Here is a 288,358-nt window from a genome sequence, read left to right as displayed (position 1 = left end):
AGTTAAAAGTAATTGGATAGGTGTTATGACCATGTTATGAAGTAGTCAAGATTATTGGCAAAGCACACAATATTTGAAGAATCTGATTAAAAATCTGCTTTCAAATATTCTACCCATGACATATGCTAGAATACAGTTGTATCTTGATGTGTCTTTTTTTTACTTGCCTCCCCTGAATACACTGATGGATTCAATTACAAAAATATGCTGATGTGCTTTCTTAGAAGATCTCACTTTATCAGGGAAACATTTTACCATTGCATCAATTGGAGGGTAGAAAACAAAAGCAAAAATAAGTTGATTCCACTGCAAACACTAAAATTTGACTTAAAACAACGTTTAAAGCTACTAATCTTTTCATCTAATATAGTCATGTAGATAATTAAAATGCAGAAATCTAAGAATCAACATAACTACTACAAATATTTAGCTTCTGTGAACTGTTATACAAACATGTTAAACAAATTTTAACAAAGTCTAATTTAGACTCCAATACAGCATTAACAGTTCAAACTTTAAGATGTTGAACAATCCTTTACCACTTCAGTGCAGCGTAGGAAGAATAGCACACATTAAAGTTTGTTATGAAAATAGAGTTTATTAAAAACACATCCCTATTTGTCTTAAGGAGCTTTCACCGTTACCTTCACTTAAATTAAAAAAAAAATAGAAAGCACTTCTAATTCTGACTTGTAAACTTTTTAAAGTCAAAACTTTAAAAAAGTTACAGCAAAAATGGGTAATGGTTTATTCATTTTGTGTTATTTTGTAACTTTTAAATAGAAGGAAAGCAATTAAATTGCTTACATAGCCCCATAAACTATGGAGTTGTGATATAGCAGAAGCAAATATACAGCATACTGTACAACTCTAAAGCTCTACACTCCAATGTCACTTTTTTGACAAAAATTCCAGTCTCTAGCGGGGTGCCTCTACAACTGAACTAGAAGACTCTTCAGGTTGTTCAAGAGATGAGGTAGTCTCAGATGTTAACTCTTCAGCAGACTTTGCAGCTGTGGGTTCAGACTCCCCCTTTTTAAGTTCTGAAATGGTGTCTGTGTTTTCTACTTTGCCACTCTGGGATTCGTGGTTTTTGACACCATCTACCCTATCTGTCAGTTCGGATTTCTCCTTTCCTCGATTTTCGTCCTTTTCTCTGCGAGACTCCCTATCCCTAGAATCTCTCTCTCTTTGTCCACTGAAACGCCTGTTTCTTTCCTCCAGGTCTCTGTGTCTATCACGTTCAGGGCTTCTTCTTCCCCATTCTCTCCTGTCTCGATTACCAAGGCGCTCATGTTCTCTATCGTCATTGCGGTTACCATAGCGATCACGCTCATTTTCTATTCGATTTCCAAAAGACCTCCTTCCAAATCTTTCCTGGTCTCTGTTTGGATTGAAGGGTGGCTGTCTATCATTCCTAAATTGCCTTCCATCTCTGTTATCTTCAGGTCCACCTGGCCCCCCTCCAGGCCTCACAAAGTGACCAGGTGGTGGGAAAGGACCCTTCATCCCATGAGGTGGAGGCATCCCAAAGCCTCCTGGGCCTGGAGGTGGACCTCTGTGCATCATATGGGGGGGCATATGTCGAGGTGGCATCATTGGAAATCTCTGCAGATGAGGCGGTGGCATTCCTGGTGGTCGATGGAGTGGTATCAAACCAGGTCGTGCACCAAGAAGACCAGTAGAAGGTGTCTGTAATCCAATCACTGGAGTAGGTGTAACTCCTTGAGTACCTGGACATCAAAAGAAATAAAATTAGCTGTGAATCAGCACTTTCAGAAATATGCTAGCCTCAATTATCCAGCTTGCTTGCATATTAGCTCTTTCTACAAGAGAGCATATAATTGCACTGCTGCTTTATGAACTCAAAAGACAAATGACACCCTGTAGTGCATTCTCTTGTACATTGTGATATAACTACAACTGTTTTACTTTCAAAGCTTTTGTCTTTAAAAAGTATTTGTGTAAATTTAAATTACTTTTTAATGTTATGCGACATATTTAGCATAACAACACACAAAGGTACCTGAATTTATTCAGATAAAGCACCCAAATTCAACAGCTCTGACATACACATGAATGCAGATGCACAAATCCTCATTATACACAATGATACAAACTAAGGCACAACTTGGAACACATTGCGCATACCCACAAGTCTCTGAAATGTATGCTTATGAAGCTTTTGTCCTGAAAAGCCAGTCTCACCATATTTGGTAGAACAAAATTACGGGTTTTCAAACAAGAACAGCCAGTATTAAGTAAATGAGAACATTTAAAAGATTACATGAAGCAATGGTCATGTAATGGTCAGTGATCCATACAAGGGCATATTTTCAATATGAATATGTTTGAGAAGCAATTTCCACCAGGATTACCCCTGAAATGGCACCAGAGGAGTTTTTAAAGTTCAAAAAGTGACTAATTAGTTCATTTACATTAGAGGGGGAAAGTCAGATGAAGTCAGGAGTTGAAAATTTCTGAGGTAAAATTAAATATATATAACTTTCACCGAGGTAAAGTTCAGAACCTGCACAGACTTCAGTTCTTGTGCTTTTCACTGTTACTTAAGGCTTGTTTTTAGGCTGGGGGTTAGAAGGCTGATACACATTTTCTAGTATTCCAAGCCCTCTCTCTTCACATGCCAGTGCTTTCCTTCAGTTGTTAACTGATTTTGAAGGTCTCCACAGGCAGCTTTTAACCACACCCGACCATGGATCTCTTCTCTTTCCAGACCTATCTCCCTGTTTGACTAGGTAGGGAAAATCTCCTCTCCTTAGAAGATCTACCCCCTTTCTTTGGCCCATTTGGCAGTCTGCACTTAGGTCCCAAACCTCCTTGCCAAATCTTCCCATTCTCCTGTCGGTGGTAAATTGTTTTTTTGGAGGGCTCTATCAACTGTCCACACTGGATCAATCTCTCTGCTAGGACTGAACCAAGACCCTCTTCTCTCAGCTAAGGCTACCCAATCAGATGCCTTGGAGTCACCTTCCACTCAAAGCTCTCTGATTCTATCATATGTGGTGGACTTGTGAGGTAGCTAAGCAATACTGGGGAGATATAATAGAAATAATGAGGTTTTGCAAACCCAAATAAATAAGAACCCAGAATTGCTGCTACTGAACTTGGGAATGGAAGAGGTTCTAAAGGAGTATAGAACATTGCTATTTTACATGATTACAGCAGCAAGACTTTTGTACGCGCAGAAACGGAAAGTGCAAGAAATACCAACTACAGAAGATTGGATTTACAAATTGTTGTACATGGCAGCAATGGACAAAATGACAAGAAAACTGAAAGATCTTGATCCAGGAGAATATATTGCAGACTGGGGGAAATTGAAACAATATTTAGAAAAAAAATGGGATGTGAAAGGAGGACTGTGGCAGTTTGAGAATTATTAATGCGTGATTTTACAAAGGGGAGAGAGAAGTAACTTTTACCATTAATGGGTAAATTTAGTTATTAATCAATCTAAGCTAATATTAGTATTAAGAAGAATGTATTAAAATAGATAGGTTAAACAGGGAGACGTAGATTAGATACATTAGTAAATTGGAGATATAGAAGAATTTGAATATGCTTAGAATAAGTGACACAATATATATAAGATTTAGAAAAATTATAGTTGAGTAATTTAAATAATAAGATGGGCTAAGGGTTGGAAAGCTGTTGGAAGTCTATAAGGAGGGGGGGAAAGGGTGGGGGTTGATATAATTTAGGTAAGATGGGGAATTTTTGTAATATTTTACGTACTCACCAATAAATTTTTTTTAAAAAAAAACCAAAGCTCTCTGATTCTGAGAGATTAAATCATTTCCAAATCTCCACATATTACTGAAATATTACAAAAGAGTGTTTATGGATATATTTTTAGTTTATAAAATGTATATTGCTCAACTTTCTGAGAGCATAAACTCTTCAATTTCTTTCATTATCTCCAGTTAAACTGACACCAGGAACTTGTTTCTTGTATTTGATTTCACTCTGTCTCTAAAATTCATGGTTATAGCATTCCTGATTAGATTCTCAATCAATCTTTCTTTATTACAGTCAGAGACCAGAGAGGAATGAAATAAAAGCGACCAGAATATGCTGGTTGAAAGTGATTACTGCATATGTAAAACCACTTTCAACCAGCATTAAATCTGATTTTTAAATGATAAAATTATCATCTCCTTCACCAGAAAATCAAGTATTTCATAGAACTGTACCACTTCAGTGTACTTGCGGGGATGACGACAATATTTTAAAAGCACCTCACATCATCATCTTCTTTGGAAAAACTTGTATTTGTATAAGCTGTAACATGAATGTGCCGTGCAGTATTTAACAAGCGATTAATTCTTTCCTGTAACCACCAAATACAGTGTCCTATGACGTTCCATTGGGAAATTTGACATTATTACTAAGAATAGCTTAATTTCAGGTTGGTTTCTGCTAGGTTAAATTGAATATGAAAGCTGATGTAACACAATGTGCAACACACACCTGGGAATTACTTAATCTCTCACAAGTCCAATCTTCCCTTTTCCAGATGATAAGTGTCTGATCCTCCTAGTTGCTGCAAGGATACCTTGTGACTTTCAGTAGGTATAATATGTACCAAAGGGCAATGATGAGAATCCTAAGAAATGTTGAGATTTTTAAACAATCTAAAGATATTGTGAGTCTTCTCACAATATCAATGTATTCTGGGGAGGGGAGAATCTATATATAGCTATATAGGGAGGGTTTGCCAGTGTGGTGTAGTGGTTATATTGTCAAGATTAGGAAGTGGGAGACTCGGGTTTGAACTCTCATTCTACCATGGAAGCTTGCTGGGTGACCCTGGGCTAGTTACACACATCAGCCTAATCAAACTCACAAGGTTTTGTGAGGATAAAGTGGAGGAGAAAACAATGATGTAAGCTGTGTGGGGTACCCATAGGGGAGAAAGGCAGGGTATAAATGAAATAAATAACAGTAAAAACACACACGCGCACACACACCTTACAGTCATTGAATTAAAATTAATTCCAGAGAAATTTAAAAGCTATACATTGAAATGAAAACTTATACATTTGCTAAATACAAAACACTACAGATTCTAAGCCATTGCTGGGTAATGTTTCATAGAGTACCTTGTAGCCATTGCCATGTACTGATTAGATATTGGTAAATAGCCTAGTCAGTACATAACTACTTTTAATATCAGCATGCTTCAATTCTGCTTGACTACTGAAGATAGTCGGTTGGGTCCAGCACAAAAAATCTACTTTTGCTAGAGCTCTTACTCAAGAAAACAATTGCAGTAGCAATTGCACTTGCACTGTGAAACTTGTTCGATCTCCACTTGTTTTTTCCATAAGATCTTTCACATGCAGAACTGTAGCGCCTATTTCTGTTTTTGCTTGACATCTCTGGATTCAATACTCTCTCTCCACCAACAAATATTAATCTGCCACCTTACCGATTTTATCACTCCCATTCATTGGCCAACACAATATAAACTATGTTTCATAGAGTGATACTCAATCCATATAGGTGCTTTGAATTATGCTACTGATTTTACAAATAATATAATAACATTTGATTTATATACCGCCCTTCAGGATGACTTAACACCCGCTCAGAGTGGTTTACAAACTATGCCATTATTATCCTCACAACAAAACATCCTGTGAGGTGGGTGGGGCTGAGAGAGCTAGAAGCTGTGACTGACCCAAGGTCAACCAGCTGGCTTCAAGTGAAGGAGCAGGGAATCAAACCTGGTTCTCCAGATTAGAGTCCTGCGCTCTTAACCACTACACTAAACTGGCAAAATACAATTGTTAATGATTGATGTATGTCTATTTTTGTTATTTACTATGATTGCACTGAAGATGCCTTAGGCACAGGAACTGGACAGTATCAGGAAAACCAGGCAAGATCCAATTCCATTTTCTAATTTCAATCTTGCTTGTTAACTGTAAAACACTTTGAAGACATATAGCCAGCCCCAGAAACTTCTGAACATTAATGTGCATTTGCTTTACATTTCTAAGTGTATTTCACAGAAGTAGCACTTTTTGCATTTTCCAATGAAGTGCTGTATTTTGTATCTGGGAAAAAGGTATACCTCCCCATCAAGATTTTATTTGTTTTATTACATTTGTATTCCGCTTTCCCTGAAAACCACGCTCAGAGCAGATTTTAAAAGATTCTTGTAGTCACGCTGTGATACTCAAGCACTTTGATGTGAAAATTTCATAGAGGATACAGACTACTCTTTTTCCCTCCTGCTCCATTACTTGCTCAAATACTTCAAGCCATGTTGTCAAATTCTCGAGTTTGTCCATTCATCAATCATCACACAAGTGTTCTCCTGCATTTTGTGCCCCCCCAGCTTAGAAATGTAGAAACATAGAACTGAAAGGAACCTCAAGGGTCATCTAGTCCAGCCCCTGCACAATGCAGGAAATTCACAGCTATCTCCCCCTTCACCTCCGTGAGTGATCTAAGCACAAAGGAAGGCAAAAAACTCCAGGATCCCTGGCCAATCTGGCCTGGAGGAAAATTCTTTCCTGACCCCAAAGTGGTGATTGGTATTACCCTGGGCAACTAAGAAAGGGCCATAAAAGTTCACCATTGGCTCATTCCTCATGCGCTTCCTTTCCTGATCTGTGTGCAATAGCTTCTTAATGTGGTCTTAATCTTTTTGAATGCTTCTTAAGTTCAAGCACTCAAGTGCCCTACTGTCCAGATATCAGTTATATTCACTGAGGCTGTTAACATGCATTTTCAAGTCCCCTAAATCAAAACTGAATTCCTTCTATGGTGCACAGTAGTACATAAACATTTATGCACTCATGGGACGTGGAGCAAAGAAAAACAGCAATGTAATTCCCACTCCTCCGCAGTTACTGTGTCAGGGCTTGCCGCGGCTGCCGCTGGGTGTGGCACTGGGCGGTCTGCTCCTGACGTCACAGGGGGGCCAGGGACTCTGCAGGACTCTGCTCTGTGGAAGGAGGGGCAGTATACCTCACCCAAACTCCCTCTCAGTTCACTCGCTGGCCTGCTCAACCTGGCCTGCTTACCCTCTGCGTCCTCCTTCATCTCCTCCTTCCAGAACTCTCCTCCAAGCCTCCACCCTTGCATCCTACTGCTCTCACTCCACATTATCACTCCTCACTCACACCCACCACCTCAGAGCTCTTCCTAGCCACCTTATATAGGGCTTCCTTTCCCCGCCCCGCCCTCCTTCTAGGCTTGTGCCCTCTCCTGACTTGGCCCAGCTGTGCCTTCTCTCAGGTGTTTCCCTCCTACCACTAATCCCTTCTTGGCTTCCTTGCCTTGCTGGCAGGGTGGGATTGAATGCGAGCCATCCCCAGCTGAAGTCTCCTTGGCCTTGCTCACGAGGAGCTGCCCCAGCTGGCTTCTGTGCTGCCTGTTCGTTGATGCTGGGCGGGGCTACCCATCTCCTCCCCCAGAATGCCTGTGGCAGCTCCACCTGGTGGGGCTTAGCTCCTAGCACCTCCTGAGCCAGGCTGCTGTCCTCTAGCCAGGGTGTGGCTCTGGGCTGTAGTGGCTGCTTCTCCTCCTTGGAAGGTAAGGGCTCTGTTTGGGCTGTTGCTGTGTCCCTATTCCCCTTGCCTTGGCCCTTTTCCTCTAGCCTGCTTAGCCCCCTCTCTTCCTCATGGGGGTGGGACTAGCTGGCTTCTCCCTGCTCCCTCCAGCCTTCTGAGGCTTTGGCCTTTCGCCCCTTCCCCCTGGAGTAGGCAGGTTCTGGCTCTGTTTGCCAGACAGAGCGGTTGAACTGCTGTCTCCTGGCTGCCCCCTGCCGCTGTCTGTCAGCAAGTCCGGGGGCTGGGCTGCTGACCCTGGACACACACCCCCTCTTAGCCTGGACACCGGCTCGGGGGGGGGGGGTCTGGCTCGAAGAGCCGTGACATGAAGTCCGCATCCCTAAGGCTGGTCCCCCGGCGGTAGGTAATGGCGAACCGGTATGGCAGTAGAGACAGGTACCACCTCAGGATGCGAGGGTTGTGCTCTTTCATCCGGTGCATCCAATGGAGGGGTGCAAGGTCTGTCACCAATGTAAAGGGGTTATTGGCCAGATAATACCGCAAAGCCCCCACGGCCCATTTGATGGCAAGGGCCTCCCTCTGAATGGTGGCGTATTTCTGCTCCTCTGGCTGGAGCTTGCGGCTCAGGAACAAGACGGGCACCCTCCGTCCATCTTGCTCCTGCATCAGGACCGCCCCAAGGCCTGAGGCTGATGCGTCAGTTGCCAGTACAAAGGGTTTCTCAAAGTCCGGATTCCAGAGCTTGGTGGTGTCCGATAGTGCGGTGCGTAAGTCCTGGAAGGCAGCCTCCCGCTCCGGCGTCCAGCTGAGGCGACTAGGGCTGCCCTTCTTCAGACAGTCTGTCAGGGGGGCTGAGCGGGTCGCAAAATGGGGGATGAAGCGCCCGTAGTAGCCAAGAAGCCCCAGAAACCTCCTGAGCTGACGCTTGGTCTGTGGTTGGGGCACATCCCCTATGGAGGCCACCTTTTCAGGTGGGGGTCGGACCTGTCCACCTCCGATGACAAACCCCAGGTACTTGAGCTCCTGGAACCCCAAGTGGCTCTTCTTGGGGTTGGCCTTCAGCCCTGCCTTCTGGAGTGCGGTGAGGATTTTCTCCAGGTGCTGCAGGTGGGAGGGCCAGTCGGGACTGAAGATGATGATGTCATCAATGTAAGCCATTGCAAAGTCCCGACAGTCCCCCAGGACTTGATCCACCAGCCGCTGGAAGGTAGCCGCTGCCCCGTGGAGGCCAAAGGGCATGCGGCGGAACTGGAAGAGGCCCCGGGGGGTGGCGAAGGCTGTCTTCTCCCGGTCCTCAGGGCGCACTGGTACCTGCCAGTACCCTTTCGTCAGGTCGAGGACGGACAAGTACCGGGCCAGCCCCAATTGCCCCACTAGGACGTCCGCCCGCGGCATGGGGTATGCGTCGAACTTGGCCACTTTGTTCAGTTCCCGGTAGTCGATGCAGAAGCGGGTCGTCCCATCCGGCTTCGGCACCAACACTATAGGGCTGCGCCACTCACTCTGGGAGGGTTCAATGACCCCCATGCGCAGCATCTCCTCTGTCTCCTGGTTCACCGCCTCCCACTGCTTCCGGGGAATGGGGCGCCAGGTCGACCGGGCAGAGTGCCCCGGCTGGGTTGGGATGGCATGATGCACTAATTTGGTAACCCCGGGGCGTCTTGAAAAGACCCCGGGCACTCGCTTCCATAGGTCCTGCAGCTGGGCCTTTTGGGCAGGGTCGAGGTGAGGGTCCACCTGTGGTTCTTCGAACTCTGGGGCCTCGGTAGTCCATGGCAGTTCGCTGTCAGGAAGCTCCAGGGGGTCCTCAGCCAGCCGGCACTCCTGGCTGTCCCGCTCGTACCACCTCTTCAGCAGGTTCACGTGGAGCGTTCTCCTCTGGCGTCGACGAGGCCCACACTGGACCTCATAGGTGGTGGGCCCTAATACTTTTGTCACCACATAGGGGCCTCGCCAGGGGTCCCCCTCCTCCCTGGGGAAAACTGTGCGGTGGACGAGGACCCTCTCCCCCAGCTGGAAGGTTCTCTGTCGCGTACCCCGGTCGTACGCAGCCTTCTGCTGTGTCTGGGCGTGGGCCAGCCGTCGGCCTGCCTCCGCTTGAAACTGCTGCACCCGCTCGCGGAGTGCTGCCTGTTCATTGATGCCGGGCGGGGCTACCCATCTCCTCCCCCAGAATGCCTGTGGCAGCTCCACCTGGAGGGGCTTGGCTCCTAGCACCTCCTGAGCCAGGCTGCTGTCCTCTAGCCAGGGTGTGGCTCTGGGCTGTAGTGGCCGATTCTCCTCCTTGGAAGGTAAGGGCTCTGTTTGGGCTGTTGCTGTGTCCCTATTCCCCTTGCCTTGGCCCTTTTCCTCTAGCCTGCTTAGCCCCCTCTCTTCCCCATGGGGGGTGGGACTAACTGGCTTCTCCCTGCTCCCTCCAGCCTTCTGAGGCTTTGGCCTTTCGCCCCTTCCCCCTGGAGTAGGCAGGTTCTGGCTCTGTTTGCCAGACAGAGCGGTTGAACTGCTGTCTCCTGGCTGCCCCCTGCCGCTGTCTGTCAGCAAGTCCGGGGGCTGGGCTGCTGACCCCGGACATACTGAACATATATTTTAAGGGATAAAAATGCTAATGTGACTGAAAAGTTATTTATATTTACCGCAGAGCAAATTTGCTAGAACTACAAAGTGTGTGAAGCATAGTTTTAGAAAACTTTAGGGAACCGTGTAAGTAAGCTCTTGAAAAACACTGCAAAGTACCAAACCTCAAAGTAATACAGAGATTTAGAAATATAGTAAAAAATTCAAACTAGAGAGATCAATATATTCTTCTTTAGACATATGTATTAGCATAAATTGTAAAAGATACTGTTGAAAACTCTACAAACAAGTTATACAGTTTTATAGTACTGCTCAATCTGGAAACATGATGCTAATAAAAATTCAGGCATAACCTAAAGGGGTGATTTTAAAAATCCAATTATTTGCAATGAAACGTCAGCAGATCTTTCCAAAGGATAACCACCTACCTACTTGAGGTGCAACTGGCCAAACTCTCCTGATTAAATTAACCCACTTTTTATTGCACAGACAAAATTGTTCTCAAGATTTATTAACTGCTACAATTTCAATTGTTCAAAAGTGGATTCAAATTCTGATGCACACACAAGAATCCAAACCTAGTTTTAGACATGACCTTTTCTCAAAAAAGAGAGGATCTTCAGGAACTTAATGGTTTTTCAATTTATTATTTAAATAAATTGCCAGTAGTCAAAAAGTATTAAGGATATGGAAAAATTTACTAAAACAAACTTTCCTCACATTATTATTAACAGGTCTAAGATGTAGTCACTGAAATATGAAACTGTCATCTTGACTACTGTCATCTTGACTAATGTATTGTAACTAAGTACTGCATCCTTGGGCACAGTGTAAGTGCTCTTAGATGGACTGAAAAGCACAGGAAGCTTTTCTGCATAAAGGTCTGTGTGTATGCAAATTCATGGAAGGGCAGAAGCAGCATACAATATAGCCATCAGTGGAGAATTCAGCTTCCATGGCTGCCAACATTCCCGCCCCCTTGGGTGCTTCTGTTATAATTAACAAAACAATTATGCAAAGGAAAATAAATTACCCAAATGTTCTTTTATTTGTATAATTTATACAGGCTGCAGAATTTTACTTTTATTGTTGCACACTTTCCTGGCCACAAATTTTTCATCCTTTTAGGGCAGAATTCATACAAGTGGCTGTTTTACATACAGAAAGATGCTGTGTAACAAGTTGGTTTAAATTTCCTTTTAAAACTGCATAGGGCAAGTGTTCACTGATTCAAAATGCAATCTTAAGAACACTTTCCTAGGAGTAAGCCCCACTGAACAGCCCTGACAGGATTCGGAGCAGATCAGTTTAGGGTTACTTTCTTAATCTCTTACAATCATCAGTTGCGATGTCCAGCTGAGTGCCAAAATATAGTCTTTTAAAGCTATTACATGAGCACCTCCATTTAGAAGTTACAAGGGAATTAGTAATCCATATAAGTTTTTTGGAGATGTATTTATAAACTGGATTTGGCAGGTATCTAGAATCCTCTCACTGATGCATCCGGGAAGCACTGTTACAGACATGTGACATGACAGAGTTTGTGGGAAAAAATCTATCCATCACCTGAGAATGTTAGGAACAGGTCTGCACAGATCATTTCTGAAAGATTTCAAACCAAATGTTAGACAAGTGTAAGCAGTCTTCTCAGGATAATCCTTTTCCTTGTGCAGTTCATTGTGCTAATGTATTCTCCTATGTCATTCTAAATCCCCCTCATGATATTTGGACAGCTTCATAATTGAGGAAAATTTACATAAAATATGTTTACATAGATTTTCCTATATCACCTAGACCCAAAACATCTGTTCATTGGCTATCTAAAACTACTGCATTGTTAAACATTTGAGAAAGCTTTGCTTTGAAGTGACTGCATATTCTTAGTTCAGCTTTTCCAGCCTTCAAATGGGAGAAGCACTATAAACCATTTCTGCACATCTTCAGAGATTATGATTCTATACTGCTGTCTGTACTAGAAAACACCAAAACATTCTGCAGACTATGAGGGACTGTAATATCCATTCTTACAATTAGCATGAATTCAGACATTATGTTAGGGATGCTGCCAGGAAACCAGTTCAACATATTGTAACTGTGGGATCCCCACCAAGCATCAGCCAAACTGATCTGGCAGACTGCATGCAAACCCCAATTAGGGATGTGCATGTAGATATTTTCTGTCTGAATATATCTCTGAAAAATACCTTGCCAGGATTTTTCCAATAGAGAGAGGTATCTAGATCAATATTCAAGATCTCTCTGGATACCAGTAAACAGGTTCAGAATATTTCCAGAAGCAGGTTCCCAGGCCTGTTTTTCTTCCATCTTACAGGTTTTCTAGACAATGGGTGGGAGGCAGGCAGGCAACTTTTCTAGGTAATGGGACCAGATGTTAACAGAAGCACTAGAACTGTCTGCCCAGTTGTGAAGATTTTTCTCACAGCCCTCCATGGTTCTCTGAGCATGAGCAAAGAGGATAAAAAGCAGGCTTGAACTTGACTCCATTTCTAGCCTAGAGTTTTTGGAGTGCTGCTGCTTGCTGTGTGCTGCTCTGATCTGTGCCAGGAATTTCTGCTGCCTGGACATCTTCAGAACTGGTTTGTTCACAGTGAACTTTGTTTTAAAGTATTATTTCAATATTATCTCCAGATTTTGTTTTTTCTGCAGAGGAACCTTTTTTCCGTTCTGCCTCTTTAAAAAAATAGTTTTCCTTGGTTTTGTTTCACACTTTTTAAAAGGCTTTTGCTGTTAGAATCTCTTCTTTTGGTTGGTTTTAGAATTTTAAGCTGCTTTGCATTTTCTGTTTCTAAAAGGCTTTTTAATTATCAAAGGGTCTGTGCTTTGAGAGGTGCATTTTACAGGTTGTTACTGTTTTAAAATCTTTTTGCATTCTTCTGCTTTTACAATTGTTCTTCTAGTTGATTGCAAAGCCTTATATGTTGTGTTCTGGGGGGAGTGGTTTTGTAGAGTTCTGGTGTGTTTGTGTCAGTTTCGAAAAATTGTTGTAACAGGTTTTGAAGAAAATTTCTGGCTAGGTTTTAATAACAATTAACTGCTGGTGAGGGTTTAGGTATTTTAAAAAACACATTAAAATTCAGCTTAAGGTTCACTGTTTTCCAAAATGTTGGTAGGCTTTGAATAGGCTTTCAAAACATTAGTTAGGTGGCTTTTAAAAAAAATTAACTGGATCACAAGGTTTACTTTAAAAATATTATTAGGCTGACATGAGCTTATCAGTCTTGGTTAAGGTCTTTTCTGTGCAAAAAGGTACTGTTTTACATCAGAACTGCAGATTAGTGCTAGGGAAAGCAAGGTTATTTGCATTCATACACGCCTTGGTGAGGGGCAACCCTGAGCAATGAACCCCAGAGAAAGAGGGATCCGAGAGGGTCAGGTCCCGCCAAAATTCTCACCACAGTCAGGTGTTTTTAAAAAGACTAGGGCTTAGCTCAATTTCTGATAAAAATTTAGGCTTTACTTATAGGCTTGGAAAAAAATAAACCAAGGTTTTTAGAAAGGAGTCCATACTTTCATCACAGACTGTTTTAGTCAGTTTTTAGGTGAGAAAGAATTTAAAATCAGTGAGGCAAGTTTTTGAAAAGAATCCAATTGAAGCAAGCCTGGGCCTAGTTTTACACACACACACACACACACACACACACACCCAAAAAGAAAAAAAAACAGAAAAAATAGAAAACGCTGTGTGGGCTTGGGGGGGGGGGAGGCAACTGCAGGTTAGTGCTTCAGACAGGTAGACTGAAAAAGTTAGAATGAGTCAAGGGCAGCAGGTGAGTCAACTTCAAGAACAGCTTAGTTTGACCTCAGACACAAAGTACAGTGTAGAAGCGAACTTACTTTGGTGAAGTGGTCCAAGGGAACAGAATAAACAATATAGAAGGAGTGCAGTGGGGCCCTGAGGGAAAGGCTATGCAGAAGAACACGGAGAGGGCTGTAGCTTCCCGCCCCCTTTACAGAGGCTTGCCCCACAGCAGTCTTCCACCACCCCTCCTCCAGCTTGGGTCATGCAATGAAGAGGCCTCACAAGGTCCTCTTTATTGAGACTGTGGAGCACTGCTTGCAGAGGTGCCCAAGGTTGCTGCTGGCACTGGGCCGGGGCCTGCTGCTCAGGCTGCCTCTCCTCCAGCTGTCAACTGCTCTAACAACCCAAGCTGTCTTTTGGGTTGAATTTGAAAGGTGAGTGTCTTTGGGCTTGAGTTCACTTCAAGGGGCCAGAGGATGCTGGAGGTCAGACTGAATCCCCTTTCTCAGTTCCTCCAGGGTCCAGCAGGCCTTCCAAGGAGAGGGAGGAAAGAGGCTGGAGGTAGTGCAAGAGGAAGAGATAGAGGTGAACCCTGAGGCACAGTCCCTTGATCCAATTTGCTTGGAAATGGGGGAGGGGTGAGCTTTAGTAGACAATTTTAGTGTCATTTGTTTGAAAAAACAGCCACCTCAGCCCCCCAGAAAAAGTCTTCCACAGCAAATAATGGACCCCAAACTTTGGAATTCCAAAAAGAAACCTGAATCTTGAAACAATGTTGGAGACCCAAATAATCCAGAATTTGGGTATGGAAAGTTCTGAAAAAACAAACCTGAAAAACATTTTTTTTTTTACAAGTGCACATCCCTAGTCCTCGTGCAAGTGAAAACTGTGGGCTTCTAGGTGACAGAAACATGGGGTCAACATGGCCTGGATTTCCCACAAACTGTTACTTATGGGCATTATGGCTGTCATATGGCACTCTCTTCACAGAAGAAGCTTTACACTGGAAACTGTGCCACATTTGTAAAATCCAAAGCCAGCCTTAGATAAGTAGATAGATTACTTAGGTATGAAACAACTTCATACCAGCAATGGTGGTACGATAAGGATGTAATTTACAAAGAGATAGAGTAAGGCACCAGCACTCTGCTGGTTCTATGCCCATGACTAACAGAGCTCAGCAGGTGGCCTTGGGTAAACCACTCCTCTCAGCCCAGCTCCCCAATTATATTGTGGGGATAATAATAACACCGACTTTGTCCCATGCTCTGAGGGGGGCATTAATCTGTCTGGAAGGGCGGTACACAAGTGCATTGTTATTATTATAAAATTCTTTCACATTTCTACCAACAGGATACAGAAATTAAGCCTGAGCGCTCTCTGAATTGTGTGTTGATATTTAGAGCATAACTTAATAAAAATAGACTATAGAAGGCTAAAGATTATCCCTTTTAAGAGATCAGTTTATCTTATGTTGTCAACAGATGGGACGTTTGGAAGCACTCATATAAGCAGGTATGAAGTAGAGCTAGACTCATTTTAAGTATGATTTAGGAGAATCACTCACAAGAAGACAGAACCATGTTGAATGGAGTTAACGTTCTCAGGATGGCATGATTGTCCAATAACTAGTTGCTCTCAAAATATGAAAAATCTCAGTTGTCATTAGAGATGGGCACGAACAGCAATACGAACTAAAAAAAGCCACAGACAGCCCAATCAGCTGTTTGCGAACAAGCTATTCCTGAGGCCCCATTCAAAACGAACAGGTGGTTGTTGCAAGCCTCCTTCGTTGCTGTTCGTCAAGCCAGACAATCTGGCACCTGCAATCAATTCCCTTGGCAACTGGAGGCAGGGACTGCCTGAACTCTGTCTGAACTCCTGCTGTTGCCCTGGAACCCCCAATCTAAGCCCAATTTAGCTTGATAGGCAGGTCTTCCTTTCAAGTGTGGAGCTCCAAATTTGTTACAAGGAAGCAAAGAGCAGGGGGGAGGGGGGCTCCCAGCTCTGGTTTTGCAGACAGTGAGGGAGAGACAGTTGTTGTTGGCATTTTGAGAGTGAGACATGGAGAGTGCACTGGAGCTTGAATTTTCTTTGTGTATGGTGGGATAGGGATCTACCTCTTGAAGTTCCAGGGCTGCTGCCAGGCTCTGGGGCCAAGCTATTATTTATTATTGGTACATTTCCTGCTGCCTGCTCAGGTAGGGTTTCTGGGAGTGGTGTGGTAGGGATCTTGATGGCTGGAGGAGAGCCTGCTGGCCCCCACGAACAACGAATATGTTCGTGTACAGGTCATATTTGTCAATGTTCATTGTTCATGGATGGCAACGAACACTATCTTGGGTTTTTTTTTTTCCTGTTCGTGCCCATGTCTAGTTGTGATATTCCAGCCAGGCATATACTGCCTCCCTTGTGGGAGACTGCCAGTTGATAGATGCCTTGTAGTTCTGACACTCTCCATTTTTATCTGATTTATGATCTCAAGCAGATCTTGATACGGTACTGAGATTGTAGCAATGGCACTGATCCACAATCTGTAGATAATCAACAATAGAAACTGTACCTTTTAATTCTTATTTTAAAAACACTTATGATCTAGAGAATACAAGATGTGGTGAGGATTGTGAAACCTGTTCTTGTTTTCTCATTGCTATTTCCAAATCAGCTATTTCTTATCTCCACTGCATGGTGACATCCTACTCCTATCATGTTCAGCATGTGAATGTGACACAGGATCATGAACAAATCTGAAGTAAGCTACCTCCACTATTTTCATGACTCCTGTCTTCTCCCCTGCCATCTGTTCAAAGTCAGTGTTGCAACTGCAGAAATTATATATACAGCCTGAAGATAAGAAGCAGGAAAGCTAGCAGACATTGAATACAGGAGAGATGGTTGGAAATGCCCATTTTCTGATGACATCTATTATTGATATGGGTCAGCCTCTCTTACTTACATGGCTCAATGAGCAAGATCCAACACCCCACCCCATTCCACCTCCAAATATGTAAGTGGAAATGACTTTCACTCACACAAAGAAACAGGAGCAAGTGAACAGTGGCTCTTCATGTTATAAGATCTTGCTCCAAAGGGACCTTAAACTGGAACACTTAAAAGCACCCTTCATAAGCAGAACAGTCCTTCGCACCAACCTGATTCTGGCTAATGTCTGAGTATTATATTTTTTTCACTGCAAATGTTATGTGGGGGACAGGGGATTCTTACCAATTCCACCTGTAATCTGTCAGATTTGGGGTTGTTGTGGAGGCTTGTACACCATACTCAACAATGCAAACTAAAGATAGAACTGTTATAATATATTCAGTAATAATACAATACATTCATGTGGAGTAAATTTCATGCAGAATGCAGTTACCAGCCCTTCCCTACTCAAAAGAAAGGCAACTTGACTAACTTTAGTTTTCTGGACAGTGTTTTTTCCCCCACATTTCAAATTTTTCTGCAAACCTGAGACTTTTCTTAGGTTTGTAGAAAAATCTGTCTTGTCTGTACATGGCTCCAATCTCTGGATTTCAGTATCTAATGATCTGGAGACATTCAGAATTAAATGTAGTGATTTGCAATACAACTGAAAAGTTTTTACTAGAAAGTGGATGATAAATATAATTTAAAGGGATCATTAGCTGACATGGAAAAATGCAAGATTTGTATCCAGTAGCACCTTAAAGATGAACTAGATTTCCAGGATATGAACTTTTGAGAGTCAGAGCTCCCTTCATCAGATCCAAATCTTGCTTTTCAACTAAAGACCAACACGGCTACTCAACTGAAACTATCTTCATGGAAAAATGGTTATTTTTTATTTTATTTACTTTATTTATACTCTTCCTTTCCCCCAAATAGAGACTGACAGAAGCTTACACTGTTTCCCCCTCCATTTTATCCTCCGAACACTGTGAGACAGGTTAGGCTGAGATTGTGCAACTGGCCCAAAATTACCTAATAAGCTTCCAGGGCAGAGTGGGGATTCAAATTTGGGCTTCTCAGATCCTAGTCCAACACTAACCACTGCACCACAGTAGTGGAGCAAAAAGGGCTACTCTCAAAGGTTTATTCTTTTTTATAAGACAATAAAAAGATAGATGAAAATAAAAGATTAGATGGGGAAGGGCCTTAGGGCAAGAAATTCAGGAGAAAACATGAAAATCTTTTTTTTAAATGTATACAATTTCTGTAAGAATGCAGAAGTCAGAGAGTTTTGATGAAATGTTTAATAATGTCTCTAATATGTGTTGGAAGTGTGGATAAGGGGAATTAATCAGATTACTGGAGTGGAACTGTGTTATCACTAATAAGTTGATTAGAATTTAATGGCTTTATCTATAATTAGGTTGTACTTTATTTGGCAATTCCATGTCTAGAAAAAAATTGAGTTTGTTTACATAAAGTATGGAATACCATCTCGATTGCCAAAATTTCCATGGTGAAGCAAGTTGGAAAGGGTATGTTGACAGCATAGATTATATCTAAACAATGCTGGACTCTTTTGATCCAGAAATTTACCACTGAAATAGCAAAATACAAATTTTTAAACTGAATTTGAACTGATTTGAGGAAGTATGGATTGGTATTGAAACAGAAAAACAGGATATGGAATTAAGGACAAGGATATTGAATTAAGTTCTGTGAATCAAATTTTACTCCTGTTGTTTCTGCTATCAATTCCAGTGTATATTTTTCCAGAGTACCTAAATTTTTTCTGGATGTCCCAAGCCATTGATAGTAATTACTGATAGTATTGACTGTGTAATCTACCTTGAGTCTCAGAAAGAAATGCAGACTATAAGTAATGTAAATAAATAAAAGTTTCTCTCTTTATAATTAGTGCTTATAAAATCTCAATTCAAGAAATTTGGTTAAATGGTAATTTAACACAATTAACCTGACTGAGCATATTACAAATTATATCCTGCTTGAAATGGCATATAAATGAAGTCTGAACTGTGAACAGCAATCCAGCACAGGATTGCTGACTGATAAATCATTTGGAGAAATTAAAACCTCTAAGCTTCCTATCGGAAGTGATACTCTGAAATTACTTCCACAAAAATCCTGAGAATGCTAATAAATCAGGTGATTTGGCAGATATACATTTGAGGGTCATGGTGAAGTTTATTGGGCCCCAAAGGGAATTCCTTTCAACATACTGCTCTCCCTTAGAACTGGAGATAAGCATGAAAATTGGCTGGATTTAATGATGAAAAATTAGGAGCTGGAAGGAGGGGAAAGAAAAATAAGTACCTGTAAAAGAGATCTGATGGTTGTGGATACCTATTCAGGGTTAGACTGATGTATAGTGCAAACAGGAAAAGAATCTTAGGTGAAATAAACACAACCCCCCTAATGTTGCTGTTCTTATACTATCTAATTGTACACTTGTTTGAGGCATCTAAATAGTTTTTACTAAAGTATTTATTCCTCTCCTCCTGTCACAATTCACTGATAGATGATCAATAGGATGAATGTAATTTTTCATTACTTGTCAGTGGAGTCTTGCACTAGTAAACACTTTATCCTCTACTATCACCCATTTGTATAGGAGCAAGGAACATTTTGCTTCCTGCAATCCAAGCTTCCTATATATTATTAAAAGGAAAATGATTACACTAGAAGAAAACTCTAACTCTGACAACTGAAAATCAAACTTACCAAGGAGTGGGACAGGTTGGGTGACAGGAGTTGGTATGCTAGTTGAAGTTGCAGGTGGAGGAGCATTTGGATATCCTTTGGAACTATCTGTATTTTCAGCATTTCCTCTAGACCCAGAAACTACTGTTGGAATAGGGTTTCCCACAGAAGAGTCTTTTGTAGTGTCTTCATTTATATTGGCCACAGTAGCTATGACAGAGCAATGTTAACAGTAAAAGCTTTATATAAGTGTCATACACATCTCTCTTACAGTCCTATTTAACAACATACAAGTACACTTACAATTTGGGATATTAACTCCAGGTGAAGGAGGAACGGAGACTGGAGGAACTGAAACTGGAGGATTAATAGGTGGTGGTGGTCCAGGAGGCAGAAATCCTATGTAGGCAGAAATAGTAAAGTATCACTACTCCAGCACAAAAAGTTGTTTCAATTTATTCTTAAATTAAAAGATCCTCTCTGCAGGATTTTGTGTACAGTTCATATACAAGAAAATTTCCTGGAAGTATTTAATATACCTGGAGGTAAATGCATTGGGTTGAAACCAGGACGCAAAAATGGTGGAGGTGGGGGTGGAGGAACTCCAGGTCCAAATCCAGGAGGCGGAATTCCTAAGGGAGGGGTAAATGTAGGCGGCTGAAGAGTACCAACCATTGGAGGACCTGGCTGATGTGGTGGAACCTAAAATGGAATGAAAATCTGTAGTCAACATATGCTTCTATAGTTATATATGCTAAGATGTAAATCTACAATTTTAAGCCCATGTGTGATCTTTGTTTTATTTTCATAGGGCAGAACCCACTTCAAAATCAGTACTCAGAAGCTACACCTGAAATCTTTTGTATAATGTATTCAGTTATTTTTGCTAAAAAAGCATTTTCATGCTCTCTTTTACTTCAAAGATTGAGTCATAATAGAAAAGAGAACTGAGGAGCAAGAGAACTGCAAACATAGACATAACTTTTGGCCAAGGTAATCTGTGCTCTGATCACATGCAGGTTAGGTTCCTATTATAGAATATCTACACAGGGCTGCCTTGGAAGGCTGTCCAGAAACTTCAGTGGATACCAAATGTGGCAGCTGGGATTATTTCAGCAATGCACTAAAAGACCTGCACTGGATGTCCATCTATTTCTGATGACACTTAAAAGCACTGGTTCTCACCTTTAAAGCCATAAACAACTTGGGGCCAGGATACTTGAAGGACCACTTCACTTTGGGATTCGGGTGTTTAAAAGCTTCGGGAATCTTTATGGAGCACACTGAAGCTCAAAGTTTGCTTTCAAACTTCCCACTCCGCCCCTTGCTTCCCCCATGGGAACCCTTCCCCCCTCCATCGGGGGGGGGGGGGAGAGTGGCAGGGCAGGAAGTTTGAAAGCAAGCAGCACTTTTCTTGCGGTTTGCAGAAAAGTGCTGTGGGAGCGGCTGCTGCTGCTTTGTCCAAAGCTTCCTGAAGCGATACAAATTGCTTCAGAAAGCTCTGCTTTGGGAATCCTGAATCTTTACAAATCGGGCCCGATTCAGGTTAAAAACCTGAATCAGAAACCCGAAGCACACATCTCTAGTCCAGACCACTAGTTAAGATCCTCCTCTCAAGCCCTGCTTTCTATGCCTCTACATACAGAGGTGAGGTGGGTGGCAATCAGAAACAGGGCTTTTTCTAGTGGTCGCAACTCACAACTTATCTGTGGAATGCCCTTCTCCTTGAGGAGTGCCTGACACCCACCTACTCTCTTTGATGCTCCCGGCCAAAATCCAGGCTTTTAACTAAGGGGTTTAATATTTTAAAATTGTTTTAAAGTCTGCTTCTATAGCCTGTTTTATAAAGATCATTTTAAGCTGTTAGATCTTTTTATGCCCTGGCACCATTTTAATGGTTAATTTTAATAATTTTCCCACTGTTTTACTTTGTAAGCTGACTCATGCAGGTTGTAAGGAGAGGCAGCACATATGTTTTCAAAATAATTAAATAATTTTGGGTGGTTTTCTCCACTGTTTCTCACATAATTAATAAAGCTGCCCTTAAAACTAAGAATTGGCTACAGACTAAAAAAGTAAAGGTGACGGAAGAGGCACTCCAGGACCAAATTCAAGGGGAAAATACAGTAATTTTTTTTATAATGATAGGTTTGCTTTTATTAATATAGTTTTGAATTACAAGGTCTGATTGCTAAACCAAGTGCAATTCTATTGTTGAGAGTAGTATTGTGATGTGACTGGACTTTACAGCTGGCTATTTGAAATAATGCACAAATTGCTGACCCCTGTCAAAATATTCACTTCTTCAGATCAACTGAAAAAGATGCCATTTTGTTTGAAAACAGAAACTACCCAGTCTCACGAAATCAGTCAGTTTCTCTGTATTATTTATTTATTTATTATTTATTATTTATTATATTAGCTTTTTAGTCCGCCCTCCCCGCCAGGCGAGCTCAGGCGGAGTACAACTTTTCAATTTACATAAATACAGTTAAAAACAGATAAAACAGTACACAAATAACATTAAAACAACTTTATATAATACAGCTTCTCTTCAGGGTGGTGGACAGATCTTTAGTGTGGCCAGTGGGGGCCCAACCTAGCCTCCACCATATGCCTGGCGGAACATCTTTGTCTTACAGGCCCAGCGGAAAGATGATAAATCCTGCCAGGCCCTGGTTTCCTCAGACAGACAGTTCCACCAGGTCGGTGCCAGGACTGAAAAGGCCCTGGCTCTGGTCGAGGCCAGGTGAGCCTCCCTTGGGCCAGGGACCACCAACAGTTGTTTATTTGTTGAACGAAGCATCCTCTGGGGTACATATGGGGAGAGGCAGTCCTGCAGATATGCTGGGCCCAGTCCGCATAGGACTTTATAGGTCAACACCAAAACCTTGAACCAGACCTGGTACTCAACTAGTAACCAGAGCAGCAGGTGTAGTATAGGTGTTATATGTTCCCTAATTGGGACCCTTGCAATTACTCGCGCAGCTGCATTTTGGACCAGCTGTAGCCTCTGGATCAGGCCCAGGGAAAGCCCTGCGTAGAGTGAGTTGCAGTAGTCTAATCTAGAGGTGACCATTGCTTGGATCACTGCAGTTAAGTCATGGGTTGATAGGTAGGGGACAAGCTTCCGGGCCTGTCTTAGATAGAAAAATGAATACCGGGCAACCGCTGCAACCTGTGCCTTCATAGTCAGGGAGGCATCCAGGATCACCCCAGGCTCCTAACTCTTGAAACCGGTGCAAGTAGTGCTCCATTAAGAGCGGGGAGCTGGAATCCTGTGCCCATAGCCCCCAGACCCACATGCAGGACCTCTGTCTTTGTGGGATTTAATTTCAACCGACTCTGCTTCAACCATCCATGTACAATCATGCTATCACATACAAGGTCATTTTATTCTGTTTTACCATTAAGAACCGTTAGCAAACAAACAATTGCAAAATCATATATAATTACAGAATAAGTGTGCATCATTACTTTGCACTTGTATTCTTCCACTTCTCTATTCCAACTGCCACAAGTGCAGCAGTATCTCCAAAGATTCATTATTTGAGTATATCAATTCTGAATTTCCCTGACATCTGATCAATTTCCATGAATTTTCCTGACCAATTTCCACTTTCTTGACTTTCCAGAAAGTGACAACCTGTCATTGTAAGGCCTTCCCTCCTTATTTCTTCAATTAAATACCTCTTCCTGGATTGACCACAGCTAAGAAAGACAAAATTTCACCTGCAATGAACCTAACTCCTAGGTAAGAATGAAAAGAAATGGCACCTCTTTTCTGAGATGTATCTTCCTGGGGAAAGGGGGATGCCCAGGAACAGAATTTAGGGGGACATTTTGGGCTGCTGTAGGAAGTGGGAGATGGAACAATTGAGCAACAGCAACAAATCCTTGCCCTGATGGAAGCATTTATTCTAGTTCCAAGCTGAATGTTTCCAGAATAGTATACTTTTCAGAATTCATTTAATGGAGTTAACAGAAATTAAACAGTTTCCACTGCAAAAATATTCTTTAGAACATTTCAGTGCTAAAATGAAAAATAAAAGTTCCTTGGAACTTATTTTCCATTTGTATACAGGTCTTCAAAATTGCTTAAAGTATGCAGTCAACAACTTAATTTGTTGATAAGCTTGCGCTATGCATCTGACCTGTTGTCATTAACTCCTGCAATTATAGTGCCATCCTAAGCATTGTTACACCATTCTAAATCCACTGAAGTCAATGGGCTTAGAAGGTTAATCAAGATGGGTAGCTGTGTTTCTCTGTAGCAGCAGAAAAAAGCAGGAGTCTAGTAGTACCTATAAGACTAACAAAATTTGTGGTAGGGTATGAGCTTGAGTCACAGCTCACTTCTTCGGATATCTGAAGGTATCTGAAGAAGTGAGCTGTGACTTACAAGCTCATACCCTACCACAAATTTTGTTAATCTTGCAGGTGCTACTGGGCTTAGAAGGTTGTAACTCTGCTTAGGATGGCACCGTTAGTTTTGGATGACTATCACATTAAATCAGACCTACAGCCCTTCAAATTTCTTTCAGCATTCTTGAGAAATTTGATACAATGAAAGTAAGTTGGTCATGTTATTTTTCCTTGGTGTTTCATTTAAATGTGTTTTCCAATAGTAAGTTCTTACATTTCCCACTATACTGGGGCAATTTTAGTTAGTTCCAGTTTAGTTAGTTTCCAGTTTACCACAAGTTGCCATAATTAAATGTAACATTAAATAAACAAAGCTTATTAATATATCATAATATATAACATATAATAGAATTATAATATTATATTATATATATAATATAATAATACATAATATAATGGAGGTGTAACATCACCTCCTAATGACGTTACCATGCCAAAACAACTCATGGCTTAAAGAGCAACATAAACCAAGCTTTAAGAGAGAAAGAATAAAAACAATCTTACTTGTGGTGGAGGCACTGTTATTGGAGCAGGTATGGGAACAGGCATCTGAACTGGTAAAGTTTTAGCTACAGGTGATGTTTGTTCATTGTGTGCTATTTCACCTACTGCTCCTCCATTCTGGGCGACTTGGTTTTCTGATTTTTTAGGAATTCCTTTCCATTCTACAAAATATATGATCAATTGAAATAATATAAACATTTAATTTAAACCATTAAGCAAGTATTAAGTTATTAATTTAAAGCTATCCTATAACATCCTGGAGTGATCACTGTATATTAAGGTCACCGTCTTTAACTGCTTCAATGGCAGACATTATCAATGTATGTAACTGTGAAGTCCTGGATCTACGCAGAGAATGAAATTAGCACAATGCGGCAAGCCAGAGGCTGAAAATGGTCTTACATATCTGGGGGAACTCCCAGGTATAAAGAAAAAAATCACCACCCCCTTCAAGATGCTTATTGTCTGAACAAGAGCACAAGGAATGCAGATGTGCAAGTTCTGGAATTTGGCCAGCTGCACTGGCCACAAAACCAGAATCAACCAAACATTGGCTCCTTCAGTTCAAGAGGTAAGTGAAGCGAGAAGCTGCCAAAAGTTCACTGGCATAGCCAAATGGCTAACAGGTGGCCTCCATGTCACTACTAGCCCTTCTTCCCCACTCCCATGTCTCTGAGCTAGACTAGGAAAAGGAAGGTTAGCGGTGTGAGGGAAATATAAAGGAAGGGAAGAAGGGGATTAAGGAAATAAAGTGGAGTGTTAATGTGAGCTTGGATATGAGAGGGAGTGAGAACACTGAGGAGGAACATGAGTGAAATGCTTTTTAAAACAAGATCTTGTTTACTCAGAATGTATAATATGAAAACCTAAGGATGAGTTTTCAGTTGCTCCTATGAAAGCACAGAGGGCACTGAAAAAACTATTTTTTTTTCTTTTGGAACAAATGAAAAGCTAAGATTGGTTTTGCTAATTTAATGGATAGCATTTAATTTTTCTAACAGAAACTGAGAAATTTGGGGAAACACATAAAACTACTTTGAATTTTTAAAATTTAAAATGAGAGGAAAGCTTTTTAAGACAAGCACTTACTCACTGATAGATAAACAGAGACAGGAAATGTACAAAGACTTTCCCCCCTAGGTCTCCACTGCAGAAATTGGGGATTTGGGGGAATGCTAAAAAGAACTCTTAAAAAATAAGATTTTTCTCTTTTGAAACAGATGAAATATGCTAAGCATACAGTAGAGCAATTTGCAACCCCCCTCTTGCTTTTATATTGGGTATATTTACAATTTGCTTGTAAAAAACTCTATTTTAAATTCCACAAAAATGCCGATTAATATAATTTTATATGCTGCTTAAATCATGAACAATGCACTTTTATGTTGTTAAAGCAGCAAAATACCTTTGATAGGAAATAAGAATTGTATGTACTTCAGTTTCCCCCAGAACTTCTGGTTTTTTTCCTGAAAAAAATGGGTGGGAGGGAAATGCCTTCAACATTTCTGTAACTGTTATATCTCTAAAAGGGAATGTGGAGCGATGAAAAAGGTGGAAGGGAACAGGAAGATGCAGTAGGGGAGATGAAGGGCCAGATAGAGGGGATAAAAGAGACAGAACTAAAGGGGATGGGAATGGCAAACCAGAGGAGAAGGAAAGGGACAGAAGAAAAAGAAAACAGGGACTTCAGGGGGAAGAGATAAAAGCAATGATGTACATCCAACACTCCCCCTCCTTGTCTAGAGGTAAATATATCCTGGTTGCTGATATGTTTACTATTTTTGGATTCTTGTTCAGAATCAAACATTGCAATTATGCCATCTTGGTTGTTGTGGATTTTCTGGACTATGCAATCTTGTCTCAGTGGTTTCTAGCAGCTCTACTGTGCATTCTCCTGTAAATTTCTTCTGTGTGTACACAATTTTTTCTACAATTCTGGTCTCTTTAAATATCTGAAAATTGTTTCTTTATGTTCATTGCCTTGTCCTTGTTCTGAGAATCTGAAATGTTCACACCATTACTCCAGGGATAAAATGCCCTGAACTGGATGTTATCTAGCTCCTGTTTTGAGAAGGCAGCACACTGAGGACATGTAGCTTCAGAACTACCACCAAGACACACAAAATCAAACGAGAAACATTTTTATTCACCCACCTATGTTAGGTTAGATCCTAAGGATCCAATTCCACTAATGACACAAGACTCCTTGGACCATAAGAAAGCACTAACAGAATGGTTCTGTGGGATTTAACACATTAGACCTAAGATAACTGCACAAGGGCCCACCTATTGTAACGTACAATTAGTTAGCAATGTGCCAGATCATATAACAAGCCGGGATGCCTTGGCCTTAGGATGGAGGCAATATCCCTTGCAGTGCCTAGGTAAAAATAGCAGAGCACCTGGATGACTGTACACCAGTTTCCATTGTGCCCTAGGATATATCATATAAAAATAGTGATGCTGCTGTCATACCTTTAAAATGACTAAGCACCCTTCTGTCATTCAAAACAATTCTGGGGTCTAACAACTCCACAATATCTGGAAAATTATTTTTTGTATTTATCAATGACTACATTAAACTATTTTTCAAGTCTGAAAAAGTCTCTGTTAATTTTACATATGATATTTTAGTTTTTTGAACCTAACAGAAAAGGAAGTTTTCATAATATTATACTGAGTCCTGTTTCATTCTAGCAATAATTATCCATCTATTACTTTCTGCGCTTCAATTGGACTCCATAAACCAAAGGTATCTTGCGTTCAAGAGAATCACAACGAGAGCAGCATAACCTAAACACCAAAAAACCTGTGATCAGATATTTACCTGTTTCAGTTAAACAAAACCTCAAACTGAATGGGCAAAAACTGATTGATAGTCCACCTGTATGGTCTAATGATCTGAATTAAGCAATAAGAAATTTAAATACCTAAAGAAACCTAGATAGCCACATAAGGAAAAGTTATTTCAGGCAAAGGAGATTTGGAGAAGGAAAGCTTAACCCTTTTCTTACTTGCTATTCTCTCATGAAATTTTCCGTCCCCAATCTGTTTTTCCATTACAGGATTCCAAATGACTGAAACCCTACAAGGTGAAAAAGCAGTTGGGGCATAGGGATGGAGATGAAAATGGCAAGCAACGAAACTGCTAAGCATATATACTGAGAGCATATACACAGCTGCTTCCCCATCCAAATCCCACCTGCTGTGGTATATCCTTAAAAGAGAGCCTTTAGGCTTTATTTGGTGTAGCTCAATTCTTAAAAGCAAGACAATTAAGATCATTAGAATTTTATCATCCATATTATTCCACATATAAAGTTTCCCCCCTAAATAAAGGAATGTTGTATAAAGTCAGCTCTTACCAGGACTAAGTGTTTCATTGTCCAACATTCCTCCTTCACAAGAACTTTCCAGGTCTTCAGGCTTAACTTTACCCCATGGAATGTAGGTAACACCTAATTCTACATCCCAATACTGCTTATAGTCCGGTTTAATTCCTTTATTTAAAGCCCATGCAATCTTCAGGAAGAATGGCAACATGAATATTAGTCAGAGAGTTATTTTTCTCTCTCAGAGCAATGTCATTTAGAAGTCAAGAAGCAAAAAATATACTGCATGCAATGGGAAATATGTAAAAAATGACATATACAGAACTAGAGAAAATCTTTAACAGGCAACTGTATGATGCAATACAGTGCCACATGAAAGCTACTTAAACTATTGTTCAAAACAGTTGTTTTGAGGCAATGTACCCAAATTCGCCAACGTTAATCAGTCCCCACCAATGGGTTTGTCTTTGTGTAACCACTAAATAATCCTTGAGGCACTCTGCATCTAGGTTGTGTTCTTATGAACAGAATAGAGGTCACAGTAGAGGATAAGTAAGCAGTCTTCAAGCAATAAAAGATTCCTCACCCATTTAAAATATTATGGCATTTCATGTATATTAACTACCAGATCTCTAAAACTAACGTACATATACTACATCTTGAGAAATATTTCTACCTCAAAATCCAATGTATCTTGAGGAACAAATATGTCCCATGATTTAAAAAAAAAATTGTCATTGCAGAAGACATTGTGTTTCACAATGCTCAAACAGCCAGACTTTGAAAAAAACACTTTCAAATGAAGCAGCCAACATATAACATTAATAACTGCCAATGTAGCTTGAACCTTAGGGTATTTTTTTGTACTCCAGATGCTCTTCTGTTTACAGAAACAAAACTCTTAAGTGTTAATCAGCTGTCCTTTGGGTGCATTTTTTACTAACAGGGAGGGCACAATGTCCTAAGAGGACAAAGTTGTAGGGCCAATTGTCTATGCACTCTAGACACTGATGTATCATTAGATTATTTGAAATAAAACAAATAAATAAATTGACAAGACATTTTCCCTCACTAGGTAGATGGCAATCTGAAGTGAAACCAGAGGGAGCAAAATTGCATTCCACCAAAACCCTGAAATTTGCCCCAATGTCAATAGCAGGATTTAAAAGAAAACCCAAATGGTATAGTGGTTAGAATGTTGGACTAGGATCTGGGAGACCCCAGTACAAATTCAGACTCTCCCATGGAAGCTTGTTGGGTGACCCTGGACCAGTCATTCACTGTTAGCCTAAGCTACCTCACAGGGTTGTGAAGCTAAAATGGATGAGGAGAAGAACAATATAAGCTATTTTGGGTCCCCATTTGGGAGAAAGGTAGGGTATAAATGAAGCAAATGAACAAGTAATAATAAAATGCCTGCCAAGCTTCCATGGCAGAGTGGACATTCGAACCTAGGTCTCCCAGATCTTAGTCCACTAATGACTCCATCACACTGGGTCTCATTAGGCTAAAGTGAGTAAGAATTATGATAGTTTCTCAAAATTACTCTGGATATTGATTACTGCAATTTTCATATATGTAGAAGTTTGTCTGAATAATACCTTTATAGATTTCTGATTGACTTTAGAGTTTCCACGGCTGAGTTTTTGCAAGGCGCGGTATGCATCATGTCTCTGCACCATTACAATATAGGCACATCCTCTTGGTGGTATCATCTATTGTAAAGTATAGAAACATTACTACAAAGAAAACTAGTTTTGTAAGATATTCTTTTAAAGTATTTAAAATGCTATTTTACAAGGTGCCTAATACTAAAAAAATCAAATTGCAGGCAATTACAGAACTGAGACTTGCCTGCACTGTCTTTCTACTTTTACAAAATCACAAGATAATGCCCAATCCAAATAAAAAACACAACACAAGGAGGTGCAAAATATAGTCCCATTGTAAAGCAGCAGCTAGTACGGAGGTTGTGGCGGGGGGAGTCTCCATATGGCATTTTTCCCACACCACTTGCACAAACCTACACTGCTCCCTTGTGATTTTAGCACAGAAGCACTGAGGCAACGAACTACACACACCCCTAAAAAGCACAGAGCACCCTGGTTCACAGCTAAGCCAGTTAAAGGGACACTGCAATTCAGCTGTGAACAAAACAAAAACCCTGTTAAAGGTCTGAAGGGGTGGGGCAACAGCTTAGCTCCATCATTTTGAAAGTGGAGTTAAAGGTATAACCTTCCATGGATTGACTGTGGGCACACCTTTCATCAAATGAAAGCTCTGCCTACGGCCACCTCACCATTTCCCTTTTGAGTTGGAGCAAAGAAGGGTTCTCCTTTCATCTTTCATAAAAGGAAAAGTTCCAGGAGCCCTATGAGATATGCTCAGAAAGAACACAATGATATGCTGCCACCCCAAAAGAGGCATCCGAAAGACCACATGGGACAAAATGCCTACATAAAAACCAAAGTTATCACATTCAGAATTAATATTAGGAGGCAACACTGTCTACTTAAATTCTGCACAACTAAAAATTCAAATGATTTTTAAATCATTTGATTTAAAAAAATTCTGAGATAAAATAATGAAACAAGTTACAAGTTTGGTTTTACACAGGAAATAAAATGGCAGTATATTAAATTGCTAGTTAGGGGTGTGCACAGGAAAAAGATTCGGGTTTCCCACTTCAGTATTACTGAAGCGGGGGGAAAGAATTGAAAAACCCGAATCAGTTTCCCCGCTTCAGCTTTGGGTTTCAGAAACCGCTTCGGTATTATTCAGTAAGCTTCAGCCACTGTTTCTAATGGGAAATGCCATTCCCAGCTATCTGGGAGCCTTGGGGGGGGCACATTCTTTTATATAACACCAGATTTGCTTGGGACCTACTCCCAACTGTCCTCTCACAACCACCCAACTTTCATGAAGATTGGACTTTGGGGGGCATAACTGGAAGGCATTTTACACTATAAACCTACAAAATTTTCAGGGGACATACCCCTGACTGTCCTTTCAATACTCCCCAAGTCTCACGAAGATTGGACTTTGGGGGGCCATTTTATAGCCCCCCAAAGAAGGTGCCCCACCCACCTCCAATCTCCATTATTCCCTATGGAGAAAACTAGGGGAGCTAACCAAGGGAGCTATCTAGGGGAGCTAAACATGGGGCTAGGGTGGCATTTTACATGCAAAATCCACCCAATTTGCAGCGGACCTAGTTCTAACTGTCCTCTAAACACCTCCTCAAGTTTCAGGGAGACTGGACCCTGGGGGGGGGATGATCCATGCATTTCTGCAGTGGGATTCATCCCCCCCCACACACAATAGAAACTAATGAAGAGTGGCTGGTCAGCCTGCTCAGGGCGTGCTGGGTTTGGGGGGGGGCGCTTTGCATTTTGCAAAAGAAATCTACAAAATTTTCAGTGGACATACCCCTGTCTATCCTCTAAAGACCTCCCCCCCCCAAGATTAAAGAAGACTGGACTTCAGGGGACCATTTTATGCCCCCCCCAAGAAAGTGCCCTAGGCACCCCATTTTTCTATTGTGGGAAAATACTGACTCCAACTGCAGAAATACATAGATCATGGCTTCCATGGCCACAGGCACACTCCCAATTACAATCTTCACACCAGACAGCCCAACAGAACCAAAATGAAGCCCCTCCAAAAAAACCAGGCGGATGTCCACTGAAAATGTTGCAAGTATATTTGGCAAAATGCCACCCCCATCCGCCTGGATAGCCCCCACCCCAAGTAACAGGGAGTTTGGACCCTGGTATTTCTGCAGTGGTAGTCAGTTTTTCCCCACAATAGAAACAAAAGTGGTGGCTGGAAGCACCTTCTGGGGGGGGGGCTATAAAATGGCCCCCAGAATCCAATTTTCATGAAATTTGAGGGGTCTTTAGAGTACAATCATCGGAATGTCCACTGAAAAATTTGAAGATTTCTTTTGCAAAATGCCCCCCATCCCCCTGGATAGCCCCGTTTTCCCCATAGGGAATAATAGATTAGAGGTGGCTGGGGCACATTCTTTGGGGGAGGGGCATAAAATGGCCCCCAAAGTCAGATGTTCATTAAAGTTGGGGGGTCATTAGAGGACAATTAGGAGTAGGTCCCCAACAAATTTGGTCAAATTTGGTCCAAAAATGGCCCCCTCAGGCCCCGGAAAGCCCAACATCATGTTTCCCAATGGAAACTGGCAGGAAGTAGTGATTCCTGCTGCCACAGTGCCTGAAATTTACTGAAACTTTCTGAAGCACTTCAGTAAACTTAGGTTTGTTATTACCAAATTGCTTCGGTAATAATGAACATGCTTTGGTATTACCAAATCTTACCAAAGCGAGTAAAGTTCAGTTTAAAACCAAATCCCTACTGCTGGTGATTAATGGCCTGTACCTACCAATGCATCAAGCAATGTTTGAAGCCTTCTTGTGATTGTTAAGTGGTTCTTCCTCCAAAGGCAAGAAGGCTTCAAAGTGGGATACCTCGCACTGTTCTCCAATTTCTTGCATTTCATACTCACATTAATAGATTCAATTGGGCCAAACTCTTCTAGAAGACCACCAACATCCTGCTGTGATGTTCGTTTGTCTAGTTGTCCTACCCAAAGTGTAGTACTGCAAACTAAAAGGAAAAAAAGTACATTTGTTTCAGAATGTGTGTTTTATACTACAGTTTGTGTGTCTTTAGCAAACAACTTTTTCACAATCACACTCAGACAGCATGCAGACTAATGCAGTTTAGCAGGCTGATCAGAGACTTGCAAGCTCTTTACTAGGCTATGTCAGATTATTCTGAAGATGACTGACAAACTGATAAAGAACTAACAATCATTTACATAAAGCATACTTTCATTGCTATGTACAACAGATTACACCAACGTTAACATGATAAACAGAACATAACATCGCATCTGATGGATCTTGCAATTTTTAGTGAAAAAAGGTATGTGCATGAGTTTCCTTTTGTTTAACCCTGGCTGTTGATTGGTGTATTACCCAGAAAAAAGCTAATTTTTAAAGTTTTAATTAAATGGTTGATCTTTTTAATTCACTTTATAGTTTGCCTATAGCCTGAGAAATGTTTTATGAGCCTTACTTTAAGTTTGCTACGTGCTCTAGACTATTCTTATGCCCTTGTTAGTAGTTTATTGTTAAAACTTTTATTTTTATGTTTTGCTTTGTAAGCTGCCTTGAGCAGGTTTTATAGAAAGGTGGCACAGATATTATCTAAATACCACAACACATAATCTGTGAAGAAAAATACAACTTTTCTATATATTTTTCCATAACAAATTTAAACAGTCACAGGGTTTTAACAATTATTTGGACTAGAAGAAGGATTAGGAGCTCAGCCCCTTAACTTTAAAAAATAAGAACAAAGGAGAAACCCCAGTTGTTTCTGATATGTAAATTAAGGTCAACCCATGTAACTTGGTAAAGTACACTGAAATGTGAGCTGATAAAATTTGAGCTAAATAATGTCATACACTAAAAGACTTGTGTGAATTTTTTACTGCTCTGAGATCCACAATCTGGATAATCTTGAGAGCCAAGACTATTTGTAGGACACCAAGAATATGCTCCCTCTCACAAGAGGGGAAGCTTAAGGTCTTTTCTGTGATGTCACATTAAGCACCTCAGAAATACACATGAAATCAAGGAGAATCTTTTTCCTTCCACCCCAGCTCCAAAAAACGAGTAGTTTGTCCAAGGAATTCTTGGAGCTGTAGCCTGATTCAAACAACCTCCAGCCCTCCAAGTCATGAGCTGGAGAAGTAGAACTCTAACCCTGTACTGTGCTTTGAAGAAACTTTGAGCACTTTCAAAGTGCAACAGGGCATAAACACATTTTAATGCTCCACCCAAGCTTAGAGCTGGAGACAGTTATCTCTATCATCATGTTACATTTCCACAGTAGTCAGCAAACCTACAAAGAAAAGCGTAAAAATAGGGAAGACCTCCTAGCTCCCTTCCGAGCTCGAAACTCAGGAGCGAATAACTCAAGCTTGCCAGAGGCAAGGCAGATATTTGTCATAAGACCAATACCAATTTTTCTAAATGAACTTATCAACATTAGCCATATTCGTGCTTAGAAATTCTTAGAAAATTCTGTGGTCCAATGAAAAGGCTTTGAAAAACTTTTTCAATAATAAAAATGAATAATAAAGAAATAAATAAAACAATAAAACAATCCAACAACCTGGCCCTTGTAGTCTGTTTTAACACACTTCCAGAACTCTGTACTACAGCCTTCAGTTGCAGGTAGGGCTGGTCGCTTCGGGTAAAGTTACCCAAAGCTACCCGCTTCGTGTAGCTTCAGAATTTCCTGAAGTGGGGCCAGCAAGATGGCCATGCTTCAGAAATACCGAAGCTAAGCAATCCGAAGCGATTCGTGTCGCTTGGGCTCCGAGCGCCGGTTTTTTTTTTTTTTTTAGCACAGAAAGCTTTTTGCTTGCTGCTGTTGATCTCCATTGCCGGCTGCTTGCAATTGCAGCAAGCAAAAAGCTTCCCCTGCTTTAAATAAATAAACAAAAAGGCAACGTTTTGAAGCCTATTCAAGGCTTCCAGCTTCGGCTTTGGAGAGGGGGGGAGGAGGAGGAGTGAGTGACTCACTCTAACCTCCTCCTTTCCCCTCCCCTCCCTGAAAAAGTGGCGGGAGTTTTTGCTTGCTGCTTGATCTCCATTGCCAATGCAAGCAGCAAGCAAAGTCTGCAACCAGTGCAACCCTGCACATTTGGAGAGATTCTTTGCACTGTTTGCAGACTTTGCAATGAGTGCAAGGGGGAGGAGGGGTTAGGAGTGGCCAATCCTGCAGTAGCATTCTCCTTCCAGCCCAGCCAATGGGGATTCTCTGAAAGCAGAGTGCCTTTTTTAAAATGATGCAGCGCAGGGCTATAAATTGGAGGCTTCCCTTTAGGAATCTTCCAATTTACCCTGACATTGACAGAGCGGCTTGTCTGGACAGAAATTGGAAGAGGAGGACCCTGCTGCGGAGCGCTGCTGACTGGCCCTGCATCTCACTGGTAAGTGAGTCCCACTGACTCACAAGATTCTTTGATCTTTGGGGGAGGGGGTGGTTGGGGGGCAATGGGTTTGGGAAAGGATTTGTTTTAATTTTGCATTTTATTTTTATTTTTTAAATTTAACACCGGGGCAGACTCATGCCAAATCCTGGTGTGTGCCAAGGCTTTGGCCTAGGTGGTGGGGGGGGGGGGGTTAACTTGAATCTGGCCCACTGCTGCTCTGTTTAAAGTTTTTTTTACTGTGCCTGCCTTTCATTTCTACAGTGGGTGGCTTCCCTGGTGTGTGCCAAGGCTTTGGCCTAGTTTTTTACTCTGGCTTCCACACTTTGGGACTGAGCGGTTAGAATTTAGAAGTAGTTTTTAAAGAGTTAATATACTTATTTAATAACCAGTTTCCATTCTGCTCTTTCCTAGACTGAGAGACTTGAGAGACTCCCGCTGCTGCTGTGGCTGGTCGAGCATCTCGTCTCTGCAGTCTTGCTGTGGAGGACTTCCCCCATTGAATTCCTGCCTGTCACCTGACCATCGCTGGACTGCAGGAGTGGTGAGCGAGTCAGTGACTCACAGGGTTTTCTCAGGGGGGTTGTCTTGGTGGGTGTGGGGAGGGGAGGATTAAGAGCTTGACTGGGTGGGAGTGAACTTAAAAAAAAAATTTTTTTTTCTACATTTTTTCAGAATTTTTTCTTGATTCATTTTTAGTTGTTGGTTGGGGGTGGGGGTTTGTACCTGTTTAAAGTATTTTAAGTTTTCTTGGGGGGGATTGTCTTGGTGGGTGTGGGGAGGGGAGGGGAGGATTAGGGGCTTGACTGGGTGGGAGTGAATTTTTTTTAAAATAATTTTTTTCTACATTTGGTGTGTGTGTGTGTCTGTGCGTCTGTCCCAAGCTAAGATTTTAAAGGGTTGGTGGGGGGGGGGGAGAGGAGTGTTTCCTGGTGTGTGTGTGTGTGTGTGTGTGTGTGTGTGAGTGTCTGTGTGTCTGCCCCAAGCTAAGATTTTAAAGGGTTAGGGGGGAGGGGTGTTTCCTAGTGTGTGTGTGTGAGTGCCTGTCCCAAGCTAAGATTTTTAAGGGTTGGGGGGGAGGAGGGGTGTTTCCTGGTGTGTGTGTGTGTGTGTGTGTGTGTGTGTGTCTGCCCCAAGCTAAGATTTTAAAGGGTTGGGAGGGGGAGGAGTGTTTCCTGGTGTGTGTGTGAGTGTCTGTGTGTCTGCCCCAAGCTAAGATTTTAAAGGGTTGGGAGGGGGAGGAGGGGTGTTTCCTAGTGTGTGTGTGTGAGTGCCTGTCCCAAGCTAAGATTTTTAAGGGTTGGGGGGGAGGAGGGGTGTTTCCTGGTGTGTAGTGAGTTGTGTTCCTTTGGGGGGGGGGCGGCGGCTGCAATGCCCTCGGTGTTGTGTTCTTGCTGTGTAACTTGAATCGCAACAGGAAATAAAGATTTTTTTGCATGTAACTGTGTTTTTCAGATTCTCTGGTGTGTAGTGAGTTGTGTTCCCTTGGGGTGGGGTAGGGGAATGGTGTGCTGTGTCACACTACTGTGCCTTTTTTCTGTATTTGAAGGTTGAAAAATAAAGATTTTAAACTTTATTCAGTGTGTGTTTTGTGGTTTTGTTCTTTGGTATTAGGTTAGTTCCCCTCATAGGGAACAATGGGGCTGGCTGGCCAGCCCTCTCTGTAGGTGGTGGGGGAATTTTGGGGAGGGTGTCTGTGGTTCAGGTGTGCTTTCACAGGGACAAGCTTGCATTCAGGAGTGTGCCCTCCATTATAGCACCCCTGGGATGTGCATAATTGCCCTGGGAAAGAGAGTTTAAAAGTTCCCATCATAGGGAACAATGGGAGATGGCTGGCCAGCCTGCTCTTGGGGTAGGGGGAAAGTGTGGGAATGTTGGGGAGGGTGTCTTTGGGGCTGTGTGGGGCTGTTGGGGGTTTCGGTTAGCCCCCCCCAAATGCCCCCCTAAGTCGGTGGGGGGTGGGAGGACAGGCAGGAGGAGGTCCCCTCAGGGCTGGGGGCATTTTGCATGCAAAATGCCACCCCTAGCCTGACAAGCCTCTTCTCCCCCCCCATAGGATATAATGGAGAAAAGGAGGGGGGCTGAGGGCAGCTTCTTTGGGAGGCCATAAAATGGCCCCCCAAAGTGGGAGCAGGTTGAGCCTTGGTGGGGGGTGGGAGGACAGGTGGGAGGAGGTCATCTCAGGGTTGGGGACATTTTGCATGCAAAATGCCACTCCTAGCCACACAAGCCTCTTCAATTCCCCCACCATAGGATCTAATGGAGAAAAGGAGGGGGGCTAAGGGCAGCTCCTTTAGGAGGCCATAAAATGGCCCCCCAAAGTGGGAGCAGGTTGAGCCTTGGTGGGGGGTGGGAGGACAGGTAGGAGGAGGTCCTCTCAGGGTTGGGGACATTTTGCATGCAAAATGCCACTCCTAGCCACACAAGCCTCTTCAATTCCCCCACCATAGGATCTAATGGAGAAAAGGAGGGGGGCTAAGGGCAGCTTCTTTGGGAGGCCATAAAATGGCCCCCCCAAAGTGGGAGCAGGTTGAGCCTTGGTGGGGGGGAGAACAGGTAGGATGAGGTCCCCTGAGGGTTGGGGGCATTTTGCAGGCAAAATGCCACCCTTAGCCTGACAAGTCTCTTCTCCCCTCCCTTCATACGATATAATGGAAAAGGGAGGGGGGCTGAGGGCAGCTTCTTTGGGAAGCCATAAAATGGCCCCCCAAAGTGGGAGCAGGTTGAGCCTTGGTGGGGCGTGGGAGAACAGGTAGGAGGAGGTCCCCTGTGGGTTGGGGCCATTTTGCAGGCAAAATGCCACCCCTAGCCTGACAAGCCTCTTCTTTCCCCCCCTTCACAGGATATAATGGAGAAGGCGAGGATAGGGGCACCTTCTTTGAGGGGCCATAAAATGGCCCCCCAAAGTGGGAGCAGGTTGAGCCTTGGTGGGGGTGGGAGGACAGGTGGGAGGAGGTCCCCTGAGGGTTGGGGGCATTTTGCATGCAAAATGCCACCCCTAGCCACACAAGCCTCTTCATTTTTTCCCCATAGGAAATAATGGAGAAGGCGAGGATAAGGGTACCTTCTTTGAGGGGCCATAAAATGGTCCTCCAAAGTGGGAGCAAATTGAGACGGTGGGGGTGGGAGGAAAGGTAGAAGGGCCCCTGAAAGTTGGGTGCATTTTGCTTGCAAAATGCCACCCCTAGCAACCTAAAAGATAGCCTGTTTTTCCCATAGGGAATAATGGCGAATGGATGAGGATGGGGATACAGTCTTTGGGGGGCCATAAATTGCCCCCCCCAGGGCACCCGAATGCCGGAAGTGAAATTGACACCCGAATCTTTCCGAGGCAAACCCGAAGCTATACGAAGCTGTATCTCCGAAGCAGCTTTACCCGAAGCTGTTTCCCGGTTTGGGTAAACCCGAAGCTGGAAACCCAAAGCGACCAGGGCTTGCACAGCCCTGGTTGCAGGTTAACATGATTGAAAACACACTAAAAGGGATCAAAGGCATGAGGAGGAAGGAAGGAAAAATGACTCCAGCTGTGCATTGCTTAAGATTTAATCCCTTACCAATTAAGGCATCAGCTATCACCATGAATTTTTCTACTCTTCCCAATCACACATCTCCATCTTAAGAAGATTGCAGGGCTCTAGAACCCGCGAAGCAAGTATTATTATCATCTTATTCCTTTCTGGAAAAGACAAATAGGACTTACCACTAACAGTTTCTGGTTTGATTGGAGGTAGGCCTTTTGCTCTGCGCTCTCTTTCTCTCTCTCTTTCACGCCTTTCCTGGGATCGAGACCTAGGAGAATGGCGGCGCCTGTCCCGAGATCGGGAACGAGAACGACGATGGCGTGATCTTCGAGTCCGAGAACCAGACCTTGATCTTCTCCTTTTGGGTGATCTGGTATCCAACAAAATGTTAATGTACTAGAAAATGCAGTACCTATTTTGCAATCCTAAGATTCCTTACCAGCCACCACTGAATTCTCTTCACCCCAGTATGAGGATTTTTAGGGAGTCATCCCTCAAGCATGGTTTGTCCTTTAAGAGCTATATTCCTAGCTGCCACTGCAAATCACCTTCTCCCAATTTGAAATTGGCATGGAAATCCCACAATCCAACCTTTTGCTCATCAATTCAAAGGCATATTTTATGTCGGTGGTTTTGCAAAGGAGTTAAAAATGTCCTGGTTTCAAATGTTTCCAATCATCAAGGTGTACATATTTCCAATTTATATACCACCAGACAGGAATACCTTAACAGCGACTTACAGTGAATAGATTTTCTCTTTAGAAGCTTGGGAACCAATTTTGTTTGAAAGGATGGCTTAAAAACAAAAACATTTAGCTCTTAACATACAGAAATCACAATATGCAATATTCCACATGCTTAGAGTATCTGCACAGCTTACCTTGATGCGGATCTAGACCTTGACTTTCTGCTTTCATGCCTCTTTGCTTCTTGAGCAGGAGGTTGATCCACTTCCATTTCCTACAATTTTCAGCAAGTATTTATTATTGCTTTAGAGTTGAGCTATATCAACTCTAAAACTAGATAAACAACAGCATTTGAAATATAAACCTTTATATTAGTATAGTTCACCTGACTATTCTGCATTTCACTCACATGCAACAAATATTAGGCTTGATTTGGATTTATTTTGTAGATTAAAACAAGATTTCTTTAAAAATTAAGCAGTTAGCTTTTCTGATCTAGTAGACAAAAGAAAGCCAGTACGAGGGGGCATAAACTCACTGTCTGACCTAGCATTCTGCCGGAGTACCTGAATTCTATTCAACGCATGTATAGTGGTGTAAATCATGTAATCTGAGCTAAACAAACTACTGTGATATTATCTGATGCGACAAAAATATTAATAATAAATATTTTCTATAGCTGAGAATTAACTATCTGTCCATTCAGTCTGATAAAGAACTGTGCACACTAGAATTTTCCACGCTCAATAAATTGTAAAGGACATCAGGCTAATAAAAGATCTCATATTATAGATGTTATGTTGAGATCATCAGAAACAACTACTTCTGTCACAGATGTAATATACAGGCTCACTCTCCCAATCCTACTTTGGTATCATGAACGATCTATAGCAATCCTTATTCTCTGGCAAAAAAGGAAAGTACTTTAGCTTTATAATTTAAGCACACCAATATGTGCTAAAAACAAACACCATAGCACTATCACTGCTATCCTCTGGCTTCGATGGACTTAAAAGTGGCTTCAATGGACTTAAAAGATGTCATTGTATGTTACCTTTTCAATAAGGACTAAGTAGCTGAAGTGTGACATACTAAAAGATTCCTTCACATTTAAATATAAAGAATCTGATGCTCTGAAAACATGATGGATCCAAAGGCCTTCCTATGTGGTCATTCTAATCTGTGATATAAGTCTAAAGTGACAAATCAGTTCAGATAATTAATACAAAAGACAGTGATCAAGGCATGCACCATGAAGTTTGGCAACAATGTTGCTTTTTCAAGCCATATATGGCATTAGATAAAGAGGGATATTAAAAGCTCTTCACCTGCTGCTGTGCTTTCTGTATATGGGATTCACTTTGTACTGTAAAAGAAGATTGAAAAGATGGCTGCACTTGGGGAGAAGGCTGGATCACAGGCTGAGCCATGGGAGGAAACTGTGGTGTAGGTAGAAGTCCATAGCTCGGCATTTGACCGTTTGGAGGGAGTGGGACCTTGTAGGAGCAGAACATACAGATATTTTTCATTTATTTCAAATCAATAATAACATATAAAAGAAATAAGTTCTCGAGAAGAACCCTGCCAGTGGTACATCAAGTCCAACATCCTGTTTACCACAGATGCCCATCAGTTATCCTGGAGGGCCTACAAACAGGGTATAGGGGCCAAAGCTTGCCCTGATGCTGCCTCCTAGCTGGCACTGATATTGCTGCATCTGGATGTGGAGATTCCCTTTAGTTACCATAAGTAGCAGCAATTGATGGATATTTCTAATAAATTTCTAGTCACCTTTTAAAGCCCTCTGTGCCCACAGCCACCACCTTGTCCAGTAAATTCTCATTTAATAAAGTAGTCCATTTTTCTGTCCTGAATTTATTGTTCATCAACTTTACTGGGTGACCCTGAATGCTAGTGAGCATTGAATGAGACAGAGAAAGAAATTCCTCCCTGTCAACTTTCTCATCCCATGCACAATTTTATATGTCTCTATCAATCTAAACATTAAGTAACAAATAGACAACAGAGAAAAGATAGAAACCAGTATTTCAATACCTGGTGGTGCATAGGATCCTGTTGCACTCCCAGCATTCGCTGCTGAAACTGATCTATATTTGGGAGTTGTGGATAAACTGGCTGCTGTATGCCTTCACCTGGAAATCCACTAAGCAATAAAATTATTTTCAATAGCATTTTACTACTAAACAATACATGCAGCTATTCTTTACTAAATTCTATATTCTTATACTAAGTACAATATGTCATTCTATTCCTCAGAAACAGTTTTTATAGTTTATAAAACAGATTTTTAAAAAATGTACCTCAAATTATTATACACTGCTATTTCTATTAAGAGGCTAAGATTTTTATAACACCATCTTGAATTTTAAAATCTTTTTATTTATCACAAAACTTACAATGCTTGCTGAGAGACTGAAGGAGAAGGTGATGAATCCTCTTTCTTTGACTCTTCTACCGCTTCTGGCTCATCATCATAGTCAAATCGATCTAGCAGCTTCTGAAACATATTACATTGAGCCAACTCTATTTCCTTCAAAAAATTGGTTATCAGAGAAGTAGACAACTGTTTATTAAACTGTGTAAATTTTTAAATATTTTACAGCCCTTGAATATAACAATAAAGACACCTTTTTCTTCCTTATTTTAGGGAATAGGTCATTGACACATCAATGATTTAAAATAGTAAGTGCAGAAATATTTTAATACAATAAATTATTGTTCTTGTTTCACACACTACCTAAACCAACAAGGTGCATACAGCTGATCTGAACCCACTCTTTCTTTCAATTATGAAGATGCTAGTAGCTCTTTAATGGAGGTAGAAAGAGAGAGAAACATGCATTTTGCCCCATGATTTAGCCCCATGTTAACAAAAACTGACTCATAATTGCTGATCAGAAGCTGGCCTCTGTCCCATAATCAGTACGGAATAATCACTGTTGATACACAGAGGGGAGTCATGGCAACTACCTGCAGTGATGTTATTTAATGTAGTAGGCACCTGCCTAGAAAAGTTTGTGCTACAACAAATGTTAGTTTTAAGGCAAACTGGAACTTTTTGCTTCAGAGTGATAAATCTGCTTCACTAAGATTTCTCTCTTTAGATGCTGAGTACATCAGGCTCTCAAAAAACCAGCACAATGCACAAGTTTGGAAAAGTACACAGATTCCAAAACTGAGAGCCAAATCAAAAGCCAACTTAGAAGTTCTTACAGACCATTCCATCATAGGGGACATATACTGAGGCTATTTCTCATTGTGTACAAACCAGTACACCAGCTTCACTCTTCCCAGTGGATTTTACTTGCAGCTTAATCACACAGGATGGTAAGATAGACTTGAGTCAAATCTCAGCTAAAGTGCAAACCCAACTTTCTCTAATGGTCCTTCCAGAAAAAGCAAGATAGGTAATCTTTTTGCTGGAGTTCAGAAGGTGCTATGAAACTATTCTTTTCCAGAAGGGCTACTGACACTTGGGTATGTTTGTGATGGGCTGTTACTATATTACAGATTTGACTGGCAATACCAAATATTTATGGGGTGCATAACTGCTTGCCAAAGTATCATCAATCCATCAATGTATTTGATGAAGTAAGCTTACAAAAGTTTACTATGGAATAAATTTTGTTAGTCTTTAAGGTATCAGCAGACTTCTGTTCAGTTATGGGGTGGAGTATGTTTCATGGCGGAGGTTTGTTTCATGGCTTTACTTATTATGTTGCCTAGGTAAGTTTGTAGGTTACCTCATCCTCCATTTTAAAGGGTGAGGTATAAATATTTAAAATTTAGTTAAAGTACCCCCATGTCAAAAAATTCCTTACCTTATCAAAAGATGTCTTTTGCTCTGATGCTGGGAAATCATGTTTTTGTTCTGAGGGCTGTGTTGTTGTAGTCTGCAACTGTGCAGTAATTGCTTGGACCTGAGCCATCATGTTGTTATCTATCACTGGAGACTGAGGTTTTGCAGGCTGCTGAAAAGTCTGAAGAATCTGTTGGAGCTAAAGAAAGACATTAGAGACTTTATTTAAGTCCAGCCATAAAGACCAGAGACAAGATACACTAATTACCTTTTAAGAGGAAAGATGTACAGTTTCCCTTCAAACCCAGTTAAATCATCAAGAAGCCAACTTCACCATGGCCGATTCCAGATGGGCACAAATAGAGCGAGTGCTTTCGCTTTTTCAGCAACCTCACTCGTAAAAATCCGCAATTTCCTGTCCCGGCTTACCTGCGGTCCGTGGCACTCGGTTGCGCTCTATAAGTGGACAGTGTGAACGTGGTATTGCGGGTTTGCACACTTCTGGACGCTTCGTCGCCGCGGAGAGGCCCTCCCCTTTCCCTCCTTGTTTTGCCGGCCAGCCGGCAACAATATTCCCTTAATTTTTTTTTTAAAACCGGGCGCCATTTGCGCAGTCGCACATTTGCGCACATCAAACTGCGCAAATGTGCACGAACGCACAAAATCACACAAACGTCGACGCTGCGTATTCGCATACCTGCACATTTGCGCATTTGCGCAAAACACGTAAAAAATTTTTTTTAAAAAAAACAAAATGTGAACCAATGAAGGCTCCCGACGTCAACTGTGACGGGGAGGAAACAACCAATCCCGGGTACCTCAGTTGGCCGTGCGAACATCTGGAAGTGGGATGGCACGGCACGCTGCGAGACAAAGCAGATGGAGACGAAAGTGAACGCGTGGCCGGTAAGCGATTATTTCCGCAGAAAAACCGCAATTTCTGGCCATCTGGAATCGGCCCATGTCATGTATGAACTGTTAATACATCTGCTATTTTGCCTGCCTCTCTTTGTGGTCTCAAAGCTAAAATGGAGGCAGGGAGAGAGGGTAAGAGAGAGAAGGCACTACTATGGACAGCAACCATAATATTGTGGCACAGAAACAATGTTGCATTATGAGTGCAAGACATACACTCTACACCTTTAGCCCTTAAATACTAGTGCAGCAAAAAGCAACCACCAGGAAGATCACATGGCAGTTTGCTATTCAGATGTTTGGATGGAGAACTTGCCACTCACATCAGGAGGGTACTTAGGAATGCAGAAGGACACATGTACCCAGTAATGACTTAACAATGAAGCTTACTCTTTTTTCTATGTTCCAGCTGTGCTGTATGATTTTGCTCAACAGCTGGTTCTTAAAAGAGGAGGCACAAATGTGAGCGCTGCCATACCCTTCTACAGGTAAGTCAGGCCATAGGGAGATGGGCCATCTCCCTTGCCCCAAAGCTGATCCTAAGTCTTTTCTTTTTCCCTCTTTGTCTTCTGTCTCCTCCTCTTCTTGTCCTCTTTCTTTTCCTGTCTCTGCCTCTTTCTGTCTTTTTTCTCAGTTTGTCCAATCTCTGTCTTCCTATCCCCCTGTTCTTCTTGTTATCTTCCCCACTGGCAATGAACAGCACCTCCCATGTCTGCTCGCCTCCTTCCACCCGATTTTACTTTCAGGTGATCTGGGCAAGGCTGGAAACTGGTGCCAAGCCCTTGCAGGGGCACCTTCCATGGGTGAAGACTGGCCGTTGGGGCTGCACTGCCAGACTGAACGTCACTGTTCACAGATGAAATACACACTTGAAATTTCACTAATGGTTTTTACCAGTACAGAGTTTGAAAATAGCATTGCTTATATTTTACATTAAGTTACCTTGCATTTTGTTACCTGAAATTTAAGTTTATTTTCATACAAAAATTCTCAGCTTACCTGCTGTCCTTGTGTAGTCTGAAATAACTGAGCTACAGCTGCAAAGGCATCTGAACTGGGCAATTGTGGCACAGTAGGTACTGAATTAGAAGAAACTTGGGGAAGCTCAGATGGAACTGCTGTAGCAGGAGGTGGTGAACCTACAAAATAAAGTATTTAGGCACAACTTAACATTAAAGTTGTTCCATGTGTACACGTCATACTGCAATACAAATTTTTTTATCAAAGCCAGGGAAATTGATTTGTAAACAACTTGAAAACATGGAAAGGGCCCATGGTTTAGTGGTAGGTACCAGGTTCAATCCCTCAAGCAGCAGGTGATGTGAAAGACCTCTGCCTGAGACCTTGAAGAGTTGATGTTAGTTAGTGTACACAACACTGACCTTGATTGACCCAAAGGTATGACTCAGTATAAAGTAACGTAATGTGTTCAATAATAACAGCAGGCTGTCTACAACATCACTCCAAATATTTTTTGGCAATCACCTTCACCCTCTGCATTTTACAACATATATTCATACTTACAGGACCACATAAATTTGTGTATGTGAACATGTATTCAATATTCATCTTAGATACATCTCTCACTTCGATAGAGATTCCCAAGCATTCTATATATTTCATTAGCAACTTTTTCATGTATTGATAGGTTCACCATAGGAACATTTCTCTTGCATTAAAGCCAAGATGCATGGCACATGGCTCAGCAGACTCATGCTGCAATCTGGCCTTCTGGGGAGAAGATCCCACACGAGTCCCGGGACATGGTGAGAGGATTTGGGGGGCTGTGGGGGGCCAAGGAAGTTCGTAGCCAGACCCGTAGGTTAGATTTTCGTAGGGTCAACTTCGATGAACTCAGAGGCTTGATGAGAGTCATTCCGTGGGGGGGGGGGTGCTGGAAGGGAAAGGAGCGAGTGAAGGGTGGGCCCTTCTCAAACACGAGCTTTTGCAAGCTCAAGCCCTCACTATCCCAGCAAGATGGAAACATGGTAAGGGCTCCAAGAAACCGATGTGGATGTACAGAGGGCTCCAGAATAAGCTAAGGGAGAAAAAGGAAATGTTCAGGAAATGGAGAAAAGGACAGATCTCTAAACAGGAGTATATGAGGGTTACTAGGTACTGCAGATCAGCCATCAGAGAGGCCAAAGCTCAGTACGAGCTGGGTCTGGCCAGGAGGGCTCGCCACAATTAAGAAAAACTTCTACAGATATGTGAGAAGCAAACGCAAGGTAAAAGAGGCTATTGGACCGCTGTTGGGAATAGATGGAGAAACTCTGATGTAGGACAGAGAAAAAGCAGACAGGCTTAAAGACTTTTTTGGCTCTGTTTTCTCCCTGAGGAACTCAGGCACATCTAGAGATAGTAGAAAATGTGGCAGGACACCTGAGTGGCTAATTGACACTGACAGAGAGGTTGTGGAGAGGCATCTGGCTGCACTGGATGAATATAAATCCCCTGGGCCGGATGGGGTGCACCCAAGAGTGCTGAAAGAACTTTCTAGAGAACTTGCAGAACCCCTGTCCATCATCTTCAAGGCCTTCTGGAGGACTGGGGATGTGCCACAAGATTGGAGAAGAGCGAACGTTATCCCCACCTTTAAGAAAGGGAGGAAGGATGACCCGGGAAATTACAGGCCAGTCAGTCTGACTTCTGTTGCTGGGAAGATATTAGAACAGATTTTAAAGGGATCAATCTGTAAGCATCTGAAGGACCGCTCAGTGATCCAGGGAAGTCAGCATGGCTTTGTCCCTAACAGATCTTGCCAGACCAACCTGGTTTCCTTCCTTGATCGAGTGACCAGCTTACTGGATCGGGGGAACTCTGTTGACATGATTTATCTGGATTTCAGTAAAGCTTTTGATAAGGTCCCCCATGACATTCTGATGGGCAAACTGGAAGACTGTCGAGTGGACTATAGGACAGTTCGGTGGATAAAGAACTGGTTAGAGGACAGCACCCAAAGAGTGGTGGTCAATGGCATTTCATCAGATTGGAGGGAGGTGTCCAGTGGGATGCCACAGGGCTCAGTTTTGGGCCTGGTACTTTTAAATATTTTTATCAATGATCTGGATGAAGGAGTGGAAGGGCTGCTCATTAAATTTGCTGATGATACCAAATTGGGAGGAGTAGCAAACACCCAAGAAAAGAGAATTAAAATTCAACAACACCTGAATACTCTGGAGAAGTGGGCAGCTGTGAATAGGATGCAATTCAACAAAGACAAGTGCACAGTATTACACCTCGGCCACAAAAATGGGAAGCACAAATACTGGATGGGGGATACACTTCTGGGCAGTAGTATATGTGAAAGGGATCTTGGGGTAAGAGTGGATTGTAAACTAAATATGAGCAGTCAGTGTGATGCGGTGGCAAAAAAGGCTAATTCAATCTTAGGTTGTATCAAAGGGGCCATAGCATCGAAATCGCAGGAAGTCATAGCCTCTCTCTATACTGCCTTGGTCAGGCCACACCTGGAGTATTGTGTGCAGTTCTGGAGGCCTCACTTCAAAAAGGATGTGAACAAAATCGAGAGGGTGCAGAGGAGAGCGACTAGGATGATCAGGGGTCTGGAGACAGCCCTACGAGGAAAGGCTGAGGGCCTTGGGAATGTTTAGTTTAGAGAAGAGGAAGTTGAGGGGGGACATGATTGCTCTCTTGAAATATTTGAAAGGCTGTTATTTGGAGAAGGGCAAGGAGCTGTTCCAGTTGGCAGCAGAGGGTAGGACCTGAAGCAATGGGCTTAAATTACATGCACAAAGGTACCGGCTGGATATTAGGAAAAACTTTTTCACGGTCAGAGTAGTTCAAAAGTGGAATCAGCTGCCTAGGGAGGCGGTGAGCTCCCCCTCACTGGCAGTTTTCAAGAAGAGGCTGGATAAATACTTGTCAGAGATGCTTTAGGCTGATCCTGCACTGGGCAGGGGATTGGACTAGATGGTCTGTATGGCCCCTTCCAACTCTATGATTCTATGATTTCCAGGAGGGTGCAGGGGGACAGACTAGAACACTCCCAGATGGGAGAGTCAGCATTTGGATTCCTCCCTCTGCCCCTGGAGCTTCAGAGGGGAGTCTGTGTTCTGATCCCTCACCCTGCATGTTCTTGGAACTTGAAGCAATGATTCTTGCTCTTTGCTCTACAGAAAAAGTCCTTCCAGGAACAGGATTCTTCCCTCAATGGATTTCTCAACTTAGAGGAAGGGAGTCTTTACAAGTAAAAGAACATAATCTGTTTGTGTATTTATGACAACCCTTTCACTGAAAGAGTGACAACACTTTCACCCATCTAATTACAAATATATATTGCTTTGGAGGACATGGATCCTATTCTGTTGCTTAAAATATCTTAATTAGCACGTCATCCCTACATCTGGAAAACAGGAGTCAGCAATCTGAAAAACAGGTCAAAAGGTATGAAAAAAGTGGGTAATTTCATTTCCTCATTGTGATAAAAACCAAAACAAGTCATTACACTACAACTTCACAGTACTGTAAATGGTTAATGTTAAAATTTAAGGTTTCATTTTTAAAAATAAGAGTTACTGCAGAAATCTAACCCTCAAGTTTGTTTGAAATTAGTTCATCAATCAGCCTTCTGTGGATATTCAGTTTATCAGTACTGGTCCCAGAAGTGAACCACTCACTTAAACTGAAATTCCCTACCTTCATTATTAGTGGCATCTTCTGACACTGAAGCTGCACTGCTAGTTCCTGCTGCCATGTCCAGGAGAGGCTGAATTATTTCTATTTTAAACACTCCATTTTTCTGCCATAAGTTGAGGACACGAACTATCTTACTCTGTTCAAATTAAAAAAAAGATGTGTCAATGCAATTTTAAAAATGTAAATTTGTTTACTTGCAATCTAGCCCCTTAACAGAAAATATTTCTCCCCTCTCTCATCCTCTTCTCTTTGTATAGTGAGATCAGGAGCAGGGGTCTTGGACTCATGCACTTCCTTCCACAGCATTAAAAAAAAAACCCACTGAACTAGAATGATGAAAGAGTACACGAACCCAAGGTCCAATTAAGCTCTCAAAGTCTGTACAGATAAGGGGGCAGAAGCATTATTTGAACAAAGATCCAAAACTTGCATGTAAAAAAGAACACGAGAATCCAAGGTAGCACATCACACACACTTGAACAAGGCCCCAAAACTTGCATGTAAAAAAGAACATGTGGCTAACACAAGGAAGCACATTACACACAATACCAGAACTTCACTTGGATGTTCTCTACCCTGATTCTAATATAATTTGCTCTATATTGTATTTAGTATACAGCACTGGGTTCCACATAGGATTGTAACAGATTTTTATCTGTACCCAATATAAGATATTACCTTGTGCTCAGTTACATAGAAACCTGAATGTCTCTAACTGGACACGAGTAATAAAACTTTAATCAGGCCGGTTTTCAGCTGAACTGTCTTCGAGAGAGAATTTATTCTGGACAGTGCAGTATAATTTACTAAGATACCAGGCACCTCAGCTCTCAGCAAAACAGAAACTTTGAGTTAAATGTCTTCATTAAGAAAAGATCCAACTCCTTTTGTTAAGCAGACAAGAAGTATATATACTAAATTCAAGCATACAAAACTTCTAAACATAAAATTTATGAAAACTAAATCATTTACCACATTAATTCCTATTGACCTCCCTAAAACTAAAGATCCCTGTAAGTAGATACAGGTTAGATTTGCAGTCCTGTGCTTAGAAGAAAGGAGTTGCAGTGCACAAAAAATGCTTATCAAAATTCGAGGCCTCCTGACCAGAACTGCAACCACAGAATCCTGATTAATTCTTCACAAAACAAGTACTTAAGGAACAAAGACATTCCAAACCTTGTGGATAATGTGATAAATTTTCTAACTCTAACATGCTGGTATTTTAAGTAACAATAATTGGAACTTACAGCTAATGATTTTTTAACAAGTAGTGCTTAAATAGTAAATGCCATCTTATTGGTAATTTCTTATCAAAATTCTCTAAGACAAGTTTCTCAAGACTAAATAAAAACTATTCCATTTAATGATGCAGTAAAATTGTTATCTTCTTTTAGCATGGCAAAAGGAATTACTTCATTTAGGAAGGGCCTTGTCTTCTTTTTATAAACTTGCAGAGTTTTCTAATAGGCCATTAAACTCACACAGGTTGTAAAGCTACATGGAAATACATAATTAACATACAAGTGGTGTTTACTATAATCACTTGACAGTATGTTACTCCATTCGACAACGAACTGTTAGTGGAACAAGTTCACAGGCAGAGTTCTTCCACTCCCGCTCCCATTCCTGCTGAAAAGCTGCTCCTGAGGATCAGGAGACCCTCAGGAACAGAGTAAAATGCAGCAAAGGAGACTACAGCAAGTAGGCAGCAGGAATCCCTACACCTGTGTGAGCTCTTGCTCAATTCACACGAGACTACCCAGGAGGCAAGGGAAATAATTTATGCCAACTGACCCTTGAGATGCAGCCCCCTGTACTGCATTCCACTCCATTCCTGAGGGCTTACTGACCTTTACAAGCAGCTTTTGGGAAAGTGTAAGGATGTAACAGAGCGAAGAGGGGGAGATCTATGCTATGAACTCATCTCATTCACAGTTCACTGTATTCAATCCATAATAAAATTAGTACTGAGAAATTCTTCCAACAACGTTCAATGAACAAAGAAAAAGACCTGCTTGTACATGTCTTCAGCACATGCCCAACAGCCATATAACAACAACAACATTGGATTTATATACTGTCCTTCAGGACAATGCCCATTCAGAGTGGTTTACAAAGTATGTCATTATTATCCCCACAACAAAACTAGTCCAAGGTCACCCAGCTGGCTTTAAGTGGAGGAGTGGGGAATCAAACCCAGCTCTCCAGATTAGAGTCGCGCACTCTTAACCACTACACTAAACTAGCTCTCTTTTTTTTTAAAAAAAAATTCTTTCAAAAGTTTATTTAGTATCAAGCAAGAGTAAACTCTGCTTAACACTACAGAACATTTCAAGACTCAAGTTACAAAATACCACATTCGTTGCATTGGTGATCTGTTTCCCTTTTGAGCAACAGCAAACCAGAAGCAAGATCATATGAACCCAATCTTTTTCCAGAGAGAATGTATGGATAACAAAACCTAGATGCTGCTTATTATATTTTATTTTGTTCTTGGAAATCAGTTTTGTCAATATAACATACAAAAACAGCAGACTTTCGACATCAAATTTTGTTTGAGCTAGCTTTGATTTTAAATATACATAAATTTCACATCACATATTGATTAAGTTTATACTCTGCACTTCAAATACTTTCAAAGTGTATCACAGAATAATGAAAAGATCTTCCATGAGAGCTTTTAGCCATGAAGGCATAAGGAGGATGGTGTTTAAAAAACATAAAATTCCATTATAAAAGAAATACTCAATATCAAGGCCTAATTTAAGAGCATCAAATCAAACATATAATTATAATGCGTATGTGCATCAGAGACTAATTTATGCTAGAAGCAGAGTAGAGAACTTCTAAATCACTTTCAACTAAGTAAAATCAAAATTTCAAAACTTCTCCCTCACAATTCTTTGCACTATACCTTGTCTTCCGATGGACAGAGATATAAATACTGGAATGTAGCAGTTATATTTTTACAGAATCTTGGCCCGAAAACATCCTTATCTGTTCCAAATTGATGACGAGACTGACGAACGATAGAGTCAATAACATACAATCCAGGAACTTTATATTCTGGTTTACACTAAAGAGAGAGCATACCACAGTTTCTAGTTACTCAAATTCATATTCAGCACACCAACATAATAACTTCCATATAATTTTAAAGCAGGCCTATACTGGTACAAAAAGGCAAGAGAGAGAAGTGCCGTTATCTTCACATGTTATCCAACAATAGGCTTAAAGTTTTCTTCTAGTCTGAATCTGAGTGGAATCTACTTTAAAGCACCCACCACAGGAAACTAGATGTACATCAGGCAAACTGGACATGAGACACAGTGACTGAACCTATATTAAGTGGAACACGACATATACACCTGCCAACATGCAATTCATGCCCACCAAAATTGGTGCTGAACATCAGAAAATACATTCTGTGCGTGGAGGTAATCAGCTGCTCTATGGAGACCCCAAAATGGAAAGAGATACATGGGCACTGAGGGCTTTTTATTTACCTACAAAAACAGCTGTCCCTTCTATGCTGCATCACAAAAAGCCTCCTCAATTCTTCCAAGTTTTAAAAAATCCTAGAAAAGATACTGCTGTCTGGAAAAGGAGTACAAAAGTGTGGTGGTCTGCATATAGTCCTTTGAATAAATCCAACTGTTGGTGTGGGAAAATACTGCCACTTTCTTTCGTAAGATTCTTTACAAGTGATCAGGAGACCAAATATCTATTACATTTCTAGGTGACAGCATCACAACTTGGGCATCTGTAGTTCCTCCATGACTTATTTTGTATTCAAAATATTTGGGGGGTATCTAGAAAAATCCACATATATGGAACTCTGTTCCATCTGTCTCCAAAATTAATGATAAACAAGATATCTAAAACCACTGTTTGATCAACTATTAAGCAACGTGGATGCTACTGGCAACCCTAGAAGCACTTTTTTCAGTTGTCCTCAGTCCTGAAAGGGAAAAAGTTATATAAAAAGTGGTCGAATACTAAAAATTATATAGTTCAAAAGAAAATATGTATATGCATGGAAACTTGATAATACTGAGACTACCTGTAGTTCCATAAGTACCAGCCATATTAATCAATTTACCTTTTTAATAAACTTCTCTACAATCTGGACTACATGCTTGTAAAGCTGAAAGAGACAAATAACACGTTATAATCAAGGTGTCTGACACAACAAGCCATTTAGAATAATATGTATTTATTTCTATATACAAATATTGTAAAAGAGGAAGAACTAGGTCATTTCATTAAACTGCTCCAAGATATATCAAAAACTATCTCTAAAACAGTTTAGCTATTACAGGTCCTGGAAATAAAGGCATTTTTAAAAAGATATATTATTCAAACTTGTAATACTTTCAATGTGATAAAATTTTGATATCAGAAAACCATCTTAAAAAAACAGTGGAAATAGAAATTTTAAAAAGAAGTTATGCAAAATCCAGAAATTTACTAATCCATAGTAAGTGAGGCAATTTTTACTTTCTTTGGAAGACAGTGCTGTAGCAAGCTCTTAAGTGTTAAAAATGCTGTAGAAGACACATCTTTATTTTATACAACATAGTAAAAATATATCAACAATTGTGATCTTTGTCTCACCTTAATAGCTTTAATGGCAGCTTTAGTAATGAGAATCATCTTTGCACGAGAAATAGGAGGCTTCATCTCCATCAATGAGAAGAGCTGAGGAAATCAAAACAAAATGGTATAAGACAGAACTCTTCAACCAACCTCTTGCTTTGAATATTCAAATAAAGTTGCCCCAATAAACTATATAATACAGAGCCTACTTCTGAAGTTAAACTACACTTCTTTCTTTCAGCTTCAATCTCTAAAACATAATGAAATTGACTGTTGCGTTATTCACTCTTATGAAATTTGATGAGTGCTGTATTCTACAGTTATCTGTGATATTGTGATATTTTAGACAAACACAAGTCATACTTTGCAATTGTATAAATGAGCCTTGGAATCTTCTCCCAACCCCTATGTTGTGCACAGCAAGTTAATTTAAATGCTTCCATTTTGAAAAAGCATAACTGGCTGGTTTACTCAATTCACAAACCATGTGGCTGGTTTTAGGTGGATAGTTGTGTTGGTCTGCAGTAGTATCTCCCTCTTCAGAGGGAGCTCTGATTCTCAAAAGCTTACACTCTGAAAATCTTGTTGGTCTCTAAGGTGCCACTGGACTCAAATCCTGCTGTTCCACAAACTATGCTTAGTTCTCCTATAGAGATGGGCACGAACCAGAAAAAAACCAAACCATGCGGTTCGTGGTTCGTCAAATTTCACGAACCATGAACCACGAACGTTCACGAACCTGCCCCTGGTTCACGAACGAGTTTGTTTGGTTCGTGAAAATGCCACATCCGGGTTAGAAAATCATCACTTCCAGGTCAACAGAAGGTCACTTCCGGGTCAGCAGAAGGTCTGCAGGAAGTCCATCCCGTTGCCTAGGAAACTGATTGATTCGCACCAGGCCATCTGCAGCCACAAACCAAAAAACGAACCAGCCTAAAGTTCGTGGCAGTTTGTCAGAAATGGTATCTGACAAAGTGCAGTTCACAAACCACGAACTGGCCTGGTTCGTGCTTAATTTTGGTTCGTGTTTCAGTTTGTGCCCATCTCTATTCTCCTATCTCCAAACTGGAGTAGGCAGAAACCATAAAATCTTTCTGTGTGGGGGTGGGGGGAATGAGAAAGGAAAAGCCCACTGTCACCATTCAGGACAGGGAGGGAACACTTTTATTTTAAGCGGACTAAAAACTTTATTTTATTTATTAGCTGCCTTTCCAACTTAGAGGAACTCAAGGTGGCTTACAATAGAAACATAAACATAAAAATATATCGAAACACAGTTAAAAACTACTGTTATATTAAAAAGTGGCTTAACAGTCTTCAGCTGCCTCCTCAGTGAGGAAGCCAGGCACACTGGGGTGACTGTTCCATAATCATGGGGGTGCCGTCAAAAAAAGCCATCTCTTGTGTTCCCACCAACTGGGAGGGCCTCTCCCTCTGATCTTAACTTCCAGGCAGAAACCTATAGGAGAAGACAGGCTTTCAGATATCCGGGACCCAAGCCACGTACAGCTTTAAAGGATAGAACCTTGAACTGGGCTCATGAGAACATCAGTTGCCAACGTAGTTGCTGTAATATCAGGGTCCCTTGTCCCCAGTAGCTGGCTCCAACCAGTGGTGTAGCCATAGCATTCAGTACCAGCTGCAGCTTCTGATCACTTGTAACTATAGATGAGCATGAACAGAAAAAAAAAACTCGAACATGATGTTTGTTGTTCGTTGCCATCCAAGAACAGGGGCTCACGAAACACCATGAACACGGCCCTGTTCACGAACAAGTTCATCATTTGCTGTTCGTAGGGGCCCGCAGGCTCTCCTCCAGCCATCATCCAAGTTTGGTCAAGATCCCTACTGCACCACTCCCAGAAACCTGACCTGAGCAGGCACCAGGAAAGGTACCAATAATAAATAGATGGTTGTTGTGGATTTTCTGGGCTGTATAAATAATATAAATAATAGCTTGGCCCCAGAGCCTGGCAGCAGCCCTGGAACCTGAGGTGGTAGATCCATATCCCACCACACACAAAGAAAAGTCAAGCTCCAATGCGCTCTCTCTATCAAAATGCTAACAGCAGCTCTCCCTCTCCACAGTCTGCAGACTAGCCAGAGCTGGGAGCCCCCCCCCTCCCCCATGGTCTTTGCTCTCTTGTAACAAATTTAGAGCTCCACACTTGGAAGGAAGACCTGCCTATCAAGCTAAATTGGGCTAAGATTGGGGTTTCCAGGGCAACAGCAGGAGTTCAGACAATCCCTGCCTAAGTTGCCAAGGGAATTGATTGCAGGTGCCAGACTGTCTGGCTTGACGAACAGCAACGAACGAGGCTTGCAACGACCACCTGTTCATTTAGAATGGGGCCTAACAAACAGCTTGTTCTCGAACAGCAGATTGGGCTGTTCATGGCTTTTTTTTATTCATATTGCTGTTCATGCCCATCTCTACTCGTAACTGAAGAGTATAGGGGACAAGCAGAAAAATGGGCAACATTTGCAGCTGTAGTGGGATCAGCAATGATCACTACTCTTTCTTTTTTATTCGAACATCTCCCAATAAGTTAGAAAGTTGCGCTTCTCATGTTATCTATAATGAGAAGCTATTTTGGTTCTGCCATGATATTACATACTGTAAACTTAATGGAAAAGTGAAGGAAGCTTAATAATTATGAATAGGTCCCAATTTAATTGATACCATCATCAAAATGTTAGTTTACAGAACTTTATATTACCTACAGTACACTTTAATTAGATACTGTTTCTTAAACATTTTAGTATGTTAAAAATGGTATATGACATAACATATTAACAAGCAACCCAAATGGCCTTATGTCAGTTGGAATTAAGAAGTTATTTCAAATCATGAATATCTGTAGATGAGCAAAAAAAACTGGATCAGGTTGAGCCTGCAGATCAATAGCACCACTTTCCAGAAATAGGCGAGCTGAGAAGTCAATGGGCTGGATCTGACGTTTGTTTCCTGTTAAAAGAAAGTACTTCTGCAAGTGGAACAGAGTTTCACCCACCAATTCAACTCACCAAGTGACCAAAAACGATACTCTAAGAGATGGGCTGGTCAGGAATATTATGGGGGAGATAAAGTAGGAGTCCACAGAGGGATGGGAGAATTGGTAATAACCACCTTTGGATTCAACCCATTATGGCAGAACCAAAATAGCAGGGGTGTCCAAATTCTTTCTTTGTGGGCCACATATTCAGAAATCCATGTGTGTACTAGCTGTATTAATTTTTTATAATGGTGAAGTATAGCCTGTTAGCTATCCAAAAATGTTTTAGCAGCAATATAAAAGCCATTCAAAATATTTTAGTATCAATACAAAAGCCATTCCAGAACAGATAAAACTGTATTCATAGAAAAGGGCACCATTACAGGCCTAGTGACAGTCACTGATCAATTCTGATCAAGTCAATGAGACTACTGGCATTTAACAGATTGAACTACTCTCTAGAACTGTGGGGTGCATTCAGCCAAGTCACATCTCAATTCTGACTTGAGGTTTTCATCACTGAGGGCTGTTTTCAGCTTTGATTTCAGCAGTTTCATGAAGGAGAATGTACTATCGCAGAGCCTGGTAGGCACAAACATTGCCCAGAGTTTGGCCACACAACCAGCAATTTCTGGGATTCTTATATTTATCTCTAAATTTCCAGGGATATTGTGTCTTCTTGGTGGGCATAGCTCATTTTCAGTTTAAACAGTTCTTTTAAAATTTATACTTAATTACAAAAAAAGGAAAAAATGGAAATAAAAAACTGTCTAAAGTCTTAGAGATTCCAAAATATTGCAAACATGTTTTGCTCAGTAGATCATTTATATAAATTGCAACATTTCTTCTCTAGTATTCTTCTCAGGGTGATACTGATGCCAATACATGGTGATGATGTTTTCTTGTACTGATTGTTTCCCCTCCCACATGAATCTATTTCCCATTACTTTGGTCATTAGTATACTAGACTTTGCCAACTGAAATTTTTATAGTCTGTATAACTGTGTGTACTGTTTTCTGTTTCCAATATTGTGCTAGTAATGTACATGCAGCTATCACTAAATTCTTAATTATATCTTTGGAATCCAATTTTAAATAATTAGGTAAGAATTAAATAATTAGGTAAGAATTTTGGGATTGCATGTTATCAGTGTGCATCTGATAGGGCAGATGTTTGTCAGTAATTGTTCATAATTTCCTAGTTTTATGGTGTGATTTTAGTGGAATTAAAACTAAACAGCTACAGGGCAAGCTGAATCTGGCCCCTGGGCAGCATGTTGGATGCCCTTGCATTATTGTTAGTGGGCAGAATCAAATACACTAGTGGCCAAAATTGTGGAAACCTTTTGGAAAAAGTACATTTTTGTGGTTTGATAGCTCATAACACCACTTTTTTTGGAGTAATACCATAAAATTATGTATCAATGGAAAGATAATTTAATCAAGAATGTAAAGCAGTAACTTTTATGAAGGAAATTTTTTTAGAACAGTAGTTATAAAGAAGAAAATTGAAACACAGAAAAAATGAGTTATACAACAATTCTCACCATGTCAGATAACACTTAGTTGGGTAACCTTTTGCTTTAATTACAGCCTTACAACGCCTTCCCATGGAGTGAACCAAGTTTTTTAGTTTGGCAGCTGTTATAATGTGAAACCACGATTGAGTTATTGCTTCTATTAATTGCGGTTTATTGCTGGGTTGTTTCTCACTAACCAGTTTCTTTAGTTGGCTCCATAGATTTTCGATGGGGTTAAGGTCTGGGATATTCCCAGGCCTTTCCAACAGTGGGATATGATTATCTTGAAACCACTTTTTGCACACAGCAGCAACATGACATGGAGCTGAATCTTGTTGAAATATAAATGCTTTATTATCTTGGAAAAGATCACATGTGGAAGGCTTCTGTTTGGGCTCAAGTATTTCATTTATGTATTTTGGGGCATTTATATTGCCATTTATCACGCAAACTCTGCCCACACCTTTTGAGGTCATACAACCCCATATCATAACACTAACTGGGTGTTTCACAGTAGGTGTAATGCAAGCAGGATGCAAATCTAATCCCTCATCTGCGCCGAACAGTCCTTGCACTCAACTTCACATTGAATTGCACCATTTCGTTCTGTATACACCCCAATGATTTTCTTCTGTCACCTAGGCTCAGTCTCTCAATTCTTCTATCATCCCTTGCTTGTGCGCACCTTTTCCTGCCTTTACCAGTCTGATATTGTAGTGACCGAGTTGCCTTATACCTCTTCAAAAATTTAGAAATGCCACCTTGGTTAAGTTTCCACCAATTTTTCTTCTAATTTCTGTAGGCTTCTAACTGTAGCCTTGTTCACTTAATAGTACTATTTTACATCACTTTCTGGGTGACCAGTCAACTCTTTGTGCAATTTCTTTAATCGTATTACGTTGAATGGCTACATTCAAATGAAGGAAAGCTACTTCATATCAACCTAAGCAAGTTGTGCTTCCTTTTCCTTGTTATTTGGCTATAAGATTTGATAGAATACAGATAACTGAACAAACTTTGTTGCATTACATTCTTGATTAAATTATGTTTCCATTGATATATAATTTTATGGTATTACTCCAAACAAAAGTAGTGTTATGAGCCATCAAACCTCAAAAATGCACTTTTCCAAAAGGTTTCCACAATCTTGGCCACTAGTGTACTTATAATTTAAAGTGGAGCACAATTTACAGCTTCAACAGTTAGAAGATCACCCACATAGGCTCAATTAGTGATTTTGGTGAGATATCGTATCTTCTGGTGCTAGGCGGAATGAATCCCAATGTCCGATTTGCCACTTCCTGGCTCTATCAGGCCCATAGTAATAAACAACCTACTATGTTCTATTAAAATGTAACAAATAAAAACTATCACACATTGTTAATTAACCAACTAGTGAATGAATAAAAGCATTTGTTGCTGAATCTACCAATTAGGGTCTGCAGTAATTCTTTTTAATAATAATGTCTGCATTCAAAAACACAAGGAAGCATTATTCAACCAATACTGAATGGTTATATGAAGTCTACATACTCTAACAGGCTATAGGTGAATGATAAAGCTGCAAGCTTTCAGAAAAAAAGGAGAGCAAGTGTTATCTATCCTATCATGAAAAAGTACTTCATCTTGACTATGCAAGGGGGAACACCACTTCTAAACTATTTTTAAAATTGGTTGTTGTGGGTTTTCCGGGCTGTATTGCCGTGGTCTTGGCATTGTAGTTCCTGACGTTTCGCCAGCAGCTGTGGCTGGCATCTTCAGAGGTGTAGCACCAAAAGCTTTTGGTGCTACACCTCTGAAGATGCCAGCCACAGCTGCTGGCGAAACGTCAGGAACTACAATGCCAAGACCACGGCAATACAGCCCGGAAAACCCACAACAACCATCGTTCTCCGGCCGTGAAAGCCTTCGACAATATATTTTTAAAATTATTCTTTAAACTACTCTAAATAAATACTATGATTTTGGTTTGTGGAAGACAGTTAACCACTAGCAAAGATGTGATTCCAAGACACCATTTCTATCCATGTAATCTTTAAAAAGTTCAAACAAAATGATACTTTAGGGCCAAACTACACATTAAAATGGAGGTTGGATTATAATTTAAAACAGCTCCATGTTCCCAGCAATGTCTAGTAAAATAAGCTGTGTTACATCATCATGCTCACACTTTCTCCACCCTCTACACCTCCATGGAAACCCCAATATTTGGATGGTGGAAGCACAAGCAACCGTAGCATAATATCTTCTTTTTGACTTGATGTTACTGGGGAAAGATGAAGAAGTTGCTGTCATGACAACCATGTATCCTTTACTATGTGAAGTTAGACCAAATTTAACAGGAAATAATTATTTCTTGAAGAATCTGTGTAAATTTTTACAGCACTAAACTAGATTTTACATGGAACAGGAAAAAGTTTTGCTGTTCTGTCTTTAATAGCTGAAATAAAAGATTAACCTTCTTGAAATTAAAATATAGTTTATTTCAGAAAACCCAAATAAGGAATTTAAGTCTTAATGTACTGGCATGTATCCTACCTCAGCAACCTTCTTCCAGTCTAAGTGGCTCTTCTGTGGGGGAAAGTTTCCTTAGACTGGAAGAGGGGTTCAAACATTGGACTGTAGAGTGGTATACATAACTTACTGGTAAAAGAAAAAAAATAACTTACATACAATACATGAAAATATAAAATCTTTATTTGGGCTTATATTACATATATAAAGAATAAAAACTACCAGAACAATTAGGTTTCATAAGCAGAGTTTAATTCTGGTTAAGAAAACCAGTTACTTTCATCATCATTTATATCCCACCTTTCAGACAATTATCTCCCAGGCAGCTCATATCAATTAGACAGACAAGCCTAGCCCAAACATTAGCAAACTCTAAATACAAGGAATGGAGAATGGAGAGAAATAATAGGGGAGGAAAATTAATTTGACAGTTAAAATTTATATTCAACTGGGTCAGTTGAAAATCTTTCCTCATTGATGACCTTGCTTGGGTCCTGTGGCTCTATTCTTCAGACAGATTACTAGAAAACAAACTTCAGTTTGTTAAAGGTACCTTTATTCAGATGTTAGAAATTGGGAGTTCTGAAGACTTCCATATTCTATCAGCACACTGCCTGGAGTGGGAGAGACTCATAAGCCCAGCAACTAGCCAGGCTCATGGCTATCATGAATAAATTTGGTTTGTTTGTGACATCTGAATTGCACCAAAGAATACAGAAAGCCATTTGAATTGGCCAAAGCCAGACCCACTTGGTAGTCACTGACAAGCTACTGCTGGAAAAGGCAGTAGTATTTAACATGGTTCGTTCTTTGCTCTTACATTATTCCCTCTAAAAGAACGCAAAGAGAATAAAGCATTCTTTTGGTTTGGTTGTTGTGGATTTTCCGGGCTGTATCGCCATGGTCTTGGCATTGCAGTTCCTGCCGTTTCGCCAGCAGCTGTGACTGGCATCTTCAGAGGTGTAACACTGAAAGACAGATATCTCGCGGATTCGGTTTCGTTTTCTCCGCCATGTCGGACGCTCCTCTTCGCTGGCTCGAGAGGATGCGGCCGAGCACCCTGTCCGGGCGGCTGATCTGCAAAGATTAGCCCCCAAAACTCCCAGTGAGGGAGGCTGGGTCCGGGACGCTGCGGGAAGAGCCCCCTGGAATCAATGCGGGGGGTTAATTGCCCGTTTGTCCCTACGGAGGCCGGCGGACGTGCGCGGCGCCTCGAGTGCTGCCGGGCCATGAGAAACGGCAAAGAGCAGAATTAGGCGAGAGCCTACAAGTAAGCGAATTCCTTCTGTTATTACAAGCGTATGTGAAGGAGAGGTGAGATCTGAAGCCAAGAAGGCTCACTCTTCCCCTTTGCTGAGTCTCAAAATTTGGTTGGCGCCCCCCCCCAAAATGGCAACAAAGAAACAAAGTCCTGCCCTTGGCAAGTCAGTTTCGGCTGCCTTAAAGGGAGAATCGTTGGAGGAAATTGTACGGAGGGCGGTTGGTGAAGCTATAAAACCCTTTGTTGACAAGCTGAATGAAACAGATCAAAGGGTGGGCTTAATTGAGAGCGAAGTGAAAACCATCAAGGAAGCAGCGGGGGGGGGCAGAGAAGTCTGCTCGGGAAAGTGCGTCACTCGTGAAGGCTACGAATAAAGAGCTTAAACTGGTGGAGAATCAGTTGATCGGGCTACAAGTGGAACGAACACAGACAATTTTGCGCCTCCAGAATGTGAAAGAGGAGGAAAACGAGGACTTACGGGGTCTTGTCTCGGAACTATTGGCGACACCCGCGAGGGCAACTAAAGAAGAAGTTAAAAGCGCCATTTTGGAAGCCCGTCGGGCTACTTCAAAGTATGCAATGAAGCGTCAGTTGCCGCGCGAGATCATCATCGATTTTTCATCTAAGAGGATCCGGGACACTATCCTATACAATTCATACAATGCGGATTTGGACTTCTTGGGCAACAAAATTAAGATATTGAAAGACGTCCCATTTCTAGTCCGGAAGAGACGTTTTAAGTATAAAAAGTTCGCAGCTCTTCTGAGAGAACGTGGAATAAAGTACAAATGGTTATTTCCGGAAGGAATCTGGTTCACCCATAAAGATCAAGCCTTTAAGATATTATCAGAAGATCAACTAAGGGATTTTGAGGACAGGAACCCAGAATTCCAGTGCACCAAGCAAGACGAAAAGGAGAAGTCTGAGGGGGAGGGGGAGGAAACGAGCAATGCGGCTGCAGTTGCGCAGAGAGAACTCCGTCCGGGACCCAGGAGGGGAAGAAAAATTTAACTTGAAATTAAATTGTAATTTGCATTTAGTAAGGTCAACCACTCCATCAATATAATATAAAGCTTTAACTTTTGAATAATGGCAGTATGAAGGGAAAACAGAAATGTAGTGTTTAGTGTTTAGTGTTTGTAGGGTACCTTCCCCTTTTTTCCACCCCTCCCTCCCTCTTCCTTTTTTCTTTCCTCTTTCCTATCCCTTGTGTTATTGTAGTCTTTTGTAGTTACTGTTTTGTAGGGTATGTATGTATGTAGTAGTTGTATGTTAGATATTGAAAATAAAAAATTATATAAAAAAAAAAAGAAAGACAGATATCTCGCTCAGTGCTACACCTCTGAAGATGCCAGCCACAGCTGCTGGCGAAACGTCAGGAACTACAATGCCAAGACCACGGCGATAGTCTGGAAAATCCAAAACAACCATCCATCTCCAGCCGTGAAAGCCTTCGACAATATATTCTTTTAGTTTATCGACTTTTTATATTTTAATGATAAAATATAACAGGACATGACAGATATATGTAAAATTACTCAGGTGTTAAACAGGTGGCCAGACAGAACTTTGTAGTATTAGAATTTAGACTCAAGATGGCCAAATGGGACCCCCATGTTCCACTCAGTATGCCACGGTATACCCACTGAAAGGGGAGGTGAGAATGGGTTTTTCAGTTTTTCGTGGATTTTTCAGCTGCCACTAAAACATGACGCTGAACCTTTAGTCTCATCCTGCAGAACTCTACTTAGATTTATATGACATGTATTTGATTATATGTTTTCCTCAATAAAATGCAAAGTATATTCTATGATCTATACTTGTCACTTCCAAGAGAGATTACTGCAATGCACTCTAAGTGGAGATGACCTTGAAGGCTGTTTAGAAACTTAAATTAGTTCCGAGTACAACAGAATGCAGACTTCAAACAGCATACACGTGTTCTTAAAGATCTCCATTGGCTGTAGTCAATTTCCAATCTCAATGCACGATGCCAATCTGAATTTGTAAAGTTTTACATTACTTGGGTCTAAGGAACTTAAAGGATCACCATGTCCTAAAAAATCCTGGCCCAGCACTGTGCCCTGTCATCCTTCCCCTTATAGATCTGCAGTCACAGTTCTCTCATTCCCAACATATATTTTTGCTATGAAAGTACATGCATGAATATAGTGTCTATAGCCCTGTCCATGTTACAGTGAATACATGTACAATCCACACATATATGCATAAACCTGTTTGTAAGAAAGAGCAAACACAAATGAAACGGGATCAGTGCCTAGATAAAAGTGAGGTTTAGAGTACCAATTAAATCAGCTGAACATGCATTGAATGTAACATGAGAATTACTCGACACATTTATAAAGAAAAGCAAGCATACACTGTACATGGATTGTACGTGTATTCATTGTAATTAGGGCTGTGCTATTCAGGTTCCGCTTTGGGCAAAGTTACCCAAAACGGACGCAATTCGGCAAGTCTCGGCATTCCTGAAGTGGAATGCCGAAGCTAAGCTTACCGAAGCGATTCGAGCGACTTCGGCAAGCTTCGGGGCTTGTTTAAAGTGCCCCGCCGTTCTTTGAAAGCAGCGGCAGGGCCCTTTAAACATCAACCCCCCCCCACCTACCTTGTGGTGGCTCTGGGCCAGCTCCTTTGCCGCTGCCATGCTTCTGCCCGAGCCTATGGGGTGGTGGGGAAGGCCAGAGCTGCCGCCTCTGGCCCTTCCTGCCCCTCAAATGGCCACAGCGTGCTGGCACCACAGCGGCCATTTGAGGGTCAGGAAGGGCCGGAGGAGGCAGAGAAAGCCCTTCCTGCCCCTCAAATGGCCGCAGCGGCAGCGCACCATGGCCATTTGAGGGGCAGGAAGGGCTGGAGGAGGTGGCTCCGGCCTTCCCCATCACCCTGCCAGCTCGGTACAGCGGTGCGGCAGCAGAGGAGCTGATTGGCTCCAGGCCGTGCTGCCTTGTGCTGCCGTCGCCCAGCTGATAACCCTCCCACCACCAGGTAAGTGGGTGGGGGTTGGAGGGGTCTCCCCACGGTTGGGTGGGGGTGGAGAGGTCTCCCCAGGGGGGGTGGGGGTAGAGGGGTTGCCCCAGGGGGGGTGGGTGGTGGTAGTGGGGAGTTTTCCCCCCTTGATTCAGTATGGTCTGAATCTTCACAGAGCATACCGAAGCAATTCCCGACCCTGAACCCAAAGTGGCTTGCCACTTCGGATTTGGGGGTATCCCAAATTGGTTTCCCGCTTCGGGTAAACCCGAAGCCGGAATACCAAATATAGCCATCCATGCACAGCTCTAATTGTAACTTAAGAATAGAGCTTCTGAATACCCAAGTCTGTCCCCCTCCTAATCCACCAAACCCACTGGAACCAGATGGGGCAGGTATCTTACTTAAACTGGCAACAGGAGAGGGCCAGATGACTATATAAGCCGAATTAGATACTATACTGTTAGGTGTGCTAGGGACTGAAGTTGGGACTGTGTGAAAAGTCCATAATTTACTTCTGAATTACAGCTCCTTTCCATTACCATGAAAAGTTGTATCTGGCAAAGTAGACTGTAGTCTATAAAAACGATCACACAAAAACTGCAATATTCCTTGTTTCACAAAACATGACAGTCTCCCTCACTTTTGTTATAAATTGTTTTTAATAAAAACTTTAAAATTTTGGAAGAGCACTGGGTAACCTTGGGCCATTTACACTTTCTTGGCTTCAAATACTTATACTAGTTGTTGTCAGGGTAAAATGGAGGTCAAGATAAATGAATGCAAACCACCTCTGGTACCATAAATATTTAAATAATTAATATACATGTATATATGCTGTAAAATTGAAATGGCAAAACAGCAGCTTGGATTTAAAAATAATTTCATATGTTTACTTATAGAAACAGTTGAAGATATAGAGCATTCATTTAAAAAATCCTACAAGAGTTGAGGAGAACAGATTAATCTATGCAATATAGAAAGCATATGCTGCAAATCCTTCTTGAAAGTATACTTTTAGTGGTATACAACAGTTACAAAGTTCCATCTTAAGCAAGTATAGCACTAGCCAAAGGGCTTCAGAACTCATGGCTACATGAATTTGTTTTAGAAAGATGACTCCAAGTTGCAAAACTCAAAATATGAGCAAGTTTTATATCTGTCAAAAACAAAGTATTTTCAGGGTTGTGCAGAACTACTCAAGAGAGAAGCATTCAAATATCACATTAACACTGCATTCCTAAGCAGATTTACTCAGAATCCTACTCAAAGTCTATTTAGGAAAGTGTTCTTAGGATTGCATTGTCATGGTTCAATCCTATAGATATGTTCCACTAACGATACCACCTTCCTCCAGTGCAAGCTGCCTTCCTTGACACAAGAAGCCTTTTCACTAGCGGAACAAGCCCAGTTAGGCTCCAGCTCTAACTCACTTAGCTACAGAATTCAGCGATGCTCTTGGTGTCCTGTCAAAACCGACCAACACTGCATTTAATGAGTGAAAGAGGTAAAGAGTACAGGTCTGTGATTCGAGAATCAGATTTCGGAAAAATACCCAAATCTGGTCAGATTCATAAGGTTCAGTATTTCCGAATTGGGCCCAGCATACTGAAGCAAAGCTTTCCGAAGCAATTTGGGTCGCTTTGGAAAGCATTGAGGGCAGCCAGCAGCACTTTGCTTGCTGTTTGCATTTGCAAACAATCAGCAAAGTTCTGCTGCTTTCAAACTTCCCACTTTTTTTTACCAGAGGGGAGGGGTAGGAGTGAGTGACTCACTCCTTCTGCCCCCTCCCATCTTGGTAAAAAAAAAGTAGGAAGCTTGAAAGCAGTTTTCTTGCTGGTTGTTGTGGGTTTTCCAGGCTGTATTGCCGTGGTCTTGGCATTGTAGTTCCTGACGTTTCGCCAGCAGCTGTGGCTGGCATCTTCAGAGGTGTAGCACCAAAAGACAGAGATCTCTCAGTGTCACAGTGTGGAAAAGATGTAGGTCATTTGTATCTACTCAGGGGGGGTGGGGTTGAGCTGAGTCATCCTGTAAGAGTTTCCCAGGGTGTGGAATGCTAATGGCGGGAGGCTTCACTGTATCCTGAGGAGGTTCCTTTGCATATGGATTGGTACTTGATGTGCTAATCTTCTCTGCAGGGCTATTGTCGGGGATAGAATGTTTTGTTAGCCTGGTGTTTTTCAGAACTGGAAACCATGCTCTGTTCATTCTTAAGGTTTCTTCTTTCCTGTTGAAGTTTTGCTTATGCTTGTGAATTTCAATGGCTTCCCTGTGCAGTCTGACAAAGTAGTTGGAAGTGTTGTCCAGTATTTTGGTGTCCTGGAATAGGATACTGTGCCCTGTTTGCGTTAGGCTATGTTCAGCCACTGCTGATTTTTCAGGTTGTCCAAGTCTGCAGTGTCTTTCATGTTCTTTTATTCTTGTCTGGATGCTACGCTTTGTGGTCCCGATATAGACTTGTCCACAGCTGCAGGGTATACGGTATACTCCTGCAGAGGTGAGGGGGTCTCTACTGTCTTTTGCTGATCGTAGCATCTGTTGTATTTTTCGGGTGGGTCTGAATACTGCTTGAAGGTTATGCTTTTTCATAAGCTTTCCCATCTGATCAGTAATTCCTTTGATATATGGCAAAAACACTTTTCCTGTAGGAGACTGTTTTTCCTTGGTTGTTTGATTCATCCTGGGTTTGATTACTCTTCGGATTTCATTTCTGGAGTAGCCATTTGCCTGAAGTGCGTGGTTTAGATGATTAATTTCCTCATTGAGAAAGTGCGGCTCACATATCCGTCTTGCACGATCCACTAATGTTTTCATTATGCCTCTTTTCTGTCGGGGGTGGTGATTGGAGTTTTTGTGTAAGTACCGATCAGTGTGAGTTGGTTTCCTGTAGACCTTGTGACCTAACTGAAAGTTTGCTTTGCGGATGACCAAGGTATCCAGGAATGGGAGTTTTCCCTCAATTTCTTTCTCCATTGTGAATTGTATGTTCAGGTGGATGTTGTTGAGATGATTCAAAAACCCCATCAATTCTTCCTCCCCATGGCTCCAAATGATAAATGTATCATCCACAAACCGGAACCATACACTAGGTTTGTGGGGTGCTGATTCTAGAGCTGTTTTTTCAAAATGTTCCATGTAGAAGTTTGCTATAACTGGGCTGAGAAGGCTCCCCATGGCCACCCCATCCATCTGTTCATAGAATTCGTTGTCCCATTGGAAGTAACTGGTTGTCAGACAATGATGGAATAAGGCTGTTACATCCTCTGGGAAAATCTGATTAATCAGTGCAATAGTGTCTTTTACTGGAACCTTGGTAAACAGGGATACAACATCAAAACTGACAAGTATGTCTTGTGGATTGAGTTTCAGAGAACTGATTTTGTTGATGAAATCTGCTGAATCTTTGATGTAAGACGAGGTTTTCCCGATGTGGTCCTGCAGGAGATCTGCCAGATGTCTAGCTAATTCATATGTCGGTGAACCAATGGCACTCACAATGGGTCGGAGTGGGACTGAATCCTTATGTATTTTGGGGAGTCCATATAGTCTAGGTGGCTGTGCTTCAGTCTTCAGACTGGGTGGCTGTGCTTCAGCATTCTTCCAGCCAATGGGATTCTCTGGAAGGAGAGTGTCTCTTCTGAAATGCTGCAGGATTTTAAATTGGAGGCTTGCCTTAAGCGAGCTTCCATTTTCCCCTGACTTAGAAAGAGACATGAGAGTCTACCTGGATTCTCTGTCTATGTGGTGGTCTGGGACTTGGCTGGCCTTCTGGTGGACTCATCTGGATTCTGGACTGCAAGAATTGGATTCCTTGGTGACTGACTGACTCATTGCTGGACTAAAGGAGACTGGTAGGAGAGTCAGTCACTGACTCACTGGGTTTTCTCTTTGGGGAGAAACCCAGACTCACTAGGTATTCTCTTTCCCCATAGGGAATGGAGAGTGAACGAAGATAGGGACACCTTCTCTGGAATGCCATAAAATGGCCCTCAAAGTCCAATCTCCCTGAAACTTGGGGGTGGGAGGACAGGCAGGAGCAGGTTCCCTGAAAATTTGGTGCATTTTGCTTGCAAAATGCCACCCCAAGCCACCTAGAAAGACCCCTTGTTTTTCCCCACAGGGAATAATGGAGAGTGGAGGCAGATGGAGGTACCTTCTTTGGGAGGCCATAACATGGCCTCTCAAAGTCCAATCGTTCTGAAACTTGGGGAGTCATTAAAGGAGAGCTAGGAGAAGGTCCCCACCTGAATATTACTGACACTGCACACCCCTAATAAAGAGATGTAGCTTTAGAGGAATATTTCTTTACATAAGATACCTACAGGATATTAAGATTAAGAAAGAATATTTAGGCCCTTAGAATAGACAATATACCACATGATATAGAAAAGTTCTGGCAAGCACAAGTGCCTAGCTGGAGTTGAGACAGATGGTGCTGCTGTGATGGCTGGCTCAGTAACTAGACAGGATGACAAATGCATGAAAGAGTGAATAGATTGGTGTTCCAACATTGTGTTACACATAAATCAGTTACTTTTAGTAATTTTAAAAAGAACTGAAAATTATACAACACAGACATAATTAAGAAAACTTGACTTGAAATTTCAGACCTGAAATTATCTTATTGATTCAAGCAGTACTGAAGTAAGACTTGACTGGCTAGTAGAAAACAATGGCCGACTATCAAGTTGAACCACAATTTCTGGATTCCTTAAAACAGTAAGAATTATGTTTCGTGTGGAAGAAAGCCCCTTCCCCCACCCCCACCCCTTCTAAAAACTAGGATTAACGAGAAGTCGCTCAATGTACATCAGAAGCCAGTAAAGATGTCTTTTGCTCCCTTTCATTTCCATATTTGAAAGTGCAGAGCTCTAAATGTCAAGCTGAGTGACTGAAAACCACAAACATTTCCACTATTTGTTAGGTTTTTCATTAGGAACAAAGTAGTAGCAGTGGAATGGCTTAATTTGGGGGGACCCAAACCTCAGCGGTACAGACTGCATCAGCTGTGGTCAAGAAGTGCTACTTTTAGGGAAGACATGAAGAGAAAGCATGCAGATTAATGTAGTTGCTGGAACTAAGAATTGGTGGAATAAACAACATAGGGTTGAAAGATGGAAACACTGGTCCTCCACTATACAATGTACATCAAGTACACGGGGTCTGCACTGATAATCGATACTCTTTTGTTCATCCTTCAATGAAGGGTGACCTGATCGATACAGGGCCTTCTTTCTTCAGCCGAGAAAGAATGCAAAGGGCTACAAAACTTACCTTGCAATGTCACAGAGTCAACTTCTGCTAGCAATTTTAAAGCAGTAGTAAAGGAATACTTCAAATGCATGTGTTTACAGGGTTTACTGTTCCCATAAAGACAGCACCACTTCATAAATGTAAAACAGTTAAACAATTCAAATATCACAAATCCACACAATGTATTTAATATATTTAATATTACATCTTGCCTCCTTAGATTCAAGGCAGCTAAAAAAGATAAATTATAAAAAGTGTTAATATTAACATTGGCCTAATATAAAGCAGAAAAAATAAATGAGCCATTCAACTTTTCAACTACTTATCTAAGCCAATGGTTCTGAAACTTTTGGGGGCACCACCCCACTGATTCCATAAACTCATCCTCAGTGCTCCCATCCTACACTCTTAAAAGCATTGTTTAGAATTGCAGTTTACATAACCTGCTAAGGAAGATACTAACAATAAAATTCAAAACAGTAACAACCGAACATGTGTTCAAAATCCAATTAAAACTCTTTAATCTAATTAATGCATCAAAATTAATGAACTTGATCCAGTGATACCAGTTTTTCAAGTCTGTAGTCATTTAGCAGGAATCTTAGATGCTACATTTAGTAGCTACTTCAGTAAATTCTTAATGGGATGGGCTTGATTAAGTAATACCAGTTTCCCAATGATTAAATATTATGTTAAAGACTAGCAAAAACTTGAAAAATGACAGACAAAAGCATACATGGTGACAACAGTTCCTCAAAACATGCTCTGATTAGAGCTCTGGTGGCATATTTACTAAAAATTCCAATACTTTCCACCAGATTTCAACACCATGCAGAGGCAGAATCTTGAAGCAAGGAAGGCGTTTTTTCACTCTAGGCTCTATTTTTTTTTTTGAAAAATTTTTTATTGGGTTAGAATCCATTATTTTTACATTACATTCAATTTTCCCCAAATTTTTCATTCCTAACCCCCTCCCTTTCCCCCCCTTTTGTTGACTTCCAACAGCTTTCCCACCCTTTGTCCCTTTTCCCTTACTTCTGTTAAATTCCTCTATCTAAAACAGATATACATTCTCTATTATATTAAGCAGTACATCCTTAACTACTTTTCTCATTATATACCCAAACTGTAAATCTTTGTTTCCATCTTAGATAAACAATTTATCCCCTTTTCCAGTTTCAAATATTTCTATATATCATAAACCATAAAAATCTTATAATTAAATCAAACAATTTGACTTATTCTCTATATATTCCTCATTCTATCTTTTTATGGTAATTCTCTATAGCACATCACATAATCAATCAATTTAACTCTTCTGTACATTCAGTTTGGTGCATATAAATCTTATCAAAGAAAGAAAATATTGTTAGTTATTCACTCCTTATATTTAAACCTTATCATTAATTATTTTCTATCAATATTCTATCTATTAACCTATATATATCTATTTATATATCAATCTGTTAACTGCTTATTAATTCACATTTATCTTTTCCTCCCTCGGTAAAGTCACCCCCCTCTATTATACTTTTATTATACTTCAGTAGTTCTCAAACTGCCACAGTTTTCCTCCCACCTCCCATTTCTTCTCCAGATATTGTTTCAGCTTCTCCCAATCTGTGTTAAACTGCCCTGAGTCCAGATTTCTCAGTTTTCTTGTCATCTTGTCCATTTCTGCCATGTACAGCAATTTGTAGATCCAATCTTCAATAGTTGGCACTTCTTGTACTTTCCATTTTTGCGCATACAAAAGTCTAGCTGCTGCTGTCATATAAAATATCAACGTCCTATGCTGGGCTGGAATTCCCTCCATTCCCAAGTTTAGTAGCAGGAGTTCTGGGTTCTTATTTATTTGAAATTGTAAAATTTCACTCATTTCTCTTATTACTTCCCCCCAGTACTGCCTAGCTACCTCACACGACCACCACATGTGATAGAGGGAGCCCTCATGCTTCTTACATTTCCAGCATTTATTAGAAGTATTCAAGTTCCCTAGCGCAATCTTCTTTGGTGTCATGTACCAACGATAAATCATTTTGTAAATGTTCTCTTTAATATTAGTACATGTCGTTATCTTCATTGTAGTTTTCCACAAGTATTCCCATGCCTCCATTGTTATTTCTTTATTAAAGTTTATAGCCCATTTCACCATTTGTGTTTTAACTATCTCATCCTCGGTATACCATTTCAACAGTACTTGGTATACCTTGGATATTCTTTTCTTGTCCTCTTTAAGAAGGGTCTGCTCTAGTTCCGAATTCTCTATTCGTATACCTCCGTTTACAGAGTCCGAGTTATATAAGTCTCTAATCTGTCTGTACTGGAACCAGTCATAGTTAGGTGATAGTTCCTCTTGTGTCTTTATTCTAAGTTTAGATGCTTCAGTTTTAGTTATTTCTTTGTATGTTAAACATTGTTGTTCATTATCAACAGCTCTCGGGTCTATCACCTCATACGGAACCACCCACAAGGGAGTTCCTTCTTGTAGATAAATTCTATACTTCTTCCAGATTGTATATAAACTTCTCCGTACAAAATGATGCAGGAACATCGAGTTGACCTTTACTTTGTCATGCCATAGATATGCGTGCCATCCAAATATTTTTTTATATCCCTCTAGGGCTAGTAGTTTCTTGTTCTTTAATGTCATCCATTCTTTCAACCAAACTAGGCAGATTGCGTCATGATAAAGTCTCAGATTGGGCAGTTGCATTCCGCCTCTTTCCTTTGCATCTTGTAGAACTTTCACTTTCACTCGAGGCTTCTTGCCTGCCCAAACAAAATCTGATATTTTCCTCTGCCATTTTTCAAATTGTTTAGAGTCTCTGATGATTGGTATTGTCTGTAGCAAAAACATTACTCTTGGTAACACATTCATCTTAACTGCTGCAATCCTACCCAACCATGACAAATTCAATCTGTTCCATTTAATCAAGTCTCTCTCTATCTGAGTCCATAGTTTTTCATAATTGTTTTTGAACAAATCTATATTCTTTGCAGTTAATTCGACTCCCAAATATTTCACTTTGCTTGTTACTTCACAGTCCGTTGTTTCCATTAATAGTTGTTGTTTCTGCTTGGTCATGTTTTTGCATAGTATCTTTGACTTCTTTTTGTTAATATAAAAACCTGCCAAGTCTCCAAACTCCTTAATCTTATCTATCACTCTTGGCATATTCTCCAGTGGGTCCTCTACAATTAACATTATGTCGTCCGCAAATGCTCTGACCTTATATGAATAGTCCTTTATTTTAATTCCCCGAATTTCCTCATCTTGACGTATTTGTATCATCAGAACCTCCAACACTAAAATAAACAACAATGGAGATAACGGGCAACCTTGTCTTGTTCCTTTGCTTATCGTCAATTTCTTAGTCAATTCATCATTCACCACAATTGCTGCAGTCTGGTCTCTGTAGATTTCCTTAATTGCTCTGATGAATCTTTCTCCCAGTTGTAGCTTTTCCATAGTGGCAAACATAAAGTCCCAGTTTAAATTGTCAAACGCTTTTTCAGCATCTACAAAGAAGAAGCCAACCTCTTTGTCACAACGCTTATCGTAGTATTCAATAGCATTGATCACTGTCCTTAGATTGTCTCTTATTTGTCTATCTGGCAAAAAGCCTGCTTGTTCCTCCTCTATAACTTCCGAGAGCCACCCCTTCAATCTCTCCGCCAATATCTTCGCAAGAATTTTATAGTCATTGTTAAGTAGCGATATGGGTCTGTAATTTTTCACGTTAGTCAGGTCTTGGCCCTCTTTTGGGATCAATGATATGTTCGCTTCACTCCAAGTAGCTGGAATCCTTTGATCCCTTAAAATTCCATTTATCACCTCTTTTAGGAATGGTGCCAGTTCATTAGCCATTACCTTATAAAATTTAGCCGTAAGTCCATCTGGCCCTGGCGCCTTTCCTAGATTTGCAGATTGTATTGCCTTACTTATTTCCTCGTCAGTTACTTCACTGTTCAGCTTGTTTCTCCAAGCTTCCGAGATTTCTGGAAGTTTGATCTTCTCCAAATATGACGCTATTGATTCTTTATTCACTTCTTTCTTATTATACAATTTAGCGTAAAATTTATAAAAGGCTCTACTAATGGTAGTCTGCTCCAAATACGTTTTGTTATCTTCACAAATTTTATTTATTATTTTCTTTTCCCTTTTCTTCTTCAATTGCCATGCCAGGTACTTCCCAGGTTTATTAGCGCCCTCAAACGCTTTTTGATTCAGTCTTTTAAGATTCCATTCCATTTCTTTATTACTCATTGCTGTTAGCTGTTCCTGAAGTATTTTAATTTCCTGGTATATTTTCTTTTTCCCTGGTCTCTTTTTTAGCTGTGTTTCTTTGGCTTTTATTTTCTCCTCAATCTCTTGTCTTTTCTCCTCTTTCTTCTTTCTTGCTCTACCATTTAAATCCATTAGTATGCCCCTTACAACCGCCTTGTAAGCATCCCAAACTTTATTGGTTGGTACTTCTTTATTCACGTTGTATTGTATAAAAAACTTTGTCTCTCTTCTCAATATTTCCATATTCTCATTTTCCTGTAACAAGTCCTCATTTATTCTCCATGCTTTCCTTTTTCTCCTTTTTCCTAGTTTCCACATAATTGGATTATGATCTGAGCCTACCATCGGCATTATTTCCACCTCTTTAGTCCATAACGCTAAGTCTTTTGAGGCCCAGATCATATCAATTCTTGATAATGTAGAATGCCTTGCAGAATAAAAAGTAAACTGTCTGCTTTTAGGATATTTTCTCCTCCATACATCTTCAAGAGTCTCTTGTTGAATCAACTCAAAAAAAAGCTTTGGTAAAAGTCCTTTTTTCTTTTGTGCCGTTGTAGTTTTTTTATCTAGTTCCAAGTCTGTCACTCCATTGAAGTCTCCAGCAAGAATTATCTGGTCATATACAAAATCATCTAAATGCTTCCTCAAATCCTCAAAGAAGCTTTCTTTTGCACCATTAGGTGCATAGAGTCCGACTACCAACACTTTCTTTAAATTCCAAATACATTCCACTGCTACAAATCTAGCTTCCACATCTCTCATAACAAATTTTGGCTGTAGCTCCTCTTTTAGGTTCAGCACCACTCCTCTTTTTTTCTTATTAGAGGCCGCTACAAATTCTTTGCCCAGTTTTCCAGATTTTAAATATTTTACATCCTGTTTTCTAATATGGGTCTCTTGCAAACACACAATGTCACATTTTTGTTTTAGTAGCCAGTGAAAAATGTTTTTCCTCTTATTCGGTGAGTTTAGTCCATTTACATTCCAAGATAGTACTTTACACTCCATACTCATGGTCTTGTTGGTAAGTCCTTTTCATTGTCCTTAATAAATCGCTCCATCTCTCGCTCAGATCTGATGCGTTTTTGGCCCCTCCAAACTCAAAGGACACTCCTTCCGGTAACTCCCATCTGTACCTGATTTTCATGTCCTTCAAAATCTGAATTAGCACTTTATATTTTTTCCGGTCTAATAACACTGATCTGGGCAATTCCATTATGATAATCGTCTTGCCATCAATCTCCAATGGATCTTGAAACTGTTTTGTCACAATCATCTCTTTCATATTTCGTGTTGTAAACTGCACAATCACATCTCTTGGTAATTTCCTCTGGGTTGCAATTCTCGAGTTCACACAGCATGCCACATCTTGGATAGCCACAATTTCCTCCTCCTCCTTCCCCAGGTATTCAGCCAACACCTCAGTCATCTGTTCTTGCGCTGACTTTCCATCCACTTCTGGCAAACCACGAAAACGTAGCTGCTTCTCCATATGTTTAGTTTCTGCAACTGACATTCTCCCTTTCACCAATCTCATCTCTGTTTGTTGCGTGTCTATTAAATTCTCCATCGCGTCTTCTACTGTTTTAACTCTCTGCTGCGTTCCTTGTAATTCACTTCGTATCGTTTCCATGCCTTTTTTCACTTCTGACAGCTCCGACTTTACTGTCTGTGTAACCTCTTTAACCTCTTTAATCAACTCCAATTTCGTATCCTTAAGCTCTTTAATCATGTCTAAAAGTTTTTTGTCCAAATTTTTGTCCAGGTTTTCTTTTGCCGATTGCCACTCTTTTTTCGACATCGTGGGGCTTGCTTTGGCTCGCTCCCACGACTCTGCTCTCTTCCTTAACTCCGTGGCGTAAAATTAAACGTTTTTCTTTTTCAAATGTCCCAATCTTCTTGCCAAAATTAACTTTTAAAGTGTCCAAAATGTCGGGCGTCTTTTCTCTATGGTTTCTCTATGATTTTGTAATCCAAAATGGCCTACTTCCTTTTCCGCTGAAGCCGCGACCCTTCCCTTTTCAAAAATGGCGATTCCCTACTTCCTGCCCTCCAGCAAGGGCCGCTTCTCTCCAGCCGCTCTATTGTTATTACGCACTTCCTGTCTCCCGTCTTCCCACAGCAGGTCTCGCGATGGTGTCTTTTTCTCACAGCTCCAAAGCCACAGGTATTCAAAACAATAGTCCGATTTCTTTAATAACTTCTTTAAACTTAGTCTCTTTTCAAATACAACTCCTGCCGAGTCTTCCCCTCTTTTTCACTAGTCTGTTGCAGTTTAAAAATCTACTTTTTTTCCTTTCTGTTTTTGTCAATCTGTCCCGTATCGAAAGATAACGATCTTTACCTTCTCTTCACTTTTCTCGGGTTGTAATCGCTGTTTCGATTTTAAGTTCTCCTCTCAGCTTCTTCCCCCAATCGAAGCTTGGGTATGTAGGTCTTATGCCAGCCGAATTGGCCCCAAAACTGCCGCAGAGATTGTAGCCGACCCGTCGCAAGGTGGGACCTCAAGGACCGGGAGGAGACTCGTTGTGTAGAGCTCCCCCTCGTCCGAGATCTAACTCACCCTAGGGTCTTGAGCGTTCTTTGCCTGCTCCCCGCCTGAGAGCAGTCGGCCGCGGGCTATTTTCACCCCTCCGGCCGGTTAAAACGGCAGTCCGGTCAGCTCCGCAAATGGAGCTGCGTTAGACCTCCATGGATCCCAAACCGGAAGTCCCTTTTCACTCTAGGCTCTAGACTGGTCAATCGAAAATAACAATATGCTCAGAGGGGCCACCTCCAGCTCCACCTGCTACCTAGTATCCCCTTAGGTAATCTCACCGCCCACTTTCAGCGGTTTAGATTCTAAAAATAAAGGCATTGGGAAGAATCTGAAGCAATGATACCAATATACAGTAATATGGTATAGCTGAGTTAAGCTTTGAAAAAACTAGAAAACTAATTTCTTGTCTTCCTGCTTACTAAATTTTATTAAACAACTCAAGCTTAAAGTACACCAAGCTTCAAGACCAATGCAGAAACAATGCCTAAGTACTACATTTTTCAAAGCACGGAGAGGAATAAATCTGAGATTTATTTCTTTCAAACAAATCAATAGTATTGATGCAAGAAACCTACTCTTTGACATGACTGACACTGAGAATATCATGCAGATAAGTACTGATCAACATTTCAAAAATACAAGTGAAAGTTCTTTAACTTCTCTTCCAATAAATCTGTGCTCAGGAAATGTTTCTGAATGACTGGCTAACAATTCTATGACTTTTACCTATTCTGCAGAGCAGGAGTACATAGTGCAAACCATTAAGTTAGGGCTCAACAAAATCCAGGCATCAAGTCACCATTAGGGGTATGCAGGAGGGGGTTGATTCAGGTTTCCCGCTTCGGGTTTACCCGAAGTGGGGAAAATTTTCGGAAATACCTTACCTTCCGAAGCGGAAATAGCCGCTTCGGAATTAAGGTACTTTACTCACTTCGGTATGTTTCGTAAATATTCAGAACATACTGAAGCAAGGGGGGCAACTCTCCCCCTCCAGGGCAACCCTTCCACCCCACCCCCCTGAGGAACCCCTCCACCCCCCATCCACTTACCTTACCTGGTGGAAGGTTCAGCTGTGCTGCAGGCCACTGCCACCGCAGCAGGCTCCAGGCTGTGGCAGCAGCCTCGTGCTGTCATTGCCGTAGCGACAGCCTGAAGCCTCCAGCCCGTCGCAACCTTGTGCTGCCACCACCTGAGCCTCCGGGGCATTGGGGAAGGCCAGAGCTGCCTCCTCTGGCCCTTCCTGGCCCTCGAATGGCTGCAGCGTGCCGGCGCCACAACGGCCATTTGAGGGGCAGGAGGGGCTTTCTCTGCCTCCTCTAGCCCTTCCAGCCCCTCAAATGGCTGCTGCGGCACCAGTGCGCCGCAGCCATTTGAGGGGCAGGAAAGGCTGGAGGAGGCAACTCCAGCATTCCCCAACGCCCTGCAGGCTCAGGTGGCGGCAGCTGCCGCCAACAAGGTAGGTGGGGGTGAGATGATGTTTAAAGGGCCCCACCGCGGCTTGCAAGCAGCAGCGGGGCCCTTTAAACTCAGCTCCGAAGCTTTCCAAAAGCTTTGGAAAGCTTTGATTCAGGATTTCCAAATCTGCTGGCCCCGATTCGGATATCCAGAATCTTTCCAGAACGGGTCCGACTCGGGTAATTTACCTGAATCGGAAACCCAAAGTGCACAGCCCTAGTCACCATAGCACCTAGACATTTCATCGTGGAGCCTATTTTTAGCAACGATTTCACTGCAATGTGTCAGCAACTCTCAGAAGAAGTACAGAGGTTTGGGTGTCCAATCAGTTTTTCTACTTGTAAAAAAAGTAGAAAGGGATCCTCTTTGTCTGCCAAAAAGTCTGTGTTTGGTATCACAAGACCTGCATGGACAAAAATCATGTGGAACAGGGCTGTAATAAGGAGGGAAGTAGCAGTTTGAAAAAAAGCTGGTTAGAACCAAACGAAAACTCATGTATTATTTCACAGCACAATGTTTTGTTGTATGATGTAAAAATATATGTAAGTAAAAATAATATGTAAGCCATAGGTTGTTTACATGTAAACTTATTTTTAGACAGTAAGTAACAGTGGATGATTTTTTTTCTTAACCAGTTATCTTCTATACCAGCTCAAACATTCAATTAAATGGAGCTCTTAAAAATCAATTATGATATTATGTGTAAATGGGGTGAAGTTAAGATATAGAGTTTAACTTACTGTTCTGGTGATGGCAATCAGGGTTACCCCTACATTTATTTATATACATCACTTTTATCACAGCTTTAATAAAATTACAAGGAACTATGAAGCAGTTAAGATTACATTTTATAGTAACAATAATTTTGACTCCTAGAGCCAAAGAACATTTATCAATTCTGAAAAAATGAACTTGTTCCATATTCCTACATTCACACATTTTGTTTGGCCAGGGCACTGAGCATGGTCTTTTCAGCAGCTGCACTCCACTTTGGGGTCCCTTCTCTAATAAAAAAACAAGATGGCTGCCTCACTTCTTTCTTTCCAGTGTCATGCAAAGATAATCATTTTAGGAAGTTGGTTCTTATTTACTGTAAGGAAGTGGTCTCAAGAAAGCCATCAGTAAATAGATAAGGAGGGACGACAAACTTCACTACTGTTACTGTAAACTTTGAGGGACCATACTCTTCACTACTATTGCTATAAGTAGGATCAGCATTTCTTGAACTCTGCAATGGATTTCTGATGAGTTTTTAAATCTTTGCAGATTTATACCCCCATTACACGTTTGTTGAAATATGTTTGATATTGACAGTAGTGACTCACACTGTGTAATCTGCCTTAAGACCGTGAGAAAGATGGACTATAAATGATTTAAATGAATAAATAAGGTCTGGCTTAAGTTGGCCATAACAGATCTTTATTGGAACAAAGAGGGTCGTCACTTCATATTACCCCATCTTCCACAAAAAGCTCAAGGCAGGATAAAGATGAACAGTGTATTAGGAAAGGCTCCATTTCTAGCCTACTCTGAACCTCTCTTTTTCTCCCCCTCAAACCCCCCCCCCAAAGCAATACCATATATTAGGACCAAACAAAATGACACAAAACAGTGAGCAAGCTTTCAAGTTGACCAGAACTTTTCATCAGATTGGATGTTATAGATTTAAAAAAAGATGTATCAAGCCATGATTTTAAGACATGTTCTTGCCAGCATTACTGTACATAATGCCAGTAGGCAAGTATTTATATTTTATTTTATACTAGCGCCAGAGCCCATTGTGACATAATACAATGAGTTCTAGCAGCAGGAGCCAGACCAAGCCGCCCGTGTCAGCAACCGGCCACTGGGCTGGGCTGCCCCACGCTGCAGTGGGCTGCCAGGCTGGACCACCCTACACCACAGCAGGCTGCTGAGCTGCGCAGTCCCATGCCACAGCGGGCCAGGCAGCCCACGCCACAGCGGGCTACTGGGCTGGGCAGCCCCATGCTGGGCTGCCCCACACTGGGCGGCACCGCTGTGGTGCCATGTCTTCTCACTGCCGTGCAGGTCCTTCCCAAGCCTCCAGAAGCGGCGCCAGGCCTTCCCGCAGCTGCGCTGAGTCTTTCTGGGCCTCTGGAGGCCTTGAGAAGGCAGCACGGAGGCAAACCATTTTACCCGACTCGCTTCCTATCCCTGCGTACTGTGCCTGCGTGGAATAAGAAGTGAGTCATCAGCAACACGGTTTGCCTTTTATGTTTAAGGATAATGTATTTATTTAATATATTTTATTTTATATAATTATATTTTATATAATATGTGAGGTTGTACTTGATTTCTGTCTACGACAAATAGTGTCTCTCCATTGAAATTACAACAGCCAGTAATTTTCCTTGGATCTCTTGTACACCCAGTAAGATTAACAGATCTCTTATAACAACTTGGTATTCATTATACTAACAGTTTTGGAGACCACATGAGGTAAAGCTACCCAATTTGGCTTCAACTGACTTCCACCTCATGCATCACAAATGTATTGCTTAAAGCCTTTTTATATGTCCTCAACAACACAAGGACTTTGAATCCATATTTAATGGGAGTTTTGTGCCTCACAGACTCAATCCCTTTTCTCCTTGTGACTGGAGCACGAGGGCAGAAATGGCAGCCACCTTTCCCCTGCACTGTTTTCTCATCCCTAAAGCATCAGGTGGAGCTGCTGTGGAGCACTGCCACTGACTCAGTTGCAAAATTTACATGCAACCACATAATCAATGAGATTTCAAAAATGAAGCCAACCGCTTCAGTGGAGGCTTTAAGAAGAAGATAACACAAAGGGGAGGCAGCTGCCCTGGACACAAGGAGAAAAAAAGCTTGTATGAATCTGGGAAACTTATTGAACATCCAATTCAATGGCCCAACACACAAGGACTTTGTAACCCTAATGCCTGTAGGTTACATACAATGAACACAGCTAGATACAATAAACTCAGCTGCCTTTGGGCTTGACCTAGAAGTTACAACTGGTCCAGAATGCAGTGGCACACATCCTCACAAAGGTGCTATTTAAGGGTGCACATCCACCCTGTGTTATACCAGCTGCACTGGCTCCTAGTTGAGTTCCGGATCCAATTCAAGGTATTGGTTTTAGAATTTAAAGCCCTTCACGGACTGGGACCTACATACCTGTGGGACTGCTTTTCCCATTATGTCCCCGCAGGGCCTTGCACTCTTTGAATAAGCAGCTTCTGGTGGTCCCTGGCCCAAGGGACATTCGGCTAGCCTCGACTAGGGCCAGGATCTTTTCTGCCCTGGCCCCAGCCTGGTGGAACACTCTCCCACTGGAGATCTGGGCCCTGCAGGACATATTACAGTTCCGCAGGGACTGCAAGACAGAGTATTCCACCGGGCCTTTGATTAGGGGCCAGCTTTGTGTACCCCTTTCTGATCGCCCTGCCCTCCCTCTGTAGCCGCCCTGGATTTACACCATGGCGGTGCCTGTGGCTTGTAGTATTTTATAGTAGCCTGATTTGATCAGTGGCACCTGAATCTTTTTATTATGTTATCTGGATTAAGTGGTTTTAATGTTTTATTGTATTTTTATTGGAATATTGTTGGAAGCCGCCCTGAGCCCGCTTGCAGGCAAGGCAGGGTATAAGTTAAATAAATAAATAGAATAAACAAGCTGAGGTCTCTCTGGTCCTCATATAGCCTTTTCCCAAGAAAATGTAGTATATTACTCTTGAAGCTAGAAATCTAGTGGGATCAGACCAAAGGAAAGCTGCCACAAAGAGTATAAACCAGAATGTCTGTAACATACGGAGAAATCTTGTATCTGCTTTACAGTCACACTGACAAAAGCACAGAACAGCCATAATGGCAAAACATACATTTCTTTTGGCTTCTCTGACCAGCTCCTGCAATAGTATTTTCCTCATCAACCCCCTGCACCCAGAATATACACCTTAACTTACACACTTAAATCTCTTCTGCCCTTTCCTGTGATGTAGCCAATTAGCTATTAGAATCCTCTTAAGATGCTTATCACAAATTCCTAGTCGTTTTTCAAAATACGTGAACTAGCAATTCCACACCTGATGCTAATCCATTCAGAGAAAAAAACTGAATACTTGACTACATTGTTTTTGACTCAAATTAACCAACAATACCACCAAAGAATTCTGGTTTTGTTCAGGAAGCATTTTTTCCCAAAACTTGCATTTCACACATATGTCTTTCATCCTAACATCCACCATTAGCAGTGATCATTCACAAATATCCCAACTCATTATTTAGAAATTACTAACCTAAATAGTTCAGAAACTCTGGGAGCTATCCAAAGGAGGTCTACTTAGAAGTAAGTCCCAATTTATTCAATGGGGCTTATTTTCATGAAAATATTCTCAGGATTCCAGCCACTGTCTATTACAATTCAAAAGTAACTGAAAAGGGGCCTAGACACATTTTTATTTGAAATAAGAACACAAAATACCTTTTAGGTAGGTCTTTAAGAAGGCAATCTAACCCAAGACTTATTTGTGGCCTGAAAGAAGGGGGGGAAAGAACTTTTCAGCAGAGTCAATTATTACAGAAACAACCAGGGCAGAAGCTATAAAAATCCTGAATTATGATTTGTATATCAAGAATATAGTACCAAACACTTTTCTGTATAATCCCAAACAGTTCTAGGTAGGTAAAGGTAGTCCCCTGTGCAAGCACTGAGTCATTACTGACCCATGGGGGGACGCTGCATCATGACGTTTTCTTGGCAGACTTTTTACGGGGTGGTTTGCCATTGCCTTCCTCAGTCATCTACTGGAGTACCCAGGAAACTGGGTACTCATTTTACCGAACTCGGGAGGATGGAAGGCTGAGTCAACCTTGAGCCAGCTACCTCAATCCGGCTTCCACCAGGATCGAACTCAGGTCGTGAGCAGAGCTTGGGCTGCAGTACTGCAGCTTACCACTCTGTGCCACAGAGCTCCTAGAATATATTACTACAGTGCATCTTTTTATAACATGGATAACACTTTTTTTTTTTACTGAAGTAGGATAATTGGATGGTATAATCAGGAATATTATATTGGCAATCATGGAATTTAACAGTCAATAAGAGCATTTTTGCAAATCACAGATTTCAATATCAGCTAATTAGTCATTAACTACAGGAACAAGAATCAGTACTGAAGTATTGATAGGTTGTAAACTGCAATCTTTGGGGAGAAGGAGAGTGAAAACACCACCCCCGTAGCTAATTGTGACAGTTAGAATCCCATGGATCCATTTCATGATCAGTGGCCTCTTCCCTCAGCACAAGTCTTCCTTTAAGATGTTCCCTAGCAGAAGAACCACCTGCACTGGAGAAGGCTCCTTGCACTAGAGAAAAGTGCCAGCATTAGTGGAACATATCATCATGATCTAATGCAATATCACAATCCTATGCAAATTTCTTGTAAGGCTAATGCTATAAAGATGGATTGTTTCTCCTACAGTCTTTAAAGATTAAATCTTTAGGTAGGTGGAAGATGGAAGAAACTCTTTCTTCCCCCTTCCCATAAGAACCTGTTGGATTAAACCAGTGGTCCATCTAGTCCTGCATACTGTTTCACACAGCAGCCAACCAGTTTCCTTGGAGGGACAAACAGACAGGGCACAGAAGTCAAGGCCCTCCCCTACAGCTGCAATCACAGCACTAGTATTCAAAGTTTGCTGCTTCTGTAGATAAGGCTCCCTTCAGCCACCACAGCTTGTAGCCATTTCCCCCCAGTAATGTGTAGTGGACTGGTGGAATCTAAGAAAGCAAAAATCAGCAGTAGGGGCTATTGTTGTATTTGGATGAAAGAAGATGCCACAGGACAAGCATAGCTCGTGTTTAGTGTTTGAGATCTTACTAGTTTCTCTATTGCAGAGATAGTCCCCATGCAGTGAGCATTAAGAGATGCAATCAGAGAAGAGGGACGATATTACCTCTAACCTATAGGTAAGGGATATGCCAGGAAGACAGAAGCTCTCCAGTTGCTGGCTCAGCCATGTGAGCCCTCATTTTTAGGAATTCCAATTAAGAGTCCAAAAGATGTATCTTGACAGGTAGCAATGCTTTCATTTAGGTAGTAAACAATCCTGTCCCTGCCTTGAAAGAAGCAGCCTATCACTGAGCTGGGAAACACAAGCACATCCTGTCCCAGGTTGTTGGAGCCCCTGAGGACCCACAAAAGGTGAAAAGATACCATGCAAAGGAAATATAACCTATTCTGTCCTATATAGGACACATCTAGCATAGGTCCTGGTTGACTTAGCTAGGCTAGTCTTATTCAAGCCAGAACTGTTTCCAACAGTGGCCACCAACAATCTTCTAAAAAACTCGTAAAAGCAGACAATGATATCAACAGCCTAGCAGACTGGAGCTGGTTGCCAGTTTCTTGTTTCTTACTCACTAATCTAACCATGAAAATCACTTGCACAATACATACATTATAATTTCTAAGAACTGAAAAATCACCATTACTACTGTATATGGATTTAAGTTCCACTCAAAATAGTGGGACTTCAAACTTGAGATTTCAGATGCAACCATTTAATCTGTACATTAAAAGTAAACAATAATGTACTATATGTCTTAAGAAAATCTGCCTTGCATTCAATTTTGTATGTAAAATGCCAAGCTATCATTTTATGACTAGGCATAATTATTATGGGGGCAAACTGCCAACCGCCTGCACTGTTTGTATATTCATTCTTTTTGTTCCCCTTTTATGATACTATACCTCTCTCATTATCTCTAAACACAGAATTGTGCATTTATCTGCAACAGACCTGAGCTTTGTCAAACACAGAACGGAATAGCAGAGACTGCATACAGGGCCTTACAAAAGTGCAGCAGTGGGTTTTCCTTCAGCTTCAATCACATCACTCTCAACAGTAGTCATAGCATATTGCTGAGTTCCCCTTAGCCAGAAAACCACTGAAGAGCACAGACAGAAGAGCACAATAGGGAGTGGCCATGGTGTTATGTTTTATTTCTCAGCTCAGGATGAAGACAGCACAATCTCTTTCAGACTTTCTGCCAAGAGACAGTGCATACACAAATGTAACAGCTGTTCTGAAACTTAGCTGAATGCCACTGCAACATTATGTGCACCCAATAACGGATTTGCCTCAAATCAATTTTTATTTGCTACAGGCAGCTAGGCAATTGCCAACTTACATGACAACCTTTAAACCTTTTAGTTCCACAGAGGAGCACACCAGAAATCGGCCTCTAACACAGTAGTTTTTACTTACATAAAATTCAGCTTTATAATACCTGTACATACCTGATTTCTTTTCTCTCCAAATCCTTTAAAATAGCACTATAAACTCAGACAAGATACGAATGCTACCAAAGTACTGCACTCATCAAGGTGCTGGTAGAGAGCTGCTGTGGCATAGTGATTAAGTGGTTGGGCTGCAAATCAGCACTCAACTGGTTTGAATTCCACCACTGCCATGAGCTTAGTAGGTGGCCTTGGGTAAGCCACACCTCTCAGCCCCAGCTCTCCAGCTGTATTGTGGGGATAATAGTGATCTTGTTCACCACTCTGAATGGGACACTATTCTGTTTAGAAAAGTCATATATATATGACTTTATGATTTTATATATATGACTATATGATTTTATATATATATATATATAAAAACGTGATTATTATTATTATTATAACCACCTAAAAAGCCTTCCATGGCCTAGGACCTGCACATCTCAGGGACTGCCTCCCCAAATATACTTCACTGTGGCAGATTAGATAATCTGAGCAAAGGCTTCTGAAGGGCAAGACAGCTGCTTGTATCCATGCGTTCTGTTGTGGCTCCTACCTGATGGAATGACCTACCTGACAAGGTAAAGAAGTTTCCTATACTTCTATCATTCTGTTAAATGGGTGAAACAGAGTTGTTCAGGAAAGCATTTTTTTCCAGGAAAGCATTTTTCTAAAGGGAAGTGAGCAGTCTTCGTTATATACTATTTGAAATATTGCCAAATACTTTACTGTATGGATCATACCATTTTCTAGTGTATTTTCTAATTCTGTAATCCAGATTTTCCTGCATACTGTTCTATTGCATTGCTTTTAATTGAGTGATCTTTCTTGAATTTGTGCAAGAAATGTGGTCTGTAAATTCATTAACAGTGCAATTCTAAACAGAGTTACTCCAGTCTAAGATCATTGAATTCAATGGGCTTAGACTGGAGTAACTCTTCTTAGGACTGCACGGTTAGTAATGCTGGACTTATGGAAGCCAAGTGTCCCCCCTATAACAGAGACAGAAACATCTGTGCATAGGTTTCAGTGCTCAAGGCTATTATCACCCCAGGTAAATCTGGCAGCTGTAACGCAAGCATGTTTATTTACCTTAAGTCGATAAACGATGCTTACAGAACCATATTAGAAGCATTTTTAGCAACAGCAGAACATGTGCAACTAGTCCTAGGACACATCCTATTATGTTATTGCATGAGAAATCTTCAATTAAAAAGCAAACACTGTTCAGTATTTCCGTGCTACAGAATACTGTAAATGCCATCCTCAAAGACATGTTATCATAAGTAAATTTTTAAACAAGAAAACGAATGTTTAACTAGAGAATACTATGATCCATCATTCTAGTGCACAAGCAGTTGCAATGAGCTATACACAGCTCTCTGTTCTGTGACAGACTGCACTTTTTGTGCTGTTCAAAACAGCTGAAGGACTGTTAAGGGTTAATCCCTTACAGAAACAGAGAGCTTTGAATGACATGCTATTCCAAGGAATCTGATTGGGTAGCATAAGATGGAAAGAGGAGGATCTATTTTCAGCCCTAGCTGAGAGGAATGGAGCGTGAACAGTGGGGAGATGGGGTCCTAACTCAAAGCAGTTTAACAGCAACAAGACAACTTGGGAAAAGGTGGCAAGGATGTTTGGGAAGTACGTGCAGACTCCCAATCAGGTCAAAGAGGAGACTTTCCCTACCCAGTCAAACAGGGAGGTAACTCTGGAGAGTGAAGAGATCCTGGTCTGGTGTGGTTAGAAACTGCCTTTGGAGACCTTAAGGGTCAGTTAAACACTGAAGACCCATACTGATATTTCAAGAGAAAGGTTTGGGTAGTGGAAAGAGGGTACCAGCTTTCTGGAAACCAGAGAGATTAAGAGAATTCTCAAAGAAAGTGTACTAGACAGTTTGGGGAAAACACGGAAACAAAAGCATCTAAATATAAGAATTTAAGTATCTGTGAGGAGCATAAGAACTAAAGTCTGTGCATATACTGATTTTACCTCAGAGATTTCCAAGTTGAATTACCTCAGAAATTTTCAGCCCCTAATTTCATCTGACCTTTCCCTTCTAAAATAAATAGTTATTTTTTAATTTTAAAATCGCTTCTGGTGGCATTTCTGCTGTTTAAGGACAAAGAAGAGGGAACATCATACATTCATCTGAGGTTTGTCTAGGGAGTTTCAGTGCAACACATATTAAACAGCTTCTTGTGCATTCCCCTGTGCAGCTTTCCAGAGAATTTTGATACCTTCCAATAGTAAACTACGCAATACAAAATCACAACAGTCCCATTAAGTTTCAAACGGAATCAATCTACGCTTCAACTTGAAGTTTAAGCTACCAGTTAAGAGACTACAGCCCAAATTATTTTCCATACAACAAACTGCTGCAGTGATAGTAGTTGAAATACCTGTCTTAATAAATCTTAAGCGATTGAACACCTCCAGTTCCCACCAACAAAAATCGGTGATGTAAGAATCTTTCAAGATTCCTTTACAGGGTTCCCAGATCTCACTGAGAGTTTGAAAACTTTATTTTGGCCTTTCTTGGGGTGTTGCTTTATTCACGACCCATTTTTCTCAACGCAAGGTGAGTAAACATCAAAAACTGAATCGCTTTAAACATCCAGAATTTATATATGGAATGGCTACTGGGGCTGGAAATAAAAGAGCTTCAAGATGTCCTATCTGTTCACGTGTCTTCCTCAAAACTCTACAAGAAAATGCTACTTCCTGCTCGCTCCTTCCCCGCCAGGCCCATTGAAGAGGGCGCGCTCACCCACACACGCACACAATGTAAAGAAGGCTCGTTCCGCGCGCGAGTAGGCTGCGACCTAGCACGCACCCACCAACACACACACACACACACACACACACACAAAGAGAAACTTCAATTCCCTTCCCTCTCTCCCAGCACTTGAAGGCTGATGCAGAGTGGCCGGGCCGGCTCTTCTCAATCAATGGGGGACGGAACTAGCATAGCCGCGCCGTTAAGCCGCTCAGGTTTGAGAGGTGACAAGTAGGGGAAAAGCCCCAGGGTGGCCCCCGAGACAGCACCATTGCCGCCACCTATGCGCCAGGCCCAGCCCAGAGGAGACCGCGGCGCAGGGAGGGACCGTGGGGATCCCTCCATTATGTTCTGCTTCGACCCGACCCCTATTCCCCCCCCTCCCCCGGCCGGAGACCCACAAGCTGCGCCGGGGCCGCCCCCTCCTCCGAGCAGTCCTCAGCCACCCCAAACGGCCTAGTCCAGCCCGGCTCGCGCACTCCGCGCTCCTTCCCACCTCCTGGTTGAAGGCGTTTACGGCCTCCATGTTGCTGTTTCGCGGCCTGCGGCAGCGCGAGTAAAAGGACCGGGAGGAGGCCGCGGGACGTCGCTTTCGGCTGCGACCCGCCTTCAGGGCCTCGGCGCTAACATGTCCGTTTGGCGGCGGCCCGCAGCGTCTCGCTGGCAGAGTCGCCGGGCAGACAGTCTCGCGCAACGGGACGGCCGAGCCCACGCTCCGAACAGCACCCTGGGATAACGAAGTCCTCCCGGCTTCGCGCCACCCAGAGGAGGAAGGGCGAGGAGAGCGCTGTGGAAAGGGACGGGCGCGCTCGGCGGAAGTACCACGTGACGGGACGCTTCGTCCTTACCCCCTCCCCCCCCCCGAAATTTCTTGACCCGGGTTTCCCGGAAGACTTTGGAGTCCGAACTTTCGTCCTTCGTAGGCGGAATACAAAGGCCTGAACCAAAAGGTGCGCGTCAGCCTGCCGTTTTGAAGCGCTTTTCTCTCATTTTCAGACGACACAGCTCCTTCAAGTCAATGCTGAATAGAATCCAAAGAGGAAATGCATTAATAACATTTAACAGGTCTTGCTAAAAGGTGACAAAATGTTCTGCAGGCTATGGAGAACTCGAAAGCTTGCACACTGGGTTGTGTCAGTCATTTTGGTTTTGTTCCTGGGGGAAGGGAGGGCGGCTGCTTGAGATATATTTTTATTTGAAAATTCCTGAATTTAGCTAATGAAAAGGATTCTTCAGCTGAAGAATAACATGGGAAAGGGCTGCTGTATAGATGTTGCCCAGTTTTGCTTCCATTGGCTCTATACCTAGCCCATCAAATTAATCTATGCTATAAGGACCACGGTAGTTTTCCGTCTGTTCTCTGCACTTTTAAGTTACGTAATGAAAAAAGTAAAAGACATCTACGGGGATACTCATGAATCCTTTTTTAAAAAAACAACTCCCCCAAATACACACTATATCAAATTACCTATCACAGCTAGATTTACAGACTTAACAATAAAAAACATGAATCCGGTATTTCATGGCACCATAATAGTGCAGAAACATGGATCTGAGCCGTGGATCCTCATGAATTCACTGAAAATAAACCAAAATTCTGTAACACCATGATATTGTGGTCAATAAGCATCCTAAAAATTATGGGTCCATTTACTTAGTTATTCAAAAAATGGATCTAAGGTGAGATCCTCCGGATTTTTACACGGGGTTCCTAAACATGGAGCTCCGTGAAATCATGCATCATGTTCATAGTCACAGATGGCACGACAAAAATCATGCATCTGCCACTCTTGTGCCGCCATGGTGTAAAAATGTGGTTGCAAAGTACAGATCCTCATGGATCTTTGGAATTTTATATTTGGTCATCCCAAATTTGCTATCAAATAACTCATCATGTCCATGGCCACAGATGGTACAAGAAAAATCATGCATATATACCAGTGTTATCACAGCACAACAACATGGATACTCAGGATATTTACATGGAGTCCTCTAAAATTAACGTATCGCGCAGAATGTCCGTGGCCACAGATTGAATGACAAAAATCGGGGATCTGCTTCATGGTGCAAAAACATAAATCCAAGTCATAGATCTTCATGGATCCTCAGGATTTTTACAATGGCTTATCCAAAACTCACCATAAAATCACATATGTCCATAAAGGTGTGCCATAGCTTACACCACAAAAATCACACATCCATTACTTTGAGGCCCTGCCATGCTGCAAAAACATGAATCCAAGGCACAGACCCTTGTGGATCCTCCAGATTTTTACATGGAGACCCCCAAATGCATTATATCACTCAATGCTTCCATAATCACAGATTGTACAACAAAAAGCATTCCACTATTTATAGTATCACCACAGCACAAAAACATGGATCCAAAGCATGGATTCTCATGGATCCTTACTGATTTTTATGTGTGGTCACCCAACACTCACCCAACAAATCTTACATCATGACCATGGCTGAAACACAAAAAAGGAACCACCACTCTTTCTGCAAAATCATGGATCCAAAGGACATCAGAGCCTTGTTGGATCAGACCATGTTGTCCAGCATCCTGTCTCACACAGTGGCCAACCAGTTACTATGGAGGGCCAATGGTAGTGCAGAGAGGCTGAGGACCTCTGGTATTCAGAGGTTTACTGCCTCTGAATGTGGAGGTTCCATTTAGTCACCATGGCTAGTAGTCACTGTCCTACCCTGCCCTCTGAGAGGTCTGGTGACCAGCAGCCATTCAGGCCTCCATCTGGCAATGTGCCACAATCCCTGCTCCCAACTTCCCCCAACCCTCAGAGTTCTTCCTCTTTCTGGCACCTGCCATCACCACTTGGCCTTTATGCAAACTGTGCTGAGAGGCATTTATTTATTAGATTTATAGTCCACTATCCCCACAACTGGGCTCTATAATCATACCTTTCTCCCCAAAGGGGGCCCAAAGAAGCTCACATCATTCTCCTCTTTTCACGTTATCTTCACAACAACCCTGTAAGTTATGTTAGGTTGAGAGGGTCTCCAGGGTTTTTCACATCACCTCCTGCTGGTCTGTTGTCATTTTTTTAAACTGAAAATGCTAGGAATTGAAACTGGAGCCTTCTGCATTCAAAGCAGATGTTCTTCCACTGCACCACAACCCCTCTCAGTTCAAAAGAGCCTGATGGGCTCTAGTAGTGCCACAAAGCCAGTTATGAACTGCACAGCATCATCCAGCACCACTTAACTAGTTGCTTGTCTCAACTGCATGGAGGATAATCATATGGAGATCTTTCTTGCTAGATTAGGACTATAATTTCAAGGTAATTGCAAACTGCAGCCATGGCGATGTCATAAAAGGATATTCATGTATTGTAGTAACAATTATTATAGTGAACATGGTGATCCATCTGTAGTGCAAGTATGGGGTAATGTGGCTAGAATTTGCAAAACGCTGTTCCAGTGGGATAATCTGTATGGCATTATGTCATCCACAAGAGCCAATGTTAGCAGGAATACTTCATATATATCTATATCTATAATCACTTGTATATACACTTTTTACTGAGCTTTTCAAACATTAGCTTGCTATCACGTCAATCACCAGGTTGCTATAGTAAATCACACTGAAGCATTTTTTTTATAACGCTATCTGTTGCCGACTGCTGACTTTTGGCCCTGGTTGACAGCAGGAGCTCAGTATCTATAATATGCTCTCATCTCCTCCCTGTTGGCTTACCAGTGGTACACGTGGCATTCATAGCTTGCTTCCATCATCACACCGTGCCCAGTGGTATACACCCCCATCACATGTTAAGGGCATACCTCCCTGCTCAACTTTGCCTGGGTCTGGGCCCTTCTGTACTTTTGGGATGAGATGCACTGTTTTTCCAGGAAGGCTTGCATCTCCTGGCAATGATGGTTGATTGGAAGTCAAAGGGGGGTCCTGGTTGGAGAAGATGCATTGACAGCAGACAAGAAGGCCCAGAGGCCAAAGCCCCATCCTCAGAAGGCACAGTACGACTGGGAATTCTAGGAATTCAGATTTTTTTCTCAGATTTTGTAAAAAAAATCCCAATTTATCAATTTGGGGGGCGGGGTGGACATCCCTACCAACAGTGCAATTCTTAACAGTTACAGTTTTCTGATTCCATTAAAATTAATGGGCAAGAAGGGTATAACTTCAATGCATTTTTTGCATTGCAAAAAAAAGTTCCTTGGTTTCTGATGTCTATTCACAGTTCTTGATGATTCAGCTGCCATGCTCTGGAACAACCTCTGATTCATTTCCCTGGAAGAGATGTAGCTTGTCTGGCATGGACAAATATGTCCTTAGTGAAGGTCCAGGTCTCTAGAGCATACCTTTCTAGATAGTAGTCTCAGCAAGGTAATAGGAGAAATGATTAAAGCCAGAATGATGCTTGTGGCTCAGCAGACAACAACCAAAAGCATATCAAGAAAACTGCTTAAAATGGCAATCCTTGCTACCAAAAGGCTGATACAAGTCAGCAAGACTTCACATTTGAGCTAAACTGTGTCTCTGGAAACGTACAGAAATCTCCCTTTTCTTTAAATATACCTGAGTACTTCTCATCCCCATAGTTACTGCTACATTCAGGTGATAATGAGTGCTGCCAACACATTATATTCCCTCTTTTTCTGATAGCTGGAGTACAGTAAGAGTTAGAAATATAATTCTGACAGTAACAGACCTCTTTCATTTTCAGAATCTGTACAGCTGAACATGTAACTAAACCCACAATCCAATGTGCCAGTGCAGTGACCTTGTATCCCAGTTCTGCAGGTATTGCCTCACTAGTGTTTAGACTGCCTATCCTGGTATGAATCTACATGCCAGCATCTTTCCTCTCACCAGTTTTTACTCACCATTTCATCATAAGATGGTAACATTTTCACCCTGGATGCAGATCTTTTTAGTTGTGGCCCCATCACATTGGAACAACTTTCTACACAAGGTAATGTAGCCACCTTCTTTGCTGGTAAAGGGCCCATAACGATCATGAAGAGAGGAGAATAGGTTCAAGTGCAAGCGACTGCAAGTAAACTGAAGTGATGCAACAATGGCTAATAACTGGAAGAAGATGGGGTGCGGTATGTCATGCTTTAATTGTAGCCACTAGGGATGTGCGTTTCGGCTTTCTGAATGCCGAAAGAAAGCCGAAACAAAAGTGTTTCGGCTTCTTTCGGGTTAGCTGAAACGTTTAGGAGAAATCCGAAACGTTTCGGCTAGCCGAAAGAAAAAAAGCCAAAACGTTTCGGCTTCTTTCGGCTTTCTTTCAGCTTTTCAATGGGAAAATGCCTCCGTCTTCCCGGACGTCTGGGGGAGGCATTTTCCCACCGAATCAGCCCAAAATTGGTGGGGACCTTCCTCTAACCCCTCTATAAAAAAACCCCAAGTTTCAGACCGATTGGACTTTGGGGGGCCATGTTATGGCCCCCCAAAGCAGGTCCCCCTATCCTCCCATAAGAAAGCGAAGGAGCAGCATATTGTTAGCATGCTGCTTGCTCATCTTCATTATTTCCTATGGGGAAAAATGAAGAAGCAGGCTTCCTTTGCCAGGGGTGGCATTTTGCATGCAAAATGCCCCCTTACCCTCAGGGGCCCTTCTCCCACCCTTCCTCCCACCCCCACCAAGGCTCAGACTGCTCCCACTTGGGGGAGCCATTTCATGGCCTCCCCAAGTAGGTGCTCTAATCTCTACCACTGACAGCTGGGGGAGGCTTGTCTTGCCAGGGGTGGCATTTTGCATGCAAAATGCCCCCCAACCCTCTGGGGCCCTTCTCCCACCCTTCCTCCCACCCCCCACCAAGGCTCAGACTGCTCCCGCTGGGGGGCCATTTCATGGCCTCCCCAAGTAGGTGCTCTTTTCTCTACCACTGACAGCTGGGGGAGGCTTGTCTTGCCAGGGGTGGCATTTTGCATGCAAAATGCCCCCCAACCCTCTGGGGCCCTTCTCCCACCCTTCCTCCCACCCCCCACCAAGGCTCAGACTGCTCCCACTTGGGGGGGGGCATTTCATGGCCTCCCCAAGTAGGTGCTCTTTTCTCTACCACTGACAGCTGGGGGGGGGGCTTGTCTTGCCAGGGGTGGCATTTTGCATGCAAAATGCCCCCCAGGCCTCAGGGGCCCTTCTCCCACCCCTCCTCCCACCCCCCACCAAGGCTCAGCCTGCTCCCACTTGGGGGGGCCATTTCATGGCCTCCCCAAGTAGGTGCTCTCAGCCCCTAAAGTCCACCCCTTACAGCCCCACACAAACCCAATTCCCCCCCAGCTGCCACACACAGACCCAAATCCCCACATTAGCCCCTCACAGACCCAAATCCACCCCCCACCTGCCCCACACCCATAACCCCAGGAACAGGCTGGCAAAGGCCAGCCCTCTCCCTTTGTTCCCTATGCTGGGAACTTCTAAACTCTCTTTCCCTGGGCAATTCTGCACAGCCCAGGGGTACCACAATGGTGGGCACACTTCTGAGTGCCAGCTGGTCCCTGTGAAAGAGCACCTGAACCACAGACACCCTCCCTCAAATTCCCCCACCACCTACAGAGATGGCTGGCCAGCCAGCCCCATTGTTCCCTATGATGGGAACCAACTGCACAACAAAGAATAAAACACGAACAACACAAAATAAAGTTTTTTAAAAATTATTTTCTCCCTTTCAAAGTACAAGTAGGCAACGCATTATGACTAGGGATGTGCGTTTCGGCATTCAGAATGCCGAAAGAATGCCGAAACAAAAGTGTTTCGGCTTCTTTCAGGGAATGCCGAAACGTTTCGGGGAATCCCGAAACGTTTCGGGTAGCCGAAAGAAAAAAGCCGAAACGTTTCGGGATTCTTTCGTCTTTCATTCGGCTTTTCAATGGGAAAATGCCTCCGTCTTCCCGGACGTCTGGGGGAGGCATCTTCCCACCGAATAAGCCCAAAATTGGTGGGGACCTTCCTCTAACCCTTCTCTAACAACCACCCAAGTTTCAGACAGATTGGACTTTGGGGGGCCATGTTATGGCCCCCCAAAGCAGGTCCCCCCATCCTCCCATAAAGGAGCATCTTCTTCATTATTTCCTATGGGGAAAAAATGAAGAAGCAGGCTTCCTTTGCCAGGGGTGGCATTTTGCATGCAAAATGCCCCCTTACCCTCAGGGGCCCTTCTCCCACCCCTCCTCCCACCCCCCACCAAGGCTCAGCCTGCTCCCACTTGGGGGGGCCATTTCATGGCCTCCCCAAGTAGGTGCTCTAATCTCTACCACTGACAGCTGGGGGAGGCTTGTGTTGCCAGGGGTGGCATTTTGCATGCAAAATGCCCCCCAACCCTCTGGGGCCCTTCTCCCACCCCTCCTCCCACCCCCCACCAAGGCTCAGCCTGCTCCCACTTGGGGGGGCCATTTCATGGCCTCCCCAAGTAGGTCCTCTCAGCCCCTAAATTCCACCCCTTACAGCTCCACACAAACCCAATTCCCCCCAGCTGCCGCACACAGACCCAAATCCCCACATTAGCCCCTCACAGACCCAAATCCACCCCCACCTGCCCCACACCCATAACCCCAGGAACAGGCTGGCAAAGGCCAGCCCTCTCCCTTTGTTCCCTATGCTGGGAACTTCTAAACTCTCTTTCCCTGGGCAATTCTGCACAGCCCAGGGGTGCCACAATGGTGGGCACACTTCTGAGTGCCAGCTGGTCCCTGTGAAAGAGCACCTGAACCACAGACACCCTCCCTCAAATTCCCCCACCACCTACAGAGATGGCTGGCCAGCCAGCCCCATTGTTCCCTATGATGGGAACCAACTGCACAACAAAGAATAAAACAAGAACAACACAAAATAAAGTTTTTTAAAAATTATTTTCTCCCTTCCAAAGTACAAGTAGGCAAAGCATTATGACACATAACACCAGCAGTCCCCCACACAGAAAACTAACACAACTCACTTAACATCAGAGAATCACAAAGCACGATTCCTGTCAAAAACACTTTATTTCTTGAACAGCTTTAGGCTACACAGCAGGGGGGGAACACCAAAGGGCATGGCAGCAGTATCTTACACAAAAATAACACAACTCACTTAACATCAGAGAATCACAAAAGCACAATTCCTGTCAAAAACACTTTATTTCTTGAACAGCTTTAGGCTACACAGCAGGGGGGGAACACCAAAGGGCATGGAAGCAGTATCTTACACAAAAATAACACAACTCACTTAACATCAGAGAATCACAAAAACACAATTCCTGGCAAAAACACTTTATTTCTTGAACAGCTTTAGGCTACACAGCAGGGGGGGAACACCAAAGGGCATGGAAGCAGTATCTTACACAAAAATAACACAACTCACTTAACATCAGAGAATCACAAAAACACAATTCCTGGCAAAAACACTTTATTTCTTGAACAGCTTTAGGTTACACAGTAGGAGGGCACAAAAGGGCATGATAGCAATGTACTACAAAAAATAATACAACCCACTTCACCGTTTTTGACAGCAATTGTGTTTGTGTGATTCTCTGATGTGAAGTGAGTTGTGTTATTTTTGTGTAGTACACTGCTTTCCTGCTCTGTGGTGCCTTCCTACTGTGTAACCTAAAGCAGTTACAGAAATAAAGTGCTTTTGACAGCAATTTTTTGGGGTGATTCTTTAATGTGAAGTGAGTTGTGTTATTTTTGTGTAAGATACTGCTTCCATGCCCTTTGGTGTCCCCCCCCTGCTGTGTAGCCTAAAGCTGTTCAAGAAATAAAGTGTTTTTGACAGGAATTGTGCTTTTGTGATTCTCTGATGTTAAGTGAGTTGTGTTATTTTTGTGTAAGATACTGCTGCCAAGCCCTTTGGTGTTCCCCCCTGCTGTGTAACCTAAAGCTGTTCAAGAAATAAAGTGTTTTTGACAGGAATCGTGCTTTGTGATTCTCTGATGTTAAGTGAGTTGTGTTATTTTTCTGTGTGGGGGACTGCTGGTGTAATGTGTCATAATGCTTTGCCTACTTGTACTTTGGAAGGGAGAAAATAATTTTTTAAAAACTTTATTTTGTGTTGTTCTTGTTTTATTCTTTGTTGTGCAGTTGGTTCCCATCATAGGGAACAATGGGGCTGGCTGGCCAGCTATCTCTGTAGGTGGTGGGGGAATTTGAGGGAGGGTGTCTGTGGTTCAGGTGTTCTTTCACAGGGACCAGCTGGCACTCAGAAGTGTGCCCACCATTGTGGCACCCCTGGGCTGTGCAGAATTGCCCAGGGAAAGAGAGTTTAGAAGTTCCCAGCATAGGGAACAAAGGGAGAGGGCTGGCCTTTGCCAGCCTGTTCCTGGGGTTATGGGTGTGGGGCAGGTGGGGGTGGATTTGGGTCTGTGAGGGGCTAATGTGGGGATTTGGGTCTGTGTGCGGCAGCTGGGGGGGAATTGGGTTTGTGTGGGGCTGTAAGGGGTGGACTTTAGGGGCTGAGAGGACCTACTTGGGGAGGCCATGAAATGGCCCCCCCAAGTGGGAGCAGTCTGAGCCTTGGTGTGGGGTGGGAGGAAGGGTGGGAGAAGGGCCCCAGAGGGCTGGGGGGCATTTTGCATGCAAAATGCCACCCCTGGCAACACAAGCCTCCCCCAGCTGTCAGTGGTAGAGATTAGAGCACCTACTTGGGGAGGCCATGAAATGGCCCCCCCAAGTGGGAGCAGGCTGAGCCTTGGTGGGGGGTGGGAGGAGGGGTGGGAGAAGGGCCCCAGAGGGTTGGGGGGCATTTTGCATGCAAAATGCCACCCCTGGCAACACAAGCCTCCCCCAGCTGTCAGTGGTAGAGATTAGAGCACCTACTTGGGGAGGCCATGAAATGGCCCCCCCAAGTGGGAGCAGGCTGAGCCTTGGTGGGGGGTGGGAGGAGGGGTGGGAGAAGGGCCCCTGAGGGTAAGGGGGCATTTTGCATGCAAAATGCCACCCCTGGCAAAGGAAGCCTGCTTCTTCATTTTTTCCCCATAGGAAATAATGAAGAAGATGCTCCTTTATGGGAGGATGGGGGGACCTGCTTTGGGGGGCCATAACATGGCCCCCCAAAGTCCAATCTGTCTGAAACTTGGGTGGTTGTTAGAGAAGGGTTAGAGGAAGGTCCCCACCAATTTTGGGCTTATTCGGTGGGAAAATGCCTCCTCCAGGCGTCCTGGAAGACGGAGGCATTTTCCCATAGAAAAAAGCCGAAAGAATGCCGAAATAATGCCGAAAGAATCCCGAATCCCGAATCCCGAAAGAGATTCTTGTTTCGGCTTTCAGCTTTAACGATAGAGAATTTTCTTTCGGCTTTCTACTTTCGGCTATAGCCGAAAATTTTTGGCTTGCACACCCCTAATTATGACACATTACACCAGCAGTCCCCCACACAGAAAAATAACACAACTCACTTAACATGAGAGAATCACAAAACACGATTCCTGTCAAAAACACTTTATTTCTTGAACAGCTTTAGGTTACACAGCAGGGGGGCACACCAAAGGGCATGGCAGCAGTATCTTACACAAAAATAACACAACTCACTTAACATCAGAGAATCACAAAAGCACAATTCCTGTCAAAAACACTTTATTTCTTGAACAGCTTTAGGATACACAGCAGGGGGGCACACCAAAGGGCATGATAGAAGTGTACTACACAAAATAATACAACCCACTTCACCGTTTTTGACAGCAGTTGTGTTTGTGTGATTCTCTGATGTGAAGTGAGTTGTGTTATTTTTATGTAGTACACTGCTTTCATGCCCTGTTGTGCCTACCTACTGTGTAACCTAAAGCAGTTAAGGAAATAAAGTGCTTTTGACAGCAATATTTTGGGGTGATTCTGTGGTAGAGATGAGAGCTGTCAGTGGTAGAGATGAGAGCAGAGCACCTACTTGGGGAGGCCATGAAATGGCCCCCCCCAAGTGGGAGCAGTCTGAGCCTTGGTGGGGGGTGGGAGGAAGGGTGGGAGAAGGGACCCTGAGGGTAAGGGGGCATTTTGCATGCAAAATGCCACCCCTGGCAAAGGAAGCCTGCTTCTTCATTTTTCCCCATAGGAAATAATGAAGAAGATGAGCAGCAGCATGCTAACAATATGCTGCTCCTTCGCTTTCTTATGGGAGGATAGGGGGACCTGCTTTGGGGGGCCATAACATGGCCCCACAAAGTCCAATCGGTCTGAAACTTGGGGAGTTTTTAGAGAGGGGTTAGAGGAAGGTCCCCACCAATTTTGGGCTGATTCAGTGGGAAAATGCCTCCCCCAGACGTCCGGGAAGACGGAGGCATTTTCCCATTGAAAAAGCCGAAAGCCGAAACGGCTGGCCGTTTCGGCTTTCGGCTTATTCGAAAGAGATTCTTCTTTCGGCTTTCGGCTTTAGCCGAAATTTTTTGGCTTGCACACCCCTAGTAGCCACTGTGTTCCAAAATCTTATATAAGTACTTTCAAGTATTATGAGTACTTCCAATCTGTTTGTCTAATATGCCCATGCCAAAGCACAAGCACAACAAGAGGGTTTGTTTAAAAAAAAATCCCAAGTACCAAAAACTACAAATCAACATGCATACCCTGAACTTTCTTTTCACATCTCAGTCCTGGCTCCTACCTGGTGGAATGCTCTGTCTACTGAGACCAGAGCCCGGCAGGATTTACTATCCGCCAGGCCTGTAAGACAGAGTTGTTCCGCCAGGCTCATGGCTGAGGTTAGGCCTCTGCTGGCTGGAGGATGCAACATCTACCCCCCTCCCTGTGAAAGCTGCCCACCACTGTTTTTCAGCTGCTGTTACTGTGCTGCTATATCTAGTTGTACTGCTGTATTGCTTGTTAATGGTTGTATTGCTGCTGCCAGGCAAAGAGTGCCGCTATTTTTATATGATGTTTTAATGTTTTCATATGGAACGTTTTAAAATGATTTTAAGGTTGTTATCTGCCCTGAGCCCGCTTGCGGGGAGGGCGGAATACAAATATGATACAAATAAAACGTGCATGAAAGTCCAGAGACAGATTTAGAGCAAAAGTGGGCACTCGTTCATTGTGCCTGGAGAATAAGAGCTAAAACACACAAGACAAATTACATGAGGATGCTAAAGTGAAGGGAGATGTAATGTTAGCCGGGAAGCCAAGTTCTAAAAGACAGATTGGAAAGCTTTCTCAATTTCCCCTCTCTGTAGAGCCAGAGAAGGTTTGTTTATTTCCTGCTAGCCTCCCCCAAGGCTCTGTCAGTTTCACCTCCCCTTCTTGGAGGGAAAGATGAAATAAACCCTCTGAGGAGCAATCTGGGTGGCTCTGTAGAGAGGGGAAATTGACAAAGCCTTCCAATCTTATTTAGAACTTGGCTTCCTGGCTAACATTGTGTCTCCCTTCACTTGAGCGTCCTCATGTAATTCATCTTGTGTTTTAGCTCTAAGACATCGTGTGCAGGAGCCAGAGGAATGAGTCTATTTGATACATATTTTTTAATTGTAGCATGACATGTAAGTCACTCCCACATGGAAAATTAGCGCCAGGAACAATGGCTCACAAACAATACCATTTTTATTTCAAACACTTTTTAATATTTCAGATTTAATGTATTTCAAAAATCTTACTATAGACTTCCCCCTCCCCAGCTCAATATTGTAGTATAGTATGACAGTATTTTGTTTTTAGTACTTGCTGTATCGTTGCTAAGCAACCAACCAGTGATAGCAATTTGCATAGCTCTTTGTTTGGTTTAGCATGCAAGCATTAAAGCTATTTGATGCTAGTGACATAACCAGTGACAAACAAGTCGAGTCTCTCCTGCATGTCAGCCTCTCTGTCTGGGTGTTCTTTTCCCCCTTATCCACTTTCAATCAAGTTGTACATTGCTAAAGTGCATTTAATAGTATATGTTACTTTAAAACAGTCACTTGTGTGAGATCCGTCAGCAGGTTACTGAATACTGGTATGGATAAACCTTAACCACATCTGCAATTAAAATGCATTAGAAGACAAAGAAGAAGGAGCAACAAGAGAGAAAGAAACAGAATTGTCAGTAACAACTTAATGTAAAATGACATATTTAAAAATAATCCAAATGATTTCACTTATATCTTTAAAAAAGCAGTCATAAAGAAATCTGTTTCCATTTCAAGGAATTGCCTCTGTCTAAATATCTAAGGGCAAGAAAAAAGTCAGAAACCACTTTGCTAAATGAGCACCAACCAGCCTCTCATTGCAATGTTTTGTTTAATATGCATTTGCAGCCTTCTTGCTACATCGACCACAGTGTGGCAGTCTTGATAACCAGAGAAAAGTTGAAGGTAATTTGAGGGCTGTGACTAAAATAGATCTATGCTGCAAGTTACATCTGCAGACCCAAATGAGTCTATCAACATGTGAGATATCAAATGGTGCTGCTTCTGAAATAGATAATAGCCAAGTAAAATAGATAAAATAGATAATAGCCAAGACTCTTAACATAGAAATGTTATATAATTAATACATAATTTATAGCATATATAATTAACATAAAATAGAACAATGCAAGAGAGGCTGCCATGTACATGTTTTATGGCACCTAAAGATGAACAGATTTAATACGGCATAAACTTTTGTGAACAAGAGTCCAATTTGTTAGATGCATGAAATGTTAACCACAATTGACAGAAAAAAATAAAAGAGAGTGCCAAAGGGAAATAATAATTACTATTACTAGTCTAGTATCATGAACAGTGGCAGAAGCTGACAGGGGAGCCAGTTTGGTGTAGTAGTTAAGAGTGGCAGGACTCTAATCTGGAGAACTGAGTTTGAGTCCTCACTCCTTCACATGAAGCCAGTTGGGTGACCTTGGGTCAGTCACAGCTTCTCAGAACTCTCTCAGCCCCACCCACCTCACGGTGATTGTCATGAAGATAATAATGACACACTTTGTAAACCACTCTGGTGGGTGTTAAGTTGTCCTGAAGGGTGATATATAAATTGAATGCTAGTATGTTATAAGTTCCAGGAAGCAACCGATGTTAACGTGCAAATGTCAACATAGTCGTAGATCTTTAAAGTGGAAAGAATCAAAGGGCTATCTGCTCCTATCCCAGGCATGGTCACTAATCCATTAGCCCTTCTTTGGTAAATATACTTTATATATACCATAATGTGCCACAATATTTTTTTAAAAAATCATGGAAAATATTTGCAAGGCTAATGGCTCAGGATGACTCAAGCAATTGATCTACAAACTTCAGGAAGAGCATTAAAAAAATCACAAACTAAAACCAAGTATCACTTGGTTAAGCCAATTTAATTTCAGGAGAAATGTGACAATCACAATTTGACCATGACCCAACTCTACTTCTTGTTTCTGAAACAGGAATGTCATTATACAAAGATTACATGTGATGGGGCAAACCTTTCTAACTCCACGCTGTTGCTGTCTTTGAGCAGAGCAGATCTCCAGAAATGGAAAAAGGTAAACAGCAGAATAGCAGCTGTAGAATTCATTGGGGAAGTGGCATTAAAGCTCTTTTGCTGAAACCTAAAAACAGTTTTGAACAAGATGACAGATATTTCTTAGCAAAACAAAACCATTAGAGAACAGACCTTTGAGCACTGTTTTTGTTTTGCATGTGCACACACAATCTCACTAACTTGTTTCCAGTTTCTAGTGTATGTAGTATGATTGGATGACTATAGAAGGGTAATTGTATGTACAGTGGGATTTTAATGTTTTGCTCGGATCAGTAATAATACCATCAGCTATATTTTATAACATTCATATGCTTGGGTGTGAGATTAGCTACAAATATTTTAAATAAATATATATAGTACCTGTGCCACAGATATATGTCTGGGACTGGGTTGTGTCATAGTGGGAGATCTGCTAATTAGGAATATAGAAGTATGGGTCATAATGAACTCTGGTTTTGGTGATGAAAAAATTCTTGATAGATATTACACTAAGAATATTTTACCACTTTTATTTAGGAATGGTTGCATTTGTATATATATATATTTGTCTTTATCTCTTTGCACAAGCTCTCTTGGAGAAAAATGAAGGGCCGAATTCTCTTCATTTAACTATTGTTGCCACATGTATACTTAGTCTGTGCCCCAATATCTAACTTAACATTTCCTAGGCATCCCTGTGCCAAGTAAGCAATTGTTAAGGCTTCTTCTGCCTGCCTTGCTAATTGTAACTTAGTTATACAAAAGCAATATGTCAAATAAACATGTGTATAGCTAAATGAGAAAGTGCTCATTTGCATCATATAGTCAGGGTTCATATATTAACAGTGAAATCCTAAGCAGAGTTATTCTAGTCTAAGCCCATTGATTTCAATGGGCTTAGACTGGAGTAACTCTGCTTAGGATTTCACTATTAATCTTGCTTTATACCTTTCTTTAATAAACTACTTTTACTTGTAAATTATTTCTAACGGCCAGGCTACAAGTGACGAATGACACAGGTTGGACACTTGTCAGCTTCCCTCAAGTTTTGATGGGAAATGTAGGCAGCTTGGTGGAATGTTGGACAAGTAACAGTTGAAAAGTTCATTGGACAGCAGTTGGAGAGCCAAGCTGTAAAACCAGGATGCCTACATTTCCCATCAAAACTTGAGGGAAGCTGACAAGTATCCAACCTGTGTCATCTGTCACTTGTAGCCTGGCCCTAAGTATGCTAAAGCCCACATGCAGGCAGAAGTCTTCACACTTGATAATAAAACATGCTCATCAAAACTGAATCCTTCAGCAACAAATGTCTCTGGTGTCTACATTAGTGATGAGAATTGTACAGAAGCACAAATGAAGCAAGCTAGCTGTGATTAGCCACACAGTTATTGTTGCATCTCATTTACCAGTCTCTCTGTATAGTGAAGAAGAGAGAGAGAAATTAATGCTTTCTACTTTTCTACTCCCTGTAGGGCAGGCCATTGGCTTATGGCCTGGTTTCCCTTTGCCCTTCTGCTGAATGCCTGGCCTGGAGTCCCTGCCAGCCTCACCCAAGCCCTTGGAGGAGGACCGAGGGAGAGGGAGCCTGCTGCATGCTGCCTGCCCCGGTGAGGGCCTTGACCCCTTGGCTGGCTTAGCCCCACCCCCATGGGAAGGAGCTGCTGTAGTCCCCCAGGAGGGTTTAACCCCTGCACCAGCTGCCATGCCTGCTGTCCTGGAGCCCACCCTGCCTGCTGCCCTCCATTTGGGAGGAGCCATGAGCCCAATGTCCCCTTGGCCTGCCACAAATAGAAGAGAGAGGAAGGGAAGAGAGGTGAGTTGTTCGTTGCTCCGCGGCCCTGCTGACACTGTGCCGCTTCGAGCTACTCTGGAGCACGAGGCTCAGCTCAACCTCATGCTTGCGGTTCTTCGGGTTCCCCTTGCCACTTCTCTCTTCTACCAGGCTCGAAGGTTGATACCACTCAACGGCTGTGCCGAAGTAAGAAAGGCTCAGATCAGACCCCTCTCAGCTTCAACCCGTACACTGCCTTGGCCCGGTCTTCCATTGTTCGCCTCTGCTTCTTCTGCCTCTTCTTTCTTCTGCTCTGTCTGCAAGCCAGAGCTGGAGTGAGGGGCAGCAGGGGCGGCAGAGGAATAAATACCCAGCTGCCGGATCTGTGATTAGGCGGCCTGGGATTTGAACTGATTGGCTGAGGGCCTGCCCGGGGAATGCTAGGCAAGCCCTCCAACATGGCGGCCGCCATGCCCCGATCTTCCTCGCCCGCCGGCGGCAACCAGGCCCCAGGTAAGTCTGGAGGCCTCCGTTTCAATGAAGGCTCCTTAGTCTGGAGGAAGACTAGAAGACCTGAGGTTGAGTTTCTTTTTGTTGTTACTACAATGTAAAATATATATTTCAATAAAACAGAAATCAAAAGAACTACCTATCTTTTTGCCTTTGGTCTGTTCCATCTATCTCTTTGTTAAGCTCCTGCTTTTCAACCCTCTTCTTTTTGTTATGAGGGACATTGTAGGTTATGTACTTCCACTCTGTTGGAGCAACTGCTGAGCCTTCCATCAGAAAAAAACTCTTTTCCACCAGAGGAATGTTCTAAACTTAGCTGAGCATGGTCATAGGACAGAATCCAGTGAAATAATCTACTGATTTTGTAGGTATTACCTTAGGCAGCAAACTCATGCACTGAAGTAAGTTTTTGGTGGGTCTTATTTCTGAATAACATATATAGCATTGGTTTGCATAAGTATTTTCAAGCTCCATATCCTGAAAATACAAATGTGTAATGTTGTGACTGTACATAAAGGGGTATTCAAATACTTTTTCAACCCCATTTAAATTTTCCCTGTTAATAATCTCCAGATAAGGTGGAAATGAACCACTTCAAACCACACTGACTTCTACTGATTCAGTATAATCTACTCATGTAGTCTGTTATTTGTCTCACGTTTTTGCCTGCTCTGTTCCAATGGCTCAGAATGCTGCAGGAAAACCATAAAGCTGCAATTCTTCACCAGTCTCTCCCTGTTTCTGACACAGGCTTCCTGAAAGGCTGCAATAGGAAATTATTCATCCTTGCTGTAATTTAAATCAATGGGGATATGAGCCTCTGGGGAGGAAAAGATTCTTTGGACTCTTATTCTGAGGAGGGTCCACTAGTATAATTAAATGCATCCTGATAAGCAAGAGTATGGCCCAGGGAGCTAGAATTAATTCATGGGAGAAAACTGCATAGCTCATATCAGGAAAATAATTAGCAGGAGATTTGTTTGGGGAGATAGTTTGAGGTACGGATGGCAGCACATGAAGGCTGGCTTCTAGAAATCCACAAGGAATGACTCTAGTGAGAATATTAGTAGTTATAATACACACACATATACATTATAGATAATGTTCTCTTTCTGTATTTCTTTACAAGTTGCATACTGCATCTGGGGGGGGTCAAGCCCCCCCCCAAGCCCAATAGGGAGGCCAGCTCACTCAACCTGTTTCACAAATTCCACTTTTTCAAGGGCAAGAAGAATAGCCATGCATCCTGTAATAATAAAATAAATGGATAACAACCCCAGTTGTCTTATACGTACCTCTTACATAAATCACAACACTACATTCTGAATATTCTCATGGATTCACCCTGACTCCTGTGGTCTACAATATATGACTCTAGAAGTTAATAATTTGATATCAGCCATTTTACATAGTCTCCTGAGAACATTAATTATCCATATATCCATAGAAGTTGGTACACTTACCTGATGATTTTCACACAACGGTGCTTGTCACCTTAAGACCTTACTTGGGCAGCTCTGCAAAAGAAAGAGAGGCGACATCTTTACAAGCATTGAACAGTTTTGTGAAACAATGGCCATATGTGCATGCATATATATATATATATATAGAGAGAGAGAGAGAGAGAGAGAGGTATGAACTGAAATTTGTAATAGAGTTATTTTTGATACTGTATCAAGGTTACTATTGTTGGAACCATTGGCAGATTCTTGGATATGTATATATGAGCAAGATGGTTATTTGTATAGTATTTTAGGAAGAGTGTATGAGATTGTGTATAATTTATTCATTCATATATTCCACTAGTCACTTTAAATACATGTGTATGATTTAATATATTGTGATTCACTGTATTTTCCTCCAGTTCAGGGGGTCCTGGTCAATTGCTGCTGTTGCGTTCTGGAGGAGCCTCTTTTGTGTTTATCTATGTTGGTGGCCAGGGCAATGTTGGATGGAGAATCTGAAAGGTAAGAATGATAGGTACCACGGTAAAGTACAGGAGTTGCGGTCCTTCATTCAGGGCACCCATTGAAAAGGAGCATAATCTGTAACTGAAACAAAGGATTTGTTTGTTAAATAATATTGCAGACTGCCAATGGTCCACTTCACAGCTAGGGCCTCTTTCTTGACTATGACATGGCAGGTCTCAACCGATTGCAGTTTCCAACTGAGGAACAGAATCGAGTGTTCTTGGCCATCCTATATTTGGGACAACATTGCTCTCAACCCACAGCCTGAAGCATCTGTTTGCGATAAAAAAGTGCATGAAAATTCAGAGGGCTGGAGCTCAGCTAAAACTGGCCAGAGCTTGCAGAAGGCCGATAACTTGGTAGCTGACCAGCTGATTAGGTTAGGGTTCCTCTTCTTGAGACAGTAAGGGGAAAGGCTTGGGTGGTGAATTGGCAGTACTAACCTATGAAGGGTGGCAAACAGTTTTTTCCTAGGGCACTTGCCAGTAGATCTACAGCAGATAGGAATCAGGCGGCTTCCAATTGCCCAATCAAGATGTTGGTTCAGGGCATGGAGTTGGCATCAAAGCATGACACTTTGTTCGGTTCTTGGTAGTGCACGCAGCAGCACACTCTTCCACCTGGCTTTGGGACCAAGATTATTGGGCTCCTCTAGGAACTATAGAAGGATTCAATGACACCCCAGTCACAACATCTCATTTGTTTCCTTGTTCACAGCCTCCCACTGCTTCATGGGTATGGAGCACCAGGTGGAGCAGGCAATCTGTCCGGGTTCAGTGGGGATACTGTGTTGAAGTCTCCTGGTAGCGCCAGGGTCCAGGAGAACACTCCAGGGATATCTATTAGAAACTACTAGAAACTACTCCACTTGGTCAGGAGGTAGTTGCTTGTTTGTCCAGGAAGGTGAGGGGGGAAGATCATTGGAGAGACATGGTAGGTCCCCTTTGGCCAGCCCCTGGGTCTCCCAGGCTAGATAACAAATAGCCACATGGTGCTCCTACCACTTCAAGTGGTTGATGTGTAATTGGTGGAGGTCATGGGTGAGATCCACAATGTATTTGTACGTCAGTGGACCAAAGGTGCAGTGATGAAAATGGTCTCATCAGGGATCCAACCCCAGCTGCACACAGGTTGTGCTGCTGATCAGCACCTTGTCTCCTGAATCTATCATTGCCTGATTCCCTGGTCATAATTTCACTTTGGGACTACTTGAGCCTATATAAGTCATCAGTAGGCCTCTTTGTGTGACAACACTATTCTTGCCTGTGAATGGCAAACATATTCAGCAGGGCTTCAGTCTGGGGATAGGGCACTTGTCCTTCAGATTTTATCACTTCAGCAGTACCATTCTAAGTACAATTATACCATTATAAGCCACTTGACTCAATGGTCAAATGCACTGTATAATTACTGCAGAATATGGTGTCAAGATTCTTAGATCAAAATACATCAGGGGGACCTTGAATGTTAACAGCTTACTGCAATATTAAATTCCCAATTAAGAATGGATCTACAGGTAGCTGCCTGTCCCAGATCTTAGTATGAAATTTGGAAAAGATGCATAAAATTTGTAAAGATGTATTTTGATGCCTTTTTGAAAGTTTTGATGAGTTATAGTGAATGTGTACATTGCATAACACAGCTATGCAAACAACAATGTACACATGCATATGCACAGACTTGTAAAGGAGGCACTATTCCTGGTGGTACCATACCACCACATGTGTATGAATTAGGGAAGCAGCCACTTGGGTGAGGTCAGTATTATGGATCATTGAAAGGCTAGGAAGGAAAATGAACTTTAAGTGACAAGAACTCACACAATTTGTCCTGCTCACATAGCTACTGTTTCTAGGCATGAATGAAGTGGCATGGAATAAACTCTTGGACTCATAAATTAAGATGCTGAATGGCACCTTAATCCACATTTGTCAAGCTTTTTCAGGAGGATGTCCCATGAGACTGGGCTTTGTTGAAGACCTGTAAGATATATTTCATTCCCTCTACCTACTGACTACTTGATCAAAGGCTGCATTTGCAGGAATGTTTGTGATATTCTCTGGTTAGTTCCAAGGCTTTTTGTTTTTTCTGGCATTCATACACACAGTTCATGCACATTTCATGCTGAGAAAATGTCATGTGCCCTCTGTGGGGCCACCACAAATGGAAGCATTTCCAGTTTCTGGGCAGCATCTGTATTGTAATCATCCTTAAGTTACATATAACTGGGTGCATGTTCTCTTTGGGACCACTGATATTCTTCATGAGTTTGCCTAATGAGGAATCATTCTGACTCAATTTCCCATCTGTTGATTTGTCTGTAGTTTTATTTGTATCAGGAGTTCATTTAGGGAATAGTGTAGTGTTTTAAAGTAAGTTAGGAAGATGCAGTCTTAATGATCTGGATGCATGTGCAGAACTGATAAAAACATGATGCTAAGGACATGAAATGGAGGCTATTAGCTGTAAATAAAAGCATGTACAATTAAAGGTAGACCCCTCCATTTTCAACCTGAATTTGTTAACTTTTGAAAGTGGGAGATATTTATGCTTTACTGGCACTGTTGGCATGATCTGAACTCTACAGCACATTTCACTAGCAAATGCGTGAAAGCAAACTGAAGTGCTTTCAAGTAGCAAAGGTGGAGAAAGCAACATTTAAAAAACCAGGGAAGAATAAAAGAGATAATGAGAAAAATAAACCAAGCTTTGTTGGGAAAAGGAGTCACTCTGGGTGCCTGTCACTGTCACTGCTTGAGTGCCCTAATTATAAAGAGAGAAAGGGAGATGCAGCTTCTTCTTGAATTTGTGTTTCCTTGAAATCTCTCCAGAAGGAAAGCATCTTGATGAGATTTGGTTTTATTGATCGACCTGTACAAGCAGTACCAACAACAAAGAGCTAAAAGGGGAGGCTACCCGAATTTCCAAAGGATCACAGCTACAGTCGAGTTTTTATTGCATCTGTTCCCAAGGGAGCGATGGATTAAATTACTGCAAATTCAGCCTGAACAAGCCCACCCTTTCCTAACCCCCTCCCCGCAGTACAGAGGGGAAGGGAGCCTCAAGCAAAAGCGCCAGGAGACAGCAAGGCACGGTACGAGAGGGAGGAGAAAAGTGATCGACAGATTCAGCGCGGAGAAGGCAGCCAACGGGCTTCCAGGGAGACTGGAGACAATTGATCTGCGGGAGCTGGCTCTCGCTCCTTCTTCAACGTGATGTGCAGCCCCCCGCGCCGGAGCACTGCCACTCGCCTTGCTGGCTGTAGAGGCTCGCTGTCGCTGCGCGGACTGTGCTAGATCTCGGCCAGGCGAGCCAGAACCCTTCGAGGAGGCTTCCTGCCCTTTGCATGGCATTATTGCATTGCGAAACAGGCTGCTTCTCTGGTTGTTCAGTCGCCGTCGGGTCCCCACGTGGACTCGCGGGTGCCGGTCACATTGCACGGCAGTTGCAGCAGACTTAGGGCCGGGAAGCAGTGGCTCGAGCCTGCCTTTGCAAAAGCCGCGCCGCGCCGCCGGGAGCGTCCCTCGGTTGCAGGCGCGAAGAAGGGGCAGCCGCGTCACACTTTGCAAGGCAGCGCAGCGGCTGAAGGATGCCGGCAGCTGCTGGCGACGGGCTTCTGAGCGAGCCCCCGGCAGCGAGCTTCGGCGACAGCGGCGGCGAGCCCACGACGCCGCCTGCCCTTGGCCCGGAGGGGACTTTCCTGGCGGCCTGGGTCAACGCGGCGGCGTCCCGAGAGCGCCTTCGCGAATTCCAGCACATCAAGCGCGTCGGCAACTACCTGATCGGCAGGAAGCTGGGCGAGGGCTCCTTCGCCAAAGTGCGCGAGGGGATGCACGTCGTGACCGGAGAAAAGGTACTGGAACCCCTTCCCCCCCCCCCACCACCCCGGGCTGTGGACCTGCGGCGGCCCCAAGGGCCCCCCGTTCTCTTTCCGGGGAGGTGGACTGGCCCGGGCAATCTCTTGGTGAGCGGCTGCCTTTGTCCCGCCAGTAATGCCCCCCCCTCCCTTTCAGTCAAACGGCGGCAGCGCCTCACTAGCCCGCTGCTACGGTGCCGCCAGCCGCTTCTCCCCGTTTCCCCTCCCAAACGCCGCCAGCAGTTCTCCCACAGGGGCCGCTATCGACTACTTTCCGTCGACGACGCCAGTCCCTTTCCTAGCCCTTGCGACGATACCGGATGAGGGCTGAAGCGCGGGCTTTTCGCAGCTAGGGCAATGTGAAGCAGACAAATAGCCCCTCCTCCCCAGTTCTTGCACCGTTTGGAAAGGAGCTAGATTTGCTCTTATTTGAATTTTAAAAAGAAAAAAAAAGTAATAAACCAGGATCACACAGGCATCGAAGGAAAAATGAATAAAACGAAGTCTTCAAGAAAGGGGCGCTGTGTCAGCATGGCACATTCAATATCCATACAACTGTATCAGCCACGCCAGTCTATACATTTTTGTCCTGAGTTTTCCAAGCAGCTCACGAATGGTTAAGATAGGATATCCTAAGAGAGACAGGGGCTGGGCTAAGGACACCCAGTAGGCTTTTTCTGAACATGGCTGAGTAGGGATTTGAACTCTAGTCTCTCAAAGGCACATTCCAAGCTTCCAGCCACTACACTGGGTTTCTTGCTCAAGATCTATTAGTTGGGGAAAGAATTACATTACCCCGGTACAAACTGTATCACCTCCAGCACTGGGAAAATAAGTATCCTTACAATAGAAAACAAAGGACTCTTTGTTACAAAGGGGCAACAATTACATATTTAAAACCTGTTATCATTAGGAAAGGTGCTGTATTGTGTTGGCAGTGTAATGAGTGAGCCCTGCATATAATTAGGATTACTTGTTTCTGTTATTCTCCTGTGCTTTTCACTATTCTGTTTCAAAATGTAAGGGCAAAATAATGTGACACCTAATCATTTCAGCAGTTTATTTTACAACTGAAATCTCACTTTTTATTTAGAAGTTCTTGATACTGTTAAAACAAGACACTGTTTGGGTTTTGACAGAGAGCATTAAAGTATAAAAGTCAGGAATACTCATGAAGTGATCTTTTCACTTTCATGTTCACAAATGGCAGCGCATAACATTGCTTACCCTGAGATAACATAGGGCCATTCCAGGATAATGCTGGAATAGTTGATTTGAAGATGACTAGTCTGGAATGTTTTACAAACTTCTGTTCCATTTAGGTATGTATTTTAAGACTCGAATATTGGATTTTGGGGTACAATGGTGCAACACCTAACCATGTGTGCTTAAAACGGTACTGTCTCTGTAATTACATCACTGCCTTTATATGCTGATCTCATAAAAATTCCATTTACCTTTTTACCTGACTAATCCTGTCGAGCTGAATTAAAATGCATAGGAGCAGCTTCAGTTTATATTTAGTCAATAAATAGTTACTTCTCAGTGTGCCGCATTAATTCTTTGGCATTGAAAGTTCATGTTTTACTTTATGGTTAAGTAATAATAGACATTGCATGGGTCCACTGGCTGTTTGAGTCTACAGCATAGCAGCAGCTGGGCAGTTATAAACCAGATAATCTGGATGGGCAGTAATTTGGAGTACCATGTAATGGTATAATCAACATATAATAAATACATTTTAAGAAAAAATATTGGTTTTTATTCCTTGGGTAACTTGTGTACTCAGAAGTGCTGTTTAGTTCAGTTGGGATTATTCTCATGTAAAAGCATAGGCACATTCCATTGTCTTCTGGCACCTTGTTTCTAAAAGACATCTTCATTGGTCCCTCGAGAGATCATAGAAGGGTCTATAGCCCAAGACTTGGAAGGAACCTTGTGCAGGAAATCCAAAGTTAGAACATTCCCAGTGGGTGGCAAACAGAGATGAAAAAGAATCATGATAAAATCTTTTCTTAGGAATGAGAAAAAAGAAAAGGGGTGACATTGCATGAAGGACAAATCACAAGTTTTGTGAGTGTGTGTGCAACCACTGACACTGGTTTAGGATACTGGACTAGAAGTTAATAGGCCTTGGAGCATGCTCTTTTAATTCTTTGTGTCTTCATTTCCTTCTTTAGATTGTATGCTTTGGAGGAGCCTGCCTCATCATCAATTCAGTTGTCAAAGTACTTTGCTAATAACTTAGTGAATGAGACTTTTAACATTTGCAATGAATTTGTTGCAGATTATAGCTTTAGACCATTGTTTGGAATATTTTGACACAGTAAGCCTGAGAGATGGCTTTTAGGTTTTTGTATAAATCTGCAAGCGTGCATTCCACCACCACCCCATCCTTTTAGCTAACGCCGTTTTCAGTCTTGAGAATAATAGCATATGAATCAATGGCTTTATGCCCAGAATTAATCCTAGAAAAAATGGAACAAAGTTGGCAACAGTTTTTTTCTGTAATAATTATAGGTGTCAAATATTACTATTTTAGAGAAAATTAATTAGATGATTTAATAAAGTCATGTGAGGGTCAAGTAATTATGTTTATATAAGATAGCCACATGTTAAAATGCCGGAATCTCTCAGATTTGGGTTGCAGTGAGGCTGTCTTATCTTTTCTGAAAAGGCTTGGTAAAAATTTTAGAAATTGTATTTCATTTTTAAAATGCAGGTTATGTAAGAGAAAGGAGGACATTTATGCTTTTTATAGTCTTGTTTACATATATTAGAGTTTACATATATTAGTGTTTCCTGTATTATTGTGGTTCTTGTTTATTTAACCTGTTGAAGGATTACTAGAGTGTTTTTAAATAAAGTTCCTAAAAATCAACATTGAGTGGTCATTGGCTGGGATACAAAGTTTTCACCAAGACCTGAAATAAACAAACTTCTGATTTCTTTTCAGTCAGAAGACTGGAACCTGTACAAAAGGATCACTGATTTAGTGGTTTATTTATTTACTGGTTTAGTCATTAATCCATTGTTTTAAAGCAATCAGAGACTTTTGGTTTCCATGTGCCTGTTTTAAGTAATGCCCCTCCCCCATAAGTAGGAGTAACTCCATAATTGTTTGATAATAAAAGTGCATATACAGTATACTATCTGCAATATTTTGGCCTCTGTGCGTAGTAGTAAGTTCTGGAGTTTTAAAATGGTTTAAAAAACAACACTTTTATTTCCATGTAAATGAGACAAGACTTTGTCTCTAATGATATAAACTGAAGACCACCTCTTGGCTGATAAGACATACAGCACAAGCACACACAAGAGCATTGTGCACCCTTTCCTGGAATGCCATGTTTATTTTAAGGCCAATCTAAATTAGATGTCAGAGTTCTGTGATTAGCAGTGCAGTCCTATGAAGAGTTACTTCATTCTGAACCCAGTGATCAGAATGATTTAGACTGGCACGGTTCTGCACAGGAGTGCAGTTTAGTTCCCCTTAAACTTAAGGAAATAGCAACCATGGGGGTGGGGATTTGTATTTAAAATGTGGTAGTCAGCCAGGGGAGGGGTTGACCCATTTTCCAATGTAAACCCCCCCTTCCCCCCCAGACTCGTATTTGTATTGGTTGGCAGTTTTTCTGTTACAGTGCAATTCTGTTTAAAGTTATGCCAATCTAGAGTCCAGTGAAATTGTTTGGTTTCAGCTGTACTAATTGTGCATAGAATTGCACTATAAGTCTTTGAACAGAATTCCTTTCTGTATCTTACTGAAAGAAGACTAAATTCAGGCTCAGATAGTCTGTAGCTCTGTGATGAAACCTGTGAAGCTGGTCATAGAATATCTACCTTAAATTATACATTTATTTTACAATATCCTTTGGATCTTTTTCAAAATAGATGCACATATGCTCCGAACTGTGTGTAGCTGTGTGCTACAAAATCTGCGTTCTCTACATCTCTGAGGGTACCAAATATGGTTGGTAATCTTAAGTGGAGGCTAAGGTCGATATCTTTTCTGAGAGAGCTCCTGTCATGCAGCAGTAAAATTATTCCCCAATCCATGGGGAAGAAGTGAAGGTGAAAGCTGATAGTTGAATTAAAGTGGTCATGCAGCTGTTAGAAGCACAAGAAAAAAATGGTATATTCTGTCCATTCTCTGATTGAAACAGTACAATATGACTGCCAAACTCAGTTTTTGCCCTCATGCATGATTTTTAGATTTAATGTGTATTCTAAAATATATTGGATATTTCATCTGCCTTCAGGCAAATCTGAATAAGCAATAGAAACGGGATTCCATAAATAAAACAAAGATTTGGGCTTTTATCTTGCACATAATATAAATGCAATACAATTATTTAGGTTAGTTTTTCTTTCCTGGACATATGTCTTATTCTGCATTTGACATCATTCTCCTATTCCATAGTCAAGATAAATGTAGTTAGGCTTGAGGCAATTAGTCAAAAATAGAATGTAAAATGGATTTTTACATTATTATCATCATTGTGGTGAAACAATGTAAACTGTTAATGTTAAAATTGTAAGTTTTAGAAGATCTTATTAAGCATTGTATTTTCTTTCTGGGCAGGCAGGTGGGAAGGGATGACAACAAGTAACAATTCCATAGGTTTCCATGGTGCTAGCAGAAGAGCTAGGTTAAAAGATATACAGAACCTATTTTAAAAAGCAACATTCTCCTTTTCTCCAAGAGCTGCACCATCTGTGTTTTAGACATAAGCATACAAGTGAAATGAGATGTGTAGCAGGATGCTGATGCTGGAGTTAATACAGGCTTTTAAACTATCATAAAAAGAAATGTATCAGTTCCTATTTTTTGTATCCTAAGGGTCATGGAGGAGCTTTGCTAATGTTCTGTGCTAATAGACAAACTTGTCCTGGAGTGTAATAGCTCATACTACTTTCAGGTGCCATGTGTAGTATGGGAGCTCCAGGGCTGTTTCCACACTACTCACCTTCATCCGGAACGCTGCGGAACGTCATGAGAAAATCATGGAAGATAGCGTCTTCTCGCGTGAGTTTTGCGTGATGTCATGCAAAACTCGTACGAGAAGAAGACGCTATCTTCCACGTTTTTTTCACGATGTTCTGCAGCGTTCTGGATGAAGGTGAGTAGTGTGGAAACGGCCCGGGTTTAGCCCAAGTTTCCTCAAGACATTTTGGAGAGGATATCAGTATCCCTGAATAGCAACAGTGGTTGCCATTGTAGTTGGGAGTAAACTGTGTAATCCTCTGATGCTGTTCTCACTTGTGGCTGTGAGTATTAGATAGAAGCAGAAATGTACTGGAGATCTGCAGCAGCAATGGGATTGGTGTTTTTACATCAGCAAGACTCACCAATTCTCTTAACTAGCACACAACTAGAATGTTGTCACTGTGTGATAAATTGCTTTAACCAACATGGCCTATCCTTCATCAGACCTGTAATCTGTGCCCAACCTGAGCCTGTTGAGTTGTAAAGACATTTGCTTTTGGTTATTGTCTAGGCATTCAACCCCCTGGCCACCGTTCCAAGTGCTGCTCACAGCCACTCAGACCCGTAGCAGCCCTTCGGGAGGGTTGAACTACCTGGGTTTGTTTGAGACTTCCCAATCTCTGGGTTCTTTACTCTGGGTGGATTTGCACACAGCTGGTCAGAAACTCAGGACATAGGCATAAATATAATGGTTGTTTATTAGCTTAGCAGGAACCACTCTTATCAAGGCACAAGCAAAAGACAATAAAATAACAAACAAACAATTTATCTAATTCTTGGCTAAAACTATCTAGACATAAAGTTTGCTAACTTGCACTTCTCTGAAGAGGCTTGAGTACTCATACTCACAGCAAAGTCTATAAGCCATGCCAGGCAGCTCTGGTCATCTTAGGCCTGACATGGAGCAAAGTCTCTCACATGCTGATGGAACAAGATAGCATAGAATGGTCAAATGAAGTCTTAGTGAGAGTGTGTAGCGTGATGATGAAGTGCAGTGAAGAGCCATCTTTTCTAGTAGTGTCAGCCAATCAGGGCACATTTCACTATCAGCGTTGATAGCCTGAGGATAAAGAAGGAGGACATGTGGAGCCAAGACTCCCTTGTGCCTCAAGGACACCAAGTCTGAGCAACAGCTCATAGGTGCAATTAATTGAGCTGCACATTCCACTCCCAGGGTGACAAGCCTGTGAGATCTTTAGAAGCCTGAACCAATGTACTCAAATGGGCTTAATATGGCTCTCCTAGAGAGTTACATAGTTGTGTTGAGTATCAGCACTCAGCTAGTTCGACTCCCACTATTGCCATGAGCTCTGCAGGTGGCCTTGGGTAAGCCACTCCTCTCAGTTCTAGCTCCCCAGTTATATTGTGGGGATAATAACATCACTGACTTTATTCACTGCTGTGAGTGTTCAGAAGGGTGGTATATAAGAACACTATTATGCTATAAAGCAGGGGTCTCCAATGTAGTATTCCTGGGTGCCATGGCACCCACAATCACCTTTCCTGACTCCTGCCAAGTGTTTTTAGAAAGTGAGTGGGGTCAGATGGGGTTTGTCCAGCAGGGCTTCTGATTGGCCACTGAAGATGTAATTGGCTGTACAGATTTTTTTTAAAGTTGCATTGACAGCAGCTTCCTCCACAGCACAAGGCTCTGCACTGTGTCACTGAAGGTAAGTTGTGTGTAAACAAAAAACAATTTCAAACAATATGTTCATTTTAGAATACATTGTTAAACAGAGCTACTTCCTGAAATGTTGGTTTACGTTTAACTTCATTTTGTGGTGGGCTCCACCTCCTGTAGAAGCCATTTTGTGAGAAAACATACCCCCATACACACACACACACCTTAGCAGCAGCACAATGTGAGAGAAAGGTAGGAACAGTGTATACACCTCTTGAGTTCTGCACCTGTTGCTGCTGCTGTCCTGACATCATGCTGCCCCCACCTTTCACTCCCTGCCGCAGCCTGGCAATACCCCCTTTCCCTTCCCATCCCCTTTTCCAGCTGAGCCACACTTTTGTAAAGCTTCCACAACATTCAGCTGGGCAAACAAAAACATTATTGAAAGGGTGAAAAAGAGGAAGGGAGGAAATGCATTCCCTGTTTGGCTGCATGTGAAACATCCACATGGACATTCCACTTGCAGCCTCCCCCTCCCCCGTCCCTCCTTTGAATTGGATTAAATGAGGGTTTTCTTTGATCCAGTTTGAAATGGAGAGTTTTGGGAAGACCCAGGAGTTGCGTGTCAGAATGAGCAAGCTGTGATGTGGAACCTTCTTTTAAATTGGAGGTTTCCTGTGTTCCACACAGAAGAAAATTGCTATAAGAAAATAGCCTGAGTTTTAAATATGTGAAAACCTAGTAAATATCTTTGAGGAGCAAAGGCAATACCCCAGTGCTACATACAGGATTAATAAAACTGTTCTGAGTTTGCAGGCTTCCAAGGATACAGAATGTTTTTGCCAAAGTCTGTACATAGATACTGAAAATCACATAATTTCTTTTAGAATAAAAAGAAATTATGTGATTTTCAGTATCTTAAGTCTTATCCTTAGAATACTTATAATCACAAAGTTTGAATGCCTTGATTTCAACCTACTCAAAAATCCAGTAATCCATTTCATTAGTGTTACCACAGAGTTAAAAAGGCTTCTCATTCTTAGCTATTTTTATGAAATCAGCTGTTTTGAATTACAGTACCCGGTAGTTAGTGCAAAGCCGCTGCTAAAGATAAAACTTAACAGGTTGTGCCATTAAGATAAAATGACTAATATTAGAAGTGGTTCTTTTTATAGAAAGCTCTGTTTTTTTACTATATTTCCAAAACCAATGCTGTACTGTGTATTTTAGAACCTTGGAAATACAGGGGTGGTTTGTATGGGAAAAACAAACTCCACAGAAAGCTGAAGATTCCTGTTAATTTTTATCAGGTTCATGTTGAATGAAGCAAGCATTTTCTAAAAACAGCTTTATAGTAGGTCCTGTTGGATCAGTCAGCAATGGATCATTTCACAAAAATTTTAAAAAGTCCCTACGTACTGCAGTAGGCAGGCACTTTCTTTTGAACATCATGCCTGGCTTTAACCTTTGAGCCACTAGTGTACAATTAAAATTCACATGCAAAGAACAATATAGCTCTAAATCTTCTCTGCAGGTATAGCATTGGCTGCCTGCACTTGGAACCATAATAAGATTCACTCGTAGAAGAAATAGTCATGAGACAAATTGAGTAGTTGATCCAAGGCACTGAAAAAACAACAGTTATTTACATTTAAATAAGGATTTTGAAGATTGTGTTTGCAGGAAAGAAGATGTGTTTTATCTTATTTCACAGCAAGATTGCCTCCAGTTATTATGGTAAAAATGTTGGCAGAGATGTAATCTTCACCAGATCTCCCACTGTATTCTTCTGTACCTGCTATCTCAGATGTCTACAGTCTTGTGCAATGTGATTATTACTTGCACTTATTTCTAAGGCAATTCAGTGGATACAGAGCCTTTAAAGGCAACAAACTCTTTATGTCTTACCTAATAATCTCCTCTGTCCTATGTTTTCCTTCTGTAATTCTCTCCAAGTCAATATACAGACATTTTAAAGAAGATAGTAAGATTCCCCACCCCCACCATTGATTTAAATACAAGTCTTGTTTTTCATTTTAAAAAACCCCACAATTCAGCCACTGGTGCAGCCACTGAAGCAAGAGAGTTTTTCCCCATCCTCCCTGCAGGCAACTGGAATGGAAAGTGATATTGGCTTTAAGCCTTGTGAAGGACTTGTTTTCATCAATGGTGAACCATAGTCATCTGATCAAGCTCCTGTTCCTAATGTTTAGTCTTCTGATGAAGCTTTCCTCTTACGGAAAATAAATGAAATTCCTTCAGAATGCAATAAGGAATTGTTATACCTGCATGAAGCTTCCTCTCAATCCTCTTTTAACTACAGTTTTTTCATTAACTGAAAATACAGCATCACATCTGGTTGTTTGTAAAGATACCTTATGAAGAATTTGTGTTTTTTAAAATGTGAAATCTAACTAGGGAACAATGTGTTTTATCTTTTCCAGAGGGCCATTAAGAACAGAAAGAGATACTCCCAATAAATCAAAAGCTGTATCTATGTGGATTAGTGGAAAAATGCCCCTGTGTGTTTGTACATAGTGGCCAGGATCTGGACAGCTTCATCCAGCAAGCCCAGAGGTTGCTGCCGTTGAACTAGGGTTATCCCAATTTTTCCATAGTGACTCCTGTAGCTGAATCTGAGGTTCCTCTGGTGATGTTTGGTCACCTTGCTCAGTGACACTGGAACTGTGGTTGGAGTACATGACAAACCCTGCTGTACACAGGGTTCTTTGGCTCCTGTAGACTTAACTCAGACTTATAAATAAATTCACAAAAATTATTAATCCAGATTTGTAAGTAATTCCTCAAACACTTTCTACTGTCCGCCTGCCTACACTTTGACAGATGTGTTGCATAGATGGTTTGAAAGAGACAAAAAGGCCTGTTCTGATAGCCAGAAGTATCCTTACCTTTTCCCTTCCAGGCCATTGTTATTTACCACAAGCAGCCATGCCCATATAGCTGAACACATGACTCATCAGGAGGCAGTGCCACTACTTTTGCTTTCAAGAGAGATCTACTGATTCATTCACTTTTATTAGTTATTGTGCTGTGCTCAATGGTCTAGTCAGTTGAAAAGGACCCTTTAAGGAAATGGGTAGTTCTGAAGCTCCCCAGTAGACCATAACGATATCACTTTTGTTTGTGTGATTGCATCATTCTTATTCTTCTGAGATAGTCTGCTTTCAAATGTTCAGATTCAAAATTATCACAGACAGTGCACATCATTAATACAACCTTGCCTTTCCCCTGGTTCTCCATCCCTCCCATGGAATCACTTTAACTGTGTATGGTAAATGATGTAAATACTCCAATCTTTACATTAAATTGACACCAGGTGAGAGCTCTTGAGTGAAAAATCACATCTTTTAACATTTTTTATGATGTGTGAACCTATGTCTGTTCTGGTGGCAAGTTTTGTATATAAATGTCTTGTTAATTAAAACATGTCCTGCTCTTGATTTTATTTCTTGTAGGTCTTTTTGAAATCACTTAGACTAGGGAGAACTTTAATACATTTACCAGTCAGTCATGAAATGTTGCTATTTGTCCTCATAAAATATTCGAAATGAGGTAGGCAGGGATTTTATGATGTCATGGAGAAATAGGAAGGGTAAAGACCTTTTTTCTTCATGATGTCATGGAGAAATACAAAGGGTAAAGGCCTTTTTTCTTCAGTATATTTGATTGAAGGGATCAGAAAATATGTAAGAATTCCTTAGAGTAGACAGGCCCATAGGTGCCTCTCTTCCATCTCTTCTGGCTTATAAAAGAGACAGAAAGAAAGGGGCCTTTCTGCCATTTTTATTGGGCTTTTAATCTTATGAATAAAATTTAAAAAATTTAAAAAATAGAAAGAAAGAGGCCTGAATCCACAGAGAACCACACAACTAGTTCCATGTGCCCAGAGGAGTTTGGGGTTTTATTTCTCTCCGAGGGAACACCCATGCTGTATGTTGGTTGGGTCTTTTTCTTATGTGCCCCTCCGCAAGACATATAGTTGCCATGGTGGCCCATGTGATGGCAGAAAGGCAGGATACACATTTTGTAAAATAAATAAAATACAGCTTGGAAAGATAAAAGTGGGAGAGGAATGCCCAAGGGGAGCATGAAGAAGGTACCTTGTGCTTTTGTGTTCTTTTTCCTCTGTTGACTTTCTAAGCTTAAACAAAGCTTTAAGGTTTTAAAAATATAGGAGTGATAGACACATTGGAAGAAGATTTCCAACCCCTTTAGCCCCCAGCTGCTATACAGGTGGTGAGGAGGAGCAGGAGCAGTCTTGTTTGTAGGGTGTTGGTAGGTCACCCAACCCACTTTCTCCATCCCCATCACAACCAAAAATATGGTTCATCTACTGTTGGAAACTAAAGGAATGGGAATCAAATCCAAGATGGAGTTTGTTCATTATAGGTATTCAAGCATTTTGGGCTCAGAAACAAGTTTTATTTGAAACGGGGAGGGGGGTGTTAAATATAGATAACCATTTACCAAGTGGTAACTTGCCCTGGTGTGCATATAACTTCTTGGTAAGCAGATTAGCATAACATCTTAGTAAGCAATGGGTTAGCTAGAATCTTTTCTGCAACACCAAAGCGATAACTTCAAGCAAACTATTTCAAAACTGGGACCTTGTTTCTTTCCCCTAGTTAATCTCCTGAGAGTGAGAAGATTCTCTATTAACTTTTTATTTTTTTGTCCTAGGGAGCAAAATCTTGCTTCTTTTGAGAATGTGGTTGCAAAAGAGGTGCCCAGACTGCCACATCAAGCATCACGCTGCATCTCTTCTTGGTAACAGCTCTGTTTGTGAAGAATGACACAGTCCACAACTTGGTATGGCAGACCAGTCACGTACAGGCAAACAATTGCTGTGCTGTCTTTTGGAGTAGCCAGATTACAAATATGCAAAGAACAGTGCAGGAACCTGCCACAATAAAGAATGGCAAACAGGAGTGAAAGCCAATACCAAAATTGAACTTCCCTGGCAATCAGTAGAGCAGCATTATTACACGGATATGGTTTACTTTTGCTGTAGCAAAACTAAAGAGCAACAAGTTACTTTGGAATATCTAGTTGTGTATTTTATGATCACATCTGAATTGGGAACGCTTAAATGTGACATGTCTTGCAGATCTAGAAGTCTGTTCAGAAGTTCCATAAAGTTCCATAAAGACAGCTTTATATTATACTTTTTAAAGTATAATATATTTTTATTTTGAAAAACAGATTAATAGAAAGAGGGGATAGAGAAAGAAAAAAGGGATTATCATAAATGTATAAATCAGGGATAGTTATATATAATAGAAGATATAAAACACAAAAGTATTTCACCCAACTGTTCCCCTCATTAAATTTTTTGAAATGCTTTCTATGAGATACATTGATACTTGCTTATGTTAGGATACATTTATAGTCAACATTTTAAGGGCTCAATCCTAAAGAGAGTTACTGCAGTCTAAGCCCATTGAAATCAATGGGTTTAGATTGGAGCAACTCTCTTTAGGATTACACTGTAAATTATAAATTTCATAACTAATCTAACTTCACCAATAGTCCTTAGTTATTCCTAGTTTTCAGCTACATGATCAAAAGAAGCTTCCCATTTTTCCTGAAATTCTAAGATTGGCCTTGTGGCAAATCGGGGTCTTTCTTCCCACTGGTAGACCCCGCTCTGCTTACCCCTCCCTTTTCGCCTCTGGCCAGGTACCTGAAGGGGCTGTCTCCTATCTCCAGGTAATTGCTGCCACCACTGTCCCTGTAGTGGGTCCTGGTTAGGTGGGACAGCCTCCTAACCTCCCTCCTCTGCTAGTGGGCCCAAGCGATTGGGGGACTATGTGGAACAGAAGATCTTTCTTCCTTCATAAATTCCGAAAATCATTTATTTAACTTCTAACTCTACACAGGCAAATATACAGTGAACAGAAGGAATAATGCAGCATAAAAAGAAACCCCTACTCTTTCTCCCTCTGCTTCTGTATACTCAGGCCCTAATTAGATGTTGTGTAGGGCAGACACGATCCTTTGATACCTGGGGTTACATTAGATCCACATCTCCCCTCAGAGCCATCTCTCCCTCAACTCTAGCTACCAACTGTCAACTTCCAACTCCCCTCCACCAACTGACTTGCTCTCCCTCCAATCACATTCTCTTCAGCTTTCCATATTTTTCTTACCTCAGATTCCGCCCCCCCACCTCTTGCTGACTGCCGACAGTCAGCTGGAGCAAGGGGGAGTTTGGATTGCCCTCTGCACCATCACAGAGGTTGATTTAAAGTTTAAAATCCCCCCTTGCTCTTTTCAGTCATTTGACTACAGCTGTCAAGCCATGACTCAGGATCTCAACTACATCTCCAGGGGATTTGGATAGAAAGATATAGAGCTGGGTATCATACTGCATACTGATGGTATCCAGTTCCACAACTACGAATGATTTCTTCTAAAATTTTTACATAAAGGTTGAATAACATGGGGGATTTAAAATCCCCCCTTGCTCCAGCTGACTGCTGCCAGTCAGCTGGAGCAAGGGGGGAGTTTTGATCACCAGTGGCGCGGAGGGCAATTTAAACTCCTCTCCTTGTGGGAGCGCTCCTGGAAGTGGCTGTGTTCTGCATGATGATGTCACTTCCTGGAAGTGACATCATTGTGCGGTCTCAGGAGCATGTGTGTGCGTGTGCATGTGGTACCAGGGGCTCCACTTCCTGCTCGGAGTTGCCCGTGTGCAGCCAACCCAGAGTTCCACCACCTTTTTTTGCAGAAAAAAAGCCGTGCTGCCTTCCATTTTGCTGAATATGGTAATAATAACTTTGAGCTCATATATCACTCTTCAGGACAACTTAATGCCACAGTGAGAGTGGTTTACAAAGTCAATGTCATTATTATCCCCACAAACAGACACCCAGTGAGATTGGTAGAGATGAGAGCTCTGAAAGAGCTGCGAACGACCCAAGGTTACCCAGCTGGCTTCAAGTGGAAGAGTGGGGCATTAAACTCAGTTCTCCAGATTAGAGTCCTACTACTCTTAACCACTACACAAAACTGGCTTTCTTGCTATTTTTACTACTCTTGCCACTGTCACTGTATATTTAAATAGCTCACTATACATATTTTAATACTACTTGGTAAGATACTCAATAACATATTTTTAAGATTCAACACAAAGTGAAAGTTTAGTATCTCTCGTATTTCTTCGTATTTCTAGCCAATATTTCCTTGCTTTCTTGCATGTCCCACCACATGTGATAGAATGTTGCATCCATATTCTGCCACTTCCAGTGCTTTCCACTGTAATCCTTATTAGCTTTTGCAATATTCTTAGAAGTAATATACCATCTGAAGAACATTTTATACCAATTCTCCCTTTGACATTCTGTAAATTTGATTTCTTTTGTCCATAAATTTTCCCACTGGCTTATACATATATCTTCCCGAAGGTTTGCATCCATTTTATCATACAATTTTGTACTTGTACTGATTCTATGGCATATTACAATAAAATTTTATTATGGCCGGTTAAGAGAGAAAACAGTGTTTGAACAACTAATCACTGGAGATTAAAAACACCTATTAGGAAAATAATATAAAGAAGGCTTTCATGTTGTTATGATGACTGTAATATTATATTATTATAATTAGGCATTCTCTGCTTTTATTTTGCCACATGTAACTAGAGATGGGCATAAACAGCAATACGAACAAAAAAAAGCCACGATCAGCCCAATCTGCTGTTCACAAACAAGCTGTTTGTGAGGCCCCATTCTAAACAAACAGGTGGTCGTTGCAAGCCTTGTTTGTTGCTGTTCATTGCTGTTCGTCAAGACAGTCTGGCACCTGCAATCAATTCCCTTGGCAACTTAGGAAGGGATTGTCTGAACTCTGTCCGAACTCCTGCTGTTACTCTGGAAACTCCAATCTAAGCCCAATTTAGCTTGATAGGCAGGTCTTCCTTTCAAGTGTAGAGCTCCAAATTTGTTACAAGAAAGCAAAGACCATGGGGGAGGGGAGGGGGCTCCCAGCTCTGGCTAGTCTTTGTAGACAGTAGAGAGGGAGAGAGACAGCTGCAGTTAGCATTTTGATAGAGAGACAGGGAGAGTGCATTGGAGCGTGAATTTTCTTTGTGTGTGGTGGGATATGGATCTACCCCTTCAGGTTCCAGGGCTGCTGCCAGGCTCTGGGACCAAACTATTATTTACTATTGGTACTTTTCCTGCTGCCTGCTCAGGTAAGGTTTCTGGGAGTGGTGTGGTAGGGATCTTGACCAAACTTGGATGATGGCTGGAGGAGAGACTGTTGGCCCCCACAAACAGCCAACCACGAACATGTTCATAAACAGGGCCATGTTCGTGGTTGTTCTTGAGTCCCTGTTCGTGGATGGCAACGAAAAATGAACATCATGTTCGGGTTTTTTTTCTGTTCGTGCCCATCTCTACATTTAACCTGAGCAGCCTCATCCATCTCAGTGTGACAGAAGGCATTTTTGGAGTTAAAAAGCTAAGTTATAATTGATCAAAATTGCTAGGTAGGAATTTTGCATTGTAGGCATTTAGCCTATTTGGCTGTATTTGAGCTTTATGCATTACACATTGTTTTAAAAGTAAAAGGACCATGCCCAACACAGAAAACCTGCTGCTTTATACTTCTTGTAAGACATGGTTTCCTACAGCATTCAGTTTAAGTCAGCAGAAGGAAAGGTCTCATCTGATTAGCAATTTGTGTGGAATTGCCACAAATTTGTTTGTTCATTCTTATAGACAATCCAAATGACATTGTAGTTGGCTTGTTGCATTCCCAGATTTTCTCTCTCTGGGGTTTTTTTCTCCCCAGATCAGTTTTGTGATAATCTTTTAAAAAATTTAAAATACAACTGTAGTGCCAGAATGTCCTGTCTGAAGAATAAGGATTCTGTTGAGGCTTCCCAAAAAACTGTCCCATTAAGTGTCATCCTTCTCCTTCCAGATGAATTCATTACTTCCGGATTTCTGCTGGCTGGCCTGGCCATTTCTTTCACAGCTCTCATGAATAAGTAGTTAATTATCAGCTCCTGTGAAGAGTGGGTGCATGTGGGTAGAGGTTAAGAACTCGTTTTCTAGTTAGTAGCATAGCAATTTGTGGCAATAAATTTTTAAAAAATGAGCTGTGATTTTAGCTTGCTACAAAGTAAAAAAAAAGTGGCATTTAAGCTCCTCCCAAAGCTGATAATTACTCCTTTATTAATGAGTGCCCCTAGAGAAACAGGCAGCTGGTAAAGAACAGAAAGTAATTTATTAGGCTAAAAATAAAAGGAACTGAAGGAAAACGCAAAGAGAGCAAGACATGTACAGAAGGAGACTTAGTTCTGAATAGGCTCTTGCCCTTGGAGGCAGGCACTGTAAGACTTACGAAGAATATATTGAGGGCTACATGGAATCCCTGTTGCAATTCTGCTTCCAGCTAATTGCATAAGAGTAATCCTTTAAACAGTGCAAAATAAGGGCCAAAGTAGTTATTATGGTGTCTACAAGTCTGACCCATGGGCACTAATGCTATTTTAGAGAAGAATTTGGCCATTTAAAAATGCCACAAGTTTCTGACTAGCACTTGAAGAAGAATGTGGGGAGGGGACTAAGATAGCCTGGTCCTTCCATGTCCTTACAGTATTTTTAAATGGCCAATTCCTCTCTAAAATGGTATCAGTGTCCATGGGTCAGACCTATAGATGCCATAATGTTTAGTCTAGCCATAACTCTCATGAAGCTGTAGAAGACAATGCTTGTTCTACCAGGTTTTCCTTCAGTTGTAGCAATAGTACCAGATTCTGTATTTCTCAGCAAACTTTTTAGATTCTCCTCTTTGTCAATTGTACCTGAATTTCTAGATAGAAATGGCATAGAGAGCGTGCAGATTTCACATTATTTATGCAGTGACAAAATCATTCTTTAGAAAATATATGTTGAATTAATATGCAGGTTAACTTTATATCTTTAGATGTTTAACTTTCTGTTACCATTGCAGATACCATTAGCTTCTCCTGGAAACTGTAGGAACTTTTTCTGCCCTCAACAGAGGCTTCATTTTGACTTTGTACTGTATATTGATTTGCCCATGCAAAATGAAATATTAATTATCAGTAATCCATCATCATAATAACAATATAACAGCCATAAAGTGGCCACTTTAGCATTTAGAATTAGCAAGGCAAAATTGGGTGAACTTTCATCTGATTGACTATCATTGCTATTAAGATGCTTTTATAGAATGTGAATTCATGGATTGTTTATGCTAAAGTATTCTTCACATATGATGCTGTGAAAGATGCCAAAGCATCATTTAGAAAACAGTTGCACAAAACCAGTGTATTCCTGTACATCTTCATAGGTGCAAGGGCTTATGTGAGATGCAACTTCACTTTTGTTCAGTAGAATTAGCTGTATATCAAAGGGCTCTTGTAATGCGGATAACAGGAACCTAGACTTCAATTTTTTAAAAAAAGCAGCAAAAGGGCATTGCAATGTGGAGGTTGCTACTGTTTGCCCATTTTTTGTTTAAAAATATAGGTATTTTACTCGTGCACTTCTGTGATCTCAGGAGCAAAAAATAATAATACAATTTTCCAAAAAAAACACAAAATCACAGGGCCGTGGGGCTGTGGTTGCATCACTCACAATTTCATGTGCCATATATCCATAATACTTACCTAACTGCATTCTACGCAGCTCTCACAATTGCAAAGGGTACTGACGAAGAGAAAATGGCATTTTCTTATCATCAAAGTACTGCCATTTGAGTGACTGGAAAATGTGACGTTACTCCTCAGCACAAGTATTGACTCAAGGAAATATCTAAGTATTACATGAAATAAGATAATTTGTTACGGCCTCAGGAAGAAAGAGAAAGCATTGTGGAATTGTAAATTTTGTGAGACCATCAAAATTGTCATTATTAGAAGCAAAGTGCTGGATTAGATTATCCTTTGTTGTGATACAACAAACAATTTCTTATGTTCCTAATGCATGTTCATATCTCACTTGTTTTATCATGAGAAATAGTCATAACTTTAGGCTTGTAAAGCAAGAAATGTTATCTAGATGCAGTATAACCATTCCTTTGAATTCCATTTTTTTAAAATAAAAAAGCCAGTAGTTGAAGCTGTGTGGATATACAAACATATCCTTATACAACATATCCTTATACAAACAGGTTTTTAAGGGTTTGGAATAGAGGTGGGCACGGTCCACATTACGGAACTAATTTCGTCACGAACTTACCCAGTTCGTGCTTCGCGAACACGCGGGCTGTGGGCTTGTGTTTTTCTCACGAAAGCGCCGAATATTGGGGCTTTCTGTCCGTGTGTCCGTTGGCCCGTCATGCCAGGATTCCCGCTCAAACAATTTCCTAGACAACGGTGGAACCACCTTCCCCGTTTGGAACACACCAATCGTAGCCCAGGAAACCTTGATTGGCAGCTCTGTCAGCCAAACAGAGATCACCCTTTCTGTATAAAAGACAACGCGCGCAAAGCGTCGGCTCCATTCTCCTGGCGCGGGGACGCGAGTTAGTTCTAGCTTAGCAACTGCTTGCTGTGGGGAATTTTTGTGTGTGCGTGTGTGAGAGCGCGGCTTGTGCCTTGGGGCTTCAGCTGCAAGAGAGCTTTCTCTTTTCTCCATTTCTCCTCCTTTCTATTCTAGAGCACTTTTTAAAAAATCCTTTTACCGCGCTGATTTCTTTCTGCGTTGTGAGTCCTTGGGTTCTTCTCGGGCTTAATCCCCCCTCCCCCCCAATCTCTTCCTTTTATCTGGGTTGCCGGTGGGTTCTATTGTGCTGTGACGCCACCCCACTCACAGACCCACAGTGGGTGCAAGGCAGCTTTGGGCGTTGTCTGCTTGAGTTCTTGCCTTCATTTCCCCATGTTCCCCAAGGGGGAGACTGCTCCTGGCCTCTGTGAAACACCTACTCTCTGGTGACCGGCAGCTCGCTTTGGGGGGGGCTCTCTGCTTCACTCCTTTCAAAGCCTTTCACTCCCTCAATTGTGGGTGACTTGGGGGGACATTTCCTGCCTGGCTTTTGAGGTGCAAGGGGGAGACTGCTACTGGCCTCTGTGAAACACCTACTCTCTGGGACCACTGGCAGCACATTTTGGGGGGACGCTGCTTCACTCCTTTCAAAGCCTTTCACTCCCTCAATAGTGGGTGACTTGGGGGGACATTTCCAGCCTGGCTTTTGAGGTGCAGGGGGAGATTGCTACTGGCCTCTGTGAAACACCTACTCTCTGGGACCACTGGCAGCACATTTGGGGGGGCCCTCTGCTTCACTCCTTTCAAAGCCTTTCACTCCCTCAATAGTGGGTGACTTGGGGGGACATTTCCTGCCTGGCTTTTGAGGTGCAGGGGGAGATTGCTACTGGCCTCTGTGAAACACCTACTCTCTGGGACCACTGGCAGCACATTTTGGGGGGGCTCTCTGCTTCACTCCTTTCAAAGCCTTTCACTCCCTCAATAGTGGGTGACTTGGGGGGACATTTCCTGCCTGGCTTTTGAGGTGCAGGGGGAGATTGCTACTGGCCTCTGTGAAACACCTCTCCGGGACCACTGGCAGCACGTTTTGGGGGGGCTCTCTGCTTCACTCCTTTCAAAGCCTTTCACTCCCTCAATAGTGGGTGACTTGGGGGGACATTTCCAGCCTGGCTTTTGAGGTGCAAGGAGGAGACTGCTCCTAGCCTCTGTGAAACACCTACTCTCTGGTGACCGGCAGCTCGCTTTGGGGGGGCTCTCTGCTTCACTCCGTTCAAAGCCTTTCACTTCCTCAATAGTGGGTGACTGGGGGGGGCATTTCCTGCCTGGCTTTTGAGGTGCAGGGGGGAGACTGCTACTGGCCTCTGTGAAACACCTACTCTCTGGTGACCGGCAGCTCGCTTTGGGGGGGCTCTCTGCTTCACTCCTTTCAAAGCCTTTCACTCCCTCAATAGTGGGTGACTGGGGGGGACATTTCCTGCCTGGCTTTTGAGGTGCAGGGGGGAGACTGCTACTGGCCTCTGTGAAACACCTACTCTCTGGTGACCGGCAGCTCGCTTTGGGGGTCTCTGTCTGCTTCACTCCTTTCAAAGCCTTTCACTTCCTCAATAGTGGCTGACTTTGGGGGACATTTCCTGCCTGGCTTTTGAGGTGCAGGGGGGAGACTGCTACTGGCCTCTGTGAAACACCTCTCTGGTGACCGGCAGCTCGCTTTGGGGGTCTCTTTCTGCTTCACTTCTTTCTAAGCCTCTCTAGAGTGTCTTCTGTAATGCATTCTTCCCTCAACTGGGGTCCAGCTGGGTGCCACTTGGCTCTGCCCTACCCTGCTCCAAGCTTTTGGGGCTCTCTGCTTCATTTAAAATTCTCACTTGTTTGTAGAGATCTTTTCTCATAGCACCATGAGGGTTGGAAAGAGGAACAAGAGTGGTCGTGGTGGGAAGAATTGCAAAGGTTGTTCTGGGTGCCCATCGGTGCCCAGTACAAGTGGCACCAGGGACAGGGAGACCTCAGAGGCAGCACCTCGTTCTACAGATTTGCTTTTGGGGATCAAGGAGCAGGCAGAAGAGCTCTTAGCATTGCCCACTGAGGATCCGCTGCCAACACTCTCCATGGATCGATCTCAGGGGGCACCGGAGGTTCCGGCAGAAACATCCAGCTCCTTCCCATCCCAACCTCCTGTGGCTTCCCCTGCCTGCACTCCACCCCCCCGGCCCAGCCACACACTTCAACCATTAAGGCTTTGTCCTCCTCCCGAGCCACAGTTTCCTGGTGTCTGTTTTAACCCCACGCTTTGGCGGCACTTCCGAACCATCCCAAATGACCTGTGTTCGGTGCGTTGCCAGGTATACAGTGCCATGGTGCGTAGGGGTGTGGACCCCCAACACCTGTCATCCAGTGTCCTCCGCAGGCATCTTCAGAGACATCATCCAAGCCTGCTGGCTCACGAAAAGCCATCAAGCAGTGGGGTGAAGAGGGCTGCTGAGCAGGGAGAAGGGCAAGTGGAATGGGAGTCCACCCCTAGTAAGGCTCACACCCCTGAGAGTGCTGTGGGTGGGAGTGGAACTTCTAGGCAGGCTACCCTTCAGGAACTTGTTCCCTCTGGTTTGTCCCTGCCAAGCAAAAGATTCAGGGGGAAAGCTCAGGAGGCGGGAACTTGTGTACTGGCTGAGATGATAGCCCTGGATGGACTCCATTTGTCTGTGTTGGAGGGTGTGGGCTTTCGCAGGGCAATGCATCATTTTGTACCCTGGTTCACGACGCCCTCGCAGCAGACTGTTGGCCGGCGAGTCTTGCCCGCCATCTACAACGGTGTGGCAGAGATGGTCAGGAACCAGCTGGCAAGAGCAAGAGGGCGGCCTGTGCACTTCACAGCAGATCTGTGGAGCAGCCGTCATCACGGCTACCTTGCCATCACTGCCCACATGGCAACCAGAGGACCTCTGGAACACCGCGGTCAAATTGGGGGCCCAAGAGGAGGAGCCACCCCTGCCGGCGGGCTACAGAGTGGTTCTTCTCCAGGCACGGGGGATGGATGCGGATCAGAATGGGAAGAACATTGCTGCTGTGCTGAAGGGTTCACTGAGGGACTGGTTGTCCCCAGGCGTTGCTGTCCGTGGCTACATGGTCACGGACGCCGGTAGAAACATGCTGGCGGCCCTGAATGAGGCATCCCTGGAGGGCATTGTTTGTCTGGCCCATAAGCTGCACCTGGTGGTGGGGGATGCTCTTGGGTTGGGTAGCGCGGTCAAGCCCAGCTGGGACCAGGGAACATTGGAGATGCGCAACCTCTTGGATGGCTTTCGTCGTCTTGGTGCCCACTTTTCTCGCAGCATTAAGTCTGCCCGACAGCTGCACAAGCAGGGGGAGGGGGGAGATCCAGAGCATGAGCTCTTCCAGGACATGGCAACCCGTTGGAACTCCACCTACGTGATGATAGTTCGTCTGGTGGAGCAAAGACATGTGTTGGAAGACATCATGTCCTCAACGCCCATCATGCATGCAGGAAATGTGCTCAGCATCAGCTCTGTGGACTGGCCAGTCCTCTCTCAAATGGTGCGTGTCCTCAAGCCATTTCGGGACACCACCGATCTCCTCTGTTCCTACCAGTCCAGCCTGGGGCAAGCCATTCCCCTGATTCGTGGGCTGGACCGGGCACTGACCAAAGAACTGGAGCGGGGGGAAACCCTTCCAAGTGTCAGGGCCTTGGTGAACAGGTTGCAGGCAGGAGTGGCCACCCGCTTGCATCCTCTCTGCAAACAGTGGCCATACAGAATGGCCTGCATGTGCGATCCACGCGTGAAGGGCGCTGTTGCCATGCACCAGTGTGAGCTAGAACGATGGAAGAAGGAGCTTCGCAAAGAGGTTCGCAGGTTTCAGGCTAAAAGACACGGCTGGAGGGAAGAGGGCACAGAAGAGGGGCTGGTGGCTCAGGAGGAGGGGGAAGTTGCAGAGGATGAGCCTGGCACTTCATCCCATGAGCGCCCACCACACTCCAACTACTGGTCCTCAGTGCTGAACTGGGAGGTTGCTGGCATGAGGAAGGAAAGGATGGCACCTGCAGAGGACTCAGCAGAGGTGATGGTGCGGGAGTACCTTGCCGAGACCCCAGAGTCCCCTGAATCCAATCCCCTGGAGTATCAGGCACGTAAATCTGCCTTCTGGCCAGACCTCTCATCTGTGGCCATGAATTTCCTCTTCTGCCCTCCCACCAATGTCCAGAGCGAGCGGGTGTTCTCCCACCTGGGAGACATCCTCCGTCCCCACTGCTCACGCCTGGATCCCGCCCTAGTGGATCAATTGGCGTTTATCAAGATCAACCTCCCCCTGCTGGGGTATCCTTCCCTGGACCTTGGGGACCCGGAATCTTGGCTCTGACAAACCCCAGTCTCTCTTTGCACCGATGGCAGGTTGCTTCACTTTAAGTCAGGCTCCAGAGCACCCCCAGTCCATGTTTGGATAGGAAGCCCTCCTCCTGAAATCATCCATTCTTCCCCACCACAGCTGCCTTCCCTCTCTGCTCCAGACTTTCTTTCTCACCTCTAAGCCTCTCCCTTCATAATCTCTTACGACCTGCTGCAACCTAACAGCAAATCCAAGATCCATCATTTCAATACCCACTCTCTCAGTAGATCCTCTGTCCTGAAGGAGCAGGCTATGAGTCTGGTTTTCTGGACCATCAGTCTGGCCCAGCATCTCCTCTCCCTGTCCTTTCTTGTTGTGGCCTTCTTCAATTTCATTATTTTGTGCAAGTTCAATTTTGCCTTCACATCAACGATTCAAACACAAATTAAAAGGAAATCACATAATTTCTTTTTTAGAAAACATTTTTATTAATTTTCCAGTTAACATTTTCATTAACACGTTCTGTACTGTCCTCCTGTCCTTTGACTCAACTTAAACTGGGACAAATTTGTAAAAGAACACTGTGCTGCTGAACTTGCTTGTGGCATGGGGCTCCGCACAGGCCTGTTCCAGAGAAGTAAGTTGAAACTACGGGGTTCCTCTCCTATTTCACTTGTATCAAATCCTTACTTGCTGGTGGTGCAGTGCTCTGATCAGGTCATGCTCAGATCGGTGGTGGTCCCCACATCACAGGGGCAGGGCCTCCCCGAGTGCGGAGGCCAGTTTCAGCAGAATGCAGAGCATGTTCAAGGAGGGGTGAGGCCAGGCCACCATCAAAAGACACCTCTCCGGTGTGGTGGCCGCCCTCTGGGCCGGCCACTCGAAGCCCAACCTGGGCCAGTGAGGGGGGCCCCCGCAGGGAGGCGGCGGCCACCGTCGATACCCACCTCTCCCACGTGGTGGCTGCCCTTTCACCAGCCACTCAAACCCCAACCAGCATATCCTTCCTTTGCCAATGCCACCACATTCGGTGAAGTGAAGTGAAGTGACACGCCCTGCCCCTTTCTGGTGAGGCAGGAAGGTGGGTGAGGTCAGCAGCCACCGCCAAAACGTGTGGGACAGTCAGTTAAGGACACTAAGCATCTGTGGGACTTCATGGTCCTTCACCTCCTCCCGACGACACCCCACTAACAGTCTAAGGCACATGATGATCTTCTTTGATTGACTGCATCACGTTCGGTGAAGTGGGTTTCGTCGGCGACTGACCCTCCTGCTCTTGCAAGCGCAAGGGCTCCTCCGAGGGTCAATCCCCAAAGTCCGGTGACAAGGAGGACAGTGGCCCAGGTCAGAGCTCTGCCCCTAACCCAAGCAAGCAGACACACAAGCCCTGTCCCTGGCACCTTCTAAGTACTTTGTCTTTTTCTTGATATGATTTATGTGTTAACAAACCAGTGTAAGGCACATGTCGACTGACTGAGCTTATACAAACATATAGTATCCTCTTCCCGACGACAAGGCCTTTCCATGGCACCTTCTAAGTACTTTGTCTTTTTCTTGATATGATTTGTGTGTTAACAAACCAGTGTAAGGCACATGACGACTGACTGAGCTTTACAAACATATATTATCCTCTTCCCGACGACAAGGCCTTTCCGTGGCACCTTCTAAGTACCTCCTCTTTTTCTTGATATGATTTGTATATTGACAAAACAGTCTAAGGCACATGATGAGCTTCCTTGATTGACTGCATCACGTTCGGTGAAGTGGGTTTCGTCGGCGACCATCCTGCTCCCGCGAGTGCAAGGGCAGGGTGGGATGGTGTCATGCTGCAACTGATGAATCTGGCTGCAAGGCAGGAAGGTGGGTGGTTGCAGTCGGGGGATGTCGGCCGCTGTGCTGCTCTCTCTTGGGTTTGCCAGGTTGTGTGATCCTGCATCTGAAGGATATAGTCGCTTGACCATGTGGAGGATCCAGGACGGGACCTCTTTCGGCTGGGTGGGGGGAATGTGTTGTGCTGCAACTGTGAGTGGACCTTTCTGGTGAGGGAGGAAGGTGTATGGGTGCGGTCGGGTGCTTTCGGATATTGTGCTGCTCTCTTTGGTTTTACAGCGGCCGGCTGCGTGAGGATACATTTGGTTGACAATGTGGATGGGACCTCTTTCAGTTGGGTGGGGATGTGTCCTGCAACTCTGGTCCTCTCTGGCGAGGCAGGAAGGTGGGTGATGCCGCCAGCCGTGGACTGTCTCTGAAGCTGGAGCCTCAGGTGAGGACACCCAGTAGCTGTGGGATCAGGCTTCCGTGGGGCAAATATCTCCTCCTCCCCCACCCCCACCCACACAGGGCTTAACCACGTGATGGAGTTTGGCCCGCCGGTTGTAGGGGAGCTTCCCCCCCCCCCATGATGACACGTCGTGTGCCAGAAATCCTTTTCCGGACAGACAGGAAGGTGGGTGCTGCCGGCGAACGTCAGACTGGTTTTCGGTGGGAGCCTCAGCTGAGGACATGCAGTTGCTGGGGGACCTTCCCCCTCCCCCTGCCCCCCCTCATGATGACATGTCTTGTCCCAACAATCCTTTCGGGCAGGGCAGGAAGGTGGATCTGCTGCCACTGCCACACTGTTCCAAGGTGGGACCCCCGGCTAAGGAAAGGAAGACACTCAGTACAGTAGCTGTGGGACTTGCCCCCTCCTCCTCCTGACGACACGTCTTGTCCCTGGTATCCTCCTCCTGATGACAAAGTCCTGTCCTGGTATCCTCCTCCTGACAAGCCCTGTCCCTGGTATCCTCCTCCTGACAACAAGCCCTGTCCCTGGTATCCTCCTCCTGACAACAAGCCGTGTCCCTGGTATCCTCCTCCTGACGACAAGCCCTGTCCCTGGTATCCTCCTCCTGACGACAAGCCCTGTCCCTGGTGTCCTCCTCCTGATGACAAGCCCTGTCCTGGTATCCTCTCCTGATGACAAGCCCTGTCCCTGGCACCTTATAAATACCTCCTCTTATTCTTTATGAACTCTACTACTTCCATTATAATTTGTATATTAACAAAACAGACTAAGGCACATGATGAGCTTCCTTGATTGACTGCATCACGTTCGGTGAAGTGGGTTTCGTCGGCGACTGTCCTGCTCCCGCGAACGCAAGGGCCCCTCTGAGGGTCAATCCCCAAAGTCCGGTGACAAGGAGGACAGTGGACCAGGTCAGAGCTCTGCCCCTAACCCAAGCAAGCAGACACACAAGCCCTGTCCCTGGCACCTTCTAAGTACTTTGTCTTTTTCTTGATATGATTTGTATATGAACATACAAACCAGTGTAAGGCACATGACGACTGACTGAGCTTTACAAACATATATTATCGTCCTCCCGACGACAAGACCTTTCCGTGGCACCTTCTAAGTACCTCCTCTTTTTCTTGATATGATTTGTGTGTTAACAAACCAGTGGCTGCTGACAAAACCCATGGTCTGGCTGACCATGATGAATGACTGAGCTTTACAAACATATATCATCCTCCTCCCGATGACAAGGCCTGTCCCTGGAACTTTCTAAGTACCTCCTCTTATTCTTTATAAACTCATCGACTTCCAGTATAATTTGTATGACAGAACAGGCTAAGGCACGTCTGCTGTCCATCTCATTGTTTCTAGCGAGGCAGGAAGGTGGGTGAGGTCGGCAGCTGCCGCCGCAATGTTCCTCGGGGTGGGACCCTGGCTTCAGGATACTGGCCATTTGTGGTACTTCATGGTCCTCCCCCTCCTCCCGATGACACATCCAGTCCCTCCCTGTATCCTCCCAAGGGTGACACGCCCTGCCCCTTTCTGGCAAGGCATGAAGGTGGGTCAGGTCAGCTGCCGCCACAAGCATGCTAAGTCAGCAGTTGGCACTTCAGGTGCGGTCCCCCGATTGGGGGGGGAATCAGGCCACCCACCGGGCAAATGTCAACTCTCCCCCAATGACAGTACCGGAACACTCCTGTGGGGCCAGACCTCCCCGCCCCCTGAGGAGAGGCATTGCGACTGGGCCCCGCCTCCCCGGGCCTGCCGGGCCCAGCGGCCGCCATCCTCACCCACCTCCCTTCCTTTGCGGGGATTCCGCCCCGCTCTCCTTTGGCCCGGCGGCCGGGCTGGTGAGCGGCCAGACCCCCTGCCCCCTCAGGGGAGGCGGCTGGGCCCCACCTCCCCGGGCCTGCTGGGCCCGGTGGCCACCGTCCTCACCCACCTCCCTCCCTTTGCGAGGATTCTGCCCCGCTCTCCTTTGGCCCGGCGGCCGGGCACATGGGGGGTGCCGCCGGCAAGCAGCCAGACCCCCCGCCCCCTCAGGGGAGGCGGCTGGGCCCCGCCTCCGCGGGCCTGCCGAGCCCATTCCGCCCCACTCTCCTTTGGCCCAGCGGCCGGGCACATGGGGGGTTCTGCCAGCGAGTGCCCAGACCCCCTGCCCCCTCAGGGGAGGTGGCTGGATGCCGCCTCCCTGGGCCTGCCAGGCCCAGCAGCCGCTGCCAGCAGACACCTTCCTTCCTGGCGGGGAATACCGCCCTGCTCCCCTCTTGCCAGCCACTCGAAGCCCAACTGGGGCCAGTGAAGGGGGCCCCCACAGGGAGGGGGTGGCCCCCATCGAAACCCACCTCTCCCACATGGTGGCCGCCGGCCACTAGAACCCCAACCAGCATATCCTTCCTTTGCCAACTCCACCACGTTCGGTGAAGTGGGTTTCGTCAGCAACCGTCCTGCTCCCGCGAGCGCAAGGGCCCCTCTGAGGGTCAACCCCAAAGTCCGGTGACAAGGAGGACAGTGGCCCAGGTCAGCTTGCTTGAAAGCAAGCAAGTTGACACACCACGTCACTGAAATGGGACTCGTTGTCCACTGCCCAAAGAGGCTCCTTCTGAACATGGTGCATGAGTTTCCTTCCCTCCCTTCCCTCCCTCGCGTGCCTTCCATTCCAGCAAGGGGCCTTTGAATTGCTGCATGATCTCCTGTTGCGGAGTTGGCTTTCATTCAAGTCCATCCATTCATTTCCCATCATGGAGAGTTGGTCTCCCCGCCCCCAGGGAGGGCATCTCTTGTTGATGCAGCCCCATGTAGGTAGGTTTTGTGGGCAGCCACCTCTCCTGGACAGGAGCACAAGTCTCCCTCCTTCCCCCAAGGGCGGGTAAGGGTCAGTGAGAATAGGGGAGGGGAAATTGTTGTTTGTCTCTTTGGAAAAGTGCTAATCAAAGAGTGTTACATGAGAACCTTTGGTGGGGAAAGTTGACTGAAGTGAAAATCTGTGGGAAAACCCAGGCTTTTCTGACCCGAACCGGTTCGTGAACCGGTTCTCGAACCGGGCCTGGTCCGTTAAAAGTTCGTGGACCGTGGTCCGTGGAAGCCCACGAACCCCGAACCGGCGGTCCGTGGGAAAATGCCGGTCCGTACTCACCTCTAGTTTGGAAGCTGACTTGGAATATTCTGTTTTGCCTCACTTCTGTATTTTTAATTATGAGAGCAAGCAGTAAGAAAAAACACTGAGTGGATCTAACAATTGAATCCTTGAACTATCCATCTTTGACAGTGAAATCCTAAAATGAGTTACTCTAGTGTAAGCCTGTGTAAGCTTAAATCTGAAGACTGTAGTTTTTAACTAAAAAACTCCACTCTCTCGTTTACCAGTGATTGTAATATGTCCAATGGGCTGAGGGCTGCTTCTCTAGGATCTATTCAGGCAATTAGTGAGTGTGTGTTCCAGCTTTTGTGAGACTATACAGTTTTTCATTGAAAGGCAATAAAATATCCATTCCAAACAGAAAGATTTGGGGACGGAAGATCTGGTTAAGAGACAGCTTTCTTATTGAAGGGGGGGAAAGGGGGTGGGGAGGTAAATGCTTGAGTTAGAGAGGGGTGGGGAAATGCTCAATCTTCAAAGATATTTCATTGCTAGAATGATACAGCAGGGGAGCAGTCATCCGTAGAAGCATAAAAAGTCACAAAATGGCACAAGTAAGGGAGTGAAAAGAATGTGTGTGTGGTGCTTGTAGAACCACATTCTCCATATCAATCGCAGTAGTAGTTGATGTTCTACCTAGAAGAATAATATTTTTTCGATGTATCCAGTATGGGTGAAAAACAATGCAACATGGCTCCCGCTCTTTTGGTTTCCCACAAATTGTGCAAAACTGAATAATTCAGGAGGGCTTTTTAACACGGGTACAAGGACTATGCTGTAAAGGAAATGGTTCAAAGAGAGGCATTGGTAAAGATATAGGGACTGTAACCTGTATTACTGTGTACTGTCTGTTGCAGTGTATGTTCCTACTGGGTAATTTTTATGTTGGTTAATGTCAGGTTTCATTGCTTATGCTCTGTTTCTGCATTGTTTCAGCTCTGTATTATATTTCTGCTTGTTTTCAAATCTCTGCAAATTTGCATTTGCATACTCTATTCCATTGTTTATTGAATGTCTCAGCTGTTGATCATATTGATTTACACTATGTAATCTGCCTTGTCTCAGTGAGAAAGGCGGACTATAAATAAATAAATAAATAAATAAATAAATAAATAAATAAATAAAATATTCTTGCAACAGAAGTGGATGGGAATGCGTTTGGGCTCTGCATCCATGCAAAAAAAACATTCTTTGGAAATGTCTCAGGAGGCCCTTGTAATAGCAAGTTTTATGATCAATGTGTACTTTTAAAAAAGATTAGTACCCATGAATTTGACTGATACTCTGATGTTATAAATATGAATAAATGAAACTGCAGTGACACACTAAGTTGGTTGCACTGATGAAACTACAGTGTCATCCTGTCCTGATATAGTCTCATCATCATATCATAGACAGTAGCTGCTAAATATGCTCATGGAGAATAGCTGAATCTATAGTTGGAATTGTTTGTCAATACTGTAGGATTGCCAGGCTCTAGCAGGCCTGGAGATCTCCCAGTATTACAACTGCTCTCCAGACTAAAGAATGAATTCTCCTGGCGAAAATCGTTGCTTTGGAGAGTAGACACTATGGCATTATACTCCATTGAGATTCCTCCCCACCCTCCCCAGCCTCCACCCTCAGATCTCCAAGGATTTCCCAACTCAGAGTTGGCAACCCTAGAGTGCTGGCTCAGTGAGTTTCTGAATCATACTCCTGTTGTGCCCTCTCTTTGCCAAGCACTCTCTTTGTCCTTTGTTAGCTTTGCACGGTCCAACAACATCTGTGCTAATGGCATTTGGAGGTACTGGTATAGGAGGACAGATCTACTTTGTATAGCAGAAGTAAATTTTGTCTTGGCTCCTACTGCAACTATAGGTTGTGACAGACTGATTCAGCAATCATTACACCCCACCTAAATTCCCATTTACAAGTGGACTAATTTCAGATGTGCATTTCAAAATACTCAAAATAGCTGAGAATCATGTGGGTTCTTGTAGTTTTTTCCAGTTAATCAATGTGGATTCTTACTTTAGAGAGTTGCCTTTCCATGCAGGCGTTTTGATACAGGAAAGACTGATTTTCATGACATGGCACTATTTTGCATGAAAATTTGTGGAATGGGGCAAGAGGCTATTGGGAAAATTCTTCTGTAATGATATGGAAAATGTTGGAGTTTAATCTTAAAATGATTGAGAATTGCATAGGCATTTCAGCTATTGTAAAATCAGGTGTGTGCAGAGAGTGCATATGAGGAATCTGACCTTAGATTTGTGCCTTTGACCCCAGCTTCCAGGGATTTGCTGTTATGTCGCTGAGTGTGTTTTGTTTATGTTGGATGTTTGTTACACATTTTTTAAAAATTAATTTTTTATTAGAAAAAAATCTTTTTCTGTTATCTCACAAAAGGGGAGAAATCTATCAGAAACAGACTAACTTATATTTAATAGAACTGCCATAGACTTAATGAGTAGACATGGGCACAAACAGGAAAAAACCCCGAACACGCTGTTTGTAGTTTGGTGCCGTCGACAAACATGAACAGACAAACAGTAATGAACATGTCTCGTTAACTAACATGTTCATTCTTCTTGGGGGCCAGAATGGCACCTGTTGGACTTAGAGAGCCCATATTCACAGGGAGTGATCAGCAGGCTCTCCTCCAGCCATCAGCCAAGTTTGGTCAAGATTGCATTACGGATCTTGGACTTACACATTCCCAAATCCGACGCCCCCAGGAAACTCCCGTTTGATACAATGGGAGCCACGAGTTGACTTTGGCCCCGTGTACAAGTGCTGGACTCGAAGGAGGGCTGCCTCCCCTCTAGGGGGTGGGTGGTGTTGCCACTCGCCAGCGGCACCCCCCATGTGTCCACCCACCAGGCCTCCCAGAGGCTACTTTCCACCTCGGTATAGAGGTGGGTGAAGTTTGTGGCCGCCGGCCCTGGCGGGCTGGGGGAGGTGGTGGCGAGCCACCTCCCCTCTAGGGGGCGGGGTGTGTGGCCACTCACCAGCGGCACCCCCCATGTACCCGCCTGCCAGGCCTCAGATAACTTGATATTCATCTATGGTCTTCCTGTGCAGTTCCACATGGGACTGCTCACGTGCAGGCCTGCCGATTCTGGAGATTTTCATAGCTCAATATCCATAGGGGGCACTCTCACCTCTCAGCGTTCATGCGCGGCTGCTTTCCCGCCAAAACGGCCCCTGAAGAGACGGAGCGCCCCCCACATACCCTCAGTTTCTCTTTCGCCGCTGATGGTTGAGGTTTATAGCTCTTCTCTTCGAGACGTGATGTTGGAAACAGTGTTGTTCAAACGATGTGAGACCTGTGATCGTAAAATGACAAGGTCAGACGGCCATACAAATTGTTTGTGTTGCCTTGGAGAGAGACCCAGGCGTGCAAACATTGCCGCGCTTTTACCTCCAAGGCTAGAGCAGAGCAGGCGGGTCATTTGCATGCCTCTCTCTGGCAGCACACGATGGCTGTGACGGATCCCCCGGCAAAGGCACCACCATCTGCCTCATCCGGCTCTTTCCCTCAACCTGCTCCCAAATCTATGGGATCCAAGACTCCACGTTCCCAGCCGTCCACAAGCCGCTCGGAGTTGAGACCTGGAAAGTCGGCGTCATTGCGGAGTTCGTCGGAACCGGCTCCTTCAGTTCCAAGAGGCTCTCAGAGTTGACCCCCCTTTGACTTTGTCCATCACTCCTGCTTCACCGGAACGTGCTGTTCCTCGGAGTTGGACGCCCTCGATTCCAAAAGCAGCCCCGCTGTCATCCCAGGACGTGGCTTCTTCAGATCCGAAGACCTCGGATCTGCCTTCAACTTCTAAGTCGGCGACCAAGCTGGAAAAGAAGAAGAAAAAGTGCAAACATTCAGCTAAGCATGATGCAGCTGTATTGGAGAACCTGATCTCGGTTCCCCTGTTGGTTCTGACGGAGATGATTGGTTCCAATCCTCCAGATAAGAGATGGAAGGTATCTGCAGAAAGCTCTTCTCCTAAGACTCCCCCCTCGAGGGCGACGCAGGAGGAGGATGTGATCCTGCTCGATAGGCCCTCCCACTCCATCGGGTAGGCCACGATCAGCATCTTATGAATCGGGTTCGATACGCTCCATTAGGAGCTGTCGGAACAGATCTGGATGCCGTTATAGCCCGTACTCCTATCTGAGCCATTCGAGGGAACGCCAACTCGGTGATGACATGGCCATCCCATACTATGAGAGAGAAGACTTACTTCTCGGAACGCCCATATAGAAGGGTCTCTCTATCTGCTTCTCCTCGGGCTGGCTCCTATGACGAGTTAAGACGAACACCACACCCATCTGAGGTCGACTTTTGTCGAAACCGGGCTAGATATAGCAAATCCCCATTGTCTGATTCGCCTGAGAAGGAAATCGGTCCTTCGGAGGAGGCTCGCCCACCAATGATTTCAGGACATATAATGAGTTCCTCCACCGTAACTGTTGTTCATCTAGGTCTTCCGTGCAGGCACACATGCCCTCCCTCCTTCCCCACTAACTCTCTTGGTACTTAACTTCCTGTAGGGCGGTGGAAGAGGACTGAGGGTATGTGGGGGGAATTCCGACTCTTCAGGGGCCATTTCAGCAGGAAAGTGGCCGCACATGCGCGCTGAGAGGCGAGAGCACCCCCTATGGATATTGAGCTATGAAAATCTCCGGAATCGGCAGGCCTGCACATGCGCAGTCCCATGTGTGCCTGCATGGAATACCTAGATGAACAACAGTTACGGTAAGCAAAACACTGTTTTTTCTGGCATAGGCCGGAAGGAGGGTGATATTTGTGTACACCGGATCTGGAGGGCTCGGGGAGGTGGTGGCATGCTTCCTTCCCTCTATGGGGCAGGGTGTGTGGCCACTCACCAGTGGGACCCCCCCTGTGCACACCCACCAGGCCTCAGAGAACTTGATATTTCCGGCGTAGGCTGGAAGGAAGGTGATGTCGGCGGCAACCAGGCCTGGTGGGCTCGGGGAGGCGGTGTCACCTCCCCTCTAGGGGGCAGGGTGTGTGGCTGTTCGCCAGTGGCACTCCCCATGTGCCTGCCTGCCAGGCCTCCCAGAGGCTACTTTCTGCCTCAATATAAAGGTATGGTACAGACAGGTTTCTCAATAGACATGTGCATAGCTGTATGGTATAGATGTATAGGATAGAGGGATGCGTGGATATATTGAATACCTGTATTGGATTGACAGGAGAGACAGATACTGTTGTGGCCTCTGAGTCCTCAGAGGATGAAGACCTTGGGGAGGACGACAGGAGTGGGAATATTCCAAGCCCCTCCAGAGGCAGCTGCTTGGAAGACCAGCAGGGATGGAGCAGCAGGAACCCTTGCCAGAGCAGGTTGAGGAATCCAGGGCAGACTCAGGGACAGAGGCTGTTCCCTTACCTGCACCAGCTCCTGAGACCAGGGCAGAATCTCCACCCAGCTCCCCTGAACCTGATAGGCAGTGCAGAGGGAGACAGCGCCTTGCTGCACAGGAAAGGAGGCGAAGTGCAAGGCTTCAGGCACTCAAACAACGACGTAATGACCTTGAGTTGTAACAGGGTGCAGCACTGCCCTGCATGTGAGAGCTCTTAAGCCAGGACGCCCTTTCCCTCATTGCAGAAGCACCTGCGCACAGACCCGCCCGGTTCTACTGCGACTCAGTTCTGCTCTGACTGCTCTTTGGTTCTGACCCTTGCATTCGGCTCCTTGGACTACGCTTCCTGCCTGCTCCCCCGTCGGCTTGGTTGAACTCCGGACGTTCAGAGAGGCTCGTGGCAGACTCCCTGCCTGCATTCCAGCACAGATACTGTGTACAGGGATATTGGGGAGACAGGTGGGTTGCATAAATATCTGTGTTATTCCATCATTAGAAAGTTGGAAGGAAAGAATCAGGGGTGGGAGGTGGGGCCCGCCCCTAACATGTAGAAGTGGAGGCTCACGTGCCAGCCATTGAGGTGGTGGAGGATGCCTTCCCCCACGTCGTGGGGGAGGCATCGGTTCCTCTAGGAAAGGGGATTGTGGGCAGACAGGTAGGTGCCCTCATGGGGAGCTGTGGGCTGCCCCCTGCATCACCCACCAACCTGTCTTCACAGACACAGCAGTCTATTCAGCATCAGCACCTTACAGAAGACGGCTGTTCCACAGAATCCACACCGCTCAGAGACACCTCACCTGTGCAGGCATAAGTAGTGTAGGCTGCTGCAAGCATTACCCTCCTTCCTGCCTTCACGGAAAGGATGGGATGGACAGGACAGGAGTGGTTTCAGGGTGGGGTCGGGGTGGTTCCAGAGAGGGAGAGATCAAAAGAGGGACTGGGTACTTGTACAGGAGAGGAGGACAGACTTCCTGACTGCTTTGTGCAGCAGGACCGGGAGGACCCCAACATTTGTGAGCCATGAGGTGAGAAACCCACGAGCTTCTCTTCGGTGGCAACGAATATCACCCCCCTTCCTACCTTCACGGAAAGGATGGGATGGACAGGACAGGAGAGGTCGCAGGGTGGGGGCGAGGTGGTTCCAGAGAGGGAGAGGTTGAAAGAGGGACCGGGTACTTGTACGGGAGAGGAGGACAGAGGCTTCCTGCCCGCATTGCGCAGCAGGACCGGGACGGAGGACCCCAACATCCACCCTGAAGGAGTGCGCAGACTGCTGCTAGAAAGGCTTGTCCACCCCTCCTGTGTAGAAGTGGAGGCTGCCACAAACATCACTCACCTTCCTGCCTTCGCAGAAAGGAAGTGAGTCATGGGACCAATTCCCCCCATGCACTAGGGGAACAGCAGGTGCCCATGGATAGGGGTGCACCGTGCAGCACAACCATATCAGCAAAAGCTTTTGAGGTGCCCCTCATGCCCAAAAGCAGCAGCAGCAGACAGGACCCACCTTCTGCCTTTGCGGAAAGGACGGGATGGGCAGGACAGGAGAGATCGTTGGAAAGGGTCATACTGGTTCCATCCAGAGGGGGCGAAGTTGAAAGAGGGGCTGGGAACTTGTCTGGGAGAGGACGTGATGGGCAGGACAAATTGTGGGGAAGGGTCGTATTGGTGCCATCCAGAGAGGGAGAGGTTGAAAGAGGGAAGGGGAACTTGTCTGGGAGCGGAGGGTAAAGGATTAACCTACATAAGATGGCAGTTCCACAGAATCTGCACCACTCAGAGACAGCTTGCCTGTCCAGGCAGTACAGGCAGACTGCCACCAGCATCACTCACCTTCCTGCCTTCATGAAAAGGATGGGTGTTGTGGCTGGGACCAATTCCCCTCTGCTCAGAGGGGACATCAGGTGCCCATGGATAGGGGGCTCCATGTTGTGCAACCATATGCACAACAGCTCTTGAGCTGCCTGTTGTTCCCAAAAGCAGCAGCAGCAGACCACCCACCTTCCTGCCTTCACGGAAAGGGTGGGAGGGACCCATTCCTCCCTGCTCAGAGGGGACAACAGGTGTCATGGAAAGGGGGGCACCGTGCTGTACAACCCTATCAGCAACAGCAGCAGAGCTGTCCTTCATGGCCAAAAACAGCGGCAGCTGACATCACCCACCTTCCTACCATTGCGGAAAGGATGAGATGGGCAGGACAGGAGAGGTCATTGGGAGGAGTTGTACTGGTTCCATCCAGAGGGGGAGAGGTTGAAAGAGGGAACATCCAAGACCTTGTCGGGTGAGGAGGACAAAGTGTTGTTTGTCACAGCTGCATTGCGGAGCGGGACCAGGAAGGCCCAAAGGCGGCAGCAGTGCCATGGTAGTCCCCTGTGTTCAAAGGCAGCAGCAGCTCACATGACCACCTTCCTGCCTTTGCGGAAAGGACAGGATGGACAGGACAGGTCATTGTGAAGGGTATGAGAGGTTCCCGAGAGGGAGAAGTTGAAAGAGGAACCATTAGGGAACTTGTCAGGGAGATGAGGACAAAGGCTTCCTGGCCGCATTGCGCCGCAGGACCGGGAAGCCCCCAACAATTGTGAGCCATGAGCCGAGAAACCCACTGATCTTGTCAGCGGCAGCAGCAAACATCACCCACCTTCCTGCCTTCACGGAAAGGACGTGACTGGTCATGGTGGGACTCATTTCCCCCTGCCCAGAGGGGACAGCCGGTGCCATTGACAGGGGCCACAGTACCGCACAATTGCATGTGCAACAGCAGCTGAGCTGTTCCTTGTTCCTGGAAGCTGCCACAGCTGACATCACCCACCTTCCTGCCTTTGTGGAAAGGACGGGATGGACAGGAGAGGCCGTTGGGAGGGATCTGAGCGGTTCCAGAGCGGGAGAGGTCCAAAGAGGGACAGGGAGCTTGACAGGGTGAGGAGGACCAAGGGTTAACAGCCGCGTTGTGGAGAAGGACTGTGAAGGAAGACCCCAACATCCACTGTGAAGGATTACATGGATTTCTCCAGGAGAGGCTTGTCCATCCCCCCGTGTCGAAGTGGAGGCTGCCGCCAGCATCACTTACATTCTTGCCTTCGTGGAAAGGACAAGATGTGCAGGAGAGGTCATTGGGAAGGATCATATTGATTCCATCCAGAGGGGGAGAGGTTGAAATAGGGAACGTCCAGGACCTTGTCAGGGAGAGGAGGACAAGGGGTTGTTACAGTTGCATTCCGGAGTGGGACCGGGAAGGCCCAGAGGTGGCGGCAGTGCCGTGGTAGTCCCTTGTGCCCAAAGGTGGTGGCAGCTGACATGACCCACCTTCCTGCCTTTGCGGACAGGATGGGCTGGGCAGGACAGCAGAGGTCATTGGGAAGGGTCTTATTGGTTCCATCCACAGAGGGCGAGGATGAAAGAGGGACCATCTAGGAACTTGTCAGGGACTTGATGAGTAGTGGGGAAGGGTTGTATTGGGAGTAGTGAGGAACGGATGTATTGGTGCCATCCAGAGAGAGAGGGGTTGAAAGAAGGAAAGGGAACTTGTCTGAGAGAGGAGGACAAAGGGTTACCAGCCGTGGAAGAAGCCCCAAGAACTGAGGGGGGCTAGAGTCTGCTACAGAGGAGCTTGGCCTAGAACCACAGTAGACTTGGGGTGGCTCAGAGCCCAGGTAGGTCCAGGTCCATGGAGGGATACCCAAGTAGGTTAAGGTTGACCTTGACGAAGGTCAACATGTCCAACAGGTCCGAGTGCAGACGTGCGCAGCAGGGACAGACGAGGTCTCCTAGGTGGGAGAAAACCCGCTCGCTCTGCATGCTGGTGGGAGGGCAGGACAGAATGTTGGTTGCCACAATGGACAGGTCTGGCCATACAGCAGATTTACTCGCCCAATACTCCAAGGGGTTGGAATGGGGGTGGCTCGGTGGGCTCCGTGAGGTACTCTCGCATCATGGCCCCTGCTGAGTCTTCCACTGCGAGAGACGCACCCACTGTGCTGCGGCCAACCACACAGCCCACCAATGAGGCCCAGAGATCAAGAGGGGCCATTTGGGTGGCTCTCTCCTGGCGTGGCTCTCCTTCCCCCTCCTCCTCCTCCGCTGCCTGCCCCTTGCCCCTGCCCGGATTCCTCCGTCCTGCCTTCTCTTTCTGGAAACAGAGCACAGCTGTGTTGGAGCTCCTTTTTCCAGTGCTGCATGTGACCCACCCGCACAGCGATGCTGCTCTTGATTCAGTAGGCACAGAGGGAGGCTATTTGGTATGGCACCTCGTGGTGCAGAGGATGCAAGCGCTCAGCCACACATGCCTGAATCCTCTGCACAAAGTCCCGGACCCTGGGGAGCAGCTCTTTCTCATGCTCAAGCTCCTTGGCCAGGAACTAGTCGAGCTCGTGGATCAGGGGGATGACCTGACCCAGGCTGGCCTCGTACGAGCACAAGAGCTTGGTGGCCTCCTTAAAGGGTTTCATCATCTGGGACATCTGGGCAAGGACTCTCCATTCCATGGAGCTGAAGTTCAGCTCCTCTCCTCTCCCCAGAATGTCCATAGATGACAGGATGTCCTGCAACGGGCCCTTCTGCTCTACCAGATGACATAACATACCATAGGTGGAGTTCCAGCAGGTGGGCAGGTCCTGAAAGAGTTGGTGCTCAGGGTTCCCCCCCCCCCCGCCTCTGGAACTGCTCGCGGGAAGAGTTGATGTGTCATGTCTGAACCCTATCCATGCCAATTTTAATGATCTTTTTGTTCTGAACCTGCTGTAACTCGATGTCATTTTACCATTGCGATAACTATTTCACAGGCTTTCACAGGTGTTTATCTAACGAATTGCAACAGCTTCTAGTGTTTCTGACCTTGTATGCTACTCCCTCTCAGACTTTGCTATGTCTTGTTTTCTAGTGACTCAACTTAATATTACAAATATGTGAAACGTTCTCACACAAGAAAAGCGCCAAAATCTTGTTTGTGATTGGGGGTGGGGGGAAGAGCAGACTTGAATGTTAAAAGAGAAGTCTCTCTCACATGATGTCATTCCTGTCAACTTTTACTCTTGCTGCTTAGATGCTTACCTTGCTTCTGAGTAGTTCTATAGACTTGTATATAGAAATGATCTTATTTCTGAATAAAAGCCATTTAACCAAGAACCTGTGTCTTGCTGCAAATGGTCCAGGGATCTGTCTACCATATCCTGTCATCCATAGCCTGACATGATGCTGCGAGAGACGTGGGAAGCAATGCAGAGGCAGCTGTCCAGCAGATTGTATGTCCACAATGTTCTCTTGTGCCAGCTGTCCCTTGGCTTGCTCCTCAGCCCGAGCATGTCCCTCATCACCAGGTGCAGCTTGTGCGCCATGCACACCTGGTCCGGGAGGGATACCTCTTTGAGGGCTGCCAACATGTTGCTTCCAGCGTCTGTCACCATGAAGCCACAGACAAATCCTCCCCCCACCTGCCATCCACTGCCTCATTGCCGCCTTTACGGTGGTTGCGATGTTCTTCAAGTATGGACCTTGTCCATCCCCCGGGCCTGAAGAAGAACTATCCTGTAGCCCGGTCTCAAGCATGGCACCTTTTTCCGGGTGCCAGTTCTTGGCCTGGTGTGATGGAGGTCCTCTGGTTGCCACCAGTGGGAGGTGATGGCAAGGTAGCCATGATGGTAGCCACTCCACAGGTCAGTTGTGAAGTATACTCTATGACCTTTGGCAGCTGACAGCTCCCTGAGCACCATGTCTTGCACAGACTGGTAGAGAGCAGGCAGGACTTGACGCCCAACAGTGCGCCGTGATGGCATGGAGAACCATGGGGTAAAGTGCTGAAGCAACGTTTGGAAGCCCACGCTCTCCACAATGGATAGGGGGAATCTTTGCAGGGCCATTGTCTCTGCCACAACACGAATGCCCGCCTCCTGAGCACTTGACCTCACCCTTTTCAACGGCAGTATCCCCAACCCCGATAGAACAACCTCCCCAAGGGCAGCCTGTTTGACTGTTCCGCTCCCACCAGCAGCACCCTCAGGGCAAGGCTTCTTGCTTGGGGTGGATTCCAGTGACCCTTCCACTGATCCCGGCTCAGAGGAGCTGGTAGTCCTCTGTCTCCCCCCACTGGATGTTTCACTGGCTGAGGACGGAGACCACAGGCTCGGGTGGGGTGCTTAGTCAGAACCGTCGATGACAGTTGCTTTGGGTCATTGCCCCTGTGCACCAGGCACCGCACCACACGGGGGTCATTCAGAAGGGCCAGAAAGTGCCTCCATACAGAGAGTTTGAACCATGGCTGACTAACTGTTCCAGGGGAGGGAGGATGAAGGGTTACTGGCTGCGCTGCAGAGCTGGCAACGGAAGACGGAGTGAGGGGTGAATTGCAGGCATGGACAGCACCGGGAGTTTGGGATGGGGACAGGATGGATGTTTCATCGAACCCCAACCATTCCTCCATGGATCCTTTCTCCTCCTCCTCCTCAAACAGTTTAAAGAGTTCCTCTTCCCCCAGTGGCAAGACCTCTTTGGCCTCCTCCACAGCCCCCACAGGTGATTTTTGGGGAGCGGGAATCTCTGCTGCCCCAGAGCCCTTCCCAGTACTGCTTCCTGTGGGACAACCGGGACAATCTTTGCACTTCCACCCATGACCACCCTTGGACCCGTCCAAAGCCTCATTGTGCCAGCAAACAATAATTAAGGAGGAAAGAAAAGGAGAGTACACTGTGAGCCCTCAGCTGAGGAGCCCACTGAGCTTGCCCCCAGGGCCTGGCATGATTACATGCATGATTACATGCTCCATTATAATATACCTTGTTGATTTTAAAGAAAAAAATCTATCCAAAGAAAATATGATCATTGGGGTGTGACATGCTTTAAATAGGGCATTTTTCTGAAAGGAAAGGTACAACCTGATAGGCCTGAATAGGGTTGCCAGCTCCAGGTAGGGGTGGGGTGGAGGTTGGGAAGGGTGGGGTTTGAGAAGGGGAGGGATCTCAGCTTATAATGCTATAGAGTCCACCTTCTAAGGCAGCCTTTTTCTCCAGGGGTACTGATCTCTTTTGCCTGGAGATCAGTTGTAATTCTGGGAAATCTCCAGCCACCAACTGGAAGTTGGTGACTCACAGTAATATACAATTCTTCGTAGAGTCGGACTTGCAAATGCTTCACAATATCAAGTACTGAAAAATATCTTTCTTTGAATCCTGTCTCTGTGATTTAGTATGCCAGTTTCATACACTCAGCATAAATTGTTGAGTCTGATGAATTCTAGATATTAATATCTTCCTTAGCTACAGAAGTCAATTCAGATAGAAAAACAGGATTTGATTCCTGAATATCTTGTTGGTCTCTAAGGTGCCACTGGACTCAAATCCTGCTATAGAAATCATGAATTTGTTCATTCTTTGAGGGCTCGGTGGGGTAGCTAATTATTATTAGGCAAATGAAACACTTGTTGGGTAGGCTGGATGTTAGAGTCACTAATGTTGTGATCACTTGCTAGTTCCCTGTAAATCTAGGGCATTGTATCATGTTTCAGATAAATACATATCAGGAAGTAAGGCGCATGTGCTGATATGCATTTCTGCAAAACGCATTCTTGATATTATTTTATTTTAAAAATGTATATCCAGCCTTTCTAAAAGCTCAGGAATGGCTTACAAAGTAACAGCAATCAAACATAAGGCATAATTTGACTTACTAAAATGTGGAGCAAGAAACCCCCCAAAAAGTGCAGTGGAAAAAAGTAGTTTCGGAGACATTTCTGTGGTGGAAAGCATCTGACAGATATCCTTGAAAAAGCATCATTGAAGTGCACAGAGGCAGTATATTGGAATAAAACAACTTTCTCCACTGCACAACTGGTTTTTGTTTCTGTATTTGGTGCCGCCCTCTTCTCTGGCATACTAAAATGTATGCCAGAAAAAATGTACTTGTAAATGTAACTTTACATATAAACAATAATACAGCATCCACAAAAGGCTTTTAACACAAGTCTTCTAAGGTCATCAAAGTGGTGGTTTGACATACACCATCTGGTAGGCCATTCCATAAAACTAGGGCATGCTCAGAAAATAATGCTGTGCAGACCTAGATAGATGCATGGGTTCTTACCATGAGTTCATAACAGGACCTGCAGTATATAATATTTTTAGTGTATAATATCTCATAGAGCAGAGCACCCTAGCCTCTTTCCACTGACTCAGATACCTTTCTGCATCTCTTATGCAAAGTAGAGCTAGATATTGAAATTTCACAAATCCTCTTCATGTGCAGCTCCCTGGAGCACTGATACATCCATCACACAGGTGAATGGAGAGCAGATTGCAACATATTAGACAGGTGCATTGATTTCTTCACTCATGCTGTTAATGAGCTGCAGGCCAAAGGCATGAACAGACATACATTTCTTCAGTTGATGTGGATTTTCTGTCCCATCATGAACTTGACTTTGCAGCTTGTACCTGTGCCATTTTGTGAAGTAATGCTAAATCTGTGGTATGTTTCTTTTTCAAAGAGGTGTGTTATACCCACAGAGGTATGTTTTACTAAGAAACTGATTCATTGTGAAACCCTGGCTATATCTGAAAGGCATTTTGGTGTACTTGTCCCACATTTTAGTCTTCAATTGAGCCATGTTTTAAAATTCTTGTAGGATGTTCATTTAGATATATATATTCACACATACTTTTTGTTTACCCGTATATGCTTCAATTATTCTTTGTGGAGAGCAGCTGTGCTTTACTTCAAGATTGTGGAAATGAATCCTATTCTATTGTGCCTTCTGTGATCACCCCATAATTTTGTCTCTCTATAAATATTCATGGCTAAGTAATCATTCAGGAGAATATTTTTCTTTGATGCCACAAAAATCAAATGTAGATATGTTTCTGTCCTCTAAAGATACTTCCTTTCTCAGAATGTGATCTTGAGCAGGAATGGGGAGGTACAAAGAGAGCAATAAATTGTGTTATGTATATGTAATTGTGTTATGTAAATTGTGTTATGTATATAAATTAATGCCAGTCAACATATAATCTTGCAGTGAAATCAGGGTGGATAAAAATCAATGATTTTTTTAAAAAAATCAAAAAAATCAGATTTTTTTTATTTAAATCGGATTTTTTTTATTTAAATTGGATTTTTTTAAATAAAATGATTTTTGAGGAAAATGTATTACCATCCAAAGGTTATTCCATCATGAAATAAAGATTAGTTTTTAATTATGTAGAATAAGGTTGTATATGTTTAATTTTTTTGGTAAATAAATTCCATTAATCCATTCACAATGTCATGCTCTTCCAGAGGTTTTTGTAAGATTATTGGGCAGTTTCTCTGCCTACAAGATATTATCACAGATGCTTGGTTTTGCAGTTCTCAAAACTGAATTTGTGTCAGCTCAGCAGAGATCACATGCCTCTTCTTCACAGCAAAAATGTTATAACATGAACAGAGTTGAGAAAAAGACCTTAATCCTATTGTTCTACAAACCTATGAAGACAGAATCAACCCCTTCAGTGCTAAGTTTCAAGAAGTTCAGTGAATAGAAACAATCTTTTTCTGATTGTTTGGAGTGGAATAGATCTGCACAAGAAGAAACTAAGTGTGAGGAGGGAGGGGCAAGCAGTACAAAATGAAAGTGAAACTTTTTGAGCACAATACTGCACAAGTCTTTGGATCTTTTGTGTGTATGACCTGAGGTTTATCACATTCTTTCCTTGGAGGAAAAAAACCTATAATGGCAGCAGGCCGTAAAAGAGACCCAGTTTGGGAATACTTTAATGAAGTTCCTTTACCTATCGGTAAGGCAGGCATGCGTGCAAAATGCAAACACTGCAACAAAGAAATGCAAGGCCTGGTGGCCCAAATGAGGCAACATCATGAGAAGTGCTGTGATGAAGATGACCAAAGAAACACATTTGAACAGGCAGGATCTTCAGGTTGGTAAACATTTTTATTGAATCATATTTCTAAAGACTGCCTTGAACTGTCATGTTTGAGCAAAATTATATTTCTTATTATTACTGCATGTTACTGTCATTTGGTACAGTTATGAAGAAAAGCAAATATTCCTTTTGGGGCAGTGCTGTACAATAAGCAGAAATTGTATAAACAATAAAATAACAGCATTGACTTCTTTGTTTAGGGGAATTCATCGTCAGCATTAAGGATTCTGGAAACTATCCACCTTCAAGATCACCATCCTCCTGTTCTACAGTTTCAGAGTTATCCATCCCGGATAGTGCTTCATTTGCATCATCATCAGACACCCACAGTATATCACCTAAAATAAAGAAAAAACCCTTCCCTCCTGGAACCACCATAGATAAGTTTGTGATAAAAACTAGCAGATTAGAAAAAGAGTTAATTGATGAAAAAATTGCCCAGTTTGTTTATGCAATGAACTCTTCTTTCCGTCTGACTGAGAACCCACATTTCATTAATATGGTTCAGTCACTGAGACCAGGATACAGTCCACCCTGCAGAGCAGATGTTGCAGGGAAACTGCTGGATAAAGTGTATGACAGAGAAATGGAGCAATGTGCAAACAGCTCTGGAGGGTAGAATTGTTAACCTAAGTATTGATGGGTGGAGTAATGTCCACAATTATCCTGTTGTATGTGCTTGTATAACAACAGAAGAAGGGAAAGTCTTCCTTGCACAAACAATTGATACGTCAGGAAATGCACACACAGCAGAAAATACAGAAAAATAGCTGTTTTATTGCTGATGCTGTTGAAATTTGGAAGGAACTGAGTGAACACTTAAAAACAGAACTACACATGGACAGAATTAAATTACAAGCATTAAAAAAACAAATGGGACAAGCACTGTCTCCAGCTCATTTTTTGGCAAATGTTGTCAATATCCAGTACCAGGGTCAAAACTTAAGTGCTGAGGAAGAGGAGTTAGCTATGACATGGGTATCCAGCAATCATCCATCTGTAATGCCAACTATAATAAACTTCAGAGCTAAGGGGGAACCATTCAAGAAATATATGTTTGCTGAAGATATTTTAAAGAAAGTCACACCAGTGAACTGGTGGAAGTCACTTAAGCACTTGGATTTAGAGACTGTTCAAGTAATGATTTCACTTTTAACAGCAGTAGCTTCTTCTGGAGGCATTGAAAGAATATTCTCTTCCTTTGGACTCATTCATTCTAAATTGAGAAATCATTTGGGACCTGATAAAGCAGGAAAGCTTGTTTTTCTTTTCCAGATTATGAACAAAGAAGAAGATGAAGATGACGAGTGAGCTACAGAGGACAGTATTTAAGTTTTTCATGTGTAGGCTGGGCTGACAGTCTAAGTTTCTGAAAATATATATATTTTGTTTAGCCAAATTAGTTAACAAACATGGATGTTTGTTTAAGCAAATAACGTATGCTGTAATGTTATTGTTTCAGTTGAATAAATAAAACTATTTAAATTGTTATTATTAAGGTAATGATTATTTTTCTCCTTCCAATAAAGTACAACAGAAAAGTTGTCCAAATATGAATGATGATTAACGTAAACTGGGGATAATTCATCTCACAATAAATTAACTATAATGCGTTTCTAATAGTATTAAAATCAATATTTTATACAACTGTAAAACTAATATGAAAAGTTGTTATTCTAAAAATCTTCATCTACTTGCATATTAAAGTTATACCAGCAAGAATTAGTCTTTATGTAGAAAACTGTTTTAAATCAAGCCTTACTGACTAGTGATTTAAATCGTGATTTAAATCATGATTTAAATCAGTTTGATTTAAATCAAATCCACCCTGAGTGAAATTCACTGTTTTTCTGACCTTTTCATGAGTTTATAAGTTTCTGGTGTTATTTTTTAATAGACTGATACAGTGGGCTAGTGCAGGAAGTGTAATTTTGTTTGTGTGGCCTAGGACTTGCACTGTTCTAGTGGAGCTGAACCACAGGAGCATGTAATTCTCTTTTTTACAAAAAGAATATCACTAATCAGGTCAACTGGTCTGTAGAAAATGTCTCTACATCTGTGCCTAAGTTCACCTGATGTACATCAATGAGATCTAGGGTTTTGCTTCCATGTCACACCACATAGAAATGTGGAGGGGGTTACTGTCAGAGAAGCAGGGCTTTTTTTCAGTCAGAATGCCCAGGAACGCCGTTCTGGCACCTCTTCAAAATCATCACATGACTGGTGGCCCCGCCCACCTGATTCTCCTTGATTTCCCCTCCTTAATTTCCCCTGCTGGAGGCAGAATGGAGCCTCCCTGGGAGAGCAGGCCAGGCAGCTAGGGTTCCCAGGTGCCCAGCAATCTCCTGAGAAAAGTCCCTCCTGCCTGCTGATTGAATTTTCAAGAATGGTGGCAGTGCTCTAGGAGTATCCCTCCTAGTCTCTATGGTAAAGCTACCATAGAGACTAGAAGTCTTACACTTGCTTTAAAAGAGGCTGCGTACGCAGCAGCCTTGTAGTGTGCTGAGATGAGAGAGAAGAGAGAGGTGGGTCTCATCTTCTCTCTCAACGTTCTTGGGCCCCACAACCCTACGAGAGAGAGAGAGAGAGAGAGAGAGAGAGACTGGCCCAAGGAAGCTTCCATGGCAGAGTAGGGATTCAAACCAGCATTTCCCAGATCCAAGCCCAATTAAAGTATGCCCATTGTTAAGTAGGGCTGCCAACCTCCAGGTAGGGCCTACAGATGTCCCAGAATTACAACTGATCTCCAGACATCATAAATCGTTCTCCCCTAGAGAAAATGGCCGCCTGTAAGGTGGACTCAATGACATTATACCATCATGAAGCCACCTGCCACCCCTCCAGGAATTTCCCAACTTGGGAGTTAGCAACCCACATTTAGTAAGGTTGCCAACTGGCTTGGAGAAAAAAGTTATGTCCCTTTAATAGTGGTTTAATGTGTGACAATGAGCAGCTGAAGCGCTTCATAGCATGCAAGTAAATAATATCCCATTATAAAGGGGCTGGATTCCCCCCCCCCTTCCAGGCAGTTGGAACTTGGCAGCCCTCTTTATTTTGGCCTAACAGCCCTGTGCCTTTCCTAATCCAACTAGGAGCGAGAAACTCAACAGATGATGATCCCTAACCCTAACCCTTTCCTCATTCTCTGCTGCGGGGAGTGGCGTCCTGCATGCTTTCCTTCCCACTGGCCTGCCTCTGCACAAGCCACGGAAAGGGGCCCTTTGCAATCCCCACTTGCAAAAATTCCATGATACATGGCTTGAGCTTTTGGATGAGGAGGATAAAGCGATTAAGAATTGGGGTTTGTCTTTTTTTTCTTCTAGTAGTGTTTCTGATATGTACTATTTAATGTTTGCATTTCTTATGCTTTTATTGTTCCATGCTCTCTTCTGTATGTCCAAAGTGGAGAACTCTGAACTATTAACATTTTGAATCTGGTATAGTTTCATTAGCATGGTTGTTAAATATCAGTTATGTTATTAAATGTTTTAGAGACTTTAGAGACTCCTGGGACCATGAGATGACATCACTTCTGGGAAGCGGCATCACTTCTGGGAAGCAATGTTACTTCTGGGAAGTGACATCATTGCATAGTCCCGGGAGCTGGCGCACACATCTGGTACCAGTGAGTTCCACCGCCTCTTTTCCCAGAAAAAAAGCCCTTCAGATAAGAATGTGCTTTGTATGTTTATATTTACAACTAGAGATGGGCACAAACTGCATTACGAACTTCAAAAACCCACGAAATTGGCGATCGCGCAATCGTGATCCGGCGGTTCGTGATTGTCCACGGCAAACGAACCAGCGTTCAGAAGAGGCCTCGTTCAGTGCGTTTGGCTGTGGTTCAGGAAACCAGACAGGTGCCATCAATCAATTCCCCTGGTAATGGAGCCCGGGGAATGCCTGAACTCTGTCTGTGCTCCTTCTGTCACCCTGGAAACCCGAATGGAAGCCCAGCTTACCTTGATCGGCAGGTCTTCCTTCCAACCACGGAGCTGCAAAGTGGTTACATGTTGGGAGAAGACACCCAGGGGATGGATGGGGGAGGGGGTGTTCTGTAGCCACGGGCACTCCAATCTCATCCCTGCAAACCCTGATAGGCAGCTCTGACGGCCAAACACAGACCTCCTGCGTTGCTCTATAGGACCTCAGCTTATAAAAAGCACTGTGCTCCTAAGCTGGCTTTCACTTTCAGCAAGCAGTGGAGTGTGAGAGCTGTTGCTTGCTACTTGCTAGCCTTTGGGGAGAGACAGAGAGAGTATAATTGAGCTTGGATTTTGTGGGAGTTTCCTGGGGCCTCGGATTGGAGAGGGTATAACTCCAAGATCCCTATTGCAATCTTGACCAAACTTGGGTGCTGGCTGGAGGAGAGCCTGCTACACACTCCCTGTGAATATGGGCTCGGTAAGTGCAACGGGGGCTGTTCTGAACACCACGAACCATGAACTGGTTCGGCAATGGGAAATATCCGTTGTGGTTTGTGGCTTCGGGATTGTCATCGGCATCGAACCATGAACTGCAGATTCATTAATTTTTTTTGGTTTGTTTCCATGTCTATGCAACAAAAAAACTATGCAACAAAAAAACTATGCAACAAAAAAAAATATTAATGAATGTGTGGTGAAAGTGCCTAAGCAAAAGCACGCAAGCAGATGTTTGAAAATGGCACATATGAAAAAAGTGAACATGGAATGGAATTCAAAGGAAAAGACACACTTTAGGGAATGCATCTGGGCAGGTAATGTGGATGACCAGATGAAGCAGGGGTGGGGAGTGGGGATAGTATCTTGGAATGTCTTCAGGATAGGCAGGTTACATCTTTTCATGGTGAGAATACAACCAATTTATTTTCAGATTAAAAAGGAAGGAGAGAATGATGGAAGGTCAGGAAACAGGTGAGAAATATATGCCTATACTCTAAATGGCACCTTGACCTGATAGGCCCAAGTGAGTCTGATCTCATCAGATCTCAGAAGCTAAGCAGGGTTGGCCCTGGTTAGTAATTGGATGGGAGACCTCCAAAGAAGATGAGGGTTGCAGAGGCAGGCAATGGCAAACCACCACTGTTAGTCTTTTACCATGAAAACCCTGCCTCCTGCTATGAGTGCATTCTCCACCACCACTATGAATTGCAAACATACAATCATACCATGTCAACTAAACTAGCTAGGGATAAAACACCTCTTGCTTGAAGCTAAGATGCCTAGCTACCACCAACAGTGCAAATGCTGTTTCATTAGGTAAAGCCTATTAAATTAGAGGGGAAATCTTCTGTTATGTTCACTGACACTGTCAGCAGCCTGTGCTGGACACTGCTGTCCATAGCTCCGTGCACCTGCCATCAACTAGCTTCACTGGTAAGGGTGTGTGATCTTTTTTGGTCTCTGATCAGCAGTGGTGGTTATTTAAAGCTTCTCACAAACGTCTGCTGATTTCAGTCCATGAGGCTGCTTGTGAAAGGAATTTCAGGGACCTTTGGAGAAAAATAAATGCCTCCATGCTTCAATAAGAGAAATCACTTGCAATCACATTAGATTGAAGAGAATGTATTGTATTGCTTTCTTTGTGCTATTAGAAGGCTTCCGTCAGAAGGCTGCGGGAAAGGACTTTCTTCCCAAGATTTCCTGCTCATGGCCTCATTTTCCAGATGCTGCCTGCTTTAGAACTTAAGACGTTCTCACTACTCATTACACTGATCCTCCTATCAATACTAATGCAGGCCTGGTGAGAAACTCAAAAGCAGACACAAAATAGAGATGGCCAGCAAACTCTTGGTAGGAGCTTAGAAAGTCATGAGGAAATTTGTATCCAGTCCCTCCCATCTATATTAAAGCAGCCTGGAGTAGTGTTGGAGCGATCTGTGCTGGCTCAGCAGGGCAGTGTTCCTTGGGCCCACTATGAGGCAGTGGGAAACTAATAATCTGTAATTATATTCAGATTTGGATTTCCCTCATGGGACAACAATGTGGTGCTGGCAAATATTTCTGGTGTGTGTGTGTAAAAGAAGTTGCCAGTTATTCTTTCTGAGTACAAGAAAACTTTTCAGGAAAAGCTATAGAGAAGAATTGACACATACTATAGAAAACCAGGTCTTACAAAAAGCTTTTGGCTCTTTATAAAACTACTGCCTTCAGTAATTTTATGTGCCATTGAAATTCGGCTTTACAGTCAACTTGCTTTTTCTTTTTAAAAGCTTTTTCTCAATTTAATTGAGGGAGCCAATGTTTTGTTTCCCACCAGCAGGATATTTTATAAACGACTTGAATTATTTATTGAAAGTAAAATGGGCGTTAGAAGTAAAGAATACAAGGAGGTCTCTATCACCACTGGGTATTTACAAAGAACAGAATTAAAGAAAAGAACGCTGTAAATAAGATAGCTTCTCATCTTATAGATTTGTCTTCACCATTGCCCCTTCAAAGCTGTCACAGAATAGGAAAGCCAAATTAATTAGTAACAGTGCTACTTTGGGGTCTACTTTCTCTATCAGAGCAGTGAGATACAGAAGAAAGCAGTAAATGAGTATAAATAGCCATCTGCGATAGTTGACAAACCTTGATAATACAGTATGATCCTTCATGTGATGGTGGATTCCATGCAAGTGCAATAGAGATGCTTACACCAGATTTTAAAATAATCTCTAAATTCGTCTGTTCAGCATGTTTGGGCTTTGAAAGGGTAGAAAAACCACAAAAGCTAAGCAGACTTTTTTTCATTCAGATCTGTTCAAATATTTAACTATGTACATTTGCATTGTAATTAATTTAATTTTGTAATCAGGTTTAATACAATTAATTAAAATCTATTTAATGTAATGAGAAAGATTTAGAAGGCAAAAAACTTATGAAAGCTGCTGGACTGGAGTTTAATTGGTGTTTTTTGCTACTAAGCAAATGCTGCAGATTAGACATGGGCATGAATCGAAACACGAATCAAGTTTTGTGATGAATTGGGCCGATTTGTGTATCGCGAATATGCTTTTTGTGGGGCCACATTTTTTATGAAATCGACAACGTTTTGGGTTGATTTGTTCAATACATGAATGCTTCATGATGCCAGACAGGCTGGCGCTGACCATTGATACCCTAGGCAATGTAGGCCCAGAATGTCTGCAGACCTTTTGTTGCCATGGAATCCCAATTTTAGCCCACATAACCTTGATAGGCAGCTCTCCCTGCCAATATGAGAGCTAAGCAAAGCTACAAATGACAAATTACATGTGGCAGGTTTGCTCCAGTTTACCTGGGAACTGTAGTCAAAGACTCCTTCCCCTCTCTGTTTCCCTTCTCAATTTTAAGAACGGGATGGTAGAGTAGCAGCAGCAGTGGCAGCCTCAGCAGCTCCTTCTGCCACTGCTCGCTGTTTGCCAGCTTCAGAATCCCTTCCCTGACTATCTCCCATCCTCCTGCTGCTCTGTCATGATCTGGCTGTGCCAGGAAGGCCTAGCAAGGCCTCAGAAGCCTGTTAGCTGTGGGAGTAGGCCTGCCTACGATTCCCAGGAGCCCCTGGGCCATTTTGGCGCCCCTTTTGGCCAATCAGAACACACGGGGCTAGTGCTATATAAGTCTGGGAGGGAAAAAAGCCTGTGTTCTTTCTCCCAGGGAGCAGGCCAGAGGAGGTTTCTGCTAGGGGGAGAGGCCCTCATCCAGGTAGGGTGAGAAGACAGGCCTGGCAGACAGAGGGACAGTGAGTTCAGTCGCGCTAGGGCCTTTTATTTATTTTGCTTTCACCCATCTATTGTCACTAATGCACCTTGCTTGCCTGTTTGCTTTATATTAACTGACCTCCTTGTAAATAAATCCTTTTGTTTGTTGTTACTCTGCTGTGTTCTCACACCTGTTTATTGGCCAAGCTACGGAGGTCAGAAGGGTTGGGAGGGTACCCTGGGCCTTCCTAAGGGACCCTAAATCCCAGAGTGGTGGCAGCGTAAGGTGGCTCTCCCCACCTGAGGCATGACATGGTGGCTGTAGCGGTGGGATGGACTAATTTTGGATCCTGGTAAGGCAGAGTGACATTTGGCTTTGATGGGGGAAAAAAACACTTTTTTTTTTTGCTTTTGGCTTAAGGAAGCCACATTTGCTGAAGGTGCTTGCAAGACCAAGTAAAGGTCTGATAAAGGTGTGATAAAAGGGCATTTTGTTTATGTTTTAGCTGTCAGGTCAACCAGATAGTGAGGCTAGAACAGGTAGTGCATGCTCCTCCGAACTGGGAAGACAAAATCAGAGGACGCGCCTGCTCCTAGAAGCAAGACCCAAGCAAGGGCTGCCGGGCCCATGTCTGAGAAGGAAGAGACAGACAGAACAATGGAGTCCCTGAGTGAAGAGGTCTTGCGTCTTCAGCTGCAACTTAAGCAAGCAGACCTTGAGCTAGAGAAAATGAAGCTTGAGAAAGAAGAGAAAGAGAACCAAGCTCGCTTAGAGCTAGAAAAAGAGAAAATGAAGCTTGAAAATGAAAAAGAGAGAATGAGGCATGAGCTTGAGATGGCTAAGCTTGAAAAGGGTCCGCCACCTCCAGATGCCTCGGTGAAAGAGGACTGTCGGAAGTACCCTTTGAACAAGGAAGGAGAGGACTTAGAGGACTTCCTGCAGAATTTTGAACAAGTCTGCATTGACTACAAGGTCTCCCCAGAGCAGTACATGGAAAAGCTGAGACCGCAATCGAGTGGTGTCCTGGCTTCAGTGTCCAGCCAGATGGAAGGCGAAGAGAGAACAGATTACAAACTGTTCAAGCAAAGAGTGAGAGAGAGAGTGCGATTCACCAAGGAAGGAGCCCGGAATCACTTCAGAGAGATCAGGCTCTCTGGTGGTGGAACGCAATGTTCCAGCACCACTATTTGAGAAGGAATTTATTTCTAACCTGGCTAAAATATAAAAAGTTCATTGATCAAGAGAAACCACTATGGATTGTTCCAGCTGAAGTAATCAACCCGAACTTAGAGTATAAGGGGAAAGAATGGCTTACCTTTAAAGAGCTTATAAAAATAGAAAATAATGAGTTGAAACTCAGGTCAAATGAGGAATTACCATTCAAATATGGCTGGCTACAATACCAACAGATCAAAGATTTATTTGAGTCAGATCAAAGAAGAGCAGGTTTTAGAATTAAAAATTCAGAGTTAGAAGAACTTTTGCTGGGGGACAGTAACAAAGCAATTTCTAAAATGTATAAATTATTATTAAAATGGTATACAGAAGATGAGACAGTTAAAGTTCAAATGGTAAAGTGGGCGATAAATTGTAATAATGAAATTATGATGGAAGCTTGGGAGCAATTGTGGAAAAATACATTAAAAATTTCAACTTGTACCAGTATTAAAGAAAATGGCTATAAAATGATATATAGATGGTATTTAACACCGAAGAAGTTAGCTATTGTGAACAAACAGCTATCTAATAAGCGTTGGAAATGTAAGGAGCATGAAGGTTCTCTATTTCATATGTGGTGGACTTGTGGCAGGGCTAGAGACTTTTGGTCTAAAATATGTGCTGAAATGTCTTCAATACTTCAATATAATGTTGTTAAGAATCCAGAAATGTTATTATTATCTTTGCATTTAGAGGACGCTAATAGAAAAGACAGAGTACTATTGTATTATATCAGTGTTTTTCAACCTTTTTTGTGCAAAGGCACACTTTTTTCATGTAAAAAATCACGAGGCACACCACCATTAGAAAATGTTAAAAAAATTTAACTCTGTGCCTATATTGACTATATATAAAGTAATTCTCTTGAATAGGAATCAAATAAACACAAAGAAATTATTTTATAATTACTTTATTATGAAATAATAATACTTTATTTTATAATTGTTCAAATTTCTGTTTACTTATTATCAAAATGAACACAAAAGAAATCAAATAAACACAAAGAAATTTTCTGATTACTTATTCAGTGCGAAACCTGGGCCTGTTTGGCTGAACACAAAGATGATATTCTGGCAGGAATCAAAGAAAGACACACACGTAGCTCTTTGTCAACAGCTCTCAGTCTCTCTCTGTCTTTAGTTTTCATAGCAATCAGGCTTGAAAAGCTCATCTCACACAGATATGTAGTGGAAAATGGGAGCAATGTCAAAATAGCTTTGTTTGCCAGAACGAGGAACTCCTTGGCAGTATCCAACCAAAAACTGTCCAAAGGTAGATCAGCAAATCTTAGCTTGAAACCACGATTTTGTCTCAGTTCAGTTAGTTCCTCCTGCTCCTGTAAAGTCATGTCCTTTCCACCAACTGATGCTGAGCTATAGGGGTCCCTAACCCAGTCAAGGCATTCAGTGGAGACTGAAGAGAAATAAAATGACAACTTCTCCTCGAGAGTTTTTAAATGTTTAACTATTATCTCACACAGTGCAGCAGTGTGAACACCTTGCCATTGCTTGGTGAGTGTGAACATTTCAAGATTGCCACTTTCCACGTGTTGATGCCAGAGTTGCACCTTTGAACGGAATCCATTTATTTTATCTGTACTTGTAAGCAGGTTTTCATTTCGGCCTTGCATTCGTGTGTTCAGTTCATTCAGATGATGAAAAATATCTGCCAGGTATGCCAGCCTTGCACACCACTCATCACTTGCAAGCAGCTTTGGGTAATCTGACCTCTCATTTGTCAGAAACACTTTAACTTCCTCCCACAGCTCATACACACGAACCAAGACCTTGCCACGCGACAACCACCGGACGTCCGTATGAAACAGCAAGGTTTTATGCTTCGCTCCCATCTCCCCACACAAAGCTGCAAACATGCGACTTTTCACGGGTCGTGACTTTACAAAGTTTACCATGCGCACAACATCATCCAACATAGGAACTAGGTCTGCTGGTAAAGTCTTGGCTACGAGGGCCTCACGGTGTAAAAAACAATGCGTAACAATCACATCTGGATTTCTTTCCTTCACTCTGCTCACAAAGCCTTTGGTGCGCCCGACCATGGCTGCAGCTCCATCGGTGCAGACACTTGTGCAGTTTTCCCACTAAAGTCCTCCTTGTTCAAGGTATTCTGATGTGACCCAAAAAATTTCTTCTCCTGTTGTTTTTTCTGGCAATGCCTTGCAAAAAAAGAAGTTTTCTCTAATTGCATCACCATCCACAAAACGCACATTGGCCAAGAGTTGAGCATGTCCACTGATATCAGTAGACTCATCAAGTTGCAATGCAAATTTCTCACTGATACGGATCTTTTCCAAAACCACACTTTCGATGTCTGCAGACATGTCATTAATACGTCTGGAAATTGTGTTGTCTGAGAGAGGGACTTTGGCTATTTCCTTAGCTGCTTCAGGTCCGAGCATCTCCTCTACAATAGCTTTGCAGGCGGGAAGTATTAATTTCTCTGCCACAGTGTGCGACTTTTTTGACTTGGCTAATAGTTCAGCAACTTGATAGCTAGCTTTAAGAGCTCTTTCATTTACCTTTGTGGTTTTTCTCATGAAAGTTGCCTGTTTCTCCGTGTTTTCACGCAGGCGAACAAAAAAGTCCGCATTCTTGTTTTGAAGCGAAGGGTGTTTCGTTTGGAGATGGCGTTTAAGACCATCTCACTGTTAGCCATAGCACTGTTAGATAGCTTTTCACCACATACCACGCACCGTGGAGTTGGTTTCTTTGCATCTCCGGTGAAAGTAAATCCAAATGAAATATAGCTTTCGCTATATTGCCTTGTGCCAGAGAATTTGCTTGAGCTAACCATCTTTGCTTTCTTTTGATCCCCACTCATACTTGGGCTCTCATCTTGCTCCGAATTTTGTTCAGAGTCCAGTTCTTTCCTTTTCAAAAACTTGTCCATCACTGCAGTATCTGCTCCTGTCTCACTGTCACTCAGTACTTACTGCGCTTGTCTCCTCCAGATAGCCGCTGTCCGTCACACTCAGTGCTCTTCTGCTCATGTCTCCTCCAGATCCATCAGTCAGCGCTCTTCTGCTCATGTCTCCTCCAGATCCATCACTCAGCGCTCTTCTGTGCTGCGTCCACGATAATCCTCCAGAGTCCAGATCCATCGGCGCTCTTCTGCGCATCGGCGATCTACTGCGATGTCTCCTCCTGTCTATTTGAATCTAATGATTGGTCTATTTGTAAGCCGAAGCCACATGTTACGGATGAAATTGGAATTTTTCCCACGGCACACCAGACAATGTCTCACGGCACACTAGTGTGCCGCGGCACAGTGGTTGAAAAATGCTGTATTATATGATAACAGTGGCAAGAACGTTATATGCACAATATTGGAAGAGAGAAGAAATACCAGAAATTGAAGAATGGACACAAAAATTGTTGTACATGGCAGAAATGGACAAATTAACAAGAAAATTGAGGGATCAAGATCCAAAGGGATACTTTGAGGATTGGGGGAAACTGAGAAAATATTTAGAGAAAAAATGGGATGTTAAAGGACAATTGTGGTCTTTTGAAAGTTATTAAATAAGATAAGATATAGTTTAGATCTTTACCAGTAATAAAAAAAATGTGACAACTAGGATTTAGAAATAAGATTAGAAAACGGGGGGTTGGATTGCTGTTGGAAGTCAACACAGAAAAGGGGGAGGGGAGGGGGTGGGAAGCATATAATCATGGGAAACGAAGGAAAATGTAACTGTTATAATCTTAATTGTATGTTAACCCATCCAATAAAATTTTTATTAAATAGAGAGATCAGGCTTGAAGGTAAAGAGTCCTACCCACAGTTAATATACAGACTGGGAAAAGCCTATGACTTGTGGGTGGAAGTTGCAGAAGCCAAGACCCTAGCTGATGTCAAGGCTCTGATGTGCATTGACCGGTTCCTGAATCTTCTTCTTGAGCACATTCGGTGCCTGCTTGTGGACAAGAGTCATTCTACCCTTCAAGAAGCGGGCCAGTGGGCAGAGCGACTGGCTGAAGCCTACAGAGGGCAGAGGTACAGCATTTATCAGGACTGGCATAAGAGGGAGTCTCCTAAGTCCCCACCCCGGTCCAGAAAGCAGCCAGAAGAAAAAGGACAGCCATCCCAGCAACAGCAACCTGTTTTCCCAAGTGCTGATGAGAAGTTGCCCATGGTGGAGAAGAAGGTGCCACGGTGCTTTACATGCAACCAGTTGGGACACTTTCAGAGTAAGTGCCCCAAGGCCAGGACTGACATGCACCACATGATCCCAGAGAGGCTTCAGATTACTTCGAGTGCATTTGATCCAGAGTATATTCCCCAGCACCACTGGAAGAAGGTCATGGTGGATAGCTGTGAAGTTGCTGCTTGGCGAGATACTGCTTCTCTCCTGACTACCGTGCATCGCTCTCTTATCAATCCCAAGTACCTCCTCCCGGGAGAAGAAAGGAGGGCAAGGCACCTGCATGAAGCAGAAGGTATTGTGCTGCCCGTCGCCCAGGTACCGATTACCTATGAAGGTTGGAATGGACTTTGGAAAGTTGCTGTGCACGATTATACCCCAGTGGGAGTTTGTGGGAGAAGACTTAGCAGAGCAGGTGCTCCAGGAACCAAAAGAACACGAACTACAGTCAGCAGAACCCGAGGCCGACCAAGAGGGAGATGTGTACATGCAGTTTCTGAAAGACTTTGCAGACGTTCCAGAGGAACTTGTCAGATTTGCCGGAAACTACGTAGTTAACCCGCAGCCAGACTAAGAAGCTGCAGCCAGCTGAATCTGCACCAGTGACTCCTCCAGATGTTATGGAAACACCTAAAGAGGTAGCATCTCCTCCAGTGACCTCAGGTGTTTTCCAGAAGGAGCAAGAGGAAGACACAAGTCTCGAGGATGCCCGTGAATAGGCAAGGAAGGACCTTCCCCTCAGTGCAGTCACCTGATCACGGTTCGTGATGGGCAGAGGCCTGCTGTACCGTGAGTCCCTTCAACCAGGTGACCAGAGAGGCTGGTGGTACCAGTCCAACATCACCTCCGACTCCTGATCCTTGCCCATGATCACCTCAGCAGCCATTCGGGAGTAGAAAGAACCAAAGACCGGCTGGGACCGCAGTTTTATTGGGAGGGGATGGGCAAGGACATTGCCAGGTTTGTCCAGTCCTGTGATTGCGGTGAGGGCCCTGGATAAAAGTAAAGCCCCACTTCAGTTTCTACCTGTGATTAGCACCCTTTTTGAGAGAGTGGCTGTTGATGTGGTGGGGCCCTTGCCAAATAAAACCCTGAGGGGGAAACAATATATACTGAATATTGTAGACTTTGCAACTCGCTGGCCAGAAGCTGTGGCTCTTAGCCGTATCGATGCCAACACTATTTGCCAAGCCTTGGCAGATATATAGTTGCAAGGGTGGGTTGGCCCCTAGAGGTTCTCACAGATGCTGGGACCAATTTTCTTTCGGGGGTGATGGAGAAGCTGTGGCGCAGCCATGGGGTTCAGCACTTAGTGACTCTCCCCCATCATCACCAATCAAATGGGTTGGTGGAAAGGTTCAATGGGACCCTCTGGGAGGTGATTAAGAAGTTTGTAACTGCCCATTCCAACAACTGGGACTTGGCTTTACCTCAGTTCCTTTTTGCCTACCGGGCAGTTCCACACCCCAGCTTGGGATTCTCCCCGTTTGAACTGGTCTATGAAAGGGAAGTCCGTGGACCATTGGAATTGATGAAACACTACTGGGAGGGTTCCCTACCTTCCCCAAAACTAATGTTTTTGATTTTGTGGACAAGCTTCAGAACTGCCTAAAGGAAGCTTTAACACTAGCCCATAATCAGCTGCAAGAAACCCGATGTAAACAGAAAACCTGGCATGATAAAAAAGGCCAGGAGCGGGTTTACAAAGCTGGTGACTTAGTTATGGTGCTGAGGTCTATAAAGAGCAATAAAATGGATGCTTCCTGGGAGGGGCCTTGCCAGATCAAGGACCACATGGGGGAGGTGAAATATATAGATCAGTCACAGACACAGACCTTTCTCCCCGGGTTTATCATGCTAACTCCTTGAAGCCGTATCATTCTCAGGAAGTTATTGCTTGTCATCTTATTCCAGAGCTGGCAGAGCACAGCCCAGATCCCTGGTTGCAGACCGCATCAATGGGGATCCGGATGGCTGGACCCCATGATTTGGTCTGGTGGGGGGGGGGTGTCATGATCTGCCTGTGTCAGGAAGGCCTAGCAAGGCCTCAGAAGCCTGTTAGCTGTGGGAGTAAGCCTGCCTACGATTCCCAGGAGCCCCTGGGCCATTTTGGCGCCCTTTTTGGCCAATTAGAATACAGGGGGCTAGTGCTATATAAGTCTGGGAGGGAAAAAAGCCTGTGTTCTTTCTCCCAGGGAGCAGGCCAGAGGAGGTTTCTGCTAGGGAGAGAGGCCCTCATCCAGGTAGGGTGAGAAGACAGGCCTGGCAGACAGAGGGACAGTGAGTTCAGTCGTGCTAGGGCCTTTTATTTATTTTGCTTTCACCCATCTATTTTCGTTAATGCACCTTGATTGTTTGTTTTATATTAACTGACCTCCTTGTAAATAAATCCTTTTGTTTGTTGTTACTCTGCTGCGTCCTCACGCCTGTTTATTGGCCAAGCTACGGAGGTCAGAAGGGTTGGGAGGGTACTCTGGGCCTTCCCAAGGAACCCTAAATCCCAGAGTAGTGGCAGTGTAAGGTGGCTCTCCCCACCTGAGGCATGACATGCTCTAACATGCCTTCCTGCCCCCAAGCTCCCCGGAGCAGATCTTGAGCCGATCCGCTCTGCTTGGCTTTTCCTTCAAGAACTTGAAGGCGGCCGGGGGGGGGGGTGGTATGTCAGAGCAGCAGGAGGAGGGGAGGATGGGAAGGAAAAGTCAGCAAATAGAACCTGAAAAGAAAACCCCCGCAGATCCACTCCACTTGACTTTTCTTCCAGCAGCAGCAGAAAGCAGGAGGACAGGAGAGAAAAGTCTGCAAAGAGAGTCTGAAGAGAGCTTTCTGCTGCTGCTGGAAGAAAAGACAAGCGGAGCAGATCTGCTAAGGTTTTCTCTTTAGGCTCTCTTTGCTAACTTTTCCTTCCTGTCCTCCTGCTGCTCTGACATGCTCTCCCCCCTGCTTCCAAGTTCTCAAAGGAAAAGCCGAGCAGAGCGGATCCACTCAGGATCCACTCTGGGGAGCTTGGGGGCATGGGGGGTGGGAAGGCATGTCAGAGCAGCAGGAGGACAGGAGAAAGAGAGTCAGGGAAGGGATCCTGAAACTAGCAAGCAGCGAACAGCAGCAGAAGGAGCTGCTGAGGCTGCCGCTGCTGCTACTCCACTATCTGTTCTTAAAAATGGAGAAGGGGAACAGAGAGGGGAAGAAGTATCTGACTGCACTTCCCAGGTAAACTTGCAGGAACAATCAAGTGCTTTCCGCGTGTCACCAAACTTGGAGGGTGGCTGGAGGAGAGCCTGCTGAAGTCTCCCTGTGAGTTTGGCATCTCTGGGTATGAAGGGGGGCGTTGTAGGGCCCCGGGATATGATGAATCACAGATCTAACGAATCATTTCATGAAACGGGACAATTTTGTGAAAGTTCGTGGTTCATGGAATGCAACAACCCACGAAACTAAGGGTTCCCCCCCCTGTTTTGTCCCTATCTCTGCAGATTGATTTCAGATAGGAAAATATGATAACCCTTAGAAGCAAAAAGGGCAGAAGACCCACTTTTGTGATTATGAGGCCTTGCCAGCCATATTTTTAAAATTCCATCCAACACTTAGGGTTATAGGAATGGAAGAAACTAAAAGGGCCATTGGCATGTATGTTATGATGGGTGCAAAGGAAAGGTACTAAGGAGACAAGCTTCATCTAGTATTGTCTCAATGTTCCCCCCCTCCCCTTTTCCAGAAATTTTACAGCAAATCATTAATCCATTGTATTTCAGTAGATAAGTCAAAATTGAATAGGGTGATTAAGTATGAGAAGAGGCAGAGAAGCTAGACTCAAAAAGAGCCTTTCCAGATTATCTGTATGTACAATTGTTTGCTTATTCATACAGACAAATTTGTGGTTTGGTTGCTAAAATATTATATTTTACTGGCACTAAATGTACTATATTTTATATTGGGGCAGATGGGCACTACTTTGAGTTGCCAGGTGCCTTGCCCTCCTGGTGGGAGGAGGGACGCGGTACTCACCTTCTCTTTGTTCCTCTTGGGCACACAAAGCTTCAGCAGCTGCGCAATCACTGCAGCATCACTCAGGATGGGAATGTGAAGCATGAGAGTGCTCTCAAAGCATATGCGATGACATCACTCCCAGGAGTGACATTGTCGCGCCACCCTGGGAGCACATCTGAGAGGCCTATCCCTGCATCTTCCCCCCCCCACAAGCTGAGTGAGTGGAGGCAGGGGGTGAAGAGTAGGAGTGGGGGATCCCCCGCCTCCACTGGGAAACTAGTCCTACAGTTTCATCCATTTCTGTTTTGACTATATGTGACTTGGATCCATGGTTGATTTCCCCAAAATATTTTGTGATTTTGTTTATTTATTATAATGCTTTCAAAGATTGGTATCATATTATTCCAGTGACTGAGTGTCTATCTGAACTTTTTTTAAAAAGGCAAAAGTTAATAAGGCTCCCCCTCCCATAGTAATGCTGTGGTCATGAGTTGCTTTCATATGGTTGTTTTGATTCACCTTTGTTTCAAAACTTGTGTGCTGTTTTGGGATATGCCCAAATAACGTCATCTCTAATCATCTACTTTCCAGGTCTTTCCCCTGCTTTGCTTTGATCTTTCCTGAGGCTTACTTGGTTTGATCTTTCTTTAAAAGTTGCAGTCCATTTGCATGTGAATGGGAAGTTGCACTGGTGCCTTTTTCATATCTCTGTTATTTGAAGACTTTCCCCCATGCCATTGGAGGACTTTTTTCATTTAAACTGATAAATGCTGTAGTGATCTACAAATTACCAATTTTTTAAGAAGCCAAAAGAAAACGATCTTGGGGGGGAGGGGCAGAGAACCAAGGGTGTGAGGAAGTAAAATGCGGGATACTGTTGTGTGGATACTGTTGCATCTGCAAGTGCCTATGCACAGCAAAATAGCTAGATGGAGAGTCATTGCTGTATGGTCTGAGCCTTAGCGATGTACACAAAAAGGAGGGGAAATAACCTACAACCAATGCTCCCCCAAGACTAATTTAACTGTTGTAAATCCAAATAAATTCTGAACTAAATAAATATACAGACTTAGTGGACCTTTTCTTTTATCTTTTTTTTCCTTTGAAAGCAATGCCCTTTTTCCATCAGTGTCATTACAGAGCAGAGGCTATACACGAATATGCAAATTATCTGGCCCGTGGCAGCCTTTTTTTTCTGATTCTCAAACTGATTCAAAATTTGCTGGACAGCAGCACTCGCTACCAGGCCAATGTTACACAGTTGCTTTTCTTTTTTAATGAAAGTCATTTTAAGGGGCTGCAGTTGTGAGCAGAGGAGCAACAGGAAGGCCATCAGTAGTTTAACCATCAGCCACAGAGATGCCTCTTTGTGCCCCCATTACTTGAATTCAATGGAGGGAAAACAGCTAGAGAGGAAGACAATTTGGAAGAGAAAAGCAGCCAAAGCAGAAGGGTTAAATGTGCCACTCTTCAACTCAAAATTGCAGGCTTCAAGGGAAACCTTATTATGTGCATGTGTACAAAGCATGTAATTTAACATCAAGGAACACTGATTTTAAGACAGTGTGTGCAAATTTCATTGGTATAATGGCCATATTTGGGTCTTCATCTGCTTTGTGGGATCCAAGTTGATACTGGCTATTGCTGTGTCCAGCGCTATCATGTTCTATGCATTCTTGCATGCATTTGCATGTACTGTGTGTACTGTGTAGTTGCTTTTCATTGTTCAGTGAAGTGGGGCTGCCTTATTTGGTATGGGGAGACATGATTCATAAATAATTTAAGCAACAGAATTGTGTTCTGTCTTGTGTCATTCAGTAATGGGGAACACAAATGTATACTTCCTTATTCCTCTTGCAAGTGATATCTCCCAGTCAGTATTCTGCCAACCAGAAACAGCCTTTCAGTATGCATGAATTAATTTGTCTTCGGTGAACTAATCCCAATGGATGGCTTGTTGAAACAGGTTATGCTCATCTGTGTTATTATTCTAACCTCATGCCACAGGTGTGTGTGTGTACGTGTACATGCTAATTCAAGACTAATTTGTTGGCTGAGGCACAGTAAATTCAAATGAATATTAACTATGTGGATAAAAGTGCCTTTGTGTGGGTAAATCTACCCACATTAATCTGTTAAGTGGTTGCTGTGTATTTAGTAGTTATTGGCTGTCTGAATTCTTACTTCATGCTTAACAGGTCTTCAAAAACACTTCTCTTAAAGTTTTAAACTGTTACTTCAGCACAATAGTATAAATAGGCATTTGTAAGGGTGTTAATGTACGAAAATGTTGTACAGTTCCATCATGTGCAGGTTCTATAGTTCCATCTACTATGTTACCCAAATAGGAAGCCTCCTTAATTGGTTGAGGTTAGGGTTGCCATGCCCCCTCAACCTTCTGGCGGGCGTTTGGGGCCTGGAACTTACCTGCGGGGGCAGGGGCCTGGATTGGGGATGCTGTGGAGCACAGAAGCACTCCTGCCCTCCTCGGCAGCCTAAAACGTGCCCATTCCAGCCCAGATTGGGCTCGTTTTAGGCCCGTTTTGATGTGGATCAGGCCGTTTTGAGCCACTGCGGAGCACGGGGGCGCTCCTGCCCTCCACAGTGGCCTGAAATGGGCCCAATCCAGGCAAAAATGGGCCTGTTTCAGGCCGCTGAAGAGCGCAAGAGAGCTCCCATGCTCTGCAGCGGCTCAAAACACACCCAATCTGCTCCAAAACAGATCTGAAACAAGCCTGATCTGGGCTGAAATGGGTGTGTTTTGGACCGCTGTGGAGGGCAGGAGCACTCCTGTGCTCCACAGTGGCCCCAATCCAGGCCTGATCCGGGCCAAAACTGGCCCAATCCAGGCAGCTGCAGCGCACGGGAGTGTGCAGCACTGCAGGGAAGCATGCACGGAAGGTGTGCTCCCCCCACTGGCCAGGTAAGTGGGGGTGGGGTGTGGGGGCAGGGGCAGGGGCAGGGGACCCCCTTCCCCTGGTGGGGGTCTGGCATCCCTAGTTGGGGTAATTAGCATTAAGGAAGTAAGTGAGAGGGGGTAACTGGGATTCTCCACCTATGTCTATGGGGATTATTCCCTTAGAGAGCTCTCAGATGAATAGGCAGATGTTCAACACAAAAGGTTTCTTTATTAACAGAAGGATAAAGGGCAAGCATACTGAATACCATACACAGCATACACATATGGCTAACAAGAGAACAATGAGGAAATTGGAAAGCAGTTTTGGGGAAGGGTGATAATTACCAGTCTCGAAGAGGAGGATGTATGTGGAGGAGCAGCAAAACAACCAGTGTTTCATGGAAGAGAAGGGGAGAGACCCAAACAAATTTGGGACTGTGTATTTGAATCCAGAGGCACACAAACATTCCCTGGGCCAAAGCCGACGTCTTGCTCCCAAAAACAATAATGATTTCTGCAGAGGTATGACAATAAGTTGGGAATGGTTTGATATGACTAACTGGGATGGTCTATAGGTGAAAATATCACATGATGACCTGGTAAGCACCAAATGGGAAGGCTATCAGATTGGTTGCACCTAAGGGATTGCCTAGGGCACAAGAGGTGAAGGTGGGTGGCCCTGTCACATCCTGACCAGAGTTACACCATTTTAAGTCTACTGAAGTCAACAGGCTTAGAAGGATGCAACTCTGTTTAGGATGGCACTGTAAGTCTTCTACATCAGCAATTTTTTTTAGTAATTTTCTATCTACAACACCCTGAAGTGGATTCAGAAGGCTACTTCCTTGTCCAAATCGATGTTTCTGGTCGTCTCAGCAGTTTTATATAGGAAATTGTATTGCATGCAGGGTGATGCTGCAGTTAAAGCCTTGTTAATAAATATACAGTTTTCAAGAAACCTTGACCCTGAAAGGAATTTTAGTGCACTTGTGTTGGGAAAATCACTTTGGCTAAAGACTTTATATTGGAAGCATTGTTCTTAAAAACTTCCTTGGTGGTAGCAAAAGGGATATCTAATAAAAGAATAATGTTTACTCATAATCATAGCTTATTTGAGAATGCACTCATATTCCCATGGTCCAGGTGGTGTCTGTGTTCTTGCACTGGTTCTCACCACTTTCTCCTCACATCAGCTCTGTGTGGTAAGTTAGGCTGATGGAATGAATAACCCAAGGCCCAAATAAGTTTAATGACAAGTAAGAGTTAGATTGAATCTTCCCAGTCTAACATTCTAATTGGTATTACCTCAATAGGACCAAAATACTCTCATAAAATGAAGTTCCATTATAGTGGCTGCCTTGTCCCATGTGACTCTACCAGTTAAGGCTACCATTCGGGTTTGTGTGCCTTTGGGGGATTGATCACCAGATAAAGATTCTTTTTTTTGCTGGCACTTTGGTTATGACTGGCATGTAGTACTTTTAAATTTCTGGTGTCAGATGAGACCTTTTTATTTACCCAAGCATTCTGTTGATTTTACAGTGTGTGTGTCTTTGCTCCCTGCGTAGTTTGGATAGTCTGGTCAATTGCCACGGAATTGGTTATAACTATTGTTTGTATGTGGCTAAAGTGCTTAATTATTTGACCTATTGTTGGCTGAAGTTGGTTTTTAAGTTGCTGTTTGGTTCAGGTTTTTTTGATGTTATTGAATAAACGTTTTATTGTTTATTGGTTTCTAATATATTATGATGTATATATGTCTTTCTCATCAGGTGGCAGTGAAAGTTATTGATAAGAAAAGAGCCAAAAAGGACACCTATGTCACCAAGAATCTGAGGCGAGAGGGACAGATCCAACAAATGATCCGGCATCCTAACATTGCTCAGCTGTTGGATATCTTGGAAACAGAAAACAGTTACTACCTTGTCATGGAGCTATGCACTGGAGGCAACTTAATGCACAAGATCTATGAGAAAAAAAGATTAGAAGAGCATGAAGCACGCAAATATATTTGGCAGCTAATTTTAGCAGTGGAACATCTACATCGTGCTGGGGTGGTTCACAGGTAAGAAAACCCCTATATTTCAGTGCTTTCTCTGCTAGTTTATAAGGCTAATTCGGCTGAAAGTAGAAATTTGTTACTGGCTAGAATTTAAGAAAGTACACTGAAGGATAAATATTGGTGACCAAACGTTCATTACATGCATTAAGGCAGTGGTACTTCCACCATGGCTCACAGAGGGTCACATTTGCAATTACCAGAAGAGCAACATGACTACTGCATCTCCTGTGCACCATACCACCAAACACAAACAAACAATAATATAACTATTAATATTAAATATGTAACTATAACTTCTGACTGTGCATGTAGGGAACTCTGTCCCCACTACTGCTGAAAGTTACCAGATCCTGGTGTATATGGAGTGAGGGGAAAGGTTTCCTTCTTAGTATTTTTCCTCTCTCCTCAGCATGGGAACAGCAAGTTGGGCAAGAGAGCGAGATTTCTAGGGTACCTGGAGCAGAAAGAGGAGTAATAGCACCATCATCTCTTTGTGGCCAGCTTGCTCTTTTCCCAGGAGGCTGCCATGGTGCTGCTGGTTTTGCTGTGTCTTCTCTACAGCCAGCTTGTTTTCCTCCTGGCAGCTTTCCAGGTGCAAGAACAAGAGTGCAGAGGCTAATGAGAAGGGTTTAGAGGGGATGGCCATTTTTGTTCCATCCTTGGTACAAGGCTCTCAGCTGAGCCTGGCTGTCCTCCAGTCCCTCCAGCAGTGGCTTTTTCAAGGTGAAAATCAGCTCCCATCCACAAGCAGCATGGGATAATGGCCGTGCCACTTTTCTGGAACATGGAGTGGAACAAGATGGGAATGAAGATGCTTCTCCTTCCTCATAGGAGGAAATCAATACGTAGGATCCACTATGCACCTCCCATCACAGTTTTAAAAGTCAGCTTCAGGTCACACAGGAAAAGCAAGCTGAGTGGGATTTCCCTCAATTAAACTTGTGTTCAGTGTATAAGTAAAGGGACCCTCCATTTCTGTGTTCTTTTTGTTCTCCATCCAAGGAAATTGATGGGCCATCAAGTGAAAAAGTATGCTGGACTAGGTGAATCACTAGTCTAATCAATAGAATACCTCTTGCACTATGTGAGTCACTGCCTCCATGGGGGTCACCGCTAGGTCCTCTTCCATCAGTTTGTTGTAGTGGTTAAGAGCGCAGGACTCTAATCTGGAGAACCAGGTTTGATACCCCACTCTTCCACTTGAAGCCATCTGGGTGACCTTGGGTCAGTCACAGCTTCTAGGAGTTCTCTCAGCCCCACGCACCTCACAGGGTGTTTTGTTGTGGGGATGATAATAACATACTTTGTAAACCACTCTGAATGGGCATTAAGTTATCCTGAAGGGCGGTATAAAAATTGAATGCTGTTATTATATATCGAATGTTATTATTATCTTGTTCTCCTGCTTGAGGGCTCCCCAGGCCTCAGACCAGAAGGCCACTGGGAGGGGAGTTGAGTCACCTTGGTCCACTGCAGTAGTGTCTTCCCAAGAGCCCAGGCTCCTCAACGCTCTGGCCTGGCACCCTTTGATCCTCTCTGGCCTGGTTCTGGAGCCCTCCCTTTATACTCTTCCCACCCTCCCCCCTTATTCCCAGCCCCACCTCTCTGGTTCTGCCCCATGAGCATGAACCATTTCCAGGGCCAAGGGTTGGAGCATGACCCAGCCTATCACTCAATTCCACCCCTACCAGCCTCCTCCTGGGCCAGTGCCACCCTTGGTTTGGGCTGGCTCAGATTTGGGTCCTGGCCCCTAACTTCTTCCCCCCCCCACCCCCCAGCAGCATCTCCTGCTGCCTCATAACTTGCCTGGCCCTGCCCTGAAGTTCTGTGGCTTCCTGTGGCTGTTTCACGGCTGTGTTGCAGCCCAGATCTGCTGCTGGATCCAGAGTGGCTTTCACTGCGATAGGCTCCAGGTAGTGCAGGCTGGCAGTGCTGCCAGGGTTGTTGCCAGCTCTCCTCTTGGGGACAGCACTCGCATTGGGTGTCCAGCACCAGCCTACTGGGCTTTCACTTGTCCTCAAGAACCCTTCCAGGTGAGCGAGGCCCTTCTTGGGGGCTGAGTGGAGCTGGGGCTATGGGTTCTGCTGGCTCCTGGGTAGCAGCTGGGCATCACTCTGAGTCTGGAGAGATCCCCAGACACTCTGTTACTATATAATCTGAATGTAACAGCTGTACAGAAGTATGAAACAGTTCTGAATCTAGTAAGTAGATGTTCTTATGACTTCTTAAATACGTATGCATTTTTTAAAGCATTCATCTATAGATGTTCCCATCCTTGGTGTCCACTGACTATATTTTATGTAGCAAGAACAGGGTTGTGGATGGGAATTCATGAATAAGAGACGCATGTTCATGTGTGAAAGGGCAAGTCAGGGGAGTCTGTGAGTTTCAGCTAATTCACATTACTAAATTTGAGCATGTAAACACACTGAGTCATCTTATAGCAAACTAGACTATTGGTCCATCTAGATCAGTATTGCTTACTCTAACTGGCAGTGGCTCTTCAGGATCTCAGACAGAGAAAGGTCTGAGATCTTTTAAATGAAGATGCTGGGGCTTGAACTTGAGACCTTAGGATGAACTGAACCACTGAGCTATGAGTTCTCCCCAAATTCAATTTTGAGTGGATCTGTGCAGCATCCAGCCCATGATTAGATAGTCAAATAGTTGACTACACTGGGAACTTGCCACTCAGGCCCAAACTACATGTTACCTGTAATAGGTGAATATCACAGGAGTTTGCAGCCATATGGCAGCAGACTATGGGAATTCAGTTCTAAAGCATCACAGGGCCTGGATTCAAATCAAGACCACAGAGTGGGGGAGGAGATGCTCCAGTCTTCCCCTGAGCCATTTCTCCTATCTGGAACAGCTGGGTGGGGTCATTCTTTGACCCATGGGGGCAACACATGCCCTGAATGCTTACAGATGCAGGCCCCCCCGGCAAATAACCTCCCAGGGCCATTTTGTGTCAAGATCATGGCATTTGGGAGGCTGGAGACCATCCTACCCCCATGCTGCAGTCCCAGTCTGAATTGCAGTGTTTTAAATTGAGTTCCCTCAGGGAATTCACAGCTGGCATAAATTTAAAATGTAAATTTGGCCACAGTTAAAACTAAATTTAAATCTACGGCAAACTGGCCAAAGATGAGTTGAGTGGTAGCATGGAGAATGCAAATTGAGTTGCAAGCTGACAAAATGGTCAAGCAATCAAACAACCATTTAGTAGCATGCTACTGTATCTTGATTAGCAAATTATGATTTGATGACGCCCTCCTGTCAGAATAGGGAACTTCAATTTGAAGGTGGTTTGTGATCTTGGTTTGGAGAGTAAGCCTAACTTCTTGTTTGCTCCTTTCAGTGTAATGAAAAACCAAGAATTTTGCTAAACAGGAATAAACCAGTTGAACCAGAGCATGAAAGGGCAGTGAGGAGTATCCCAAAACAAAGATTTTTCCAGTACACTGTTGACAGTTGATTTGACTTTTGTTGAGTTGCTGTTAATTCTTGATGACTTGGTTCGAAGAATTTGTACTGTGGTGGTCATTGATTTTTATACATTTGGTTATATGACTGTGTTTTAATGAATGGCCATAAGCCACTTCCAGGGCTTTTGTGGTAGAAATGTGTTATCTAAATATAAATAAAGAATACCTGACTTTTCCAGAGCTGCTTCCTGCACTTTGGTTGCATGTTATGTTATTCAACCAAGAATGGATAGACTGTAAACGCATGCAGTTAATTCATGTCACCCAGTAATTCATGCTGTTTGTTACATTTTTAAATTATAATGGTTTCCTAAAAATGGGCTGCTAATATAAATTTTAGAAAAACACTGTTCATTGCAATTGCAAGTTATTTTTAAACCCACTCTAAAAATAACAGCACTAACACCTCATCTGTGATCTGTAGGTGTTCACATTCTTTTTTATGATAAACAAAGTATGCTTATTAGAGGTCTAATGTGGGCTAGAATTTCTGGTTACTGTACCTTTCACAGCATGTTCTTCTGATCACTGAGCTTCTTTAACACAGCTGGATGCCTGCTGCATACAAATTGTTAGAATATATCCCTCTCACCAAAAAAAATACCAACCAAACTTGCCATGAATATTGTTTAGAAGGAATTAGAATCACAAATAATTTGCTAAAAATAGATAAATAAATTGCAGTCCATCTACCACTTTCCCACAACCCATTAATGGTTCCCAACTATGCATTTGGGAACCATTACTATAAGAGAGGGTTCAACAAAACTTGAATCAGATATCTCTTGTCTTTACAGAGTCTTTCCAGAAGAGGGGCAATTGCTCCCTGTCAATGGCCCAGCAGGTGTCTTAATAGACCAGCCCCCTTCTCAAACAATAAAACTCAAGACTCTGTGATCCAGACTACACGTATCACAATTCTAGTAACCAACATTTTGGTTTTTGCAAAATAGAAAAGCAGCCTCAGAGGCTGCAAGCAGAAGCAGAAGAGCAACAGAGAAAGGAGATGCTTCATTCTTTTTTCCTCCTTCTGTATTAGATTGATTGTTCATTCATTATATCTTTATCTCTAATTCTGAACATGACCCCCACATAGTGGGGCCATGTACAGACAGGGAAATTTTTCTACAAACCTGAGTTAACCCTCAGGTTTGCAGAAAAATTTGAAAAATAAAGAAAAAAATGAATGAGATTTAAATAAAAGAACAAAAATTAAATCTCATGCAATGCCTCACCTGCCATCTGGGGGGCAGGGTTGCCTAGCAACCCAGTGAACGATGCTGCAGTGTGTGGGGACAACAGAAGCTGGGGAGGTGGTGGCAGCAGGTGACTCTTTTAAATAGCTAGGGGTAGTTTTTCACAACTCTGGTTCTTGGTCAGTACATGTTGAACATGTAAAGTAGAATTTTGAAAAGGTCATGTTTGATATTCTGACAGTGAAATCCTATGAAGCGTTACTCAAGACTAAGCCCATTGATGTCAATAAGCTTAGACTGGAGTAACTCTTCATAGGATAGCACTATTAGATTTTTTAGAACAAGGGAAGAGGCTGTTTGGTGACCCCAATATTAGAAATGTATAGAACTAAAGTACTATCACAGTTGTTACATGGAGCCTCAGTTGGGTGTTTGGAAATTTACTACCATTAAAAGTTATTCAAAACAAATTTGTTTATTCAAAACAAATTCAAAAGCATCAGTTATAGTCAGATGTGTTGGCCTTACTCACAATACTATGCTTAGTTCATAAAGACGCCATTAATTTTTGGTTGAAAATTCTCTTTACTAAAGCATGTTTGGATATTTTACAACTGGCAATGTTAAGAGTTCGTTATAATTGGATCCCATATAATGAACATGTTTGCTCTTGTGATCAGAGATCTATTGAGGAACTAGCCCATGTGTTTTTTTGGTTCCCAAGATTCTCAGTAGAACATGAAAGATATCTTGGGAATATTTTATTATGATATCCAGGGAAGTTGGACCAAAATAAACTTGTGGTATTGTTTGCTGCTAGAAATAAATAGGTAACATTACAAATGTCAAAGTTTACCACATTGGTTATAAAAACACTGTCAAGAGAAACTGTGAGTTCTATGCTAGGTCTGATGTGTTATTATAGGAACAGCAAATTACTGTTAGTTTTGAAATTCTTGCCATTAAAATGTATTATTTTAACTATTATTATGTATTTAAGTTTTTAATGGATATTTTATGGGTTTTAATCGATATTGAGATTGTCTGGGTTGTTGTTTTCTTTTTTTAATGTTGGTTGCTGAGGCTATGAACTACTGTGATAAAGTTTATGGATGGGGGTTTATTTATTTATTTATTTATCTCCCAAAGTTTATCCCACATTTCTACCCCCACAAGAATCACCAAGATGGCTAAAAAAAGTAGAACATGTACAATAAAAGCATATTAAAAACCATTAAAACCAACTGAAAAGAACAACACTGTTAAAACAATTAAAACCAGAGCTAAAATATATACAAGACACAGGATTTAAAACATTGGGCCGGAAGCAGGGATCATTGAGGGAATGCCAAACAAAACAAAACAAAATCTTCACCCGCTGGCAAAAGATGGAAACAGAAGGGGGCAAACAAATCTCCCTGAGGACAGAATTCCAGAGTTCTGATGCTGTTATTGAGAAGGCCCTCTCCCAGGTTGCCATCTTCCTAATATTAGAAAGTGGAGGCACCCGAAGCAGGGTCTCTGAAGATGATATAATGGTTGGGTAGGGAGTAGGCAGTCCTTTGGGAATCTTGGTCCCAAACCATGCCCAGAAACAAATTGAGACCCAGCATAAATGGGCCAAGACTAGAGTTATATAGTTGGTTGGACCCACTCCAGTCAATATTCTGGCAGCAGCATCCTGCACTAATTGAAATTTCTTTCTTTCTTGTTACAGGCAGACCCATGTAGAGTGCATTGCAGTAATCTAATCTAGATGTAACCAGGGCATGCATCACTGTGCACACATTTTTCCTGCCTAAAAAAGGCCACAGCTGGCTAACCGAATCTAGTAAAAGCTGTTCTTGGTCACAGCTGCCCCCTGCTTATCAAGCAGTAGGCCTGAGTCTGAGAGCACCCTCAAACTGTAGACCTATTCCTTTAAGGGGAGTTTATCTTAGGGAAGAACACTGTTGGGAGGCAGTGTGGGTGGTACTCCAATAGAAACCCAGTCCTGTCTCTCAATCCCAGCATTAGGTACACAGCCTCAAAACCAGTAGTTTAGTTTAGTTTAGTTTAGTTCAGTTCAGTTTAGTTTAGTAGGCTTATAGCCCACACTCCCTGCAAGTGGGCTCAGGGCAAATCTATAACACAATAAACAGATAAAAGCTTAAACTATACAATAAATATGAATAGAATATAAACAACTACAATGCAACATACTTAAAAACCAATTCAACCCAAGGATGTGGCATTGGTAATTCCCCAGATAACACACTCAGACACTCAAATACTGTGAGGTGCGACACAACAGGTTGCCAAGATCAACCAACAAACTAAGGCAGGCTAAAAGAGGCCACAGCAAGAAGGCCAGTCGGATAGTTCATTTATGCCTCAACAATAACCATAGGCCTGGTGGAACATCTCTGTCTTACAGGCCTGGCGGAAATGTAACACATCCTGCAGAACTCAAGTCTCAACTGAGAGAGAGTTCCACCAGGCTGGTGCCACCTGGCCCTGGTCAAGGCCAAGCGAACATCCTTGGGGCTAAGGATCACGAGTAGATGTTTATCAGCCAAACGGAGAGCCCTCTGGGGGACATACAGTGAGAGGCAGTCCCACAGCCCACAGGTATGTTAGTCCCAGTCCAATAAGGGCTTTAAATGTCAAAACTAGAACCTTGAACTTGACCCAAGATTCAACCAGGAGCCAGTGCAGCTGGCACAGGACAGGTTGAATATGTGTCCTAATTGGAGTCCCCATAAGGACATGTACCACTGCATTCTGGACCATCAGTAGCTTCTGTATCAGTCTCCAGGACAGCCCTGCATAGAGCAAATTACACTAATCTAGCCTGGAAGGGACTGTTGCCTGGATCACTGCAGCAAGGTCATGGGTTGAGAGACAGGGAACAAGCTGCCTGATCTGACGAAGATAGAAAAATGCAGTTTTGGCAACCACCGTGACCCAGGCCTCCTGACTGTGGAGAAAGGAGATTAGCCACTGCAAGGCAGTCCCATGTATCCCCACATCAGCGAGGTGGTGGGTCAACAGATCATAGTCGACCATATTGAATACAGCCATGAAATCCAACAATACCAGTGGTGCTGACCTGCCCTGATCCAGGTGCTTATGAAGATTGTCTATAAGGGCAACCAGCACTGTCTTTGTCCCATGGCCAGGTCGGAAGCCAGACTGAAATGGATATAGGATAGAGGAGTCCTCCAGAAATACCTGCAGTCGTTCCACCACTGCCTGCTCAATCTCTTTACCCAGAAACGGAGGTTCGATAGTAGGCGGTAGTAGGACTGGTTGGTGGGGTCCAAAGATGGTTTCTTCAGGAGAGGCCTCAGTGCTTCCTTCAATGCTCCAGGAAAACCCCCAGAGCTCAGGGATAAGTTAACAATGGCCACCAAAGGATCCTGAAGTCTGTCAGCACTGGCATTGAGCAGCCATGATGGACAGGAATCCAAGGGGCAAGTGATGTGTCTCACTGCTCACAGGACCCTGTCAACCTCATCCTAGGTGAGTCGACCAAAGTGATCTAATATAGGCCCAGAAGACAGCCAAGGGGCTTCCGGTTTGTTAACCAAATCAACTATGGCTGGCAGGTCATGGTGGAGAGAGAAGATTTTACCCACAAAATAGCTTCCCAAAGCCTCACAGCTAATAGTTGAATTAACATTTTGGTGGTCTCCCTGTGAAACAGAGACTAAAGACTAATTAATTGTGCCAGGCAATGAACTTTCGGATGCAATGGAAGTGGTATAGAATTCCTTTCACCACTACCTCATAGGCTTTCATAAATGTCCTATAAGATGTTCATGCCTCTTCATCTCGAATCTGTCACCCCACTTTTTCTAACCATCTTAGCTCCCTCTTCATCCGCCATAGCTCCTTGGTATACCAGGGAGTTAGTCTGATGTGGCAGCATAGAAGACAATAGGGGGCAATTTTGTTGATGGCTCTGGAGAGATGGACATTCCAGGCTTCCACTAGCAAGTTGACAGGGGCCATCAGATCCTGCAGAGCATTCTGGAAACCAATCAAATCCATTAGTCTCAACACCTATTTGGGGGGGGGGGGTTGGTACACCCAAGCGAACCTTCAGGACAAAGTGGTCTGACCATGGCACTGCTTCAATTACGTCTAGGTCCACATAAATCCCCATCCCAAAGATCAAGTCCAACATGTGGCCCACTTGATGCAAGGGAGCTGATACAAATTGAGAGAGTCCCAGTGCTGCCATGGAAGACACCAGATCTGAAGCCTGTAAAGAGGTGGCATCATCAACACGAACCTTGAAGTCCCCCAAAACTAAAAGCCTGGGATACTCCAAGCCCCACTTGGCTTATATTCCTAGCCCCATAACCACAACCAATATATCTCAGGATGGGGTGCAGCAGTGTCCTGGATGGGGCACTGTGCTAGGGGGATAGTTTCTTTATGGACTACAACAATACCACCTGCAAGATTTATGCTGCTATACCACTGAATACCCCTGGCGGCATTGTCGGGAGAAGTTAACCCCTTCCCTAGTCAAGTCTCAATGATACATGCCAGGTTAGCTTTCTCATCCAGGATGGCTGCGATTTTTCCTGTGCCTGACCTGATATTTAGCAGCAGAATTCTGTAGCCTGGTGGGTTGTTGATATTGGTTACCAACATAACTTTGGCTGGAAGAAGAGCCAGAAAGGGCAATAACACACATATCTGTTGTCCTTTCCCCTTACCTGGTCTGCCCTTCTCCCACAGCCATATCTCCCCCTACCACACATGCTATGAATTGTGGCACCATCTCTCACTCCATTCCATCCCCCCAAGCATACCTCCTACAGCAGCCATTTTGTGGTTGTATCCATCACAATGTGTCAGATTTCCAAAGGTGCTTACAGGGTCAAAAAGATTGGGGGCGCCTGCCATAGATCTTACCTTCGCAGTTACCTTGTGAGAATGGAGAGTGGATGCTTCTGTGCCTCTGTCTCAGCCAGTGTTGTTTAACCTCTGAGGATGGCTGCAAAAGTGGACATAGACTCACCTCTGCAGTCATCCTTGAGCAAGCTGAAACACTCTTTAACATTTTGTTACATATCTCCATTTGTCATATATCTAAGTCTGTACTTGGTCCCAGAGTGTGGTTCAAAAAAATCCACACAATGAAGGGGAGATTTTTCTACAAATCTAGAGAAACCCGCAGGTTTGCAGAATTTTTTTTTTTAAATGGGGAGGTTAAACCAAACCAAACCCGGCTGGCTAGCTTCTATCCCGCCCTCTCCATAAGCAGGCTCTGGGAGGGTTACAGCAAATAAAAATCCATTTTAAAATCACAATAAAACAACATGATAATTTTCATAAAACACAGTTTTATCATCAAACACAGTTCCTAGTCCAGCGACTAGTACAGCCCACCCCTGCCAACAGTTTGGGGAGGGGAAGGGAAGAAACAGTCATTACTGTCCACACAGGTCATGTGAGGGGCCAAGATGACTACATACAGACATTATGTCTCTGTGTGCAACTATTACAACAAGAAGTTCCTTCTCAGATGAGAGCTTGCAAAAATACATTGCAAGATAGTGGTATGAGGAGCTGGCAAAGGAGCTGGTCCCAAGACATACTTACATGGCTAGGAGTGGGGTTGGGAGGACTTGGGAAGGGGAGTGGGCTGTAGCATCAATCCAGGAGGAGCTGTCCCTGCTGTGGAGCCATACAAATGCCTGGACAGCTGGAGCGGGGATTCCTTTTTTTTTCTGTCCTAGCCATGGCTCAAGGTGGGGTTGTGATGAAGATGGGACCAATGTATTGTCGAAGGCTTTCACAGCCGGAGAACGATGGTTGTTGTGGGTTTTCCGGGCTGTATTGCCGTGCTCTTGGCACTGTAGTTCCTGACGTTTCGCCAGCAGCTGTGACTGGCATCTTCAGAGGTGTAGCACCAAAAGACAGAGATCTCTCAGTGTCACAGTGTGGAAAAGATGACCTGCCAACACCTTTTCCACACTGTGACACTGAGAGATCTCTGTCTTTTGGTGCTACACCTCTGAAGATGCCAGCCACAGCTGCTGGCGAAACGTCAAGAACTACAATGCCAAGACCACGGCTATACAGCCCGGAAAACCCACGACAACCAAGATGGGACCAGTTTGTAAAGGAAAGCAGTGAGGTGGAGGCCAGGGATTTCTTACGTCCCTTCTCATGTTGATTATGGAATTAAGGCTGCCAATGTCTATATTTATTTTGACCTAATAAGAGTCAGAGAGGCTTGGCTTAATATTTTCCCCTCAATAACTTAATGACATTTGTAACAACAAATGCTGAGAACCCATTTTAAGAACACAGAGTTTCATTGCCAGAAATACTGGCCCTTGTAAACTTTTCTGATGCCAGCACTGCCTCTGTGGGATGGATTATTTGTTATCATTTTCAGAAGGCCCATCAGCTTTGGGATGTGGCTGGTTGGTTTCTAAAACCCTAAAAGAAACAAGCTTAAATCAGAATTTGAAAGCAGCGATTACCTCTTCCTCTAAGAAAAATACAGTCCTAAATGGCCGTATCTGGTGAAGCATTCTCTTTTTAGAAGGTATTTTACACAGGCCTTCATGCTGTCAAAAACAGGATGAATATTAAGCCTCCAAGGGGAGTAAGGACAACAATGACAATGAGAGTTTTCATTGATGCTAGCAGGAGCATCCCACAGGAAATTCTGAACAACGCTTTTAACGTAATTTTAACCAAATTCAATCTCATTCAGTGCAATTACTGTCAGAATGTCAAAGAAAGGAGTTTAATAATGTATCAGCAGCAAACAGAGCTCTAGGTATATCTGTTTTTCTTCTCAGTTTCTTTAATGGTGGAACTAGAGGCACATCACCCCTTGGACTTCATTATCAAGAACACCAGAAATGTTTTAGGAGATAAGAAAACAGACAATGTATGTTTCTGTATATCCTGACCTGGATGACCTAGGCTAGCCTGGTCTCGCCAGATCTCAGAAGCTAAGCAGAGTCAGCCTTGCTTAATACTTGGATGGGAGAAGACCACCAAGGAAGACCAGGGCTGCTATGCAGAGGAAGTCAGTGGCAAACCACCTCTGTTTGTCTCTTGCCTTGAAACCCCTGCTGCAACTGGATGGCACTTTGCACTCATGTTTCTGTATACATCTAGAATACGGAGGTACCCAGCCAGATCACTTCAGTAGAGAATACTGGGCATATAGTGTTTTGGGGGTTCCAGGATTATTTGCTTCTGTAGAATAGGGGAAGGGAGCTGCCATTGGGAACAGGTTTTTCTTTCCTCAGGTCTTTAGTTGATTATTGTGTTGCAGAATGGTTTGTAGTGCTTTTTATCTCTCTTCCTGTGCAACTTTGTATAAATTATACAATCCTCTCCCCCCCAAGCCAAATTTACTATTATACCATTGCCGCTATTGTGGTTTTTAGGCCCTTTTAGTACTTTTATTGCTGTATTATTGTATGGTTTTTATGAATATGATTTGATTTATTTTTATTTGTATTATAAATTTTAATTCAGTCTTTTAATGTGTCATTGTCTTAAATATTATGTCAGAAATAAATGTTATTAAATTATTTTTTAAAAAAAATTATTGTTGGAAGTCAACTTGTGTTTAGATTATAAAAAGGTGGAGTAGAACTATATCAGATAAATAAAGGCACACAGTATAATTTCTTCCTTGACACAAACAAGAGTTGTTCCAAAGATCTGGGGTGGAGGATGCCTACCTGGTTTTCCAGGTTACAGCCTATTTCCTTCTGGTCACTTGTATGGAACAGAGAATTGAATGGGCTGCAGCTGAGCCGTGCAGAAAGTGCAAGAAGACCAACCATGTTTTTTTTTCTCCCTCCCCCCTCCCCCCCACACCCTGTGGGTGCCTTCCCTTATATCCCTTCACCCATTCCCAGCTCCATCTGCCAGCCACACCCCTAGCCCTCTAGCCATGTCTCTGGCTGTCCTAGGCAGCCACACCTGGGGCTGCTTTGCTGGCGTCTCTGGGCAGCCACACCTGTGCTTTCCTTGCTGGCTGCCTGGGCTCCCAGCCTCCCATCAAAGGATGGGGCTAGCTGGCTCCCACCTGCCCTGTCTGACCCTCTGAGGCTTTGGGTGCTTCTTTCCCCACCTCTGTTGCTGGTATGTTCTGGACCTGGGTTCCCGTTGGGGTGGCTGGGTAGCTGCCTCCCGGCTGCCTCCCATCCCCTCCTCTCAGTAAGTCCGGGGGCTGAGCCTCAGAACCCGGACAAATTTTAAAAATATACAATTAAAAATCCATAAAAATCAATAAACATGAAATTAAAACTTAGGTGAGAGTGTCAAAGGTCCTGAATAATTCTGATTTGCAAATTAACAGAATCTCGGCAAAGTAGAAACTTTCCTAACATCTTCAGGAAAGTTAATCCATAAAATAAGAGCAGCAACTTAAAAGTCCCTAGATCTAGCAGCGACCATCCAAACTACACTACAAGAGGTAGTTTTTATTTTGGGCAGGTAAATAGCTTAAGCTGGGCTTGCATATGAAGAGGCTTTCACGGGAGCCTCTTCTATGCTTCTCAAGGTAACAAAGAATTTCTCCATTGGGTATTGTTAGCATATCCAAGATAATTATTGGAAAGTATGTTGTAAATTGCAGATGCTATGGAAATAATAATAAAACACTAAATAAAGCATTTGAAAAGCTATAGTAGCATCCTCTAATATAGTTATTTGAAATATATTGGATTTTATTTCTTGGTGTCCATTGCTTAATCTATTGTATCATTTATTCTGCTTGTTTTAAGTGCAAGTAATCTGACTGCTGGTGTAATGTTTGTCAGAAATCTGACATCCAGTGAATATTATTTCCTTTTGAAATGCAACGCTAGCTTTCCCCCCCATACATATTATTGAGAAATCCACATTAACTGCACATAATGTTGCAAATAATCTAAAATTAATGTTGAAGACAATGAGCCATGTTTTCGTCTTTCAATTTATATATAGTTATAAATGGATCGAATATACCTGATTGCTGTTTATTTTTGGCTTATTTTAAACACACGCACACACAAACACATACTGTTTTAAATTTATAAAAATGGTCCAGAGATGATTAGCAGAGCAATTGATTTAGACTGGAGTAACTCTCCATCAGATTGCATTAAAAATTAAGATTCTTTGGGTTTTTAAGGGGATTGGATTATCATTTCATCACAAAAACTACAAATTAGGATACTGTATTGTCGAAGGCTTTCACGGCCGGAGAACGATGGTTGTTGTGGGTTTTCCGGGCTGTATTGCTGTGGTCTTGCACAGGTGCTTCTGTCTTGCACAGTTTTCTGTGTGTGTCGGGATGTAGTGAGGAATTCTCACTACATCCGCAAAGCAAACTTTCAGTTAGGTCACAAGGTCTACAGGAAACCAACTCACACTGATCGGTACTTACACAAAAACTCCAATCACCACCCCCGACAGAAAAGAGGCATAATGAAAACATTAGTGGATCGTGCAAGACGGATATGTGAGCCACACTTTCTCAATGAGGAAATTAATCATCTAAACCACGCACTTCAGGCAAATGGCTACTCCAGAAATGAAATCCAAAGAGCAATCAAACCCAGGATGAATCAAACAACCAAGGAAAAACAGTCTCCTACAGGAAAAGTGTTTTTGCCATATATCAAAGGAATTACTGATCAGATGGGAAAGCTTATGAAAAAAGCATAACCTTCAAGCAGTATTCAGACCCACCCGAAAAATACAACAGATGCTACGATCAGCAAAAGACAGTAGAGACCCCCTCACCTCTGCAGGAGTATACCGTATACCCTGCAGCTGTGGACAAGTGTACATCGGGACCACAAAGCGTAGCATCCAGACAAGAATAAAAGAACATGAAAGACACTGCAGACTTGGATAACCTGAAAAATCAGCAGTGGCTGAACATAGCCTAACTCAAACAGGGCACAGTATCTTATTCCAGGACACCAAAATACTGGACAACACTTCCAACTACTTTGTCAGACTGCACTGGGAAGCCATTGAAATTCACAAGCATAAGCAAAACTTCAACAGGAAAGAAGAAACCTTAAGAATGAACAGAGCATGGTTTCCAGTTCTGAAAAACACCAGGCTAACAAAACACTCTACACCCGACAATAGCCCTGCAGAGAAGATTAGCACATCAAGCACCAATCCATATGCAAAACAACCTCCTCAGGATACAGTGAAGCCTCCCGCCATTAGCATTCCACACCCTGGGAAACTCTTACAGGATGACTCAGCTCAATCCCACCCCTCCTGAGTAGATATAAATGACCTGCCAACATCTTTTCCACACTGTGACACTGAGAGATCTCTGTCTTTTGGTGCTACACCTCTGAAAATGCCAGCCACAGCTGCTGGCGAAACGTCAGGAACTACAATGCCAAGACCACGCCCGGAAAACCCACAACAACCATCAAATTAGGATACTGTTACTGAAGTGGGCAAATACAATGGTTTTGCACAGCCTCCATTCATTTCAGTGTGGCATATGCTTGAAAACTGCTGAATAGATTGTTCTCCATATTGGACCACAACCACATACCTTGTCTGAACTGGGAAAGAACCTTATTCACACTCAGGTTCTGAACTATAGGCTATTTCCCTTCTACAACCAACTGCCCAATTATATCTCAAACCACTGAGAGCCAGTTTGGTGCAGTGGTTAAGAACAGCAAGACTCTACTCTGGAGAACCGGGTTTGATTCCCCAATCCTCCACATGAAGCCACCTGGGTGATCTTGGGTCAGTCAGCTTCTCAGAGCTCTCTCAGTCCCACTTTGTTGTGGGGATAATAATGACATACTTTGTAAACCTCTCTGAATGGGCTTTAAGTTGTCCTGAAGGGTGATATATAAATCAAATGTTGTTGTTTACAGTACAAACCATACACATTAGGATCCCAGGTGCCTGCCAATGGTAGGCAACCTCCCAGATGTTTGCCTGCTTGCCCATAAGTACCTGGGAATAAGCAGGAGGTTGCAAGCCACCCAATGATCACTTGCCACTGGCAGACACCCTGAGCACAAGATTCTGAAAGAATCTGCTCTGCGCAAAGCACAGAAGCATTCCTTTAGCTGGTACGATGGAGGCCAGAGGTGTGTGTGCATAACAGAGTAAGGTAAGGTGAGTAACAGCACACACACACATACCCACTGCTGAGCCTGGGAGACCTGGGAACCCTAATACACATACATATCTCTAGAAATTTTTAAAAAATTAAAACCATACTATTAAATAAAATTATCAATTACTGCCTTTTCATGCACAATATACAATGCCACATGAAGCAATGTTACACTCTTTTAGGCCCATTGAAGGGTGTAACTCTGCTTCTAATCATACTAACAGCTAAGGAGTTGGGCAAACTGTTTAAAAAGTAGCCCAAGACTTCTCAGAACTTTGATTTTATTAATCTGCTATGTCAAGCTCAAAGGATCATGTTTTGGGAGAAAGTTCTACAGTTCAAAGCAAGCAACAAAACAGGCTCTGATCTGTACCCTCGTAGGGTGAAGCTAAATGAGACAGTGGCCACAGATTTATCCGTGTGCCCGCAATTCTGCATGGGAATGCAAGGGAATTGTAGTTTTGTAAGACAGAGCCATGTGGACTGGCCGGGGGAGGGGAGGGATTGCCCCACAGCCCTCTGCCTGGCCACTGCCAGCTGCTCAGCTGGCTTCCCCCCTCCCACACTCTGGGTTGTGGTGCCTGGGCAGAAAGTGAACCTACTGGCTGCTTTCTCATGAGTCAACCCATCTCAGCACACTCAAGTCCCACCAGCAGAGGTTCTTCAAGGTCGTTCCCAGCTCTGCTACCACAGATCCTTTTCCACTGGAGGTGCCTGGGGCTGGATCGAGACTTTTCTTCATGTTACCGCCACCACTGCCTCCCTCACTCCCTCGCCCGCCTGCACCTCCCGCATGGCTACTGCTGCAATGAATCCCAGAATGGAGGGGGAGCTAGGGCATCCCCCAGTGAGCCCTTGCAACTCTATCTTATCAAACTACAATTCCTATGCACAATTAGTTCTCTGATACTGGTGCCTTTCCTTTTAATGTAACTAATAGTGGGAGTTACCTGTCTGAAAAGTTTGAAAGATCTATGTGACATTGTTAATGATGTGAGTTTATTGCATTTGGATTATTTTTAAGAATTGTCAACTTGCTTTGAACTTTTTGTTTTGTTTCTTTTTTCATTGATTTTTTTATCAACTTGGGGAAAGTTTCAATAAAAATTCTCAAAAAAATAACACAATCCACGTTAGACCATTGCTCCACTCTAGCTTTTTTAGCTGAAAAGTACTCTTGCCACCTGCGCAGTAAACTCTATGCAGCCTTTGTTGACCTACGTAAAGCCTTTGACTCTGTTAATAGATCTTTATTATGGGATAAACTTCTCGAACTGGGGATTGATAAGCGCCTTTTATTTTTGATTCGGAAATTACATACGTCCAATTTTTGCCAAGTAAGATTTGATGGGAAAGGGTCTCTCACTAAGGAGATACCTGTCTCTAAAGGAGTTAAGCAAGGGTGTGTTCTTGCCCCCTCCCTTTTTAACCTTTTTATCTCTGACTTGCCTTTTTGTTTGGATAGGATTAATGGCCACCCCCCTAAATTAAATACGACTGCAGTGCCAGTTCTGCTTTATGCAGATGATGCGGTTATCCTTTCCTTTACAAGAATTGGCCTTGTTCGTCTCTTATCCGAGTTTAATGCATATTGCTCTCGGAACTTTCTTTCCATTAATTTTGACAAGACAAAAATTTTGGTTTTCTCTAAATCTTGGAAACGCAACCGCTGGCTAATAGCGAAAAAAGAAATACAGCAGGTAAAATCTTTCCGCTACTTAGGAGTGCTATTCCATTACAATCTGAGTTGGTGCCCACATAGAGAGCACTCTCCAAGTTTAGCCAAGAACAAGTCTGCAGCCTTGATTCGTTTCTTTTTTCAAAAGGGCAATCAATTTGTCCCAGCAGTGCTTAAGATTTTTCAAGCAACAGTTATTTCCCGACTGTTGTACGGAATCCCTATTTGGATACAGGCCTTTACTAAAAGAATTGAGCGTATCTACTCTGTCTTCCTGCGTAGGATCCTTGGTTTATCCAATTCAGTGTTGTTGTTTACCCTCTGTAAGGAATTGGATCTGCACCTGATAGAATCTCGGGCCTGGATCACTACGATTAAATTCTGGCTCCGTCTTCATTTTCGATCCTCCCCTACTAGCCTAATTGCTCAACTTCTAACTGATCCCTTTATCTCAGATTGGTCACAGGCTGTAGTGGAAAAGATTGGTTCCTTAGGAATCGACTTGGAGCCTTTATATAATTGCAGTGAGGTGGCAATTCTGCAGGTGGTTAAGAGGAGAATTTGGGATATTGAGGCGCAGGCTATTAATGCCGGCAGCTCTGGAGTCTGCTCCCCTCATTCACTGTCCCTCTATTCCTCGCACACCACCATGGCGGCGTATATTGCTGATCTGATAAACCCTGTGTTTAGGAGGGCTTTTATGTTAGCGAGGTTCAATCTCTTTCCCTCAGCAGTGGTCACAGGCAGATACGGGGGTATTCCGTATAGGGATAGGCTGTGTGACTGTACTCTGAGGGAACCCGATTCAATCTCACATATTCTTTTTCGCTGCCCCAAATATTCTGTTATGCGCAGTTTATTGATTCGTCCTCTTTTTCCTGTGCAGAGGGATTTTTTGGATAAGGATCTAAAATTTCTCTTAGCTGACAAGAGTCCAGCAATAACTCTATCCGTTGCTGAATTCCTGGCTTATGTGTGGAAGTCAAGGGTAACATTTTATAAAGCCCCCTATGACTGTGCTGTATCCTGAGATAATTTTGCTGTCTGGGGACACGATTGTGCTGCCCTATGAATTTATTCCACAACATTTCTCCTGTTTTGTCTGTATTATTTACGCCAATAAAGGTTGCTGTGCTGTGATAACAACACCCTGCTGTTGTTATTTGAATTCCAGAAAAGTGATCTGTAATTTTTAATCAATTAATAAAGATTTAGTCCCAATCAGTTATTGCATAAAATCTGTTATAGTTCAATCCATGTATACTGGACATAGAGCTCTTCTTACTGGACAGTGGAACTATTACAATGCTCAACCATATTATACCAACCATAATTTCCTGTTGAGAAAAAAAGGATCATACCAATAACCCAATATAAAAGGAAAATAGCAGTAATCTTAAAGATGTCCAAAACGTTATTGTTTCTATTCTCATTCATTACATGTTTTGTGTTTTAGAGACTTGAAGATAGAAAATCTCTTGCTAGATGAAGACAACAATATCAAGCTTATTGGTATGACATTTTTATAGTAATTCTAATATCTAATGTTTCTATGATATCGCTGATAATGTACTATGTGGAAACAAAACTGCTGACGTCAGTAAGGCTGTCTGACATGTAAAATTGGAGTAATACAGGCCATTTTCTGTAACTGTATAGAAAACGTCTCTTTAAATATTGTGTGTATGGATGATGCAACATGTAATGGGGTAAACAGCCATATTTAATTTTTAGTCCCTAGAAAAGTTCAGCTGGTATGACAGACAGCTGTTTTTCTGTTCCTGTGAATAGATAAAAAGTCTATAAAATGTATACCTTCAACACTAATCACCACTTTTTCCATAGACAAATACATCATTTGGGCTTCTTCCAGAAGCACAGTATTATTCAGAGTAGATAAATATTTAACATGCATAATCCAAGCCAATGTGACCCATTCAAAACACAGGCCTTGAGGAAAATCTTGCATGTCTCTTGAGGATAAGCCATAGTTTTGATCCTCCGTACTGACTTTTCTTATACAACCCTTGTTAATAACAGCCATGCAAAATTAGGCAGCCCAGGCCGTACCATTGTCTGTTTGGATTGTTCTCTCAAGAAGAGCTTCTATTTCCAGAGGCTTCTGCCTCTGCTGCTGTCAGTGGGAATTCTTAGATCACACAGCAAGAAGCCAAATGCCGCTGTCTGTACAATAAGTTTACCCTGCTACAAAATCAGAATGAAAGTTTGATTGAGAAGCCTTTTATTTACATTGTCAGTAGCCCCTTGATTGTATAGTTAGTGGCCTGTTAACTTCATTCAGAGCCTTATCTGTCCACATTCCACAGACTAGCAATTACTCATCTTTCACTATCTGTTTATAACTCCCATTAAAGCTAGTTGTGGGCATTGCTAAGAAAGTATTCCCTTAGACAACAACATCTGCTTAATTTTGTGCCTCCACATTTTCTGCAGTAGCAAAGTAGAAACCAGATTATCATTATTGCAAGAGAAAGGCATCATTTCCTCAGAGGTGGCAAAAATTGTTGCCTAGAACTAGGCCAGCGAAGCAGTGAATGGGGCATATGACACAAAGCTGGTACATGATGTCAGGGCTTGCCGTCGCTGCTGCTGGGCGTGGCACTGGGCGGTCTGCTCCTGACGTCACAGGGGGGCCAGGGAATCTGCAGGACCCTGCTCTGTGGAAGGAGGGGCGGTATACCTCACCCAGACTCCCTCTCAGTCCACTCGCTGGCCTGCTCAACCTGGCCTGCTTACCCTCTGCGCCCTCCTTCATCTTCTCCTTCCAGGACTCTCCTCCAAGCCTCCACCCTTGCATCTTACTGCTCTCACTCCACATCATCACTTCTCACTCACACCCACCACCACAGGGCTCTTCCCAGCCAGCTTTTATAGGGCTTCCTCCTACTGCCCCACCCCTCTTCCAGCCTGGCCTTTGGCTGCACCAAGCAGTTGCAGCTGGGGTAGCTGATCTGGCCCCACTGACCAGCACCAGCTGTGCCTTGTTCTCTGGCTGCCCAGCCTCCCTGCCTTGGCTGATTGCTGAAGGCATGTCCAGCTGCAGTCCCCTGGCTAGCAGCCCGGCCTCCCTGGCTGAGCTGATGGCTGAAGGTGGGTCCAGCTGTGGCTCCTTGGCTGGTTGCCCAGGGCTTCCTGCAGAGTGCCTCCAATAGCCCCACCTGGAGTGGCTTGGCTTTTGGCAACTCCTGGGCCAGGCTACTATTTTCTAGCTGGGGCGTGGCTTTGGGTTGTTGGGGCTGCTGCTGCTTCTCCTCCTCAGGTAAGGTCTTTGGGTGGGTGACTGCTGAGCTTCCAATCCCTCTGCCCTTGCCCCCTTCCGCCTTGCCTAGCCCCCTTTCCCTCCCTAGGGGAGTGGGACTCGCTGGCCTCTCTCTGTCTCCCCCTGCCTCCTGAGGCCCTGGGCTTTTGCCCCTTGCCCCTGGCACCGGCAGGTTCTGGCTCCATTTGCCTGTGGGAGGGGTTGACCTGCTGTCCCCCAGCTGCCCCCTCTGCCTGCCAGTCAGACCGGTTGACCTGCTGTCAGCTGGCTGACCAGTTGACCTGCTGTCAGCTGGCTGACCAGTTGACCTGCTGTCTGCTGGCTGACCAGTTGACCTGCTGTCTGCTGGCTGCCCCCTCTGTTTGCCCATCAGCCCGGCTGACCTGCTGTTCCCTCCTACCAAGTCTGGGGGCTGGGACCCAGACCCCGGACACACACCCCCACTTAGCTTTCAGTTGTGGGGGTCAGGGTCAGATTCAAACATGCGGGACATGAAGTCCGCATCCACATGCTGCGCCCCCTTGCGGTACTTGATGGTGAACCGGAAGGGGAGGGGGGAGAGGTACCACCGCAGCACACGGGGGTTGTGCGCCTTCATGCGGTGGAGCCACTGCAGGGGCGCATGGTCCGTTAGTAGGACAAAGGGATTATTGGCCAGGTAGTATTGCAGGGCCCCCACTGCCCACTTGACCGCTAGGGCCTCCCGCTCCACTGTTGCATAGCGCCTCTCTGCGGGCTGCAGCTTCCGACTCAGGAAGAGGATGGGGACGTCGGTTCCGTCACGTTCCTGAGTCAGGACTGCCCCAAGGCCGGTGTCAGAAGCGTCTGTGGCCAGCGTAAAGGGTCGGTCAAAGTCCGGGTTCCCCAGGGCTGTGGTATTAGAGAGGGCTGACCGCAGGTCCTTGAAAGCTGCTTCTAGTGCTGGGGTCCACCGGACTTGGTTGGGCAGCCCCTTCTTTAAGCAGTCTGTCAGGGGGGCGGCTCGGGAGGCAAAGTAGGGGATGAACCGCCCGTAATACCCCAGTAGTCCCAGGAAACGTCGGACCTGCTTCTTGGTCCGGGGCTGGGGGGCATCAGCTATCGAGGCCACCTTGTCTGGTGGTGGGCGAACTCGGCCTCCCCCGACCACAAAGCCCAGGTACTGGAGTTCCTGGAACCCCAGGTGGCTCTTCTTTGGGTTAGCCCGTAATCCGGCTCGCTGGAGGGCCCTCATGACAGCTTCCAAGTGTTGGAGGTGGGTGGGCCAGTCCGGGCTGAAGATGATGATGTCATCTATGTACGCCATTGCATACGCCCGGCACTCTCCCAGCACTTGGTCCACCAGCCGCTGAAACGTGGCAGCTGCCCCGTGTAGACCAAACGGCATCTTCTTGAACTGGAAGAGGCCTCGTGGGGTGGCAAAGGCCGTCTTCTCCCGGTCCGCTGGCCGCACGGGCACTTGCCAGTAGCCCTTCGTCAAGTCTAGGGCCGACAGGTAGCGGGCGGACCCTAGGTGGTCTACCAACACATCTGCTCGGGGCATGGGGTATGCATCGAACTGGGCCACCTTATTCAGTTCGCGATAGTCGATGCAGAATCGGGTGGTCCCATCCGGCTTGGGCACCAAGACTATCGGGCTCCTCCAAGCGCTTCGCGAGGGCTCGATTACCCCAAGCCTGAGCATCTCGTCGGTCTCTTTCTCCACTGCCTCCCACCGCTTCCTGGGGATGGGGCGCCAGGTAGCCCGGGCTGTCTGCCCCGGGTCTGTTGGAATGGCATGTTGGATCAGGCTCGTGCTGCCCGGCCTGCGGGAGAAGACCCCGGGAATCCGAGCCCAGAGGTCTTGTAGCTGGGCCCTCTGAGCTGGGTCGAGCTGAGGGTCCACCTTGGGCTCCTCGAACTCCGGGGCATCAGTGGTCCAAGGCAGCACACTGTCAGGGAGCTCTAGCGGGTCCTCAGCCACGCCACACTCCTCTTTTGGGCGCTCGTGCCACTGCTTTAGGAGGTTCACATGCAGGGTCTTCCGCCGACGCCGGCCGACCCCACACTGGACTTCGTAGGTGGTGGGGCCCAGCACCCTTCGAATCTGGTAGGGACCCCTCCAAGGGTCCCCTTCCTCTCTTGGGAACACCGAGTGGTGCACGAGGACCTTCTCTCTGGCCTGGAAAGTCCTCATCCGCGCACCCCGGTCATAGGCGGCCTTTTGCTTTGACTGGGTGCGAGTCAGTCTGCGATTTGCCTCCGCTTGGGACTGTTGCACCCGGTCACGGAGCCGGCTCACGTACTCCTGTATGGGGGGCGCGGGGCTGCTGGCCCGGGGCCCCCAGCGGTCCGTCAGCCGGGAGAGCATCCCCCTTGGCTTGCGCCCATATAGCAGCTCGAATGGGCTGAAGCCGGTGGAGGCCTGCGTGGTCTCCCGGAGGGCGAACATGAGCGGGTCGATGTACAAGTCCCACTGGTGAGGCTTGTCCCGCGTCATCTTCTTCAGGGCCTCCTTGACGGTCTGGTTCAGCCGCTCTGCCAACCCATCTGTTTGAGGGTGGTAAGCCGAGGTGAACACCTGCCGGATCCCCAAATTCTGGCAGAGCTGGCGCATGGCTGTGGCACGGAACGGGCCCCCCCCCGATCCGTCAAAATTTCGTCTGGCAGCCCCACCATTGCGAAAAACTTGGACAGGGCCTGTACCATCCCCGGGGTCTGCATGGTCTTCAGCGGGATGACCTCGGGGAACCGCGTGGCATAGTCCACAATCACCAGGGCAAAGCGATGGCCTCGGGGTGTGCGTGGCAGCGGTCCGATGAAGTCCATTGCGATGCGTTGGAAGGGCGTCTCCATGACGGGCAGCGGGGAGAGGGGGGCCTTCGGCGGGCGGCGGGCTGCCACCCGCTGGCAGGTGGGACATGAGCGGCAGTGGGCCTTCACGTCTCCATTCACGGAGGGCCAGAAGAATTGCTCAAGAACCTTCCTCAGGGTCTTGTGGTGCCCCAGGTGCCCGGCCCAAGCGTGCTCATGGGCCGTGCGGAGGACTTCCGCCCGATAGGCTGCTGGCACAAGTAGTTGGCGGACCTCCCCCTGGCCATTTGGGGCACGAGCTATGCGAACCCAAACCCCTCCTTGCTTCTCGATGCGAGGGAGTCGTTGGGACCTCCGTTCATCCCGCACTTGCTCCTCCTCACAAGCGGCTGTCTCTCGCAAGCGCTGCAAGGACTCATCCGCCCCTTGGGAATCACGGAATGGGCGGTCTGCCAGGGTTCCAGCTGGGCCTCCAGTCCATGGTTCTGCCCCTGGTCTGGTGGAGGGACCCTCTCCCGGGTCGTTGGCTTCCTCCACTTGCAGAGCGGTGGCAACTTGTGGGTCTGTCAATTCCCCTGCCGCCTTCAGCCGAGACCCGGCGATCCCTGGGGTGTCTCTTCCCAATTTCTCCGCTGCCTGCTGGAGGAGCCTGAAGAACCCCGGGGCATCTCTTCCCAGCAGTATTGGTACGGGTAGGTGAGCTAACTGGGCAACTTCCATTTGGTGGCGGACCCCTAGGTACTCTATCGTGATTAGGGCCGTAGGGTACGGCTGGGTGCGGCCCATCACATCCGTCACCGGGATCCAGCGGTACACTGGGGTGGCAGCTGGGAGGAGCTGGGGCCGAATTGCTGAGACTGCACTCCCAGAGTCCAACAGGGCTTGTAGGATCAGCCGGCCTATCTTCACGGTGGCGCATAGACTCTGCACCTGCTTGCCAGGCGGTGGGTTATTTTCCCAAACGAGGGCGCAAACCCTTGGCAAGGCCTCAGTGAGTGTGCCGGCTTGCATCTGCAGCTCCGCTGTCTGTGCTAGTTCCACTGGAGCGGCTGGGTAGGCTGCCTCCAGCTTTCCCCACATCCTATCCTGGCGTTCCTCCAGCCACGGTCCGAGCTCCGCTGGGGCGGCGGCCTTGGGAGGCCGCCCCTTGACTGGCGCCTGCGTCGGAACGTCTCTCCCCGTACGGGCCACCAACTTGTCAGGGCTTGCCGTCGCTGCTGCTGGGCGTGGCACTGGGCGGTCTGCTCCTGACGTCACAGGGGGGCCAGGGAATCTGCAGGACCCTGCTCTGTGGAAGGAGGGGCGGTATACCTCACCCAGACTCCCTCTCAGTCCACTCGCTGGCCTGCTCAACCTGGCCTGCTTACCCTCTGCGCCCTCCTTCATCTTCTCCTTCCAGGACTCTCCTCCAAGCCTCCACCCTTGCATCTTACTGCTCTCACTCCACATCATCACTCCTCACTCACACCCACCACCACAGGGCTCTTCCCAGCCAGCTTTTATAGGGCTTCCTCCTACTGCCCCACCCCTCTTCCAGCCTGGCCTTTGGCTGCACCAAGCAGTTGCAGCTGGGGTAGCTGATCTGGCCCCACTGACCAGCACCAGCTGTGCCTTGTTCTCTGGCTGCCCAGCCTCCCTGCCTTGGCTGATTGCTGAAGGCATGTCCAGCTGCAGTCCCCTGGCTAGCAGCCCGGCCTCCCTGGCTGAGCTGATGGCTGAAGGTGGGTCCAGCTGTGGCTCCTTGGCTGGTTGCCCAGGGCTTCCTGCAGAGTGCCTCCAATAGCCCCACCTGGAGTGGCTTGGCTTTTGGCAACTCCTGGGCCAGGCTACTATTTTCTAGCTGGGGCGTGGCTTTGGGTTGTTGGGGCTGCTGCTGCTTCTCCTCCTCAGGTAAGGTCTTTGGGTGGGTGACTGCTGAGCTTCCAATCCCTCTGCCCTTGCCCCCTTCCGCCTTGCCTAGCCCCCTTTCCCTCCCTAGGGGAGTGGGACTCGCTGGCCTCTCTCTGTCTCCCCCTGCCTCCTGAGGCCCTGGGCTTTTGCCCCTTGCCCCTGGCACCGGCAGGTTCTGGCTCCATTTGCCTGTGGGAGGGGTTGACCTGCTGTCCCCCAGCTGCCCCCTCTGCCTGCCAGTCAGACCGGTTGACCTGCTGTCAGCTGGCTGACCAGTTGACCTGCTGTCAGCTGGCTGACCAGTTGACCTGCTGTCTGCTGGCTGCCCCCTCTGTTTGCCCATCAGCCCGGCTGACCTGCTGTTCCCTCCTACCAAGTCTGGGGGCTGGGACCCAGACCCCGGACACATGAAACTGTTTCAGAAAGTTAAAAGGTTTTAGAATACTTATGAGATTTAATTTTTTTTACAATTTACCTTGACCTTTAATTGTTTACTTTTTATTTAACTAAGTAGCCTTGGGAAAACATTAGGGTGTAAGAGAAAGGTGTCAAGGTTAAATTGAAAAATTATCATGAATCATTTAATCAACAATCACTGGTTAGTTCAGCTTAATGGCTAAGTGAGAGAAGATGGTTTGCAAAGTTCTGCTGACAACAGCAGGAGGTTTTAAAAGATTTCTATAACTTCCTTGTTATTAGGTGTTTGGGTACCTAATTGTACCTAAAGCTAACATCAAAATACAGATACTGGCAGGGAACATAATACATGAGTAAAACTAAATGTATGGCAAGAAGCTTACAGTAGATGTTTCTTGAAGCTAAGAAACAATCTCTGATAGCCTTAAATGCAGCAGATTATATTCAGTTGTGTGCCTCAAATTAAACAAGGCAATTTAACACCATTTTTTAAAAATGCAATCATTTGACGATAGCTTTAACTATTTAAAATAATGGACTTGAGGCATTTAAGAATTTTAAAACATATTATAGTTACAAGATTCTCAACAGACGAGACTGGATTACCTACTCTAGCATATTTAAATGCAATGCTATTGAATTCAGTAAAATAGTGCCTGTCTATGTAAGGGTAGTATCAGACCATATTTATTTATAGTATGTGCCACTTTATGCATCAGATCATCCTTATTTGTGGTGTTAGTCCATCCTTATTTGTGGGATGTACCTCTGTAACAGCTCTGATATGTGGCATCATATGACTGGTGTGTTGGTATCGCATGACTTCAAGTGGACCTTTAGGCTCACTTGAAGTGTGGGATGAACTTGCTTGCACAGGGCTAGCGGTTCATATATGATACCATTTGACATGTCTTACCTAAACCATTCATATCATGGAGTAATGCCATTCTGAATTGTTGGGGGGGAGGAGCACATGCTTTCCCTATATTTATTCCTGATGGATCCTTCCATCTGCAGAAGTGGATGGAGTTGTATATGCAAAGAAGAGCACAACATCAAATAGTTACTCCTATGCACTGATGACAGGATGCAATATGGCTTGATACATGCTACAAATGAATACATGAAAATGTGCTGAGTAATATTTCCATTGTCACAACTAGCTAGATCTAGAAAGTTATCTCATAGTTCCTTTATTATCTCATACTTCTTTGGTTATCTCATGCCTTCTTGGTTTGACACCATAATTTTAGCATCTAGTTTTTATCATATATACTTCTCTTGCTGAATTGTAATTTTTTAAAAAAAGTATTAAATTAACAGCTGCTAAAGTTAACAGCTTTCGAAGACAGCACTTCCAGTCAGTAGAATAAAATTGTATATATTATACTTTAGTAAACTGGTCCTAAAAGAGATTTCCCTTTGGAATGTGGTTAATTAGACAAGTATATGTTTGCTCCTCCATATCAGAGTCTATCAAAGTCCCTTATTAAATGCTGTGATAGTAAAAGGTTTTTTGAATGTGAAGTTGCTGGATGAACGTATAGCTATCAGGATGTGGTTTCTAAATCTTTAATCAGGGAACACATATATGCAATTTTGCTGGGTCTGAATGAGTTGGAAGTGCTCCCTAGTGGAATCATGTGCTTTTATGATGCCAACACGTACATGTTCAGTAGCTTGAGGAACCACCTGCAAAGTTGCACTGTTGAGTCTACCTCTCAGACATGTTTTAAATTCTAGGAATATCTTCTTTGCACAAGTCTTAGATTTAGGTAATCTGCTTAATAATTTGGTGCAACAAAATAGGGTCACTGCACTCCTGGGAACCCACAGTAAATCATATATCGTGTGTGCGTGCGTGCGCACGCACCACCCTGCTGGTTTGTTATGTAGAATACTATCCTGAGCTTTTTAATAGCAGCTAGTATGGCCCTTCCTTGCCCCACCAGGTCATCTCCTCAGCAGGCTGCTACCACATAACCAGGCAAAGGGCATCCAGCCTGCCTTTACACCAAGGCAAGGTTGTCTGTGCATCCCCTGGGTGTATCTGTCAATTGATTCTTGCTAAGGGCCCCATGCATGGCTGTGCTCTTGCTTTTTCCAGGTATTTCCTGAACTTTGGCAAGAAAGTGCTGATAGCTTATCCTAGGGGAAGGTTAATGTTGTGCATCTAACAGAATGACAGTGGCCTGATGAAGAAACAGTACAATACAGTATAGCAGGAGAGGGTGTATATTAGCTTCCACATACTTTGGGTGCCAACAAGTAAGCAGGATGAAATCCAGAATGTGTATCATCTGTTCTTCCCTTTCTCTTAAATAGTTCACTAGCCAGGGAGAAGATTATTTTATATACATTGACTTGGACACTTGAGTTTACATTATTGTTATCTTCAGGCATTACTCCAGTTTCCTATCTAAATTAGTTTAAAGTTTAAGTTTAATTTGGATCCATATGTGTCACTGTACATTTTTTAAAAGGAAGAATTAAATAAAAACCTTAACTGAAAGCAGACTCTTTAAGTGGACAAATCAAATGGCAGAAAAACAGTTATTTAGAGAGTTTTGTTGCTCCAGTACAGAGTTTAAAGATCTTTCTCTCTCTCTTTCCACCACAGACTTTGGCTTGAGCAACTGTGCAAGTATCTTGGGTTACTCTGATCCTTTCAGCACGCAATGTGGCAGTCCAGCCTACGCAGCACCAGAGCTTCTTGCAAGAAAAAAATATGGTCCCAAAATAGACGTTTGGTCCATGTGAGTTCTGAATTTGAAAAACTTATTTGCTTGGGTTGTTTTTTTGACCTTTATGTTAGCAGTAGCATGAAGTTCTAATTGGAACTGCCGCTAAAGGAGAGCATCCCACTTTGGAAAATGGATTATAGTGCTAGTGATTGTAATTGTTAGTGTTGTCATTGCTGTGCAACATGCTAAGGGCTTTACAATCATAGGATAATAAGTCCATTTTTAAAGTGATTGCAATCTCTTGTGTCCAGTTTATTTTGACTGTTGAAATTCTCACACTGCAGACTAAGGCTGATTCTGAGAGAGGGAGCAGAAATTGCCCAGAAGTGCTTCTATGTTGCTTTGCTCCCTCAGCACCCAATATAGCTCTGAATTCTCCATAAAATTGCACAATGCCCATGCCCAAAGGCAGGTTGAATTTCTTTCTGCAATTTTCTTTTTGTTTCTTTGTTTACAACCTTTGCACCTATTTCCTGGGTCTGCAACTTTCCTGTATCAATAGTTAATTGGAAGGTTTGTAGGTGGTGCCTGGTTAAGTACAGTATGTCACTTTATAGTCTTACTGATTTGGTTTTTATGTTTACTTGTTGCATTTTTTATCATAGAGCTAAAATAATCTTAAAAAATAAACTCAATGCAGTGGCTTTGGTTATAAAGTGAAAAGCAGCATTTACTTCTTTTCTCCATCAAGTATTGATAATTAACAACAGATTCTGTAATGATTTTGTTTTGTTTTTAACTTTGCCTTTGGACTTTATTACAGCTCCTCCTTACATTACCTTAAACTTTTACCTTGAGAACACCTTCCCTTTGGGGTTTGAATCCCATCACTAACACCACCTGTGGTGTTTTTCCCTATTTGCATGACATATATTTCTGCTTCTCTGACATCCTCAGTGTTCCCAAAAGGTTTTCACTGCCACCAAAGGATTTCACCTTAGACTTCTTCTGTTTGTCCTGTATTATAAGGTTTTGTTATAGATGGTAGTATGACAAGTTAGTGTGTAAGAGTGGCTATGAGGTGAAAAGGGGATTTTGTTTTTTGTTTAACCAAAAATAGAATTTATTTATAAGTACATAAGTCAAGGGTTAATATAGCCCTAACATCCCACAAAATGTGGAGCCGCATTAAATGATCAGCCCATCAAGGCTCATAAACCCTTGTGGATTCCAAAATCTTTTGAGAGATTTTAGAATTCCAAACACAGGCTCTATTAAACTGGCAGTAGAAGCATGGAATGTGAAGCTCCTTGAAGCTAACAACAAGATAGCTCCTCGTAGACCTCTCCCACCCTCACGGCGGAAGACAGCCTTGTGGTTTACCTCAGAGCTAGGTGATCTAAAGAGGGCTGGAAGATGTCTAGAAAGATGTTGGCAGAAAACTCATACTGAATCCAATAAAGCATGCTACAAAGCCCATGGGAAGACTTATGAAGTAGCAGTGATAGCAGCAAAGAAATGTAATTTTCCTGCAGCCATTGAATCAGCTAATTCACATTCATCCCAGCTGTTTAAGATAACTTGACATCTTTTGATTCCTAAATCTGAACCCTCACTGGCTCAAGAACAATTAGCTGTGACAGCTTTGCAAAGATTTTTGCTGATAAAATAGCTCAAATATGCTCTGATCTGGATACAAGCTGTAATATCAGTGAAACAGAAGTAATACTTAACACACTGTCCAGTCCATTTTGACCCAATCCCAATGATAGATATTGACAAAATTCTGTCACACAATTCCTTAATTAGTTTCTCCTACATAGGGTCATCCATCTGCAGCAAGCTGGAACTGCAGAAGAAGGAGCTGTTACGTAACATTAGTTCAGACAAAAACAATGCTTCTATTTTTCCTGTATGTCTTTGTACTTGCATTAGTTAATTTAAGAAAAAGATGCTGTTAAATTTCTATCACGTTTCTCTTTACTGAAGGCTATAGTAATACTGATTTGGTTCTCCAATTTTACACTGCTGAGTGCATGAATGCTAGAGGATTTCTGTATACATAAATGCCACCAAGATATGCCAACACTTCTTTAAACCGTCTTTCGCTGCCTTCCATGTTAGATAACTCAAAGAGAAAATATGAGTCTCTTGCACTTCTGTGCTTTATGTAGCATCTGAAGTTGGTCTTACCTCCCAAGATGAGCTCATATGAAGCTGCCTTGTACTGAGCTACTCCATTGATCTATCTATCATTTGCTTTGACATGCTGCAGTTTTCTAGAATTTCAAGTTTTCTCTCCAACAACTGCCTCCTGAGATGCTTTTAACTGGAAATGCCTGGGATTAAACCTTGGGCATTATGCATGCAAAATAGGTGCTCTACTGCTGATCCACAGCTCTCCAACCATAATTTACTGTATTTGGGTAGCAAATTAGGACCTTGTTTCCAAGTGAGTTTCCCATCATGTGCTGAGATAAGGAAGCAGTGAAGTGTTCAAATCAAAATTTATATGTCTTCATGGTATTAGTAGTTTATCATTTGAAAAGTTAAAGTTAGGCAGGCTTTTCCTGATCATAGGAGCTTTTTTTTTTTTTTGCAATAAACACAGTTATTAATCTTGTTGTGAATATTCTGGATATCTTCCATGTACCTTATTTGATTATGAAGGTATCATGGAGGATTCAAAAATCTTTCTTCCAGGTAGTACATCTGTCATGGATAGATCACGTCTTCTCAGCATTGATACCATAATACATTTTTGCTAGAAAAATGAAACCATCTCGCCTCTCTCTTGCTACCTAGTACAGTAATTTTTAAGGTCTCCTTCACACACATGTCCTGTTGTTTAATTCCAGGAGCAAGGGATCACTCTAGTGGAATTTGGTTGATGTTTCCTGGTAGAGGAATGATATAAAGTAATACCAAACATTCACAGACCTACAGAATTAAATTACTAGTGATTATTAAGATTATTTTGTTTGCTTCCGGATAAATGGAAGATGGGCCTTGTTACAATTGCTGGACGTTAAAGTGAAAGCCACTTTGGGCCACTGTGGGAAAGGTGTTGTTCAGTGGTAGAGCTCATGCTTTATATCCAAACAGTCCAATCTCCAGTGGAAACTAATTTAGGTAGCAGGGTTGGAAATGTTTGCTACCTGAGATCCTGGAGTACTGTCAGAGTAATAGTCAATGCTGAGCAATTTCATATCCTCATATATGCTCAATAAGCCATATTTTTGTTTGTTTGCTTGCTTGTTTCTTTATGGTCTGCCTTTCTCACTGAGACCGTTGTAGTCCCTCTACTAAAATGTTTTCCTCATTCATTCTTTTATAATTCAGTACTATTTCCTTTATAAAAATATTCTTCTGAGCAGTTTTACATAATTTTCAGAAAGCCAAAAGTGTGGGAGCTTTCCTGACCTCCTCAGGACATTCCATAGGGTGGGGGACACTATAGAGAACGTGCATGTATGGACAATCATTGATTTTGCCTGTTTGCAGGGTGGCACTTATAGAAGGTCCTGTTTAGATAAGTTATCGTGGTAGAGCATAGGAGGAGAGGCAGTCCTGCAGATACGAAGACCTATGGCCATGAAGAACTCTGTATGTGATGGCCGGCCAGTATCTTGACTATATAGGTTGCATTACAGTAGTCAAGTCTGATGTTATCATGGTGTGAATCCAGGTGGCCAGATCAGCCCAGTCAACGTAGGGGGCCATCTTCCAGGCTAAATTAAGTTGTGAGGAAGCATTTTTTGCAGCTGCCAAATCCAAATCCAAATCCAATTTATTACAGCAAAAGCCAGCAATATAAAACAATATGATTACAAGCAATAAATCAATATTATCAATACAGGAAAACCACAGGCATAAAGGGATAAGAGTGAAAATGGAATAACAATAATGAAAATAGAAAAAAATTTATAATGTTTTTTCCACTAAGAGAAGTTTACGTTTTCTGATAGCTAAAGAGCAGAATTTGGCCACAGCATAGGTTACTGAGCTCTGAGAATCTTCTAAAAGAAATTTGCGCAGAACTTCTGGTCTAAATTCCAAATAGGATTGCAAAGGGATGAATTTAGACAAAAGAGGTAGTATGAGGCGAGACCGTTCTTCACAATAAAATTCACAGAATAAAAGTATGTGAGTAACCGATTCCACCATATTGTCCATGCATGGACATAAGTGCTCATGCGTTGGTATCTGCCAGAATTTGCCGTACAATACAGCTGAAGGCAATACCTCAAACCGGGCTCTAGAAAATGCCCATCTGTAGGACTCATGGGTAATACTGGATAAATATGGGGCAGCTGAAAAATTAGGCCAAGATTTTAAGCACCTGAAGTTCTTGGGAAGTAAAGCTTCTTCATTTTGAAGTTCAATATCAAGAAGCCTCTGAGTAATAGCTGTTTTTGCCATATTCAGGGTTCCATTAAAAAGATCTTCAGGATTTAGGCCAATTTGCTTGATCTTGTTAAAGATTTGTGTGAACCAAGGTGGATAAGGGTTCGCAGCTAGGAGATGAGTTCTCATTCCCTTTGGATTATAATGAATTTTCAGCCAGAGGAATATTGCCTGTTCCCATACTTTTAATTCAACTCTGGGTAATCCTGCCTCTTGTCTAAGTATTACATTAGATGTACTCTTGGGAGCACCAAATAGAGATCTAAGAAATTTTGATTGGACTGTTTCAAGAATCTTAAGATTGGCAGAGAGTCCAATTTGTGAGCCATACAAAAGTTGGGCCAAAGATTTTGCCTGGTAAGTTTTTAAGGCCATAGGGAGAAAGCCAGCGCCTTTCCTTCTAAACAATTTAAGGATGGCATTTGCACTTCTCTCTGCTGAAGTGGCTGATGAGGTCAGATGTGCTGAGAATTTGGCATTATAGGAAAAAGTTATGCCTAAATACTGAAAGTTCTTAATTTGATCTATGACATTTCCTTTCATATTCCAGATATATTTCCTAAATGAGCTTTTTGCAGCTGCATTAATTTGCTTCTCCAGCGTTAATTCTGGGTCCAGTATAACCCCATGGCTTGTACTAAGTCAGCAAAGGTCAGCTGAACCCCTTTAAAAGTAGGAAACACAATGTCCTTCAAGACCTCAGACTTTCCAACCAGAATTACCTCCATTTTTTCAGGGTTCAGATTCAGTTTCTTCACTCTCAGCCATTTAATCACAGCAGCCAGGCAATGGCTCAAGACTTCTCCAGCATCCCCAGAAGATTTGGATAGAAAGTTATAGAGTTGGTTGTCATCAGCATTCTGATGGCACCCAATACCAGAATTACAAATGTTTTCTGCTGAGGACTTTATATAGAGATTGAATAGCACAGAAACTAAGAATCCTCTGGAACCCCACAGATACCACAATGATGATAACTGGTCTCCAACAGGAACCCTTTGGGTCCAATCTATAAGAATTTAAACCAGTCCAAAGCATGTCCCCTGATACCTACTTCCGCCTCTGTAGTGGCTTGTGCGAAAGACTATTGTGATATTGAGGAGATAGTGGTGTGCCACAGTTCATCCCTTTTGTGCCCAAATTGCTCTGAAGGCCAGGCTTGAACATTCTGTTTTTGCAAGATAAAATGTTTTTCCATCTTCTGGGCATGGAACAAGGGTCACTGGGTGTGTGTGTGTGGGGGGGGGGAAGTGTAAGTAGTTGTGAATTTCTTGCATTGTGCAGGGGGTTGGACTAGATGACCCTGGACGTCCCTTCCAACCCTATAATTCTATGATTCTGTGATCTTACTACCCGCCTTATCAGATTACCACGTCTTGTCATTGTATTGGAGAGTGGGCTTGGGAGTTAAACCATGTACTTGGTATGGGGGTCTTTTAGGATGTTTGCCACCACTGCTTATCAGTTGACCTGGAATACGTCACTGATCTCCAAGGCTGACTAGAGGAGAACAAGTGCACTGCTGCAGCTAGCCACCTTCTGTATAAGCTCAGAGAATCACTACACAGCAAGCCCAACTCAGGCTGAACTGCAAGGCAGCACTGTGCAACTAACCAGAACTAGGGGGCCGTCCATTGTTGTTTCTTGGGGTTCATGACAGCTAGATTACTTTAATCAATCTCTTTTCCTTCAACATTTGTGTGTTTATTGTAATCAAATCATTGTCCCTTAGCAACACAGGCTCCAAATGTTTCAGTAAGACAGGATGGTCTAGTTTATCAAAGGTAGCATATAAATCCAGTAAGAGCAACAAATAAGCATGGCTTTTATCTAGAATCATATGGAGATCATCAGCTAAAGCCACCAGAGTTATCTCTGCCTCATAGCCCAGCCTGAAGCCAGATTAAAAAGGGTCCTGAGTGCATCCCAAAAGACCTGGTCCACTACTGTGCCCAGAATGAGCAAGTTAGAGACAGAGTGATAACTGGCCACATCGCTTTTCTTTATGGGATGGATGACCACTTCTTTGAGTGGCCAAGGACAAGTGACCTGAGTCAGTGATTTATGATAGACATTAATGAGTCATTTTTGTGGTCCTTGACCGGTAAACTTTTAATGGAATATTTCTGCTTGTTTCAGTTTTCCCCACTACTCTTCTTTTACAGTGGTGTGAATATGTATGCAATGCTGACTGGAACTCTGCCATTTACTGTGGAACCATTCAGTCTGAGAGCTTTGTATCAGAAAATGATTGACAAAGAAATGAATCCCCTCCCCACTCAGCTCTCCACAGGTAAATAATGTACTACTTAAGTGTTGTTCCATTTTTAATCTGTGCGACCCTCACCATTAATTTTGTGCATCAGCCCTTTAGTTTCCTTTAGGTAATGGCTCTGGCAAAAATTTAATGGGACTCCTGATTGGACATGCTGTGACCAGTAATGACACACTTGCTACTTCATAATGTAGAATTGTTAGAAGTTTCTAGTGTTTTTAAAAATCAGAACAGATGCAGTCTTCCTCAAATTTGAGCTGTGCAGAACTAATGTCTATTGACCTAACTGCAATTTACTTCTGAGAAAGTTCTTAGCAAAGATGTTTTCAAATTCCACTAATGCATTTCACTGTAAAAGTGAATTATTACCAAAATACTACTCTGTCTTTTGTGTGTTTCACTGAGGTCTGTGGAACCTTCCCCCCGCCCCCACTGCTATACCTTGTTAAATCCTCTCCACTTGCACATTAGTCTCTATCTTTTTTGGCCCAGGAGAAATAAACAATTTCTGTTTTGTAACTTGTTGATGTTTCTTCTTATGCAGGAGTACCCACATGAGGAGCATTTTCTTGAGAAAGATTCTTGTAGTAGAACTTCATGAAACTTCCTAGAAGTTGCCATTTATGTTAATTAAAACATATTCAACATTCCAGGGACTATATAAATTATATAGTGTATATATATACTATATATACTATATATAATATATACAGAAATATGTTAAGCCATACTAAAACTTCTGGACTTGATTTCTACTGAAATCATTGGCAAACTTTTGCAGGCTGAGGTCTTTTATATATTGAAGTCATAGTATCTCCTATTCCATGTTTGGTTTCAGTTAGAGATTAGCAGAGATTAAAATGTGAATACGTATGAAGTAATCCGTAGGTGTTATATGTGGTGCCTTGTTTGGTCAGGCCAGTTGGGAACTGCAAGTTTGGAGTTACATGGTTATAAGTCTGTTCCTTAATGAACCATGTGTTGTTTACTTTGACTTGAGTAGTTTCAAACTAAATTGACTCTGTTGTTTTATATGGGACTTATTGAAACTGTGGTCATTGCATCAGCTGAATACTTCAAATATTTGAATTTCAGTGGCCAAATGAAGTAAACAGAGAGCTTCATTTTTTCTTTGGTAGAGTTTTTAAAATCAAAAATAATATTGGTTTCAGGAGGAGTTAATATGAAAATATTTATATCCAGAAAAGTAAAAATGAAGCCCAATATGATGAGAATAGTTTGTTTTGCCATTTTTAGTTACACGTATCACTGAAAGACTCCAAATTCCTTCACTGTTGTACCATTTCTGCTTGTCCAACATTATAGAAGATAACCAAAAAGGCTGAAAGAAAAACAAAAACCTTGTGTGTAAAAATATCAAGGTCAATATTTTAAAAAAGCTAAAAATATATTACATTACAAAATCATTAATAAAATTCCAAATATTAAAAAACTGTGCATTAAGAGTGCGGCTGCAGGCAAGAAGCTGCTAATGGGAATGGGGGTATACCAAGCCTCTGTTTTATCCTTTCATCTCTCTTGGAAAAGTCCTTTTCTTCCAGCTATTGCTCTGAGGTTTAAAACAGATGAGATACTGAGGGATCTATAGTTGGATACTTCCAGCATTTTCAGAATGAAAATGCTAATGCAAGCTGCACAACAGGTCAGATTCAGATCCAAGATGTGGAAAGAGGAAAAAAGGGTGAATCAACTCTTTCCTACCCCCTGTACAGTTTTGTGTAAGTTGAAATTGACACCCCTTCTACTCATGCGCTATTATTTTTCCTCAAAAGAAAAGTCAAATCAAATAGGGTCTGCCCACCTTTCCGAGGCTTAATAACAGTTTAGGCAAGGGGACCACTTGTCCCTGTGCCTCCTTCCATCAGCTTTTAAAAACATTACAGGGATACATTGATGATTTCCTAATATCTTGTCTAATTTGATCTTGAGAATACACAATGAGTAGAATTACAGGAGGCCACATGGGAAAGTTGTTAAGAGGTAAAGTTAGATGGGGAAGGAACAGAATGAATGGGATTCCTGGGGCTAAAATTTCACATGGCTAGTTAGTAGTAACTTGGTTCTTCCGTGTGTTTCCACGCCTGGAGTGTATACTCTACAGGTGAGGGTTCTTAAGAACAGTGGTCTGTGCTGGAATCTGGAACCTGAAATATAACAAGCAGAATGCCCTTCTCTGTTCCCCAAGCAAAGACATAAGGCTGCTATTTATAACAGGCCTGGCCAATCCTGCAGCTCTATATTGCTAGCCAGTCCCAGGGCCTGACTTGATGTACTTTTTTTCCTTTTGTGTCAGAAGCAGGGGAGCCTGCTTCAGACACCCCCCGTCGTCATTGATACTATGTTTGGTTTTTAAAATACTCATATATGAGAGAGAAAATCTTTTCAGGTTGAATTTCCCATAACCATTTACTATTAGAAAGCGTCACACAACATTACAACTTCCAATAGACATAAAACCCAGATATAGTAAAATGATAATCAGAATTTTCAGTAGGTATTCTGTAAAACCTTTTAGGAAGTCATTCTCTAACTGAATATAGATGGACTGAATTCCAAAATTGTGGCCGTTGGCTGTAACCACACTAATTCGTGATTTCTTTTTTTTATTACTACTGTGCTTCAGATATATACCATCTGCAACAAGAAAATGAAGTAGAGACTGGACTGCAGAAGGGTAGTTTTTATAAAGTGTTAAGTTTAACCTCATGGTGAATTCATTTTCAGGCCTTCCCTCTTCTTTATTAGAAATTGCTTATAGCATAGGATTGTGTTCAAAATGCCAAGGCCATGTACTCATTGCCATTTACCTTGCAGTTATTGCTGCCCAGTAATAACATCTGAAAAACAGTTTCTCACTACCAAATGAGACATGACAGCATCCTCATAGCCATCACCATTTTAATGTAATTTAAAAATGCCATTTGGAACTAATCCTGATTGGGCCAGCAGTACAGTGCCCCCTACACATCTTCAAGTGCCAAAACAGCCACAAGGTGTGTGTGACCATTTCTGCATTTGATAATATATGTGTGGGGAGGGGGGGGGGTTGCCACAGCCTGCTGCACTGTGTCCCTGATCAGGATTGGGCCTTTACAACATTTTTAAATAATTTTAAAATGGCAGTGGTGGCCCCATGGCAGCCATGAGGACACTGTCATATCTAGTTTTGCTTTTCGTAGGGTCCTTTAAGTGCATGGTCTATTAAGCAAACACCAAAAAGCAGGGGTCCCCAACCTTTTAAAGCCTGTGGGCACATTTGGAGTTCTGATACAGTGTGATGGGTACCGCAACAAAATGGCTGACACAAAATGGCTGCTGCAGGAAGGAGCCATCCACAAAATAGCTGCTACAGTTTCTCTCCAGTCTCACAGTGAAAATCCTTGTACTATGGAAGCAGCTTCTGCTGAAGCAGTGTTTTTAAAAATCTGCACAGTCAGTCAAATCTCCACTGGCTTATCATAAGCCATGCTTGGCAAAAGCCCCACCTTGACCCATCCACTTTCTAGAAACACTTGGCTGGTACCAGGAAAGGTGTCAGCAGGCACCATGTTGGGGACCACTGCCATAAAGCATTAAAGTAATTGTAAGGGACGAGAAATGTTTAACTAATATTCCAGAAATCTTTTGCATCTTATAAACATTTCAGCAAAAATAGATCCTTTTCAAAGCCAGATCAGTATTATGCTTCAGATGCCTTTGAGAGAGGATGTATTGGGGCCAGGGTCAGTAGCAACCATCGAGTGACTTAATACCACATGAGTTTCATAACCCAGCTGCTTACTACTGTTCAACAGCAATTACTTCAAGAAAGCTAGTGTGGTATAGTGGTTAGAATTTCAGACCAGGATCTGGGAGCCCCAGGTTCAGATTCCTACTCTGCTATAGAATCTAGCTGAGTGACTGTAAGGAAAATGTTCATGCACGCTCTTAACTCCGGTGAAGAGTAACTGAACTTTGGTTCAGGCTGTAAGTTGTTGCAGGCCTGCTTCCGGCCTAGCTATAAAAAATGTGCCAACCTGTTAATTTTCAGCACCTGCAGGCCTCTGCCAATTCCCTGGAGATTCGACCTTGAGAGACTGGCTCTCAACAGTTCTTATCTTTACTCCCCAATTTCACACAATTAGCAACGCCAGTTAAGCAAATGAACCCTAATTGGCTCTTGGTTAATGGAGTGATGTTGGTAAGCTTGAAAAGATGGCTGCCTGGTACACACTTCTCTATTCAGCATATCATATGCTTCCATGCCTCTTGTCATCAATATGTCTCAAGTTAGATGGCATATCCTGTGGACTCCTTTACCAGACTTAATGATGAGAACCTACCGGCTAAGAAGCTACATCAGAGAAACTTAGGTAGCAAATTTTAAGTGTATTTAGATAAGATATCTTAGCTAGCAATAGAAAGATTTGTTTGTTTTCTCATCTATTTCTTAAGTTTAGCAACACTCTCTGTAACTTGTATTCAATAAACTAAAAGATATTTTATTCTAGCCTGTGTCTGGATTCACTAGTTGGATGTGAGTACAACCTCAGGAAACCCGAAAGACTGCAAAATCTCACAAAATAAAAGAACGGGCACCTTCATGCATACCTAAGGGATAGGGATCCCAGGTGCCTGCTGGTGATGGGCGAACTTCTGGGGATTTGCCCACTCGCATAGCAAGCCCCCAGAGGTTGCCCGCCACTGGTGCACCTAGGGAACATGTGCCATGTGCATGCTTCCTGGGGGTGCAGTGATGTCATTTCTGGAAGCGATATCATCAGGCCGGCTGCGGGAACATTCCTACACTTCATTTGGGACTAATTTGGGCCCCAAACAGCTGGATCAGCCCCATGCGGAGCGTGGGAGTGCTCATGCAGCCAGGGCAGTGATGTCACTTCCAGAAGTGATGTTGCTGCATTAGCCCCAGGGCGAGTGCGTGCAAAGCACACGCACAATGAATAACCTCATACCTGACACGAGGTAAGTGCCAGGTACCCTACTCTCCCGGTGGGTGGCGAGAGGGACCTAACAATCCTACTAAGGGGGCCTGCAGTGGCTGTGTTCAGTACCCAGGAGTAGGAGTTAGAGGTGCCTTATTCATACAGTGACATTAGGCTAGTCACATTCTCAGTCTAACCTACCTTTTCAGGGTTGTTGTGAAGAGAATTATGTAAGCTGCTTTGGGTCCACGTTGTGGAGAAAACCAGAGTATAAATGTAGTAACAAATAATGCAGAAGGGGCAAATAACATGTAGATAGGAGGGTGAGTAAAAGGAGAAAATGAAGAGGACAGTTGAGGATATGAGGTCTGCCAGGAGGAAGGAAAAAGGAAATGATGGGGAAGGGGGATACAGGGGAAACTGAGGTGCCCCTCACAACTCTGCAGGTTCTCCATGCAACTGGTCCTAGCCTGGCAGTTGGTACTGCTCAACTCAGCCAGACTTTTCACAGGGAGAGGCTGCTCAGGTAGGGAAGGAGGGAAAACTTGGAGGCAGGAGGGGAAAAATAAAGGTAGGTTCATGGGTGGCTGGGCAGGGGCTTTCAGGAAAGGAAAAGAGGAAATAGTAGCAAAAGGGAAAATGAGACCTCCCTCTTCAAGTCCTTGTGGATCCCTTGCTTTTTATGATATATAGAACAAAACTTGCATGCAGCCTTACAATCTAAGAAGGCCAAGAACATCAGGAAAAGGAAAGGGGCACAAAAGGGAGAAAGAACAGCAGATATTAGGTTATAGGCTTGGGAAAAGAAAGATGTTTTTAAACACTTTTTCAGATTCCTATAAAGAGAGAGATGTGTGGATTACAGTAAGCAGGGAGTTCCAGAGAAAAGGAGAAGGAAAAGCGAGAGAGTGCAGAGAGTTAAGCAGACAGTCTCTCTACACATGACATCTTACATGAGTAGGATCAAGCGGAAGATCTTACACTTGTTCTCCCATTGTGGATACTTGTGCACCGCTAGGGAAACAGAATACATTTGAATATAGGCCCACACTTGAGCATCCTGTGTAAGATATCTTGTTTAGAGAGACTCAGAGTAAATTTGAGGCTTAGCAAGAAGACACTACTGGTTAGAGTGAAGGTGATGACAAAGCAAATTAGGAGATAAGAAGGAAGCAAAAGTAAAGAATTTTTTGATAACAAAACATTAAGTTAAACTTGGTACAATAAGGAATAATGCCAATAAAGACATCAACAAAGAGGAAACATAAATAAAACTAGGCACTGGGTGGGAAAACTCCAAATGAACAGCAGAATTAAGAATTGAGAGGGTGAAACTGAGAGGAAAGCAAGCCAGAGGAAGAAAAATCACAATAGCCAAGCTGGGAAAGAATGTAAATAAATAGATGACAGAATGTGTGAGAGAAAAGAATAATGGTATTTATTTTCTGTTTCAACAATTCTTCAACTCCATGTTGGATCCTAGCTAATGCTATGTCTTTGTAAACTTGTATTTATTTACTCTATAGCATTGTTTATGGAAATTTACTTGACATTGTATGGAAATGTCTACCCTTGCCCTTGCTACTAATAGTAGTAATCTCACACTATATAATCCATCTTGAGTTTTAGTGAGAAAGGTGGTCTATAAATTACATAAATTAAAAAAATTAAAAAATAAAATAAACTGTGCCCAATCAAAACACCCTTAGTTGTTTTGGAAAACCCACCATGTCTGTTCTTAAAAGGAGTGTCATGCAATGGACGATTAACTCTTGAAAAGTAATTATCCTGTTTTAATTGTTTACAGGAAGGTAACTTATAAATTGGCGTATTCCTTAATCTCTTCTTTGACAGCACCATCGCATGTTTGCCCCCCTTGCTGAAATAAAAGGCAGACACGAGGTTTGGGAATAAAATTAGGGCCACTTTATTAATAACATATACTGTCATTACGGCAAGGGATCTAACTAGCGGTACAGGTCAAACCTTGGGGTCACCCGGACCTCCGCCTTGACCTGTCTGGGCAAGCCCCCACTGCCCCGGGGGTGTTCTATCCATAGGGTGGCTGGGACCCGGTGGCCAAGCAAATGGTTCCCCTTTGAAACTCCAACCCCCACTAGCTGTGGAGCCTGGGGGAGGCCTTGTCCAGGGATCCCACCAGGCAGTCTGCCCCCGCAACTGGCTGCCATAAAGCCTACCAGCCGCTCCTGATAGACCCCATTCCCTACTAATGGGTCACCAGCCTGCTCAATTTTTCCCTCCTATCCTGCCACTGCTAGCACCAAGCCTCTGCTTAGGCCCTTGCACCCCACAGGTGGCTTATGGCCAACCTGAGCCCTTGCTGTAAATCATCCAAGAATATGTTATTGCCAGCCGCTGATAGGTGGACCCCATCACCACAGTAGAGACTGGCCACCTTGGTGTGGCAAATAAATTCCCAGGCCGTCCCCCAATGCTTTCTCAAGGGTTCTATTGGCCTTATGCCTTGCCCTCTCAATCCTTTCTGGGTCCCAAACCTCCTGCCACCTATAGCGCGGAAGCGTAGCTGACCACACAATCGGTACTGGGCCAGCACTTACTTATAATTTGCAGATCTGCTTGTACCTGTAAGGATAAGGCCTCACCCTTCACCAGGCTGAGGCCATTGCCCCTGGGGTGGATGACCAGGATATGTAGCTGCAGACAGCTTCTCCCTCCAAAAAGCAGTGGCAGCAGCCCCAGCCATCTCAATCCCCACCGGCCCTGCCACTTGACCATGGCCCACTCACTGAGGCTGAGCTGGGACCTGATCGCCATCCTCTTTGCCTGGTGGGTGGCCCAGAAGAACATGCTGTGGCTGCAGATAAGGATCCTCATCCTCTCATGGCAAGCCACTGCACCTACAAAAGAAAACAAGTTCAAACTGTGTTCTCAAAACTGTCCAGTGTATACACATACGGCTGGAAGGCAGATGACCTCCATCGTCCCACTTTCTGGATGGCTGGCTCTGGGTAACCCATGGCTGCCGCTGTGGAGGCAGCCCCAATTTGAAATGAACGGGTGCCAAATTTTATGCTGCCCAAGCCCAACTTGGCAAGCGCCTTATCCCTGACCACCCAGAATTGGTACTTTATCAATGGGGAGCCATCTGCATGGCGAAAAAGCAACTCTTTACCCTCACCTCGCATGGCTATATAGTGTTTCAGGGCTCTCACTGGGCATAAACCCTGCTCTGCAAATGGGCCCAACTGAATATCCATCCCCTTTCCCCTCTGGTCTGTCTTGGACTGCTGCACCTTTAGAGTCACCATATCATTCACAAACTTAAGGTCTCACTCCCTTAAAGCGTGACTAGACCTGTCTGAAAGAGATTGGGCGACTAATTCACCTACCCTTAAAGCAGCAAAAAAGGCAGTGAAATAAGACCATCTCAAACTTTGACAAGCATATCAACCCCCACACTGGGCCAAGGCCCCGGAGGACAGCTGGGGAAATGGGTTGTCTATCATCCCTACATGTGTCTGCTTCCCAGGACCATCCCTCTAGCATTTTCTGCAATCGGAAATCGCTTGTGGCCTCAGCCATACCCCTAGCCTTACTGGCAAATGCTAATGCTGCCAGCTGGCCTCTAATAGACTTTACTGCCAGTCCTTATGCAGAAATGCATAAGGTGCTTCACCAGGATAGGCCATACCTGTTGTAGTCTTGCATCCTGCCTAAAGCTGGTAAACAGTCACAGGACTTCTGGGTGCAGGGGGCAACTATTAAATGTATGGCCCTTTGTGCCTCTAACACCCAAGCCTCCACAGCTCCTGGGGCATCACAGCCAGCAAAATGTCGGCCTCGGGAGCAAGCTGACAAAACTGTTCCGTCTGTAAGCGAGACCCAGCATCTACCATGCAATTATTTATACCCGGAACATGCTTCGCCATGAACAAAATGTTCAGTCGTAAACACTGGAGCATAAAAGCCCTGACCAGCCTCATGACCCTGGGGGATCTGGATGAAAGGGATTGAAGGACATGCACCACTGATTGGTTATCACTCCAAAAGTAGACTGAGTAGGTTACCAGTTCATTCCCCCCCCCAAAAAAACCGCCACCAGGATTCGAAATAATTCCAAAAAGGTGAGATCTGTAGTGAGACCCCAACATGACCACTGAGCTGGCCATTGCTCTGCATACCAATGCCTCTGAAAATAAATTCCAAAACCCACAGATCCAGAAGTGTCCAATGACACCTGCAGTTTGGCCTTCAACAACAAGTCCTCCCTCCCAAAATAAATCCCATAGAAGGAGCTAAGAATTTTTCCCCATAATGCTAAGTTGGCCCTCATGCCCCCATTGATTCAAAGTCTGTGGCTTGGCAACCGCAGGCCACCCATGGCATCACAAAGGCATCTAAGCAATGCCCTGCCTGGAGCAACCACTTGACAAGCGAAGTTGCGATGGCCCACCAGCTGCTGCAGCTCCAAAAGGGTCACCTTGTGCTTTTCCCTGAAGGAGGCCAGCTGTGCCCATAAATCACCCAACTTCTCAGTCGGCAACCGTGAAGTCTGCTGAACCGTGTCAAGCTCAATACTTAGGAAGGTAAGCAATGATGACAGGCCCTCATTCTTTTCATGGGCCAGTAGTACTCCAAATTCCTCAGCTAGATTAATAAATCCTGTTAACAGCCAGGTTCATAGGCCCCTGCCCGCTGGACCCACGAAAAGAAAGTCATCCAGGTAATGCACCGTATTCCAGCACTGAAGCCGGGACCGCAAGGCCCATTCAAGAAAAGAGCTGAAATGCTCAAAAGCCACACAGGAAATAGAGCACCCCATGGATAGCACCCTATCCATATAATATTGACCCTCAAACGAGAGTCCAAACAACTCAAAATCTCCTGAATGCTCTGGCAAAAGGCAAAATGCCGACTTAATGTCGCATATAGCCATTTCAGCATTAACCCCACAGCATCTCACAACCTTAACCGCTTGGTCAAAGGATGTGTACCTCAACGAATACAGGTGCTCAGGAATAGCATCATTCACTGATTCTCCCCTGGGATAAGACAGGTAGTGGATAAGCCAGAACTCACCCACCGACTTTTTGGGCACTACACCCAGGGGGGAACCCGCAGATGTGGGACTGAAGGGGCCTAGAATGTGCCCCTCTGTACACTCCTTAGCTATTTTATTCTGTACCACCTCCTCCATGCTCACAACTGAACACAAATTGGCAGACATGAAGGGTGTGCGAGGACCTTGGAATGAAATCCTAAACCCAAACAAAACCCATCCAACAGGAAGTGGGCACCCCAGCTCTTGGGGTAAGCAGCCAGCAGCCGCTTAAGAACCGTCAGGTTTATGGGGCTGGGTTCCTTTTCCAACTGAAGACTGGGAGCCCCACCCCTCCCCCTCACCTGCCTGCCTCCTTGACTGCCGAGGGCAGGTCGTGAATGAATGTGGGACATCAAATGGGGGCACTGGTGCTTGAAGCTGCATGCTTTTCTGGAACAAACCCCCTATGAGCTGTAATCCTAACAGAGGAGCTGGGGTTGAACCGGCTGACCCGTGGGTTTGAGGGTGCCCTGAACATTTTGGTTCTTCTGTCCTAAGTGGCCGCTATCAGAGCAGTCCCCCGGGTTCAGTTTGGCCGGGGATATGATCTATAACCACAGTTGCTGGTGAATCTTGTCCCACTGCAGCGTTGGATTAATGGCTGCATGCATACAGAATTTTTTGTCATGTTGCAGCCATGCTGCACTGGCGAAGTCCATATACCCCCTATATATAATGTGAGGGTACTGAAATAAAGGGGCAGCCTGCCAGAGCTGAGCCCTGGCAATCACTCCTGCATAGATTAACATGCCAGGGAGCCAATTGTACCAATTACGATCAACCTTTCTCTTTTTTAGCCGCTCTTTTTCACTGTCATCGAGGTCTTCCTTCTCCTTTTTCTCCAGTTCCCTGAAGAGGAGAGTGAAGACGTCAACATATTTACCCCAGAGGATCTTTTCCTTGGTTGCAGGGGTTAAACGATCTCCCAGGGACATCACAGTGTCCCCAAAAGGCAGAGCCCCAAAGGGGACAGATCCATAGGCCGAAGGGCCTGGCATGGAAAACTCCAGGGATAATATGTCCAAGGTGACAACTGGCTAGTAGAAGGTTGCACCTCCCTTCCGTAGCATGTAAATGGCACTGTTGCCTCCAGGTAACCCGAGGAGCCGGCAGTGTCTCCGCTCTGGCCTGTCCAAACGAGCTGTGGCCAAGGTGATCAAGCTGCAGGCATACCCTGCAAATGAAGTGTGGTAGCTGTCATGTGTGATGACTGGACTGCTATTGAGGGCATGGAGGGAGCAGCTTGTCCCCAAGGCCCCTAAGGCCAAGATCCTGCCATCAAGGGTGTGGTAGCCTTACCATCCCCCTTCACTGGTTCCATAGACAACACCACCTGACCAGAATGTCAACCAACCTTGTTCTGCTTGACCCTCAGACTCCACAGCCATACCCTCAGCCGCAGACTTAAGCTTTTGGCTCTGCCCCCCAGCAAATACCCGGACACCCAGGAAAAGGTCAGCTGCCTTTTCTCCTTCCAGAGCGGCAACCCTGACCCCCAGCCCCAGCAGCCTAGTCTGCTGGCTGGGAGGGCCACATTATGTATCCACAAAGACACAGCTGGTGGTACTCAATTTTAATAACCAACAGCTGCACACTCAAGGATAGGAAACTAAGGGGAGAAGAGGTTAGATGTTTCCTTCATACCTGGAGTTCTTAGTTGTTTCACTCTTTCTCTCTTCATTCACTTTTTAGTCCCACAGCTGGTTTATCACGAACAGTTAAGGAGTGTAGCTGTTATCACTCCTAATTTGCCTTATTTTAAAGGAAGCTCCAATTTGCTGCTTCTCACAGGTAATGTGACAGGAGTCAGGAATCCTGAAGTTCAAAGCAATTATAAACAGCAGAGGCAACAATTCACTCCAAACACTGAGGCACTTCTTGTAGCCAAAGAAGCAGTTTGTAAACTGAGTTTGAGTGGTTATTCACCCACCATAGAAAAGAAAAACAACATATCAAAAGCAAAGCAAGAGTAGCTTTATATTGAGCATCTGATTAGGTCACCATCTTGAAGGGAACTATCTTGAAGATATAACAAGTAGAACCTTTATATTGCTGATAAAACTAGGAAACTGATGAATCAGGAAAATATAAATAACATCAAAAGAGAAATTATCATACAACGGCAAAACATAGGTGAGTCATTGGCTAAATTATTGGAATAGTTTCAAACCTTATTTCTGAAACATGCTGCAATGGTAAGAAGGGTGTGAAAGATGGAATGGTTTGATAGTGAATGTCAGAAAGCTAAATCAAAACTCAAGAGGAACTATCGAAGAATGAAAACTTGCTGCACGCACCATCATGTCTCAGGTTATATTTCTCAGAAATGAGTTTATAGGAGGCTATTGCGTGTGAAAAAAGAAAGACACAAGATTGTTGTGGCTAAAATGGGATAACTGTTCTCAATCAAAACACTCCAATTGTTTTGGAAAACCCTTAATGGTTTAAACAGCAATCTTGAAAGCGAAGAGGAAATCTCTCCAGAAACTTGGGAGGACTATTTTCTATATGAGAGTGGAAGTATTGAGGCCAGTGATAAGATCTCTGAGTTGAAACACAGCTTAGCCTCAGTTATAGAAATATGGGAGGAAGTTGAACCTGATGAGGTTTCTTAGGCTGATTCATTGCCTGAAACCGGGCAAGGCTGCAGGTCCAGATGGCATTCCATCTGAACTGTTCCTTTTAAGTCTCACTTGTTGGACTTTGCTTCTGGCTGTTTTTTTCACAGCATTAGATCAAACGTGAAATCTCTGTAGATTGGCACTCATCAATTGTGGTACCTGTCTAGAAAAATAAAAGTAATCATTTAGATCTTGCTTATCATCAGATTCGGTTTTGTTTTCGTGGCCATGTCGGACGCTCCTCTCAGCAGGTCCGAGAAGAAGCGGCCGAGCAGCCTGACCGGGCGGCTGATCTGCAAAGGTTAGCCCCCAGGGCTCCCAGGGAGGGAGTCTGGGTCCAGGACGCGACGGGAAGAGCCCTCTGGCAGATCGAGGCAGGGGGTAAATTGCCCGTTTGTCCCTATGGAGGCCAGCAGACGTGCGCGGCACCTTGTGTGCTGCCAGGCCATGGAAAACGGCAAAGAACAGGATTAGGCGGAAGCCTGTAAGTAAGCGAATCCCTTCTGTTACTACAAGCGCATGTGAAGGAGTGGTGGGATCTGAAGTTTAGAAGATTCGGATTTCCCCCCCCCTCGCAGAGTCTCGGAAGATTGGCGGTTCCCCCCCCCTAAAATGGCAGCAAAAAAGCAGAGTCCTGCTTTGGGCAAGTCAGTTTCGGCTGCCCTGCAGGGAAGAGGCGAGTCGCTTGAGGAACTGGTGAAAAGATTGGTTATCGAAGCCATAAAACCCTTTGTTGACAAGCTGAATGAAACAGATCAAAGGGTGGGCTCAATTGAGAGCGATGTGAAAGCCATCAAGGAAGTAGCGGGGGGGGGCAGAGAAGTCTGCTCGGGAAAATGCGTCACTTATGAGAGCAACGAACAAGGAGCTAAAGTTGGTGGAAAACCAGCTGATTGGGCTGCAAGTGGAGCGAACACAGACCATTTTGCGTCTCCAGAATGTTAAAGAGGAGGAAAACGAGGATTTATGGGATCTTGCCTCGGAACTTTTAGCGACACCCGCGAGGGCAACTAAAGAAGAAGTAAAAAGCGCCATTTTGGGAGTCCATTGGGCATCTTCAAAATATGCAATGAAGCGGCAGCTGCCTCGCGAGATTGTTATTGAGTTCTCATCCAGGAGGGTCCGGGACAATATCCTATATAACTCATATAATGCGGAGTTGGACTTCCTGGGAAATAAAGTCAAGATACTGAAAGACGTTCCATTTTTAGTCCGGAAGAGAAGGTTTAAGTATAAAAAGCTGGCAGCTCTTTTGAGGGAACGTGACATAAAGTACAAATGGCTACTTCCGGAAGGAATCGGGTTTAGTTATAAAGATCAAGCTTACAAGATTAATTCGGAAGATCAGCTAAGGGATTTTGTGGACAAAAATCCAGAATTTGGGCCAGACACCAAGCAAAAAGAAGAAGATTTGAAGCCTGAAGGGAGGGGGGAGGCAACGAGCGCTGCGGCTGTAGCTGCTCAGAGAACTGCGTCCGAGGCCCGGGGGGGGGAGATTTAATTTGAACTGTAATTTGTATTTTGTAAGATCAACCATTCCATCATTACTTTATTAAGCTATTTTCTTTAATTATGGCAGTATGAAGGGAAAGCACTGAAGTGTAGTGTTTAGTGTTTGTGAGTTGCCTTCCCCATTTTTCCACCCCCCCTTCCCCCTCTTTTTTTTCTCTCCCTTCTTTCCCTCCCCTTGTACTATTGTAGTTTTTTGTAGTTTATTGTTCTAGATGTTAAAATAAAAAATTATTTAAAAAAAAGATCTTGCTTATCATAAAATAATTACAGGCCCATTAGTTTGCTTTCTGTGCTGAGCAAACTGTATGCCGTGTATTTGAAACTTAAATTGAAGTCTTGGGTGGTCAATTATAATATTTTGGGACCTGAACAATTCAGCTTCAGGAAGGGCTACTCCATAATGTATAATGGGATAATCTTGTCACATTTGGCTGCCTTTTTTGACTTAAAATCGGCACTTGATACTGTAAGTAGAGAAAAGTTGTGGACCAAGCTACAAAAGTATGCAATTTCAAAATGTTTATTGTATTTGATTCAATTACTATATAGTAGTACAACTCTACAAGTTAGGTAGTTGAGGAAAGATCTTTTAACAGATAGTATACCTGTAGTAAAAGGAGTGTGGCAGGGTTGCATTTTGGTTGCTTTCTACTTAAATGATCTGAGTCCCTTGACAAAATTGAATATAATGGCTCCTTCATTAGGGGGCATCAAATTAATATAATGATTTATGCTGATGATGTCTTATTATTGTCATTGACTAGAAATAATAATAATAACATTCGATTTATAATACCGCCCTTCAGGACAACTTAATGCCCACTCAGAGCGGTTTACAAAGTGTTATTATTACCCCACAACAATCACCCTGTGAGGTGGGTGGGGCTAAGAGAGCTCAAGAGAACTGTGACTCGCCCAAGGTCACCCAGCTGGCTTTGTGGAGGAGTGGGGAATCAAACCCGGCTCTCCAGATTAGAGTCCCGTGCTCTTAACCACTACACCAAACTGGCTCTCCAAATCAATTAATTTATACATTATTGTGAAATGGAGGAACTTAGTATAAATCAGAATAAATATAAAATACCACTGTTTGGAGACCCTGGGAAGACAGGGCATCCTTGGAGGTTACAAGGAACAGAGTTTGAACAAGTTCATTCTTATAGATATCTGGGCATCTATTTTGACACTCTAATGGCATGGAAAAGTCATTTAAAACATATAAGTAGTTTTCAGCTTCTGTCCATATCCTTGAAGAAATTTTATTTTACAAAAGGTGGACAGTTGTGACAGATGCTCTTAAAAGCAGGTTTCCTAAGTGCAGCATCATCAGAGAACTGGGAGGGAAAGAGTTAACTATTGCCTGGAATGGAGAGCTTGAGTGACAGGCTGATGTATCCTCTCTGATTGGTCAAATTAGAACCAGTCTGAATTGAGTTGGTTTCTGACTGGATTGTGCAGAATATGTGAGTGTGTCTAACAGGGAAGGTCAGACAGGTTCCTTTTGGTATGAGAGAAGAGGACTCTGTTGCCTTAACTGTAACATAACTGCCGTGAGGAAGAATTCTATTTAAGAATTCAAAGTATAAGTGTCAGCATAAGCAGAAACCTGTTTTACACAAACACAAGAGAACTGGGAGTGTGTTTTGGCAAGAGTGATTGCGTAGTGGGTTGAGACTCCCTTTCAAGCCAAAAGAAAAGGGTTTTATCTTCTGAGGAGGAGAAGATTAATTCCTGCTCAGTTTTTAAAGGGATTTGGCTCTGAGGAGCATCCCGGTCTATTGTGAAGGGGAAACAGTTTTAAACTACAGGAAACCTGAACAGACATAAGGAACTTTGTGAAGAAACATTGTTTCTGGAACTAAAGTATTAAGTTAAACATCACTCAATGTTAAGAACCAAGAATATAAAAAAATAACCTTCAAGGATAGTATTTTGCCGGTTACTCAAAGTATATTCTGTACTAGCAACCAAATTTTACCTCAGCACTTCCATCCTTTTATACACTTATTCAATCCCTGCCTGTTAAATAAAGTTGTTATTTCTCTTTGAACATTATACTGTCTCCAGTGCCATTTCCAACAAAAAGGTAGAGGGCTTGTGCTTTTCCCCATCAAGTTCCCGGACTGGACTAAAAAGCCAAAATTATATCAGCCTCAAAGGGTGGGACAGACTTCCAAAACTACAAATATCAACATGCTACTTGGGGCTGCTCAGGCAAAGCAGGCAAACTGAATTTTGGCAGGGAAATATGCCTCACAGTAAGAGAGTGAAGGGAGGGATCTGTCATAACAGTCTTTTCCAGCATTGCTCAGACTAGTCAGTTCTAAGATCCTACCTGCAACCCTACATGGGGCACCATTATGGCAGCATGCAATTGCTAATGATCTTGAGAGGCTGCATTCTTCTGAATCTAGGTAATTCTTAATTGTGTCTTAAACTCAGTAATTAGATTAGAAATTGGACTGTGCTACTTACAATCAATCACATGGAAATATGCCATGAAGATATGGTTTAAAATATTCTTATTAGAACCTCTGAGTCAACTAATACATCTAATGAGGCAAGATTTTTATCAACAAGTACAAATCCCTTTTTTGACAAATGAACTGGGTTTTTCGTTAGACAATTATTTAATTATTATTCAAATCAACTACTGAAAACTATAACAGAAGTAGTTTTGTCACATGATTGGGCTGGGTTACTCACTGACGGGAAATGTTCATCTGTGGTCTTCAGTGCAGTCTCACATAGGGAGACTGCGCTTGCGCAGGCCAGCCATTCGGAACAGGATTCTTCAAGCTTTTAGGCTATTCAGAGGAGAGACCTCCCCTGTGGGCTGCTCCAAGCCATTTTTTCCCGCCAAAATACTCACGTGATAGGAGGTCATCCCTGTTTTTCCCTCAGTTTGTTTTTTTGCCGCCGCAGAGAACAGATGCTCTTTTAAGGCTTGCACTTACCAGTAAATCTTTTCCTTTACTTCTTGTTGCTAAAAAAAAAGTTTAGTAGTTATAGTGTTAGTATATAGATATAGTTAGTTGTTAAGGTTAAATTTAGTGTACATAATTGTTGATTTGTTGGAGTGAGCAACATGGCGCTCAATGGCAACAAGTTTAATCACTGTGGTGGATAAGTCACTCTTCAAAAACTGCAAAGGCTGCAGGACAAAAATGGCAAAGATCGATGGTCATTCACTATGCCTGGTGTGCTTGGGGGGGGGGAGATGTGGTGGAGTGCTGTAAGCACTGTCAACTATTTACCCCCAAAGAGTGAGGAGATCATGCATTGAGACTCAAGACTTTGCTCTGGGAAACAGCCATGTCTAGTTTCACAAGCCCTGCAGCTAAGAAATCTGCCCTGACAGAATGGTCGGTGCACCCAACTACCGGAACCGTGACAGAGCAGGCGCCATCTTCAGACCCGACATCTACCAAGTCTCCATCGGATCAGTCAGCTCTGAACACTTGGAACCGACCATGCTCTCGATCCTGAGAGACCACGGCTTCAGCTCATTCCAGAGCTAGAATCCTGTTGGTGGAAGATCTTCCAACCCCCAGAAGTGGAGGGTCTAAGTCTCCGATCCCAGCTAGAACAGAGGAAGGCATTACCAAGCCTTGCAAGCACAAAGACAAGAGCAAGCACAGGACTTGGCAGCAGGTGACATCACTGGCTCTGATCCCTTTGCCAGAACCAACTAGGCAAGTGCCTTCGTGCCCACCCTCAGTGAGGAGATTGAGCTCGGTTTCGCCAGCATCGGGTAACAGAACCGATGTGCCAGAATGTCATAGATAATGGTCAAGTTCTGATGATGAGAGAACTCAGCATCATCATTCGAGAGCTTGTTGGTACCCACCATACCCTCCACTGGGCTACCCACACGAATGAGACTATTACCCAATGTTTCTTTTTTAGGTTCCGGGGTCCTCCAGATGGGTTCCGAGAAGGTCACAAGAGTCAGACCTAATGTGGTGCCCCCGAACCCATCTATCAGCATTGAAACGTGAGATGGATTCAGAGGGGGAGCTTCTCAGATCTGTGTGAAGCCCTAGCTTCACATTGGACCAGTTACCAGAGGAGACATTGGGAGAGTCAGAATGGAAGTCTCCAACCATTGATTACAAGCTATACGTGGAACAAATGATGAGGATGGTAAAATCACTAGACTTTGATGTTTTCAGCTCCCCAGCCCAAGACAAGGGATAATATCTTGAGGCAAATTTTGCTGATACACCAGAATTGGTTGCCTTCCCAATGACTGAGGGTTTTGTCGAGATAATGGATGACCTGCGGCAGAAGCCTGCTTTTATCCCAGCTACAATGAAAAAGATTGAGGCTCTATACAAAATCAAAAGGGATGTGTCCTTACCTTTTTACCCATCCACCAGTGTCATCTATGATAGCTGAAGAGCTGCAGGCACGACAGAGGCAGGGCAGCTTCTTAACTCCAGCAGACAAAGAGGGAAGGAAACTAGACACCATGGGAAGGAAATTCTACTCAGGCTCCACCCTTATAATTAAGATGGCCAATTTCTTAGCCATTGGGAGTGGCTATCAAACATTTTTATTGCAAAAGATGGCATCATATATAGAGGACTTACCCAAGGAGAAAAAACTATTGGCAAAGCTGATTCAAGATGAGGCCATTGTACTATTAAAGCAGCAAATCAGCATGAGCAGACATATGTTGGATACAGCTACCAGAGGTTTGAATACAGCTGTCTCTCTATGATGACACACTTGGCTACAGACCACTGCATTACCTGTAGAGACAAAGAACAAAATAGAAGATATGCCCTTTGGACTACATTGTTTTCACAGACAACAGATGAATATTTGTCAAAGAAAAAGAAAGACTGATAGACTGCTAAGTCTTATGGTATTCTGCCTCAATTCTCAATGTCAACATTGTTCTATTGAAGTCCAGGAAAGAGAAATTACCAGGAGATATTACCGTTCATACAGGTTCCAACCCAACAAGAACCAGTATCCCTACCGAGCTCAATACCAATCTCAAAATCAGTCTAGAAGACAACAGATAAGAAAGGCAAAGTCAAATAACCAAGCACAATTCCAAAAAGACCACCTCAGGGTTATAGGGAACAGTTATGACTAGACAGCCTACCTATTGCAACCTAGGAGTTGTTCCTAAATAGGTTATCACAGTTTTTTTAAGCTTGGCAAGTTTTCACTAAAGGTTTTTGGGTTTTATCCATCATTAAAGAAGATTATGAGTAGATATGGGCACGGACAGAAAAACAAACAAACATGGTGTTCGTTGTTCGTTGCCATCCATCAACAATGAACAACGAACAACGAACATTGAGGAACATGACCTGTTCACGAACTTGTCCGTTGTTCGTAGGGGCCAGCAGGCCCTCCTGCAGCCATCAAGATCCCTACCGCACCACTCCCAGAAACCCTACCTGAGCAGGCAGCAGGAAATGTACCAATAATAAATAATAGCTTGGGCCCAGAGCCTGGCAGCAGCCCTGGAACCTAAAGGGATAAATCTCTACCGCACCACTCCCAGAAACCTTACCTGAGCAGACAGCAGGAAAGGTACCAGTAATAAATAATAGCTTGGCCCAGAGCCTGGCAGCAGCCCTGGAACTTCAAGAGGTAGATCCCTATCCCACCACACACAAAGAAAATTCAAGCTCCAATGCACTCTCCCTATCTCTCTCTCAAAAATGCCAACAACAACTGTCTCTCCCTCCTTTTTATCACAGATAACCCCTTTGATTTTTATTCTCGATTCTTTCTGGTAGACAAGAAAGACGGGGGTAAGAGGTCTATCCTGGACCTCTGGTGTCTAAGCAATTAATTACAAGTATCAAAATTCAGGATGGTGACCCTACCTTGGATAATTAATATGGTTTCCCCAGACACATGGTTTGCTGTGCTAGACCTACAAGATGCGTACTTCCACATTACCATCTATCCAAAGCACAGGAGGTATCTCCACTTTAACTTTTGGGATGTAAGCTTCCAATACACAGCATTACCCTTTGGATTGGCAACAGCCCCGAGGGTATTTACGAAGTGTATAGCAGTTGTAATGGCACTTTTAAGGAAGCTAGGATGTGCCATTTATCCGTATCTGGATGATTGGCTGCTCACTGCACAATCACCAGAAGAGCTGCGGTCCCATATACTCCTTATTCTTACCACATGTAAAAATTTAGGACTGGTGGTGAATGAGAAGAAATCAAATCTAATACCTAACAGGTAAAGTTTATAGGGGCAATGCTGGATGCCACAGGCATTCCTCCCATAGACAGTAGAAATAAGCATATGGCCTTAGTGCACTGCTTTATAAAGAATAGATTCCAGTCAGCTTACTCTCGTCAAGTGCTTCTAGGCCTCATGGCCTCGACTACGGCTGTAGTCCCTCTGGCATGTTTAAGAATAAGAACTCTACAGTTGTGGTTTATTAGGTGTTTTAAACTCTAGAGCCAATCACCTCAGACTAAACTGTCTATGCCAAGAAAGATACTCTGTTCCTTGAAGTGGTGGACAGATAGTGCTAACCTGTCTAAGGGAACACCATTTGGTTTACCAGCTCGTGAGATTACTCTTACCACAGATGCCTCTCTAGAAGGCTAGGGAGGTCATTGTGAGAATGTAATAGTTAATGGACTGTGGTCAGAATGTGAAAAGGAAAGTCACATTAACTTGCTTGAGTTGAGAGCTGTTTATTACTCGCTTAACCCACTCACAGATATGTTGTTAGGAAAGAAGGTCCAAGTGTTTTCAGACAATATGACAACTGACTTCTGTACAAACAAACAAGGAGGGGCAGTGTTGACAACACTGTGTCGAGAGGCTATCCGGCTATGGGACTGGGCCATTTCCCAAAATATCACACTTTCTGCACTCCATATTGCTGATTCCCAAAATACCAAAGCTGACTATCTAAGCAGACTAGGAAGCTCCCACCATGAATGGGTTCTAGCAGACAAAAATGCACAGCAGATTTTCCAGAAATGTGGTTTTCTGAACATGGATCTTTTTGCCACTCAAAAGAACAAGAAGGCACCAAGATTTTGAGAGGCAGCGTTGGCAAAAATTTAGAAGGGGATGCTTTCCAAATAAAGTGGGTGGGCAGCCTCTTCTACGCCTTCCCTCAAATTCCTTTAATTCAGAGGACAGTCTGCAAAATATGAGCAGACCAAACCAGGTATATTCTTATAGTCCCATTTTGGCCATGTCAACCCTGGTTCCACACTGTCGAGAGCATGGCCAAAGGGAGTTATATACATCTTCCGTTAACACTAGATTTACTATTTTTTGGTCGAACATGGCACCATGATCTGAACAGATTGCATACGATGGCGTGGTTCATAGAGCACTAAATGCACAATTCTCAGAGGCAGTAGTATTATTCTAAATGCCTGCAAGCCCTCAACTGGAATTCATATGCCCTAAAGTGGAACAGATTTGTCTTATGGGCTGACTGTAAGGGACTGGCTCCTAATACGTTCACTAAGTGACATATTTGATTATCTTGTGTTGCTGCAGACTGCAGAACTGGCTTCAGCATCCATCAAAGTCCATATGGCAGCGATCTCAGCATCTCATGTCAGTATAGATGGTAAAACTGTTTTTCCCCACTTCCCGTCAAAATTGTTCTTGAAAGGGTTATATAATTTATACCCACCAAGGGTTCAGATAGTACCGCAATGGTCCTTATCCCTGGTGCTGTCTAGTTTGATGCTAAAGCCTTTTGAGTCATTGGCAACATATAGCTTACCTCTACTGTTGGCAAAAGTAGCATTCCTCCTAGCTATTACTTCGACTAGGAGAGTCAGCGAGTTGCAGGCTTTAAGGGTAGACCCCCCCCCTTTTTGCAAGTTTCGCCAGACAAGGTAGTAACGCAGACTAGCCTCCAGTTTTTGCCCAAGGTTGTCTTCAAATTTCATGTCTCACAGAGTTTGTCACTACTGGTGTTCTTTCCCAATCCTACTTCTCCAAGAGGACAAACACTCCATACACTGGATGTGAAGAGGGCAGTTTTATTTTACATAGATAGAATAAATGCATTTCATAAGACTCAAACATTTTTCGTATGTCACACGGGCCAGAATAAAGGCAAGGCAGCTTCATCACAAACTATTTCTAGGCGGGTGGTGTCAGCGATCACACTCAGATGGTAAAGGTTCCATGTCCATTTACTCTAAAAGTTCACTCAACAAGAGGGCAAGCAGCAGCAGCAGCATTCCTTCGTGGAGTACTGTTAGGAGATACCTGTAAAGCAGCAACATAGTTGTCAGAGGACATTCGTTAAACACTATGCAGTGGATGTCAACTCACAAAGAGAGACTGCGGTGGGACAGGCAGTTCTACAGTCACTCTTTGCCTGAGAGCTTCACCCCACCTCCTTGGTGAGTAGTTTGTTATTCTCCCTATGTGAGACTGCACTGAAGACTGTAGATGAAAACAGAGTTGCACTTACCTTTAACTGCTGTTCATCTGGATCTTTGTGCAGGCACACATACCCTCCCTCCTTCCCCACGGTGAGCTCTCCAGAAAAAATATAGAGGTGGAGACTCACAGCGGCGCAGGAAAACTGAGGGGAAAATGGGGGCAACCTTCCATCATGTGACTGTTTTGGCAGGAAAAACCGATTCAGAGCAGCCCTCAGGGGAGGTCCCCCCCCTCCGAATAGCCTAAAAGCATGAAGAATCCTGTTCCGAACAGCTGGCCTGCACAAGTGCAGTCTCCCTGTATATGCCTGCATGAAGACCTAGATGAACAGCAGTTACAGGTAAGTGCAACTATGTTTTCTCCTTTGTATTATGGCTATATCCCTACAACTTCCTTTACAGTTGCTATTTCTGGTTACTATAAAAAAAATTCCCAACACAGACATTTTATTTTTTTGGTGAGATATAATTCATTTGCAACAGCTGAATACACAATAAGGCTTAAAGGTATTCCTGGATTGAAAGAAATTGCTCTTGTGCATCTGGAGCAATAGAAACCATCTCACACGTGCTGTTACACTGTCCTTTGTTTACTGAAGCTAGGCGTAATATATTGGGATCCCTTGTTAACTCTGATGTTCAGTGCTCTGCTAGTTATTTTATTTCGAAACTTTTTTTCAAATGATGTGGGTTGGCTGGAAGCTGTTGCTAGATTTCTTGCATATATTTTTTAATGATTTTAATATTTATTGTTTTATGGACATGTTGTGTTTCTGTTTTATTCATAATCCAACCAACCTATGGTTGAAGGGATTGAAAATGAAATTTAAGAAAATAAAAAGGAATGCTCTGAAAGAATGAAATTGAGACCAAATACGTTCACTAAAAACCAAAAAACAGAACAGAAAGATTAATGGTATCAAAAGCTGATTGTAAGTTAAAAAAAAAGACAGATGTTAATACGATTTAACAAGCAAGAGATCATTAGAAATGCAATTAATAGCAGACCTTTATGTCTCAGAACCTTGTTTTTATCCTAATGGGGCAGCTTTGAGTACACTGCACTCATGAGCAAGATCAATATCAAAGCAGGCTTCACTTGGGATGGCTACTCACATCAGTATATTTTCTCATTGTTCTATAATTTGTTAGTTCTCTGCATAACAGGCTAGGTAGACTGCATTATTTTCAAAATATTTGTGAATTTAAATATTATTTTAGCTGTTCATTCACATCCTTGAGTGAAGCCAGTGGTAAATATAATTCATTTTTAAGATTAATGCCTAAGGCATTTGTAACTTTGTCCTGGACTTGAACATAAAGATATGTTACATTGCAGTGGCAGGGAAAGGGATGTGAAAGAACACTTTGGACAAAGAAATTTTCAGAAATGAAACTGGTCACACTCACTTTCCATGCTACAGTTATATTTATAGGACTGTAGCCTGTAGTAGCAGAACATTTCCATGATAAAAGTCTGGCTGTAGGGAAGGTTTCCACACTTAGACCTTTTTTGAGTGACTGAAGGATCCCTTTTCCACACTCAGCTGCTGGCAGAATTTAAACAGAAGCATGGCGCTTAATACAATGTTGTATTGCTCTAAAAATCTGTTCCCATTGGCAACGTGTTTACTCAGATAGGGTCAAAAGGGTCAACACAAATCAGCTCTGAATAAGAAAAAGGACACAAAAAACAATGGGATGCAATGGATTGCCAATGACATCAGCATTCTTTATTACAACTGAGCAAACAAGTAATGACATTCCCAACGGCTAATGTGGAACCACCTATAAGCGGGATTTATAGCCACATCTGCATAGACATAAGCCTGCCTAAAATAATAGTATTTTTCTCCCCACATTACAGATATGTTCACATGAGAGAAAAATGAAAAACTGTAATGCTGGAGGTGACCTTCAGTTATTTTGCACAAAAAACAGGAAGCTGTTCTGGAATCTGAATTGAGCTGGTTACATCTTAAAACACTTATGGCTTAATAAATATATGCTGGCTACTCAATTGGCACTGAACAGCAGTTGCACATTTTGCCAAAGTGGCTTCAAGAGGTGGATAACACATCTGTTCCATGTTTAGCAATGAACAAGTGCTTCCAGCTGTCACTTAACTGATCCAGAACAGGGAAGAAATGAAGTCAAGAAATGCACCAAGGGAATTTGGAACATTCATAAGGTTGGTTCATATAAGATAGTTTTGTACAGAAGTAGGGTGCTGGAAGCAAAATACTTAAGCACTTTGAAGTAATATACACACTATTTTTTGCATATCCCTTTAAAATAACAAGATTGATAACCAAGATTGGATCAGTATTACTTTCAAGTGTCCTGAAGACATCTGAAGCAATGTCTGTATGTTTTACACTCCAGAAGAGTTGCCAACAGGGGTGAACTGGGACAAGAATATTATGGGGGCCTTGACCACTCTGGGTCATATGTTTTCATATGACATTTGTGTTGGGTGTAACTGATGTGAGGGGTCCTAGAAGGAACTTGTCTGAAGGATGCTGGGGCTCTCAGCAGCCCTGTCCTTAGATGTCATTCACACACCAAAACATCTCATGTGAAGCATCCCTCAGAAACAAGGTAAATGCTCAGGGGGGAAGAGTATCAGATCCTCCACAATGCAGGTGGAAGAATAAGAATCGGAATGCTCCAACATACAAAGAATGCCACCAGCATGTAGAATGCTAACATATCAAAGAAGGTCTTAGAACCCTGTTTCCTAACCCCCAGCCCCACAGTCATGGTACATTTTTTTAAAAGAAATCTTTAACCTTTGGAATATCAGCTTCCAAGATACTTTCTCCCCATTCGTTAGTTCAAATTTGATATTTGGTGAAACTGTTAAGCAGTATTAAAACTGAATTGTTCATTAAAATGTGTGATGTGAAGAAAGTAGTTACATTCACAATATTCTCTCCCCCTTTCAAATATCAGTCCTTATATTAGGAAAATGTTAAATATTCATGCAGACATCCAATGTGCCAACCCAAGTGGAGAGGGTATCCCCTGTGTTTGCAGAAAATTAGCAGACATCCTGCACCTGCATTGGCTTCAAGTGTCAAGGAAATATGTCCACAGTCTGGTTCTAACCCCCACCCCCACCCCCGCCTCATTACCAAAAGAATCACAGGGGAGAGGAACTGCAAATTCATTCAGGAGGGCAAAAGAATAAAGATACACATAGAGACAACAATTATATATTCATTTACAAGATTCACATCCTGCCTTTCTGCACTGATCAGGGCCACCGATTATTTGTGAGTCCTTGTTTGCAAATGTCTAATTGATATCATGCTTGTCTTAAACTGGACAATATCCAGGCCCTGATCAACAGAAATAAGATTCCAACAGGATGTTTAGCACAGTTGACATTCTATAAAAATCATACTCTGCACTGGCAACATCTAATCCTGATTTATTGGACAAAAAAGCCTTTTTCTTTCTGGTGCTCTGATCTGTCATGGAACATGAGCACATTTCCTTTTCCTGACCAGGTGGAAAGTGTTTGACATTACTGATATCATTGTCTGAACTGAATACTATCAAGGGAATACCTTTTCACGCTTGGGAGTGGATTGCACATCAATGCAATCGTAAATTGCATTGCAAATTGATCTTCTGTTTTAATTAAAAAAAGATGACAGTGTCCAGACTGTTGAATTCTATAACCTTGAGAATTGCTCTTCTTGTACAAAAGGTGCACATATATATATGAAATTTGCTATTTTTATTTGCATTACTGTTCTCTATAGCAGAAGGAAAGGATTGTTATAGTCATGTTTCCTAAGACCTTGTGTGGAATTTTTTTTTCTGGCACTCTGTCTGATCATAAGTCTTTCTACAGTTTTTTCTTTTTGAAGTGGGAAAGCCTTCTGACTTTTCAATATGCAACTATGATGTTCCCTTGTCCTTAAACAACAGAAATGGCACCAGAGACATTTTAAAAATTACTAACATAACTAACTAGTTTATTTACTTTAGAGGGGAAAGGTCAGGTGAAATCAGGAGTTGAAAATGTTGGAGGGTGTGTATTCAGCGTGACTGCACCAGCTTAAGGAGGATCCACAAAGAGTCCACACCTTGTTAGTTTAGCAAAGGTGTATAATACAGTTTATTTATAGGTGGATAAAGAGCAATATATACAAGTTTACAGTCCAGAGAGACAAAGTGCTTCGCCTACACCTGGACTAGCAAGAAGCCCCAACCATACTGTACATGGTAGCTATATATACATGTAGACACCCAATCAGATACATGCATGAGTTTAGCTGAGTCATTCACTTCATGGTCACCTGACTCTTATGTTAACCATCTGACTCTATGTCACCTGATGTGTCTACCTGTCATACTGATCGTTCTGATCTAAAGCCTCTGCACACTGGCTTTTGACACTTAGATATCAACAGAAAATTTCATCTCTCACTGAGGTAAAATCTCTGAGGTAAAATCAGAAAGTTCACAGACCAGTTCTTAGGCTTATCACAGATACTTAAAGACCTGTTTTAAGGCTTTGGTTCCCTTATTCCACAAGAACTCTAGTATACTTTCTTTTAGTATTCTCTTTCTCTTCTGGAGTTAGGAATGCTGGTACCCACTTTCTAGTACCCCAGTCCCCTTCTCTTCAAACACCAGTGCTTTCTTTCAGTTGTTAACTGAATCTGAAGATCTCCACAGGCAGTTTCCAACCACACCTGACCAGGGAACTCTTCACTATCCATAGCTACTTCCCTGTTTGACTGGGTAGGGAAAACTTCCTCTTTTTAGAAGATCTATCCCCTTTCTTTGGGAATCTGCACCTACTTCCCAAACCTCATTGACAACTTTTCCCAGTTCTGCCGGTGTTAAAACCACTCTCTGTTAGGACTCTGTCTCCCAACTCTTCACACTGGATCTCTCTGCTAGGACTGAAAAAACTGACCTCCACTTGTCACTCAAAGCTCTCTAATTCTGTGAAGGGTTAACCTTTAACCGTCCTGCAGCTGTGTGTGCAGTACTTACAAGCATTTTAAAACATGCAGTCCATCACAGCAAACATTTTAAGTTTGGGGTTTGCAATTCTCTTTTAAATTGTTGAAGAAATACTCATTATTTCAGGGGTATATATTGAGAATACATTTAACTTAAAAGCAAGCAAACATAAAATTCATGATTGTTCTAAAAACCTCACAAATGGTTGACAATACAACCAATTCATATAAACATAGAGCTTTTTTTTTACTTTAGTCAGATTGATATTTTTATTCAAAGTAAGTTCCTCTGATTAGTTAGGACTTAGTGGCGAGTAAATATGCCCTGATTGTTGACCTTTTAAGGCAACTAGTTAGCCACTGTGTGAAATAGGATGCTGCACTAGATGGACAGCTGGTCTGATCCAGCAGAACTCTTCTTATGTTCTTATGCTTAGTTTTTAGAGATCTTTAAATGCTTTACAATTATTAAAATAAAAAGAGCCAATATAGGATAGTGGGTAAAGACTGGGTTTCCACCTGGGAAGCAAAAGCTGAAATCCTTCCTTTATTTATTAATTTAAAACATTTCTGTGTTGTCTTTCCACCCAAATATGGTCTCCAGAGCAGCAAACATTAGAACATTACAGATTTCAACATTAAAACACTATTTAAAATAAAGTATATATAAAATAATTCAATAAAAGCATATAAACACAACACTAAAATGAGTGGATGAGTAGATTCATATGGGAGAAGGTGGTGCTTAAGGTATGCTGTCCCCAGAATGTATATAACAATACCAGCACCTTTTATTGGGTCTGGTAGCAAATTGGGTGCCAGTATAGATGGAACAAGACTGAAGTGATATGGTCCCTACAATCCACTTCAGTGTACATTCTGGCCACAGAATTCTGTACCATCTGTAGATTTTGAACAATTTTCAAGGGCAGTCCCACATAGAGTGTGTTTCAGTAATCTAATCCAGATGTTACCAGTGCATGCACCACAGAGGCAAGATCTTCCCTAGGAAGGGCCACAACTGGCTCATCAGCCAAAGCTTGTAAGAGGCACCTCTGGGCACCACTGCTATATGTTTATCTAACAAGAGGCCCAGATCTGGCAGCACCCTCAAGCTATGAGCCTGCTCCTCCAGAGGAAATGCAGCCTCTTCCAGAACAGGACATATATTCTATTTCCTGGGTCTAAACTTCTTCGTACCAGTAGCACTTCAGTGTTATCTGGATTACATTCATTATCACTCACTCATTCAAAAAAATTCTTCCAGGCACCTGTTAACAGTTTCCGCAGCCTCAATTCAATTTGTTGGAAGTGTGAGATAGGGCTCAGTGTCATCTGCATATTGGCGGCATCTCGGCCAAAATCTGTGGATGACGTCTCCCAGAAGCTTTATGTAGATGCTGAAAAACATGAGGAATAAAATAGAATCTTGTGGAACTCCTTAGGCCAGAGACTAAAAATTTTCCTGCACCACACTCTGAAACGTACCTTTGAGATATGACTCAAACCACTGCAGACACTGCCTTTCAGCCCCAACCCTGAAAAGGTTTTCAGAAGGATACTATAATCGATGGTATCCAAAACTGCTAAGATGTCCAGGAGAATTAACAGGGTTGCACTCTTTAGTGCATGTCATCCACCATGAAGTCATACACGGACTCATTAGGCAGGACTGGGAGGGGACTAGTATATTTTGGCCTGGTTTTCCATATTTGTATATCTAATTTTGAACATAGTTCCTCTGTACAGGTAAAATATCTTTAATGGTAAGCCATTCAGAGTTCAGTGGGGGGACATTTTTCTACAAACTGGGAGAATTCCTAGGTTTGCAGCAAAATCAAAGAACACAAAAAAGTTATTTTTTTAAAATCTTACAGAATAAAAAACATGTTGCAAGATTTTGGCCACCATTTGGAGGGTTACCTGTCAGTTCCTACAAATACTGCCATAATGACAGCACGTTGGTTTTGCTCCATGTCATTTTTGGGTGTTGTAAATGGCTTGCACTGAATAAGGATCTTCACGGAGAAAACATTGATTGCCCCTGATGAAGTCTTGGATGACGAAGAGCTGAGTGAAAATCTGCCGGCCCTAGTTCTGGGCATCTTCTTGGGATTTCCATCTTCCCTTTGTTGCATTTCCATCTTCTCCGCATCTCCAGCTAAAAAGACAAGAGGAGACGCAACCATTTAAAGTGATATAACTTCAGAGACTTACCTGGTTACTATTTGCATTTACACCCCTGGAACTTCAAGAGTGGGACTTTCGTTTGTTGATTATACTTATGAATTGATAGACAGTCAGTTGAAAATACATTTATTTATGTTGTTATAATTATACACTGTTAAAGGAGATAAGCTTGTAGCTTGCACATTGAACATTGTATTGTTAGTGTATGATTTATTTCAATATATGATTCTTTGGTCTTTCTGACTATTAGCTATTATTACTCTCCCCTGGGCGGGACTTCTTCTCTCGCTCCTTTTCTGTTAATAATGACAGCAATAGCTGGAAAGGGGTCGGGGAGGAAGGATGGAAGTGGTGAAAAGAAGGAGGAGGCAGCAACAATGGTGGGGTAAGAAAGTGGACATCAGGAGGTATGGGCAGAAGGAAATGGGATTTCCCTCATGGGCCCCAATTTGCATCAACATTATTACTGTGATTTATTTCGGAGAGCTGCAGTAGGTTGAAACCTGCCCCAAAGAGTGATGTAAAGTATAAATATTTTATAAATTATAAATGATCAATCAGATGTTGTTTTGTTGTATCTTTCCAATATTCAGTGGGTTCATTTAGTTGACTGTGATTTGTTCTGGATGCACAAAACTTTGTAGTATATCCCAATAAATCCATAAAATCCAGAGGACTTCCAAAACTCATTGTAAGAACAAATATTGGTTTGTCATTGTATTTGAATGTAGCCATGGAGAGTTTTTTTATTGTTGTAAGTGGATTTTATTTTTTACTTCAGTCATAAGTGTATTGCACTCTATATTTTAAAGGGAGGCTGGGAGTTCAAATTAGTATTTCTTTCTGGAAGCGCACAAGTGACACACAGATTATTCTCTTTATCTATTTATGCTGTGTGTGTGTGTGTATGTAAAATCAACCTATTTAATGTGAGGCTTTGAGGTCCCTGTGAAATTCTTCTGCCTGCAATGGCTACCCATTCTCTTCAGTGGAGCGTATGAGCACGCTGTCTACTCCATCTATGTGAACAGCGTCTCCTCCAGAGGCTGCGTAAACTCCAGTATGCATCCCCATTAGAATGCTTCTCTGTATCATACATAAAGGATATGGGTAATATATTTCTGGGTTAAAATGTTTTCAGTAAGGTTACTTGCCCATTATTACCTAGCTGTTGATTTGCGTTACAAAATATTTGACACTTTTTGTTTTGTTTTTCCTCAAATGTTTTTGCAGCAGCTATAAACTTCCTACGATCACTGCTAGAGCCAGATCCTGCAAAGAGGCCAAACATCCAACAAGCTCTAGCAAATAGATGGCTTAATGAGAATGGCAAATCATTAAACAACGTCACATATCCAAACAGGTAAAGTACAAAATACAGGCTAAAGCAGCTCTGCTAATGGGATAAAATTCCACAAAAGTCATTATAGCTATCTGAAATGAGAGAAGAGCCTTGGGGGAGCTCTTACTCCTAGCCACTATGTTGCACCAGCTGTCAGTTCACATTCTCTTTACTTCATTAGCTGTGTAGCACAAGAAGAAAAATTATCTTATGGTTAGTATACTGAAGCTGGTCCTAGGATTGCTGGGATCAGTTCCTGTATCAGCCCAGGATCTCTGGCAAAGCCTTTAAGGAATTGCATTGCTTTCTCTGTGCCTTTGTTCTGGCCCTGTTAATGTGGGGGATGATATTTCCCAACCTCAGCAAGGGTATTGTGAGGATAAAAACCTTCTGCAATTATGAGGTGCTAGTTACTATGGTAATGAGGTTTATGTAACACATGGATACATATTAATACTGCCAAGGAGGCTGGTACCTTTCCTAAGTCTCTAGTTCAGATTTTATTTGATGCATATAAACATTATTGTGATTATAAGGAAATTAAAAGCTGGCATCTAGCCACAAAAGTGGTGGGTAAGTGAACCACAGGAGAAAAAAAAACTGTTTTAGTAGATGAAGCAAGAGGATGCAATGAATCACTGTTACTGTTCTGCTGCTTACTCTTTGGGGCACTTCAAATGTCCTGAGTTTCCTTCCCCCCTCCAACAAAACCAAATTGCAAAATGGAAGATGATGATGATTGCACATGTCTGTTTCATTGTATGAACTCACAGACAAGTATGATAGTAAAAAGTGAAAACCTACACTAGTTTTTTATGTATTTTCTAACACATCTCTTGAAAATCTGAGTTCTATGTGTGTACGCACATAGCTGCTTATTAATGTAAACCTTGATATTAATCAGACGCTTTAGTTATGTGAGGGACTATGGAAGGGGGGGGGCTGTAGTTCAGCAAAAAAGCCTTCCAGGTTCATCCCTAGCATCTCCATTTAAAAAGACCAGGCAAAGGTGATGTGAAAGACCTCAGCCTGAGACCCTGTAGAGTTGCTCCAGTGAGTGTAGACAACTGTAGATGATACTGACCTTGATGGACCAAGGGTCTGATTCAGTATAAGGCAGATTCATATGTGCCATTCCCAATACTAACTGGATAAATAAAATTATGCTTCAGTCACAATTCATTGTGCGGGAGTGAAAACGAAGCTATAGTTTTTCCTTCATAAAAGTATAATTTATTTGAAATATGTCTATTCCTAGAAGGCCACCCTTTGTGCCTACTTGGACCAACTTGGACCCTAAAAAAATAATACCAGTGCAGACTCAACCCTGATATCCCAGCAAAATATTACAGATGATGTAAAAGAATAAAATGATCCGTTATGTCAAAAGCCACTGAGGGGAACAATAAGATCAATAGTATTATCTCTATGAATCTCTATACAAAGATCATCAGTTTAGCATCAGTTTAACAGTAAAGCATACTAAGGCTTGAAATGAGAACCAAAAAAAAATTCCAGTGATACTTGGATACATTGATTTGAACTGATTTTGAATGATCCAAAAGTATGAAATCCCTCAGATGTTCTTGAAGAATATTGTCAAACAGAAAAATACTAGTTGTTCCTGATAGGTGTGTCAGCTGAGCAGATCATATAACATCTGCAATTTGCGAGAAAACTGACAAAGACAGCCAAGTCAGTATAAGGGCACATTTTCAGGAGGACTGTACAGTCACCAAGAAATTCTTCATGTCATGTTACTTTCATGGAATTCAACATAATAGTTGGTATAAATGTTTACTTGGTTGTTGTATTGGACTTACTGGCAGAGTGGAGTTACAGTTGAAAAATATACAAGAAGCAAAGGAAAAGGGTTAAGTATTTTTTTCCAAACTATTTCCTATGGCTTTAAAAAAACTTACTGTCACTAATTGACTTACTGTCAATTTTACTGTCAATTACTGGGTACCATGAGTGGGTTCTGGCTGTTCTGTGTTGATTCTGTGTGCTGCCGAGCCGGGGTGGGTGGGTGGGTGGGAGTACCTCTCTCACTGGGGTTTCCCACTCTGTACGACCTCAACTCCACATTCCTTTGTATGGGGGTGGCATGGCTGCAGAGAGCTCCAGAGAGGGAGGCAGCCAGGGGTAACTGAACTAGACCAAGGCTGAGAAGGTGTTCCTGTATGGCCTAGTGGTGGAGCACACCAGCGTCACCCTCGCCACTGCTAGGGACACCTTGGCCACTACTCACTGCCAGGCCTTTTGTCACATGGCAGCAGAGCAGGCGTCTGGCATGGGGCATGCCACCCGTCAGAGATGTCTGCTCTGAAACGTTGGAATGACTCCTTTCTGCCAGCTCAGAAACATGTGCATGCCCTCATGGAAGGCAGTGCAGGAGGATTTCCCTGGGGTAGTCATGCACACAATAATCCTACCTGTTGTGATGGGCGGCCTCATCAAGGTCTGGCTGGTGAGTGCGTGACTGGGGGACTGAAGTGCTGGCTGGGGTGGGGGCCTGGAGATGGGCCTTGCCTCCCCTTGCTGCCCACTAGTGCCCTTGCATCTCATGAGCAGGTGAACCACTCAGTAGTGACAATGCTCCTGATCTGTCAGGTGACATGGGTGAGGATGCTGGGGTGGGGGGAAGAGGATGGCTTGGGAACCAGCTCCTGGAGAGGTCAAGTTGGTTGTGGGACCCTTTGTCTGGGGAGGCAGGGCACCCTTGTGGGGACCCTGTGCCTGGACCTCCCTGTCCCCAGCCTGAGGAGGGGAGCAAGGAGGAAATGGAGCTGACTGACCTGGGGAGTGAGCCTAGTGCTGGGAAAGTGGACATAAAAGGAGACAGAGGTGAGGAGACAATGGTGGATGAGGAGGACTGGGACCCAGGTGCCATACCTGGGGTCTAGCCACCTGACCTGAGCTACTGGTTTGTCCCCTCAGGAGCCTGCATGCTGACATTCACTGCTGAAGTGGTGGCACATTGCCAAGCCATGACTCCATCAAGACAGGCCATGGCAACAGGAATGGCTGTCCTCCAGATTTAGGCATCACTGGGTCCCCAACGAGCCTGTGCCACGGGGATCCCGCACTGTGGGCAGACTTGACATTCTCCTAGAGGGGCAGGGCAACATCCCGTGGAAACGTGGAGAGGGCTGTCGGGGCAGGTGGACCAGGACTGTGTGCCGCAGGCTCAAGACCAGAGGAGGACATGGGGGATATGGAGCCCATGCCATGAGCCTGGGCACATGGCCCTCACCCTGCTCAGTGCATCCCCACCACCTTGTGCACCATGTCGGCAGCTGTCAGGCTATGGATGACAGGCTATGGCAGATAGATCCCTGTACCATTGCAGCAAGAATCCAGGCTCTTGGTTAAATGGTTTTATTCAGTAATCACATCATTTTCACAGATATGTCCATAGGGTTACTCAGAAGCAAGGTAAGCTACTAAGCAGTCAGGATTAATTTGACAGGAAAGGCAACATGTGGGAAAACCCTTCCTCTTAACTCACACATTTACTCCTTCCCCCTCCCATCAGCCAAACAGGACTTTTGGCATGAGCACATCCTGAGAACGTCTTACATATTTGTAGTATCAAGTCTAGACACTGAGAAAGCAGGAGATCAAAGTTGTAACATAGCAGTACATGGGAGTGAGCGGGGTACAATGTCAGAAGCACTGAGAGTTTCTACAGTCCATTAGATAAGACACCTGCAGTTTCTATAAGCCTGTGAATGCAAAACAGTTATGGCATTGGTAATATGACATCAAGTTACAGCATGAAACGTTGGTTCAGAACAGCATCACTGGTTCAGCATAAAAATAATGGCATGGATGGGGCACAGACATGACATTTTTGCCTCCCGCCCCGCAAAGATGGCCTCCTCCTTCTAGGGTCCAGGTTTGTCTGGATAACATTTGTGGAAGTTTGAAATAAGTCTAGGGGCATTCATATGGCATTGTTCCACCCATTCACTATGAGATTAATCAAAGTCTTTCTACCTGACAAGATAAAAAAGTTTATTGTATTTTATTTTAGAGTCTAAGATCTCCTCCACTTCATAGTGAATGTGTCCATCTACCAGCATTGGATGAGGGACTCCCTTTTCTGGATGCCATTAGTCAGGTGGGGGAGCTTTTTTCAGAAGGCTGAAGTGGAAAATAGGGTGGATTTGTCTTAAGTTTTTGGGGAGCTCTATTTCAACAGTCATTTCATTGATTAATTTTTAATAGGAAATGGACCTAAGTATCTCCACCCTAACTTTTTGCTTGGTTGCTCCCCTTTTATATTTTTTTTGGAGATGTATATAAAATCTCCTGATTGCAGTGTCCATTGCTCAGAACGTTTTCTGTCAGCAAATTTTTTATAGTCCTCTTTTGCTTTGTTCAAAGTCTTTTGTATGATTCCCCATTGGGCGGTTAAGTTAGTCCACCATTCTCCTAAATCTCCTGCCTGTTGGGAGTCACGTGTTGTAGCAAAGGTAAGGCATTTCCTTCATATCCATGTACTATTTTAACAGTGCAATCCTATGGAGAGTTACTCCAGTCTAAGCCCATTGACTTCAATGGACTTAGACTGGAGTAACTTCATAGGATTGCATTGTAAATGGAATAGCTCCTGTAGAGCTGTGTAGTGAGTTGTTGTACGCATATTCAGGAAAATCAAGAAAATCAGTCCAATCATCCTGTTGATAACTGATGTAGCATCTTAAAAATGTTCTAGCACTTGATTTGTGCGTTCGGTTTGTCCGTCAGTTTGAGGATGATGGACGGAGCTAAGACCTTGTTCAATACCAGCAACTTTTAGAAGCTCCCACCAGAAGTTGGCAACGAACTGTGCCCCTCGATCTGAAATGTTGGTAGGAAATGAATGCAGTTTGACTAAGTGCTTCATAAAAGGCTGGCCAGTTTCTTGGCAGTAGGAATAGTAGTGCAGGGGGAAAAATGAGCGTGCTTGGAGAATAAATCCACTACTACTAAAATTACTGTATATCCTTTTGACGGGGGAAGATCTGTGATAAAATCCATTGAGATCACAGCCCATGGTCTAGGAGGGGTTTCTAAAGGTTGCAACAGTCCAGGGGGTTTTTCCCTCCTAGATTTTCCCATTATGCACACTGGGCATGAACTCACATATTGAGAGACATCTTTTCTCATAGCTGGGCACCAAAACTGTCTGTACTAAGTGTAGGGTTTTGAGATACCCAAAATGTCCAGCAGTTTTGGCGTCATGGCACTGTTGTAAAATTTCTTTTCTCAGGCTGGTTGAAATGTTTAATTTGCCAATTCTGTGCCAGTGGCCATCTTTCTCCTGTTTCAAATCAGCTTTGGGCACATTTCCCCCTTCCTTTTCCATTTCGGCTTTTATCCTCTCTCCACATTCTGAGGGCTCAGGTTTTGTGGTGCTTTGTGTTTTCGCAGCTTGGCTGCATGTCGTCACTGCTCCTCCTAGCTGAGCTGGTGAAAAGGCTGTATCAATTATTTCCTCCTTCTGGCTGTCATGTTAGGGCATGTGTGAAAGTGCATCCGCTAGGAAATTTGATTGGTCAGGGAGGTACTTCAACGTGAAGTTGAACCTGGAAAAGAATTCCTCCCACCTTAACTGTTTGGCGTTCAGCTTGCAGGGTGTGCGTAAGGCTTCTAAGTTTTTATGATCAGTCCATACTTCAAAAGGCAATTTAGCCCCTTCTAACCAGTGCCACCAGGCAAAAGTCTCTTTCTCCCATACACTCCAATTGTGTTCAGATTCATAGAATTTTTTTGAAATGTATGCGCAGGGATACAGTTTTCCCTCTTTATTGAGTTGTAGGAGCACACCCCCCACCTATGGCAGTGTCGCTTGCATCGACCTGGACCACAAGTTTCTGGTTCTCATCAGGGTGCTGTAAAACCAGTTCAGAAATAAACAGCTTTTTTAGCTTTTTGAAAGCCTCCTGGCATTCTGTAGACCAATTCAACTTAGCACTGGGTTTTTTCCCTTGCAGTCCCCTCCCCTTTGTTTTTAGTATGTCCATTAAGGGGAGAGCGATTTGAGCAAAGTTCTTTATGAAGGGTCAGTAAAAGATAGCAAACCCTAGGAACGACTACAGCTGCCTTCTTGTTTTGGGGGGTTCCCACCCCACTACCACTTGGATTTTTGCTGGGTCCATTTTTAGTCCTTGATGAGAGACTCGGTACCCCAAAAAATCCAGTTCCTCTTTATGGAATTCACATTTAGACAATTTTACTGGCAGCTTGTGCTTCTTTAAAGCGGTCAGCACCTTTCTGACCAATTCCACATGGGATTCTTTACCAGCAGAATAAGTCAATACGTCATCTAGATAAACAACCACACCTTTGTACAGGTATTCATGTACCACTTCATTAATCAAATTCATAAACACACCTGGGGACCCCTGCAGGCTGAAAGGCATTACGAAGTATTCGAACTGCCCCAGGGGGGTATTAAAGGCTGTTTTCCATTCATCCCCCTCCCTTATTCTTACTCGGAAGTAAGCACCTTTTAAGTCCAGTTTCGAGAAGATTGTTCCTTGCTCCACCACACAGAGCAAGTCTCTGCTTAAAGGGAGGGGGTACACATTTGACATAGACACAGCATTTATTCCACGATAATCAGTACAAAGTCTCAGGGCCCCATCCTTCTTTTTGCAGAATAGCACAGGCGCAGCATGAGGGGAGCTGGCAGGGTGGATGAATCCTTGCGCCTGGTTTTTATCAATGAAGTCCCTTAGTTCCTTTCTTTCTGCTGGGCTCATAGAGTACAATTTTCCTTTAGGTAACTTCTCCCCTGGGATTAATTCAGTAGCACAGTCTGTGTCTCTATGAGGTGGAAGCTCATCAGCTTCTTTTTCATCAAACACTTGTTTTAAATCCCGGTATTCAAGGGGAATGGATTTTTTCTCCACGGTGGTTAATAATACAGTTTCTAATGGAGAGGGTGCTTCTCGTCCCCACACTTTAGTCCATACATGCCTTGCACAACGATCTCCTTTGAAAATTACTTCTCCAGTGGACCATTTGATGTTTGGGTCATAGTCCCAAAGCCAGCGGCTTCCCAGTACTAGGGGATATTTGGCCACATCACTGACCACATACGTTCTATTCTCCCAGTGATTTCCCGTGCCCGTCGGGATGGGTTCAGTTCTGAAAGGGGCTGGAGTCATACTGGACCCATCCATTTGTTCAAATACTATAGGGTCTTTGAGTTCCACCACTTCTAGCCCCAATCCTGTGACCAGGGCTGGTGATAACAAGTCCCGAGTGCATCCTGAATCTATTAATGCTCTCACTCGCATGTGTTCCCTTTTTTGGGTTAAGTAAAATTACTGGCATAAACAGTAGGGCCCCTTTTTCTCTCACCTCTCACCTCTGGAGGCTTAGACTTTTTTGGGACCTTCCATTGGGACCTTTTCATGGCAGGTCTGTCGTTTCTTCGATCTCATTCTGTGCGGGTTCCTGGTTTTCTCTGGGATTCTCCTTGGCGTCCAATCTGGTCTCAGGCCTCCCACGTTTCGGAGGCAATCTTTGGCCAGGCGGTTTAGGAGGGGCCATGGATTTCGGTGCGTCTTGGCCCCTTCCCCCTGGTGCTAACTGTACAGGGCATTGGGCTGCAAAATGTCCAACACCTCCACATTTCAAACATAGTCCTTGTCTCCATAATTCTCTTCCTGCTCCTGGGATGGGGTGTATTAATCCTACTTGTGTATGTCCCCTTCCTTCAGTGGTTGGTCTCCTTGGCCCCAAATGTTGCTGCATTCACACGAGTTTCACAACTTGGTTTCTATTTTCGACCTCACATTCTAATTGGATCCACCCCAACAGGGTCTGCGGGTCATCTTGCATCAGTGCTGTGTCTAGCAGGTCAGCATTTAGTCCATTTCGGAAGAGTTCAATTTTAACTCCTTCATGATAGTCATGAATTTTTGTGGCTAATTGCCTAAATTCAGCAGTGTACTCTTGTATCGGTCTAGACCCCTGCCTTATGGTTCTCAGCTTTGTTCGAGCCTTTTCCTCTTCCAGTGGGTCCTCAAATTGGGCTTTCAAAGCATACATAAAAGCATTTAAGTCGTATAATTTGGGTGCTTGCCTTGCATATAAGGTCACATACCATGCAGCTGCTGGGCCCCCTAATCGAGATCCTAAATGGCTCACTCGACTGTGTTCCATTGGAAACAAATGCCCCCAATCCTGAAAAAATCCATGACTTGTACTATGAAAAAACCCCAAGTCCTTGGGTTTTCCATCAAATCTGGCTTCCAATTTAAACCATCCCTGTGGCAGTCCTGCACCAGGGGCTCCGACTCTCTGATGCCCTGCTGGCTGTTGGATCGGAGCTGCTCTGGGGGGTGGCTGAAAAGGTCCCTGTGCCATGTACGGTATTTGATGTGCCCCGTTTGCCCCATATCCTATAGGGGTGGCTTGAGGCACCCCCTGTAGGGTGCTTGAAAGGCTTGTGCTTGACCCCCCCAATACTCTTCAAGGTGGGTATACTATGGGGCCTCCTAGGAGCAGATGGCCCATTTGTAATCCTGTCCCCATTGGGACTACAATTGGGGCTCCTTGTGGCTGAGCACTTCAGGGCACTCTCATCCCTGTTGTGGCAATCCCTGCCCCTATGCTCGTTATAGCAGGTAGAGTGCTCATTGGTTGTGTTCTCCCTGGCGGGAGCTCCACTCTTCCCTGCAGTGGAACAAGGGGGGCAGTGACTATTGCAGGGGGAGCTCAAACTTGTAAGTTTCCTGATACTCTCTCCCCCATTGTAATGTTGCACCCCTGCACCAATTGCGGCCATGGGAATGATCCAAGGCCGTGTTCCCACAGCTAAATTGACCCCTGCTCCTCAGGGAGGTACCTCAGCACCGGTTGCTAAGGGGGGGCAGAATGGATCTCCCTCTCCCCTCTTCAGTTGTCATTGGGAGCTGTGTAAGGGGGGGAGTTCACGTGAACTGTGTGGGAGTTACTAAAGGAGTCTCTGGCTCTCTGCACCCCTCACGCGGGCCCATTGGCAGGTTCATCATTTTGTTTACGAGCTGGGCGGTGTGGCCCAACTGCTCTCTCATTCTTGCCACTGGGGTCTCGACAGTCATGTACCTTTCTTCCACCTCTCTTGGTTGCGGCGTCTAGCCCCCAAACGGGTCTAGTGGCCCAGCTGCACTCCAGTCCACAGTGTAGGTATCGTCATCACCCATGTAATTCAGGAAACTTTGCCCGTTGCCGGGGGTTAATCCAGGGCCCTCCTGTATTTGTAAATCCTCGAGCAGTGCTTGTGTTGGTATCTCCTCCATGTTGACCAGGGGTAACCCAGGCCCCCCCTGTATTTGTAGATCCACTGGGGTCGGGGTACACTGGGTATCCTCAGTGCTTCTCATCCAATCCCTTGCAAGTCCTGTTAATGCCAACAGGTCATACCTCATCACCTGGAGCTGTTCATTAAGGTAATCCAAACAATTCTCTCCTCTTAGATCCATCACCTCATTTGGCTCTGGTGAATCTTGAGCAAGGAACAAGCTCTCTTGGCAAATGCTTTTCCATTGCCTGTGAGCTTTTCGAGACTCAAGGCCCCCCTCCTCTTTGATGGAGGTCTGGAGGGGTCTCCAACCCCCATGGCAAATAGCTATCCCTCTGCAGGGGAATAGTTACATAATGTCCCAGTTCATCATCCCACCATAGATCTAATCCACTCGCGGCTAGATCCGCTGCTTCCGTTTCAAACGTGTTTTGGGATGTTCTGAGCAAAGAGTCTTCCACGGGCTCTGCCCCTGACTCGTCCTCTGGAATGGAGGAGAGCTGCTGTTCCAGCGAGACACTTGACACTCTTGTCTCATCTGGGTAGCGTCCAAACAGTGCTCCTCTCCGTCTCGCATTCTCTTCCCAGGGTCGGGGTGCCCATTGCCAGGGGGTTGGCAAAGTTGTCCATGTGAGATGAGTAACCTGTCTTGGGGATTGCCCCCAGTTCTGAATGCATTGGGAGGGTTCCTGCGGCTCTGGGTCCCCTCACCTCCACTACAGCAGAGTCCATTGTGTAGTCCAGTCCCATTTGAGTCACAGGTACCAGCTCTCTAGAATGTCTTCCAGGAATTGCACCTGGTCCCAGTTGCGGGTCTGGGTTACTGGTAGGGTCCCCTGGCTCCATAGTCCCTGGGTTTGACTCTGATGGCGTGAAGTTGGTAGCCATTACAGGTACAGAGGGCATAAGGAAGGATTCCTGTCAAATTGATCCTTACTGTTTAGTAGCTTACCTTGCTTCTGAGTAACCCTATGGACATATCTGTGAAAATGATGTGATTTCTGAATAAAACCATTTAACCAAGAGCCTGGATTCTTGCTGCAATGGTACAGGGATCTATCTGCCATAGCCGGTCATCCATAGCCTGACAGCAGCAATTGAGAAGGAGCAGCTGGAGACCCACTGCGAGTGGAGGGAGGTTGTGTCCTGAGACCACAGTTCATGGCTGAGCTGTTTGTATCTACAGTGGCAGCTGTGGACCACTTGGGGAATCTGCTGCTGTCACACATAAATGCCAGGTATGCATGAAGGGGTTGTTTGGGCTGCTTGAGGCTATGGCTTGTAGCCCTCTGCCAGTCACCCTCTTATTAACCCGTCTGCAGAGGTGGCCTGGGGCACACTGCAGGGTCACCCCTGATGCTGTAGTCAACCTTCCGGGAGTCCCCTCTGCCAGGAGTGCAGCATGCCTTTGAGCAAGTTGCAGTCCCTTCCTTTTCCACTGAGGAGTTTGTGCCCTCCACACCACTCCTGTGGTGTGCTCCAGAGGTAACTTGGCTGAATCCTTCCCACCCTGCCAAATCCTTTCATTCTAAAAGGCAGTCGCCCCATGCCTCCCTCGCAACAGGCTGTGCCTTCCATGGAGGGGGTGCGCAACCGCATCCCAGGGTGGTGGCAGGGTAGGCGGGCCTTCCAGGTGCATGATAACTTGGCTGCTGGCCTGGCCCTTGCTGACCATGGGGGATGGGTGTGCACCACACCTGCTGCTTGGCTGAACAACTCCCTGTACCCATGCATGGGGCCTCTCTTGAGACAAGTGTTTCTGTGGGGCATAATGAGTGTAATCACGGGAGGGGGGGTCTTTGTGCCCCAAGTGCCCGCTCTTTGCACTTTGCAATGTCTTGGCAACGACATTGATAGGCAGCACTCAGGTAGCATTGGGGGGAGCCTCAGTGGACCACCTGGTCCTAGTGGGGAACAAGGGGGCCCTCCCTGCCTGCACTCAGGCTCCCCTCCAAACAAAGAGCTTTCTCTGAGCCAAGTGCCTTGGTACAGGAGCCACAATTGCAGGGGCCAGTTGTCCTTGGCTACCTGATCTCTGAAGGGAAAGATAGAAGTGTTGACAGGTGACGGAGATCACAGCCAGCGTATTGGCTGCACCTTTGCTTGCCGCTCACAGGCCTGTCAAGAGGTGTAGCACAGCCATTGGGAAATGCTGGTGGGGTTATCAGGGAAACAGGGAGGCATGAACTCCCTGCTGTGGTCTTGCCACACCTTGCCAGGCTCAACTGCTGGTGTAGCTCTCCCACAAAAAATCCTTAAGGAAGGGATAAGAGGTGCACATAAGCAGGCATACAGGCGCTGGCCGGAAGACAGGCCTTAGAATTGTGCTGCCCAAGATTATACTCAGTACCTGTGCAGCTCTAGCATTACAGTCAAGCACGAAAGACATTGACTCACAAATGCTTACCTACCCCCCCGCCCCAAAGTTCATGTATGCATGTGTTGTGTCTGCATGTTTATGTATCTGCTCACATTATTTGAACAAAGTGTCTCTGTGTAGAGTCAAAATGCCAAAAATGTTTGTGCCACAATGATGTCTGGTAACATTTGGCTTTATAGGCGTGATCCCTTGAGCTGTTCCATTATATTATGTTTCTAATCCCTCTAAAAATAGCAACATTAACTTGTTCTCATTTCTCTTTTTATAGAATCCATTTGGAAGATATCAGCCAAAATGTGCTACTCTACATGACTGAAAAGCTTGGCTATAAGAACAGTGATGTGATCAATACTATCCTCTCTAACAGAGCTTGCCACACTCTTGCCATCTATGTCTTGCTTAATAAGAAGTTGGAACAGTATTTGGCAGGCCTTCAAGTAAGTATATCAGTTGAACAAATTATAATTAATCCAAATTGGAATATTGACAGTCACTAATGTTTGGATCTGGCTGTTATTATGGTACCTAGTTGTCTTGCTTGAAGGTCTTCCTAGCCCCTCCTTATTGATGAGCTGTATTTCTTTTAGCATGTTTTCCTAGCCTGGATCTCTCTCTCTCTCTCTCTCTCTCTCTCTCTCTCTCTCTCTCTCTCTCTCTCTCTCTCTCTCTCTCACTCACTCACTCACTCACTCACTCACACACACACACACACACACACACACATCTTTAGAACATTCCCGGGGTAACCTAAAAAGTGGAATGAAATGTATCTTTATAAGCCATTTTCTAACATGCTAGAATATGACCAAGAAAGAACACAAGATAGAGCTATGGAGGTAGGGGTTGGCTTTGTTTTCAGTGACACCTATGAAGTTTTGTGCAACAAAACAAAGAGGCTGAAATCTGGAACAGTGATAGGAATTATACAAATTCTGCTTCTTGTCCTGGACAGTGATGATCACCAGCACAGAGAAAAGCTTAGGTAACGGAAAAAGTGTTGCAGAATCTCTCTGCTTACTACCATATCAGATCTTTTCCACCTTCCTCTTCCCACTACATCCACTCAATCCACAATATAGTTCAATAGTTGTAGATTCAATAGTTGTGGGGGGATTTTACACAAACTTCTGATTTGAGAGACAGGAGTTTGTGTAAAATGGCTGATACTTGACTATCAACTTCAGGAGAGTTGTATATTGTAGACCACAGGGGTCAGGGATGTGTGAATATTCTTCTTGCCCTTGAAAAAGTGGTATTTTCGAAATAGGTTGAGTGAGCTGGCTTCCCTGTTGGGCTTTTGTGATATCTGCCCTGTACAGAAACACAGAAAGAAAACTTTAATAATTTATACATCTATAGAAGTTGCTGCACTTACCTGATGATTTCCATACAATGGTTTGTGTCACCTTAAGACCTCACTCCGACAGCTCTGCAAAAGAAACTGTTACAAAACCCCCACAGCTATATTGTGGAAGAATGGCCATATGTGTATATATGAGTATGCACTGAAATTTGTAATAGAGCTATTTTTGATACTGAATGATGGTTACTATTGTTGGATTTATTGGCAGTTTCTTTGATATGTACAGATGAATAGGATTGTTAATTGTGTAGAATTTTTTATGAAAACTGTATGGATTATGGATTATTTATTTATTCACATAGTGCACTAGTCACTTTAATATAACTATTTGATAAATTTTCTATTCAGTTCAGGGGTGCCCTGGGTGTTTGCTCATGTATGAGAGAGGCAAGGAAGAATGCCTCTTCTTAAATGGCACCTGTCAATTAAAATGTTTCTATTTAGTTGAAAATAAATTAACATTTCTGAATGACAACAAAAGTTTTTTAATAACAATTTAATCAATTATTGACTCTAGTTTAAGCCCACTTAAATCAATTCATTCATTTAACTTTTTCTCCTTTTTTTCTCCTTTTCAAAGAAAAGTTGTTTAAATCCTCATTTTTTTTCTTTTAAAAAACACTTTTTATTCTCAGTGTTGGATTCAGAGTCCCTTCTCAAACTGAGAGGTCAAATGATCTCTATCGTGACAGAGGGAACAAGGGTGTTTCCAAGGAAATCAATAAGGAAAGTCTCCTATTTTCTACAAATAGAAAAAAATGCTCAGTAGGGCATGTACATCCTCTTTAAAAAATAAACCCTGAGGAAGGACAGGGATGAGAGAGATTCTAGCACTCAGGTCTGCCGGTCCTCACCCGCGTCTCCCTCAGTTTTGCCAACAACTTATTCTATAAACTGGTGAAGGGGAGGGGGATTCTTATCAGCGCCTTCTCCGTTCAGGACTCCGGTTCCTCTTATGGCCACCCCTTTGCTTTCCTTTTGGAGGCCCCCTGACAAAACACCAGTCCACACTGATGGGCTGCCCCATAAAGTCCTGCCAGTTAAGACCCTCCATTGCCACCTGGGCTTTTTTGTATGTTTCATACTCCACAAGCGTGTAACCCTTCAGGTAGCCCATCCGCCGTCAGTGTTCAAGTCCAGGTTCTTGATTTCACCAAATTCTGCAAACTTGTCATGAATGTCTTCTGTGGCCTCCTCATGAACACCAATGACAAAGAGAATTTAGCCTGCTACCAATCGCTGAGGGCCTGGCTCATCTCCATCCTGTTCAGCAAAGCATAGTCCTTGTAAACTCAGACTCTGGAGCCCTCCTTGGAACCAAAACCGCTACCTTTCCTCTTCTTAGCTTTTTCCTTCAGCTTGTGAATGCTTTCGTCCCTATCTTCGTCCATAGCAAAGTCCTCCTCGCCTGCATCATGAAGATCCAGCACATCTGCCATTTTGGCCCAGCAAATCCTCATGATTATCTGCTAGTTCAGAACTGAGGACCAATCATAAAACCATTTTGGAGGGTCAGAAACTATGTTACCATATCCTTTTAGAAATTCACCATAAGCACAGCTTGTCTATATAGTGAACTGAACGTAACGAGTCATTTTATGTTAACATGGATTCATTAACAATTTGTGCTCATGGCGAATCACTCAGGGTCTATCTACATGAAACGCCTTGGCACGTGTTTGTCAAGTGTAGGGAGATGCAATGTTAGCTGGGAAGCACAGTTTTAAAAGACAGAGCCAGCAGAGATCACTCTTCAAAGGGTTTGTTAATTTCATCTCTGCCTCCCCAAAGGCTCTGTCAGTTTCACCTTTCCAGTCTAAAACTGTGTGAGATTGCAATCAGAGGGCAGTGATGAATGGAAATGGGCTGGAGCTGTCTTCCAGAGGCAGGCTTGGACCTGGAAAGGATATAATGGGCTGAAATTTCTCTTCTGGCATTTCATAGCCCCTTCACACCGCTCCAGTGTATAGCAAAGCCTTTGCCCTGCCACCGGCTCTGTCTTTTTAAAACACCCTTCTCAGCTAGCATTGCATCTCCCGACACATGTTCTTCACATGTCAGATGTCTCATGTAGAGAGACTCTCAGAGGGTGACTATTTCAACCCAAAGACTTCCAGATTAAAGTAACAAAAATTGTAGTTGTTGTCCGTGATATACTTTTAGATACACAACCTTTATCTTCTTCCATAGTAGGAAGATCCCATAAATAATGAACACTTTCCTCTCTTCTCCCTGTTTTCATTGGGAAGACAGAACAACCAGCATCGCTAGATCAAGATTATTTAGATTGAATTCTGCTTCAAAGTGTTAGGCCATTTCTGCATGGGTTATCTGCCCTGGTTTCAATGCTATTGTGAATTGTTTTCCCCCGCCCTTGCTTCTCCTTACCATCATGATGCATTCGTGTACCTTCTGGAGTTTCACTGGTTTTTCTCTGATCTTTCTCAAATCCGCTTTGTTCTAAAATTTTGGTATAGATTTAGATTTTCGCACCTGCCTGGCACCAATTTCCCATGACCTTGTTCCAGTGCCAACTATTTCCTTCCCCTGATTCCAAGGGGAGGAGGACTTTTTAATTTTAAACATATTTGGACTAAAATATTGTTTTATCAATATGCCATTGTAACAATAACTGTAACAGATTATCTGAATTCTCAGCTTTCATGTTTAAAAAAGTAAGTCTCCAGTTGTTATGACCCTCTTATTTTTCTGTTAGACTTTGCCTTTAAGTCTCTTCTCACACTCTCTGGTTAGACTGCTGCCACCAGGAATTATATTCCAAAATAGTTAATTTAAATTTCCCTTTTAATAAATGCCTAAGTGTCAGGCTCCTTCATGGGACTATGTGGCCCCGAGGAAAGGAATGGGATATAGGAATAACATATGCTCTGGGTTGGGGAAAAACAAAAAAACAAAATAAACGTTTATTTTTACAAGAAGGGTATCGGTTTCACACTATTACTTAAGCTTGATGGTTTCAAAGATAGTTCTCAGTTCTTAAAGTTTCTTTACATAGGCTGAGTCACACAGATATACATAAACTTTCTTTCTCAGGCGCACACACTGTTTGCCTGCTTCAGTTAGATCACTCACTCACTCAGATGTACCTAGACTTTCACTCAGGTACACACACAGTTTGCCTGTCTAAACCAGAATCAACATTTCTCTCAGAAATGCATAGACACCCTCATGCTGCACACAGCTTGCCTGTGTAAAGCAGAATCAATATTTCTCTCCACTCAGTAACTAAAAACTGCTGTTCATTCTGCCTACTCTGAGAGCGGAACTACAAGTGACAAAAGGCACAGGTTGGACACTCGTCAGCTTCCCTCAAGTTTTGATGGGAAATGTAGGCATCCTAGTCTTGCAGCTTGGCTCTCTGACTGCTGTCCAATGGACTTTTCAACTGTCACTTGTCCAACATTCCGCCAAGCTGCCTACATTTCCCATCAAAACTTGAGGGAAGCTGACAAGTATCCAACCTGTGCCTTTTGTCACTTGTAGTTCTGCTCTCAGTCATCAGCCAATCATCTCACTCACTTATCCCTCTCTTTCACCCCCACTCTTCATCTGTATTACACCAAGCATTTAAAGGCATACACACACTTAAAATCATCACACCAATCCTTTCCCTTTTGGATAGGTAAAGGAAAAGGCATATCTCACATTTACTTGTATCTGATCAGTTTTTCTTATCTCTGAAGGGGATTTCTTTATTTTATCTATTTACGTTATTTATAGTCTAGCTTTCTCACTCAGTTTTATTTGGGGAGAAATGATAGCATGTCATGCCATTTATCAGCAATAATTTCTTTTTTTATTATAATTTTTTTTATAATAATGCTTACAAATACAAATAGTTACAAAGCTTTTAAAGATATCAATTCCAAGATATTAATAGATAAATGTTCATAGTAAGATATTCTTAGTATAATGCACAAGATTTCTTTCAAGTGAGTAATCTAAGAGATATTTCACAAAATGGTAATCAAACTTTGGCCATAAACTTAAACTTAAAAATAAAGAGAGAAAGGCAATAATATGTAACTATCATTAGAAAACTCAACAACTTTACTAGAACACACCCTCCTTCCCTCCCCCCTCCCTCTTTTCCCCCTAAAGATAGTTAACAACCATAAATTCTACTGTCTTATCAGCAGTAATTTCTGAAGGGCAGTATTTATATTGGGCTAACCTGACAAGCAGTTCAGCTATTTAATATGGGAGTCATAATTTGATTCTTTTCTGTAACCATTTTTAACTAAACTGAATTGTGTTTTTCTCCTCATAAATCTCACATTTATCTTTTATCTTTTCAGAAGGCAGACATTCCTGAAAATGTGTACATGAACCAACTATGTCAGATAGAAAAATCCAAATCAAATAAGGATTCCTATGAGGTAAAACTCAAGTTATACTTCTTTGGAACTTGTCAGATTTTATGCATATTCATTGATTGTTATTAAAAATGGTAAGGTTTGGATTTGACAAAAAGTACAAAAAGCAATCCATGCCCAGAAGACTTTTGAAATATGGCTGTTAAAAAAGGAACAGCTTTCAAATTGCTCACCCCCAAACTTGTCAAAGCACTAACGGGATGTACCTGATGGCAAATGTTGAATATAAAAGGAACAAATATCTTTCAACCTGTACTTATTCTCATTTTTTAAAGTCAGTATAAGCAAGATCCCCCTCTTGGATACTTATCTTAACATGATGAGGGGGTTTGAGTGTGTCAGTGAAGCTGAGAGCAACACCGTCAGGAGTCTAAATTCCTGGAAGAGTCACTCAAGGCGGAATGGTCCAAGATCAGACACCAGACTAAGATGCATTCCCCCCACCTTCAGAAATCAATGATCATATCAGCAGAAGAGAATTTGCTGTTCCAATGGTGTTGGGAGTGGAGGAATTCTTGAAGGCTATCTACTAGGCAGCAGCAGTAGTGAAAGGTAACACTAGCGAGAGATCTTTCACAGACAACGGCATTGTCACTTCAGCTAACCCTGGTTATTACTGCGCAGAAAAAGGCAATGGTAAACCACTTCTGCTAATCTCTTACCTTGAAAACCCTACGATGACACCGTCCAAAATGAAAGAAGACATAATGCTGGAAGACAGAACCCCCAGGTTGGATGGCACTATTCTTAATGATGGAACTGGATTAAAGCTGAATGTGAATGTGAATAAATGCAAAACGAACATCCAAAGCTGTGCGACACACATAATAGGAACATGGAATGTGAGAAGTATGCAGAAAGGTAAGCTAGAAATAGTAAAACAAGAAATTGTACATTTAAACATTGCAATCCCGGGTGTGAGTGAACTAATGTGGACTGACTCAGGATATTTTCAGTCAGAAAACCACGAAGTGTTTTACTGTGAAAATGGCAAACGCAAACAAAATGCTGTTGCTCTAATACTGAGGCGAGACACAGCACAAGCAGTCAAGAGCTGCAATGCAAAGTCAGACTGAGTAATATCAATCAGATTTCATGGAATGCCTGTTAACATAAAAATCATTCAAGTTTGTACCCCAACTACAGATGCTGAGGAGGAAGAAATTGAAAACTTCTACACAAGTGTCCAAGAAGAAATTAATCTTACAGCTAAACAAGATGTGCTGATAATCATAAGTGATTGGGATGCAAAAGTAGGAGACAAAGCAGAATCAACCATTGTGGGAAAATTTGGACTAGGATCATGAAATGAAGCAAGAGAGCGACTCATAGAATTTTATGAAGTCAACAACCTGTTCATTAGTAACACATGTTTCAGGCATCCAAAAAGACGACTATGATTGTACATGTGGAAATCACTGGGTAACCAACTCAGGAACCAAATAGATTACATAATTGGAAGCAGAGGATGGAGAAGCTCTATTCTGACTGCTAAAACAAGACCAGGAGCTGAGTATGGTACAGATCATGAGTTGCTAATACCATAAATTAAAATAAAGCTGAAGAGAAACACTAAAAGAATCATAGTGCCAAAATACAATCTAAAAGGATATTCCTGAAGAATTTAAAGTGTGTGTAAAGTATAGATTTGCAATACTAAGTTTAACCAATCATGAATCAGAAGAACTATGGGCTGAACCCCGAGATATTATCAAGATAGAATGTACAAAGACTATTCCTGGAGCCAAAAGAAAGGCGAAGCCTAAATGGATGTATCAGGGCGTGGAGGCCTCCCTCCGCCGCGACTTACCTGGGCTACCCAGCAAGGGAGCCGCACCAAGGGCCAAGCTGGAGGAGGCGAGTGGCACAGGGCTGGGAAAGACCCTGGTCGCCTCTGCAATGGCGAGCAAAGGTGGGGCCCAGTACGAAGGAGGACACAGCGCAATGGATGCGGCGGAGCGAGGCTCAGCAGCAGCACACAGCCTTCCAGTGGCGGCTGCCTCCGACACCAGCGGGACTGGTGATGCCAGGTGCTGGGGCTGAGCCACAGCAACAGAGGGGCCTGGTGTGACGCTGGACAGCACCCCGCCCAGGCCGAGCAACGAGACTCGGGCCTGGCAACGGGAACGCCCGCGTTGGGCTGGGCCAGCCACCTCTGTGCTGCATTGGGGCAGGGTGGGGCCAGCAAGGAGCCCTGAATGCCAGGACAGGACGGGCGTCTCCCAGACCGGCTGGGAGGGCCGTCCATTATGGAGGGAGGGGGTGGGGAAGACGGGCATAGGGGAAAGCAAGAGGGAAGGCGTGGAGACGGAGGAAGACTGCCCCATAAAAGCGGGCGAGACGACGAGCGCGGGGTGGTATAGTTGAGAAAGGAGAGGGAGAGTGAGTGAGAGGGAGGGAGAGGCATTGAAAGCAGCAGAGCAAGGAAAAGGTGCAGAAGGCATTGGATAGGTGGGGGCAGAGAGGGAATATACCCGCCTCCTGCCACTTCTCCCACACCCCCTTCTGAACCCCTACAATGAGCAGGCCATCTGTAGGGGAAAAACTGGTGACAGCGCCACCCTCTGGCCCTGATGCCCCAGCAGGCGATGCCCACAGGATGACTGAGGAAATTCTTAAAATTGCTAACGACAGATGGGAAGCAGACGGTGCACAGAAGGGAAAGCAAAAGGTGACAGAAATAAAGTTAGAATTCTAAATGCAGCTTTTTCAGCGATTTACATGCAGAGATAAAGAAATCTATTATAATAATCAGTGCAAAGAAATAGAAGAGAACAACAACAAGAACAAGAGATCTGTTCCACAAGATCTGGGAAATCAAAAGGAAATTCAAATTACGGCTTGGGATGCTTGTGGAACATTAATAATTTGAGATATGCAGATGACACTACATTACTAGCAGAAAATAGTGAAGACTTGAAACAACTACTGTGAAAGTGAAAGCGCCAAAGCAGGATTACATCTGAACATCAAGAAGGCAAAAGTAATGACTACTGAGGAGTTACACAATTTTAAAGTTGACAATGAGGAAACTGAAATTGTTCAAGATTTTCTATTCCTTGGCTCAATCATCAACCAAAAGGGAGACTACAATGAAGAAATCAGAAGGAGATTGAGACTTGGAAGAGCAGCTGTGAGGGAACTAGAAAAGATCCTTAAAGATAAAGATGTCTCTCTGGGGACCAAGATCAAGATAATCCAAACAATGTTATTCCCCATTACGATGTATGGATGTAAAAGCTGGACAATGAAGAAAGCTGACAGGAAGACAATTGATTCATTTGAAATGTGGTGCTGGAAGACAGTTTTGCTGATAGCATGAACAGCCAAAAAGACAGTAAGTGCGTTCGCGATCAAATCAAGCCTGAATTTTCCCTAGAAGCTAAAATGACAAAACCAAGGCTATTGTACTTTGGTCAAATTATGAGAAGACAAGATTCTCTGGAAAAGTCAATAATGCTAAGAAAAGTAGAAGGCAGTAGGAAAAGAGCAAGACCTAAAATGAGATGCCTTGACTCAATAAAAGATGCCACGTCCTCCAGTTTGCAAGATCTGAGTAAGTCTGTTAATGACAGGATGTTTTGGAAGTCTTTCATTCATAGAGTTGCCATAGGTTGGAGGAGACTTGATGGCACATAACACACACAAACATAAGCAGGATGATAAATTATATTATCATCTTTGTTTCTTATCTCTTAAACTAGGACTGATGCATACATTTTGAAGCTGTTATTCTTTCTATTTACCAATACATGCATTTACCAACCTTAGAGATTTTCTAGGGCCTAGTAGTAGAACACATATATTGTACTAGTAACAAAGCCTGTTGTGGAAAAAAATACGAGCTCTAGAAAGGGGAGGGTGGGCAAGCAGGCATTGCCTCCTGCTCCGCTCCTGATCCTGCCAGGTGAAGGCAAGGGACAGACAATGCCACCTGCTCCACTCCTGATCCCAGCCTGGTGAAGGGGGGCAGGCATTGCCACCTGCTCCACTACTGATCCCAGCCAGGTGAGGGGGGCGAGCATGCCCTTCTGCTCTGCTTCTGATCTGCCCAGTTGAAGAGGGAGTGGGCATTGCCACCTACTCCGCTACTGATCACAGCCAGGTGATGGTGGGGGGTGAGCATTGTCACCTGCTCTATACCTGATCCCAGCTTGGTGAAGGCAGGGGGCAGGCATCATCACCTGCTCCGTGTCTGTCCCCAGCTGGGTGAAGGTGACAGGTGGGCATTGTCACCTGCTTTGCTCCTGATCCCAGCTATGTGAAGTGGGGGCAGGCATTGCCACTTGCTCCACTAATGATCCCAACTGAGTGAAGGGGGGTGGGCATTGCCTTCTGCTCTGTGCCTGATCCCAGCTGGGTGAAAGGGGGCTGGCATTGTCACCTTCTCCACATCTGATCCCAGCTGGTGAAGGTGGGGACTGGCATTGCCACCTGCTCTGGTCCTGATCTCAGCTGGGTGAAGGCAGGGGGAAGGCATTGCTACCTGCTCTGCTGCTGATCTCTCCTGGGTGAAGTCGTGGGTGGGCATTGCCACCTGCTCTACTCCTGATTCCAGCTGGTGAAGGTGGAGGTGGTAGGTATTGCCACCTACTCCGTTCCTGATCCCAATTGGGTGAAGGGGGTGCGGGCATTGTCACCTGCTCCAAGCCTGATCCCGGCCTGGGCTTCTTGGTGCAGTGCGCTCTCAGACGTGCTGCCTCTTCTGGGCTTCCCTCCACAGCAGCTCCCTCTGGAGGTGCACCAGGGTAGGAAGTGAGTTGTCCGGAACACGCTTAGCCTTTTATATAGTAGGATGTCATAGCAACTAAGTTAACCAGACAGTGGACTCAGTTAAAATGTCCCAGAATCAGAGCTGGGAAAACCCACATGTGAACTTAAAGCACTGAAAAGACCTGTTGCAATCTACTAGGTTAGATGAACCCAGGTACATGTTTTTTCTTTCTCTTTTCAATAAGTTCAAGGGCTGATTTACACATGATCTTCATGGATACCATGAGGGATTTGGCTCATAGTTACACTGAGAGTTCTGGATTTCCGAGGTGTTGGCAGGCCAAAGTAGAATCAGGACTATGGCTTCACCTTCAGTCCCTCCCCCTGCCCAGTGTTCCCAATCTGAAATGTCCTCAGGGAGTCTCCATTTGCTCTGTTAGTACGCTTCCATACAGCCATCATTATATATAAGGTTCCCAGTGCAGCAAACAACAACTCTCCAGGACCATGTCATATGAAGAAAATGGCTCTGGAAGGTGGGCAGGCTGAAGGTTCTCCTCCATGTCTACCTGCCTGGGAAGCATGCAACTCTCAAAATACTTGTTGAAGCTATGAGAACTTTGTAATGTGTAAATCAGTCAAGAGGCACTAAAACTGTTCATTCCATACTACCTATTTTAAAATTCTAGTCTGCACAGGACTGGATGGTTTTGCTCCATTATACATGTAAAGGCTTCCATGCGTGTGAGTGGGCCTTACCAGAATCTTTACACCCCCATCCATTACATGAACTGGCTTGCCTAAGCAGGTATTTGAAGCTTCCTTACAGGTATCCATCTGTTTAGCCCAGTGTTATCTATTCTGATTGGCCTTGGGCAGGTCCAAAGCAGCATTCTCTTCTAGTCCAGCTGTCTCAGATCCCTAGATATGCTAAGGACTGAACTTTTTAAATGGAAATTGTGCATTCTACCTGTCATGGCCCAATCTGGACTCAGTGAGGGTGAGGTCTCCTCTGGAGGAGAGGAGCCTCGTGTAGCCAGCCAGGAATCCTCAGGACAAGAGTTCTGTGTAACCAGCCCTAACCCTGACTCAGCAGAAGCTGGTGATCAGGAACAACAGCTGTTGGATGATCAGAGCTCACAGCCAGCAGCTGAGGCAGAGGCACCAGCACCCTCTGGCCCCAATACCACAGGGGAAGCTCAGCCAGGGACATCCAAGGCTACAGGTGCAGCCCAGCCAAGGGCCTCCACCGCCCCCCCCCCCGGTTCACCCACACCCAAAGAACACTGCAGACAACTCCAGAGATTGGAACTGCAGAAGAGACGGCGCAGTGCTCGTCTCCTGAGCCAACACCAGCTGCTGGAGAGCAATTATGAGTAATGTCAGGATGGAGCCCCAGCAGCTGGCTGAAAACCACGTCTGGCTATAAAAGCCAGTCTGGAGAAACTGCCAGGTGTGGAAGCAATGTGTTGATTACCTGTGACCACGGCCTTGAACCTTGCATCTTGTTCTTGCCTGCACCTTGACTTAACACTCTCATGCTCTGACCTACGGACTGGACTGGACTTGACTTGGCTTTTGGATTCTGGACACACCCCTGGTGCTCTGACTATGGACTGGACCTGGCTTTTGAAACTTGAACGCTCCTTTGGCTTTGTGTTAGTGCTTGGACTATCAGCTTGGATGAGCCCAGCCCATGACGCTACCATTGGCCTATGATGGTTCCCCATTTCAGTTGTGCTTTTTTCTTCACAGAGATAAATCTATGGGTAGGAAATTGTAATGTACAAAATGGTGCCAAATATCTCCATAAACATAGGCATTAATCCTAATGATTGCTTTGGTAATAAGAGCATATTCCCTTTTTATGAATGAAGAAATCAACAAATTACTAGCTTGTAAAGGAACATACAGACTCTCTTGTAGTAGGAGTTTCTTACAACTAAGGATAGACAAATACTTTGGTTGGGAAAAGGTCCTGCAGCAACTCCTTCTCACCTTTCCTGAGCTAATGAAGAGCTAATGTACAGCTTTGGTATATACATATTTTCTCACTGCACACCCAGCAAACCAGATGGCAGTGAAGTGGGAATGTTTGAAAATAAGTATTGAACTGTGTCATGCAGATGCCACAGAAGGGGTAACTATTTGGGCAAAATTATGAGTTGGATCCAACCAGCTTTTTTGCTGATGAAAAAAGGGGCGGGAGTTCACATTGACCACCATGGCTGGGGACCATGCTGGGGAGTTGGATGTACAACGGCCCCCACCATTGCTGGGGACCATGCTGGGGAGTTTGAAGTACGACGGCCATGTTGGATGGCAGCTGAAGTAAGGAGGGTGATTAGATGAGATTGAATGAACAAGCTGACTGGATCTATCCCCATCAGTATAAAACATTGACAGTGTTTACTTTTAGTCCTTCTTTTCATATGTTTAGGTACTTTTATTTGGGTCTATTCGCTTTATTATTTAGTACAGTGTTTTGGGGGGAAGGGGCTAGTATGTTGGTGCTGATTTTATTTTTCCTCATTGTTTTAATGGATTCTGTTGGTTTCCTATTGAAAGCCACATTGATCCCACCTGGGGATACAAATATGTTAGATAACTAAATGAATGACCAGATTAGTAAGATTTCTAGCCATTAAGCAGCATGTTAAGATATTTCAGTCTGTTACCCTAGATTTTCACTTACAGAGATACAGTAAGGTGGTGTAGTGTGGAATACCACAGTACTGGAGCTTTTACAGCTGTCATGCAAGATAAAGGAACCTTGTTACATAAGTAGTAGTAGTAGCAGTAGCAGCAGCAGTAATAAAATAATATTTGTTACTGTTGTTTTATTTTAGAGCACCTATAAACGGTGCTATACAAAGGGCTTTTAAAAAGAAAGACCGTGTCTGTAGGCTTTTGATTTATTTAACTGTGACAGACAGGGAGATACGGCAGAAAGACAGACCAACTGAGGGAGTTGTCTATGAATATGTTTTAAAGCACTTTTTGAGCACAGGAAGCAATATGGCCAACTGAACATCTGAAAGGAATTCCAGTGGAACAGAGCAGGAAGAGGAAAGGCGGGAAACATGCCAAGAAACCTTGGGTCCAACTGGGCTATGCAAACCAAGGGAGTATTATCATCCAAGCAATCATCTATCAGTTTAATGCAGATTCTTAGGTTTGGATCCCTCTCAAAACTGTACCTGATGTGCAAGTAGACAGAAACTGTGGTGCTGCTATATCCTAAGGAAAGGATAGTAAATCTGGCAACAAGCTATTTGGAGGTTTAAATATTTGCATTAAGTATAAATCAGCATAATGAATTTATGGATTTAAATCTTGGCCATAATTTCATATTGGTGTAAGAGGGATATTTCCACTTTGTCAGGGTCATTGCAGTAGTATAAGAAAGACATTAACATTGAGAACTGTCTATGTACTTTGAAAGAACCTGATAGAAGTTAACCTGAGTTTCTTTGTTGTTTAGCAATCGGGGAAGGGCATAGTTCCCCTCTGCCAACAATTGCAAAATGCAGATACCCATCTTCCTCATTGTTCCTTACATTCTTTAAATTTAGACCCTTCTGTTCCTGCAGTTTTGCTGATGCAAACTTTATCACAACTGTATTAAAACTTACGGCACTGGCCAAAAAAAAATACATCTCATGAGATTGCTGTTGTGTTAATGTTATTTGCAAAATTCCTGAACAGTTAGATATTATTGTTTTACCTGTTTCACATGTATTTGTTATTAACATAGGCAAGATGTGTTGCAAGCCAGATGAATGTATTAAAACAACATACTTCATTAATAAGGATGCTTTAAGATATTTTGCTGATACAAAGATAGAACTGCTGTGATCAGTAACAATTCTAATTGCATTCTTTATTATGTTGTCCTTTAGTGCCAAACTCTATATCCTGTGTATGCATGTATCTGAAAACAGCAGGTGCTTAAAACATCCTTTGAAAACCCTTATGGCACAGATAGACTCTTCCGTTTGATATAGACATGTGACTAAGACAGTGACATCTCACTGTTCTTCAGCTACTGCTGTCAGACAAAACATTGCTTTCAGTCTAGCTTGCAGCTGCAGACATCCCCTTGCAAAAACCTATTCTGACTGTAAGGAATACATGAAAGTGCATCTGTGTGTTACCATGGAGATTTAGGCATACATCTTCTGGATTCTGCTGTACCTTGCTTAAAATTCTTCTGCATCATTTTAGTAATCTGAAAAAAACGTAACAGAACATTCTCTTCAGTATATAGTGTTGGATTAGTTTAAGTGTCGGCCATAGATTCTTTAAGTGGCCTTGGTAAAGTTACCCATCTGTATGATGGGAATAATAGTGGCCATCCTCAGAAGCTTAAAGAATGTGGATGGACAATAAAGATTGTAGAGGGATCATGGTGCATGTGCTACATAAAATATTTTAACGTTCATAATACACAGTACTTCTTGTTTGCTGTTCTTATGAAACTGCTGTAACAGAAATGAATATCTTCTAGTCTGGCAGACTGCGTCAATTTCTAGGGCTTGCTTACCAGTATGGACTAGCATCTTTCCCTGAGCAATAAGAGCTAAACAAGAATCAGCATGGCCAGTTTTCATAGACTAACGTGACAGCAATCTTAAGTTTTTATGAAACATTCAAACACACTCCACTCCTCTGCCTCATCTTGTATTGAAAATGTTTTCTGTTTTACAAATCAGCTTAACTACCAGGATCTACCTCCCCCATTCATTTATCTCTCATCTCCCTGTGTTTCCCCATGTCAGAACAGCACAGGCATTTTTGTGCAGTGGTCTTAACATCCTTAGGAGTGGCAAACCCCCTTTCTGCACCTGCACCAACACACTGGCTTGGAACTTCCAAAAATCTGAATACATTGGGCTGGATCTGGTGATGCACAAATGGAAAAAGAAATCCACTTAATGCAGTTCTGCTTGCAGAAGCGATTGCACAAGTTCTTGTGCAACATTGCTCCCATCTTAGTTTGCTCCTATGCAAAATGACATACATATGCAATTTCTTGTGAAACAGTTTCCTCCCTCTCCCATATTATACTTTGGAATCATTTGAAAATGAAGAAACTGCTAGGTTCAGTTCCGGAAAATCTGGGATTGGTTGTACAAGAACTTGTGTAAGTGGAAATGCAAGTGGAAATAGAATAAGTTTGACAGTGCAAGTGGCCACTACAGTCTTCTTCTTGTACTTCTGTGCAAGAGATCAACCGCAAGCAGAAATTTTGTGTTGTATCCAACCCACTGTCCTATGCATGCACCATTGTAGACTGATTTAATCATTTGGTTAGGTAGTGGGCACATACTAAAATATTATATAATTATTTAATTGGGCACCATGATTTATTTATTTATTTATTTGATTCGATTTATACCCCGCCCTCCCCACAAATGGGTTCAGGGCGGCTAACAACATTAAAAAATACATTAAAATCAAAAACATAAAATCAACAATAATTTTTAAAAAAGCATTAAAATAGTCCAGGAGCAGGCTATTTAGACAAATATTGGGAGTTCGTATACGGGCATAGCAGATGGCCGAGGGCAGCCCCAGAAAAAGTGGTGGTCTTAGATGGAAGAAGGAGGACACCCGCTGGCACTCAGCCGAAGGCCCAATGGAACATCTCCATTTTACAGGCCCTGCGAAACTGTAACAGGTCCCGCAGGGCCTGGAACTCCAGCAGGAGAGCGTTCCACCAGGCCAGCCCTGGTTGAGGCCAGATGGATGTCCTTTGGGCCAGGGACCACCCGGAGTTGCTTGTCTGCAGAGCACAACACCCTGCAGGGGACGTAATGGAAGAGGCGGTCCCGCAGGTATGCAGGTCCCATTCCATGAAGGGCTTTAAACACCAAGGTTAACACCTTGAACCGGATCCGGAACTCCACTGGAAGCCAGTGCAGCTGGCACAGCACAGGATGAATGTGTGCTCAGATTGGCGTTCCGGTAAGGACTTGTGCCGCTGCATTCTGGACCAGCTGTAACTTCCGGGTCAGGCCCAAGGGCAACCCAGTATAGAGTGAGTTGCAGTAGTCTAGCCTGGAGGTGACCGTTGCATGGATTACTGTGGCCAGGTCCCAGGGCGAAAGATAGGGCACCAGTTGCCTGGCCTGTCGAAGATGGAAAAAGGCAGACCTGGCAACGGTTGTGATCTGGGCCTCCATTGAAAGTGTGGCATCCAAGGTCACACCCAGGCTCCTCACCGTCGGTGAAGGTTTCAATTGTACCCCGTCGAGGGCTGGGAGCTGGGTTATTTTTAATCTTCACAGTGTGGCACACTGCACTCTCAAGGTCACAGCTAGTGCCCATATTCTCCCCAGAACATTTCCTCCCATTCCCATTTCCAAACGTTGCTGAATGTTTTTTATCGACTTATTTGGCATTTTCACACAAATATAACTGGGATATCTTTCTTGGATGTAAATTTTTATTGAAGAGTTTTTATTGCTTCGATCGGAGCCCATCAACAAATGCTTCTATTGATTTGTCTTCTATGTGGTAAAGAACTATTTGAATATTATGATAATATTTTTGAGATATTACTTGCATATGATAAAATAGCTGTATCCATGGTAGTTGGCTCATTGTCTTAGCAACCGATGTAACATAATGGCTTCAAATATTATATGGAGGTACCATGATCATATGAAGACAGTTTGTGCCTGAATATAAAATTATAAAAAACAACCCCCATTTTCATACTTCTCAAGAGCACAACTAGACATCATGGAGGCATGACCCAACTTGAGCCATGTCTAAACCTTAAAAAGTTCACAGAAGCTGAAGCCTTCTCTCCCACCTACTCCCTTTCCCTCCTGCTGTTTTTTCTCCCAAGAAAACACCACCTGAAGAAGCCCAGTGTAGGAAAAACAGTTTTGTGGGAAGTGTGAGATATGAATTCAGTTCTTCCCTTCTGCCCAACTTTCTGTTCTTTAAATCACCCTGAGACCCAAATGTAAAGATGGTTTATAGGAAATTGGTACCAGTTGATCTGATGTTGTCACATCTATTTTGGTCTTGAGACAAAACTCATGAAATCATTTTCATGTAGCTGGTGGACCTGTGAGGTAGAAAAGCAGTTCTGGGGAGATATTATAGAAGCTATGACTGCAATTTTACAAATTCAAATAAATAACCCAGAACTGCTGTTGTTGAATTTGAATATGGAGGGGATTCCCAGGCAATATAGAACATTACTATTTTACATGACAACAGCGGCGAGAATTTTATACGCCCAGAAGTGGAAGACAAAAGAAGTACCATCTATTGAAAATTGGATACAAAAATTGCTGTACATGGCAGAAATGGACAAAATGACAAGAAAGCTGAGAGAACAGAATCCAGAGGAATTCTTTAATGATTGGGGGAAACTAAAACAGTATTTGGAAAAGTAGTGGGACGTAAAGGGAGAAATGTGGGTGCTAGATAACTATTAATTTGGCAGAAGGGAAGAGAGGGCAATCTTTACATGAGGAGAAGAGATAAGTTAGAAACATGTTGTAATTGTTAATTTGATATTAGGTTTTTTATAGTTTAACATATAATGTCTATTTTAGTAGTATATTAGAATGAATAAGAAAAGAAAAAGAGAGATAAGTAGTAGATTTAGACAGCGGGTTGGAAAACTGTTGGAAGTCTGAGATAAAGGGGGGAGGGGAAAGGGTGGGGGAATATGGAAATGAGGGTATTAATAAAAAAAATTGTAATATTAAATTTTACTCACCCAATAAAAATCTTTTTTAAAAAAAGAAATCATATTCATGTAGCCACCATCACCCCTAAGACAGGATGTACTTGCTATCATTAGCCTGATGTAATCCTTTTCCATCTTTGAATTCATCTACAAAGCAATGTTTATTTTTAAACCTTCCTGAAAGGGCTTCTAAGAAAACCCTCTTTTTTGTTTGTATGTGTGTTTTAATTTGAAGGACAAAAGGGTCAAAGAGCAAGAAACAAAAGAAGAGCTTCTTCACCCACTTCTGAAGAAATCTGAGAAAAATCCTTCTTCCTACAAAGAGCCTTCAGCTAGTCTTATGACACAGATACAAAATGCCAAGGCTCTGCTGAATGATCGCAAAGCTACCCAGGGCAGTGCTCCAGAAAAAAGTATGTGAAAGAGTCATCTGTGTGATATATGTTTGCTTGAATGTTGTAGAACAGAGAGCATTACACAATATAGGACATCTCACAGATTTAAATTGATATAATAGTCATTCAATTTTCCTAGTTCTGTGAAGGAGGCTAGAGCATAAATATCAGTTAAATAGATGTTTATCTGTCCTGATCTCCCCAAAGATTCTGGGAAACTGCAATGTGTTGAGGGGGCTCACCAACTTTTCAAAGAAGTTTCTTCCTGTATTGAAACTTGTTAACAAGTTTATCTCTCCTTTTGCCATCCTAGTCGGAATGAAGAGGCAGACACAAGGCTTGGGTACTAAAGGGCCACTTTATTAAAGCAACAACATAACCAGTTAACACAGCAAAGGGGGCCTAACTAGCGGTACAGGTCAAGCCAGCAGTACCCTATCCTTCCCCCAAAGTCTTCTACAGGGCTTTATTGACCTTACACTGTGCCCTGTCATCACCTCTGTAGAGGTCAGCAAATTTAGCCTTTAAGCAGGGGCACAGCAAATAAATGCCCAAACCCTCCCCCAAAGTTTTCTGTAGGGCTCTGTTGGCCATACGCCTAGCCCTCTCAAGGCCTAGTGGGTCCCAACCTTCCTGCCACACATGACACGGAAGTGTTGTGGACCAAAGTCATTACCACCCAGGTGAATGAACAGAACATGAGGCAGAGGATCGCACCTCCTCTCAAGCCATCAGGCCACTACTTGCCTGTGCGTTGCAAGTCTGTTTGGGCCTGTTTTTTCCCCCTGAGTTATGATTGTTACTGACCCAGAAAGGATGGTGCTTTTTCCAGCACTTGAAACAGACAGGAAATGGGATCGAAGGGATGAAGGGAAGCTGCCAAGGAATCTTGAAGGTAGAACAAAACCAAAAATACCCACGTAATCTTACTAACACTTAACAAATTATCATTTATTACAAACTAGACATATGTAGTCACACAGCAGTATAGAGTCAATATATAACCCATACAATTGTTTATAACAACACTACTCACAGTCGGAAAGCCATTTACACCAGTGCTGACATGCACGTTCCATAACAATTGATAAAGTGCTTGGCGCCCAAAGTGCTTTCAATCTTATTATTGCACAATAAATATAAAGTGCAAACTCAAGCAGAGCACCATATAAACACAAGTCCTTCCAACAGCTGCAAGGTCCTAAGCACCGTGTGTCCAACTCGTAGGGAGGAAATTCTCGATGGTGATTCACTCCAGATGACTGATAATTCTAATACATAAATGGTCTCTTGAGATTAATTCTTTCTTTAATAATAAGTCCTCTAACGGGAATCTTGAAGGACATCCTGTTCTTTAGGAAGGCTGTACATGGAAGAAGTGGACACAAGAAGTGGAGGAAGAATTGAATCTTAAGACTTAGGGCATGGTTGGAAAACACATGATCCAATGCTTACTGGAACTAGGCAGCCATGGTTCTTGTTAATGCCTGGTTGAGAGACTTCCTGGGAAACCTACACATGCTGAATTGAATTTGGTGGGGAAAGATGATAAGAATTAATTAAATAATAATAAATCAGAAAGTTTCAGGTAAGTAGCCATGTTGGTCTGTAACAGAACAGCAGGATTAGACTCCAGTGGCACCTTAGAGACCAACAAGATTTCCAGGGTATACGCTTTTGAGAGTGAAAGCTCCCTTCTTCAGATAAATCAGAAACTATCATAACATTAGCAAAAAGAATAAAAGATTTAGGGAAAGGATGGATGATAACCTGGACAGAAAAATTAACTGTAGCAATGATTATGAGAAGTAATGGATTTGGTTTAGGCTTCTGATGAGATAATTGCTTGGGGACAATGTGGTAGTGTGGAGCCATTATTTAGAGAAAGTGTGCTACCTTATCATAAAGCCAATAAGCTGATAGACACAGATGGCTAGTAGCACATCTGGAATGAATCCTATGTTTAACATTTTGTTTGATGATATTTTTATTTGTTAGGGTTTGGATTTTATTACCTCAAAGCCTGAATTATTTGCACAAGAAAGCTCTTGATTGTTTAATTAGCTACATTCTGACCTTCAGAGGCCTAAAATTATCTCATGAAAGATTTTCTCTGATTTGTTTTTTGCTCTTTTGTAGATTCTCCTGGTGGTCTGAGTCCTTTCCATGAATCAGCAACAGCCAAAACAGGTTGTGTCACCTCTTATTCTTTGGAATACTTGGAAATCCAACATCCTGTTCCAAGAACTCCAAGGCTTTCAAAGCGACAAGAGTCCCCTCAACAAGAACCTTCAAGCCCTGGGAACCAGAATTTGGATTCTCCTTTAATTTTGAACATTGTACATTCTTTTGAAACTGGTGATAGAGAGGACCAAATAGATCAACTGTCTCCTACTCACCAGTATCGGATCCTAAACTCACCAGTAAATTTTGGACGCAGAAGCTCCAGTGAAAGGACATTGTCTCCACTCTTCCAGCCTGGAGGCACTTCACCTAGTCCTACTAAAAGTCCAGTTCACCCCACTCAACTGTCTTTCACATATGATGAAAAGACCAGTTCTTTTAGAGAGGAAGCTGTGTCTCCAACCCAACTAAACAACATCTCTAACCCCCTGGGGAGCCCTAACTGTGTGAAAAGCAGAGGCCGATTCCCCATGATGGGTATTGGACAGATGATGCGGAAACGGAATCAGTCAGTAGGATCACCCACCGAGAAGACGTTGGAAGCAAGAATGCCTCAGTTGCAGCAAATGAGCCCAACTCAAATTTCCTTCAACATAATGGACCCCATAAATGGCCAGTGTTGAAGTGACCTTTCCAAAAGCCTAATTTTAAGTAGCACTGATTGCTGAGATTTGCCTTTCCCATTGAAGTAGTTAAAACTTGCAATGATTATGTTCTGTCTGTATATTCTTATCACATTCAGTTAAAAAAAGTCACAGAGCCACATATTTCAGTAACCTTTCCTTTGAAAACTTGGAGAAGGACAACTATTTGAGTGTAAAGACAGTTTGAGTCAGTTTTAAAAACCTCTCTCATCTTTTTGTGTAGGTCTTTTTCTACCGTAATCTTACATTGCTTACATGTTTGCCAATGGGACATTTCTACCTAACATTAACTTGATAAGAGAAAACAAAATTTCTTATACTGGCCCTTGGGTTCCTGAAACCATGGCAGATGGACTTGGTGAATAGTTGTCATCTCTGTTTCACTTTTACAGGAACAATAATAAAGGACCAAGAGTTTATTTATGTTTCTCAGGCACCATGTTTTCCAAATTCACCTCCAGGACTAAGAAGAAACACAAAAAATATGAAAGACAAGCATTCAGAAATAAGACACTGGTAATCAAAGCAGCATTTACTGTCTGGTCATCCCTTGCTACCTAGCTGTCTATATTTTCTCTGAAGACAATATTTACTTGATAAGAAATATTACTGTAAAAAGGCAACATTACCATCTGAGAACGAGTTTGGCTATAAAAAAAACTGTATTTGGACTCTTCTTTTCATCCTAAGACTAGCCATGGGTGCTTAAAACAAGAATCCAGATTTCTTGATGCTCTGCTTAAAACAAAACAAAACATGGTCATCTCTTCTTTGTAATGTTGTACTATTTCTGTGGAACTATCTTTGGAAAAATTGTATAGCTTTGGTTTTAGCAAAACAACACTGGACATACTTGAAGGTGTTGCTGAGAAGCTGCGATGCATTAAGAGGAGTTATCAGACACATCTGCTTGCTCTGATGCCATTTTCAAATGACAGGATCATTAATGCAGTTGGTATCAAAAATTCAGTGCTACAAACTGTGAAGATTATCTTTCGCAAAAGGAAAACATGTTCTGTATTCTGCAGCTCTTTTTATTTCATAGTAAAGCAAGTATATGAATAATAAAATAGGCTTGTTTGTGCAAATTATTTACTATGACTTTTCAGGGTTTTAACCAAACTGTTCTATGGTCTACCCTGCTAACACATGGCTTCTGTCATTGGGATCTATTAACATTAGTCTGACACAGTGGCTGGTTATCACTAATGACACATGGACTTCCCTTCTTTTTGTTAACATACATAATAAGGTGGTGTTAATGCATTATTAAAAGACAGATCAGAGGAACTGTAAGAATAATTGTTTTGTTGGATTCTTGATGTTAACTTATGCTTTTTAAATAATTTGATGTCTTCATTAGGAAAGACCAAGAGGACATGACAATTTTTTTTTACTGTGATGCTTTTGGTGTTCAAAAAACACAGGCCAAATCTTAGTTCATTTCAAAATAATTCTCCAAGGCTAGCAATGGGAAGAAATTGGCAGTGGCAAGAGCATCGACAGCTCTTTTAGCTACAACCATCTTGAAATCTTTGGACATTAGTGGGCTACATGCCCACTGTAAGAACATATCCAAGATGGAAGCACCCTCACCCAGTAGCTGTAATGCCATATTAGAAATAGGCATGACAACACTTGCTTCAGAGTAGGTGGTGTTTTTGTCCAGTACCAGCATCAGAGACCATGTTGCTGTTTAAGGCCTGCATCTTTGCATTTTCATGATCAGCATTGTGGCTAGTTTTCTATAAATAGGAATCTTCTTGGGTGGTGGTGGGGGGGGAGTTCCAGCATAAAAGCCTTTACCAGTAGTCTGACATTGTAAAGTTGAGAGACAGTTCATCTGCTGAGCAGCAGGCCAATAGGGGAACAAGTGTGCTTGGACTCTGTGCAGCTTGCTTGAGTCAAATGAACAGCCATGCTGGCAAAACCTGGAAGGCTGGAGAGGTTTCAAATTCCTCACTGCAAAATGGAAAACACCCCTCTGATTGCCAGAATGAACCTTTAGGCTCCCAGCCATCTAGGCTGGGTTAGCAGCAAGATAAAATTGGATTGGAAATGGTGCTGTCAGTAAAAGGCTAGTTTTTAATATATTATTTGAAAATAATAAAAAATAAAAATTAAGGCCCATACATTATGGAAATAAACACATGACAACAACAGTGAGAAATCTACATATAAGCATCAATAAAAAGTTTCCAAATATCTAAAAATAAGTCCATTAGCTGTTGTCATCTATATCCCATACAGTCAAATATAAAGTTGTAAATTCTTCCATCCATTAAATTATGGGAGTTGGGCATTTATATCTCCAATGTTGTAATGTAAGTCTTTTAGCTACAGTAAAGGCACAGAGGGTCAATTTCCATTAACCAGTAGTTAGATTCCAGGATACTGTCAGGCAATTCAATAGTATGTAATCATCCTCAAAGATCAGCGGCGATTATAATACAAAAGTAATATGAGTAATAACTCTCAAAAAAGTTGAATAACTTGACATAGCCAGAGCGTATGCTTAAGAGATGCATTCTGTAAACTACAGAGACAACGAACACTGTACTTAGTCTTTTATTATAAAGGTGCTGTGATGTCCAATATATACAAAGCTGGTATAAACGTGTCTAGACTAGAGATGGGCACGATCCAAAAAAAATTAACAATCCAGCTGATCGTGGATCGGCGCCAGTGATGATCCCGGATTAACGATCCACACCGATCATCTCCCATTACCGAGCCATGGATCGTGGAGGCCAAAGCGGGCCGCGCTGCTATGTGGGAAGGTGGGTGGTGGCAGTGGCCACTGGGCCTGGCATGCACGGGGAGACGGCGATGAGCCGCCTCCCCTCAGGTCCCATTCAGCAACACAGGAGGTCTGTGTTTGGCCATCAGAGCTGCCTATCAGGGTTTGCAAGGATGAGATTGGAGTGCCCATGGCTACAGAACACCCCCTTCCCCCTCCCTCCCCTGGGTGTCTTCTCCCAACTTGTGACTGCTTTGCTGCTCTGTGGTTGGAAGGAATCTGTGCTGGAATGCAGGCAGGGAGACAGCCACGAGCCTCTCCAGCAGTCCGAGTTCAAACAAGCCGATAAGGGAGTGAGCCAGGAGCGTAGTCCAAGGAGCCAAAATGCGGGGGTCAGAGCCGAAAAGCAGTCAGAGCAGAATGGAGTCGCAGTGGAACCAGGCGGGTCTGTGCGCAGGTGCTTCTGCACCGAAGGAGAGGGCGTCCTGGCTTAAGAGTTCTCACCTGCAGGACGGGGCTGCACTCTGTTACAACTCAAGGTTGTTCCGACGCTGCTTGAGTGCCTGAAGCCTTGCACTTCGCCTCCTTTCCTGTGCAGCAAGCCACTGCCTCCCTCTGCGTTGCCTATCAGGTTCGGGGGAGCTAGGTGGGGATGTTGCCCTAGCCTCAGGAGCTGGTGCAGGTAAAGGGGCAGCTTCTGTCCCTGAGTCTGCCCTGAATTCCTCAACCTGCTCTGGCAGGGATTCCTGCTGCTCCAGTCCCTGCTGGTTTTCCAAGCAGCTGACGCTGGAGGAGCTTGGAGTATTCCCACTCCTGTCGTCCTCCCCAAGGTCTTCGTCCTCCGAGGACTCAGAGGCCACGACACTAGCTCTGCTGATCAAGGAAAGCTGGGCTTCCATTCGGGTTTCCAGGGTGACAGGAGGGCAAACAGAGCTCAGGCTTTCCCCTGGCTCCATTGCCAGGGGAATAGATTGCTGGCGCCTGAGTGTCTGGATCCCCGATCCGAGCCCGAACGCAACGATCCAGGCCTCTCCCGATCGCTGGATCGTTGGCCGTGGACTATCACGATCCGCCGGGTCATGATTGCGCGATCGCCATTATCGTGAGTTTTTTTCTATCGTAATGCGGATCGTGCCCATCTCTAGTCTAGACCGTGGTATTTCTAGCTAGACTTACACAGTGGGGGAGAACAAAAGAACGTATGCAAGAGAACAACTTCGTTAAATAAATTATTTAATTCATAGAACACTGGAATAGTATTTGGGATAATACTGGTTTTTCCCCCTTTTGTAACATCCTTATCCATCATCCAGTTTTTAGATGCTTGAGATTTCTCTAGCCTTCAGCTGAATTTGCCTTTACCCTCATAAGGGAATGCCAGACTCCATTAAAAAGGCCACAATCTAGAGATTCTGTGCTCTGAAAACGTAACACTCCAGCTACTGTATAGATTTGGTGCATTTTTCACTATAGCAGCCCCTACCATCCTTGAACCCTCCAAACTGCATATTAAGTTTAACTGTTTCAAACACTGGTTGTTGTGGGTTTTCCGGGCTGTATTGCCGTGGTCTTGGCATTGTAGTTCCTCAATGTGACACTGAGAGATCTCTGTCTTTTGGTGCTACACCTCTGAAGATGCCAGCCACAGCTGCTGGCGAAACGTCAGGAACTACAATGCCAAGACCACGGCAGTACAGCCTGGAAAACCCACAACAGCCATCGTTCTCCGGCCGTGAAAGCCTTCGACAATACATGTTTCAAACACTGTTTGCAGTTTAATGAATTAAAAATGTAAATCAAAAATACACATTGCAGTGAAATTATGGCATGCTTAATATAACCCTTAGTATCCTTACTAAGAATGCAACCCTTAGTATCCAAGTGTTGTCTTCAAAATAACCACCAAAAAAATCTTGTAAAATATAGGGGATCAGACACCATTAGACATCATTGCTGTTTATAGGAGCAACAACATATTTTGTGGTATTTACCCATAGAACATGATCAGAGCTATAAGATGGTGATAATCAGCATACCATGCATGCTTTAGAATTCTGTACCTGAATGTCTTGCAAGTACTAAGTTGAACTATTAACTCAGGTTTGGGTTTTTGGGGCACAGGGAATTGCCCAATGAAACATTGAGGAAAGAACGAAAGAGCTGTATTTTTGTGACCACATGGTAAATATCTGTAAGTATCAGAATGAAACAGTTGTTGTGAATCTTACTGTTTTATTATCAAATATAAATATTACATGGGCAAACATAGTTATGCATTTCCCTTATTGTACCAGTTATTTTCTCAGGGCCTTTTCATATTTGCTAGCAGCCTGCCAGCAGACATATTGGGGATATATATACAGGGAAGGCACCAATGGACTTGTAGTTTGGCTGCACTGAAAACAGAGGTGGTTATTCAAATGTATTTATCCAGAGAGACCCACTTTTTGCTCTGTATCAAGGGCACTGCTAGCCTGATTTGCTCAGACAACTTGCCATATACATGCCACAGAACTGTGGGTTAATAGGGGCAGCTACTCAAGGCAAGCCATCTATGTGCAGCAGCCTCAGATGTGGTTGAGGGCATTTACGTTATCACAAATTGATGCAGGATGAGGAAAGGACTGATGCTGCTGCTGTCCAAGTGGCCAGTACTTCATAGGGAGCCATTTCACACAACAAGCTTGCCATATAAAGCTGGTGTTTCACTGCGGTGATGCAAACAGCCACTCATCATGGTGGAGTGCATGTATTGATTGCACACTAGGAGAATAAAATCTGCTCATGCTAATTATTCTCTGGCACAGGGTACATTCAAAAGACAGTATCAGTGGGAATGCAAGCTGACACCCAATCATTTGGCTTTCAGTGTTTTTGGATGCTTTGCTTTTTGAGGTTAAAAAGAAAACAAAGGTCCCCATATCATATTCTTCTTTTTAAAAGGGCACTACATTGATTCTAACCAAACTGCCACTATTCAAGGTCTTAATGGCTTATTCCATTTTCCTAACCCTAATAAATTGTTCTGCTCTTCCCTTGTTTCAGTGTTTACCTCTCTAACATATTGCCTTCTTACCACTCCCTTCCTAAATCAGTTCCCAGAACAAAGGCCCCCTTTCCTGCTTCCTTTAAAATCAAACTTCTTTGTTGAGGAAGGGAAGTCAAAGACCAAAGCAGACCAGGCCTGCTATCTGTTTCTTTGACACATTCTAAACATGAAAGCTCAGAGTATGACAAAAGACAGGAATGGGCTGTAAGAGCTGTCATGTTGCAATTCTCAGCATATAATACTTCTGATCATAGTAGGACAGCTCATTCAGTAAGAGGCATGGAATGTTGAGAAATGTAAGCTTTCTTATATATGTAGTGAACTCAGTTATAGATCAAGATGGGTAGCTGTGTTTGTCTGTAGCAGTCGAAAAAAGCAAGAGACCAATACACCTGTAAGACTAACAACATTTGTGGTAGGGTATGATCTTTTGTGAGCCACAGCTCACTTCTTCAGATACCACAGCTCATTTCTTCAGATATCTGAAGAAGGGAGCTGTGGCTCACAAAAGAGCATACCCTACCATAAATTTTGTTAGTCTTACAGGTGTACTGGAGTCTTGCTCTTTTCCACTGCCTCAGTCATTGGGCAAATCCACACTCACTCATCTTCCGCTTATCTTGTGCTGTCGTGGCAATCGCCTTTATTCCGCTACCAGGCTGTGCATCCTCACATCCACCCTTCCGGTGCGTCTTCATGGCACAATCAGTTCTCCACACGCTACAGAGTACAGCGTTACCATGGGTGGTTCCATCCTCTGCCATCAGAATTGACGGCGCATGTCACTTCCCTTTTTTTTTAAAAAAAAGGGGTCAATTATCCAGTATACCAATATCTTGAATTTGTTTCCCGCACCTGCCGTTCACTGGAGACGACCGTTGTTGGAAATACAGGATTGCTCAGCTTAGCACCTCGCACTCTTGAAAACTGGGGAACTCAATAGGGAAACGGTCCCCGTGCGACATGCGCATGCTCCGGTGACCGTTTCTTTTTCCGCACAAACCGCTGCTCACTAGGGTTGGTTTACCGGTATACCGGCCATTATGCACTGTTAAAAAAAAGGGAAGAAAACAGATTTCCGCGAATATCATGTGGTTTGGAGGAAAGGCGCAATAGTGGCGCGGTGATGGCGCGGCACACGCGGAACGGGAAAGCGTGTGAGTATCTGCAGAAATAGCGCGCCGCTTGCGAAAAAAACGTGGCATCAAATAGGTAGTGTGGATTTGCCCATTTATGTGAAATTAATACTAGGTTGTTCACTGTTACTCATACCATCAATCTAATTCCAGAACTATTTATATGTACTATTCATTTCTGCTATAAAGTTGCTATAAATTTGCTTTGGTTCCATGCTATCATCATCATCATTCATAATGGTGGTCTATAAACTTCTTGTGGGAAATTTGGATAAACAGTAGCAAGTGGACAGGTACCGTTCACCTTCATATTTAATACAAATTCTGAATATGATTTGCATAAACATTAAGCATAACAAGTAAATGGATAAGAGCACTAATCTTGTGCTACTTTTCCCATTTTCTGAGGCAAATCAAAGAGGTGTTTAAGCAATGTCAGATGATAATGCATGAAGGTTATTAAATATCAAGGCTTGGTTCCTATGAACAAGTCCCACATGCACTAGATAATCTCTGCCACAAAGTGTACCTCCTCTTGCACTAGTACTTCTGTTTGTGCAAGAGCTTATTGAAAACCCTTGATCTTCTGCAAATGAAATTGCTAGTGCAAGAGGACATGTGCTCTGCAGCAGAAACTAGTTGTTCCTGATCTTTAAAGCCCTCCATGACCTGGGACCCACATATATGAAGTACCGTCTCCTCCCATATGTTCCCATATACCAGCTGTTATTGTCAGGCTATGGGTGACATGACATGGTAGACAGGTCCCTGTACCATTGCAATAAGAAGTCCAAGCTCTTGGTTTTATTCAGAAATCCAATCGTTTCCATATATATGTCCATAGAATTACTCAGAAGCAAGAAAGCATCTAAGCAGTACACATTTCCTTGACAGGAATAGAAACTTGAAGAAAGTACAGCTCTAAATACTCAATCATTTCCCCCCTCCCAGTTAGACCACAGGATTGCGCGGGAAACGGTCTGGGAATTTCTTCTAGGGTTTATACATCCACGTAGACAGGACAAAGAGGCATAAAACTCAACGGCAGCATTGCAGACAGTACAAGGTCACTTCTGTGAGCTTCAAAGAAAAAAAAAAGATAAGACAGCTGTGTTCTCAGGCTGCTAGAGGGAGAAACGAAAGTGATGGTTAGAGCATTTGCAAAATGAAATCAAGGTGCAGTATTAGCAATGGTTCAACACATAGAACAATGGCATGGACGTAGAGGTACAGACATGACAGTTATCCTAAGGCAGCCATTTGCTGGCTATCCCACCACTTAGGATGGCCCACCTGGCATTAACCACGGCCTGGGCCTTTTCTATTGTGGCCTCTACTCTTTGGAAAGGGCTCCCTGAAGAAGTGAGTGCAGCCACCTCCTTGGAGATCATCGGGAGACACTGTAAGGTTCATTTGTTTGGTAGGGCTTTTGAGAAGGTGTGAATGGTCAGCATCTCTTAAGGAGGGGAAAGAAGGAGACATTTGGGGTCTCTTATTTTAAGTTGGAAATTTTTAATTTTGTTTTGATTTGGAAATTTTAACCATTATTGTAAGCCTCCTTGAATCATGTGGAAAGATGATAAGTTTTAATAAAAATAAATAAATTGGGGGATTGTTCATAGGGTGCAAGTCTAAAGATTTTGTTGTTTCAGTAAAACTTTGGCAATGTCAGAAGCTTTTTATAATAACAATTTTCATGTATTGTCTGCACAAAGAACAGAAAGTTGTTAGAGAACTTTGTTTCCAAACCCATAAAAGCACACCTGCCTGGTAGTAAATTTAATGTTACCCTATAGCAGGAAATAAATGTGTAACTGCCAATAACTGAGTTCTAGTCTCATACTGGAGGTTTTGACTGAAATTTGAGAGTCCTAAAAGCTCCTTTTTACAGACACCTCTCAGATTCAAGAACTACTTTGCAACCATTTGGAAAACATCTAGACATGGTGAAAATTAGTCCAGATCACTCAATTTTGTTCTACTCAAAATTATGCCTTTTGAATTACAAAGTTCCTTCCTACTTCTGCTCACTAAGGGCCCAGATCTGTTGGAAGGCAAAAAATATGTTAAATCTGAAAATACCAGCAGAGACCCATGAAGAAAAAATGAAGTCTCAATTGCTCCTTCTGCCCCATCCATTTGGAAAGGTATGGGTGGGATGGTGTCAAGGAGGAGGGAAGCTCCTATAACTGCCTGCACATGTGCCTTCTCTGTGGTGGCCCTTACCTCCTGGAATGGTCTGCCTGATGAGGATAAGAAGGCTCCCATGCTCCTCACATATCACAAACTATGTAAAACAGAATTGTTCAAGATGGCATTTTTATAATGGCTACATCCTGATATACTGGTCCATGAACCTGCAGTGTGTTTCTGCTAGGGTCTACTAGGCCTGGCCGGGCAGTCAGCAGGAGGCAGCTAAAGGTGATGGCATGATGTCATTTCTGGGGAAACCTGGAGGGGATGTCATGCTGTCACCAGTGGCCCCCAGCAGACATATGGCAATCCTATTTTCTACTGATATAATAACAGATTTCTGCATTATTTAATGAGTCATGCTTAATACCTATGCTGTGTTCAAACAATAGCTCTTTCAAAATTTTTGAAGTTCTTAGTTCTGTTGCATTGCTTATTAGATGTAATATCCTTTTGATTGCATTAATTTACATTTTGTAATCTGCCTTGAGTCTCAGTGACAAAAGTGGACTACAAATAAAATAGTCTGAGGCACATGTTGGTTTAGAAAACAGTTTTTTCCCTAGAGTCCCGACTAATTGCCTCAATGTCAACACTGTCTTGCGGATTATTAGCCCATAAACTCAGTTCATCTGTGACCCTATATTTTTCACTCCTTCAGTGTATATATCAGATTTGGTACATGGAATCTGATGCAGGATGGCAGGGATGAAGTATTAAACAAGGAACATATTATAAATTACTTATCTTCAAATCCCACACACACTGAGAATTTTGCTTTGAGGGTCTCTCCAAGAAAGTACATTGGTGATAATAATTCTCACAACATTAAAATTAGTATTTATTATATTCTCTGATATTAAAATTAGTATTTATTGCACTTTCTAACAGAAACGGGTAGCATGTTATACCTAAAATTCTACTTATTTTTGTTTAGTTTATATATATTTGCAATTTTATTGAATAATAATTGTTTGACTCTATTAAATTATCTTAATCTTTTCTGTGAAAATGTCCAGAAATTTTTATTTTATTTTATTTTTTCTTGATGGACATTTAATTTTCTCTTGTATTGTTGCTATGACTTTTTGCTAAAGCAATAAAGATTGATGCTGATGATTAAACTATTGCCAGGAAATGTACATGTGTGGTAGTTTGGCTGAATAGTTTGCTGGCCAACTTGTTCCCACAGAAGAGATCAGCTAGCTACTATGCCTATTAAGTTGTGAGCAGACTAAAATGAACTCAGGGATCTTTTTCTGAGTTAATATGCATAAGATAAACTTCAGGGAACGTGTACAAGAGCCAGTATGCCATGAAGCTCTGTGGGTCTTCAGTCACTCTTCCTCAGCCTACCCTTACTAGCTCTGAATCTCATATGACAATGACTATAAAACAAGAGGAAGAAAAATAAAGAAGTTTTTTTAAAAAGTAGGCTTGAGAATCATGAAAATGTGTCACTTCCTTTATTTCTTACAAAACAATGATTTTCTATTTTTCTTCCTCTAATGAAGAAAAATATTAAAATAATTTCTCTCTTATGGAATCTGCGCTTAGCATGCTTTGAAAAATATGTAGGTATAAACCAGATAACAACTGAGTAGAGGAAATTTGTTCAAAGCTTCAATCATCTGATGAAGAACCTCTGAGGATTTTGAAAAGCTTTAAAAGTGACAGAAAATATTTAGAGCAAGCTACTGTTTTGGAAGCCATTCCTTAGTGGTTTATTTAGCAACATGGTGGCACAGCAGGGTCTATTGTCACCTAAGTTATATTTTTAGAGAAGTTTGCTTGCTGCAATCAGGAGGACCCAAATGTGGCGATATAGAAATTTGATGTACACATTCTGTCATGTACAAGTTCAGTGTTGTTGTTTGGGTGTCAAAGGTAGGGCTTCTTCCTTTTCCAGCCATTTTATCATAATACTGTGTTGGATTTGCAGATGCGGACAAGGTATGTGGAAAATTCAGGGAAAGAGAGATGCCAAATGAACATTCTCTCTCTCATATATCCCTATACATTGTGCTTTAAAATTGCAGAATGGTTTTCATCCTGTGGCCTTGACACTAGAGCCCTGGGCTGTCTCTGTGCTATTTCAAATACACCCAATGGTTGCATACTTTGTAACATCTTTGACCATTTTCTGCCTCATAATTAGACATGGGCACGAACAGCATTACAAATGGCAAAAAACAACGAATAGGCCGCTCAGCTGCTTGCGAACAGGCTGTTTGTGATGTGCCACTCCAGCTGAACAGGCGGTCGCCGCAAGCCTCGTTCATTGCACTCGGCCGCAGTTCGGGAAACCAGACACTCAGGCGCCTTCAATCAATTGCCTTGGCAACGGAGGGAGGGACTGCCTGAACTCTGTGTGCACTCCCTGTGTCGCCCTGTACACCCCAATCAAAGGCCAACTTAGCTTGATGGGCAGGTCTTCTTTCCAAGCGTGGAGCTGCAAATTGGTTACAATCGGTAACGTGGGAGCAGACACCAGGGGGGAAGGAGGGAGGGAGAAAGGGCTGCTCTGTGGCCATGGGAAATCCAATCTCATCCCTGAAAACCCTGTTAGGCAGTTCTGACTGCCAACCACAGACCTCCTGCGTTTCTCAATGAGACCTCTGCTTATAAAAGGGCACTGCGCTCCCAGTTCTGGCTTTCACTCTCAGCAAGCAGTGGAGTGGGACAGAGCTGTTGATAGCCTTTTTTGGGAGAGACAGGGAGAGTGTATTGGAGCTAGGCTTTTTTCTGTGTGTGGTGGGTGGGATAGGGAGCTATCCCCTCTGGTTCCAGGGCTGCTGCCAGGCTCTGGGGCCAAGCTCAGTGGGCACCTCGGCTGAGGGCTCACATTGATTGATTGATTGATTGTTGTTGTTGTTGTTATCAGTGCCTGATCTGGTGGTCAGGCTTCTGGGTGTGCTGGGCTGGGGCTCTAGCCTCAGTCTCCGGTTCCAGGGCTGCTGCCAGGCCCTGGGGCCAAGCTCAGTGGGCACCTCGGCTGAGGACTCACATTATTATTAGTGCCTCATCTTTTCAGGTCCCTGGGAGTACTGGGCCAGGGCTCTAGCCCCAGCCTCTGGTTCAAGGACTGCTGCCAGGCTCTGGGGCACCCATCACTCCATCATCCGTGGCCAGCTCCGCAGCGCACCCTGTAACCATTCGTCTTCCTTCCCCTGGGTCAGTTCATGGTCCACATTTCAATGCCTCCATATGGAGGCACTTTCGGACCCCTCCTAATGACCCCTGTGTGGTGTGGTGCCGTGCCTGTGATGTCCTGGTGTGCAGGGGCAAAAACTCAAAGCACCTGTCGTCGATGACCCTGACTAGTCACCTGAAGATGCACCACCCGAGCCTGTGGTATCTGTCCGCGCCCAGCGAGACATCCATTGGGAGGAGAAAGGGGGCGAACAGCTCTTCTGAGCGGGGATCAATGGGAATCCACCCCAAGCAAGAAACCTTGTCCTGAGGGTGACGCTGGTGGGAGCGGAGTGCTCAGGCAGGCCGTGCTTGCGGAGGTTGTCCCCTCGGGGTCTGGGACAGTGCACCTTAGAACGGTGAGGTTGAGGGCTCAGGAGGTGGGCCTTCGTATCTTGCCCTACATGGCTTGCCTCTATCCATCGTGGAGTGCGTGGGCTTCCGCAGGCTACTAAAACATTTTGCCCCTTGGTTCTCCATGCCATCGCCGTGCACCCTTGCCCGTCGAGTCCGGTGGGTATCTCAAATGAGGGCTGGCATGTTTGGGTCAGGTTTAGGCAGGCCTACTCCCAGTGCTAACAGGCTTCTGAGGCCTTGCTAGCCCTTCCTGGCACAGCCAGATCATCATGACACCTCCTTTCTGTGAAGGCAGGAAAGTGGGTGATGCTGGTAGCAGCCTCTTTTGGGCACTTGTGCAACATCTCAGGAGCTGTTGCACATGTATTTGAGCCACACAGTGCCCCAATCAATTGCAACCGCTGTGCCTTCTGAGCAGGGGGGAATGGGTCCCTTGACTACTGTCCTTTCCGCAAAAGCAGGAAACGCTCTCAGTAGTGAGTAGTACCTGCTCAGGCTAGGTGTCTGAGTGGTGGGGAACTGCACCAGCCCCACTCAGTTCATGGGGCTGCTTCCACTCTAATTGCTCCTGTCCTTTCTCTCCCATCCTTTCCACGAAGGCAGGAAGGTGGTTCATGTCTGCACATTTCATCATCACTCACTCGGTCCCCATTTCTCCTTCTAAGAACCCTTTGGAGACCTCTGCTGTCCAGCCCATCCCGTTCTTTCCGTGAAGGCAGGAAGGTGTCTGGTGTCTGGTGGTACCACCCAAACTGTTATGAGTAGTGCCTGTACTGCCTGCTCAGGTGAGGTGTCTCGGAGCCATGTGGAACTGCTCTGGCCCCCCTCATTTCTTGGGGCTGCTGGTCCCTCTTTCTACCT

General features: G+C 43.6%; 2 protein-coding genes and 1 pseudogene across 3 annotated transcripts in view; 1 reads left to right on the top strand and 2 right to left on the bottom strand.

The window, feature by feature from the left end:
- Window positions 1-88,620, bottom strand: part of SCAF4 (SR-related CTD associated factor 4) — an 88,979-nt gene extending 359 nt beyond the window's left edge. Inside the window, exons 1-20 of one of the 2 annotated variants that reach the window (XM_054974859.1) lie at window positions 88,379-88,620; window positions 53,034-53,117; window positions 52,519-52,563; window positions 51,331-51,492; window positions 48,414-48,549; window positions 44,754-44,893; window positions 42,862-43,038; window positions 41,437-41,537; window positions 41,075-41,183; window positions 40,348-40,515; window positions 39,214-39,293; window positions 38,513-38,703; window positions 32,311-32,411; window positions 29,393-29,506; window positions 27,825-27,981; window positions 24,460-24,620; window positions 20,070-20,232; window positions 19,834-19,929; window positions 19,552-19,740; window positions 1-1,733 (exon numbers count right to left, since the gene is read on the bottom strand). The exon at window positions 1-1,733 is cut by the window's left edge and continues 359 nt beyond it. In XM_054974859.1, coding sequence (XP_054830834.1) covers window positions 919-1,733; window positions 19,552-19,740; window positions 19,834-19,929; window positions 20,070-20,232; window positions 24,460-24,620; window positions 27,825-27,981; window positions 29,393-29,506; window positions 32,311-32,411; window positions 38,513-38,703; window positions 39,214-39,293; window positions 40,348-40,515; window positions 41,075-41,183; window positions 41,437-41,537; window positions 42,862-43,038; window positions 44,754-44,893; window positions 48,414-48,549; window positions 51,331-51,492; window positions 52,519-52,563; window positions 53,034-53,117; window positions 88,379-88,408 — 3,219 coding nt within the window. In that variant the 5' untranslated portion in view covers window positions 88,409-88,620 and the 3' untranslated portion in view covers window positions 1-918. The remainder of the gene's footprint in view (window positions 1,734-19,551; window positions 19,741-19,833; window positions 19,930-20,069; window positions 20,233-24,459; window positions 24,621-27,824; window positions 27,982-29,392; window positions 29,507-32,310; window positions 32,412-38,512; window positions 38,704-39,213; window positions 39,294-40,347; window positions 40,516-41,074; window positions 41,184-41,436; window positions 41,538-42,861; window positions 43,039-44,753; window positions 44,894-48,413; window positions 48,550-51,330; window positions 51,493-52,518; window positions 52,564-53,033; window positions 53,118-88,378) is intronic. The other variant, XM_054974860.1, reaches the window with a different exon arrangement.
- Window positions 88,621-110,081: 21,461 nt separating this feature from the next.
- HUNK (hormonally up-regulated Neu-associated kinase) lies at window positions 110,082-274,809 on the top strand. Its single transcript, XM_054974061.1, has 10 exons — window positions 110,082-110,345; window positions 175,139-175,431; window positions 194,381-194,436; window positions 203,904-204,039; window positions 210,540-210,667; window positions 241,643-241,772; window positions 253,686-253,854; window positions 259,100-259,180; window positions 271,843-272,020; window positions 274,142-274,809. Exons 1-10 carry the CDS (start codon window positions 110,082-110,084, stop codon window positions 274,807-274,809), a joined length of 2,103 nt encoding a protein of 700 aa, XP_054830036.1.
- On the bottom strand, window positions 255,700-256,219 carry LOC129326002 (RNA-binding protein 8A-like; annotated as a pseudogene).
- Window positions 274,810-288,358: the final 13,549 nt, after the last annotated feature.

Source organism: Eublepharis macularius, chromosome 3, assembly GCF_028583425.1.
Source record: "Eublepharis macularius isolate TG4126 chromosome 3, MPM_Emac_v1.0, whole genome shotgun sequence".
NCBI lineage: Eukaryota > Metazoa > Chordata > Lepidosauria > Squamata > Eublepharidae > Eublepharis > Eublepharis macularius.
Note: the sequence above shows the minus strand (reverse complement) of the source record. Positions and strands in the feature narration are given on the sequence as shown.

Bases quoted from the DNA above. Each gene is read 5' to 3' on its own strand.
- HUNK (XM_054974061.1), top strand. From the start codon at position 110,082: ATGCCGGCAGCTGCTGGCGACGGGCTTCTGAGCGAGCCCCCGGCAGCG. The intron at 110,346-175,138 runs GTACTGGAACCC...CTTTCTCATCAG, and splicing joins ACGTCGTGACCGGAGAAAAG to GTGGCAGTGAAAGTTATTGA. The intron at 204,040-210,539 runs GTGAGTTCTGAA...CTTCTTTTACAG, and splicing joins AAAATAGACGTTTGGTCCAT to TGGTGTGAATATGTATGCAA.